General features: G+C 41.7%; 2 protein-coding genes and 1 long non-coding RNA gene across 14 annotated transcripts; 2 read left to right on the top strand and 1 right to left on the bottom strand.

Annotated features, from left to right (window-relative positions):
- The first annotated feature begins 45917 nt into the window (after positions 1 to 45917).
- LOC140206010 (podocin-like) lies at positions 45918 to 93625 on the top strand. 4 transcript variants are annotated; one of them, XM_072274028.1, is made up of 8 exons: positions 45918 to 46389; positions 61018 to 61121; positions 62985 to 63057; positions 63934 to 63974; positions 69557 to 69760; positions 81255 to 81310; positions 88959 to 89037; positions 93008 to 93625. In XM_072274028.1, the coding sequence occupies exons 1-8, from the start codon at positions 45930 to 45932 to the stop codon at positions 93287 to 93289; spliced, it is 1299 nt and encodes a 432-aa protein (XP_072130129.1). In that variant the 5' UTR covers positions 45918 to 45929; the 3' UTR covers positions 93290 to 93625. The 4 variants fall into 4 exon arrangements, with proteins under 4 accessions (XP_072130129.1, XP_072130128.1, XP_072130131.1 ...); XM_072274027.1 differs by having other exon boundaries at positions 63892 to 63974; XM_072274030.1 differs by lacking the exon at positions 69557 to 69760.
- A 1575-nt stretch (positions 93626 to 95200) lies between these two features.
- Positions 95201 to 259637, bottom strand: axdnd1 (axonemal dynein light chain domain containing 1). 9 transcript variants are annotated; one of them, XR_011888046.1, is made up of 33 exons: positions 259537 to 259634; positions 256606 to 256906; positions 255916 to 256053; positions 252297 to 252401; positions 235836 to 235987; positions 230396 to 230496; positions 228789 to 228909; positions 223134 to 223222; positions 221893 to 221949; positions 208703 to 208814; positions 204211 to 204332; positions 201324 to 201464; positions 197422 to 197526; positions 179431 to 179551; positions 167844 to 167945; positions 166254 to 166420; positions 163682 to 163757; positions 162429 to 162663; positions 159861 to 160074; positions 150375 to 150468; positions 146241 to 146431; positions 144724 to 144820; positions 143656 to 143799; positions 134666 to 134770; positions 124046 to 124078; positions 112658 to 112756; positions 112024 to 112119; positions 109030 to 109158; positions 106425 to 106516; positions 105139 to 105284; positions 98298 to 98432; positions 97209 to 97336; positions 95467 to 95554 (listed from the first exon to the last, which is right to left on the bottom strand). XR_011888046.1 is itself a non-coding variant. In XM_072274019.1 (31 exons), exons 3-31 carry the CDS (start codon positions 256022 to 256024, stop codon positions 95451 to 95453), a joined length of 3459 nt encoding a protein of 1152 aa, XP_072130120.1. In that variant the 5' UTR covers positions 256025 to 256053; positions 256606 to 256906; positions 259537 to 259634; the 3' UTR covers positions 95201 to 95450. The 9 variants fall into 9 exon arrangements, 7 of the variants coding, with proteins under 7 accessions (XP_072130120.1, XP_072130125.1, XP_072130122.1 ...); XR_011888045.1 differs by lacking the exon at positions 98298 to 98432; XM_072274019.1 differs by lacking the exons at positions 97209 to 97336; positions 98298 to 98432 and having other exon boundaries at positions 95201 to 95554.
- On the top strand, positions 145864 to 155029 carry LOC140206011 (uncharacterized). The gene is made up of 3 exons (XR_011888047.1): positions 145864 to 145936; positions 148274 to 148423; positions 154904 to 155029. It is a non-coding gene; the product is annotated as an uncharacterized lncRNA (long non-coding RNA).
- Positions 259638 to 271941: the final 12304 nt, after the last annotated feature.

Genomic DNA, 271941 nt, shown 5'->3' with positions numbered 1-271941 from the left:
CTAACCTGGACCCACAAGACCCCTTCACTAGTCAAGAAGGCACAACAGTATTTACATTATCTGAGGAGACTGAGGCATGCAAACATCCCTGCTTTCATTCTAAAAACTTTCTATAGGAGCACCACTGAGCGGGTCCCGTCTGGCTTTCTGGAAGTTGCAAGGTATCGGACAGTAAGCACCCCTGAAAGAATCACTGGAGTCTCCCTCCCCGCTATTTGTGACATTTACCAGGAGCATTGCAGACGAAGGGCGCAAAGTATTGTTGAGGATCCCTGCTACCCACTCCACAATCTCTTTGCCCCACTACCATGAGGAAGAAGATACAGGAGCATCAGGACTAGCACTGCCAAACTGTGTAACAGCTTCTTCCCTCAGGCTGTGAACCTAACATCTACCCAGCCATCACTGAGGTCTCGTGACCAGGACAGCGATCTATTTACTGCACCAATTACTGTTTACTATTTACCTGTGCTGCACTTACTACATGCATTTTGAGTTATATTTTACTAACTTATTTAGAGTATAGTACAGTATTTTGGTTTATATGCTATATGTGATATATATTGTGCAGGTGCACCATGGCCCAGATGAATGTTGTTTCTTTTGTTGAATTTATGTACAGTCAGAACTTGAACCTCTAAGGAATAACATGTAAAGGCTATTCAACTTTGTCCTTTATAATAGAAACTAGAGTTTTATGTTTTGGTAAGAACTATAACATGTTTCTTTCCGTGTATTATGTAATTAAAATGTGTGGGTAAGAAAGAAACCATAATAAATCCCAGTAATCAAATGAAAGTACTGATGGTGAAAGACAAGTAAATATAAGGAGGATATTTGTCTTGAGAATATGATTCATAAATACAACAAATGGGGGGTTATAATCTGCTGACACTGAAATATTTGAGAAAGAGCATTTGAGATCCTTTGTTTGTATGATAAAGATTGGAATGTGAAGTTAAAGTCCAGCTGGAGCAGGTTTAATTGAGAATATCCTGAAGCATTTTCACCAAAAAAGATGATGAAAGATTCTTGAAAGATTTTAATGTCTAAATCAGATGGAAGTTGTTAGAAACACTGTCAAAAAAAAGTAACATGACAGAATCACTTATTAACTGTTGGTGGCAAGAGAAGATTGGCTTACCACTCTTGTTCATCTGAAGGTGATAAATAAGCAAGCCAGACATTTGAAATGGTGTGGTGAATGTATGATTGATTCAGTCCATATCATAATTTTAAAATGAGTGTATTTCATTTGTTAAATACAACGTTCTGTGATATTTCCCTAACCGATACATTTGTGGTGACCTCATAGAAAATGGACCCCTTGCGTTTTTTTAACAGTTCACTGGCACTGATTGTGGGAAGTTCCTGCAGTTCTTATCTCATCATGTACATTGTTTTGGGTCCCCGGCTTCTGGTATTGAGATTCAATCCATTGCCTTGTATGCTTGCGTCTGCAAGATCTCATAGTAACTTCCCCTGTTCCTATCAACATGCTCCATCAAACCCTCCAGTCCAGTGCTGGGTTGGAAACTCTTGGAGCCCTATTTCTCATGTTATGCCATTCTTCCAAGAATTACAGCAGACTGACTTTCATGAAATGACCCCCACCATGACAAAGGCAAGTCAGTGGATGTTGTTTACTTGTATTTTCAGAAGGTTTTGACAAGGTGCAGCTGCAGCACATGAGGCTGCCTAACCAGTGGAAAGCGGCCAGTGCGTGAGTGGGCCAGTGAAGGAGTGGAGCTTTGAGGCTTTGACTTGAGAGGCTTCGACAAGAAGAGGCAGAGGACAAGCTAGCTCGCAGTTAGTTTTTACAATGTCCCCTGAGACGGTGATGTGCCTCTCATGTGAGATGTGGCAGTCTTGGGGGAACGCCCCTCTCCCGCAGAGTCACATCTGCGAGAAGTGTATACGGCTGGGCGATCTGGAAGACCGTGTAAGGAATCTGGAGCAGCAGCTGGATGACCTTCAACTCATAACGGAGAACGAGGCAGTCATAGATGAGAGCTACAGGGAGGTAGTCACACCTAGGCTGTCGGAAGCAGGTCTTTGGGTGACAGTCAGAGGGGGGAAAGCGAAGGTGAGCAGACAGGTACTGCAGAGCACCCCTGTAGCCATTCCCTTGAATAATAAGTTTACCGTCCTGGATACTGTTAGCGGGGACGACCGACCAGGTGTGAGCCACAGTGGCAGGGCCTCCGGCACTGAGTCTGACCCGGTGGTGCTGAAGGGTGGGACAGAGAAGAGGAGAGCTGTCATCATTGGAGACTCTATAGTCAGGGGAGCAGACAGGAGATTTTGTGGATGTGAGAAGGACACCTGCATGGTTTGTTGCCTCCCGGGTGCCAGGGTCCGGGATGTCTCTGACTGGTTGCACGACATCCTGGTACGAGAGGGAAAGCAACCAAAAGTTGTGATACATGTTGGGACCAACGACATAGGCAGGAAGAGGGATGAGGTCCTGAAGTGTGAGTTTCAGGAATTAGGCAGAAGGCTGAAGAACAGGACCTCAAGGGTGATGTTCTCAGGATTGCTGCCAGTGCTACGTGACAGTGATGGTAAGAATTGGAGGAGATGGCAGATGAATGCGTGGCTGAGGAGTTGGTGCACGGAGCAGGGTTTTAGATTTTTAGATCATTGGGATCTCTTCTGGGGAAGGTGGGAACTGTACAGATTGGATGGGTTGCACCTGAACTCGAGGGGGAGCAATATCCTTGCAGGTAGTTTTGCTAGCATGGTTCGGGAGGGTTTAAACTAGTTTGCGAGGGGGATGGGACCCAGAGTGATAGAGCAGTGAAAGAAGTGCATGGAGTAAAGCCAGATCTAATATACAGAGATGCTTTGAGGAAAGAGAAGCAGAATAAAGGGCGTAAAGGTAGTAAGGTAGAAGGGCTGAAATGTGTGTACCTCAATGCAAGAAGCAACAGGAACAAAAGTGATGAACTGAGAGCTTGGATACATACATGGAATTATGATGTAGTGGCTATTACAGAGACTTGGCTGGCACCAGGGCAGGAATGGATTCTCAATATTCCTGGAATTCACTGCTTTAAAAGGGATAGAGAGGGTGGAAAAAGGGGAGGAAGGGTGGCATTACTGGTCAGGGATACTATTACAGCTACAGAAGGGGTGGGTAATGTAGCAGGATGCTCTTTTGAGTCAATATGAGTGGAAGTCAGGAACAGGAAGGGAGCAGTTACTCTACTGGGGGTATTCTATAGGCCCCCTGGTAGCAGCAGAGATACAGAGGAGCAGATTGGGAGGCAGATTTTGGAAAGGTGCAAAAATAACAGGATTGTTATCATGGGTGACTTTAATTTCCCTAATATTGATTGGCACCTGATTAGTTCCAAGGGTTTAGATGGGGCAGAATTTGTTAAGTGTGTCCAGGATGGATTCCTGTCACAGTATGTGGACAGGCCGACCAGGGGGAATGCCATACTAGATCTAGTACTAGGTAATGAACCGGGTCAGGTCACAGATCTCTCAGTGGGTGAGCATCTGGGGGACAGTGACCACCGCTCCCTGGCCTTTATAATTATCATGGAAAAGGATAGAATCAAAGAGGACAGGAACATTTTTAATTGGGGAAAGGCAAATTATGAGGCTATAAGGCTAGAACTTGCGTGTGTGAATTGGGATGATGTTTTTGCAGGGAAATGTACTATGGACATGTGGTCGATGTTTAGAGATCTCTTGCGGGATGTAGGGGATAAATTTGTCCCGGTGAGGAAGATAAAGAATGGTAGGGTGAAGGAACCATGGGTGACAAGTGAGGCGGAAATTCTAGTCAGGTGGAAGAAGGCAGCATACATGAGGTTTGGGAAGCAAGGATCAGATGGGTCTATTGAGGAATATAGGGAAGCAAGAAAGGAGCTTAAGAAGGGGCTGAGAAGAGCAAGAAGGGGGCATGAGAAGGCCTTGGCGAGTAGGGTAAAGGAAAACCCCAAGGCATTCTTCAATTATGTGAAGAAAAAAAGGATGACAGGAGTGAAGGTAGGACCGATTAGAGATAAAGGTGGGAAGATGTGCCTGGAGGCTGTGGAAGTGAGCGAGGTCCTCAATGAATACTTCCCTTCGGTATTCACCAATGAGAGGGAACTTGATGATGGTGAGGACAATATGAGTGAGGTTGATGTTCTGAAGCATGTTGATATTAAGGGAGAGGAGGTGTTGGAGTTGTTAAAATACATTAGGACGGATAAGTCCCCAGGGCCTGACGGAATATTCCCCAGGCTGCTCCACGAGGCGAGAGAAGAGATTGCTGAGCCTCTGGCTAGGATCTTTATGTCCTCGTTGTCCACGGGAATGGTACCGGAGGATTGGAGGGAGGTAAATGTTGTTCCCTCGTTCAAAAAAGGTAGTAGGGATAGTCCGGGTAATTATAGACCAGTGAGCCTTACGTCTGTGGTGGGAAAGCTGTTGGAAAAGATTCTTAGAGATAGGATCTATAGGCATTTAGAGAATCACGGTCTGATCAGGGACAGTCAGCATGGCTTTGTGAAGGGCAGATCGTGTCTAACAAGCCTGATAGAGTTCTTTGAGGATGTAACCAGGCATATAGATGAGGATAGTGCAGTGGATGTGATCTATATGGATTTTAGTAAGGCATTTGACAAGGTTCCACACGGTAGGCTTATTCAGAAAGTTAGAAGGCATGGGATCCAGGGAAGTTTGGCCAGGTGGATTCAGAATTGGCTTGCCTGCAGAAGGCAGAGGGTGGTAGTGGAGGGAGTACATTCAGATTGGAGGATTGTGACTAGTGGTGTCCCACAAGGATCTGTTCTGGGACCTCTACTTTTCGTGATTTTTATTAACGACCTGGATGTGGGGGTAGAAGGGTGGGTTAGCAAGTTTGCGCACGACACAAAGGTTGGTGGTGTTGTAGACAGTGTAGGGGATTGTCAAAGATTGCAGAGAGACATTGATAGGATGCAGAAGTGGGCTGAGAAGTGGCAGATGGAGTTCAACCTGGAGAAGTGTGAGGTGGTACACTTTGGAAGGACAAACTCCAAGGCAGAGTACAAAGTATATGGCAGGATACTTGGTAATGTGGAGGAGCAGAGGGATCTCGGGGTACATGTCCACAGATCCTTGAAAGTTGCCTCACAGGTGGATAGGGTAGTTAAGAAAGCTTATGGGGTGTTAGCTTTCATAAGTCGAGGGATAGAGTTTAAGACTTGCGATGTAATGATGCAGCTCTATAAAACTCTGGTTAGGCCACACTTGGAGTACTGTGTCCAGTTCTGGTCACCTCACTATAGGAAGGATGTGGAAGCATTGGAAAGCGTACAGAGGAGATTTACCAGGATACTGCCTGGTTTAGAAAGTATGAATTATGATCAGAGATTAAGGGAGCTAGGGCTTTACTCTTTGGACAGAAGGAGGATGAGAGGAGACATGATAGAGGTGTACAAGATAATAAGAGGAATAGATAGAGTGGATAGCCAGCGCCTCTTCCCCAGGGCACCACTGCTCAATACAAGAGGACATGGCTTTAAGGTAAGGGGTGGGAAGTTCAAGGAGGATACTAGAGGAAGGTTTTTTACTCAGAGAGTGGTTGGTGCGTGGAATGCACCGCCTGAGTCATTGGTGGAGGCAGATACACTCGTGAAGTTTAAGAGACTACTAGACAGGTATATGGAGGAATCTAAGGTGGGGGCTTATATGGGAGGCAGGGTTTGAGGGTCAGCACAACATTGTGGGCCGAAGGGCCTGTACTGTGCTGTACTGTTCTATGTTCTATGTTCTAACAAGATAAGAGCCCATGGTATTACAGGAAGTATACTAGCATGGATAGAAGATTAGATGACTGGCAAGGAGACAAAGAGTGGGAATAAAGAGAAACTTTTCTGGTAGGCTGCCAGTGACTAGTGGTGTTCCGCAGGGTCGGTGTTAGGACTGCTTCTTTTCACGTTACATGTCAATGATTTGGATGACGGAATTGACGGCTTTGTTATCACGTTTGCAGACAATACAAAGATAGCTGGAGGTACAGGTAGTGTTGAGGAAACAGGGAGCTTGCAAAGGATTTAAACAGATTGGGAGAATAGGCAAAATGTGGCAGACGGAATATAGTATAGGGATGTGTATGTCATGCAGTTTGGTAGGAGGAAAAAGGTATAGACTGTTTGCTAAATAAGGAGAAAATTCAAAAATCAGAGGTACAGGATTCCCTAAAGTTAACGTGCAGGCTGAGTGAGTGGTAAGGAAGGAAAATGCTATGTCAGCGTTCATCCCAAGAGGATTAAAATGTAAGAAAAGATGTGTTGGCATTGGAGAGGGTCCAGCAGAGGTTCACAAGAATGATTCCAGGGATGAAATATTTAATGTATAAGGAGCTTTTGTTGGCTTTGGGCCTGGTACTCACTGGAGCTTTGAAGAATGAGGGAGGATCTCATTGAAACCTATTGAATGTTGAAAGGCCTAGAAAGAGTGGATGAAGATATTTCCTATTGACGGAAAGTCTAGGACTGGAGGGTACAGCCTCAAAATAGAGAGGCGTCCATTTCGAACCAAGATAAGGAGGAATTCTTTAGCCATAGGGTTGTGAACCTGTGGAATTCATTGCCACAGACAGCCATGATTGAATGGTGGAGCAAACCCGATTGGCTGAATGGCCTAATTCTGCTCCTGTGTCTCATGGTCTTATGGTCTTACCTCCTGCACATCCAATACACTTCCTCGTTAAGAGGTGGGTGAAATTTAAGCAGTGCTTGTTGATCACAATTAGCACTCTGCTAGGGTGTGCAGTTAGTAAAGCAATCTCCTTGAGTGATATCTCATTAATCGTGCTAAACATTCATTCTTTCATTTGCCAGTGTGCAATAATCGACTTCCAGTAAGACAGCAGTGTGTTCAGTTGCAGTGGCTTCTACAGGGTTAACAAAGGGTGCTATTATCCTATTTAAACATATTTTTAATGATGGTAAGATCCTGCTATACATTAAGAACTGCAGGTCTACCTCATCAGCGAGTAGCTCGTTGAAGGAGAAAATGAAGGAGCTGTGCATCGTGTTGCTGCCTGAGTCGAAGGAGGCTCACAGTCAAATAGCCAGTGACCATCTTGGGTGTTTTTCTTGTGATTGCAAGACCCTTTTGGACACTGTTAATGTGGTATGCCACAAGTTCAATTCAATAATTTATTGGTGGAGAGTAGGGGCTGACAACAATGGAGCTGTTTGGTCTCAGTGGTAGAGAGAACTAGGCCTCAAGGCACAGTCTCGCCTGTTTGCAGCTGCCATGAGAGAGGTGTCATAGCTGGAGTGCTCCATAGGGGGTGGTGTGGCGCGGCGTCCGGGTTGGAGTCAGTGCTGCCGTGCCCCTGTCCCCCACCCCCTGGTGTTTGCTAGGCAGATTTCTGCGATGTTGGATGGTTTGAGTTTGTATTCTTTTATATCTTACTATCTTGTACATGGTATGTGTGACTGTCGGTACTGCGTTTTTAGCCTTGGCCCTAAAGTAACACTCTCCCATTTGGCTGTATTCAAGTATGGGTGAATGACGATTAAAGTTGAATTGAATTGTAGTGTGTAGCACATACAAACTGGACTGTAGTTACTTACCATGCCCCAATCCTTGAATCTTTTCACTATGACCTCCAAGGATTTCAGACTCATGGGAGCACTGTCAATTGCAGGTTCCAACAAAACTGTGGAATCACTTCACCAGAAGCAGTCAAAGAAGATAGTTTATTCCCAGCTTTTTAAGGACAGTTAGGGATGAGCTTTAAAAGTTGGCCCTGAGGGCTGCTGGCAGATAATCAACTTAGTAAAAGACGTCCTTTGGTTTGCCTAAAGGTTGTCGGTCTGCCATCGCATCGAGATGTCTGCAGAGGAGTGTTGTCAGCGGGCACATTCCAGGCTGCAGGAGTACGCGATAAGGCATGCACTGAAGCGTGGTGCGACCACCACCAGGGCTTGATGGGGAAGTTCCACTAGTGAAGAGGGAGGGCCGGGTTGGGTGAGGAAGCCCCTCAGTTGTTGTAGTAATATAGCACTCCGAAGGACCTCATGAGTGGCAGCAGTGCTGTCGGTGTATAGGAATGTAATTGAAAGCATTGACTACGAACGTAAGAATGAAAAGGCATTGCACGATTTGTTTCTGTAAATATTTTTCATAATGAATAAAGTTTATTCTGACATATAAAAAGTGTAGGCCTTCAGAGTAATGCTAAGCTCCCAAAAATTAATGAGGAGAAAAATGTCATCCTGGTAATCCAGTTAGCCTTCAAGGGAATGATATCCCACTCCAATTTGCAACAAGGATCCTACATGAAATGGATTTGAGGAAAGAATCTATTCTTGTGGACTGTCTTAAAAGATATTTCTCCTTTCATATTCTACAAGGGTTTTTGCAATCTTCTGCTGCTGGCAACTACGTAGTCACGTAGTGATCTTCAAAAAGACAAATCTAAAGATTGAACACAAGAGATTCTGCAGATGCTGGAAATCCAGAGCAACACACACAAAATGCTAGAGGGACTCAGCAGGTCAGGCAGCATCTATGGAAATGAACAATCAGCATTTCTAGGTTCTTTTCCAGAGGGCTAAATGCATACTCTGTAATCATGTTATGTTAATTTTTCCTCTTTAAATGTGTCCATTTTCTTGGGTGTGAATATCGGTGAAGTAGCTATTGCTTCGGAAAATGCAATCGTGAGTGTGTCCAACCTCACCTTAAATGTTTATCACTGTTTCAGTCTGATTCATTATTCTTGCCAGAGTGTAAGCAATGGTATTCCTCTGTATTTCCATAACATTGTAAATAAAATTCCCTGAGGGTGAGACTAAAGCTCTTTCGTTCTCCTCTCCATCTCTCTGTTCCGTCCTTCATTGTCTATATCTGCTTGACTACATTAGCTTGGTGTTACTCCCAGCTAATTTAACTTCCCTGTTTTTAATTTGATGAAGTGATCTTGCATTGGTCAACATTATGTGGTAATTCTATTACTCAACATTATATCAATGTTGATGAAATCACTGTTGCCAAAAACCTTGCTTCCCTTCTTCTCTGAACATAATGTGAAGTACTGTGAAATTCTTAATTAACATCTGTCTCATTCTTTTGTCTAACAGTTTTACCTCAAACCTATTATGATGGCTACCACATAAGGAAATTTAAAATCAAGACTGACACTATGGGCATGCTACATTGTGGAAAATATATTAAATTGAGGCCCTATCTTTTCCTTTTAGTGTGGGGCAGGTGAGTTATCTTTTGGTGTTCTTTCCAATATTTCTCTTTCAAGGACATTATGATTCATAGGAGCTTGCAAATGCAAAGCAACGACAATTTTTTGCAATATAATAGCAATGACTACGCCTCAAACATACTTACTAAATTGTTTTCCAATCAAGGATGACCGAGGCACAACTTAATTCTTATCTTTGAACTTTTTATTTACATTCCAAACAAAGTTAATTGGAAGTTACATCAGAACTCACCTCTACGCTCCCCCTCCTTTGAGAGACATTATAAATCTCCATAAAATCAATTAAGACATGGACAGAAAAAGTTGTTGCATCCTTAATATCTAATGCTTCCACAGATAATTGTATGCTTGCTCTATTTAAAGACAAAGAAAAGTGAACAAATGATGGGACTAGGGTTGATTTTGAACTCACTCATGGTGAGAGAGTCTAAGACCAGAGGACACAGCCTCAGAATAGAGAGGCCCCGTTTTAGAACAGAGATGAGGAGGAATTTCTTTATCAAGAGAATGGTGAACCTGTTGAATTCTTTGCTGCAGACAGCTGTGGATGCCAAGTCCTTAGGTATATTTAAGGCAGAGGTTGATAGATTCTTGAGTGGTCAGGGATACAGGGAGAAGACAGGAGATTGGGACTAAGAAGAAAATTGGATTAACTGTGATGAAATGGTAGAGTAGACTTGATGGGTCAAGTGACCTAATTATGCTCCTACATCTTATGGTCTTATGGTATTAGGCAAAAATCAAGAAAGACCTGCAGGACAAAGAGGTTGATAATTCAAATATATTAATATTTAATGTTATATGGCCTTGCGTCATTAACAGTTGCCAGGGAGAATTTAATGAAAATCAGACAGCAATGGTTGAGTTGCTAACAATAATATCTCCTCCATTATCAAAACTTGCAACTGTTTTCCTTGATGACCAGAAATATTTTAATCTCCAGTTGTTGTGTTAATTCTTTCTCTGTTAAATTTTGGAGGGGTTTCTGAGGATTGGTGCTAACCTTGTTATTTAGTATCGAGACCCATGCATCTGCCTGTTATAGTGAAAATAGGTGCTGATAACAGATCTACTATCTGGGCTCCTGAGGAGGAGCAGGCTGGGGAATCACTGGAGACCAGGATTCATAGTCACTGACCCACTTGCAGCTGTGTGAGAGAGAAGGGTCCTGACAGAGATGCTGTCTGCATGAGATGTGCAGACAAAAGCCAGTTTTCCTCCATATGTCAGAACAACTGAACCTAGTGGCCTGGTGTCATGACAATAACCTTTCCCTCAAGGTCAGCAAAACGAAAGAATTAGTTATCGATGTCAGAAAGGGGGACATTTTACATTCTCCTGCTTAAATCAATGGTGCTGAGGTCAAGAGGGTTGAGGGTTTCCAGATGTCAACAACTACAATAGCCTCCTCTGCTCCAAACACATGGCTGGCATAACCAAGAAAACTCACTGGTGCCTCTGCTTCTTCAGGAATCTAAATAAATTTGGCATGTCCCCTTTGACCCTCACCAATTTTATCAATGCACCACAGAAAGCATCCTACCTGGATGCACCCCAGCTGGGTGTGGCAACGGACTTGAAGTGGGTGAGTAATTACGCAATCAATTATTTGGTGCTTAATAATTGTAATAAATCTAGACCCATTTGTAGAAATTCATTTTCACTTTGACACGAGAGAGTTAATCAATGTCAAAAAAGCCAAAATACTGTGATTCAATGTTGTAAAACAATAAAACATGAACCCCTCCAAGGGGGTAAATACTTTTTAAAGACACTGTATATGTATACTAAAGAGTTAAATAAAAAATAGTACAAAAGCAGAAAAAAAAGTGCTCATGGGTTCATTGTCCATTTAGGAATCAGATGGCAGAGGGGAAGAAGCTGTTCCTGAATCGCTGAGTGTGTGCCTTCAGGCTTCTGTACCTCCTACCTGACGGTAACAATGAAAAGAGGCATGCCCTGGGGTGATGAGGTACTTAATAATGGACGCCACCTTACTGAGGCACTGCTCCTTGAAGATGTCTCAGATACTACAGAACTAGCACACGATAGAACTGACAAACTTTACTACTTTCTACAGCTTATTCGATCCTGTGCAGTAGCCATCCACTACCCCCTCTCATCCAATACCAGACGGTGATGCAGCCTGTCAGAATGCTCTCCATGGTACATCTATAGAAGTGTTTGAGTGTTTTAGGTGACAAACCAAATCTCCTCAAACTCCTAATGAAATATAGCCGCTGCCTTGCCTTCTTTATAGTTGCATCAATATGTTGGGACCAGGTGAGGTCCTCTGAGATGCTGACACCCAGGAACTTGAAACTGCTCAGTGTCTCCACTTCTGATCCCTCTATGAGGATTAGTTCATGTTCTCTCATCTTACCCTTCCTGAAGTCCACCATCAGCTATTTGGTCTTGCTGATGTTGAGTGCAATATTATTGCTGCGACATCACTAAACTAGCTGGTATATCTCGCTCCTGTACACTTTCTCATCTCCATCTGAGATTCTGCCAACAATTAGCATATTTCTAAATGGCATTAGAGCTATGTGTAGCCACACAGCTAAGGGTGTAAAGAGAGTAGAGCAGTGGCTAAGCACTCACCCCTGAGGTGCGCCAGTGTTGATCGTCAGCGAGGAGGAGATGTTATCACCAATCCGCACAGATTGTGGTCTTCCTCTTAGGAAGTTGAGGATCCAGTTGCAGAGGGAGGTACAGAAACCGAGGTTCTGTAGCATTTTGATCAGGACTGTGGGAATGATGGTGTTAAACACTGAGGTATAGTTAATGAACAGCATCCTAACATAGGTATTTGTATTGTCCAGTGATCTAAGACCGTGTGAAGAGCCATAAACGTTAAGCCTACCATAGACCTATTGTGGCGATGGGCAGATTGCACTGGGTCCAGGTTCTTGCTGAGGCAGGAGTTGATTCTATCCAAGACCAACTTCTCAAAGCATTTCATCATCGTAGATGTGAGTGCCACTGGACGGTAGTCATTAAGGCAGTTCACACTACTCTTCTTGGGCACTGGTATAATTGTTGCCCTTTTGAAGCAGGTGGGAACAACATATTGCTGATCAGAGAAAGTCAAGTGAAGGGAAAATAGTCCTCCCACAGCCAGGTGGCCAAGCCATGGTGAGAGAGCTGCCTGAAAAGGCAGGGTTTTCTCCCAGATGGATAGGACCACATGACACCGTGTCTGTGTACAGACCTGACGAGGTAGCCAGTGGAAACACTGGACTCAGTTTAAATCATACGACCCACCTTCTTGTTGCCTCTCAGACAGAGCAAAAATATAAGTGTTCCCGTTAACAGTGCCATTGCAGGGAACCCAAGTGACTAACACCGGCCAGCTGTGTCAGATCTGACCACAGCTGACGGAAGCAGATCCCACAACAAACACAGATGTAGAGGACACAGAGAGTGTGACAGCAAGCTGTGAACAGCACGGTTACTGTGTAACAAAAACTGAACTCTGTAATGAAGGCTGGTTAGATGATCAGTTGTATAGATCAGATTAGAAAGATATTGGGGAAAAAAAGTGGGATGGGATCCGAGTTACAGCAGAGACTTCAGGTTCCACAACTTCAATGGTGTGGTAGACTGAGAAAGAGAATAAACTACACACGGCATCCGGCCTGAATAGAGAGTGAATACTAATGAGCTGGGCCCTTTGGTGGTTGGCCCAGCAATCGAATGGACAGTTCGGAAGGGGGTGCCACCAGAGTGAGGTCCTTGCAGTCATTCAAATAGTGACCACCACAAACTCTCCTATGCATCAATGAGAGGGTCTAAGAGACCAGTTCTCAGATCCTGACAAATTTGTATCACGACATGGACTATGAATTGTTGCTTGTGAGCCTGATGTGGTTCCCTTGCTGGTGCCCCTGACCAGAGATACCACTGACAGCCACTGTTGAGTTTTAGCTACCGGAGAATGAAGGGGTGAAGATAAAGAATGTGATTAAGCTGCAACTGGCCAGCAGAGAAGGAGACGGGCAGGCACTTGAATGATGAAGCTGCATTTTAAAAACTGTTGGTCAAATGTTTGGAACAATCCCTGCTCAGAGTCTTGGAGGTAGCCATTAGGGTTGATAGCATAGATGCAGGTACACATAGGAATATGATAGATAGTTGGGGAAGGGGATCCGAAGAACAAGGGGTCAGAAGTTCTTTCCTCTTCAGCCCTTAACCTTTCCCAACCCCCTGGCTTCACCTGTTACATTCCTGCTAGCCTCTTTCCCCACCACCCTCTCCATTTTTATTCTGGCATCTTCCCCCTTCCTTCCGAGTCCTGAAGAAGGATCTTGTGCCAAACCGTCAACTGTTTACTCTTTTCTATAGATACTGTCTGATCTGTTGAGTTCCTCTCGTGTTTTGTGTGTTACAAGGCATCTTCACTACCCTCCTGTGATAGAAATGGTTAAAACTAGTGCATGATGGGATACTTGACCACTCAGGAGCAGTTGGACTTAAAGACTGCTGATGCAAATCGAGAATAACCCTGAATGATAAGTGCAGCGCCAGGAACTCAAATAAACAGGATATTAAACCCCTGGAACCAGGGAGAGGATGCGTCTGCGGTAAATCGTGAGTCCTACTAACAGGGAACAAAAAGAATCATTAAACTCTTGTAAAAGATTGATCATGCACTGACTGTGGGATGTCAGACAAAGTCACACGATGTTGTTTGTCTTGTTATATAAATATGAGCCAGGTATAACCAAAATATCAGAGCTCTGGTGTCAGTGGAGACTGCTGCAGACACTCCATGATATCATGTTAATAAATTCTTAAAACAAAACTTGAAGTTACTCTGGTGATCTCAGTTAGAAGTTCCACGACACCTACTGTTTTCAATCCTCCTTGAAGTTTGGCTTTTCCTGGAACAAGTTTATTTTTGTCCAGGAGGGTCCAGAGGAGACCCATCATGAAAATTCCTTCTCTTTTGGAGTGAATTGAAGGAAAGCCAAACTACACTGCAGGTCAGGGGTTGCGTAACAGCGGTACCGAGATCTGGCTGCCGGCCATGTGATTACTGATTACTAAGAGCTTACATTCTTACTTCTCTTTGCTGTCAGCCACAAAGGAAAGAAAAGCTGCATGTTTCCAGCTTCTAGTCTACGCATTGTGCTCAGGTCCAGGAGGAATGCCACATATTTCCAGCTTCTCCTAACCCCTCAGAACCTTATGAGCTGTATTCTGCAGCAGTCAGATTCTACAGAAGTCAGGTACTACTGAAGAAAAGCAACATGATCATGTTTTGACAATAAGCTTCTTTATTGGAAGGGACCCAAGGGAAGTGCTGAATTTGCCTTAAGAACATTAAGAAGGAAACACTTTGATACTTGTATGGAATTGCACACCACAAATGTGTCTTTTTCATAAGGTTGACAGGAAACTCAAAGAGAAGTTTTGATACAGGAATTTAAATCTGACAAACGCAAACTGTTGGATTTTGAGATGTTAGATCAGCATAGTAAATTAGTGGGTCCCTGAACATACTTTGGAACAGAGAGATCCAGGGCTACAGGTACATCATTCTCTGAAACTGGGGACATGGGTCGATAGGGCAGTGAAGAAAGCATTCAGCATGCTTGCCTTCTTTGGTCGCAGCACTGAGCACAAGGACTAGGACGTCATGTTACAGCTGTAAAAATAATTGTTGGTGTAGGCTGCTTCTGGATTATTGTGTGCTTTTCTGCTCACTTGGATATAGGAGGGATGTCATTAATCTGGAAAAGCGTAGAAAAGATTGATGAGGATGCTGCTGAGACTGAGCAGTTTAAAGTATGAGATAGGATAGGCTGGCACTGTTTCACCAAGCAGATCGAGAAACAAATTCAAGAATGTGTTCAAAGTCTTCTTATAGACATACAACATTCCCACTGACACCTGAGAACCTCCAGATCCATGACAAGGGGCATTCTGCGTGATATTGGGAAACTTGAGTCCATGTATTGTGAGTACGCAGAAGCCTTGCGTAAGTGACAAGAGAAGCACACCACTTCACAAGCTGCTTGTACCTACTGAGCAACACACACAAAATGCTGGTGGAACTCAGCAAGTCAGGCAGTATCCATGGAGAAAAATAAACAGCCCTGATGAAGGGTCTCAGCTCGAAACTTTGACTTTTCACTTCCCTGCATAGATGCTACCTAACTTGCTAAGTTCCATCAGCATCTTGTGTGTGTTGTTCAAGATTTCCAGCGTTTGCAGAATCCCGTGTGCTTGTTGGTTCTAACTGCCCAGTTGATCAAAGTGTCTGCTGATCCTTGGCTTGTCTCATCGGTCACATCAAAAACCATAAATCTAGAGGAGTAGCAGATCGTCCTCGATCCTGAGACTCTGCCTAAGAAGAAGACCTAAATGTTACCAAAGTATTGAAAGAGCAGAAGTATTGTCTTTCAAGGTGTTATTAGTATTCAAAGCATTATATTGCAAGAGATCGCCGGGAAGATAAAAGTTCATGATTACTTGAAGGTAGTGATCTGGTAACCAACTGGATTAAAATGAAACAACCTGTCTCAAGAGAAAAAAAGCAAAAGCCTAGGGAAACAAAACCAAACTGTAAAACATAACTGCAGAAATGTGCACTTGATTCCTAACTTTTTCAAAGGTATCTAAATCTATGTGAGTATTAGTGGCATTCTCTGTTCTGCTTTGAATATTCCAGAATATTTTGAATATATCACCTTCTAAAGGAGGCAGTGATATAGCTAATAGAGTTCCTCCCTCATAGCAGTTCAGTCCTAACCTCAGAGAGTGCCTATGTGGAGCTTGCATGCTCTCCATGTAATCATGCAGTTTGGTAGTTGTAATTGGCCACTCTGAACTATCCCAAGTGTTAACTGAGTTGCAGAATATGGGGAGGGTTGAAGAGAATGTGGATAGACTAAAATATAGGCTTATTAGTGTAAAGCATGGAAAACATAGAAAATCTACAGCACAATACAGGCCCTTTGGCCCAAAAAGCTGTGCCGAACATGTCCCTACCTTAGAACTACCTAGGCTTTACCCATAGCCCTCTAGTTTTCTAAGCTCCATGTATCCATCCAGGAGTCTATTAAAAGACCCTATTGTTTCTGCCTCCACCACCACAACTGGCAGCCCATTCCACGCACTCACCACTCTCTGCGTAAAAAACTTACCGCTGACATCTCCTCTGTACCTACTCCCAAGCACCTTAAAACTATGCCCTCTCATGCTAGCCATTTCAGCCCTGGGGAAAAGCCTCTGACTATCCACATGATCAATGCCTCTCATTATCTTATACACCTCTATCAAGTCACCTCTCATCCTCCGTCACTCCAAGGAGAAAAGGCCGAGTTCACTCAACCTATTCTCATAAGGCATGCTCCAAAATCTGGGCAATATCCTTGTAAATCTCCTCTGCACCCTTTCTATGGTTTCCACATTCTTCTTGTAGTCTGACTATTGGTCGCTGTAGACTCGGCGGACTGAATTCTGCATTCTCTGACTCAGAATGAACAATTGAAAAAAAAGGTGCACATTTTCTTCTGAAAGTTGTACAAAACATTGGTTAGACCTCACTTGGAGTACTGTTTGTAGTCTAGTCCACATACTCCTTGGAGGGACGTGGTGTCAATACAGAGTGCAGAAGTGATTCACTTGTATTTTGCCTGATAAGGAGGGCTGTCGTTCTAAGAATAGACAATCTGGGCTTATTCTCACTTGAATGTAGGAGGCCAAGAGGTGATTTAATAGGGGTTTATAAAATAGGGGGCATTGATGGGATAGATAGATGGTTGGAGTCTTTTTTCTCCAGGGCATTGGAGTTAGAACAAGAAGGCATGGCTTAAGGTGAAAGGAGAGAAATTTAATGGAAGACTGAATGGTAAATTTTACATACTGCTGGCAAATATTTAGAAGAAGCTGCTAGAGGAGATGGTGGAGGTAGATGCAAATTTAATGTTCAAATGGGATTAGCATAGATAAGCATCATGGTTGATACAGTTAGGTGGGCTGAAAAAGATCTATCTGCACTGTATGTTTTTATGATTCTATGTTATGATTGCTTTTTTTGTAATTAAACAAAGCTTTCATTCTTACAGCGTTTTCACGGTGCATGCTTCAAATACTTGCAGGCAGTCACAATGTAATTTGCAGCACCAGGCTCTGTCCTTTCTCTGCTATTTTATCATTCGTATCTGAGAAGAAGTAAGAACACAAAATGAGAGGGAAAAATAAAAGACTGCAGATGCTGTAATCTGGAGTAACAAAGAAAATTCTGGAGGACCTCAGCAAATCAAGCAGCGTCTGATGAGGAAAATGGACAGTCAATATCTTGGGCTGAGACCTTTCATCTGGACATGGACATTTCGGGTCAAAACCTTTCATCTTGTACCAGTAAAGAGTCTTGACCTGAAACATCGGTTGTCCATGTCCTTCCATAGAAAGCGGAAGGGGTGTTGTCAGACAGATAGGAATAATGTAATAATTATCTGGAATAATATTTGGGAAAGCTGGAAATTCACAGCCGGAAGGATCCAGTCTGGAGAGAATGGCAACAGCAAGATATCAAGGTGCATTGAAATAATAGCATTTAATGCCAGAAGCACTGTAGAAAAAGGAACTATGGAAAAAGAAACAATTTACATTTCAGACCCGGGAATTTTCCTCAGAAGTGGGAAAGCAAGAAAACAACAAGTGAGCTGACTACTGCTAGTGAACATAGTCTTGTATGTTTGATATCCATCAGCAAAATTAAAATCAATAATTCCAGCCAACGCTGGCTGATGCCCTTATGCGCCATCTCATCTTGGAGGGGTGGGGGTGGCGTCTGATCTGAAAAGCAGCCAAAACCAGTGCAAGGTGACCTGTGCTGTTTAAGGCCAGTCTGAATTTCAGAAGGAAGATAAAATATGACTGTAGCAAACCATACAGGTCATTGGAAAAATGACTGTCACTTGTAGTAGAATTCTGGCTTAACTTTGTTACTCTGGTATACGTGGCGGAGAGAAAGGAAGATGTTTTATATTTGCAGAGGGTGAAAGGGCCCACTGGGCTAGGAGGAGATGACTGCAACGATCAAGGTTAGGCATTGAACTGTAAGGATCTGAATGCTGTTTAACAAGAAGCTCTGACCTCACTTGACCTCACTTTCAAATGCTATATCCTGCCCTCCACAACATTCACACCATACCTACACAATATACCACATTGCCATCACTTGGTCCCCAGTGCTCCCTGTCAGTCAAGACTTGTGCCTGATTCCTGACACATGCCATCAGATCTTACACATTTAACATTGCTGCAAACACTCAAAAGTTAACATTCACTGCTCGTACTTCAACCAGGGCAGGCAGCTCACCCAGCCACGCGGCAATAATAATCTCCAGCCTAATGCATCCTTCTCTACTTGCCCATTATTCCACTGCGCTTTTGATTTACAGGCTGTTCTGTTAACTTGCACCACTCCTGCAAGCTCATATTAACCAGCCACTCCCTTCACCATGACCCTGTTCATAAGCTTTATTCCCCTCAGATAGCCAAGCTGGCCAGGTGCAGGTAAAAAAAGTAAATGTAGTGAGATCTTCTCAGCTTAACTTGTGAGTTACAAGAGAGTGATACTGACAAAGCACAACATGTACAGTATTTGGCCTGGAGAAGGGATCTGTAGCTAGAATAATGGTAGGTGTAGAACAGGCACAAGCTTCTTGAAGCGTGAGGTTATACAGCAATGCTCAGATAGGGGCATTGATGGGATAACCTGTGGGAAATATTTGATGTAAAAGCACTGTAAAATTGCACCACGTTAGGGAGACGTTAACCTTCCCTATCAGGCAGAGAGCTGGTAATGGTTGGCAGTCTTCCCACGATACTTGCCTGCTTCATTCATTGACTTTAGTTGCAGGAATTTTAGACACAGGTAAGAGCTTCTTAACATAATGACAACTGTGCTTCTTAACTTAGTTTAATTCCTGTAGCTTTTGCCAACAGTTTGATTTCTGTTTGACCAGAATCATCGCTGTACCCATCCAAATAGCGTATAGAACTAAGATCAATTTTTTAGTTCAAATGTAGAGTGTCAATTATTTTAGTTGCATTTAAACTTCTATGTCTTTAAATTCATATTTAAACTATCCCAATGTTCCCAGTATCTCAGGAGCCCAAGGGATGAGATCTTATTGATGCATGTCACTTCTTCCGCCCAGAGGACTCCACCTACACAGTCTTGCTGTCTAAACAATATGCATTCTGAGAACAAAACAGGAAAATGTTGAAAATGCTCAGCAAGCCAGGCAGTGTCTCTGGAGAGAGAAATAGAGTTAATGCTTCAGATCACTGCCCTTTTGTCAGAATGGGGAAATGTTTGGGATGCATTATTTATGGAGCGGTTTGATGTGGGAAGGACCAGCGCCATGAGACAAACTGGATGGCTATGTGATAAAGAAACACAAAGTATATCTGGTGGAGATGTAAACGAGTATAACCTTTCACCAGCTCCCATTGTCCAAAACCTTGGGATAGTTGTTATGGTCAGAAATTGTTGAGCTTATTTATGAGTGCACAAGATTGTAAAGTGCATGATCAATATGCATTTTACATTTACTTCTTGGTTTCTTTCAAAGTCTGTATAAGCAAAAGAAATGCAAGTAATAATAGGAAAATCACAAGAAAATCTGCAGATGCTGGAAATTCAAGCAACATGCACACAATTCCGGAACTCAGCAGACCAGACAGTATCCATGGAAAAGAGTAAACAGTTGACATACCAGGCTGAGACCCTTCATTGGGAATGGAAATAAAAGATAAGATCAGAGCAATAAGGTGGGGGGAGTGGAAGAAGAAGCACAAGGTGGTACATGATAGATGAAACCAGGAGTGGGGGAAGGGGTGAAGTAAAGAGCTGGGAAGTTGGTGAACAAGATAAAGGGCTGGAGAAGGGGGAACCTGCTGGAGAGAGTAGAAGACCATGGAAGAAAGGGAAGAGCAAGGAGCACCAGATGGACGTGAAAGGCAGATGAGGTGAGGGAAGGGAATGGGGGAATGATGAAAGGGGGACAATTACTGGAAGTTTGAGAAATTGACGTTCTTGCCATCAGTTTGGAGGCTACCCAAATGGAATATAAGGTGTTGCTCCTCCAGCTAGAGAGTGGTTTCATTGCAGCAGCAGAGGAGACCATAGACTGACATGTCAAAATAGGAATGGGAGGTAGAATTGAAATGGGTGGGCCACTGGGAGATCCTGCTTTTTCTGGCGGACAGAGCACAGGTGCTCGACGAAGCAGTCTCCTAGTCTATGTCAGGTCTCACAAATATACAGGACACCTTACTAGGAGCACTGGATACAGTAGATGATCCCAACAGACTCAGAGGTAAAGTGTCACCTCAGTTGGAAGGGCTGTTTGGGGCCCTGAATGGTAGTGAGGGAAGAGGTATAGGGGCAGATGTAATACTTGTTCTGCTTGCAAAAGTAAGTACCAGGAGGGAGATCAGCGGGGAAGGATGAAAGGACAAGTGAGTCCTATAGGGAGCGATCCCTGTGGAAACTGGGGGGAGGGAGGGAAAGATGTGCTTGGTGGTGGGATCCCGTTGGAGATGGCAGAAGTTGCAGTAAATTATGTGTGGACATGAAGGCTGGTGGGATGGTAGGTGAGGACGAGGAACCCTATCCCTGATGAGGTGAGGGCTGACGTGCACAAAATGGAAGAGATGCATGTGAGGGCAGTGTTGACGGTGGAGGAAAGAAAGCCCCTTTCTTTGAAGAAGGAGGACATCTCATTAGTTCTGCAATGATAAGCCTCACCCTGGGAGGAGATGCGACGGGGACTGAGGGACTGAGGAAATAATAGGAAATGCGTCCTTTCATGTCTGCCTCACCATTGAATAAGCTCATGGCAGTCTGATCCTGCCCTTGTTTTCATTTTCCTGTCTAGTTCCAGGAAATCTGAATAAAGTCAAAATAGCTATTTTGATTCTGAATATACTTAATATTTCTGCCTTCACAGCTCTCTGAGGAAGATAATATCAATGATTCACACCTCTGTGTAAATAGAAGACGAAGACGTCTGAGAAGCCAGTGAACAGAAACTCTGTCACAATTGTGGATTAAGGATATTCAGTTAATTAAGACTCAGATTCGATGGAGCAGAATCCATTGCAGAGAATTTGAGCAGATGTTTACAGCCTAAATTGCTTCTTGCTGATAATGATATGAATTATTTGATTGATAAAGCATTCTTTGTTTATTTACATAGTTTGTGATGGATTATAAGTAAGCACCACCAGATGACACCACATCATATGTCAGCACCTCACTATAAGAAACTAAGTACATATGTTTCCCAGTTCCCATACTTTTCTTTCAATTAATTTCTGTAGTACAAAAACATAACAGTGGCAACAAGGAAGTTTAAAAGTGAACGCAAGATGGATACCTACCTGTTGAAACGAGCACATTTTTTCCTTTAGAAGGGGAAGGAGATGGCTGAGTTAAAAGTCAAAGGCAGAAAACGGACAAAATTTACTGGTTCAAAAACAGAGAGTGTTGGGCAATAATAATAATAAATTTATATGACTGAATTGAAGAAATTGTCCAAACATTGTTAGTTCAATGATGGACTTAATGAGGTACTAAGAGATTGCTTGGTTTCTGTAACCTTGCAAAAATCATTCAAGTATTGCTCCAGCTCACATTGAAATGAGCAGTTGAAATCACTGTATCAATGGAAACAGTTGTCATAAGGAGGTGGCTGGGAATGGACCCAAGTGCAAGACACAGACACTGAAGTACTAGGGACAGGACTAGGATACAGGGTGAGGGCTAGGACATGGATATGAAAACAGGGAATACGGAACAGGGCTGGACAAGAGAGCTAGGAGCCCGGGCTTGGACTCTGAGCCAGAAAGTGGACAAGGACCCAGAACCTGGGTCTTGCCTCTGGCTCAGACCCCAAAACTAGGCAAGAACATGACTTGGCTGGCAAGAAGGACGAGGCTGGAGACCAGAGACTTGAGGCGAGGCTGGAGACCAGAGACTTGAGGTGAGGCTTAAGACCAGAGGCTTGAGGTGAGGCTTGAGACCAGAGGCTTGAGGCGAGGCTTGAGACCAGAGGCTTGAGGCGAGGCTCGAGACCAGAGGCTTGAGGCTTGGGGTCTTGAAGCTTGGCTTGGGATCTTGAAGATTGGCTTGGGATCTTGAAGCTCCTCCTGGGCAGGGCGTGGTACTCCTGGGCAGGGCGCGGATCTGCACCCGACGGAGGCAAGGGACAGGAAGGGACAAAACCAACTGCAAGGTAACGGCAAGACGGCCTGGCTTACCCGACAGAGGCAAGGGACAGGAAGGGGCAGAACCAACTGTAGGTAATGGCAAGATGGCTTGGCTTACCCAGTGGAGGCAAGGGACAAGAAGGGACAGAACCAACCACAGGGTAACGGCAAGTTGGCCTGATTTACCCGGAGGAGGCAAGGGACAGGAACGGAGCTAGGTACAGGGTGGTTCCAAGACAAGACTACAGGCGAAATGAGGCAAGCATTACCAGCAAGACAAGGTAGGGCTTCAGGCGAGGAAACAGAAGGCTGGGAAGGGATACAAGAACAAGAACAATCCAGCAGCCACAGCCTGGTCTCTGGAGGTATTTATGCAGCCAACCCCAATGAGAATCAGCTGCCTCAATTAGTGCTCAACAGGAACAGGAACAGAAACAGGGTAGACAGGAAAACCTGGAGCAAGGGTCGATGGACTAGACCGTGAACCAGAATGCAGACTTCACCGACCAGACCATGACAACGGTAGCCAGAGTTGCAGTCAGAAATGAAAGTGAGTGTGAATAAAGTTGCAACGTCCAAACAGAAACCTGCCAGCCTGAACAAATCATGTTACTGTTGTGTCAGAGGCTCACATACACCAGACCAATGCAGATTCAAAGGCAAAAATTGAAGAAAATGCAACATAGTAAGACACATAAAAAGAGCTTGCCAGGAAGGTACAAATAAATGATTTCCACAGGGAAGAGAAAAAGCTAAAAAGTCCAGTTCCAGTTTCAAAAAGAGCACTTATCTGTATGCTAATAATGAAAAATCTGTTAATGATGAGAGTGACATAGGACTGGCCTTGGATTTGCATTGTGAAAACTACAAACCCCATTTCCAGAAAAGTTGGGATATTTTCCAAAATGCAATAAAAGCAAAAATCTGTGATGTGTTAATTCACGTGAACCTTTATTTAACTGACAAAAGTACAAAGAAAAGATTTTCAATAGTTTTACTGACGAACTTAATTATATTTTGTAAATATACACAAATTTAGAATTTGATGGCTGCAACACACTCAACAAAAGTTGGGACAGACCCCTTTGTGCCAAAATTTGTGAGAGAATTGTTAGTCAGTTCAAAAGGAACATTTCTCAACGCAAGATTGCAGAGAATTTAGGTCTTTCAACATCTACAGTACATAATATTGTGAAAAGATTCAGAGAATTCAGAGACATCTCAGTGCGCAAAGGGCAAGGTCAGAAACCACTGTTGAATGTGCGTGATCTTCGAGCCCTCAGGCGGCACTGCCTAAGAAACCGTCATGCTACTGTGACAATTATAGCCACCTGGACTCGGGAGTACTTCGGAAAACCATTGTCACTCAACACAGTCCGTCGCTGCATCCAGAAATGCAACTTGAAACTGTATTACGCAAGGAGGAAGCCATACATCAACTCTATGTAGAAACGCCGGCGAGTTCTCTGGGCCTGAGCTCATCTCAGATGGACCGAAAGAGTGTAGAACCGTGTGCTGTGGTCAGATGAGTCCACATTTCAGCTAGTTTTTGGAAAAAACGGGCGTTGAGTTCTCCGTACCAAAGATGAAAACGACCATTCAGATTGTTATCAGCGAAAGGTGCAAAAGCCAGCATCTGTGATGGTCTGGGGGTGCATCAGTGCCCATGGCATGGGTGAGTTGCATGTATGTGAAGGTACCATTGACTCTGAGGCGTATATTAGGATTTTAGAGAGACACATGTTGCCATCAAGGCGACGTCTCTTCCCGGGACATCCATGCTTATTTCAGCAGGACAATGCCAGACCACATTCTGCACGGGCTACAACAGCGTGGCTTTGTAGACACAGAGTGCGTGTGCTTGACTGGCCTGCTGCCAGTCCAGATCTATCTCCTATTGAAAATGTATGGCGCATCATGAAGAGGAGAATCAGACAACGGAGACCACGGACTGTTGAGCAGCTGAAGTCTTACATCAAGCAAGAATGGACAAAATTTCCAATTGCAAATCTACTACAATTAGTATCCTCAGTTTGAAAACAATTAAAAAGTGTTATTAAAAGGAAAGGTGATGTAACACAATGGTAAACATGCCTCTGTCCCAACTTTTGTTGAGTGTGTTGCAGCTATCAAATTCTAATTTTCTGTATGTTTACAAAATACAATTAAGTTGGTCAGTAAAACTATTGAAAATCTTTTCTTTGTACTTTTGTCAGTCAAATAAGGTTCACGTGAATTAACATATCACAGATTTTTGTTTTTATTACATTTTGGAAAATATCCCAACTTTTCTGGAATTGGGGTTTGTAACAATAGACAAGTAATACGGCTTACACCACAAGTGCATGGTAAATTGGTTAAAGTAGAATTGGACACTGGCTCGGCTGTTTCAGTCATTCCACAAAATGACTTTAAATGGTATTTCAAAGATACTGAACTGAAACCTGCTGTCATGGTCTGGTCTGTGAAGTCTGCATTCTGTTTCACGGCCCGGTCCATCGTTCCTTATTCCAGGTTTTCTGGTTTTCCCTTGTTCTGTTGGGTGCTCTAATTGAGGCACATGATTCTCATTTTGGGCTGGCACATAAATAGCTCCTGGATTCAGCTTCATTTGCTGGACTGTTCCCTCTCCTTCCCCTTCCTTCTGAAGACTTGCCTGCTACCTTCGCCTGTAATGCCATCAGGTTCAAGTGCCAGGGCAAGACCGGGGCCTTGCTGTGTCTAGATAAGGAACTGTCTTTTGTTGTTTGGAACCATCTCTTTGTGCCCTCGCCTCTGCTGGGTAGGTCCGGCTGTTTACTGCTACCTTGAATGGAGATCTGTCTCTCATTGTTCTGTGTATGAGTCCTGGCCCTACGTCCTGTTCCCTGGGAGGGGTCCTAACTCTGTGTAGAGCCCCGGCCCCAAGTCCTGCTCCCAAGGAGAGGTCCCGGCTCTGCGCTCCATGTTCCTTTTCTCCCTCGACCAAGTCAAGGCTTCGTGTTCTTGTCCTGTCCATGTGCCTCGCCCAGCCCAGGTGTACATCACCCAGCACAGTGCTGGGGCTCCCTCATCCTGTCCCAGAGTCTCACATCCAGTCCTGTTGCCACTCCTCGTCCTGTAGCCACGTCTTGTCCTCGCCGGGTTCCAGAGTTCTGTGTCACTAGTCCAGGCTCCTAGTTCCTAGATCCTTGTCCTGGTTCTGTTTTCCTAGTCAAGTCCTAGCCCAGGCCCTGTATCCTAGTCTTGTCCAGGCCCTGTATCCCAGTCTTGTCTTTCATAAATTACCATCATTCCATGCAATCCTATTCACCTTTAAAAAGAGAAACTTGCAGAATGGCATTTAACTACCAGGCACATTGCAATGAGTTGGGAGTCAGTTTTGGGCCAGACCATGAAATAACTTACATTATTGCAATCTAGTAGGTTCCTAAGGTCTAGAAATTGTACTATGCCTAAAAAAACAGAATCTAAAATTGCCCTGCATGGGCAAAGTTTTTGTACAAGGTCCCTAAGCTATGATATTCCACTGAACTGAGGGCACGCTGAATGACCTATGCAGTTGTATAGATCTCACACAAGCTAATGTGCACAAAGGCACTTCCTTCATAAACTCCTGTTGCTGCTGCTCAGGAGGGAGATGATCAGGAGTGGTCAGGGCGAAGACTGGTTGGAGGGTTGGGGAGATGATCAATGATAGGGAGGCTATCGGGAGAAGACTGAGGCTATCGGGGACATCACCGGGAACAGAAACATAGGCAATCAGTCTAATGTAAAGATAAAGAAGTTACTGATTCAGAAGGAGATGCTACCTCTAATCTCCAGTGACCCTGACGGTATTCCAGCATTTGCACCAGTGTTGGGTTAGAATTTCACTAAACTTGCTGTTTCTGCCATTTGATGGCACTGCATATACCCAACAGTCACTTGCATATTCACACCTAGACAGTAATTCAAATTCCTGCAGTCCTTGTTGAGGTGGTTAACAATTTCACGAGTTAAATTCCTTCAGATCACTTGAATAAGGAGATTCTGAAGTCTCTCCTCAAACCTGAACAATTTTGAATGCACACTCATTGATGCTAAAATTGGGGTATTTCACATAGTTCACTTGTGAATCAATCCTGTTGCAAAGTCATAGTTTAGTAAATGGAAAATTTTCTTCTCAACTCCATGAATCTAATCAATTAAAAAGACAAATTACTAATCTATGGGCAACCCTCCAAAGACTGGGTTTAGTTGCAGAATGTGACAGTTCCCTTGGGAGTGGTGTGTATTGTATCACTCACTTTCACAGCATTTGCATAACTAACAGCACCCTTGCTATTTAACTGCAAGTGCCAAACTTTCTGGCATCCTGAAACAAGCAAATGAAATCACAACTGAAATTCACAGGGCTGGGAGATATGGCAAAAAGCACATGACTGCTTTCTTGCCTGCCTTTGCAGAAGGTGTTCAAGCAGGAGATGGTTGTTTTGACAATTCTGTAGCTTATTTTGATGACTTTAGTGGTTTACATATCTGATCTGCACTCTGGATTAATCTAGCAAATCAGCATGGGCGGCACCTCAAGATGTGTTATTTTTCCTCTTCTGTTCGTTAAATTTAACTGCAGATTCTGTTCAACAGCTGTTTACCCTACTTAGAACTGACAATAGTGGCAGTCACCAACACTGCAATTCCTCCTTCAAGTCAAGCCAAGTTTATTTATATAGCACATTTAAAAACAACCCACGTTGACCAAAGTACTGTACAGGTCAGAGCAAATAGCCAAAATCACAAATACAAGAAACACAGACATAATCAACAAGGCAAACAGCTTATAGGTACAAAAGAAATGACACAAGGGACTGGCACAAGCCAAAAATCAGCCACATTAGAAGGATTCAAATGCTTAGATTAGATTATGAGAAAACACAGTCCTCTTTTATTGTCATTTAGAAATGCATAAGTGCATATATCCCAACATAGGCAGGAAGAGGGATGAGGTCCTGAAGTGTGAGTTTCGGGAATTAGGCAGAAGGCTGAAGAACAGGACCTCAAGGGTGAAGTTCTTAGGATTGCTGCCACTGCTACGTGATAGTGATGGTAAGAATTGGAGGAGATGGCAGTTGAATGCGTGGCTGAGGAGCTGGTGCAGGGAGCAGGGTTTTAGGTTTTTAGATCATTGGGATCTCTTCTGGGGAAGGTGGGAACTGTACAGATTGGATAGGTTGCACCTGAACTCGAGGGGGAGCAATATCCTTGCAGGTAGGTTTGCTAGCATGGTTCAGGAGGGTTTAATCTAATTTGCGAGGGGGATGGGACCCAGAGTGATAGAGCAGTGAAAGAAGTGCATGGAGTAAAGCCATATCTAACATACAGAGAGGCTTTGAGGAAAGAGAAGCAGAATAAACGGTGTAAAGACAGTAAGGTAGAAGGGCTGAAGTGTGTGTACCTCAATGCAAGAAGCATCAGGAACAAAGGTGATGAACTGAGAGCTTGGATACATACATGGAATTATGATGTAATGGCCATTACAGAGACTTGGCTGGCACCAGGGCAGGAATGGATTCTCAATATTCCTGGATTTCAGTGCTTTATAAGGGATAGAGAGGGTGGAAAAAGGGGAGGAGGGGTAGTATTACTGGTCAGGGATACTATTACAGCTACAGAAAGGGTGGGTAATGTAGCAGGATCCTCTTTTGAGTCAGTATGGGTGGAAGTCAGGAACAGGAAGGGAGCAGTTACTCTACTGGGGGTATTCTATAGGCCCCCTGGTAGCAGCAGAGATACAGAGGAGCAGATTAGGAGGCAGATTTTGGAAAGGTGCAAAAATAACAGGGTTGTTATCATGGGTGACTTTAACTTCCCTAATATTGATTGGCACCTGATTAGTTCCAAGGGTTTAGATGGGGCAGAGTTTGTTAAGTGTGTCCAGGACGGATTCCTGTCATAGTATGTGGACAGGCCGACCAGGGAGAATGCCATACTAGATCTAGTACTAGGTAATGAACCGGGTCAGGTCGCAGATCTCTCAGTGGGTGAGCATCTGGGGGACAGGTACCACCGCTCCCTGGCCTTTAGCATTATCATGGAAAAGGATAGAATCAGAGAGGACAGAAAAATTTTTAATTGGGGAAGGGCAAATTATGAGGCTATAAGGCTAGAACTTGTGGGTGTGAATTGGGATGATGTTTTTGCAGGGAAATGTACTATGGACATGTGGTCGATGTTTAGAGATCTCTTGCAGGATGTTAGGGATAAATTTGTCCCGGTGAGGAAGATAAGGAATGGTAGGATGAAGGAACCATGGGTGACAAGTGAGATGGAAAATCTAGTCAGGAGGAAGAAGGCAGCATACATGAGGTTTAGGAAGCAAGGATCAGCTGGGTCTATTGAGGAATATAGGGAAGCAAGAAAGGAGCTTAAGAAGGGGCTGAGGAGAGCAAGAAGGGGGCATGAGAAGGCCTTAGTGAGTAGGGTAAAGGAAAACCCCAAGGCATTCTTCAATTATGTGAAGAAAAAAAAGGATGACAGGAGTGAAGGTAGGACCGATTAGAGATAAAGGTGGGAAGATGTGCCTGGAGGCTGTGGAAGTGAGCGAGGTCCTCAATGAATACTTCTCTTCGGTATACACCAATGAGAGGGAACTTGATGACAGTGGGGACAATTTAAGTGAGGTTGATGTTCTGGAGCATGTTGATATTAAGGGAGAAGAGGTGTTGGAGTTGTTAAAATACATTAGGACGGATAAGTCCCTGGGGCCTGACGGAATATTCCCCAGGCTGCTCCATGAGGCGAGGGAAGAGATTGCTGAGCCTCTGGCTAGGATATTTATGTCCTTGTTGTCCACGAGAATGGTACCGGAGGATTGGAGGGAGGCAAATGTTGTCCCCTTGTTCAAAAAAGGTAGTAGGGATAATCCAGGTAATTATAGGCCAGTGAGCCTTACATCTGTGGTGGGAAAGCTGTTGGAAAAGATTCTTAGAGATAGGATCTATGGGCATTTAGAGAATCATGGTCTGATCAGGGACAGTCAGCATGGCTTTGTGAAGGGCAGATCGTGTCTAACAAGCCTGATAGAGTTCTTTGAGGAGCAAACCAGGCATATAGATGAGGGTAGTGCAGTGGATGTGATCTACATGGATTTTAGTAAGGCATTTGACAAGGTTCCACATGGTAGGCTTATTCAGAAAGTCAGAAGGCATGGGATCCAGGGAAGTTTGGCCAGGTGGATTCAGAATTGGCTTGCCTGCAGAAGGTAGAGGGTCATGGTGGAGGGAGTACATTCAGATTGGAGGATTGTGACTAGTGGTTTCCCACAAGGATCTGTTCTGGGACCTCTACTTTTCGTGATTTTTATTAATGACCTGGATGTGGGGGTAGAAGGGTGGGTTGGCAAGTTTGCAGATGACACAAAGGTTGGTAGTGTTGTAGACAGTGTAGGGGATTGTCAAAGATTGCAGAGAGACATTGATAGGATGCAGAAGTGGGCTGAGAAGTGGCAGGTGGAGTTCAACCCGGAGAAGTGTGAGGTGATACACTTTGGAAGGACAAACTCCAAGGCAGAGTACAAAGTAAATGGCAGGATACTTGGTAGTGTGGAGGAGCAGAGGGATCTCGGGGTACATGTCCACAGATCCTTGAAAGTTGCCTCACAGGTGGATAGGGTAGTTAAGAAAGCTTATGGGGTGTTAGCTTTCATAAGTCGAGGGATAGAGTTTAAGAGTTGCGATGTAATGATGCAGCTCTATAAAACTCTGGTTAGGCCACAATTGGAGTACCGTGTCCAGTTCTGGTCGCCTCACTATAGGAAGGATGTGGAAGCATTGGAAAGGGTACAGAGGAGATTTACCAGGATGCTGCCTGGTTTAGGCAGTATGCATTATGTTCAGAGATTAAGGCAGCTAGGGCTTTACTCTTTGGAGAGAAGGAGAATGAGAGGAGACATGATAGAGGTGTACAAGATAATAAGAGGAATAGATAGAGTGGATAGCCAGCGCCCCTTCCCCAGGGCACCACTGATCAATACAAGAGGATATGGCTTTAAGGTAAAGGGTGGGAAATTCAAGGGGGATATTAGAGAAAGGTTTTTTACTCAGAGAGTGGTTGGTGCGTGGAATGCACTGCCTGAGTCAGTGGTGGAGGCAGATTCACTAGTGAAGTTTAAGAGACTACTAGACAGGTATATGGAGGAATTTAAGGTGGGGGCTTATATGGGAGGCAGGGTTTGAGGGTCGGCACAACATTGTGGGCCGAAGGGCCTGTACTGTGCTGTACTATTCTATGTTCTACGTTCTATGTTCTAAAACTTCGAGCTCCCGACCAGCCTCTCCGATACAGCCTCCCGAGCGCCATCCTCTGCCGAGTGCCTTTGTTTCGACCTCTCCCCGGCCACTGAAACACGCAAAGCTGAGATTTTGGGGCCTTCAGCTCTGGAGATTCCGGTTACCACACAGTAGCAGCGGCAGTGTATCGGGCATTTCAGAAGTTTTCCAGATGTTCCTCCGTACTCTCATATCTGTCTCCATCAAATCAGAATTGTGCACGATCCCCTGACAGATAACAGATATTCATCACCATGCTGCCATCTTCACCCCCCCCCACCTCCCGGGAGTAACAAAAGCTTGTGAATAAAAGTAAGTTTTGAGTCTGCACTTAAAAGAGTTGATGGAGGGGGCAGATCTGATAGGGAGGGGAGCACTGTTCCACAGTCTAGGGGCTGCAATAGTAAAGCGTGGTCACCCCGAGCTTAAGTTTAGATCGTGGGACAGCCAGGAGCCCCAAGTCAGCCAACCTGAGGGACCTGGAAGTAGAATAAGGGGTTAGAAGGTCTACAATATAGGAGGGGGCCAGCCCATTTAGGGCTTTATAAACAAACAGGAGAATCTTAAAATTAATTCCGAACCATACTGGCAGCCAGTGGAGGGAGGCCAGGATAGGAGTGATATGGTCCCTCTTCCGGGCACCTGTCAGGAGCCTGGCTGTGGCATTCTGGACCAGTTGCAGACGGGACAAGCATATCCTCACCCCATATATTTCTTCAAACTTTTATGATGCTGAGTTGCCCTCTTCTCACTGCAGCCATCAGGAAGAAGGTACAGGAGCCTCAGAACTCTCACCACCAGGCTCAGGAATAGTTACTACCCCTCAACCATCAGACTCTTGAACCAAAGGGGATAACTTCACTCAAATTCACTTGCCACAATCATTGACATGTTCCCACACACAAAATACTCTGCAGGTGCTGGGGTCAAAGCTACACTCACAACACGCTGGAGGAACTCAGCAGGTCGGGCAGCATCCGTAGAAAAGATCGGTCGACGTTTCGGGCTGGAACCTGACGAAGGGTTCCGGCCCGAAACGTCGACCAATCTTTTCCACAGATGCTGCCCGACCTGCTGAATTCCTCCAGCGTGTTGTGAGTATTGAAATGTTCCCACAACCTATGAACTCACTTTCAAGGATTCTGTGTCTCATGTTCTTGATACTTAGTGCTTATTGTTTATTATTATTTCTTTCTTTTTGTATTTGCACAGTGTGCTGTCTTTTGCGCACTGGTTGAACCACCGCCTGAAGAGGTAGTGCTGAGCAAACTTGTGGGCCTAAAGATAGATAAGTCCCCTGGTCCTGATGGAATGCAGCCCAAGGTACTGTCTTTCATCGTGCTGTCTTTCATTGATTCTCTGATGGCTATTTTCCGAATACGGATTTATTGAGTATGCCCACAAGAAAATGATCTCAGGGTTGTATGCGGTGACGTATATGTACTTTGATAATAAATTTACTTTGAACTTTGAACTATTCTTCTTAGCATCATTAACTCTGGTACACTATTTTTGAGTTTTAGACAGAACCGACAAAGCGAAGTAGCTTTCATAGTTTCTTGAGATCTCATTGTGCTTTGTAGTCATAAATGTATATTTCGAATTTACTTTAGCCTCTGTTCTACCTGTACACAGCAAACACCCATAAAAAGCATTGACAAAACAATCAAGTATACTCTGTGTTGGCTGAGGGATGAATATAAGCCAAGACACGAAGTGGAAACTCTCCCGAAGTTGTTCAAATTGGACTGGGGAATTTTTTATGTCCATCCAGTTCTCAAATTAACATTGGATCCAAAGAGCAACAACATTTATCCACTCCCTTGGAGGATGTCAGCCAGAACTTCATGGTCGCCTCTGGGGCTTGAAACTGCTGACTTTTGACTTGAAAGCAAAGCTGATATATAACTAAATGTTATTCCTGAAATTAAATGCAATTTTCTTAAATCCCCTTCAACAATTAGACTAGTAGAGTAATATGTAATAGAAACAGGCCCTTTGACCCAACTGTTCTGCTCTGGGACAAAGGTGCTTACCTAAACTAATCTCTTTTGCCTGCATTTGGCCATATCCTTCAAAGGCTTTCCCATCCGTGCACTTATCCAAATGTCTTTTAAATGCTATTGTTGTGCTTGCCTCATCAATGTTTTCTACTCCTAAGGAGTTAAAGAGAAGAGAGAGTAGATGCACAGCTGAAGAGGTAGTGCTGAGCAACTTGTGAGCCTGAAGATAGGTAAGTCCCCGGGTCTTGATGGAATGCAGCCCAGGTTACTGAAAGAAATGGCAGAAGTTATAGTAGAGGCTCTGGAGATAATTTACCAAAATTCTCTGGACTCTGGGCAGGTCCCGGTGGATTGGAAGATGGTGAATGTAGCCCCACTGTTCAAAAAAAGGGTGTAGGCAAAAGGCAGGTAACTATAGGCCAGTTAGTTTTACAACTGTAGTTGGAAAAATGCTTGAAGCTATCATTAGAGAAAAAATAGTGAGGCATCTGGAAAGAAATAGATCCATCAGGCAGACACAGCTTGGATTCAGCAAAGGCAGGTCCTGTTTGACAAATTTTCTGGAGTTCTTTGAGGATATAACGAGCGCAGCAAAGAGAGGGTAACAGATGGACATTATTTACTTGGATTTCCAGAAGGCATTCAAGAAGGTGCTGCATAAAAGACTTACCCATAGGATAAGGATGCATAGAGTTGGAGGTGATGTATTAGCATGGATAGAGGATTGGTTAATTAATAGAAAGCAGAGAGTTGGGATACATGGGTGTTACTGCTGCACCTGCAAACCAACCTTTTGTGATTCATGTACAAGCACTCCCAAGCCCCTCTACACAGCAGCATGCTGCAATTTTTTTTATCATTTATATAATAATCTGCTCTTTCATTTTTCCTTCCAAAGTGGATGATTTAGGACAGAGATGAGGAGGAACTGCCTTTCCCAGAGAGTGAAGAATCTGTGGAATTCTCTGCCCAATGAAGCAGTGGGGGCCTCCTCAGTAAATATACTTACAATAAGGTTGGATAGATTTTTGCACAGCAGGGGAATTAAAGGTTATGGGGAAAAGGCAGGAAGGTGGAGATGAGTCCATGGCCAGATCAGCCACGGTCATATTCAATGGCGGGGTAGACTTGACGGGCCAGATGGTCTGCTCTTGCTTCTTCTTATTTTCTTATGACTGCTGGAAAATGAGACTGGAGAGGATGTAATGGGGGACAAAGATATGGCAGACGAACTCATTAAGTATTTTCCAACAGTTCTCATTGTGAAAGACAACAGCAGTATGCCAGAAATTTGACAGCGTCAGGGAGCAGGAGCATGTGCAGTTGCTATTACTAAGCTGAAACGATTGAAGGCAGATCAGTCATCAGGACTACAACGCAAGGTTCAGAAAGCATAGCTGAAGAGGAGGCTGTTGAGCTATTGGTAGTCATCTTTAAAGAAACACTAGATTCTGGAATGGTCTGGAGGACTGGAAAATTGCAAATGTCATTCCTCACTTTAAGAAAGGAGGGAGGCAAAAGACAGGAAATAAAAGGCCAATTAGCCTGACTTAACCTTCCAGATTAGCCGACTATGAGGAGCCTTATCAAATTTATGTTTATCAAAGTTATGTTACCTCATTTCATTTAACCAGGGGGTTACACTGCATTCATCCTGCGGGCCTCCTACATAATACTGTTTTATGATTTTTTACCCTACCGTGTTCAATTAAATTATTAGATGCAAAAGCAATTTTGGATTGCAAAAAGACCAATTCATCATAACAAGGATCTCTGTCCCCGGAAATAGTGCCAAAATGATGGTAATGAAACTCTCCTATGTAATATGTTCGAATTAAACTACATATCTGTACTTTCTCTCTAACTGGCTTAGGATTGAAAATGATCTTTTTTATCTTGATTAGTGATGCAACTCCTCCTCCAGTTTTCCCTGCTATGTATCCGTACTAAAACACTAAAAGCCTGGAACATTAAGCAGTCAGTCCTGCCCCTCTCTCAATCAATTACCTACAGTGGCCACAACATCATAGCTCTGTGTATTTATCCATGGAATCTACGCTTAATACCCCTTGTATTAAAATAAACACACTTCAGCCCTTCTGTCCTTTGACCTTGTGCCTGTCCCTTATTGGTCATTACATTTACCTTCCTCTCTCCACTTCCTGATCTGGTGCTCTGATTTCCATCCCCCTACCAGACCTGGTGAACGGGAGCCAAAGGATGAAATGTGGGACAATAGGTGGGTGGACCCAGCAAGGGAAGGGGAATGAAAATGAGTGATGGGGGGGGGGGGTTGGAAGTTTAGGGAAAGGGGCATGGAAATTAGGAACAAAAATATTCTCCTCGAAGGGGGGAAAGTTAGGAAGTGAGAGCAGAAGTCCGGGAAATGGAGGAAATACAAGAGGGGGGCTCCATCAACCATGTAGAAGAGAAGTCATGTTTCCAGGAAGATCTGATGTAGTGAAGATAGAGAAACTGGGAGGAAGGGATGGTGTCCTTACAAGAGACAGGGTAGGAAAAGATGTCGTCTAGATTGCAGAGGGAGTCAGGTGGGTGTATATGTCATAATAATGGGGCATTGGGAGGCGGACCCAAATGCAAGACACAGACACTGAAGTACTAGGAACAGGACTAGGTGTGTCAAGCAACCAATGGAAGTGGGGAAGAAATGACGCTGGACAAGACACAGCTCCTGGACAAGGCTAGGATACAGGGCCTGGGCTAGGACTAGACTAGGAAAGCGGGACCTGGAGGAGGAACTAGGAACCTGGACAAGGACTCTGAGCCAGAGACCAGACAAGGACCCAGAACCTGGGTCTTGACTCAAGCTTGGACCCCAGATCTAGGCGAGGACAAGACGTGGCTGCAGGACGAGGAGTGGCAACAGGACTGGACGTGAGACTCCTGGACAGGATGAGGGAACCTCAGCACTGGGCTGGGTGAGGTACTCCTGGGCAGGATGAGGCACATGGACAGCACAAGAACTCGAAGTCTTGACTTGTTCGAGGGAGACAGGAATGCAGAGCCTTGGTTGAGGGAGAACAGGAACACACAGCCTTGGCCGTGGGAGGACAGGAATGCAGAGCATTGGTCAAAGGAGAACAGGAACGCAGAACCTTGGTTGAGGGGGACAGGAACGCACAGCCTTGGCCGTGGGAGGACAGGAACGCAGAGCATTGGTCAAGGGAGAACAGGAACACAGAGCCTTGGTCAAGGGAGGATGAGAATGCAGAGCCTTGGCCGTGAGAGGACAGGAACACAGAGCCTTGGTCGAGGGGGACAGGAATGCAGAGCCTTGGTCGTGAGAGAACAGGAACATGGAACACAGAGCCTTAGTTGTGAGAGAACAGGAACATGGAACACAGAGCCGGGACCCCTCCTTGGGAACAGGACTTGAGGCCGGGGCTCTACACAGAGTTAGGACCCCTCCTATGGAGCAGGACGTAGGGCCGGGACTCATACACAGAACACTGAGAGACAGATCTTCACTCAAGGTAGCAGCAAACGGCCAGACCTACCTAGTGAAGGCGTGGACATAGAGAGGTTCCCAACTCAAGGTAGTGGCAAATAGCCGGACCTCCCTAGCGAAGGTGTGGACACAGAGACAGTTCCCAACTCAAGGTAGCAGCAAGCAGCCAGACCTACCTAGCGGAGGTGTGAACACAAGAAAGGCTTCAGGCAATGCTTCAGGCGAAGGTAGCAGGCGAGGCTTCAGGCGAAGGTAGCAGATGAGGGCTACAGAAGGAAGGGAAACAGTCCAGCAACTGAAACTGAACCCAGGAGCTGATAATGCAGCCATCCCAAAATGTGAATCATGTGCCTCAATTAAGGCATACAACAGGACAAGGGAAAACTGGAAAACCTGGAATAAGGAACGATGGACCGGACCGTGAACAGGAATGCTTACTTCACAGACAGTATGGACTTTCATGACAGTATAATAAATACAGTGGACAGTTTGTCTGCAGAGGTGGAATTAGAGAGAATCTGAAAGGGGAGAGAAGTGTCAGAAATGGTGTAAATGTTTTTAGCAATGGGATGGAATTTGTAGTGAAGGTGATAAAATTGATAACCTGTGCATTGTGCAGGAAACAGTGCCAATGTGGTTGTCAAAGTTGGGGACTATATCAGAGAAAGATTGAAGCAAGCCTTTTCCATATTGTCAAAGAAAAGGCAGGCATAACTAGTCCCTTGAGAGTAACCATGGCTATGCCACTAAATAGTAGTGAGTGAGAAGAGTCAAACAAGAAGATGCTCAGAGTAACATCAAGTCCTGCCACATGGATGAGAGCATCAGTGGAAGGAACTGGTTGGATCTCTGTTGCAGGAAGAGGCGGGGGGGTGGGGGGTGGTGTTGGAAGTGTACGAAGACTGGACATCCACAGTGACAGTGTAGCAAAGGGTGTTGAGGAGTCTGGAAGTTGTCAGGATGGTGGAGGGCATGCGAGGTGTCCCGAATGTCAGAAGGGAAGGAAGTGCACAACAGGAGCTGGAATGGAGTCAAGTTATGAGGAGGTAATTTCAGTGGGCTCTTTAATTCCAATGACCTGTTGGCAAATAGAAAGTTCTTCTGATCACCAAATTAGATTAGATTAGATTATGAGGACACGCTGTCCTCCTTTATTGTCATTTAGTAATGCATGCATTAAGAAATGATACAATATTCCTCCAGTGTGATATCACAGAAACACAGGACAGACCAAGACTGGAAAAGCTAACAAAAACCACATAATTATAACATATAATTACAACAGTGCAACAATACCATAACTTGATGAAGAACAGGCCATGGCACAGTAAAAAAGTTCAAAGTCTCTCAAATGTCCCACATCTCACGCAGACGGGAGAAGGAAGAAAACTCTCCCTGCCAAGCCCGACCACAGTTCAACTCTGAGTCGTCAGAAAACTTCGAGCCTCCGATCAGCCCTCCGACACTGAGTACCATCTCTATCCGAACGATTCGACCTCAGCCTCGGTCGCCAGCAGCAGGCAAAGCCGGGGATTTTGGGGCCTTCCCTCCGGAAGATTCTCGATTGCACAGTAGCAGCGGCAGCGAACCGGCATTTCAGAAATTTCTCCAGATGTTCCTCTGCACTTTCACGTCTGTCTCCATCAAATCAGAATTGTCCACGGCCCCTATTTAACAGGTACAATGTCATTTCACCGGAGAGCTGCACGCACTGCGTCATGCTGCCATCTTCTCCTCCCGCCTGAGGAACATTTACTGCTCTTTTGAGTTCTTCCACAACTGAATTTTAAGAGAACCCTGAGCAATAACTCTCCTGTTCAGTTCTTCATTCCCTACCAAAATCTCATAGGTGCTCTTACAGCCAGTGGCACAGCTACTAGAGCAGCTTCCGCACAAATCCAGTGACTTGGGTTCACTCCTGACTTCTGGTGCGATATTTCCCTGCGACATGTGGGTTGAGAGACTATCTGGGTTTGGTAGAATGTAAATGATAACAGAACCTGCAGGGAGATGATTAGAACGTGGGGAGAATATGAACAAGGAATGGGATTGGGGGAATGAGATTCCTCTGTGAGTTGTCTCAATGGACTGAAAAAGTAACCAGTGTCATCAGGAAATTTGGTAAAATATGGCTCGTGGAGATATGGCAAGGACATTTTAGGTTCTGCATTGTTCAGTTCAGGAAAGGGTATAGTTCAGATTACTTTCTCCTTAACAATTCAATATGATGGAAATAGGTAGCAAGATAAGAACCTGCCGACCTACAGTGGACCTGGGGAAAGTAGCAGCCTGACAATAGTCACGTGTGACTTCCGTCATTCCTCCAGTGCTTTAGGTTAGGAGGCTCATCTGGAAAACTCCGTGAATAATGGATGGGAAAATTTAAAAACTATTAACAGACAAACATATTGTGAAATAAATCTTTAATAATTGAATGTTACATACAAAACTCCTGCAGTCACACACTTGTTTTTGTATGTGCCAAAAAAAAAGTAGAACAGATATCATCACTTCCAGTACATTAACTGTGAAAAACAAGTCATGAAATCCAAACAAAACCTTTTCAAAACGTTACAGTGACGAAGCTCAGCAGGTTCTTGACTTATTTAAATATCATTTTATATTATTTAAATATTAAGGCACATTTAACTATTAAGATGAAGTAAATTCGAACTACATCCTTTCTCGAACTGTGAAATGCAGAAACTAAAATGTCAAATCATTGAGACAGCTCACAGAGCAATCTTAGTTTCAAAAGGAAACACAAACAACCATTATTGTGTCCAGTAATAAAATAACTGGAACAGAAAACCTTGCTGAGTACCAATAAATTCTTCCACTTGATTACTGTGTTCTCAGGATTGTATGTGAATAACATACTTAGAGCTTTATATGTGACTTGATTACAGTTGCCAAAAATGAGATAATATTCACTGGAGGTTAATGATTAAATTATAAGAAAACTATGTGCAACATTACAACACAATGAAAGCATTCATGGTGAGGTTTAAGTTTATTGTCATTTAACTATTTACATGCATACCGTCAAACGAGACAGCGTTTCTCTGAGAGAAAGCAGGATCTCCCAATGGCCACACATTTTAATTCCACATCCATTCCCATTCTGACATGTCTATCCACGGCCTCCTCTACTGTAAAGATGAAGCCACACTCAGGTTGGAGGAACAACACTTTATATTCCGTCTGGGTAGCCTCCAACCTGATGGCATGAACATCGACTTCTCTAATTTCTGTTAAGGCCCCACCTCCCCCTCGTACCCCATCCATTATTTATTTATATACACACATTCTTTCTCTCACTCTCCTTTTTCTCCCTCTGTCCCTCTGACTATACCCCTTTCCCATCCTCTGGTACCTCCCCCCACCCCGCCTTGTCTTTCTCCCCGGACCTCCTGTCCCATGATCCTCTCATACCCCCTTTGCCAATCACCTGTCCAGCTCTTGGCTCCATCCCTCCCCCTCCTGTCTTCTCCTATCATTTTGGATCTCCCCCTCCCCCTCCCACCTTCAAATCTCTTACTAACTCTTCCTTCAGTTAGTCCTGACGAAGGGTCTTGGCCTGAAACGTCGATTGTACCTCTTCCTAGAGATGCTGCCTGGCCTGCTGCATTCACCAGCAACTTTGATGTGTGTTGCTTGAATTTCCAGCATCTGCAGAATTCCTGTTGTAGCGTTTCTCTGAGCCAGGATGTAAAGCACTGTGGTACACATAACACACAATAACTTATGAAAGTAAGGATAAAATCTACAGTTGGATTATACATAAAGAAACTAAACTGCATAAATAAAATATTGTAAGATACAGAACAGATTAACCGGTGACACTTTGAATGCGATGTAGCAGGGAGTTTAGAAGCCTCGTGGCCTGAGGAAAGAAATTGTTTCCCTTCCTGACCATTCTTGTTTTTATCCATCAGAGTCTCCTGCCTGATGGTAGAAAGCCAAAGAGTGTGCTGGAAGGATGGGTGGGATCCTTAATAACTCTAAGGATCCTACACACATAGTGTTCCTGATAAATGTCCCCGATGGATGGTAGGGTGACATGTATGACCTTCACAACCATTCTCACAGTCCTTCGTAGGAACTTCCAGTCTGAGGCTTTGCTGCTCCCATATCAGATAGAGATGCAACTAGTCAGGATGCTCTCAATGGTGCTGCTGTAAAACTCAGTTAAGATGGGGGGGGGGAGGAGGTGGAGCCTCACATGTCTCAATCTTCCTTGGAGTGGAGACGCTGCTGCGAATTCTTGTTCAGGGAGGTGATATTAAGGGACCAGGTGAGGTCATCTGTGAGGTGAACTCCCAGGAACTTGCTCCACTTAACTCTCTATGGAGGAGCCATGTATTCACTGAGGGGGATAGTTCATGAGCAGTTACAGTCCCCCAACAACCCTGAATCCCTCCAACTCTAAATTCTTGTACATCATTATTCCTGTTGTGATTTCATTGGTAACTCTATCCTGAGCTTTCTCAGTTTCAACCTCTGCCTGAAGGGATTTGTCTCCATATCTTCCTTCTTCTAATGCAGTTACTCGTGATTGAGGATAACTATCTTCATGTCATCGGTTTTCTGCTTTGATATGAGTGTTTTAACTAATTACGTTCCTGTGTTATGGTTTGGTATCTTTTCCTACATTATAAATATGTCGTTGGTGATATTATGGAAGGATAGTCTTTTTATTCAATCTCATGATTAAGTTTAGCTTTTGAAAGTTTGCAATTGTATAAACAGTTAATGTAGAACATAGAACATAGAATAGTACAGCACAGTACAGGCCTTTTGGCCCACAATGTTGTGCCGACCCTCAAACCCTGCCTCCCATATAACCCCCCACCTTAAATTCCTCCATATACCCGTCTAGTAGTCCCTTAAATTTCACTAGTGTATCTGCCTCCACCAGTGACTCAGGCAGTGCATTCCACGCACCAACCACTCTCTGAGTAAAAAGCCTTCATCTATTAACCCCCTTGAACTTCCCACCCCTTACCTTAAAGCCATGTCCTCTTGTATTGAGCAGTGGTGCCCTGGGGAAGAGGTGCTGGCTGTCCACTCTATCTATTCCTCTTAATATCTTGTATAACTCTATCATGTCTCCTCTCATCCTCCTCTCCAAAGAGTAAAGCCCTAGCTTCCTTAATCTCTGATCATAATGCATGCTCTCTAAACCAGGCAGCATCCTGGTAAATCTCTGTACCCTTTCCAATGCTTCCACATCCTTCCTATAGTGAGGTGACCAGAACTGGACACAGTACTCCAAGTGTGACCTAACCAGAGTTTTATAGAGCTGCATTATTAACTCACGACTCTTAAACTCTATCCCTCGACTTATGAAAGCTAACACCCCATAAGCTTTCTTAACTACCCTATCTACCTGTGAGGCAACTTTCAGGGATCTGTGGACATGTACCCCCAGATTCCTATGCTCCTCCCCACTACCAAGTATCCTGCCATTTACTTTGTACTCTGTCTTGGAGTTTGTCCTTCCAAGGTGTACCACCTCACACTTCTCCGGGGTGAACTCCATCTGCCACTTCTCAGCCCACTCCTGCATAATATCAATGTCTCTCTGCAATCTTCGACAATCCTCCACACTATCCACAACACCACCAACCTTTGTTTCGTTTGCAAACTTGCCAACCCACCCTTCTACCCCCACATCCAGGTCGTTAATAAAAATCATGAAAAGTAGAGGTCCCAGAAAAGATCCTTGTGGGGCACCACTAGTCACAACCCTCCAATCCGAATGTACTCCCTCCACTACGACCCTCTGCTTTCTGCAGGCAAGCCAATTCTGAATCCACTTGGCTAAACTTCCCTGGATCCCATGCCTTCTAACTTTCTGAATAAGCCTACTGTGTGGAACCTTGTCAAGTGCCTTACTAAAATCCATGTAGATCACATCCACTACACTACCCTCATCTATATGCCTGATCACCCCCTCAAAGAACTCTATCAGGCTTGTTAGGCACAATCTGCCCTTCACAAAGCCACGCTGACTGTCCCTGATCAGACCATGATTCTCTAAATGCCCAGAGATCCTACATCTAAGAATCTTTTCCAACAGATTTCCCAGACGTAAGGCTTACTGGTCTATAATTACCCGGGCTATCCCTATTACCTTTTTTGAACAAGGGGACAACATTCGCCTCCCTCCAATCCTCCAGTACCATTCCCGTGGACAACAAGGACATAAAGATCCTAGCCAGAGGCTCAGCAATCTCTTCCCTCGCCTCGTGGAGCAGCCTGCGGAGTATTCCGTCAAGCCCGGGGACTTATCCATCCTAATGTATTTTAACAACTCCAACACCTCCTCTCCCTTAATATCAACGTGCTCCAGAACATCAACCTCACTCATATTGTCCTCACTGTCATCAAGTTCCCTCTCATTGGTGAATACCGAAGAGAAGTATTCATTGAGGACCTCGCTCACTTCCACAGCCACCAGGCACATCTTCCCACCTTTATCTCTAATTGGTCCTACCTTCACTCCTGTCATCCTTTTGTTCTTCACATAACTGAAGAATGCCTTGGGGTTCTCCTTCATCCCTTACCCTTCTCATGCCCCCTCTTGCTCTCCTCAGCCCCTTCTTAAGTTCCTTTCTTGCTACCCTATATTCCTCAATAGACCCATCTGATCCTTGCTTCCTAAACCTCATGTATGCTGCCTTCTTCCTCCTGACTAGATATTCCACCTCACTTGTCACCTGTGGTTCCTTCACCCTACCATTCTTTATCTTCCTCATCAGAACAAATTTATCCCTAACATCCCACAAGAGATCCCTAAACATCAACCACACTTCCATAGTACATTTCCCTGCAAAGACATCATCCCAATTCACACCCACAAGTTCTAGCCTTATAGCCTCATAATTTGCCCTTACCCAATTAAAAATTTTCCTGTCCTCTCTGAATCTATCCTTTTCCATGATAATGCTAAAGGCCAGGGAGCGGTGGTAACTGTCCCCCAGATGCTCACCCACTGAGAGATCTGTGACCTGACCCGGTTCATTACCTAATACTAGATCTAGTATGGCATTCCCCCTAGTCAGCCCATCAACATACTGTGACAGGAATCCGTCCTGGACACACTTAACAAACTCTGCCCCGTCTAAACCATTGGAACTAATTAGGTGCCAATCAATATTAGGGAAGTTAAAGTCACCCATGATAACAACCCTGTTATTTTGTGTGTGCTATATTTATCATTGCAAGATAGCTGCTCCCAGTTTATTACAGATCAGCTGGATATTTGTATATTTCGTCAAAACAAACAGAGGCCACTGGTATCCAGCAAAGTCTTCCAGTTTGGACAGGGAGTTTTAAAAAGCCATTGAAATGCTTGGCAAGGTTAGGAAAAGGACATTTCAGAACGGAATCACAGTGCATCAAGAAAGCAGGACAAATAAGTTAGGTGTAGTAAAGGCTCAAATACAAACATGGGAAAAAACTTTGGAGAGAAGTTATAGATGTGAACTGCTAAAGGTAAGCATTCACTCCTGTTCTTCTCTGTGCATGAACTGTGCCTCAACCCTTTGATTCATTCCTTTATAACTTTCTCCACTGATCGTATACCTTCCAAGTGTTAAAATTTCAATTAACATAGTATCCATTTTTTTCGTAAAAAAGACTGCACATTCCTATTGTTCATATTCCAAAAAAGAAGGCCTTATAATTTGACTTCTAAATGGCCGAGTTGTAAATTTAGGATAGTGCATGCTTGCTCTGGATTCACCCTCCATAGGAAATATTTTCCCTGCATATTACAGTGCTGCATCACATAATCACTTTCAGCACCTCAGTTTTATCACACATCTTCTTCTGAACTTCACCTCTAGATGCCTGTATCAATACAGTCTCTGCCTTTCCAATAATAATATCTCCTTCTTTGAGGTAAAATGCTGAGAAACCCTTCAACATGCACATAGTGCATAGCACAGGGACGTGAAACTTCTCTTTAACTCAGTTGTCGCAGCAAAGAACCACAACAAATTACATGTACTTCTCTGTGAAAAATTCGAAGTATGACAGCCACTAATCTCGGTTTAAAAGTCAATGCCATTTTTGGCTATAAACTCATCATTTAGAAGTATAGTGACATCCAAAATCATAAAATGTTCAATAGCTGTAGAAGGGGGCGGGAGGGTGGGGGTTGTGAGTTCAGCGTGCCTCCCACTTCCACCTTCAAAGGCTGTGTTCACTAGAAGCTTACACAGGGGCCAGTGTGGTAGTGTAGCGGTTAGAGCAATGCTATTGCAGTGCCAGTGACCTGGGTTCAATTCCCGCTGTCGTCTGTAAGGCGTTTGTATGTGCTCCCCATGATCATGTGGGTTTCCTCCGGGTGCTCCATTTCTCTCCCACATTCCAAAGAAATACGGGTTGGAAGGTTAATTAGTCACATGGGTGTGATTGTGCACCTTTTTCCCCCTATTAACCGTAACTGTGATGACAGTGGTGAATTTCACCATTGATTTAACGTTTTGACATGAGGCAGATGTCCTGATAGGGGAAGTGGATATTTGTATTTCTTGTTGAAACAAACACAGGTCAATGTTTTTTTTTCTGGGATTTCCATGAAATGTTTTTGGAGAGCAGTGGGGACAGATTGGCAGAGGTCCTTCATGCTGCAAATGTTTATTATAAGGCCCATTGTCTTAGGTGCTTCAGGGAACAAAGTGGTGATGGCTTGCAGCTCTGCCTCTGAGTGTGTGCACTACAGCCAGACTCCCTATGGTTAATGGGACTGGAATGCAGTCACAGGTTTAACAGTTTCCCATTAGCTCTGAACACGCACCAGTCCTCATTGAGAGGAGAGGGCTCTAGCAAATTACCACACATGGTGGAGAGCTTCTGATTGGCTGCATCACCGACTGGTAGGATTCCATCTTTTTGAGGCACTGCCTTTTGAAGATGTCCTCGATGGTGGGGGGCGGGGGGGGTAATGTACAGGATTTAAAGAGACTGCAGAGAGTTGTAGACTTAGCCGGATCCATTGCAAGCACAAGCCTGACCCATCCAACCACCACCTCCCACTACCATCGAAGGCATCTTCAAAAGACAGTGCCTCAAAAAGGTGGAATCCAACACTAAAGACCCTGACTATCTGGGACCTGCCCTCTTCTTGTTATTACCATCAGCGAGAGAAACATGAGCCTGAAGACCTACACTTAATAATTTAGGAACAGCTTCTTCCCCTCTGCTACCAGATCTCTGACTGCTCCGTGAACCCATGGACACTACCTCGTTCTTAATCTTCTGTGCTATTTATTCATTTGTTTGTTTTTATTTATTAATTATTATAACTTACAGCAGTTTGTGATTGTACTGCACTGCTACTACATAATGACAAATTTCACAACTGATGTCAATGATGATAAGCCTGACTTTGATTCTGATTAACTCCAGTCCTACTACAGTCTTGTTGGAGTTGAGGTTCAACATTGCATCAAGAAAGGCCAGTGGCTCTGCTCATCGCACATTAGTCCAAACCTCCCCCCTCTCATGCTCACATTCAATCTAGTAACACAGTACAAGTGTCTATGATTGCATTTGTTATTCATTACAGCTTCAATGCAACAGTGCGGGGGACACAGTCTCAGAAAATAACTAATTAAATCTGAAGAAGCAGTTACTCCCTTCATATCAATAAAATGCTTAGAAAAACACCTGACTGAATATTTAATTATTCAAGTATGACTCTTGACATCATCAGGAAGGAGAGTCTGGGATGGGATGCCTATGAAAATTGCAGAGACCCTGAGTATAAATCAGAAGGACACTTTTTCAAGAGTGAGGTTTCTGCCAGCAGCTCTTCAAACAAGATGGAGAAAATCTCCAAAGCTATCTCCCATTCTTCAAAGAATTCGGGAAAAAGACAAGTCGGATCTTCCACTGGGGAGAAAGGCGTTCACATCAAGGGCATTCGAAGCAGCAGGAGCAGGAATAGGTCCAAGTCCATCCTTGTGAGAACCAGTGCAAGGAAAGACTCAAGGAACAAGACAGCGAGAAATGGGAAAACACAGTCAGATTGCTGCCGCGGCGCTGACAACAAGGTAACAGGCTGCACCATCGTGGACGTGGACAATGTGCTGAGCTCTGAAGAGAGTGAAGAGGGGCCCGTTGCCCTGATAGAAATGGAAGCACCAGAGGAAGGTGAGAGAGGAGGGAAGTGTGGGGAAAACAGTAATCACAAGTTAAAAATAACTAAGATATTATTAAGTTAGATTTTGTTTTTGCCCCTTTCTTTATTAAAATGTGTTAGTTCTTTCCCTTCTAGTCCATTTCATGAAGAGAACTTAAGGTAAATATTCAATTCAAATTTGAATTAATTTGTCCAATACAAAATGTTTTTTCTTAAATGCTGCAACTCCCCAGCCTTGGATGATCTACATCTTTCTTCATTCAACAGCTAAAAAGACCGCTTTTGGTAAAAGATGATTTTTTATAAAACTAACAAATCATTGACTTGACTACTCTTCATAACACTGAATAAACATAGAAACATAGAAAATAGGTGCAGGAGTAGGCCATTCGGCCCTTCGAGCCTGCACCGCCATTTATTATGATCATGGCTGATCATCCAACTCAGAACCCTGCACCAGCCTTCCCTCCATACCCCCTGATCCCCGTAGCCACAAGGGCCATATCTAACTCTCTCTTAAATATAGCCAATGAACTGGCCTCAACTGTTTCCTGTGGCAGAGAATTCCACAGATTCACCACTCTCTGTGTGAAGAAGTTTTTCCTAATCTCGGTCCTAAAAGGCTTCCCCTTTATCCTCAAACTGTGACCCCTCGTTCTGGACTTCCCCAACATCGGGAACAATCTTCCTGCATCTAGCCTGTCCAATCCCTTTAGGATTTTATACGTTTCAATCAGATCCCCCCTCAATCTTCTAAATTCCAATGAGTACAAGCCCAGTTCATCCAGTCTTTCTTCATATGAAAGTCCTGCCATCCCAGGAATCAATCTGGTGAACCTTCTTTGTACTCCCTCTATGGCAAGGATGTCGTTCCTCAGATTAGGGGACCAAAACTGCACACAATACTCCAGGTGTGGTCTCACCAAGTCCTTGAACAACTGCAGTAGTACCTCCCTGCTCCTGTACTCGAATCCTCTCGCTATAAATGCCAACATACCATTCGCCTTTTTCACCGCCTGCTGTACCTGCATGCCCACTTTCAATGACTGGTGTATAATGACAGCCAGGTCTCGTTGCACCTCCCCTTTTCCTAATCGGCCACCATTCAGATAATAATCTGTTTTCCTATTTTTGCCACCAAAGTGGATAACTTCACATTTATCCACATTAAATTGCATCTGCCATGAATTTGCCCACTAACCCAACCTATCCAAGTCACTCTGCATCCTCTTAGCATCCTCCTCACAGCTAACACTGCCGCCCAGCTTCGTGTCATCCGCAAACTTGGAGATGCTGCATTTAATTCCCTCATCCAAGTCATTAATATATATTGTAAACAACTGGGGTCCCAGCACTGAGCCTTGCGGTACCCCACTAGTCACCGCCTGCCATTCTGAAAAGGTCCCGTTTATTCCCACTCTTTGCTTCCTGTCTGCTAACCAATTCTCCATCCACATCAATACCTTGCCCCCAATACCGTGTGCTTTAAGTTTGCACACTAATCTCCTGTGTGGGACCTTGTCAAAAGCCTTTTGAAAATCCAAATATACCACATCCACTGGTTATCCCCTATCCACTCTACTAGTTACATCCTCAAAAAATTCTATGAGATTCGTCAGACATGATTTTCCTTTCACAAATCCATGCTGACTTTGTCCGATGATTTCACCGCTTTCCAAATGTGCTGTTATCACATCTTTGATAACTGACTCCAGCAGTTTCCCCACCACCGACGTTAGGCTAACCGGTCTATAATTCCCCGGTTTCTCTCTCCCTCCTTTTTTAAAAAGTGGAGTTACATTAGCCACCCTCTAATCCTCAGGAACTAGTCCAGAATCTAACGAGTTTTGAAAAAATATCACTAATGCATCCACTATTTCTTGGGCTACTTCCTTAAGCACTCTGGGATGCAGACCATCTGGCCCTGGGAATTTATCTGCCTTTAATCCCTTCAATTTACCCAACACCACTTCCCTACTAACATGTATTTCGCTCAGTTCCTCCATCTCACTGGACCCTCTGTCCCCTACTATTTCTGGAAGATTATTTATGTCCTCCTTAGTGAAGACAGAACCAAAGTAATTATTCAATTGGACTGCCATGTCCTTGCTCCCCATAATCAATTCACTTGTTTCTGTCTGTAGGGGACCTACATTTGTCTTTACCAGTCTTTTCCTTTTTACATATCTATAAAAGCTTTTACAGTCAGTTTTTATGTTCCCTGCCAGTTTTCTCTCATAATCTTTTTTCCCGTTCCTAATTAAGATCTGGTTCACACAGAATGCTTATTTAAATTTAATTTCCTTATCTCTCATTGTCTGCCCTCTAAAATAACTATAGAAACACTTTCTGTCAACAGCCCTTTCCTCCACTACTCCTGATCTTTGCCTCCTTTTTGTCACGCCTTCCACTCATCCTGCATTTTTCCCTTTCGCTGGGGAGTATCCACACCAGGTTTAAGCTATAATCTTCTATTCAGCATTTAGCAAAGATGTACATAATCAGCTTTGAGTCTATTAGCTGCTGACTTAGAATCCCCTACCCTTGTCTTTACTCAGAGCAGTTGTTTGATGGTGCCAAGAATGAGACCACAAGTCCTTGCCATCCATGTCTAGCTACTTTCAGGAAGTAATGAACACATTTTGGCCACTTGAATAAATGCCTTAATGGAAAGAACAAAGAATAATCAAAACAGTGGGCTTGAAATAGAAACTAAATGTGAAGTCTAAAATAGAATTTGATATACACTCAGTGGCCACATTTTTGGGTACCTCCCATTCCTAGTAAAGGGGTCACTGACTTTACGTTCATGGTCTTCTGCTGCCACAGCCCATCCACTTCAAAGTTCAATGTGCTGTGCAATCAGAGACGCTTTTCTCCACGCCACAGTTGTAACGTGTGTGATTATTTGAGCTACTGTCAGTTTGAACCTGCCTGGCCATTGTCCTCTGATCTCTCTCGTTAACAAGACATTTTCACCCACAGAACTGCTGCTTACCGGATGGTTTTTCGTTTTTGCACCATTCTCTGTAAGCTCTAGAGACTGTTGTGCATGAAAACCCCAGGAGATCAGCAGCAGCTTACGAGATACTCAACCTCTCCCTCTGGCATCAACAATCATTCCACGGTCAAAGTCATTTAGAGCATATTTCTTCCCAATTCTAATGTTTGGCCTGAACAACAACTGAACCTCTTGAACATGTCTGCATGCTTTGCTACATTGAGTTGCTGCCACATGATTGACTGATTTGATATTTTCATTAACAAGCAGGTGTACAGGTGCACCCAATAAAGTGGAAATAAAGTGAAATATAATCATCCAATGATAAACTACCTAAAACTGAGTTTTGGCCAGTGTTTGCAGACTTCTGGTCCCAATATGACCACACTTGTGAGCATGGAATGGGCTCATAATTCACTACATTCAGTAGAGTATTGATACATTAGTGCACGTTTGTCAGCAAAACTATGGTGGAAAATATGGCTACAATGGCTATGGTGGAAATAATGGAAATTACGTTTGTAGAAGCACAGCTCCAATATTATAGTTGGAGGATCAAAGTGAAGAGGGTCACCTTTGGTGTTATCATTTCAAAGGACGTTTCCTGGGTTCATCACATAAGTGCAATTACAAAGAAAGCACGGCAGCACCTCTACTTCCTTAAAAGTTTGTGTAGATTTGCATGACATTGAAAATTCTGACAGACTTCTATAAATGTGTGCTGGAGAGTATATTGACTGGTTGTATCACAGTGTGGTATGGAAACACCAATGCCCTTGAATGGAAAATCCCACAAAAAGTAGTAGATATAGCCTGGTTCATCACGGGTAAAGCCCTCCCCATCACTGAGCATGTCTACATGGTGCACTGTTGCAGGAAAGCAGCATTCATCAACAGGAACCCCCACACCCAGGACATGCTCTCCTCTCACTGCTGCCATCAGGAAGAAGGTACATGAGCCTCAGGACTCACACCACCTGGTTTAGGAACAGTTATTACCCCTCAACCACCAGCCTTGAACCAAAGGGTATAACTTCACTGAACTTCAGTGCCCCATCTTTGAACTGTTTCCACAACCTTTAGACTCACTGTCATGGATTCTTCATCTCATATTCTCAATAATTATTGCTTATTTATTATTATTATTATTTCTTTTTTATTTTGTATTTGCAGTTTGTTGCTTTTTGCACATTGTTTGTTTTTCCACCCTGTTGGGTGTGGTCTTTCATTAATTCTATTATGGTTCTTGGATTTACTGAGTATGTCCAGAAGAAAATGAATCTCAGGATTGTATATGGTGACACATATGTATGTACTTTGATAACAAACTTACTTTGAACTTTGAGCTCTTTGAAGTCCATGAAGCTTGCTGCTCAGGCTGTTTCCAATACAGTGACCAATGAGGAATCATAGAATGACTGTACGATGAAGGCCATTCAGTTCATCATGTCCTCGATGGCTCTTGACAGAGAATTCTCTGATCCACTGGCCTTTTCTCTGTCATTTTGAAACTTTTTATTTACCATGTATTTTACCAGTTCCATTTTGAATGGACCCTCTCTTTACCACAGCTCCACACACGTCAAAAATGGTTCCTCCTTCACATATTCTTAACTCTCTTCCCATCTACTTTATTCTTGCATTGTCAAGTCCTCATCTCCTCCACCTCAGGAACATCTACTGCAGTGGCAGCAGCAGAATCACGAAGGAGAGCATAGGCGCATGATTTACTGCTGCTCCCTAAGATAGCGCTAATGGCTGGAGCACAGATTGCTGAGGCATCCTTTTGATTGCTGGCAAGAGAATTAGCAGAGTTTGTTTGGCGTAAGGCTGAGCTTCCAGCAAAAAACTCAGAGTCTGGGGACTTACACTTGAGCTGCATTCAGGCATTCCATTCCAGGATCAGCCATGATGGAATGGTAGAACGGACTCGACGTGCTGAATGGCCTCATTTTGTTTCCATGTCTCACTGTCTTATGGTCCTCCTTTGATCAAGAGACTCTGTGATGTCATTGCTAATGGGATTGCTCACCTCTACCTTGCTGAAAAGGATTTTCTCTCTGCCCTACATGAAGACCTGTGCAAGAATGGAGCCAAAGGTTTGCAATAATAACCTTGATATTTTTCACTGAGCTTGCCAGTGCACCTACTGGTACTAACGTTGGTTTATTCTTGTCACACGTATCAAGCTACAGTGAAAATCTCGTATTGCATACCATTCATACAGATCAAACCATTACACAGTGCAATGAGCTAGAATAAGGTAAAATAATAACAATACAGAATACTACTGAGAAAGTGAAGTGTAAGTAACCAAAAAGTGCAAGATCATAATGAGGTAGATTGTGACGCTAAGAGACCATTTTATTGTTCAAAAGGTCCATTCAAGAGTCTGATACCAGTGAGATAGAAGCTGTCCCTGGGCCTTGTGGTGCATGCTTTCAGGCTGTTGTATCTTCTGCCTGATGGGAGGGGAGAACAGAGAATGCCTGAATGTCCTTGATTACGCTGGCTACTCTACTGAGGCAGCAAGAAGTGTAGGCAGAGTCCATAGAGGGGAGGTTGGTTCCTGTGACCACAATTTTCTGCAGTTTCTCGTGGTCATGTGCAGAGCAGTTGCCATACCAAGCTGCAAAGCATCCACACAGAAGGCTTCCTAGAGCACATCAATAAAAATTGGCAAGAACGAGCAAAGACATGCCGAATTTCTTTGGCCTCCTGAGGAAGTCGAGGTGTTAGTGAGCTTTCTTGACTGTAACATCAATGTGGTTGGACCAGGAGTTTATAAATTCCTATACAGTCATACAGTCTATACACAGAAACAGGCCCTTCAGCCCATCTATTCCATGCTGAACCATTTAAATAGCCTACTCACATTGACCTGCACCAGGATGATAGCCCTACCAACCATGTACCTATCCAAACTTCTCTTAAACATTATAGAAACATAGAAAATAGGTGCAGGAGTAGGCCATTCAGTCCTTCGAGCCTGCACCGCCATTCAGTATGATCATGGCTGATCATCCAACTCAAAACCCTGTACCAGCCTTCCCTGGTAATCAAACTCACATACACAACTTGCACAGGCAGCTCATACCATGCCCTCGCAACACTCTGAGTGAAGCACCTTCAATAACTCCAAAAGACTGAGGTTTGGTAAAATACTGAAAGGCTTTTATTCGCCGTACAATACGACCTCCACGGTGAGTGTCTGCCCCCGGACTGAGGGGAAGGGGCAAGGTGAAACACCTTTATTCAGGGGTCTGTGGGAGGAGCCACAGAGGGGCGTGTCCAGACAGTTAACCCAGTTACAACATATATATGGTTTACCACATTCACCCCTCCTTTTTCTAAAAAAAGAGTCCCATGGGGTGAAGTGACTGACAATATTTACAACAAGTGTATTTACAGGTTAAGTCTATCAGGCGGTTGAGTCCGTTGCTGTGATCTACGTAGCACCAGTGGTGATTGCGTCGGCAAAGGTGGTTGTGCTGGCTCCGGCCTGACTTGAGGTGCCAGCACGTTAGGCGTTAATCTCTCATGCATGTGCGTCGCGCCCAGTATGGGAGAGTCGTGTGGTGTCTGTGTAGGGCTTGGAGTGCGCAGTGTCTCGTGGGTACGTATATCAGTGGGTACGGGGTCAATAGTTACCACGGAGTGTTCAGGGTAGGGGGCCGGTGCTGATGGAGACCGCGTCCTCCCGCCCATCAGGTAAAACCACGTAAGCATACTGAGGGTTCGCATGAAGCAAGTGAACCTTCTCGACCATCGGGGAGTATTTATTGCTCCTGGCATGTTTCCGGAGCAGCACTGGCCCCAGGGATGTCAGCCAAGTTGGTAGGGTGGTTCCAGTGGTCGACTTTCTGGGAAAAGAAAAGAGCCGCTCATGAGGGGTGGCATTGGTGGCTGTGCATAACAGGGAGCGGATGGAGTGGAGTGCCTCCGGAAGGACCTCCTGCCAGCGAGAGACTGGCAGTCCCTTTGACCTGAGGTCTAAGAGTGCAGCTTTCCACACTGTGCCATTCTCCTTCTCCACCTGTCCATTCCCCCGGGGATTATAGCTCGTGGTCCTACTGGTTGTAATACACCTAGCCGGCAGGTATTGGCGCAGCAGTTCACTCATAAACGAGGACCCTCTGTCACTGTGGATATAGCATGGGTATCCAAACAGAGTGAAGAGCTTGCGCAGGGCTTTTATAACTGCCGTGGTAGTGGTATCGGGGCAGGGGATGGCGAAGGGGAACCGTGAATACTCGTCGATAACGTTAAGAAAGTACACATTGCAGTCGGTGGAGGGAAGGGAGCCCTTAAAGTCAACACTCAGTCGCTCAAAGGGGCGGGTGGCCTTGATGAGTGGTGCCTTTTCGGGTCAGTAGAAGTGCGGTTTGCACTCTGCGCAGACTTGGCAGTCCCTGGTCATTGTCCTGATCTCCTCAAGGGAGTAAGGCAGGTTCCGGGCTTTCACGAAGTGGAAAAGCCAGGTGACCCCCGGGTGGCAAAGGTCTACATGTAGGGCGTATAGCTGGTCGATCTGCGTGCTGGCGCATGTTCCCCGGGATAGGGCATCGGAGGGCTCGTTGAGCTTCCCAGGCCTGTACATGATGTCATAGTTGTAGGTGGAGAGTTCGATTCTCCACCTCAGAATTTTATCCTTTTTGATTTTGCTCCGCTGCTGATTATTAAACATGAATGCAACTGAGCGCTGGTCAGTTAGCAGGGTGAACCTTTTGCCGGCGCGATAGTGTCTCCAGTGCCTAATAGCTTCCACTATGGTCTGGGCCTCTTTCTCTACCGCGGAGTGCCAAATTTCAGGGCCTAGAAGGGTACGGGAGAAGACCACCACGGGTCTTCCCGCCTGGTTGAGGGTAGCAGCCAGCGCAAAGTCGGAGGCATCACTCTCTACTTGGAAGGGAATGGCCTCATCCACCGCATGCATTGCTGCTTTGGCAATGTCCCCTTTAATGCAGCTGAAGGCCGCGCGGGCCTCGGCTGAGAGGGGGAATGTGGTGGACTTGACCAGGGGGCGGGCCTTGTCTGCGTACTTAGAGACCCATTGGGCGTAATATGAAAAGAAGCCCAGGCACCTTTTGAGGGCTCTGAGGGTATTGGGAAGAGGGAGTTCCAACAGGGGGCGCATACGGTTGGGGTCAGGGCCAATGACTCCGTTCTCCACGACACACCCAAGGATAGCAAGTCGGGTGGTCCCGAATACACACTTGTCCTTGTTATAGGTGAGGTTGAAAGCTTTGGCCGCTTGGAGAAATTTTTGGAGGTTGTTGTTGTGATCCTGCCGGTCGTGACCGCAGATGGTGATGTTATCCAGATACTGGAACATGGCCTTCAGTTGGCACTGGTCCACCATCCGGTCCATTGCCCTCTGGAAGACAGATACACCATTCGTGACACCGAAGGGGACGCGCAGGAAATGATAAAGCCTGCTGTCCGCCTCGAAGGCAGTGTAAGGGTGGTCCTCCCAGCGGATGGGGAGCTGATGGTAAGCGGGTTTTAGGTCTATGGTCGAGTACACCTTGTACTGTGCTATCTGATTGACCATATCCGCGATGTGGGGTAGAGGGTATACGTCGAGCTGCGTGAACCTATTGATGGTCTGGCTATAGTCCACGACCATCCTATTCTCCCCGTTCCGAACAATGACCACCTGCGCCCTCCAAGGACTTGTGCTTGCCTCAATGACCCCCTCCCTGAGCAGCCGCTGCACCTCCGACTTAATGAAAGCTCTGTCCCCCGCGCTGTACCTCCTGCTTTCAGTTGCCACGGGTTTACAGTCGGGGTCAGGTTGGCGAGCAGTGGTGGGGGAGGGATCCTGAGGGTGGAGAGGCCACAAGTAGTGTCGGTAGTGTGGCTGTTGGCATGATGTTGGGTGGGATGCGCGGGTCAGTGTGTGTGTGTGTGTGTGTGTGTGTGTGTGTGTGTGTGTGTGTGTGTGTGTGTGTGTGTGGTCAGTAGCGGGGTATGTGACGTATCCCTACAAAACTGGGGATTTACAACAGTGATTGGTGGGAGGGGCCCATCATACTTCATTGTCACACTTTTCAGGTGGCTCTGGAAGTCTAACCCCAATAGCACAGGGGCACACAGTTGAGGCATGGCCAGTAACGTAAAGTCTCGATATTCTGTGCCCTGCACCACTAGCGTCGCTACACAACCCCCCCGGATGTCTGTTGTATGCGACCCGGAAGCCATGGTGACCCTCTGACTTACCGGCCGTATCACGAGTCCGCAATGCTGCACCACGTCCGGGTGGATAAAACTCTCCGTGCTGCCTGTGTCAAACAGGCAGCTTGTCCTGCGCCCCTCCACCAGGATGTCCATCATTGACCTTGCAAGCTGGTGGGGACCGCTTTGGTCGAGGGTCACGGAAGCCAGGGTTGGGTTACTGTCTTGGTCCGGGGCGGTGGGGTGCCCCGTGACCACCCGTTGGTCGTAGGCGGTGGGAGGTGGCGCCGACCAAGATGGCCACCCCCATGTCTCGCACGTGGTGGCGGCGTGCAGGGAAGATGGTGACAGGCAAGATGGCGACCCCCACGTCTCACACGCAGCGCTGCTCGATTCCGCTCGCGGTTTTGACTTACAGACCTTGGCGAAGTGGCCCTTCTTTCCGCAGCTGGAGCAGGTAGCTGGTCGGGCCGGGCAGCGTTTCCGGGGGTGCTTCTCCAGTCCGCAGAAGTAGCACTTCGCGGACTCATGACTGGCAGCAGCCGAGGTCGATTCGCCAGCGGGTTGCGGGGTCTGCAGCGCCCACGAGGCCATCGGGGGATCGCATGCCTGGAGAACCTCGGAGTTGTGCAGAGCAGCCTCCAACGTATCAGCCAGCTCGATCGCCGAACTTAGGGTAAGATGGACTTTTTCCAGCAGCCGCTGGCGCATGTACACTGACCTGGTCCCCGTGACGAAGGCGTCTCTCACTAGGAGTTCTGCATGCTGCGCCGCCGTCAGCTCCTGGCAATTGCAGGCTCGCACGAGCATCTGTAGTGCCTGGACAAACTCAGCACTCAATTCCTCGGGCCGCTGTTGCCGTGTCGCTAAGCGATGCCGAGCATAGACGCTGTTTATCGGCCGCAGGTTTTGTTTTTTGAAGGCGTTCATTGTGCCGTCGTAGTTCGGCTGGTCTCTGATCAGCGAATAGACCCGTGGACTGACCCTGGAGAGTAGAACTCCGCACTTCGCTACAGGGTCGGTCACTTTAATCTCCTCTGGGTACGCTTTGAAGCAGGCCAGCCAGAGTTCGAAAGCGTTTCCAGCGTCAGGTGTTTGCGGATCGAGGTCTAATTTGTCTGGTCACAGTGCATGTTCCATGTTTTAAAATGTACAGCGAATAAAATTGAAGCACCTTCAATTACTCCAAAAGACTGAGGTTTGGTAAAATACCAAAAGGCTTTTATTCGCTGTACAACAATACGATCTCCACGGTGAGTGTCTGCCCCCGGACTGAGGGGGAGGGGCAAGGCAAAACACCTTTATACAGGACTCTGTGGGAGGAGCCACAGGGGCAGTCAGCAGAGGGGTGTGTCCAGACAGTTAACCCAGTTACAACATATATATATGGTTTACCACACTGAGTGAAGAAGTTTCTCCTCATGTTCCCCCCTTAAACTTTTCACCTTTCACCCTTAACCCATGACCTCTAGTTATAGTTCCACCCAACATCAGTGGAAAAAGCCTGCTTGCATTGTGCCTTATCTGTACCCTTTATAATTGTGTATACCTCTATCAAATCTCCCCTCAGTCTTCTACATTCCAAGGAATAAAGTCCTAATCAATTCAATCTTTCCACATAACTTATAAATTTTCTCTGTAATTTTGTATACCTCTACCAAATCTCTCCTCAGACTTCTACATTCCAAGGAATAAAATCCTAACCTATTCAATCTTTCCATATAACTTATAAATTTTCTCTGTAATTCCACATCAATGTGGTTGAACCGGGAATTTATAATTTCCTATAATATCATTGTTGTGCATACTCCAGAGGCTGCCCTCTGGGAATCTACAGCATAATTAACACACAGCATTAACCTCAAGGAGCTGACATCAGTGCTGCTCTTGTTCCCAGCTTGGCTACAGGCCACTCATACCCAGAGTCACTGTGTGCAGGCACACATCTCTGAGGAAATGTCTGTGCTGCACACTGTGTCAGTGGATGGGCTGATTCGCCCTTTTCCCAAGATTGGGGAGAGCGTAGGTTTAAGGTGAGAGGGATGAGATTTAAAGGGAACTGCAGGGTAACGGCTTTATGGAATGAGCTGCCAGAGGTGGATACAATTACACTTGGTCGGATTCGAGGGATGAGGGGCCATATGACGACTAATGAGATGAGCCCAGAAAGACAGCAGGATGGGCATTGAAAAGTTGGGCCAAAGGGCCTGTTTCTGTGCTCTGTAACCCTGTGACTCAAATTGATGGTAAACAATGCAGGCACTGTGCACTGATGGTTGATGGCTGAGGAGGTTCACGAAAATGATTCCAGGATGGAACGGCTTGTCATATGAAAAGTGTTTGATAGCTCTGGGCTTGTATTCACTAGAATTCAGAAGAATGAGGGGTGACCTTATTGAAACCTATCGGCCCTTTTAGAATGGAGATGAGAAGAAATTTCTTTAGCTAGAGGATGGTGAATCTGTGGAATTCATTGCTGCAAGCAGCTGTGGAGGGCAAGAATTTAAGTATATTTAAGGCAGAGGTTGATAGATTCTTGATTGGTCAGGGCATGAAGGGGTATGGGTAGAAGGCCGAGATTGGATCTGAGAGGAAAAATGATCAGCTAGGATGAAGTGATAATGCAGACCCGATGGGCCAAATGGCCTAATTCTTTTCCGATCTCTTGTGGTCTTACGGAATAAATTCCTAGGGAATGAATGTTTAAGGTGGTGGATGGGTTCCAGTCACGTGATTTGTGTTGATAGTGTCAACTTTATTAAGTATTATAGGAGCATCCAGTCAAGTGGAAAGTATCCTATCATCATTTTGACTTGTGTCTTGTTATGGTGGAAAGGGTTTGGAGCATCAACAGGAAAGTCAATCATCAATGGATACCCAGTTGCTGACTCCCTTGTAGACTCAGTATATACACTCAGTAGCCACTTTATTAGGTAGCACCTTTAACAAAAACATTGGCCGCTGAGTGCATGTTCATGGGCTTTCGCTGCTGTAGCCCATCCACTTCAAGGTTTGACGTGTTGTGCACTTGAGATGCATTTCTGCACATCACTGTTGCAATGCTGTAATCACATAACAAGATAAAATCCTGTGGCGTTGCAGGAAAGATACTGGCATGGATAGTGGAATGGCTGACAGGTAGGAGGCAGTGAGTGGGAATAAAAGGGGCTTTTTCTAGTTGGTTGCCGGTGGCTAGTGGTGTTCCTCAGGGGTCAGTATTGGGACTGCTACTTTTTACATTGTTTGCCAGTGATTTAGATAATGGAATTGATGGCTTTGTGGCAAAGTTTGTGGATGATACAAAGATAGGTGGAGACCAAGGTAGTGCTGAGGAAGCAATGCGATTGCAGCAGGACTTAGACAAATTGGAAGAATGAGAAAAGAGTGGCAGATGAAATGCAGTGTTGGGAAATGTGTGATAATGCATTTTGGTAAAAGGAACGATAGTGTATTATTATCTAAACGGGGAGAAGGTTCAAACATCAGTTGCAGAGGCACCTAGGAGTCCTCGTGCAAGACTCCCAGTAAGTTACTTTACAGGTTGAGTCTGTGGTAAAGAAGGCAAATGCAATGTTGGCATTAATTTTGAAGGCGAATATAAAAGCAAGAAGATAATGCTGAGCTTTTATGAGACACTAGTCAGGCTGCACTTGGAGCATTATCAAAAGGTTTGGGCCCCATATCTCGGAAAGGATGTGTTGTCATTGGAGAGAGTCCAGAGGAGGTTCACAAGGATGATTCTGGAAATGAAGGGGTTAGCGTACAAGGAGTGTTTGGCAGCTTTGGGCCTGTACTCACTAGAATCTAGAAGAACGTTGGGGGTGGGGATCTCATTGAAACCTACCGAGTGTTGAAAGGACTAGATAGGGTGCATGTGGAGGGGATATCCAGAACTAGAGGGCACAGCCTGAAAATTGACAGACAACCTTTTAGAACAGAGGTAAGGAGGATTTTTATTTTAGCCAGAGAGTGGTGAATCTGTAATCTGTGGAATGCTCTGCAGCAGACTGAGGTGGAAGCCAATGTCCGTTGGTATACTTAAGGCGGATGTTGATGGTTTCCCGATCGGTCAGGACATCAAAGGATATAGCGAGAAGGGAGTTTTATGGGGTTGAGCAGGATCTGGGTTCAGCCGTGATAGAATGCCAGAGCAGACTCGATGGGATGATTGACCTATGTCTATGGTCTTAATTGTGGTTATTCGAGTTACTGTCACCTTCCTGTCAGCTTGAAACACTCTGGCCATTTTCCTCTGACCTGTGTTTTTGCCCCCCCACAGAACTGCTGCTGACTGAATATTTTTTTGCTTATGGCACTATTCTCTGTAAACTCTAGAGGCTGTTGTGTGTGAAAATCTCCGGAGATTAGCAGTTTCTGAGATACACAAACCATACCATCTGGCACCAACAATCATTCAAAGTCATTTAGATCACTTCTCTTCCCCATTTTGATGCTTGGTCTGAACAACAACTGAACCTCTAACAGAGTGTGGGTTAAACAAAAGGAAGCTTTCTTCTCTGTGTTTGACCTGATTCCTTGACACACGGACTACAAAGGCTGTTCCCTCTTCACCCACCTATTGTCTAGTCAGTAGGTCATGAGTATTACCACCTAAGGACCCCCTTACAAGGACTCCTCATCTCATGTTTTCAATATTTATTGCTCTTTTATTTATTATTATTTATTTCTTTTAGTATTTGCAAAGTTTTTGTCTTTGGCACACAAGTTGGTGCAGTCCTTCATTGATTCGACTATGGCTATTATTCTATTATGGTTTATTGAGTATATCTGTCTCGGGTTATATCTGGTGATGTATGTATTTGTACTTTGATGATAAATTTCCTTTGAACTTTGATGTTTGTGAGGCCTGTTTCTTGTCTCAAAGCTCCTGGATCCTTGGGCCCCAGAGCTATCCCAAGGACTGAGGGAAGGTTTGCTGCACTGCTCCTTGTGGATAACCCTGGCGGACAGAACGTCTTTTCTGCTCACTGCCTGCTGCATAAGATGTCCAGTGCTACAGCAGAAAGCTAAACAACCCATTCTTCCTCATCTTCTACCATCCTTGAATGTCTCCTAGGTCAAAATATCTTCCAGAGTGCCTTCTCACATCTGATGCAAGATAATACTGCTCCTCTATAAATGTAAAGACTTGCTTTATGTTGTGTAAGCTGTTTTCTTTTGTTCTAACTACTGAAAGTACATGCATCCAACTGAAGCAATAGACCAATAAACATTACAGTTTGTGCTGGTTGCAAGTTTCAATCGCGTGAGTAACTGATAGCACAATAGCACAAAATTAGTGCCCAGTTTCATCACAGCGACAGGGACAAATTAATAACAGAGTTACAGAGCTGTGCTGCATGAAAAACAGGCCCTTCAGCCCAACTTGTACACCTGGCAGATAGGATTTGACTAATGCTTTATATGGATCTGACATACTGGTGTGTTGGTTTCCAATCAGGTATGAAGAATGGAAGTCCAGGGATCTGTGAGTGTATTCTCACATTCTTCTGTTTGCTGCTAATTCTTCTCCTCTTCCCAGTCTCTGTCTGGTTCTGTATTAAGGTGAGCATATGGCATTCACAAGCTATCAAACAGGATTTTTGGAGAATTGTTTCAATGGGTGTAAAGTTCTTATTTAGAATCATAGAGCACCACAGCACAGAAACAGGCCCTTCAGCCCATCTAGTCCATGCCGAACTATTACTCTGCCTAGTGAAATCAACCCACATCTGGACCACTTCTATCCATGCACTAATCCAAACTTCTCTTCAATGTTGCAATCAAATCCACATCCACCACTTCTGCTGGCAGATCATTCCAACCTCTGAGTGGAGAAGGTCCCCTTAAATATTGCCCTTTTCACCCTTAACTCATGGCCTCTAGTTCCAGTCTCATTCAACACCAGTGGAAATAGCCTGCTTGCATTTACTCAATTTATATCCCTCATAATTTTGCATATCTCCATCAAATCTCCCCTGATTCTCCTACACTCTAAAGAATAAAGTCCAAATCCATTCAGTCTTTCATTATCCTTAAGTCCCGAGAAAATCCTTATACATTTTCTCTGTGCTTTTTTATTCTTATTCCTGTAGGTAGGTGACCAGAAATGCACACAATACTCCAAATTTAGTGACATAACATCCCAGCTTCTGCATTCAGTTCTTTGATTTATGAAGGCCAATGTGCCAAAAGCTTTATCTATGGCCATACCTACCTGTGACACCACTGTCAAGAAATTATGGATCTGTTTTCCCAGATCCCTCTGTTCTACCACACTCCTCGGTGCCCCACCGTTCACTGGTGTAAGTCTAACTCTGGTTTATCCTCCCAAAGTGCAACACCTCACACTTGTCTGCATTAAATTCCACCTGCCATTTTTCAGGCTATTTTCCATCTGGTCCAGATCCCACTGCAAGCTTTGATAGCCTTCCTTGCTGTCCACTAGACCTCCAATCTTGGTGTCATCAACAAATTTGTTGATTCAGTTCATCACATTATCATCTGGATTGTTTATACAGATGACAAACAACAATAGACCAAGCACCAGTCCCTGTGGTATACCGCTCATCTCAGGTCTCCAGTCAGAGAGGCAACCATCTACTGCCACTCTCCAGCTTCTCTCGTGAAGCCAATTTCAAATCCTATTTACTACCTATTTCTGAATGCCAATGGACTGAACCTTCCTGACCATTCTCCCATGCGGAACCGTGCCAAAAGCCTTGCTACAAGCCACGTAGACTACATCCACTGCCTTTCCTGGTAACCTCCTCAAAAATCTATAAGATTGGTTAAACGTGACCTACCACACACAATGCCCTGTTGACTATACCTAATCAGGCCCCAGCTATCCAAATATCTTTATATCCGGTCCTTTAGAATACCTTCCAATAATTTACCCACTATGGGTGTCAGGATCACCAGCCTATAATTCCCCAGGTTATTCTTAGAGTCTTTCTTGCACAACAGAACAACATCAGCTAAGCTCCAATCCCTTGGTACCTCACCCGTAGCTAAGGAAATTTTAACTAGCTCTGCCAGGGCTCCTGCAATTTCTGCACTAGCCTCTCATAAGATTGGAGGGGACACCTTGTCAGGTCCTGTGGACTTACCCACCATAGGTATTAGAAGTAGTTAGCTTTTAGACATTGACTCAACTAATAGGTTGTTTGTCTAAATTTAGACAATGCTCATCATTTAGGTGCATTGAGTAATTTCTCTGCTCCACGAAATGCAAAACATGAAACAAGTGTTTGTGTTAGGGAAAAAGAAAACTGAGATAAAAGCAGAAATGGAGCAAAGGAGAATTGGTATCTAAAAGTGCAAATATTGTGCAAAGATAGCAATTTGTTGAACAGAAAGTGGCTGAATCCTGTGTAAGCAACTAGTTTTCTTTTTGTAACTGACACGCTGTCCTTCATGGTGCAGACAGTACAGGAGCATGAACGTGCTGTGACATTCAGACTGGGACGACTACTGCCAGGGAGAGCCAAAGGGCCAGGTAGGTGGTCATATTCGAAAATGAGGAGTTAGGATGGTCGCGCATTAATGTCACCAATACTTGCCAATCATATTAAGCATATTAGTTTCTAAATAATATGGAAATGAAGATTTTGCCAATATTACCTGTTTTCAAAACTTCAAATATCACTCTGTGCTAAAGCAATAATTCCCAAAGATGCTTAACAAAAGCAAATATTTAATCATTTCTGCTGAACATCAATTTCTCACACTGTAATTCAATTGAACTGAACTGGAACTCGTGAAGTGTGTAAAACTTAGAATCATTAGGAAGTGGCAATATCATACAGAGCTTTGTAACTTGCTAAGTTTTAGAGTCTGCCAGTATGTTTTTTGCTGGTAACTTGGGCTATAGGTTACTGAGGGTTTGAATGGGCAGAGAAGATTGCATTTTAAACAAATGCAATTGTAGTATGGATTTGTTTCAAATAATATGACTCCTAGTTTAGAAATGGTGTAATGGGACAATTCACGATAGATATGACCATCCCTGAATTCGGGGAAGTGAGCATGAAACTTAAAAGAAAACTATAATGTTCTTTTTAAGTTTATCAATGACTAATATTCCAGGTTAACTTCCTAAATTGTAGGTGCAGTTTCCAGCTGTGACCTTAACAAAAGCATAGACTGAATACTTACTATAGCCTTGTTACAGATATGTTTTCAGTATGTGTGTTTTTTAAGATACCATCTTATCAGGAAGTGGATCAGTACATTTATTCTAGGATGTTTTGTAATATTCCTCTGGGTTTGCACAAAGTGCTGATGCACAAAGTGTGGTTAAAGTTTATTATATTCATTGGTTTAATTATAGGTCTCTTCTTTCTTTTGCCTTGTCTGGACACTTATCACAAAGTGGATATGCGTATTAAAACATTGGGGATTCCATTCCATGAAGTAAGTGTGCCAAAGTCAACAAGTTGTCAAAAATATGATGAATTGTCAAAAGCCCAAAGGGTGGCATGAAACCAAGCCACTTACTTCTATTGAAATGTTAGCAATATCCGGAACGATGTGTCAGTGCAGCTGGTGAAACAAGGAACATTAAGTGTACTGAAAGGAAATGTGTAAGTTGTTGATTTCCAAAGGCTATTACATTTTCTAAATGTAAAAATTCTTCAAAGGGTCGAAGAGTATAGTAGACTGGACATTTGATCCTTAACCCTGCCAAGCTTGGGAGGAATACCAAAAGAAGAACGTACACAATGAATGGTAGGTGGTAGGCGCTGTAGGGAGTACTGAGGAACAGTGGGACTCCTTTGAACCCTCATGAAGGTCTCAGTCTGAAATATCAACATATTCCACTCCATTGATGCTGCCTGACTTGTTGAGTTCTTTCAGCATTATGTGTATGTTTCTCAAGATTTCTAGCATCTGCAGAATCTTTTGTGTTAAAGAGATCATAAGACCATAAGATACAGAAGCATAATTAAGCTATTCAGCCCATTGAGTCTGCTCTGGCCATCTATCATGCTGATTTATTGTCCTGCTCAACCCCGTTCTCCTGCCTTCTCCCCATAACCTTTAAAAACTCTGACTCACCAACAACCTATCAACCTCCACTTTAAATATACCCAATGACTTGTCCTCCACAGCTGTCTGTGACAATGACTTCCACAGATTCACCACCTAAGAAATTCCTTCTCATCTCTGTTCTAAAGGGATGTTCCCCTATTCTGAGGCTGTGCCCTTTGGTCCTAGACTCCCTCACTATAGGAAAGATCCTCACCACATCCACTCTGTCTCAGCCTTTCAATATTCAATAGGTTTCACTTAGATCCACCTCGCCCCCATTCTTCTAAACTCCAGTGAGTACAGGTCCAGAGCCATGAAACACTCCTCATATGTTAACATTTTCATTCCTAGGAACATTCTCATGAACTTCATCTGGACTCTCTCCAATGCCAGCATATCCTTTCTCAGACAAGGAGCTAAAACTGTTCACAATACTCCAAGTGTGAACTGACCAATGCCTTATACAAGCATTACGTCCTTGCTTTTATATTCTAGTCCTCTCAAAATTAATACTAACATTACATTTGCCTTTCTTAACACCAACTCAACATGCAAGTTAACTTTTAGAATCCTGCACGAGGACTCCAAGTGCCTTTGTACCTCTGATTTCTGAATTTTCTCCCTGTTTAGAAATTAGTCTACACCTTCATTCCTTCTACCAAAGTGCATGACCATACACTTCCCTACACTATATTCTATTTGCCACTTATTTGCCCATTCTGCTAAACTGTCTGTCTTTCTGTACACTTGCTGCTTCCTCAACATTAACTGCCTCTCTATCTATCTTCATATCAGGCTCAAACTTGGTTACAAAGCCATCAATTCCATCATCCAAATCATTAACCTATAACATGAAAAGAAGTGGCCCCAACACTGACCCCTGAGGAACACCACTAGTCACCAGCAGCCAACCAGAAAGAGCCCTGTTTTTTCCCACTCTTTACCTCCTGCCAGTCAGTCAATCCTCTCCCTATCCATGCTAATATCTTTCCTATTATACCATGGGATTTTACCTTGTTTAGCAACCTCATGTGTGGCACCTTGCCAAATGCCTTTTGAAAATCCAAATACACAATATCCACTGATTCTCTTTTGTCTCTCCTCCTTGTTATTTCCTCAAAGAATTTCAACAGATATGTCAGGCAAGATTTTCCCTTGAGGAAACCATGCTGACTTTGGCTTATTTTAGTATGTGCTTCCAGGAAGCTCAAAACCTCATCCTTAATAATGGATTCCAACATCTTGCCAACCACTGAAGTCAGGCTAACTGACCTATAGTTTCCTTGCTTTTGCCTCCCTCCATTCTTAAAGAGTGGAGTGAATTTACAATTTTCCATTCCTCTGTAACCATTCCAGAATCTTGAAAGATCACTATTATTATCTCCACAATCTCTTCAGCTACCTCTTTCAAAACCCTGTGGTATGGTCCACCTGCTCCAGGTTACCTTCAGGCTTCCTCCTTAGTAATAGCGACTATGTACATTTACTTTGACCCCTAATGAATTTCTGGCACACTGCTAATGTCTTTCACAGCGAAGAATGATGCAAAATACTTGTTAAGTTAATCCTCTGTTTCTTTGTCCCCCATCACCATCCTTGAGCATCATTTCCCAGTGGCCCAATATCCAGTTTTGCCTCTCTTTTACTCTTTATTTACCGGAAAAACTTTTGGCATCTTCATTTATATTATTTTATATTAGGTTATCTTCATATTTCATCTTTTCTTTCCTATTGTTGGTTTTTAAATGGTACAACTTTATAAAATATTCATCACCACAGAGGGAGAATACTTCTGGTAGCCAAACAATAGAGAAAAAAAACGTGATTTAACTAGAGAGGTTGCAGAGATGTTACCTGAGCTTGAGTATTTGAGTTTTGAGAAACTGGAGAGGCTGGGGTTGTTTTCTTGGAATGCAGGAGGCTGACTGGGCACCAGAATGAGGGATATCAGACTATAAGAGACATGGAGTAGAGAAAAGTAAAATATTCCCCATCACAGAACTAAAACTAGAGGATACAGGGGTGGAGTAAGGGTTTAGGGGAGATCTGAGGAAGAAGGTACTCATCCAGAGAGTGGCTGGAAACTAGGAGGCACTGCCCAAGTCAGTGGTGCACACAGGCACACTTGAGAGTTATCAGGATGAGTACTTGAATTTCCAGCACGTAGAAGGCTGTAGACCAAGTGCTCATAGATGAGATAACTTTGATTGGTACCTGAGGATCAACATGAACATGATAAGTGTTGTGACTAAATGAGCCCCACAGAGATTGCAGCCATGGGCGTAACAGGCTTTTATTCAGAACAAGTAGACACACAAGAAAGATCGGGTGTGAGAACCTCTCAGTAGAATCTCTCCAAACTCAAAGTACATCAAGTTTTAGACCATAAGACAATAAGATATAGGAGCAGAATTAGGCCATTCAGCCCATCGAGTCTGCTCGTCATTTGATCATGGCTAATTTATTTTTTCCCTCAACTCCATTCTCCTGCCTTCTTCCCGTAATCTTTGACACCTTTGTTAATCAAGAATCTTTCATTCTCTGCTTTAAATATATGCAATGTCTTGGCTTCCACAGCCATCTATGACAGTGATTTCCACAGATTCACCACCTTCTGGCTAAAGAAATTTTTCCTCATCTCTGTTCTAAAGAGACATCCCTCTATTTTGTTCTAGACTCTTCCACTACTGGAATCATCCTCTCCATGTTCATTCTGTCTAGGTCTTTCAAAATTTGGTTGGTTTTAAAATAAATCCTTGCCCTCATTCTTCTAAACACCAGTAAGTACAGGCCCAGAGCCATCAAATGTTCCTCATATGTAATGCCTTATAAGACCATAGCATTACGTCCTTATGTTTATATTCTAGTCTTCTCAAATTAATACTAACTGACATTGCATTTCAAATGTTTCAAAGCACATTTATTATCAAAGACAATAAATCTTTTATCAAAGAAATTTGTTTGCTTATAGGCAGCCACAAAGCAAGAAACTTGAATAACCCAATTTTTAAAAAAGACCAAAACCCACGCAGAGAAAGAGGGAGAAAAACACATTGTGCAAACAATAGAAGCAAGCCAGCAGGATCCCAGACCAGACTGACTTCCGGATCCACTCCCAGAGCAGCTGGAGTAGGCCCAAACCCAGCCTTGGTCCCATTTCTTCACACCAGCGGGTCAAAAACACACAGCAGCCGGCTCAGTTCACAGCCTCTGCACCACAGAGACAGGAATGAAAGGGGGAGTGAGCAGAATCAGCCCGACCCTCGCTTCTGTACCCGACACTTAGACTTCCAGTCTATCGTTGCCAGCGTTTAAATTGTCCAAGCACTGAGCAGTGCCACACTCTGGGACTGTGATCCTGGCACCCCTATATGCCTGGGCCACCCCACCCAAAGTCATTCTTGATCTCACCAAATCAGGCCGGCACTTGGAGTGATCCAGCCTCGCACCCGGGTTAGGTGGACGGGTATCAAAACTTCTCCACATCGACTCCTCTCCAAATCACTCACTGCATCTCCAGCAGCGATAAAATTCCGTCTGCTACCCTGGCTCGAACACATTCCACCTCGCAATGCCCCAGCCTCATGAAAGATGTTATAAGCAATGTTTACAATCGGTTCTCTTGCTTTATGATTTACCAGTAAGCATCGCACACCTTTGGTAGCGCCACCTTAAACCGGAACATCTGCCTTTCTTACAACTGACTCAGCCTGAAAACTAACCCTTAGGGAATCATCCACTAGAACTTCCAAGTCCTTTGCACCTCGGGATTTCTGAATTCCTTCCCCGTTTAGCAAATGATCTACAGCTTTATTCCTTTTACCAAAGTGCATTGCTGTACACCTCACTATACTGTATTCCATCTGCCACATGCTTGTCCATTCTCTTACTCTGTCCAAGTCCTTTGCAGACTCCTTTACTACAAATAAAGATAACAGCAGGTAATTGAATACTATTTCAATAGTTACAACTGCATAAATAACTTCAATATTTTATCTGTGGACAGATGGCTCCATAAAATTATAAATGGAAGAATAGATACATCTTAGCTGCCAAGACTATCTTAGAATATTTAAGTATCTTTGTTGGGACAAGGTAATCCACATGAATGGTCTAAAATTTGTTGGAAAAAATGAGCTATCCATAAATAATTATCAATTGACAAGTATGACCGTGACAATGTTAAATAGACAGTCTTTTGTGATCTGAGTCACAACCATGTAAAATATCTTGGCTCAAGGCATCTGATGCCTCGTTTGAGACAGTTCAATTAACATGACTGTTTTGTCTGTATGAGAGTGTCTTATAGTTAAGTCAGTTTTCAAAACACCCCTGAATCACCTTCACACTGTGAACCATTAGATAATCTACTCTCTTTGCTGTTGTTTTTTGTAGCTGTCTTTATAATCTGAAGATTGATCTGAATTTACAGGTTACATTTTGATACATTTTGGTCTTCATTTTTATTAAATCGTTCCTACACAATAATCCTTGAATATACTAGCTGCTTCTTCCCATAAGTGGACTCTAGGGCCTATTTCGGTGCTGTATAATTTTGAGACTCCATGACACTAGAAATGCTTCTGTTATCAAGTAAATTACATTCGAACAATTGTCACAAGCTGCGGTGCTATCATTGGAACAGGAGTGCAATTCAACAAATTCTGTCTTATTTGTTTTTATAGGGCATTAGCAGGAGCACAAATGATATTTCACTTACATTGAAAGAATAACTAAGAATAAAACTGGAATCTCCTGGAATCAAAGTAGGATCAAACTTGCAAGATTCCCAATATTTTATATTGATTATATGAATGAATTTCATGATAATTAAGAGCAGTCTCTAAATATAGTACTATTGCACTGATCAAGATTTAACTGGTTCTCATTAGGGTTCAGCTGATGTTCAGTGGATTGCCCTATAAAACAGCAATCACAGAAAGATGCTGGCATTTATTTTACAGGTGATATCCAAGGACATGGTGGCTGCTGAAGTGAATGCGTTCTGCTATTATCGGGTGGAAAATGCTTCCCTCTCGTTAACAAGTGTCGCCAATTCCCCTGACTCATTATCATTGCTAGTTCAGACTTTTATTAAACGAAGCTTAGCACATCGGAAATTTAATGAAATTCTCCAGGAAAGAAAGAGCATTGGTGATGAAATCAAGGTAAATAAAATTGAAAGTGCTGCATGTCCGGTTTGGGAATTAACCCAATTTTTCTTCTACTATATTGGAAGGCTTCCTTCCTCTGTCTTTTTCAGATATTGCACCATCTTTCTTTTCAAATGTTTTTATCTTTATCCACATCAAAATGCAACTTTTTAAAGATTGCTTGAACTGCTTACAGTACTGTTTTAAACTGTTGCATATCCTCCATGTTTTCCTGACAGAAACTCTCTCCTGTGTTTAATACAGTCAAACACTTCAACCAAAACCATTGCAATTTTTGTGTTCCACCTTAAGGAAATACTCTTGCTTGCTTTTCATTCTGTCCCATTGTAATCCAAGGAGTGACCCAAGATCAATGGATCAAGCTTCACATATACATATTCTAACAGCAATATTTCCACTTCTCATCAGTTATGATGTTGCCTTACGACTATCATCAAGTTATGAACTGTTCTTCAAATTGCATGGTCCAGATTTGGTAGGGTAATGTTGACATTTATCTGCCGTTGTGACCCCGGACAATTATGAACAACCTCTGGCTATCAGCACAAATTCCCGAGTCCTGCAGGGGTGATAGGCAGTCAGCATTGGAGTAAAGTGTGAACCGAGTTAGGGAACAATTTCTGTGGGCAATCCACATGATTCAGCAGCAGCTGAACTTGGCTCAGGGAATGTTTCCCTATTCACTTCAGTGCAAGGAAGGAGCTGTGAATTTTTATATTTGATTTTGTTTTTTAACTGTTTTGAGTGTCTTTAAGAGATGTGTATGTGCTTTTATTTTTTTTAACATTCAATAGTTTCAATGCTTTCTTATTATTTATAAATGTGTGAAGCATTTTGACATCATGAAGTGAGTCAGCTTTGGCAGTTACTGTTATGTGAAAGTAGATTTTTTTGGGGTGGGTTTGTCCTGCCCTCCTCTTCCCTCAAGCTCTCACCTTCACATGATACCCATACAACAGCAAGTCGTATCAATGCCAGGATCTTACTCGTATGAACATCCCGGTGTCCTCCCATACAGGCTTCTGCTGGGCCATTGCACAAGGTAGTATGAACATTGTCAGCAGTCAGCAGTGAGCACAGGCAGCTCACCATCACCCATGGACTGTATGTGAATCCTATGTCATATTACACTTACTTCCTCCTCATCTCTGCTGAAAATCTCCAAACAAGTTTATTGATGCTCCTCCCCAACCACCAGATTTGGCTTCCGTAAAGATTTTCTCACTAGCTTCTTAACCTCCCTCGAATGAAGATTGCCCAATTCTGCATTAAGTATCTAACTACATTTATTATAAATGCTAATTAAACGGCCAGATGTAGGAGCAGAATTAGGCATTTGGCCCATTGAGTATGCTCCGCCATTCAATCATGGCTGAATCCTTTTGTCTCCTCCTCAGCCTCACTCCACATCCTTCTCCCTGTAACTTTGATGCCGTGTCCAGTCAAGAACCTATCAATCTCTGCCTTATAAACACCCAGTGACCAGGTCTCCACAGCTGCCTGTGGTAACAAATTGCACAAATTCACCACCTTATGGCTAAAGAAATGTGTCCACATCTGTTTTAAATGGACACCCCTCTATCCACAGGCTATGCCCTCTTGTCCTAGACTCCCCCACCACAGGAAACATCCTTTCAACATCTACTCTGTCTAGGTCTTTCAACATTCGAAAGGTTTTAATGAGATTCCCCCTCATCCTTCTAAATTCCAGCGAGCATAGACCCAGAGCCATCAAACCTTCCTCATATGATAACCCTTGTATTTCCAGAATCATCTTTGTGAACCTCCTCTGAACCCTCTCCAATGACAGCACATCTTTTCTTAGATGAGGAGCCCAAAACTGTTCACAATACTCGAGGTGAGGCCTCACCAGTGTCTTTGGCAGCATTCTGCACAAGGACTCCAAAGTCCTTTTGCAGCTTAGATTTTTGGATTTTCTCCGTGTTTATCTCCAAATCTATCTAAGTCCTTCTGCCACCTACCTGTTTCCTCAACACTACCTGCCCCTCCACCAATCATCATATGATCTGCAAAACTTGGCAACAAAGCCATCTATTTCATCATCTAAATCATTGACATACAGCATAAGAAGAAGGGGTCCCAACACTGACCCCTACGGAACACCACAAGTCACTGGCAGCCAACCAGAAAAGGATCCTTTCATTCCCATACACTGCCTCTTACCATAGCCAATGCTCTAACCATGCCAGTAACTTGTCTGCAATACCCTGGGCTCTTAACTTGGTAAGCAGCTTTAAGTGTGGCTTCTTGTCAAAGGCCTTCTAGAAGTCCAAATATACAACATCCACTGCATCCCCTTTATCTATCCTACTTGTAATCACCTCAAAGAATTCGAACAGGTTCATCAGACAAAATTTTCCCTTAAAGAAACCATGCTGACTTTGTCCTATTTTGTCCTGTGCCACTAAGTACTCCATAACCTCACCCTCAACAATTGACTCCAGCATCTTTCCAACCACTAAGGTCAGGCTAACTAGTCTATAATTTCCTTTCTGCTGCCTTCCTCCTTTCTTGGAGAGTGGAGTAACAGTTACAGTAATGCCAGAGTCCAATGATTATTGAAAGATCATTACTAATGCCATCACAATCTCTACTACTACCTCTTTCAGAGCCCTAGAGTGCAGTTCATCTGGCCTAGGTCTTTATTTCAGCTTTTTGAGCACCTTGTCCCTTTTAATAGTAACTGCACTCACTTCTCTTCTCTCACACCCTTCAACATCTGGCACACTACCAATGTCTTCCACAGTGATGAATGATGCAAAGTATTCATTTAGTTCATCTGCCATCTCCTTGTCCCCGCTATGATTTCTCCAGCCTCATTTTCTAACAGTCCTATACCCACTCTCACCTCTCTTTTATTTTTTACGTACTTGAAGAAGCTTTTACGATCTACTTTGATATTATTTGCTAGCTTGCTTTCATATTTCATCTTTTCCCTCCTAATGATTGTTTTAGTTGCTCTCTAGGTTTTTAAAAGCTTCCCAATCCTTTATCTTCCTACTAATTTTTGCTTTGTAGTATTGCCTCTCTTTTCCTTAAACAATAGCTTTGACTTCCCTTGTCAGCCACGATTGTACCATTTTGTCATTTGAGTATTTGAGTATCACCTAATGAATATGCTGTCAGACAAATCAGGTGCTTTCCTTTCCTTGACCTTCTGTTTTTGCCACTCTTATGAAAGTATTATGAAAATATTTTATTTAGTTAATTCATGCTGAAGTGATGTCATTAGATCTCTGAGCAGGCCATCTCCTGTATTAACACACTGTTAAAGGTGTGTCCCTTCCACTTGATGCTCAGTTCAATTCATGTTGGATTTGTCACTTAACATTCTGTCCAATATTCTCCACCATCATCATGATAGCAGTGTACATTCCACATTCCACCCCTGGCAAACATCAAGCTGGCACTGCAAGAGCTGAGCACAGTGATCAACAGCCACAAGACAGCACAACCTGATGGCTTCTTAGTTATTGTTGGGGGCTTCAACCAAATTAGCTTGAACAAGTTTCGGATCATCTATCACCGACATGTCACCTTTGGAACCAGAGGAGCCAACACACTTGACCACTGCTACACCACTATCAAGAATGCTTACCATGCCATCCCATACCCGCACTTTGGCAAGTCTGATCAGCTCTCTGTACTTCTGCTCCTAGCATATTGGCAGAGACTGAGGACCACTGCACCCCTAGTATGAATCGTGAAGGTATGGTCAAGGGAGGCAGAAGATCACTTACAGAAATGCTTTGAATCTGTGCACTGGACTATGTTTAGGGATTCTGTTATGTTTTGTAACTCTGAGAAATAGATGGGAGTCCAAGAGATGTGTGACTTAGCTTGTTCTTTTACTTTAAATTATTTTACTACACATGGTAGCATTATGACATATGCAATTCATTTAATTTTACATATCAGCTGTAACAAGTTGCTTAAATGAAGAAGAATGCTTTCTGCAAGAATGCATGTGCAGATGCTACTCCAAAAATATACCTATTATAGTGATAAAGCCCTCTGTGAGAACCACTTTGGAGTCTTCTTCCATCTCCATCTGGAAGTAGGCCTCAGTTAAGTCCACTTTGCTAAAGTGTTTTCCTTCAGAAAGGTTTGGAAAGATATCATCTGTTCTGAACAGAGGGTATTGATTTACTTTCAGTACTGGGCTGATAGTGACTTTAAAATCACCACACATCCTGACTGACCCACTCTTCTTAGCTAGTGGGACTAGTGGCCTTGCCCATGCGATCCATTCAACCTTGGAAAGAATTCCCTCAGCCTCAAGGCGATCTAGTTCACTAGTTACTTTATCATGGATGGTATAAGGATCTGGACAGGCTTTGTAAAACTTGGGTGTGGCATTTTTATTTAACACAATTTTACCCTTGATGTGTTTCAGTTTTCCCAATGCCATCCTTTTATACTGCTGTGGCATCATCCAGTACCTTTCTTAATTCACTCTCAGTTGGCTTTATTGTAGGGGATGTGGCAAGCAAGTGGTGACTAGATTTACAAACCAGTAGTAGTTGTCTCAGCCAATCAGATCTCCACAATGCTGGTTCTCCTGTTTGTACCACATACAAGCCCAAAGTGGCTTCTTGCTTGTTGTATTCCACAGTTACAAATGTCATTTCCACAGGAGTTATCTTTTCTTAAGTATAAGTTCTTAGCTGGATATCTGCAGACTTCAGTTCAGTATCTTTGAAATGTTGTTCAACCTCATTTTGTGGAACGACTGAAACAGCCAAGCCAGCGTCCAAGTCCATTTAAATTAATTTGCCATTCATTTCTGGCATAGGCCATATTGCTTGTCTATTGTTAGTTTTCTTATTGTAAACCTTAAAGCAAATGTGTCCTGTACACTGTTACCATCAGATAGAATTTTCATCAACAGCATGCAGATTAGTGCTCTTTTTGAAACTGAAACTTGACTTTTTAGCTTTTTCTCTCCCTGTGTAGTCCATTTATTTTTGTCTGCCCAACATGCTCTTTCTTTGTGTCCTACTTTGTTGCATTTTCTGCTTTAAATCTGCATTGGTCTGTTGTGTGTGCGGCCCTGCCACAATAGTCACAATGTATTCAGCCAGGCCAGTTTCTGTTTAGATGTTACAATTTTATTCTTGCTCACGTTCATTTCCTGACTGCAACACAATTGCGTCTCTGTCTGCGGTTTCCATTGACAAATCTGTTTCAACTTCTCTTTTAAATGTAAGTTGCACTTCAGTTAGGAGCTATTGAGTGTGTTCTTGTAAAATTCCACAACTAAACAATCTCTCAGTGCATCATTAAGCCCACTACCGAATTGACAATGCTCAGATAACATCTTTATTTCAGCCACATACGCTGAAATGAATTCTCAGTCCTTTAGACTCCACATGTGAAACCTAAAGCACTTCAGTTGTAAGTGTTCCTTCATTACGTTCACAATATCAGCAAAACTCATTTCAGCTAGTTTGGTTAGAGTAGTCAAACTGCTAAACAAACTGTATACCTTTAAATCCAATGCACTCAGCAAAACTGCATCTGCAGATTTCCTCGTGTTTGCGTTTTTAAAACTGGTACAGGTGTCCCCTGCTTTTCGAACGTTTGCTTTACGAAACCTCACTGTTACGAAAGACCTACATTAGTACCCTGTTTTCACTAACAGAAGGTGTTTTCACTGTTACGAAAAAAATCAGCAGGCGATAAAAAATCAGTGCGCAATAAAAGGCAGCGCGCGCCCGGAGCAGCCGCTCTCCCCCGGATTTGGAATGGCATTGCTTTAACACGTGCCTGTGAGCAGCCGTTTGCAAGATAAGTTCTGAGGTATTGGAAAAGCCTAAAAGAGCTCGTAAGGGTGTTACACTTAGCATAAAACTAGACATAATTAAGCATTTTGATTGTGGTGAACAAAGTAAGGACAACGTGAGTTTGGCTTGTGGAAGCTGACGAAGATGATGTTGACAACAGGAATTCTGCAGATGCTGGAAATTCAAGCAACACACATCAAAGTTGCTGGTGAACGCAGCAGGCCAAGCAGCATCTGTAGGAAGAGGTGCAGTCGACGTTTCAGGTCGAGACCCTTCGTCAGGACTAACTCAGTCTCGGCCTGAAACGTCGACTGCACCTCTTCCTACAGAAGATGATGTTGAAGAGGTTTTGGCACCCCATGACCAAGAACTGATAGATGAAGAGCTGATGCAATTGGAAGAGGAAAGGATAACGATCAAAACCAAATGCAGTAGCAAAATGAATGTGAAGCAACTGCGTGCGATTTCCGCTGCAATGATAAAGTACGACTTTAATTTTGAAAGGGTACTTAGGTTTAGGGGATATTTGCAGGATGGTTTGAGTGCTTACAAAGAACTGTATGATAGAAAAATGCGCGAGGCTCAGCAGTCAAGCAAGCCTTCCACATCAGCCACAGCAGACAATGAAACTCGACCTTCGACATCGAGGCAGGCAGTCATAGGAGAAGATGAATGCCGGCTGTAATGGAAACAGAGGACGACGAGATGACACCCCAGTGTCCCACTACCTCAACACCCAGGCCACAGACAGATACCGATTCGCAGAGAATGCAGCAGTAGCTGGGAGGCACACAGCACATCTTTAGGAAAAAAGCCGAAATAAACATGCTAATTAATTAGGTGCCGCCCGACACGTAAATGTCGGCCCAGATCAGAGGCGATGCAATCGGCAATTGGCACTGATCTGGGCCGGCAATTACGTGTCGGGTGGCTCGTAAGTAATTAGCATGTTTATTTTGGCTTTTTTCTTAAACATGTGCAGTGTGCCTTCCGGCTACCGCTAGACCCCTGCACTCTTCGCGGCAATGTATCGGTCGGCGGCCTGAAGGGTGGGGGCCACTGCACCACCCCAGCCTGCGATGACTCAGTCTAACACACCATCATCAGTGTGCTCTGCGCTGTCTTCCCAATTCCAGTAAGTGATACTACACTGTACATAATTATTTCTACTTTATATAGGCTGTGTATTTTTACGTGTTATTTGGTATGATTTGGCAGCTTCATAGCTTAAAGGTTACTGGAGAGAATGTCTTCGCCAACAGCGCTTGCGTGAGATTTTCTGCTGAGAGCACTTGCGTGAGATTTTCGCTTCGGCGAACAGTGCTGGCAATGATTGTGGAAGAGCGTTTCTACTTTATATAGGCTGTGTATTTATCATATTATTCCTGCTTTTACTATACATTACTGTTATTTTAGGTTTTATGTGTTATTTGGCATGATTTGGTAGGTTATTTTTGGGTCTGCGAACACTCACAAAATTTTCCCATATAAATAAATGGTAATTGCTTCTTCGCTTTACGACATTTCGGCTTACGAACCGTTTCATAGGAACGCTCTACCTTCGGATGGCGGGAGAAATCTGTACTTGTTTCTTATCGGCTATTCCATTTGCTTTAAAATACTGCTCAATCTGTTCCATGTAAAATATCCAGTTATCGTTTGTGTTATCGAACATGTCAACCTTCCCGATGTAGCCAGCCATTTCTGCTCTCTTTTTTTATGATTATTATCACTGTTTATAAACCCATGAACTCTTCTGTTTTCTGCCTTATATTTTAAACTCAACTGTTCCTGTCCCTTTTTTTTAAACTCGAACATCACACTGAACTTCAAAAGGTAGGTAGTTGTCTTGGGTTCATTTTTCTAAAATACCTCATGGCCACTTTTATGTTTTGTAACTCCAAAGCAGGAAAAACTAATTGCAAGAAAAATACGGGAGCCCAAGAGATGCAAGCCTTAGTTTGTTCTTTAACTTTAAGCAAGTTGTACATGCATCATGATGTAAGCGATTCACTTATTTCTAAATATAACCTGTAATGGATTATTTAAACAAACAAGAAAGCTTAATCAAACAATATATTTACAATATTACTCAAATACTACTGAAATCTTAAATACACAACACCTTCGGATGAGAATGAATATACCACAGTACTCAGCAAATTCATCATGACCTGTGTGGATGAGTGTGTGCCTTCAAGAACATACCAAACATACCTAAACCAGAAGCCATGAATGAACCAGGAGGTTCATAGTCTGCTGAAGGCTAGATCTGTGGAGTTCAAGAAAGATGATCCAGAACACTACAAGAAGTCCAGGGATTACTTACAGAAGGCCATCATGAGAGTGAAAACACAATTCCATCTGAAATTAGAGACACAATCAGATCCATGACAGGTGTAGCAGGATTTGCATGTCATTACTTCCTAGAAGATGAAACCTAACATCATGAATGGCTGTGATACCTCACTCCAAGATGAGTTCAATGCCTCTTATGTATGCTTTGAAAAGGGAGAATAAAACCACACCAGTGTGAATCCACACAGTATCTGGCAAATCTGTGATCTTTGTCTTGAAGGCTGACACCACAGCACCTTTTAAGAGGTGAAGCCTCACAAAGTGCCAGGCCCCACCGTGTTCCTATCAGGGTACTGAAAAGCTGTGCTGAACAACTACCTGGAGTGCTCGAGGACATCCGCAGTCAGACGTTCCTCTGCTTTAAAAGGGTATCAATCACCCATAAAGATCAGGGTGAGCTGCCTCAAAGACTTACATCTCCTGTGATGAAGAGCATTGAGAGGTTGGTCATGGCTAGAATTAACTCCTGCTTGAGCAAGGACCTGGATCCATTGCAATATCCCTATGGCCACAACAGATCTACTGCAGACTGTTTCAGGGATTAACCCTCAACAATAATGATCAGTTAGGCATAGAGAGAATCCATATTTACTGACATAACAAATACCTTTATTGGTTCAGTTAACAAAATGAACATGAAATATACAAAACAAAATAGCATACCTGTGTGCACATGCAATATATTTCTCTGACCCTCCCTGAATAGCCAAAGAATAGAAAACATTAACACCTGAGTAAAGGAGTCTACACTAGCCAAGAATGCTTCATGATCCTGACGTAATCCCCACATTTCCAACATGGGATCATCGACTTCTGTGATGGTTGGTCCCCAGACTTGTCACCAATTGTACTCCCAAAATTCTATATTCTCATCCTTTTCCTTATCAGATCAATCCATCATGTTTGGATTTTGTTGGCTTGGGCTCCCCTGGCTGACCTTTCTCATTGGATCAGGTCCATAGCAGTGTATTTGTGCTTCAGGTAAGTTCCTCTGTTCTTTCTAAATCAGACCATTTCAAACTATTTTATCCAGGCCAGCCAAACATTAGGCTCAGGCAACTTCAGATCACAAGTTGTTCTTTCTACAAGCCTGCCATTTTTACTTAACTGAACAGCTTCTTATTTGGAAATGGTCTCAGGTTTAGTATTTCAAAAGCAGAACTCTCATTGTGTCCACTTTCATGCAGTGATTTAGTCATTCCTGAGAAAGAATCTGTTCACAAAATGGAGGCTTCAAGAAGCCTCACAAATTGACAGTCTCCACTCCTTCAACCACGTGGCAGGAACAAAGCTATTTGCTTTGTCTGCTTCCAGTGCCCTTGACTCATTCCTGTTTGCTAATTCACAAATTTTAATTCCTTTCGGTCAACAGGATACAATCTCACTGGCTCTCCACTTGGCCCTGGACCACCTGGACAACAGCAATACCTATGTCAGGCTGCTGTTATTAATTATATTTTGGTATTCAATACTATCATTCTATCAGTACAAATCAACAAGTTTCAAAACCTCTGTACCTTCCTCTGCAATAGGATTCTTAACGCCCTTATCAGGATAACAAGTCAGTGCAGGTCGGTAATATCATCTCCTCCTCTTTAATATTCAACATAGGCTCAGCTCAAGGATGCATGCTTAGCCTGCTGCTCTACTCTGTCTGCGTCATGACCATGGGGCTAGGCACAAACAGCATTTATTAATTTGCCAAATGGACCCGCTGTCATTGGGCCCAACACATTGACAGAAGCACAAAGAAGGCATGACAATGGCTAAAGTTAATTGGAAGCTTGAGGAGATTTGGTACATCATCAAAGACTTTAGCAAATTTCTACAGATGTACCACAGAGAGCATTCTTACTGGGTGCATCACTGCCTGGTACAGAGGCTCCAGTGCAGAGGATCAAAAGAAGGAGAATAGGGATGTGGACTCAGTTCCATCACGGGTGCAAGATTCCAATCAATGAGAACATCTTTAAAAGGTGGTGGCTCAGGAAGACAACAGAAGTACAGGGCTACGGTAGGAAACTTTGTCACATGGTGTGAGCAGAATTATCTGCAGCTTAATGTGACAAAGACTAAGGAGCTGGTGGTAGACCTGAGGAGAGCTAAGGTACCGGTGACCCCTGTTTCCATCCAGGGGGTCAGTGTGGACATGGTGGAGGATTACAAATACCTGGGGATACGAATTGACAATAAACTGGACTGGTCTAAGAACACTAAGGCTGTCTACAAGAAGGGTCAGAGCCGTCTCTATTTCCTGAGGAGACTGAGGTCCTTTAACATCTGTCGGACGACGCTGAGGATGTTCTATGAGTCTGTGGTGGCCAGTGCTATCATGTTTGCTGTTGTGTGCTGGGGCAGCAGGCTGAAGGTAGCAGACACCAACAGAATCAACAAACTCATTTGTAAGGCCAGTGATGTTGTGGGGATGGACTGGACTCTCTCACGGTGGTGTCTGAAAAGAGGATGCTGTCTAAGTTGCATGCCATCTTGGTCAATGTCTCCCATCCACTACATAATGTACTGGGTGGGCACAGGAGTACATTCAGCCAGAGACTCATTCCACTGAGATGCAACACAGAGCGTCATAGGAAGTCACTCCTGCCTGTGGCCATCAAACTTTACAACTCCTCCCTTGGAGGTTCAGACATCCTGAGCCGATAGGCTGGTCCTGGACTTATTTCATAATTTACTGGCATGATTTACATATTACTATTTAACTATTTATGGTTCTATTACTATTTATTATTTATGGTGCAACTGTAATGAAAACCAATTTCCCCCGGGATCAATAAAGTATGACTATGACTATGACTATCCATCATTAAAGATCCTCACCATCTGGGACATATCCGCTTATCATTACTACGATCAGGCAGGCTGTGCTGAAGTCCCACTATCAACATTTAGAAATAGTTTCTTTTCCGCTTCCAATATACCTCTGAACAGTCAATGACTACCTAGCTAACACGAGGAATTCTGCAGATGCTGGAAATTCAAGCAACACACATCAAAGTTGCTGGTGAATGCAGCAGGCCAGGCAGCGTCTCTAGGAAGAGGTACAGTCGACGTTTCGGGCCGAGACCCTTCGTCTACCTAGCTATTTGTTTTTTTGTATTATTTATTTAATTATTTAAATGTAACTTATATTGATCATCTACAACAGATCAAGTTAAAAAATATCTGAGTCATTTCAATAGATCCACCCTCCATAAGTATTGAAGACCTATAGTAATATAGCAAATTAAACAATGTTTTTACCATTCATCTATCCCAGTTAACTAGCCCTATATTCTTACCGATCATCTCCCCATTTTGGTTTGCAGGTTGCCCTTGATGCGATAACATGGAAATGGGGAATCAAGGTGGAACATGCTGAAATGTAAGTTTAAAGCAAGAAATTCTCCATGTTTCAAAACCTATCATAAAGCTGTATTAGCAATTATAAGTTAACCCCTTCATTCATTAGGAACGTTCTTGGAAGGTCCAAGCTTATTCCCAGGTTTTGAACATGTTATAAAAATGGAGTCAGAGACACTGCTCTTCAAGGTGTTATTGAGGCATCATCTGATTGACAATAATGTTCTGCTGCACTCCCCCACAGAGAAATTTGAAACTTTCCCAGCCAATATTTAACATCAGGTCTTCAGTTGTGTCTGCACACCTGTTTTCCTGCAGATTAATGAGTGAATTTGATTTATGACAACTGCAGGTGGCTGTTCCTATTTCATAAGAGCACAGAATAGATGACTGGACATGAAATGGAATTACACTCAGTGGCTACTTTATTAGGTCCACCTGCACGCCTGCTTGTTTATGCAAATACCTTATCAGCCAATCATTAGCAGCAACACGATATGTATAAAAGCATGCAGATATTGTCAAGAGGTTCAGCAACATAAGATGCTGGAAATCCAGAGCAAAAGACACAAAATGCTGGAGGAACTCAGCAGGTCATGCAGCATCTATGGAAATGAATAATCAGTCATCATTATTCAGGGGGAAGGAGCCAGAATAAGAAGGTAAAGAGTACAAGCTGGAAGGTGATAAGTTAAACCAGGAGGGTGGAGAGGGCCCGACATTAGTGAGAAGGGAGAACTGCTTTGTTGAGCACCTTTGCTCCATTGGCAAAAGTGTCCAACCATTTTAATTCCAAATCCCATTCCCATTCTGACATGACAGTCCCTGGCCTCCTCTACTGTCATGATGAAGCCACTCTCAGGTTGGAAGAGCAACACCTCATATACCATCTGGGTAGACTCTAGACTTACAAGTTCCTGGGTGTCAACATATTTGAGGATGTGTCCTGGGCAAAAAATTTACAATTGAAGTAAGGAATAGATTTCAAAGTCTAGAAATAGAATCTGTTGAAGATGATAGCAATCATGTAGAAATGAAGTTTAACTCTCTAAAGGATGCCTTGGTAGAATCAACAAAGTCAGTGATTCTTAAAAAAGAAAAAAGCACAAACAATAAATGGATGACAGATGAAATCAAAAATCTAATGGAAGAAAGGAGATGGAAGAAAAGCAAATCCAATAGAATATAAGTCCTTAGATTAAAAAGTTAAAAGCTTATGTCAAAAAGCCAAAGAAGAATGACTAAACCAAGAATGTGAGCAATTAGAAAGAATCCCTATTACTGATCCAAAAAGCCAACAAATCAAGAATATCACTGGTAAAAAGCTCCTCTGTTCTTCAGGTGGATGTTTGAATGCAAAGAGCGGTATCATTACCAAGGAAAAAGATGAGATTATGAACAGTTGGACTGAGTATATTCAGGAATTGTTTGAAGACGATCGAGGAGAAAAACCAGAAATTAAGAAGAACATTGAAGGTCCAAGCATTTTAAAATCTGAAGTTCATAATGCAATAAATAAGATGAAGAAAGGAAAGGCAGCAGGTCCTGATGAATTAGTAATAGAACAAATTATCGCCCTTGAAGAATTGAAAAACTTACTGATTTAATCAATGACATTTATGACACTGGAATAATACCAGAAGAGATGAAAAAAATCAGTAAGTACCACTCTTCCTAAGAAACCTGGAGCAACAGAATGTGAATTACATAGGGCCATATGTTTAATGAGTCATATCACTAAGATACTTCTAAGAATTTTGATGACAAGAGCTGAAAGTAAGATACAGGCTGAAATAGATAAAGAACAATGTAGTTTTCTGAAAGACAAAGGTACAAGAAACATGATATTGATGTTAAGGATACTATCAGAACGAGCTATTCAAGTGCAAAAAGATTTGTTTGTTTGTTTGTTTTATTGACTACACAAAAGCATTTGATAAAGTGAAAGTTATTCAAAATATTAATAGAACTCTAGATTTAGATTCAAAATCAGAAATCTGTACTGGGAACAAACTGCCACTGTAAGAATAGATGGAGAAGTGAGTCAGTTTACGAGAATCAAGAGAGGCATCAGACAAGGGTATGTTTTCTCCCCTGATTTGTTTAATGTGTACAGTGAAACAATACTACAAAAAATAAGAGACATCTTGAGTATCAATGTTGGCGGTGAAAGCATCAATAATTTTAGATATGCTGATGACACTGTGTCAACTGCAAGTACGGAGGAAGAACTACAAAACTTAATTGATATAGTTGTTGAAGAAAGTGCAAAAATGGGTCTATCTATCAACTGTAAAAAGACAGAATGTATGGTGATATCCAGAAAGAAGGAAAATCCTATATGCAGGCTGAGAATAAACGGGGAAGACATAAAACAAGTACAGAACTTTTGCTACTTAGGAAGCTGGGTGACATCAGATGGCAGGTGCGACATGGACATGAAAAGAAGAATAGGGATGGCAAAAGACACCTTTATGAGAATGAAGAGTATACTGACCAACACTAAACTAGGCATGACAACTCGCCTCAGAGTACTGAAATGTTACATTTATCCAGTTATGTTACATGGATCAGAATGTTGGACAATATCTAGTAACATGAGGAACAAATTGAAGCAGCAGAGATGTGGTTTTTGAGGAGGATGCAAAGAATATCATGGATGAAACAAATATCTAATGAGGATGTCATAACAGAGCAAGCACAAAATGAGAAATAATGTATGAGATCATGAAAAGGCAATGTAAATTCACTGGACATGTGATTAGGAAAGAGGAGTTAGAATGCACGGTAATTATGGGAAAGACTGAAGGGAAGAAAGCAAGAGGAAGACAGACAAATGGTGATGGAGACAGCAGCCAGAGAACTGGAAATAAATACCAATGAATTGATCCACTTGACCGGAAACAGGAGTGTGTGGGTCATGGCAGTCAAAGCTCAAACTGGGCACGGCACCTGTTGATCCTGGGCCTAACGTACTGATGCAGTGATAAAGAAGGCACGTCGATGGCTATATTTCATTAGAAGTTTGAGGGAACTAGTATGTCAACAAGAACACTTGCAAATTTTTTCAGATATACTGTGGAGAGCATTCTAACTGATTGCATCACCGTTTGGTATGGAGGGGCCACTGCACAGGATCAGAAGAAACTGCAGAAAGTTGTAAACTCAGCCAGATCCGTCTTGGGCAAAAGCCTCTCCAACACCCTGGACTGGAGCCTGAAGATACACACTCAATGTTTCAGGAACAGCTTCTTCCCCTCCGCCATCAGGTTTCAAAATGGACAATGAACCCATGAACACCACCGCACTATTTTCCCTCTCTTTTTGGACTGCTTAATTTAACTTTCTTTTTTTATATAAACTTATTGTAATTTATAGGTTTTGTTATTATGTATTGTAATGTACTGCTGTTGCAAAACAACAATTTTCACAACATACGCCAGCGATTTTAAACCTGATTCTGACTCTGAACCTGATGGCATAATCATCAATTTCTCCAACTTCCAATAATTCTTCCCCCTCCCCCTTCCCTCCTCTTCAATTTCCTATTCTGCCCCTCCTTTATATCTGCCCTTCTCCTCACATACCTATCACCCTTCTTTGGTGCTCTTCCTCCTTCCCTTTCTCCTATGGTCCATTCTCCTCTCCTATCAGATTCCTTCTCCTGCAGCCCTTTACCCTCTCCACCTATCACCTCCAGGCTTCTTACTTCATCCCCCTTCCCCCTCCCACCTGGCTTCACTTATCACCATTTGTATGTGTTGTGCAAGAGGTTTAGTTGTTGTTCAGACTGAACATCAGAATGGAGATGAAATATAATCCAAGTGACTTTGACCGTGTTGGTTGCAGACAGAGTGGTTTCATTATCTCAGAAACGGTTGATGTCCTGGGGTTTTCAGACACAATACTTTCTTGAGTTTACACAGATGGTGTAAAAAGCATGCAGTGAATGTCAATTCTGTGGTGAAAAACACTTTGTTAATGAGTGAGGTCAGAGAAGAATGGCCAAACTCATTCAAGCTGACACAAATAACCGTGTGTTATAACAGTGATGTGCAGAAAAGTATCTCTGAACGCACAACACATCGAACCTTGAAGTGGATGAACTACAGCAATAGAAGACTACTAGCATGCACATAGTGGCCACTTTATTAGGTACAGGAGGAACCTCATAAAGTGGCCATTGAGAGTATGCCATCCATTGTGAAAAACTCACTAGTAGCTAAAACTGGATGCTGGTTTTGTGTTTTGGAAAGATGGGTGACTGATCGGAGAGAACCATGTCTTCATTGTGCTGCAACTGCTGCAGCCCAATTGTTTTGAAGATTACTCTGCAATGTGGAGTCTGGCTGGCACCTCAGTGTCTGCCACAATTTGACAGCGTGACTTTGAGACTGTTGACTGCTTTTTCATCCTGCCTACTTTTACTTCAGTCATTTATTGGGTGAGATTAACTAAGTTGGTGGTGAGTGAGAACTGTGAGCTTCCACGGGCACTGGTACAGCTACCCATTTGCCAAGATATTCAAAGACAGTGTCACCACAAACATTCTACCTCAGGGTCACTTCAGGCAGTGTTGTCCAATTAGGCCACATTACATAGAGTATGTTGCATACTGTACTGTTGCTCTCTTTTCGGGGCAAGGGATTGTGGAAAGGGGAGCAGGGTTACCTGGGGCCAATTAATTGAATGTGGAGCGACATTTTGTGTGTAGCTCCTGAAGGAATCATCAAGTATTCCCATTTGGAAATATTACAGCTGAAATCTACAGGAACAGAGACTGCAGTAAGGAGAATTGTTTCAACCTGTTTAAAAGCACTAACAATCTTCCGACCTGTCAGGTTGTGGCCTCCAGACCTCACAGGGAGAAAATGCAGTAGCTGGAAGCTCAGGAGAGGCATTTATTGTCTCAGTGTGACTGTCCAGAAGGACTCTAGGTAAAACTGAAGTGCAGGGCCCTAAGGCCCTCCTTACCATTCTACTGGCTAATATATAGTCTCTGGAAAATAAAGCTGAAGACCTCAGAGCAAGACTGCAGTACCAGAGGGACATCAGAGATTGTTGTATACTCTGCTTCACAGAAACATGCCTCACCCGAGCGCTCCAGACACATCACTTCAGTCTGACGGCTTCACCAACTACCACATGGAATGATGGTGACATCAGAAAAGGTAAAGGTGGTGGCACTTGCTTCAGGATTAACACTTTGTGTTGCACAGATATAGCAGATCTGTCTCAATCCAGCTCCCTTTCCTAGAACATTTGGCAAACAAGTGTTGTCCATTCTATCTGCTGAGGGAGTTCTCCACCATCAGCAAGGTAACAGTGTACGTTCCACATTCGAATCCTGGCAAATGTCAAGCTGACACTGCAGGAGCTGAGCACAGTGATCAACAGTCATGAGACAACGGACCCTGATGCATTTCTGATCTTCATGGGGAACTTCAACCAGGCCAGCATGGAGAAACCTTTAATCAACTACCACCAGCAGGTCACCTGTGAAATCAGAGGGACCAACACACTGCCTCACAAGAATACTTTATGTGTCATCCACACCCACACTTTGAAAAAGCCGATCACCTGGCTATACTTCAATTGCCAGCTACAAGCAGCTCCAGTGGTGTGGACCAGGAAGGTATATCAAGGGAGGCAGGTAAGCACTTAGAAGACTGATTTTAATCAGTGGACTGGACCGTATTCAGGATTTATTTTCAGATCTGAATGAATATGCCACGACTTCATTAAGACCCAAGTGGACAACTGTGTGCCTTCAAGAACATACTGAGTCTTCCCAAAGCAGAAACTTTGAGGACTAAATCTGTAGCAGTCAAGACCAGCGATCCTGAGCCCTTCAAGTAGACCAAGTACAACCTGTGGAAGGCTACTGTGAGTGAAAAACTAACTTCAAGTGCAGTTGGAGGCAGAAATGGATGCACAAAAGCTGTAGCAGGGTTTGGATGCCATTACTTCATATGAGGTAGAATCTAACAGCATAAATGACAATGTTACTTCATTCCTCAATGACTTTTATGCACACTTTGAAAGGGGAATAACACTAAATCTGTGCGAATCCCTATAGCATCAGGCTATCCAGCCATCTCTGTCCCGGAGGCCAACATCAGAACATCCTTCCAGGGGATAAACCTTCGTAAAGCACTAGGCCCTAAAAGTGTACATGGCAAGTATTGAAAATCTGTGCCAACCAATGGATGGAGTGCTCAAGACATCTTCAGCCTGTGGTCCATGGTTTCCCCTGATCTGCTTCAAAAGGGCTTCATACCAGTTCCCAAGAAGAACAGGATGAGTTGCCTCAAAGACTATTACCCAGTAGGACTCACATCTGCCTTAATGGAGTGTTTCAAGAAGTCAGTTATGTCTAGAATTAACTCCCGCCTAAGCAAGGACCTGGACCCGCTGCAATTCATCTTCTGCTGAGTCACAGTTTTTAATTCTTTTTGGTCAACAAGATGCAATCTCATCTGGCCTTGGACCACCTGAACAACTGCAATACCTATGCCAGGCTGCTGTTTATCATTTATATCTTGGTGTACAATACCATCATTTCCTCAGTATTAGTAACCAAGCTTCAGAACCTGGGCCTCTGTCCCTCTTTCTAAAACTCCCTTATTGGAAGGTTGATAAGTAACATCTCCACCTCTCTGCTTGGTCCACTGCTGTCTCCTCTCTACTCACATGACTGTGTGGTAAGCACAGATCAGACACCATCTATAAATTATTTGATGACACCCACTGTTATTGGTAGAATCTCAGATGGTGATGAGGAGGCTTACAGGAATGAGATAAACCACTGGTTGAGTTGTGTCACAACAAGAAGCTCACATTCAACATCAGCAAGACCAAGGAACTTACTGTGGACTTCAGGAAGGGGAAGGCAGGAGAACACACATCAGTCCTCACTGAGTGGTCAGTAGTGGAAAGGATGAGCAGCTTGAAGTTTCTGGGCATCAAACATCTCAGAGGAACTATCCTGAGTACAACGCATCAATGCAATCAAGAAGATGGCACACCAGCAGTACTACTTCATTAGGAGTTTGGGAAGATTTAATATGTCACAGTTTTCTATAGATAGATGGCAGAAATCATTCTGATTGGTTACATCACCACCCGGTATTGAGGCTCCAACGTACAGGGTTGCAAGAGGCTGAGAGCCTTTCAGACTCAGCCAGCCCCATCACAGGTATAACCCTACCCACCAATAAGGACATCTTCAAGGGACAATGCCTCAAGAAGGTGGCATCCATCATTAAGAACCCTCACTATCCAGAACATGCCCTCTTCTCATTACCACCACTGAACAGACTCACACTCAATGTTTTCGAAACAGCTTCTTCCCCTTCACTGTCAGATTTCTGAATAGTCCATGAACCGAAGATCACTACCTCATTATTCCTTTTCTCCCCCATTATTTATTTATTTTTGTAATTTACAGATTTTTACGCCTTTGCACTGCATAGCTGCCAGTAAAAAAATTCACCTTGTAAGTCTGTGATAATAAAACTGATTCTGAAATTAATAGTTGATAGCCAAGTATTGAATGGTACCATGTGAAGGACATTATTGAGATAACAGGAGTCTGTATTGAAATGAAACTGCAGACTTGCATACAATAAAGATAAAATTCTTGCTTTGCTTGTTTACCTCTATTACAGTAAAGATGTCCATATTCCTGCAGAACTTCAGCACTCGATAGCAGTGGAAGCAGAGGCACACAGAAAAGCAAAGGCCAAGGTAGGGTAGGCCAAATTATCTTCAGGAGATTGTGAACAATTAATGCTGATTCATCTATTCTTTCTAATTTATGAACAAAATATACTTTAAACCAGAGGTTACTGCTTGCAGAGGTAGGGAGAGAGAGGATTAGAGAGATAATGCAGAACTAAGTACAAATGAGGACTAACTGAGATTACTCATTCTTGTTATCATTTCCGACATGTAGGGTATTCAAAGATATGTCCTATTTTATCCAATTCTGAAGACAATGCTAAGATTACACTGAGGGACTTCTGCTAGTCAGTTGAATACAAGCTTAATTGAAACCTGGTATTTGAAACATAACACTAGCTTGTTACATTTCAAATACCGGGTTTCAAATGAGCTTGTATTCAACTGTAAGTATATGTAAGTATATTGGATATGCATTCACAGAATTATAAAATGATATGACAGAAATAGCTACTGGTGCATTGCTTGTGATGTTGCTAGAACTATCTAATTAATCCCACTCTCCCATTTCTTCCAAATCAGTATCAGGATCAGGTTTAATATCACTGGCAGATGTCGTGAAATTTGTTGTTTTGTGGCAGCAGAATATTGCAATATAATTTTTTTTTTAATTATAAATCACAATAAGAGCTATATACAAAAATTAAATGAAATAGGTAGTGCAAAAAGAGAGCAAGGAAAAGAAAAAAAAGTAAGGTAGTCTACAGGAGTTCATTTTCCATTCAGAAATTTGATGGCAGAGGAAAAGCAGCTGTCTTTGAAATATATATTGCCTGTCTTCAGGCTCTTGTACCCCCTCCTGGATGATTGGGGTTCTTAATGAAGAATGCCACCTTTTTGAGCATTGCCTATTGAAGGTATCCATGATGCTGGGTAGGATAGTGCCCATGATGGAGCTGGCTGAGATTACAGCTTCTGCTCCTGTGCAGTGAGTAGCCCCTCCATTACCAGACGATGATGCAATCAGTTTAAATGCTTTCCACAGTACACCTATAGAAACTTGCGAGAGTCTTTGGTGACATACCAGGTCTCCTCAAACTCCTAATGAAATATAGCCACTGTCATGTCTTCTTCATAATTGCATCAATATGTTGGGCCCAGGATAGATCTTCAGAGATATTAACAGCCTGGATCTTGAAATTGCTCTCTTTCCACTGCTGATCCCTCAATGAGGACTGGTATGTGTTCCCTTGAATTCTCCTTCCTGAAGTCCACAATCAATTCCTTAGTCTTACTGATATTGAGTGGAATGTTGTTGTTGCAACACTATCTCACTTCATCATCATCTGAAATTCTGCCAACAATAGATCAGCAAATTTATATATGGTGTTTGAGCTATCCTAGCCACAGTCATCGGTTAAAGAGAGTAAAGCAGTAAGCTAAGCACACGTGAGGAGGTCATGTCATTTCTGATGCGCATTGACTATGGTCTCCCAATCAGCAAGTCAATGATCCAGTTGCAGAGGGAGATTCAGAGGTGGCCCAGGTTTTGAAGCTCGTTGATTAGTACTGAGGGTATGATTGGGTTGAATGCTGAGCTAGTAATCAATAAACCACTGCCTGACATAGGTATTGCTTCCCAAATAACTTCATAAACTTTCCCTTTGAATTTTTATCCAATTCCCTTTTGGCAGACAGCATCAGATAGAAAATGAGTTAATGTTTCTACAAAGGAAATTATAGGCCAGTGAGCCTAACCTCAGTGTTTGGGAAAGTGTTAGATTCTATTATCAAGGCTGAGGTTTCAGGGTACTTGGAGACTAACAATAAAATAAGTCAAGTCAGCATGGTTTCTGTAAAGGGAAATTTTGCCCGACAAATCTGTTACGAGTTCTTGGAGGATGTAACAAACAGATTGGACAAAGGAGAAGCAGTGGATGTCATTTACTTGGGTTTTCGGAAGGCATTTGATAAGGTGCCACACATGAGGCTGCTTAACAAGAGCAAATCCTGTTGTGTTACGAGAAAGATATTGGCATGGATAGAGGAATGGCTGACAGGCAGGAGGCAGCGAGTGGGAATAAAGGAGGCCTTTTTTAGTTAGCTGCCAGTGACTAGTGATGTTCCTCAGGGGTCAGTATTGGGACTGCTGCTTTTCACATTGAAATTGATTTGGATAATGGAATTGATGGCTTTGTGGCAAAGTTTGTGGATAGTACAAAGATAGGTTGAGGTGTTGGTAATGCTGAGGAAGCAATGCGATTGCACAGGACTTAGGCAAATTGGAAGAATGGGCAAAAAAGTGGCAGATGGAATATAGTGTTAGAAATGTATGATAATGCATTTCGGTAAAAGGAACAATAGTGCAGACTATTATCTAAATGGGGAGAAGGTTCAAACATCAGAGGTGCAGAGGGACTTAGGAGCCCTCAAGCAAGACTCCCAGAAGGTTAATTCACAGGGTGAGTCTGTGGTAAAGTGGGCAAATGCAATATAGGCATCTATTTCAAGGGGAATAGAATATAAAAGCAAGGAGATAATGCTGAAGCTTTATAAGACACAAGTCAGGCTGCACTTGGAGTATTGTCAACAGCTCTCAGAAAGGATGTGTTGTCATTGGAGAGAATCCAGAGGAGGTTCACGAGGATGATTTTGGGAATGAAATGGTTTACAAATATGGAGCATTTGGCAGCTTTAGGTTTGTACTTACTGGGATCTAGAAGAATGCAGGGGGATCTCATGGAAACCTACCGAATGTTGGAAGGATGAGATAAGGGGATGTGGAGAGGCTGTTCCTTCTGATGGGGGTATCCAGAACTAGAGGACACAACTTCAAAATTGAGGGACGCCCTTTCAGAACAGAGATAAGAAGGAATTTTTTTAGCCAGAGAGTGGTGAATCTGTGAAATGCTCTGCCACAGACTGCAGTGGAGGCCAAGTTCGTGGGTATATTTCAGGCAGAAGATGATCGTTTCGTGATCAGTCAGGACATCAAAGGATATGACGATATGGGGTTGAGAGGAATCCAGGAACAGCCATGATGAATGGGGGAGCAGACTCGAAGGGCTGAATGGCTTGATCCTGCTCTTATATCTTAAGGTCTTACTCAAAATTACAGTGAGTTTTTCCTGCTCTGTTTTTATTTCATTCTTTCCAGCATCTGTCTGGTTTTGTTCTCCTTTTTGGATTATAATGATTTACTTGTAATAAATCTGTCTCCTCTCTCTATTCCCCAATTCTGCATTATTGAACAAGGGTGTATATTCTGTTCCTAAAATGTTGTCTCACTAAGCTTGTCCACTTATACCACCTCATTCCTCACAACATGAACCAGTTTTCTTTCCTCATTGAGCTGGAAAAGCATTGATGATGGAAGTTCATTGTCCACATTTAGTACAGTATCATATGTGGCTCATTGCTCTTTTGCAAAATCTGCTAAATAAGAGTGCTGTCTTGATTTTGCTGAAATTCAAAATATTAGCAAGATCACCTAGTGGAATTAAAAATATCTAGTTCATAAGTCACGGGTGTAGCAGTAATCAGAAAATGGTCATGAATATCAGTGAAACTGGTGATGGTGGGAGCAGAAGGATACTGGATAATGGTGGTACTAAACACAAAACAAATCTCATTTTACCTGGGTCTGCAGGTTGGCAGCGTGAACATTGAACATTGGCTCGGAAACCTCCGAACCAACACGTCTATGGAAGCAAACCTGTACGGTCACAGGGAGAATATGCATACTCCATTCAAACAGCAACAGAGGTCAGGATTAAACCCAGGGTGCTGGAGCTAAGGGGTAACAGCTCCACTAACTACACTACTCTGCCACTTTAGAGTAGTCTATATGACCTTTTCTCCTCTCTAGAAACAAAATACATGTTTTATGTGAATCAGAGTTGCACTGACTTTTTAATCTTAAGATGGACCAAACTAATGGCATAAACTTCATCTTAGCAACTAAGGAAACCATATTACTACAAAAGGAATGTATTTTAGTTGACCTAACTTTCAAACCTTTTTAAATGAATTGCAGGTGATCGCAGCTGAAGCTGAGAAGGATGCTTCAGAAGCCCTAAAAACTGCAGCAGATGTTCTCTCTGGATCTTCTGCCGCCATCCAGCTACGTTATCTCCACACACTGCACACACTTTCTGCTGAGAAAACTTCCACTGTCATCTTACCTCTGCCTTTTGACATTCTTAATACTACATCAGCCATTGCCCAGAAATCTTTAGAGACCAATGCAGCAACTCAAACAACAAGAACAGCACAGACTTCACAGCAGAAACCTAAGCCTGACTCTCCAATGTTATAAGTGATGGAAAGACTTAATTCTAGCTGACAAGATCTATCTGTTATTTCTTTTTACCAGATGCATGGACAACTTTGCCATTAGTGAGTTTTGGTGATAAAATTAATGCATTAATATTTTAATGAATGAATTGTCCAGTACTTAATGAAGTTACAAAAATCATCAGTTCTGAGAGAAGACAGGTAATTTTTAAAAAAACTCTGTATACGACAGGATAAGAACAAGCAGATCTTTCATAGTGGAATGTGTTCATTGGGATATCTGGTATATTTGTATCAGTGTACTTGTCTTTGTTACTCTAAATGCTAAATGATACAATACAAATTTGCCAACAGAGAACCTGGCCTGAAAGTAAGTGTTACTTTACGAACTTGTTCCCAAAATCTATAATTTTAAAAAGAAACAAACATGCTTCCAGATCCTTTGCAAGACAAAATCTGTAATATGTCATAAAGTTTCATCTTCCTTTATTAGCAATGGACTTCAATCGACTTATCTAAAGAAAATACAGTGCAGGAACAGGCCTTTGAGCGTAAGACGTCTGTGAGGACCATGAAGCCAACCCAAACTAATCCCATCTGCCTGCACATGGTCCATGTCACTCCACCCCTGCCTGTTCATATACTGTCCGAATGCTTCTTAAACTTTGATAATATATCTGCTTCTCTGCCACTTCCCCTGACAGTGCATTAGATGCTGTGTAAAATAAACATACATGCCTCATAAATCTCCTTTAATCTATTCCCTTCTTACCCTAAAGTAATGCCCTCTAATGTTTGACATTTCCACGCTTGGGAAAAAAGACTCTGACTATCTAACCTATTTGTGCCTCTCACAATTTATCAGGTCATTTCTCAGTCTTCAATGCGCCACAGAAAACACAAGTTTCTCCAGCTCTCTTTATGGAGAACAGAAAAGGTATATAAAATTCTACCTGCATCCGGCTTTGATGGTACATTGGTGATGCCTAAATAGACTTCAGTGCATCAAAGCAGCCTTTGGTTGATAGAGGAAAAAACATGAATGAAATGGAAATCAGAGATCTGGCACACACCTCACAGTCTACTAGGCAGCAGTAGTCTCTGCCCTCTGATATACACACATTGAGACATGGACTACCTGCTGCAGGCACCTGATACCACCAATCTTCAAATTTTGCATGAAGGATGAACAGTCCAGGGTCAATGTCCTCTATCAGGCCGACATCCTCAGTGGTTACATTCCATCGGTTCAGTTGGGCAGGCCACATAATTTGTATGCCAAACGCCATACTCCCAGAGCAGACACTCTACTCTGGAAAACATTATCAAGCAGTGATAATGAAAACATAAAATTACCAGAACAAGTCATATTGTCCCTCACCTTGTTGCATAACTCATGAGAATTGGTCTGTGAGGTTCTTTAAATGGTCCAGAATTACTGCAATGCACTTTCTTGGAAACCATTGAATTATGAAAGTGATGTTTTTTCCACATTGTTTTACTTACTTCTTCCCTTACATAATGTTATTTCAGGTGTCTAAGCAGTTGCATCAGTTCATATAGTTTATAGTTGTACTCCTGTGCAAGTCAATGGTGCTAAATGAGTGGTGTTTCTTGAATGATATTTATAATTGGACCCAAATGTTTGTTTGCTATTTTCCATTCTGCACATGAAAATAAATTAACATACCTACACATAAAATATTGATGATCACAAATGACAGACTGCATGCAAAATGCTGTTCCCTGTGAACATGGGGCAGGATTTAGTAATACTGAGACTGCCTTAGTTCTACTGAGGCATTGGCTCTTCCACACCCATTCAATTTTTCCACCAAAAGGTGGGGCAGAGCAATTGCACCCAACCAGAAATTCACTCCAGAAGGTTAAAAAGTTGAGGCACTTATGCTCAAGCTCAAAGACGTTGCTTTATTTATAATTAGGAGTATTTGTCTAAATTGCTTTATGGGGCACTTACTTGCAATGTTTTTGCAGCTTAAGACTAAGTTGAAATAGAAGCCTGCTTAAAGTATGATTTCAATTCTACTTCAAAACAACATTGCTGACTGCAATTTGAAACACATTTTGCATTAATGGAAATAAATGTACTTAACACAGAATTTGAAAAGACTGGTTTATCATATGGAAAATGTGTCATATGGTTTCATAAAATAAAGCAGACATCATCTTTTGGTCTTGGACTTGACTTTGGTGACTTTTGACTTGGAAGGAGCCTTTGTGACATGTACAATAGATCGAGCAGATGTAGTTCTGGCTGGAGGCACACCTAAAAGAGAAACAAAATAAAATGTTGCAGTTAATTCAGTCAGTTTTATACTCATACTGGTTTTATTTACAGTGATGGTCAGTGCATTGTTCTATCAATGCCCAGTGAGCAGAAAGTTCTCCATATTAATATGGTAATATTTTTGGTTGTCCTCTTTACAAAATAATTTTAAATGCCTGATTCAGAGAAATATCACTACATTAATTGGCTTCGACACTAAGCATGTAAACTTTGTTATATTCTCATAATAACACTCCTGTTTTTCTACCTCCTCTTCATATCAGATATTAATATAATTCAGTGCTAATGAAGGAAAACTAGAGACAGGGCAACTAGGTAGCACAAACTAAATGCTGGAGGAACTCAGAAGGTCAAGCAACATCTATGAAAATGAATAAACAGTCAAATGTTTCAGACCAAATCCCTTCATGAGGACTGGAAAGTAAGGAGAAATAAGCCCCAATAAGAAGGTGGTGTAGAGGAAGTACAAACTAGAAGGTAAAGATGAAGCCATGTGATGGGGGAGGACAGATGAAGTAAACAGCTGGGAGGCAACAGGTGGAAAAGGTAAAGGGAAAGAGAAGGATCTGATAGGAGAGAAGAATGGACAATGGGAGAAAGAGAAGGATGTGGACATCGGGGGGAGGTGATATGCAGGTGAGGAGTATAAAAGAGGTTAGAGGACAGGCCAGAGCAGGGAACAGAGGAAGAGGGAAGGGGCGGCAGGGGGATGGAATTACCGGAAGTTGGAGAAATCAATGTTCATGCCATCAGATTGGAGACAACCCAAAAGGATTATGAGGTGTTGCTCCTCCATTCTGACAGTGGCCTCATTGTGGCAAGTCAGTAACAACATAATGTTATTGTTGATTTGTAAGAAGCTTAAAGGTAGATAATTAAAGGAAGCTTGGCAAAAGAAGAACAGAATAGCCCTGGTAAAAATGAATAGGTGAAATGCATCTTGAAATTACCTAATTTCCAGTTTCTCACCTGCTATTGAAAAAAATGATTGAACATCATTGAACACTCTTGAGATGAGATGAGTCTTTTTATTGTTTTGTCAATAACTTACATTATTGTTTTAGAACTGTTTCAGAAACTTTTCAAAACCGAGGTGAGAAGCCAATACCCAAGATACAAGGTCAAGGTGAAATCAGAGCAGAAAAAAAGGAAATTAAAACAAAAATTAGGAGATCCCTTACTTCCTGCCTCTATTAACCTTACAGGGTGCTTTCTTAATAATTATTTTTTTCCCATATAGTTATCTAAAACCAGGGACAAATACAATTTGGCATCCCTGTGCCTACTATGCATTGTGCCCCAAAATTTTCTTTAATACAAAGACAACTTAATCAAGTACCACTGCAATTTAAATTAAACATCTAAATGATTGCAAAAAGCTAAAAGTACTGTCAAGTTTCAGTTTCCAATTGTACATTGTAGGAAATGCTACTTATAAGCATCACAGATGCAATTAAATTATTGTTTTTAAATTGAGCTATTGTTTACCAAGCTGTTAATTACATTGACACTAAGGTCAAATTTCTTTGGTCCTTGAACAAGTATGCTCTTTCTTCATGATCACAATAATACTAGAAATTAATTTACTCTATTATAATAAAATAATGGATAAATATAGGAGCTCTAAACTTACTCATGTTTATTTGTAACACTTCCAAAAAGCTCTTTTCCCCAGGGTTACCCTTCACAATGTTGCCTGGGACTTGAAATTCTGCTCTGTTCCCAGAGCCTGAATTCTTCAACTTTGCCTGTGGACAGATTCTGTGTGCATGAAAAAATGCATCATAGGAGTTGTTGCTTTAACCTCTCCCATGGAAGAATAATATTCAGAATGTATCATGACAGCCCACATGACATCACAATTAGGAGTAAAAATTACAACAATAGCAATTGAATGGAAAAGGAAAAAAACAAATGCATTTATCACTGAAAAGTTATGGGAGAATCAAATTGAGAAAGTTCATGAGGTAAGTAAGTGGTACATTCAGGCTTGCAACCAAAATTAATCCATAAAGTTCCACTTATTACACATGGGGCTGATGCTGTGAATAAATTCTTCATCCTGAAATATAGGTTGAATAAGAAATTCAACACCACAAAGAGTAAACCAAAAAATAAATTTGGATGCAGTCGAATTCTGAAGTGCACCACAGGAGATAAAAGAATAATTTTTGAATTATTTTGGAGTTGAGAAGCAACATTTGCAACTTTCTTCTTGAGCTTGCAGTTTATAGAAGTTTTCAAACATAGAAGGGAAATATATAAGTGGTATACATCAATTTTGCAGTCAGCAATTTTTAAAGTCTTGGCTCAAATTATTTTCCTTTTAACAAATACATAAGTCTGCAAAAGGAAATTATATCAAATGCTGGATCAAACAAACATTTTGTGGAGAAGTAGAATTGAGGTTTCGGGGTGATGAATTCACAAGTACCTGGAATAGTTAAAGTTACACAAGTTTTAAGATGCAGAGGGAAAAGAAAAGAAGAGTAGAAAGGAAAATCTATGGTAGCGTTAATTGCAGGAGGGATTATGTGATGAAACAGATGATAGTATAAAATGACAAAGAATGGCAATGGGTCAAATAAAGATAGAAAGGTCAAGTGTAAATGGGAGAAATTATCTTAATCTTCAAAAGGAAAAATAGCACTGGCCAGAAATCTTAACTACATTAAACTCAGTATTGAGTTCAGAAGGCAGCAATGAAAAAAACTGAACTTACGTTGAGCGTCATTACAACAGCAGAGAGAGGGGGTTAAGCAATTAAATAGTTGGCCATCTGGAAGGGAAGAGTTACATTTGTAGAGGGTTTGAGGTGTTCTCAGCAGAGTGGTCAACCAGTTTGTATTTCATCTCACTGCAGAGGAGACAGTACAAGCAGCCAAAACATTGTGATAAATTGAAAGAAGTACAAGTAAATCACTCATGATTAGAGAAAGTGCTGTCTCCTAATTTTTTCAATGCAAATCCAAAGAAAGCTTTAATGAAATCACATGTAGTCACGATCAGTGAACACATTAGCAAAGCCCATGTGCCAACAACTGCACAACAAATCCACAAAGTCCTCCAACTCATATCCAGCAATTAATATTCATGTTGAATATTCAAATGATTCTATACAAAAGTACTCATTTGCCACTACTACAATACTCACAAAGACATAAACACACACAAAATGCACTTTATCAAACTTTCAGCTGTTCAGTCAAATCAATCATACCACACTGCAATGCATGCCTCACAGGCATTCTTCCTTCAGAAGAATTCTTTCACCCAGAGAATAGTTAAAATCTGGAACACACTACCTGAAGAGCTGGAGGAGCCAGATGTTATCATTATATTTAAATATTCTTGTATGTAGCAGAAATCCCATGGCATGGTTCAAAAAGTTGCTCGCAGCATCCAGCAATCTGACCTCCAGTGGATTACTACAATTGCTGAAGTGTGCCAACCTTTCACTGTTTACTATATCAAGTGACCCAGACTCTCACTTTAATATAAGAAATAGAACAACAATTCTCCAATAATTCATTCGCCAAGCTATTCTGAACTGTACAATTGATGCTATCAGGGACCAGAATCTGTCTGTTTAATTAGTACACTTTCAGCCCAGGCAGTATCTGAAGCCTACGGATTAGTCCCTGACCCAGGAAGGGGGAGAAGCACATGTCCAGTCCAACTGTTTGATCACTGCTCCGGGGGGTGGGGGGCGGGGGGGGGGAGATTAAATCTGAGATTAGCTGCAGGCTGACTGGGGTGGAACATCCCATCGGCACCCACTTGAATTATTTACATGATGAATGATATTTACGCTCGACTACAATCCCTTTTCATGAATGTCTAACCATTCAGAAGAAAGGAACATTAAAAGACTAAATGAGTAAAGGACTCAGAAATATCATGAGCAACTTCAGCACAGGAATCACTTTATTGTCAGAATACTAAGTACACATTTAAGTTATAAAAGCTCTGACTAAATTTCAATGAATTTAGATAACCATATCATTTTATTTTTCAGATTACTGACTGCATCCGTATCAATTTCAATGGATTTAGATACCCGCATTATTTTATTTTCCAGATTGCTGCTTGCACATAATCACAAAATCCAGTGTTTATATCAGTTGTGAAGAACCTTTGCCCGGTTGTAACAAGAGTAGGGAGACATAATCAAATACAAAAGATCAAGCTAAAAGGGGCAGTAAGGTGCTGCAGAGGAATTATGACCACCAATCTAAAGAAAGCAAACATATACCTAGCAAAAGAGTAGCATTAAGTGAAGTATTAAAACACATGAAGGTGTGAAATTGATTCTCAAATAGAAATCTGATGTAGAGGGATTAATTCATTTAGGAAAATTCTGGATAAAAATTCTTATTATCAGCAGGTCTTGGCTGGAATGATCACAAACTGCAGGAGATTAATGGATCCTACGTCTTTTGGACCAGATAAAGAGTGAAAAGTTTACATATGATAACGGTAAAGCAATACTCTTTCGAGGTGGCAAGTGTGAAGGAGTAACATATTGCTACCCACTTAATTATTTTTGAGTATCAGAAAGGATTTAAACAGAATTTTGCAGGAAATAAAATGCAGGATAAACTTGAGAATAAGTGGAATTTACACTCAGCTTTCATATTCATAGTGATCCATATTCATGCTGATGGATTATAGGATAAGACCAAGATTTATAATTTTTCTGTGTTGTAGCTTGTCTCGAGAGATTTCTTTAGAAACATTCTCTACAGTTGAGATGAATGCAGTTTTTCATGTGCAAAATACACAGCGCTTTTGGAAGTCTTTAAGGATTTGAAACATGATTTCACAAATAAACCAAAATTGCTTTATTTATCTATTGTTATTAAACTAGTGACAGCAACATCATACAGTACAGTAATACTAATCAGTGTTAAGTTTAAGTGTATTAATAACGAAAATATTTTCATCTATTTGACACAATTCAAAGTTCAAAAACAAATGTATGCTTTCATGTTTTCCCTAGTTTTAAGAAAAAGATATACAAGACCAAAACATATGAGTTAAAGTAGCCACCTCAATATTACATCTATCACAAATAGGATTAATATTAGGAAAAATACAGGCTAACTTATCCTTTGACATATGTACCCGGTGTACTACCTTGAACTGTATCAAGAAATGACGGGCACAAATAGATGACGTATTTACCAAATGAAAAATTTTATCCCATTGATTATCTGAAAGTGACTCTCAAAATTCCAGTTCCCACGCACCTTTAATTTTATCGTTAGATACCTTTCGCAAATTCAATAACCATTTATAAATTATAGCTATCAGTCCTTTCTGAAATGGTTTAACCTGAAAAAGAGTATCTATCATATTGGGTGGATAAGCAGAGGGAAAATTTGGAAGTAAACTACGTAAAAAATCCCTAATTTGTAAATGTCTAAAAAAGTGTGCATTAGATAAATCATATTTGTCCACTAAGCGAGACATTAAACCATCCTCCATAAACAAATCCAAAAAAGTTATTATTCCTTTGGTTTTCCAAATTAAAAATGAATGATCGGAAATTGATTTCCAAATAGATAATTTTTGGAAAGATGTCTTTAAAACTTTATCAAAAGTTTTGAATTTGGACCTACAACCGAATTTATTTACAGTAATTTTTGGGATCATTCCACCGGAAGCAGGATATGTTCCTGTTTCCACTCAATGGATGATAGCATTTACAACTTTATTGGCTAGGAGAGCCATTTTGCTTAAATGGAAGGACTCTAATCCACCTACTGTTTTTTATTGGCTTTCCTCGATTATGTCCTGTCTAAGTTTACAGAAAATAAGAAGTCGAACATTTGATACATCCTTTAAATTTGAAGAAACCTGCTGACCTTTTTATTCAATATTTTCATATGGTTTGATTTATTGCTCTTGCAGCTACTTTCTTGAAACTTTGGATTTGATCAGAAAGCTTTTCTTTTTTCTTACTTCATTCTCAATATGGGCTATCCAGTGCCCCTTTTTTTTCTTTTTTATTATTTTTTGTTTTTGTTCATAGAGAATAGTGGGTTTTTTCCTATATATAAAATCATAAAAGTTTCTTTATCTTTTTTCTCTTTTTATGAAATGATAAGAGGAGTATTTTATTTTTATTACATACTATTAGATTAATACTATGTATGATCTTGATAATGTTTATTTCACCTTTTATATGTATTGATATTGATATAGATATCTGAGGTAATCCTTCTCTTGTTTCTATATGTGTACTTTTTTAAAAATCAATAAAAAGATTGATAAAGAAAGAAAAAGATATAAGCTTTTGTAGAAGAACAGGATTGAACAGTTCAGCTAATTTTAATGATTTTCTGACTTGGGTTCTTATCTTTTGTTGTCTCCTCACTTTATCTTCCTTTCTTCCTTAAATCTCCAGTGTTTCTTATTCAGGTAAACCATGTTCAACCTGAAATGACTGAGCTATTACAGCTAAGCCTCTACAAACATTCATAGCAATCTTATCACTGTCAATCAATTAAAGTCTTAGCCTGAAATAACATACCAGCAAAATTGTAGTTAACAAAGAAATTAATGTACAGTGGATTCAGGAAAATTGGGCCATTGGTTAATCGGGTCAGCCATTTATTTGGGACAATGCTTAAATAACAAACTCTTAATTCAGAAAATAGTTGGGATTTCCTTCATTTAATTGGGACACTATGCCCCTTAACTTGGGCAGGAGACTATTGCCGAACAGTTTCCAACTAGCGTCAGTCACATGCACTTGTGTGGCCATTAGACACTACACTGTGCTAAGAGTGAAACAGTTCTTAAATACTGTCAGTTGTGTATGTTTGTGTTCAAAAAGCACTGATAGTTGGCGAGAAATAAGCAAAAACATAATTTAGAAACATGAGAAAGTCTGCAGATGCTGGAAATCCAAAGAATCACAGACAAGATGCTGCGGGAACTCAGCAGGTCAGGTAGCATCTGTGGAAATGAATAAACAGTCAATATTTCAGAATGAGACCCTTCCTCAGGTCGGAGAAGGAAGGGGGAGGATGCCAGAATAAAAAGGTTGGGGGGGAGGTGAGGGAAAGAGGCTATCTGGAAAGTGATAGGTGAAGCCAGGTCGGTGGGAAAGGGTGAGAGAAAAAGGAATCTGATAGGGGAGGACTATAGGAGAAAGAGGATTTACTAGAATGTTACCTAGGTTTCATCTCTTAAGTTACAGAGAAAGGTTGAACAAGTTGGGTCTTTATTCTTTGGAGCGTAGAAGGTTCAGGGGGACTTGAAAGAGGTATTTAAAATTATGAGGGGGATAGATAGAGTTGACATGGATAGGCTTTTTCCATTGAGAGTGGGGGAGATTCAAACAAGAGGACATGAGTTGAGTGTTAAAGGGCAAAAGTTTAGGGGTAACATGATGGGGAACTTCTTTACTCAGAGAGTGATAGCTGTGTGGAATGAACTTCCAGCAGAAGTGGTTGAGGCAGGTTCGATGTTGTCATTTAAAGTTAAATTGGATAGCTATATGGACAGGAAAGGAATGGAGGGTTATGGGCTGAGTGCAGATTAGTGGGACTAGGTGAGAGTAAGAGTTTGGCACGGACTAGAAGGGCCGATATGGCCTGTTTCCGTGCTGTAATTGTTATATGGTTATATGGAGAGACCCATAGGGAGTTGACAGGCAGGTGAGAAAAGATAAAAAGTCAGAGAAGGGAAAAGAACAGGGGAGCAGAGGGTGGAAATATTTTTACTGGAAGGAAAAATCAGGTTGGGAACTAAACAGACAGAATATGAGGTGTATAGAATATTGCTCCTCCACCCTGAGGGTGGTCTCATCCTTGGCACAAGAGGAAGCCATGCATCAACATGTCAGTACGGGAACGAGAATTGGAATTAAAATGTTGGCTTCCGGGAAGTTCTATTTATGGCAGATGGAGCAGAGGAACTCGATGAAACGGTCCCCAATTTACAACGGGTATCACCAATGTAGAGCAGGCCACATCAGGAGCACCGGACACAATAGACGGCAACAGTAGCTTCACAGGTTAAGTGTTGCCTCACCTGGAAGGACTGTTTGGGGCCCGGAATGGAGGTGAGGGAGGAGATGTATGGGCAGGTGAAGCACTTTGGCTGCTTGCATGGATAAGCGTTAAGAGAAAAATTAGTGGGAAGGGACAAAGAAATCGTGGAGGGAGTGATCCCTGCGGAAAGCAGAGAGGGGGGAGGTTAAGATATGTTTGGTGGTAGGATCCATTTGGAGATGGTGGAAGTTTCACAGGATGATGTGTTGGATGCAGAGGTTGATGAGGTGGTAGGTAAAGGACAAAAGAAACTCTATCCCTGTTACGGCGGCGGGAAGACAGAGTGAGCGTAAATGTTCGGTAAAAGGAGGGGATGCAGGTGAGAACAGCATCAATAGTAGAGGGAGGGAAACCCCGTTCTTTGAAGAATGAAGCCATCCCTGATGTTCTGAAACAGAAAATCATGTTCTGGGAACAGATGCAGTGGAGATGAAGGAACTGAGAAAAGCAAATAGCGTTTTTGAAGGAACTCAGAAAAGAACAATTTGGAACAGTTTTAGTCATTGAAGTTTCAAGCATTCAGGCTTGGTGATGCCAGAAATGACCAGGAGTAAAAATGAAATGATTTCACTGCCTTAACAAGTTAGGAAATATGAAGAATTTGAAGTTATAATCATCTTGAAAGTTACAGTGAAAATGAAGATTTGGAGGATGCAATCACCTAAAGCATTATATGAAGGCAGTCCACTACTTCCACTACTTGCACTGATTTTGTTCATTTACAGTCAATCAAATGAACATGTCAAATAGTCCTCTCTCGATAACTTTTAAGAACTAATGCACAGTTTTGTAGTACTGTAGAGGTATTGGTAGTGTTCTACGTTGTTCTGTATTTCATTTAAATACATAAATCATTATTCAGTTAAATGGTAGTCTTTTTTTATACCTTTTTAACTATTTCCATGAAACTTCAGCTAATTGGGGCAGCTGCTTAATTGGTCCAAAATTTGTCCCAATTTGCCCCAATTAACCGGAATCCATTGTATTTGTATGACAATGTTAAAAATGTTATTAAACTGTTATAAATGAATAGCAGTTAATCCCACTTTTGTTCTACATTGCTTGACTAGAGAATTGTCCCAGAAATTATTAACATATCAATCATGTAAATTTATATTTAATTCATCACATTAAGAAAGTAAAACTTACTTTTTATTCAATGCATTTATGGTTTGTTGATCAAAGCCATCTTTATCCTTGAGAGTGACAGGCACTTCTTAGGAGTAAATGTCTTGCCATGTATATTGCCTATATATTCACCCATGCCATTTGAGACTACTTTAATAATATAATTTCAGGTTAGACTGTACAATACCATTAATTCAACAATTTTGATAAATTTTTTCTTCTTAATCAATCCCATCATTTAGTATACTCTCCAAGAAATTGGCAATGGTATTGTAAGGCACAACATTTTGTTGCCTCTCCAAGACTGAGCAGACAGTAAATGAAAGTTGCTGGTGACTATAACCTACTCCTGGTAAATTGAAATCTTACTTTTTTCTGCATCTGGGTGCGACTGCTGTAGCTCTTTTGTCTTCAAATCTAGAGTCATGTCCTTGATCTTATCCAAAGCTTCCTGCAGGTTAGCTTCTAGAGAACTTGCCCGTTCCTCTGCTTGCAAGGCACGCTGCTCTGCTTCTCTGCCAAAGTTATGATGAAGTGATAATTATCAAAATGAATAAAAACTACAATGCCATCGCGGGTGATAAAATATGGGAAAATGGTTTATACCAGTCATGACTGTGACAGAAACAGTTGATTTAAAAAGGACTTAAAGCCAACAAATCATTTGACCTCTGATTTGCTTGGTTGCCTGAATGTTGGCCTTTAGCAACGTGTACAAGCACACCAAGGTCTCTTTGAATATCAACACTATGTAATCTCAGATCACTTAAAAAAAAACTCTACTTTCTTGTCAATATACAATGAAGTCCTGATGCAAGGTTTTAACCCAACACAGATGTCACTCAAATCACTGAGATCCTCCAGCAGATTATATAGCAAAGCTGCACAAGTGAATTACATGAAACAATAAACAGTTCATATAAGTTGTCAGGCTTTCATGCAATATTAACTGTTTACAAACTTCCCTATGGCTACCTAATTAAGGGAATATCTGACCAAATAAATAGGGTAATCCTTGATTCAATGCTTAATGTGCTGCTGGCTTCTGAGGGAAATTAATTCTTCTAATTTAATCTACTAAACCCCTTCATTAATTTGAATACTTCTGCAAAGTATCTGCGCTAAAAGGAGAATAAACGGAGTTTCTCTAAGCTCATCATATAGCTAAGGTGCTTCATCCTGGCATTCTTTGTAAACCTCCTCACCATCCACTCCAAAGCATTCCAGTACTTTGGCAACACCTCTGCATCTAAAGAAGATTAAGGTATTGTGGGTTTTTTTTTTCCTTTATACGATGCTTACATCACCAAGATGTAGAACCGACAGAGTATGGACAACTGTTCAGCTACTTTCATTTTTTTGCTGAAGTATGACTAAGCAGATCATGTTTGATGTTACAAGGAGCTGCACTCTAGGTAATTAAATCATGAAACTCAGGGTAGCCTGAAAAATCAGTACTTACTAAGATTGTATTAAACCCATAAGAAATCCATTACCCTAACACATATTAGTCAAATATTTACTATGAGTATGTGTTTGTCAGAAATATATATGGCTGTGCTGTAATGCAGTGACACCTGAAATAATACCACCAGTATTGCAAACAAATTTAGCAAGTTTTTAAACTGAATCAAGAAGCATAAATAGCTACTCACATGAGCTGCTTCTGTAACACTCCCACTTCAACTAGTGCCTCATAATTCCGCATTGCCTTGGGCTTCACAGGTAGAACAACATCAAAATCAGCCTGGAATCAAATGTATACATTTCAGATTAGGAGTGGAACTACGGACAAGTTTCAGTTGGTGGCAATCTTCTGCCATGTGAAGCAAAGATGTCACACATTTTTCAAGCAGATCTTGCTGTAAGTGCATGACACCGATATTCAACACTCAATTTGCCAGGTATAACTTTCTGCCGCTTTTAAAATATGCTTGTGTGCGCTTCCGCTCTCAATTTTTTTTCACTAAGTGCACATTTGAATTTGAAGTCTTACGAGGATTAGAAGAACTCAAACTGTTTTTTGATAATATCTTTATGGCATGGGTTTCACATTTATTAATTATATGAATTGGCTGATAGCTTCACAGTGGCTAGTAACAGACAAATTCCAATCACAGTGATATAGATCTATTTACATAATATTCCAGAGCACTGCTAATGACACGGCATGAGAGAACAGGATAGAATTTGGAATACAAGTTGTGGGTGAAAGGTATGAAGTATGTGTTGTCGCAGCTGGCTACTTCTGAGAGCAGCTGGGTAAAGATTTTAAATTCTTAAATTGCTTCAGCGTTATGGCATGGAACCAATGTACTCCACAGGGTGAGCTTTGGAAATGTTACCATTATCACCGCGTTATTGATTGGAAACATTGTAAAACATTCTCTGATTACTACTGCCCACTCTAAATAGGACCTTTTTTTTAATATTGAGTGGATTCCGGTTAATTGGGATACATTGGGACCAGTACATTTTGGCCCAATTAAGTGGCTGCCCAAATTAGCTAAAGTTTAATCAAAATAGTTCAAAAGATATAAAAACAGACAAACTACTGTTTAACTGAGTAACAAATAATGTTTTTGAAAGAAATACAGAACAATTTAGAACACTACCAATACTATTGGTGGTTATCCATCGTTTCTAACAATGCCAGGAAATCTGTGTGAGAGAGTCTTTAAAGTGGAAAAGCTTTTGCACTGGGACAGTGCTTCTCTCTCAACCTCAGAAGTCTGGGTCCAGTGCTACAAGTGAATGTTATATCTGGATTTTTCCCTGGTTACAGTAGATGACCATGACTCCTGTAACTCGTGATGCCCCTCGCTCTCCATGTAGTGTTGCAGAACCATCTTCCTAGCCATTGGATCTCATCCACTCAGTCTGCCGGAGCTGACTTTGAATGTAGGACAGGCATGTCCCTATTTCACCATGGTATGAGAATTGTCCGCTACCCTCACCTGGTTTAGCCCACCTTTCAAAGCTGTGTACCGGGATGTGGCTGCTATCACATGCAAACAGCTGTTTGGAGCCACACATGAGACCTGAGTGTCTGGTGGGGACCAAAAGTAACAGTCAAGATGTTGTTGAGACCTAAAAATTCTTCATAATTTCTAATTTGTTGAGGTGATGAAATCATTTCATTTTCACTCCTGGCTGTTATCGGCATTTCCAAGTCTGAATGCTTGAAACCACAGTGAGCAAAACAGTTCTGAATCGTCTTACTGCTTATCTCTCACCAACTATCAGTGACAAAAATCATTGCTTTTTGAACACAAACCCACACAACTGATGGGTTAAGCATTGTGTGTCTAATGGCCACATAAGCACACATGACTGATGGTAGTTAGAAACTGTTCAGCAACAGTCTCTTGTCACAATTAAGCAGTATAGTGTCCCAAATAAATGAAGAGCATCACAGCTATTTTTTTTCCAATTAGTTTTTATTCTTTAAGAGTTGCCCCAAATAAGCAGCTGCCTGATTCACCAATGGCCCAATGAACCAGAATCCACTGCAGCTGATGGCTGGCTGAAATAAGTCAAGGGGAGAACACTGATAACTTACTTGAAATTCAATAGATTGGGAGAAAAATATACTTCTTAAAATTTTCACTATGTAAAACTCATAAAACTGTGAATAATATTGTGATTTGCTAGCTCAGCTTGCTTCACTTTATCTTTCTCTGGCTACATATTCATTAATAGTTAAGAAGAGTACAGCTGCATAAATTGAAGCCATCAGCTACCTGTAATGTGAGAGCACAGGATTGCAACAGTACAAGGAACCCCAACACCATATTCTGAAGAAAAGTGTGCAGGAGTTAAGCAACGATGAGAGTACAGAAAATGCTGGACCCAAACTAGCATTTACTAAAGCAAATGCACATCCTGTGGTACATCTTGTAATAGTCATAAAGTATATTTCTTACCATGAAATTCATTAGGATTAATCTGATTAGTTGTGTGAGTTGAGTGATAAATGCTGAACAAATTACTGCAGCAGCAATATTTTTAATTGAAGTACAACATAATCATGGGATTAATTTAGCATGCCATCTTCAATTCTGGCAAAGCAACTGTGTTCAAAATGAAAATAAAGTCAGTTTGGACTATTCTTCTAAACTGTAATACAGGATTTGCACCTGTGACTGCTCATTAAGAAAGTATGATATAAAAATGAGGATATTCAGAAAGTTTGATCAAACAGGTCATAGTATTAGCATATTTTTCTGTAGTGAGCATACATATTAATTATTGTTTTACCTTCTCAACTGGCAGGGGAGTTTCTTTCAAGTCTATCTCATGGATGTTAGTATCTTCACCAATATATGCTATAGTAGATATAAATGGGCTCTGAAAGTCTTTAATTTCCATTATTCCAAAACTTTTACCCTGTATGAATTAAGACAATGTTAGAATGGAGGATTTCTGTTCAAAATTCTTCTCCAGAGTGAAAATAATAACCCATCACGGGGAAAACATCAATGCTATAAAAATATGCAATAAATTAACTATCGAAAAACTTTGTTTCTTTAATGCCAATATAATTTTAAAAGTATTGCGAATAGAACAAGAGCATTCATTTTATTTGTACATTTGAAAATGAATTCAATAGCCAAGCAAAAAAATGAAAGGTTATGAACAGTTGAGCTAGTAGTCAAAATAGATGGAAAGGGCCAGATAAAAGTTCATTCTCTGCTTTCCACACTTGAATCTATTGTAAAACCTAAGACAAACTGAAGAACTAATGGGTCAGAAAAAAAAATAAAATCTCACTTCAACAACCAGAAACAGAATTCTTAATATCAGGTTGTGAGCTAAAGGAAAAGACAGCAGAACTGATTACTGAGTATTGATGTGATCAAGAAATTGTTTTAAAGGAAGAGGTGTATTAACTTTCACCCTGTTTGATCATCCAAGGAATGGGTGATTTGTTATTGTTCATGTTTTCGTTGAACTATTTTTTAATTAAGCGTAATAGGATATTATAAATGTTATTTGTCAATAAGTAATGTTTATTTATCTCTAGGGATGCCGCAGTAGCCTAGCAGTTACCATAATGCTATTACAGTGCCAAAGACCCCGGTTCCATTCCTGCTGCTGTCTGTAAGGAGTTTGATCATTCTCCCTGTGACTGCGCGGGTTTCCTCCGAGTGTTCTGGTTTCCTCTGACATTCCAAAGATGTACAGGTCACGTGAGTGCAATTGGTTGGCATGTGCTTTTTGAGGGCCTGTTACTGTGATGCACCTCCAAATAAAAAGAAATAAAAGCATAACACAAAAGATAGTAGGACCAGGACGACCTTACATGCATAAACCAATAAGGAAGTCTCAAATATAGTGCACAATAAAAGGTGCAGGATTTGAATTCCCTGAGGATGAACTGCAGAGCCCAATCCTGCTGGGTTCCCTATTATTCCAGCTCCCAGGTCCTAAGGCCCAACTAGACCTGGGACAGGAATCATAAGCCATTGACTGCAATAGATTCAGGAGGCTGAGGAGAAGAAAGGTATGCTTTAATTTAAATTATTTATGTTTTAGGTTTGTTCCTGTTTTATCTAAAATTATTTATTATAAAATAATACTAATAATACAAAATTTTAATGGCTTATGAATGCTAGTCCTGATATCACTCAAGCCATGTCACTTCAGGGATGCAAGACAGGCTTTCCACATCCAATCGAAGTTAATTTCAAGTGCAGGGAAGCCACAGACAGCAGCCCAAGGCAGCAAATATACAGTATGGTCATAGACAAAGGTTTAAAGATTAGCTTTAGAAACAAAGAAACATAGAAAACCTACAGCACAATACAGGCCCTTCGGCTCATGAAGTTGTGCTGAACATGTCCCTACCTTCGAAATTAATAGGGTTACCCATAGCCCTCTATTTTTCTAAGCTCCATGTACTTATCCAAAAGTCTCCTAAAATACCCTATCGTTTCTGCCTCCACCACCGTTGCTGGCAGCCCATTCCACGCACTCACCACTCTCTGCATAAAAAACTTACCCCTGACATCTCCTCTGTACCTACTCCCAAGCACCTTAAACCTGTGCCCTTTTGTGGCAGCTATTTCAGCCCTGGGAAAAAGCCTCTGACTATCCACACGATCAATGCCTCTCATCATTTTATACACCTCTATCAGGTCACTTCTCATCCTCTGTCGCTCCAAGGAGAAAAGGCCAAGTTCACTCAACCTGTTTTCATAAGGCATGCTCCCCAATGCAGGCAACATCCTTGTAAATCTCCTCTGCACCCTTTCTATGGTTTCCACATCCTTCCTGTAGTGAGGCGACCAGAACTGAGCACCGTACTCCAAGTGGGTCTGACCAGGGCCCTATATAGCTGCAACATTACCTCTCGGCTCCTAAATTCAATTTCATGATTGATGAAGGCCAATACACCATATACCTTCTTAACCACACAGTCAACCTGTGCAGCTGCTTTGAGCGTCCTATGGACTCAGGCCCCAAGATCCCTCTGATCCTCCACACTGCCAAGAGTCTTACCATTAATACTATATTCTGCCATCATATTTGAGCTACCAAACTAAACCACCTCACACTTATCTGGGATGAACTCCATCTGCCACTTCTCAGCCCAGTTTTGTATCCTATCAATGTCCCACTATAGCCTCTGACAGCCCTCCACACTATCCACAACACCTCCAACCTTTGTGTCATCAGCAAACTTACTAACCCATCCCTCCACTTCCTCATCCAGGTCGTTTATAAAAATCATGAAGAGTAAGGGTCCCTGAACAGATCCCTGAGGCACACCACTGGTCACTGACCTCCATGCAGAATATGAACCACCTACAACCACCCTTTGCCTTGTTTACTTGTTACATGTACATCAAAACACACAATGAGATGTGTCATTTGTGTCAAGAAACAACACAGTCAGTGGTCTGTGGTGAGGGAAGTCTGCAAGTGTTGCCACACTTCCGGTGCCAACATATCCTGCCCACAACGCATTCATCTTACCCTAACCATCTGTCTTTGAAATTAAGGAGGAAACATGAGTAAATGCACACAGTCATGGGAAATATATACAAACTCTTACTGATTGGTATTTTCTTTTATTGCCTTTGCTATTTCCAGGAAACATGATCAAAGATAATTGTTTGCTCTTTTCAGTGAGTAAGCCATATCTGTAAAATTCATTGTTGTCTGAATTAGATTTTGAAGGTCATATGTTTAGATATTTCACCTAAGAGATGATCACCATCAAAGCAAGTGCTTGTGGTTTGACATTACCTCGCCATGTACAGTGCTCTTAGCTCCATCTGTGCATTCAGGCTGTGGAGTTCTTCCGGTATCTGTAGTGTCCTCAACTTGCACAGTAGCAGATGTCTGCAGTTTGAGGTAAGAAAGACTGACACTGACAACTACATTGCAGAGAGTGACACAGCAGAACTATAAGATTTACATTAATCATTCAGGAAACATGCGTTCGTGGGTTCAATTCAAATAGGAAATAAACTTATCAGAGGGGACTTCTTGACAGCTAATTTATCCACAAATTTCAAAGCCTTGGTAATATAAAACCTTCAGAGAGAAGAATGTTTCAAAGCCATAGGGCAAATGTTTTACTGTTTCAAATGGGCTTTTTTTATTGTGAATTTTAACTTAAGTATCTCATTGCTTAAAATTATACCAAAAAACATTTACTTCATTAGAGTTAAAATCAGCCACAAATAAGAGCAAGTCACTCGATTATTCTTAACCAATCAATTACAGCACACAGTCAGAGAACAACCAAATGCCAATCCAAGAAGAAATAAGAACATAAAGAGATGAGGTGCAAACCAGCTGTGACCAATAGATACAGCATAGTAAGTTGAAAGTGGTGCAAAATTGGCTGCCTAAAGAAAATATTAATGGAGATTACCACATTGGGTAGCAGTGTTACATCTACAGCAATTATTGTATACTCTTCTGAGAGAGCCAAACTTACGCCAGCTTCAGCTTCCTCAGAGGAGCTCAATTCCTGTGATATAGATAGAAGTAGGACAGAGTAAATATAATACAGCAATCTCATCAGTTGGTACAGGATAAACATATTAAACACATCATCACTGAAAAAATAAATAATCATCACCAACATTAATTTAAATAAATCAATTCAAGTTGACATGATATTAAGTAGTTTCCTCTGTGCAACATCTGTAAATCAAAAAACAACCATGTATGTCAAAGCTGCAATAATTGTTTCTACTGCAGTAAATTCTCTGAAAGATTCTCCAGTTTGCTGCTTGCTGTGCCTTTTGTTTCAGAATGTCCTAAAAGCATTTAACAGTATGAGGAGGAGGAGGAGGAGTAATTATGACCGGATAGGCCCTTGGGCCTGCTCTGCCTTTCAGAGAATGCACGGCTGAACTTTGCACAAACTTCTCTTTCCTGACTTATGCCAATATGCCTTCATTTTATCAATGCCTTCTCTGGGATGATCCTTCCTTTCTCTCTTGATACCGGTAGGTAGCTTACATGGATTTTTTTTAACACCAAAGAATGGAATATATTTGGAGAGCTTATCTTTATTTTTGATTAAATGTTGCTGAATACTTGTGTTTACTTGATCATTATACTGGTAAAAGCAATGAATAGTACCAACAGAAAATGGCAAGATTACATCAGATATCCTGTTCAAGTTGAGTTATTCTAATACAGCTGAAGAACATATTTTCTTTGGTGAAGCCGTGTCATATTGTACTCTCACTATAGGTTTATAATAATTACAGCAAAGCCTTCTTATTCTTCCATTCCAAATTCCTTTTAATAAATATTAACATACATTTGTCTTTTTTTAAGTAATTTGAGTACACGGACATCCAAATCTCCCTGAGTACCAAAATTTACTCATGTACAGATTAAAAAGCATTGACCCGAAACGTTTTGTCCTCCCTCCAGAGAAGCTGCCTGATCTGCTGAGTGTCTCCAGATTCTTCTCTTCCTATTTCAGATTTTCAGCATCTGCGGTTTGTTGCTTCATCTACCAGACATTCAGGTACTTATTTTCCATTTTCCTTCTAAAATGGCCAATTTCACACACACTCGCATTAGATTTTATATGCCTCCAATTTGTACCACCATTTAACCATTTTTTAATCTCCTTGTTGTCTATTTTATTCTTGGTATTTACTTTTCTACAAAGCTTTGTATGAGCAACATGTGGAAATATACATTGCACATAACCACCTTAACCAAGTCAAATTGAAAAAGATTGTAAGTCACGCACTGACCCTTGCCAATACAAACAGCTTTCACCCTGAAAATGATCCATCCATTTTCTTCTAAACTTGACCTGGCCAGAGTACAGGCCCAGGCAGTTTAATTTTTCCTCATATGGTAAACCCACCATCCTTTTTTTGGGATTTCCCTTAATTGCATTTGGCCAATAACCCCCTAAACCCTTCCTATCCATGTACCTGTCCAAGTATATTTTAAATATTGAAATTGTACCCGTATCTACCACTTCCCCTGCCAGCTCATCCAATTTTCTCACTACTTTTTGTGTGACAAATCTTGCCCCTTAGGTTCCCTTCAAATCTTTCCCCTCTCACCTTAAACCTTTGCTCCCTCCCATCAGACTCTATCTACCCTCGGAAGAAATTGGCGATACAACATATCTATGTACGTCATGATTTTATAAACCTCACCTTCTTTGGTCCAGGGAAAAGAGCACCTGCCTATCTAGTCTCACGATATAACTTAAGCCTTTCAGTGCCAGCAACATCCTTGTGAATCTTTTTTTAACCTCTCCAGTTTAATCACATCCTCACCAACTTCTTGGAAGCTGCAAGTGACATCCCAATTGTTTAAAAAAATCATGAAAAGTCCATAAAATTAAAGAAGGTCATATTCCCAACATACAGTGCCATACAAAAGTTTGGGCACCCCTGGTCAAAATTTCTGTTACTCTGAATAGTTAAGTGAGTAGAAGATGAATTGATCTCCAAAAGTCATAAAGTTAAAGATGAAACATTCTTTTCAACATTTTAAGCAAGATTAGTGTATTATTTTTGTTTTGTACAATTTTAGAGTGAAAAAAAGGAAAGGAGCACCATGCAAAAGTTTGGGCACCCCAAGAGATTTTTTTTTAATTAATTTATTTTTATTGAAGGAATGACACAATACAGAATATATAATGGATTACATTTTCCTCCATTTTGCTTTAGTATCGTACCCCCAAAACAAACTTCCCCCCCACCCGCCCTCCCAGAATATATCATGGCAGCTAATATATTTACAACACAACAATTCACAAATACAAGTTACAGACATTTCACAACCATACCCCCACACTACTTCAAGATGACGGCTCACACACATCTGCAACATGTCAGATGATCCAAAATACACTCATATTTACAATTCATCAACCACCCTGTGAGGTAAATTATAAGCGTGTTAAACGGGAGGCAACTTCCCAAGTACAATCAAATGCCCTCAACTAGTAGGTAATTCCTTAAGGCTCCCAAAATATGATAAGAAAGGTCCCCATTTCGAATAGAACTTTTTTACAGACCCCCTCAAAGTGAATTTAATCTTTTCTAATTTCAGAAAAAACATTACATCTTCTAACCAAGCAGCAGTAGATGGGGGAGTGGCAGATTTCCAGACCAGCAAGATTCTCCTACGGGCCAATAGCGATGTAAATGCAATGATATCCGACTGGCTTGCATTTAAACCCAAATCATCATCTGCCACACCAAATACAGCTATAAGCGGGCAAGGTCTCAGTGTCACCCCCAAAACCTCACTGATAATTTTAAAAACCAGTGCCCAATAGTCATCAAGCCGAGGGCATGACCAAAATGCATGTACTAAACCAGCTGGAGAGAAGGAACACCTGTCACAAACAGCGTCTGTCCCAGGGTATATGTCTGCAAGTCTGGCTTTACGTAAATGTATCCTGTGTAAAACTTTAAATTGCATGAGCCCCAGTCTAGCACATGATGATGAGAAATGAACCCTATTCAATACTTTTGCCCAATATTCCTCAGCCAGATCCATACCGAGGTCGTCCTCTCACCTTCTCTTAGTTTTGTTTAGATCTTGAACTCCCAAAGACATCAGCTGAGAGTATAGTTCAGAAATCAGCCCCTTATTGTTAAAGCTAAGAGTGAATTTTTCCCGTAACATAGCAGGTGGTAGAACAGGAAAAGAGGGAAATTTTTCCTTGACAAAATGGCGAATCTGAAGGTATTTTAAAACATGATTATGCGGAAGGCCATACTTACCGCGCAGGTTATCAAAACTATCAAATATGTTATCAGTATACAAATCCTTAACGCGCATAAGACCATTCAAACCCCATTGTCTGAAAGCTGAATCGAATGTGGAGGGAGGAAATAAATGGTTTTTATGAATGGGGCCCAAAACTGAAGCTGATATGAACTTATAGTGGCAGCGAAATTGATTAAAAATTTTGAGGGTGGAGAGCACGACCGGGTTAGATGTGAATTGAGAGGATTTCAATGGTAAGGAAGAATACACCAAAGCTGGGAGAAACGAGGAGTGGCAAGACCGTGACTCAAGCAGGCACCAGATTATATCTGGCCGGTGAAGCCAAAATAATACTTTTTGAATGTTCGGTGCCCAGTAATAATGAATAAAGCTGGGAAGACCCATTCCACCTACGTCACGACCTCTTTGGAGAGTGTGCTTATTAACTCTTGGAACCTTATTTTCCCAAATAAAGGAGGTTATAGCTTGGTCGACTGATTTAAAAAATAACCTTGATAAGAAAACTGGCAAACACTGAAGCAAATAGAGAAACCTAGGAAGTATAGTCATTTTCACTGACTGAATTCTCCCAGCTATAGTAAGGGGTAAACTGCGCCATCTCTCGAAATCAGCCTTCATTTGGCTAACCTGAAGCCTGTAGTTAGCTTCAAACAGAGATGTAAAAGAGCGAGTAATATGTATTCCTAGGTATAGAAACCATCTTGAGATAAAGGAAAAGGCAAGGATTGCTGTTGGATCTGTAGGGCCAAGTTATTAATGGGAAAGCATTTGCTTTTTTGAAAGTTCAGTTTATAGCCAGAGAAGGCTCCAAATTGACCTAATAATGACACAATAGCAGGACTACTACCTACAGGGTTGCTAACATAAAGTAAGAGGTCATCAACATATAGGGATACACGGTGTTCCATGTCCCCTCTTCTAACACCTTGAAATAATGTAGTTGGCTTAAGTGCAATAGAAAGAGGCTCAATTGCAGTTGCAAAAAGAAGAGGGGACAATGGGCATCCTTGGCGAGTGCCATGTGTTAATGGGAAATAGTCAGATCGAAAATAATTTTTCTGTATGCATGCTAAAGGCAGAGTGGTATAATAGCTTAACCCAAGCTATAAATATTCTGCCAAATCCAAATTTCTCCAAAACACTAAACAAGTATACCCATTCCACTCTATCAAACGCCTTCTCCGCGTCCAAGGAGATAACAACCTCTGGACTTGGAGAATCACTGGGTGAATAAACCACATCAGCCAGTTGACAGATATTAAAAAAAGAATAGCGATTTTTAATAAAACCTGTTTGATCATCTGAAATTATCTTGGGAAGGGGACGTTCTAAACGACATGCAAGCACTTCAGCCAAAATTTTCACATCTACATTCAAAAGTGAGATGGGGCGATATGATCCACATTGAGTCGGGTCCTTGTCCTTTTTAAGAAGTAGTGAAATAGCTGCCTGTGAAAGAGAAGGGGGTAAGGAGCCATTCTCCAAAGATTCCTGAAACACTTCTAGAAGGACTGGTATGAGCTTATCCTTAAATTTCTTATAAAATTCTATTGGATAACCATCAGGACCTGGGGACTTACCACTCTGCATAGCCATAATGGCATTATTAATCTCTTCCTGCCCAAGAGCCCGATCTAGGTTCTCCACCTCCTCTGGTTCAAGAGTTGGTATTTCCAAGTTATCTAAAAAACATTCTGTATTTGTTTTATCTGAGGGGAACTCTGAGGCATACAGAGAGGAATAAAAAGTTGCAAAGATGTTATTAATCTCTTTTGGATTGCTTGTCAAGTTCTGGTGCGTGTCTCTTATCTGGGGAATAAGTCGTGATGCAGCTTGATGTTTCAACTGATGAGCCATAAGCCGGCTCGCCTTGTCACCATATTCATAATAGAGGCCACGTGTCTTAAGAATTAATTGTTCTGATAGGTTTGTAGATAGAAGATTAAACTTCGCTTGCAAATCAACCCAGCTTTTATATAATTCCACAGTGGGTGCCTCAGAGTATTTTCTATCCAGGTCCAAAATAGATTGCAATAACACTTGCATTTCCTTCCTACGCTCTTTATTGGCATGTGAAGTATAAGATATTATTTGACCCCTCAAGTAAGCTTTTAAAGTTTCCCAAAGTAAAGAGTACGATACCGGCTCAGTTTTGTTAGTCTCGAAGAATGTGTCAATGTTAGCCGATATATAACTACAAAATTTCTCATTAGAAAGCAAAAGGGGGTTAAGTCTCCACAGAGGCCGTTCTCTAACGTTTAAAGGAAAACATAGGTCCAGTTTCACGGGCGAGTGATCAGATATAACTATAGCAGTGTATTCAATTTGTCTAATCATTGGTATCAAGGAGTTATCTGTAAAGAAATAGTCTAGCCTGGAATAGGAGTGGTGAACATGAGAGAAGAAAGAGAATTGCCTAACTGATGAATTCAAAAATCTCCAAGGATCCATATAACCATTTTGTTGCATAAACATCAAGAAGGCCTTTGCCATACCAGAAAATGTTCCCCTAGGGCAAGACCTATCAAGCAGTGGGTCAATAGCACAGTTCAAATCTACGGAAAAGATTAGCTTATGTGTATTCAGGTTAGGTATTAATGACAGAACCTTATTTGCAAATTGGACATCGTCCCAATTAGGAGCATAAGCATTTACCAAAATAACAGGTATCTGAAAGAGAGAACCAGAGACTATAATAAAGCGACTATTAAGATCACTGATTACATCAGATGGTGTGAACTGCATTCTTTTGGTGATTAATATTGCCACCCCCCCGGACCTACTATTAAATCTGGAATGAAAAACCTAACTAATCCATGCTTTACGAAGTCTATTATGGTCCTCCACTCTTAAATGTGTCTCTTGTAGAAATAGTATATCTTTTAATTGTTTCAAATGAGAGAAAACTTTAGCTCTTTTAACCGGACCATTGAGCCCCTTTACATTCCAAGAAATACAGCTCACAGGGTGGCCTCCATCAGCAGCACTCACGTTAACCATATCAAAAGCCACACAGGGCCGACAATCCAAAACAGTGCGAGGGCATAAGTTGCACACAATAACGCACAGTGAAAAGAAAGTCTGATCAATCCGTAACACACAAAAGAATAAACTGCCATGGTAATCCCCTAAAACACTCCCCCCACCCCTTTACACAAACAACAAAAAAACCCAATTAACCCCCGAAACCTAGATCTACCTCCCCAATTGAGGATGATCGCAGGCAGCACTCAACAAAAAACTTCCAAGGCATTCCCCATAAAGCCCAACTTTCAATCTAATCTAGGGTGGCTCCCCTCCTTAAAATTTATCCTATCACTTATACTCCCTTTAATATAACATATAGGCTAAAGATAACACAGGTCAAGCTAAGCATTAAAAACAAAAAAAAAACTCTGGGCAACTTAAATACCCGAGATACAAATCCCACATATTTCCATTTTGCTGGTTGAAAGTTTTTGTTAATCAGTTTCGGCAGCATAGCAGTTCGACCCGATCGCGTTCCACAAATTAAACTGGAAAAAATGAACAAAGAAGTGGTTTGTGAAAATTAACAGTTTGCTTCGGCATGAGACCCCTTCCATGCTGCATGAATAACCTTAAAAAAAAGTCATTGCCCTTCTCGTTCTTCTTCTCCCCAGCGCGAATGGTAAAACTCTTTGGACGCCTCTGGTGTACGGAAATAATGCTTTTTACCTTCATGCAGGACCCAGAGCTGGGCAGGATACAAGAGGCCAAACCTGACCCCTTTCCCGTAGAGCAGGGTTTTCACCTCCTTGAAAGCTGCTTGTTTTTTACCCAGCTCCGCACTAAAATCTTCATGAAAAAACATACGATGTCCACGGAAGTACAGCTCCTGCTTCCGTCTATTGATGATGCGTTGCTTATCTTGAAAGGAGTGAAAGCAAACAAGGAACGTTCTTGGTCTTGTTTGCTTGGCACCAGAGACACCGGATGGTTTTACGTCCCACTCGCGAAAGTACGAGAGGACTTGGGAAAAAAATCTGTCCCCAGCACTTCGTCAAAAAACTCGGTCATAAATTTAACAGGGTCCAAACCTTCCAAGTTTTCAGGAATGCCGACCACTCTCAAATTGGATCTCCGCGACCAATTTTCGAGGTCATCAAGCTTTCCCTTCAGAAATGCGTTTTTGCTCTGCAACGCTGCAATGGCGGCTTCGGCACTCACCGGTTGGTCACTGTAATCATTCAGGCCGTCTTCAACCCCACGAATGCGTTTGTCGTGTGACTCGTAAGCAGACATAATTTGTCCCATGGTAGCATTCACTGCTGATAAAGCATCTCCAAGTTCCCTTTTAGAGCAGAATGCACCACTTGCGTCATGTCAGAAATAAGTACTAAACGAAGCCTCTCCAAGTCATTGGGTAGCGCAGGTCTGGGTCCAGCTCCAGCAGCGTGCAACGGCACCATTACTGTAACATCCGCCTTCTTGCTCGAGGCTTCTCTATCTTTTTCCCCAGTTTTACTTCGAAGGTACATTCTACTTGCCATTTCAATATCCAGCTATGTCCCGCGTTGTTCACAATGGTAAATATTCAGTTATCTCGAGCATACGGCAAAGATAAACAGGTAGATTTTCAATAAAAATCGGGAGCCACACTCACTCCATACTCAACCCCGGAAGTCCTTCCACCCCAAGAGATTTAAGCTCTCAGATAACTCCTACCAAGGTCTCAGACCTTCATTAGCTTGTTAGGGCTATGGCTTGTTCACAGTCATCGTTAGGAAAGGCCAAGTGATGCAAATTTCAAAGCTTTATAAATACCCTGACTCCTCAAACCTTGTCCCAAAAATCAGCAGCCATGGGCTCCTCTAAGCAGCTGCCTAGCACACTGAAAATTAAATAATTGATGCCCACAAAGCAGGAGAAGGCTATAAGAAGGTGGCAAAGTGTTTTCAGGTGGCCGTTTCCTCAGTTCGTAATGTAATTAAGAAATGGCAGTTAACAGGAATGGTGGAGGTCAAACTGAGGTCTGGAAGGCCAAGAAAACTTTCCGAGAGAACTGCTAGTAGGATTGCTAGAAAGGCAAATCAAACCCCCGTTTGACTGCAAAAGACCTTCAGGAAGATTTAGCAGATTCTGGAGTGGTGGTGCACTGTTCTACTGTGCAGCGACATCTGCACAAATATGACCTTCATGGAAGAGTCATCAGAAGAAAACCTTTCCTGCGTCCTCACCACAAAATTCAGCATCAGGAATTTGCAAAGGAACATTTAAACAAGCCTGTTGTATTTTGGAAACAAGTCCTGTGGACTGATGAAGTTAAAATAGAACTTATTGGCCGCAATGAACAAAGGTATGTTTGGAGAAAAAAGGGTGCAGAATTTCATGAAAAGAACACCTCTCCAACTGTTAACCACGGGGGTGAATCAATCATGCTTTGGGCTTTGTTGCAGCCAGTGGCAGGGTGAACATTTCACTGGTAGAGGGAAGAATGAATTCAATTAAATACCGGCAAGTTCTGGAAGCAAACATCACACCGTCTATAAAAAAGATGAAGATGAAAAGAGGGTGGCTTCTACAACAGGATAATAATCCTAATCACACCTCAAAATCCACAATGCACTACCTCAAGAGGCACAAGCTGAAGGTTTTGCCATGGGCCTCACAGTCCCCCGACCTAAACATCATTGAAAATCTGTGGATAGACCTCAAAACAGCAGTGCATGCAAGACGGCCCAAGAATCTCACAGAACTAGAAGACTTTTGCAAGGAAGAATGGGTGAAAATCCCCCAAACAAGAATTGAAAGACTCTTAGCTGGCTACAGACAGTGCTTACAAGCTGTGATACTTGCCAAAGGGCCTGTTACTGACCATGCAGGGTGCCCAAACTTTTGCTTTGGGCCCTTTTCCTTTTTTGTTATTTTGAAACTGTAAAAGATGGAAATAAAAAAGTAATTTTGCTTAAAATATTAAGGAAATGTGTCATCTTTAATTTTATGCCTTTTGGAAACCAGGTCATCTTTTATTCGCTTAGCTATTCACAGTAACAGGAATTTTGACCAGGGGTGCCCAAACTTTTGCATGCCACTGTAAATCAAACTGGATCACAAGAAATTTGACATTTCCATTAATTATGGTAGAATGCTGACGGCAATCACTCAACCTAGGGAAGCTATGTCAAGGCTGATGCAAACGCTATTGAAAGTCATCAGAAAATCCATTTGAACCAGAAAACAGAGTACACTCCAACCTCTCAAAACCGTGAGAGTTGCACAAATATCAGAGTCTTCTCCCACACTGTAGCAAATGCCTCTGTCTGACCAACTTTGTCACATCTGTCCCTTCAGCCGTAAGAATTAGATAGCCTGCTAAGACCATACAAGATGACAAACCTATCCATTTAGACATATAAGATATGGCTCAGACTTTCAGGCCTGCTCTACCATTCACGGATAACCTGAATGTAATCTCAGCACCACAATACTATCTATGAATGTTAACTTCCTTGAGTCCTGATAAAAGGTCTCAGCCTGACAATTCGACTCCTTAGATACTGCTTCACCTGCTGAGTCCCTCCAGCCTTTTGTGTTGGTTGCTCTGGATTCCCAGCATCTGCAGAATCTCTTGTGTTTATACTTTCACTTCCTTGCTTTTCATGAATCTATCCAACCCTGCCCCAAAAAATATGCAGAGGTTCCGCTTCACTGTCCTCTGGGGGAATGAGTTCTAAAGACATGAACATCCCAAAGGAAGATTTTTATCTCAACCCTGTGTTAAATCAGCAACACAGTGCAATTTGCCTATTACCGAAATAGGTGTACAGCGGGTACCTTCTCCCTGGCTCCACGCTCATCTCCGGAGCATCTGCAGACTATTGTTTATTGACTACAGCTTTGCCTTCAATACTATTATTTCAAGCTAACTTATCTCCAAACTCTGAACCCTGAGAGTCACAGCTTTCCCCTGCAACTGAATACTTAATTTCCTGACCAACAGAGCATAATCAGTAGGATTAGGCAGCGACAGCTCCGCCATGATTATTCTCAACACTGGTGCTCCACAACGATGCATCCTTAGATCCCTACTCTACTCCCTGTACACTCGTGACTTTGGCCAGAGTCTGTTCTATCTCCATCTACAAGTTTGCAGATGACACCACCATTGTAGGCTATACCTCAAATAACAATGAGTCAGAGTAGAGGAAGGAGATAGAGAGCTCAGTAGTGTGGTTTCATGATAACAACGACTCCCTCAATGTCAATAAAACAAAAGAACTAGTTATTGACGTCAGGAAAGGAGACAGTGTGCATGGCCCTATCTAAATCAATGGATTTGAGGTTAAGAGGGTTGAAAGTTTCACATTCCTAGGAATGAACATGACCAATATCCTGTCCTGGTCAAACGACGTAAGTGCCATTCACAAGAAAACTTATTAACACATCCTTTTCCTCAGGAGGATAAAGAAATTTGGCAAGTTCCTGTTTTCCTCGATGCTCCATGTAGTGATTTGATCTGCATGAACAGTATGTAAGACAAGCTTTTCACCGTATCTTGGTACATGTGACAATACTAAATTAATACAATAAAACTCTAAGTTCTAGATTCTCCCACAAAAGGAAATATCTTCTCTATATCCACCCTTTTAAGACTGTCAGGATCTTACTGTATATGTTTCTATCAAGTCACTTCACACTCTTCTAAACTTTCTTTGCATTGCCTCTGACATTTTTATTCAAATGAGACCAGCAATGAGCATTTCTCCAGATGTGGTCTCACTAGTGTCTCATATAGCTGAAGCATAACATCCCTATATTTATATTCAATTCCTTTTGCAACAAATAACAAGATTATGATAGCCTTCCACTTTATTGCTGTATCATTCATTCGTGCATGATAATTGTTTTGTTATTCATTATTCAACTATGTATGATTCTTTCCTTAACTTTTCAGCTGAGACATAACAAAGTCAATATAAAGAAAATGTTTATGTGAGATTAGCATATAATATAGAGATGTAAAATTCATAGCAATTATTCTATGTCCTCCTGGGACTTCCAAACTTACTTCAGCTTCCACTTCCTCAATGATTTTCAAGTTCTGCAACACAGGAAGTGAGGGAAATTAATAAGATTATCTGGTGGAAGATTAAAGAAAAAACAACATGCATTACTACAAAGAAGAGAAACAATAATTACCAATATTAATTCTTGTACATCAATTCAATCTTTCAGCAGGATATAAAAGAAGGAATTACCTCTGTACAGCATCTGTAAATCAATAAAAGCTTTTGCAGAACAACCATTGGAACTGAAACTGCAAAGATCATTTACACTACAGCATCTAAATAAAGACCCTGAAAGATTCTGCAGTAATTATAGGAACTTATTGCTTGCAGCCCCTGTTGTTTTATATTCATAAGAAAAAGATGTAACTAGCCCAGACACTCCCTTCAGCCTGCTCTGCCATTTAGTAAGAACGAGGCTGTACCTTTACACAAACTCTAAGTTAGTGGCTTATCTCCCTAACACCTTAATTTTCTTAATGACATCCCTGGAATGAACTTATATTGGAAGAGGAAATGAATAATAACCATACAAAATAACCATACGAAATCCATTACTCAGTTCACTTTAACTTATTCAAATGGAACCAAATGATTATTCTTTGACTGGTCACTTTATGCAGTACACCTGCTCGTTAATGCAAACATCTTATCAGCCAAACACGTGGCAGCAAGATGATGCATAAGAGCACGCAGACGTGGTCAAGAGACCGAACATCAGAATGGGGGAGAAATGTAATCTAAATGACTTTGACTCTGCAATGATTGTTGGTGCCAGACTGGGTGGTTTAAGTATCTTAGAAACTGCTAATCTCTTGGGATTTTCAAGCACAACAGTCTCTAGAGTTTACAGAGAATGGTATGAAAAACAGAAAGTATCCAGTGAGTGGCAGTTCTGTGGGTGAAAATGCCTTGTTAATGAGAGAAGTCAGAGAAGAATGGTTCAAGCCAATGGGAAGGCGACCATAACTCAAATGACCATGCGTTACAACAGATGTGTGGAGAAGAGAACCTCTGATGTACAACACATTGAATCTTGAAAAGGAAGGGCCACTTCAAGCAGCAGTAGATCATGAACATACAGAAATACACTCAGTGGCCACTTTGTTAGGTACCTCCTTGTATCTAATAAAGTGGCCACTGAGTGTATGTTTCATGTACAGATTTCGCTCTATGGACTTTTGTCTCATATCCTCAAAGAGCTCAAGCAAATTTGGCAAAAAAATTCCTAAGCTTAGGGAGTCTCAGGTTTGGGAAAATCACAGTGAGCTTTTGCGAAATTCTTGATGAACAGAAGGATCAACTACTGTAAGGTGAAAGCACAATTGAGGGAAAAAAGTAGATGTGGGCGTTGTAGATTAAAGAATCAGGATATGGAAATCTGCAAGTCCACACTTCCAAATGATCGTGAAGAATGCTCTGTGATTCCACCAAAGACTTGCCTGTAACAATAAACAGAATGCTGGAAGAATTCAGTGGAGACAAAAGGTGTAAGTCAATACTTTTGCATCAAGCCCCAGCATGAGGACAAAGAGAACAAGTATCAGGGAAGAGACCGGTAGGTGATGGGTCAAATCAGATGGGGAAGGGATGATGACTAGATAAAATATGGTAAGGGGAGGGATGGGAAATAATAAATTGAAAAGAAAATAAAGTGGACAGAAGAATGAGTGTAGGAGAGTGAACTGGGTGTGTGTTACCCAAAACTGAAAAATTAAATGTTTGTACCACTGAGTTATATCATAAGCTATCCAAACTCAATATAAACTGTTGTTCTTCCTATTTGCATTTGGCCACTTTAAGAAAAATGGTTGAGCATAGACAGATCAGAGCAGAATTGGGATCATCATCATTTTGTGGCGTGCTGTAAGACATGGGCGATCGTGGTTTTTCCATGTCCATGACTGTTCTTGGCAAATTTTTCTACAGAAGTGGTTTGCCATTGCCTTCTCGTGAGCAGTGCCTTTACAAGGTGAATGACACCAGCTATTATCAACACTCTTCAGAGATTGCCTGCCTGGCATCAGTGGTCACATAACTGGGACTTGTGATAAGCACCAGCTGCTCATATGACCATCCACCACCTGATCCCATGGCTTCACATGACCCTGAATTGGAGTGCTAAACTTTCCCTCAGGGTGACCTGCAGGCTAGCAGAGGGAAGGAACACCTTACACCTCCTTTGGTAGAGATGTATCACCACACCACCACCCATGCAGGAGTGGGAAGGTGAGTTAAAATGACATGGAAACAGAAGATTGAGTTGGCTGTTGTAGATAATGTGCAAGTGCTCTGGAAAAGGCCAGCATATCATTGGTAGTGCAGCTCCTTAGTATGTCTTCCTGTGAACATTGTGCATTTCATGAACCAGCACACAGATTGCTACATAGTCTAAAATTTACTAATTCTTACCATGTAAAAAAGCTGAAGTTTATAATTTCATATTGTGTTGTCCTACATATATCTTGCTGACCTACGTATATCCCTTTTCACATTTTGCAATTTCCTCACATACTGCTTTCTGTAGATAGTTTTGTATTGTCAACACATTTGGAAATGTAACATCGTGCCTTTCCATTTAATATGAACTACAGTTTGCTGATCCTTTAGCACTGAGCCGACAAGAACACCAAGTAGAGGTCCTAAGTTGGTCATGGTTGACAATGAATGTTGCATCCTAGCTTTATATGCAAGCCAGGGCAGTGTGATATGGAGATCAAGCTGTTACCCATGCAGCAGGTTCCCTCTCTCCATGCAGCTGATGAATCCAAAGTAGTGGCAGAGGCCAAACCAGAGGGTCACAGGAGTTTCCAGTCAGTGTTGAGCTCAACATAGGACTGCCTTCGGGACTCCAGCTGTGGAATTTTCCTCGAGGTTTACTTCTGAAGTCTTCCCCATGAATGAATGTAGCTGCAAAGCAGCAGAGGTTTGATATCAGAGATTTCCTTCTTCTAGATGAGCTGTCAACCATGTCTGATGAACCCCATCGGCCTGAAATGACGGGTTTTAAGATACCAATAACTCACCTTTGCCCCTTCTCTTGTCGGTAAAAATGGTTCCACCGGCTTAGTTTCTAAGCCACACTTGAATGCCAAGAGCTGGACTTGTTGTCAGAGGCTATTTGAGACACACGCCATTGGGAACTTTTAATAGGTAGTGGGAGCTTATCCCCATTACCACCTCACACAGCAATGACAACTTCAAGGAACCAAGAACACCCTGCCAACCTAAGAAAAGTATATTTCTACTCCTGTTCTTTGTCCTTTATCCATTCCTATCATTTTCGTTTTCCAACCTTTTTCCTTTTTTTTGTAGTATTTTCTTGTTAATTTTTTCACCAAAAGCCAATAAAATAAAGCTCTCTGTACTTTCCTGTCACACTCACACTCTGTTATTATTATGTAAGTTCAGCCAATACCCGCCAAAAGAACATCTGCAGGCATCCTGACCTCTGCAAGGGACTGGCAGCTGTTGCTGGACCTCAAACGGCAGCTGAAGTTCCCCAAAAATATCGCAGCCACCACCCTGCGACCAGACATTGTCCTTGTGTCTGAGTCTACTCTGCTGGAGCTGACAGTCCCTTTGAAAGGAAGCTCTCCAAGTACGCAGGACCGGTCAGCAATTGTCAACAGGCCGGATGGAGAACGAGGTGTCTCCCAGTGGAGGTTGGTTGTAGGGGATTCGCAGCCCGTTCCTTAGCTAGAGCCTTCAGCAATTTGGGCATCGAGGGAGAGAGGAAGAGGAGAGCCATCCGCAGTACCACCGATGCAGCAGAGAGAGCCTCAAGTTGGCTGTGGCTCAAAAGAGGGGAGCCATGGAGACATAAGTAGCTAGCCATCTGGATACAAGCTGGGGTCTGATCAGCCTCGGCTGGGTCACCTGGAGGAGGTTGTATGATACTAAAAGACCCGAAACACCCGATGATTCCAGGAACATCACTGAAGATGTGTCCTGAAGCATCAGTAGATGTATGTACACAGAGTGACTAGGCTCAGCTTTTTTTCTTACTGCTGTTGTTGACACAGTTTCACAGTGGTAATTTTCCATTCAAGTGATGAAGCCAGATAATTGTTTCAGGGGTAGTGGTCTGTACTGAGAGATGTTTTCTGCATGTTTGTACATTCATCATTAAAGCATTAATTATTCCAGTGTTCTAGTGCATCAGTTATCCACTCCTGCTGCTTGTACCAATGCAGATGCTATGACTGTGCGGAAGATTTAAGACAAGGATCTTGCGAGCAAGTTCTTTCATGACATGCTGGTGACTTTTTGTGAATTTCATCTTTCTAAGCTTCATTAGCACTGAAGTTGCAGTGTTAATGATTAACAGTACAAGTCTAAAACAGTCTGAGAGACATCAGGCAGTGTTTAAGTACAATGTTTAGGTGTAAACAAATGATGGAAATATTCAGCAGGTCAGGAGGCACAAGAGATTTTTGAAGATGAACCTGTGAGAGAAGGGAACAGAATAAAGGAAGAATCAAGATTTGATACTTCCACACGAGTGAGAGGAAAAGACAGGAATAAGGGGGAGATTGAGAGATTAGATTGAAAAATAGCAAGATGTTATTTGTTGATTATTCTAATATATTGTGGTGTAGTCACGCTGATACACTACGAGTGAAAACAACACACTGACTCGAGCAGGGTCGGGTTGAACCATTTACTGTTTGAATCCGCACGCGCTTAAGTACCCGCTCCCAGCAACCTCCGCTCTTTGCGGGGCAGAAGTGACGTTGGCTTCCGGGCCGAGGTCTGCCCCGCACTCACTGGAGCCGGTTCGCTTGCTGCATGGGCGAGCCGCCACATGACCCCCCCCCCCCCCCCAGAACCGGTGATAGGAGGCAAGAGTCCGCAGCCTGCACACTCTCAGTTCTTTTAAGTGGCCGGCCTCAACGTCGTGGGGGTGGTACTGCAACCAGGCGTTCAAGGTCTAGATGCGCCAGTTTGAGACGGTCAATGGTAAAAGTCTCGTCCCGACTGCCGATGTCGAGAATGCAGGTCGCTCCATTATGGCGCACCACCTTGTAGGGCCCCTCGTATGGTCGCTGCAGGGGTGGCCTGTGCGCACCTCGGCGAACAAAAACATACTTGCTCTGTTATAGGTCCCTGGGCACGAAAGAGGGTGTTGCTCCATGGTGGGACATCGGGACTGGAGCAAGTGTTCCAAGTCGCTCCCGGAGTTTAGTTAGGACCCCAGTAGGTGTGTCCTCCAGGCCACGGGTGCTGGCACAAACTCACCGGGAACTGTGAGCGGGGCACCGTAAACCAGTTCAGCCGATGATGCGGCCAGGTCCTCCTTGGGTGCCATGCGGAGATACCAAGCAGCGCCCAGGAGAGTTCATCCACCCAGTCTGGCCCTCGGAGGCGTGCCATCAGGGCCAACTTCAAGTGCCTGTGGAAACGTTCCACCAGGCCGTTAGACTGCGGGTGGTAAGCAGTTGTTCAGTGGAGCTGGGTTCCGAGCAGTTGTGCCAGCACAGACCACAAAGCTGATGTGAACTGCACACTCCTGTCTGAAGTGACGTGGGCTGGGAGTCTGAACCGTGCCACCCAGGTGATAATCAGGGCTCTGGCGCATGTCTCTGTGGCTGTGTCTGCAAGTGGGACAGCTTCCGGCCACCTCGTGAACCTGTCCACCATGGTGAACAGGTATCTCGCTCCTCTCAAAACCGGCAGTGGGCCGACGATGTCCACGTGAACATGTTCGAACCTCCTATGTGTCGGCTGGAAGGGTTGCAGTGGGGCCCTCACATGCCTCTGGATTTTGGAGGTTTGACAGTGCGTGCATGTCCGGGCCCAATGGCCGACCTCCTTGCGTAGGCCGTGCCACACAAACCTGTCTGCGATCAGCCGGATGGTCGCCCCGATGGAAGGGTGGGCTAAACCGTGCAAGGTGTCAAAAACGCGGCGCCTCCAAGCGGTCGGGACAATGGGTCGAGGTTGCCCGGTGGACACATCACAAAGGAGCTTCTTATCTTCGGGCCCAATGGGTATGTCTTTGAGGCGGGGTCCTGAGACTGCGGTCCGGTATGCCGACATCTCGCTGCCCAGCCATTGCGCTTCAGCTAACGTGCATAATCCAGCCCTGGAGACAGTACACTGATTGGACAGAGGTTCGTGACAGCGCATCTGCCACCACGTTGTTCTTCATGGAGATGTGCTTGATCGTGGTGGTAAACTCCGAGATGTACAACAGATGGCGTTGTTGGTGGCCCGACCACGGGTCCAACACCTTGGCAAACGCGAAAGAGAGGGGCTTGTGGTCTGTGAAGACCGTGAATTCCCTCCCTTCCAGGAAGTACCTGAAGTGCCGGATGGCAAGGTACAGGGCCAGCAGCTCCCTGTTGAAAGCGCTGTACTTAAGTTCTGGGGGTCATAGGTGCCGGCTGAAAAAGGCGAGCGGCTTCCACTGACCTTCGATGAGCTGCTCGAGCATGCCGCCAACTGTCACGTCGGAGGTATTCACAGTGAGGATATTGGTGACCCTGACGGTCCAACGGCATTTGGACCCAACATGAACGACTCGGCTCTGCAGAATGCAGTTTCCCTTAAACTGCCAACCTTCTGGACCACTCAACCCCTGGTCTGGTTTGAGCAAGCAGAGGCCCAGTTCCAGGTCAGGTACATTGTCTCAGACGCCACAAAGTATTACTACGTGGTGGCGCCCTCAACCAGGAGACAGCGGGTCGCGTTATCGACTTTCTGCATCAGCCCCCGGCAACAGACAGGTACGAGGCACTCAAGGCCCTGTTATCCCACACATTTGGCCTCTCCCGCCATGAACGGGCTGCGCAGTTACTACATATGGACGGCCTGGGCGATCGCGCACCATCAGCCCTGATGAGCGACATGCTAGCACTGGCAGACAGCCATAAGCCTTGCCTGCTGTTTGAACAGATCTTCTTGGAGCAAATGCCAGAAGACATCCGCCTCCTGCTAGCGATGAAGACTTCAGAGACCCGCACAGGGTGGTTGCTCGCGCGGCCATGCTTTGGCGCGCCAAATTGGCAGAACCACCATCGGAATTAGCGCTGCAGCACGGCCGAAAGCCCAGCCCTCCCACAGCCAAGCAGCAGAGCACTAAACACCCACACCAAGGGACGGCACCACTTCTGAGCCTTGGTGTTTTTATCGTCAAAGGTGGGGTTCCAGGGCCCGCCACTGCCGACCGCCATGCTCGTTCCACGGAAACGCCAGGAACAGAATAAAGGAAGAATCAAGATTTGATACTTCCACACGAGTGAGAGGAAAAGAAAGAGGAGGAGATTGAGAGATTAGATTGAAGAATAGTAAGATGTTATTTGTTGATTATTCTAATATATTGTGGTGAGCATTTGGTCCATAATGACAGACGAGGAAGCTTATTGAACTCAACAATGATAAACACAAAACAGACCGGGCACCATGACCCGGAGAGTGAACCCAACCAGTCTCAAACAGACGAGGGAGGTGACCATCACACACACCCGGTTACAGTTAGGGTGACGTACAAATACACAAGTGAATAACGGTATAACCCAACCTAAAATGTAACAATAAATGAACTAGAACTTCCCACCATAATCCCACAAAAGCACTTTAACACAAGAACAATAAACAGTGCTGGTCATTAGAAATGCAGGGGCAGGCTGTCGATCATGCACACCCCCAGAGTGCCACAATATTATCACTTCACTGAGCTTTAAATTTTCTTACATTAATTTTCAAAGCACCCTAAATATTTATTTTCTGTGCCATTTGTGTAGAGTGGCTGCTGTTTATACCACTTAAAAGATGTACTGTACTTATTAATCCAGGCACTTCCCAAATCTGCAACTTCTACCTACAAAGGACTTTGAGAGCAGCTGAGAGGGGTCTCCCTACTATCCACTGGGGACATTTATCAGGAGCACTGTGTATGCAGGGCCCATAGTATTATTAAGGATCCCACCCATCCATCTATATTTTCTATGACTTTCTACAATCAGGCAGAGACTCCAATGCATAAAAACACGAATGGTCGGGATGGGAAACCGTTTCTTCCCTCAAGCCATGAGGCTTCTGAACTCCTGCCACATCACCTTCGAAGTGTCACTGCTTAATCTGTTCTGTACCTTACAATATTTAATTTATGCACTTTAGCTTGTTATTTATGTGTGATTCATCTGTAGATTTTATCCTTCATAAATTATCGTGTTGTGTATGTTATGTGTACTACTGGGCTTTACACCCTGGTTCAGAGAAATGTCATTTCTATATACACTATATGGTTCTATACATTATATACATGTATGTAATTAGCTGGCAATAAACTTGACTTGACTCTGCAGCCAAGTAAGGCAAGGGTATCAGAAGCCGAGGATTACCAACACCTACAGATATCCCTCCAAAATAAGCACTGTCTCAGTGACACCATCTGAAAGTATTTTGCCAGCACTTTCACCAGAGGGACTACAGTAATTCAAGAGGGAAGCTCATTACCATGTTCTCAAGGGCAATTAGGAATGCACAGTAAATGCAAGCCTTGCCAGGGATGCTCAAATTTTGAAATATGAACAAAAGAAAATGTTTTACATCACTCTGACAATTAGTAAACTTCCAATCCTTATGTGTAACTATCAATATTTGAGCTTCCTTAGGACCCAGAAGGCAATATCCTGGTGAAAATAAGGATTGTCACATTGGCCAGAATAAAACTGACCTAACCAACACAAATTGCTGTGAAATACTGTGGATGTAGAACTCTAGGTATCAGCAGAGACTGCTGATCTAATTAACAGGACAGGCAGCATCTTTGTTGAGAGGGATAGTGTTTGAAGTCATTGGCCTGAAACATGGGGCAGAAGTTGGTTTACATTTTGCCACCAATTCAGAAGAGAACTATCACTGAGGACCCATTCACAGGCCAGTACATTCCTGACTTCCTCCTGAAGTAAAACTACCACTTTCAAGAATGTAGATGGCTATGTAGACATGGAGAACAATTTTGTTAACAATGGTCTCAAGATAGTGATTAGGAGTGGGAGCCCAGAGTAATTTTACCCTTTAAAACCATGGTACTGTTAATGTGGGATCTCTTTCTGTAAATTCAGCACAGCTGGGGATTGCAGAATATAACTGTTGGACTGGTTATACAGACATTACCAACTGAACTATGTAAGGACATAACTTAAAGTAATTGGTGTAGAAAATAACTATTTTCTTAAATCCCTTCGAGAAAATCGATGCATTATATTATGCTGAAGTGTTAATTCCATCATTTGCATTTGTTTCCAAACTAATTAGTTCAGTAATGTTTTTTTCTGTTTGGGGTTGTTTCACCTGTTGCTCCAGCAATAAAATGGAGTTGAGAGGGATAATAAATTCGCCATGATTGAATAGTGATGTGACTCAGTGGGGTGAATGGCCTAATTCTGCTTCTAAGTCTTACTGTCTAAATCCCTCTCAATACCAGCATTTACTCATAAGTACTAATGGAAGTCAATGACCTAAAGCATTACTGCTGTCACTTTCTTCATAATGCTGATGACCTGCTGAAATTGTCCAGGATTTTCCATTCTTACTTTAGATTGCCAGGAGTTGCAGCCTTTTGCTTCATCTACCAGTCATTTACATACTTATTTTCTACTTTTCCTACCAAAATGGCTATTTTCACACATGCTCTCATTTTACTACACGTCTTCCCATTTTGCCCAATCACTTAACCAGCTTACAATCCCTTGCCAGCCTCTTTTATTGTTCTTGGTGTTTACTTTTCCACCAACCTTTCCACGTGCAGTGTACACTTACCACAGAACCTTATCAAAGTCACATTGCAAAAATTTGGGGACAAATCATTGAACCTTGCTTTGATTCACTTGATACAGGTGTAAACAACAAAGAGAAATTCCCAATCCCATGATCCCTTCGGTAAGCACAAAGCAACTGCATTCACTTCCCTCCCACCTACATGTTCAGAAAATTATGTCATGTCAAGACAAATTTTCATTCATAAATCCTTGTTTACATCCCGATTATTTTGTAAATTTCAAGTCCTCTATTATCTTCATTTATAGATTCTGTCATATTCCCCAAATCTGACTCGATGATATATTGTCCCTCTCCTTCCTTCCACATTTCTTAAATAGAGAGTTTAGAAATGCTATCTCTTAATCTATGAGGCCAATCATCTTTGAAAATGTTGCTTGGGATAAGATTCACGAGACTGATGGAACTGGAGATCCTGAGTTTAAAGGAAAGACTAGTTATCTGGAACAAGGGGACTGGATGATGACTTTATGGAGATATATAAAATCAAGAGGGGCATTAATAAAGTAATTGGTCACAGTCTTTTCCCCAGGTTAAGGGAATCTAAAACTAGAGGGCACAGGGTGAGGAGGGAACGATTTTAAAAGGACTGAGAGGCCAGTTTATCCACACAGAGGGTGGTGAGCATACAGAATGAGCTGCCAGAGAAAGTGGTAGAGGTGGATACAATTACAATATTTTAAAGGACAGTCAGACAGGTGTATGGACAGGAAAGGTTTAGCGGGTATGGGCCAAATGCAGGCAAATTGGACTAGCTCAGTGTGACAGCTTGGTCAGCACAGATGGGAAGGCCAAAGACTCTGTTTTCATTCTGTTTAACTCCATAACTTTACCTGGAAAGATGTAATGGTAGTAGGTCCTTCAGCAACTTGTGTCTTCCCTAACCACAACAAGGAAAGCTCAGATTCAGACATCTGAAGAATATTGGTGGATGAGTGCTACAATAGAAAGTACAAATGGAGAAGATTATTGGCAATTTATCAATTTTATTACTAAGTCACAGTTTTCACAAAACTACGGAGGAAACATTGATTAGCAGTATTCCTAGCAGATCAGCAATGGATAAAAGATCAAACTTAACAGCCTGTGTATTAAAGGAGTTTTCTTATGCAAGATGTTCTACATTTACAATAAAATGATATTTCTTCTTTTAATAACAGATATGTTTTCACACCCATTTCCTTGCTCGAGTTAACAACAAAGGAAAACTCATCTATATGCTTGCATCACAACTGGGGAAAAGATTGCAGTCATTTGTAAAATATAGTAGCAATAACTGCCAGTTTTGCAATATATGACGAGATGATTTGAATAACAAAAATGCTTAATCATAACCTTTTAATTCACTATACCTTTCATATGTTCAGAACGTCCCAGACCCCTTTAGAGACAGAAATTAAATGTTAAGGCACTTTGGGACTAATTAGGATTGCGATTAAAACAATGATCTTCAGTGTTCAGAACGATCTAAAAATAAATGGCAAAAACCGTTGCATTTTGAAGTCTAACGACCCAAAGCAAAAGAAATTTTATCAGGCATTTTAATGTAGTTCTATGTCTGCAGCAATTTTTTTCAGGTGATTCAGGTAATCAAAAATAATGGTAAATGCCAAAAGATGATATTTTAAAATGGTGTGTATTAAATCAGTTCTTTGGATAAGGACCATCAAACTGAACTAGGCTTTTCATCTTAAACCACTTTTTCTGAATAAATATGTTCCAAATTTAAACCTAGTCCAAGCTTTCTGTGAACATCCTCAAATTCAACTGAGACAGTTCTACAATGCAGGAAGTCACATTCATATAGAGTTATATTGTACAGAAACATCTCTTTTGCCCCCCCCCAAAACTGCAAAAACTCCAGAAGAACTGTCAATCAAGAAGTCAAGTGTAGAGCACATTTGATTTAAGTAATAATCTTTTTCTTTTTCAATCTTTTTATTAATTTCAAAATATAGAAACAAAACATAGCAATAATACAAATAGTAGGAGATACATTGTTACACTTAAAAAAAGTAATTGCAAAACCAAGTAGTGTAAATTAACAAAGCTTCGTGTAGAACTAACCACGGATAATACAAAGCAAAAAAAAATTGGGAAAAAAAAATCATGAAAAAGAAAAAAAAAACAAAACAAAAAAAAAGCAAACCCCATCCCCAAAGAAAAACAAAATTAATCAACTAAACTAAAAGACTTGGGCAAAACTAACAACTTAAAAATGGAAAAGAAGAAAACCTTAGTGTCGATGACTCCATTCCCCTCCAACAACAGTACAGAGAGATAAAACAAGTTTGGAAATGATCAAATTACATCAAATGAAAATGCTGAATGAATGGCCTCCAAGTTTTTTCAAACTTAATGGAAGGGTCATAAACTGCACTTCTAATTTTCTCCAAATTCAAACACACCATAGTTTGTGAAAACCAATGAAATACAGTAGGAGGATTAATCTCTTTCCAATTCAACAAAATGGACCTTCTAGCTATTAAAGTAAGAAATGCAATCATCCTTCGTGATGAAGAGGTTAAATTATTTAAGTCTATCATTGGTAGTCCAAAGATAGCAGTAATTGGATGAGGTTGTAAGTCTATATTTAGGACCATTGAAATAATATCAAAAATATCTTTCCAATATTTCTCCAACAAGGGACATGACCAAAACATGTGGGTTAAAGAAGCAATCTCGGAATGACATCTGTCACATATTGGATTAATATAAGAGTAATAACGAGATAGTTTATCTTTGGACATATGAGCCCTGTGCACTACTTTAAACTGTATCAACCTATGCTTAGCACATACAGAGGATGAATTCACCAACTGAAGAATTTTTTCCCATTTTTCAGTCGGTACATTAATCTCAAGTTCTCTTTCCCAGTCAGCTTTAATTTTATTAGAAGCATCAGGACATAGATTCATAATTATATTATATATAATTGCTACTACACTTTTCTAAGAGAGATTTAAATCTAAGATTTTTTTCCAAAGTGTCCATTGGATATGGGTGTGGAAAATTAGGGGAGACAGTAATTAATTCCTGCTATCCTAGATCTGTTAGCTCAATTTAGTAACTTCTCTGGTTACAAATTGAATCTTAGTAAGAGTGAATTATTCCTTTTAAATAAGCATGTACCTATTTATGGACGTTTATCATTTAAATTGGTTACTGATTCATTTATATATTTAGGGATAACAATTACGAAAAAATATGAAGATTTATTTAAAGCTAATTTTTTACCTTTAATTGATCAGATTAAACTTTTATTTACCAAATGGTCCCCAATCACTTTGTCTTTGATTGGTCGGATTAATGCTATTAAGATGATCATTTTGCCCAAATTTTTGTATATATTCCAATCGGTTCCAATTTTTATCCCAAAATCTTTTTTTGATAATGTAGATTCAAAAATTTCCTCATATATTTGGCAGAATAAAAATCCTAGGTTAGGTAAAAGATATCTACAGAAATCTAAAAAGGAGGGTGGGGCTCGCCCTCCTGAATTTTAGATTCTATTATTGGGCAATTAATATTCGATATTTAAAATTTTGGTTACAAGATTTGGACGCATCTTTAAACCCTCATTGGGTAAATCTTGAATCTAATTCATTACAAGGGTTTTTCTTGGGTTCGGTTTTAGGAACTTTACTTCCTTTTACTTCTTTTAAATCATATAAACAAATGAACAACCCAATAGTTAAGCATACTTTACGTATATGGTTTCAATTCCGAAGATTTTTTGGGTTTAATCAATTTATTCTAGCAAGTCCCATTATATCAAATTTTCTTTTTCAACCTTCCACAATGGATCAAGCTTACTTTGATTGGAAAACCAAAGGTATAGTATCTTTTCGCGATTTATTTTTGGATAATTGTTTTATGTCTTTTGATCAACTCTCTAATAAATATAACTTACCCAGATCTCACTTTTTTAGATATCTACAGATTAGAAACTTTTTAATTACTGTCTCCCCTAATTTTCCACACCCATATCCAATGGATTTAAGTAATAATCATGTGTGTTAATTTGGCTCAGCTTTGGATTTTTTATATAATATTTAAGCTTTTATAATGGGTACAGCTTTAATTTAAATTTAACATCTATAATCTGTTGGTGTTGCTCCTCCATACTGAGAGTGGCCTCATTGTGACAGCAGAGGAGGCCATGGACCATCATGTTGGAATAGAAATGGGGATTGGAATTGAAATAGTTGGCCACCAGGAAATCCTGCTTTTTGTGGATGGAGCAAAGTTGCTTCACAAAACAGTTCCCTAATGTATATCAGGTCTGACTAGTGTAGAGGAGGCTACATCAGGAGCACTGGATACAGAAGCTGACCCCAATAGATTCACAGGTGAAGTCTGGCTTCGCCTGGAAGGACTGTCTGGGGCCCTGAATGGAGGGACAGCACTTCTTCTGCTTGCAGGGATAAGTGCGAGGAGGGAGATCAGTGGAAGGGATGAATAAACAAGGGAACGGTGGTGGGAGCAATCCCTACAAAAAGTGGAGAGTGGGGGTAGGGGAGGTAAAGATGTGTTTGGTGCTAGGGTCCCATTGAGGATAATGGAAGCTGCGGAGAATGATGTGCTGGATGTGGAGACTCATGAAGACAAGAGGAACTCTATCCTCGTTAAGCTGGTAGCAAGATGGGGTGAGAGCGGTTGTCTGGGGAATGGAGGAGATGTGGGAGAGGGTAACATTAATGGTGGAGGAAGGGAACTCCTGTTCTTTGAAGAAGGAGGACATCTCTGATGTCCTGCAACAGAAAGCCACATCCTGGAAACAGATGTGGTGGAGGAAAGGAAAGGAAATGAGGAAAGGAAATGGCATTTTTACAGGATACAGGGTGGAAGAGGTATAGTCAAGCCAGCCATGGAAGTTGGTAGATTTATAAAGGATATCGGTAGACAGTTTGTCTTCAGAGATGGAGACAGAGAGATCAAGAAGAAAGAAAATTCTCCACAACTTCTGCCATCCGCAACAGATCCTACCACCAGACACATCTTTACTTCTCCCACCACTCTCTGCTTTCTGCAGGGGTTACTTTCTCCATGATTCTCTTGTCCATTCATCCTTCCCCAATATCTCCTTCCTAGAACTTACCCCTGCAAGTGGAAGAAATGCTACATCTGCCCATTCACCTTCTCTATTTAGTCCTTCCAGATGAGGAAACACTCCACCTGTGAATCTATTGTATCCGGTGTTCCTGATACAGCCTCCTCTACGTTGCTGAGACCTAATGTTTACCTATTTATCGAGCAGCTTTGTCTGTCCGCAGCAAACAGGATTTCCTGGCAGTCAACTATTTTAATTCCATTCCCCAATCCCATTCCAACATGTCAGTCCATGGCCTCCTCAACTACCACGATAAGGCCATTCTCAGGTTGGAGGAGCAACACCTCATATTCCATCTAGGTAGCCTCCAACCTGATGGCAGGAACACCGATTTCTCCAACTTCTGGTAACTTTCCCCCTCCCCTTCCCTCTTCTTCAATTCCCCACTCTGCCCTCCTTTACCTTTTCTCTTCTCACCTGCCTATCACCTCTCCCTGATGTTCCTCCCTCTTTCCTTTCTCCCATGGTCTACTCTCCTCTACTATCAGATTCCTCCTTCAGCCCTTTACCATTTCCACCTAATACCTCCAAGCTTCTTGAATCATCACCCCACCCCCACCCAGCTGGCCTCACCTATTACCTTCTAGCTTATACTCCTTCCCTTCCTTCACCTTCTTATTCTGACTTCTTTCCCCTTTTCCAGTCCTAATGAAGGGTCTTGGCCCAAAATGTCAATTGTTTATTCATTTCCATAGATTCTGCCTGACCTGCTAAGTTCCTCCCAGCATTTTAGTGTGTTGCTCTGGATTTCCAGCATCTGCAGAATTCTCTGTATTTGCAATAGAATCTATGATAATATTACAAATATCAAGATGTTTTCAAATAAATGAATTGGCATCTTGGATTAAATGCAATTAAACTTTCTATTTTTGTATTTGACCAGTTAGTTGAGTGTTGTCACAACAACAGCCTCACTATCAACATCAGCAAGACTAGGAAACTGATGGTGGACTTCAGAAAGGGGACCTGTTCTCACAGAATGGTCAACAGTGGAAGGGAAAGTTTCTCGACATCGGCATCTCAGAGGATCTATCCTGGGTCTAACACATTGAGTCAATCACGTAGACGGCAGGTCAGGTGCTCTACTTGATTAGGAGTTTGAGGAGATATGATATGTCATTAAAGATTCTATCCAAGTTCTACAGGTGTGCTGTGGAGAGAATTTGGACTGGCTGCATCACAGCCTGATATGGTGGATCCACTGCATAGAACTGAAAGAGGCTGCAGAGGATTATAGACTGAGCTAGCTCCATCAGGGGCACAACTATTCCCACGATCAAGGACATCTTCAACTAAACTAGCCACTATAATATATTATTGCTCACGAGCAAGACAGAGGCTACATATCATGTGCTGGTTAATGCAGAATCAGAATCAGAGTCAGAGTCAGGATTATTGTCACTGATATAGTTGTGAAATTTGTTGTTTTGTGACAGAAGTACTGTACAGTGAAAGACAAAATTACTGTAAGTTACAATAGATAAATAGACAGGCAAAGGAGGAATATTGAGGTAGTGTTCATAGACCATTCAAAAATATGGCATCACAAAATCTTTCCACTATCTACATGAATTGGATGAGTGAAACTTCAGTAACAATCAAGAAGACTGACATTGTCTACAAACCCCATTTCCAGAAAAGTTGGGATATTTTCCAAAATGCAATAAAAACAAAAATCTGTGATATGTTAATTCACGTGAACCTTTATTTAACTGACAAAAGTACAAAGAAAAGATTTTCAATAGTTTTACTGACCAACTTAATTGTATTTTGTAAATATACACAAATTTAGAATTTGATGGCTGCAACACCCCCAACAAAAGTTGGGACAGAGTTAAAGTAAGATTGAAAAGTGCACAGAATATTCAAATAACACCGGTTTGGAAGACTCCACATTGCAGAGAATTTAGGTCTTTCAACATCTACAGTACATAATATTGTGAAAAGAGTCAGAGAATTCAGAGACATCTCAGTGCGTAAAGGGCAAGGTCGGAAACCACTATTCAATGCGCGTGATCTTCGAGCCCTCAGGCGGCACTGCCTAAGAAACCATTATACTACTGTGACAACTATAGCCACCTGGGCTCGGGAGTACTTCAGAAAACCATTGTCACTCAACACAGTCCGTCGCTGCATCCAGAAATGCAATTTGAAACTGTGTTACGCAAGGAGGAAGCCACACATCAACTCTATGCAGAAATGCTGGCGAGTTCTCTGGGCCCGAGCTCATCTCAGATAGACTGAAAGACTGTGGAACCATGTGCTGTGATCAGATGAGTCCACATTTCAGCTAGTTTTCAGAAAAAATGGGCGTCAGGTTCTCCATGCCAAAGATGAAAACGACCATCCAGATTGTTATCAGCGAAAGGTGCAAAAGCCAGCAGCTGTGATGGTATAGGGGTGCATCAGTGCCCATGACATGAAGGTACCATTGATTCTGAGGCATATATTAGGATTTTAGAGAGACATATATTGAAATCAAGGCGACGTCTCTTCCTGGGACTTCCATGCTTATTTCAGCAGGACAATGCCAGACCACATTCTGCATGGGCTACAACAGCGTGGCTTTGTAGACACAGAGTGCATGTACTTGACTGGCCTGTTGCCAGACCAGATCTATCTCCTATTGAAAATGTATGGCGCATCATGAAGAGGAGTATCAGACGACGGAGACTACGGACTGTTGAGCAGCTGAAGTCTTATATTAAGCAAGAATGGACAAAATTTCCAATTGCAAATCTACTACAATTAGTATCCTCAGTTCCAAAACGATTAAAAAGTGTTATTAAAAGGAAAGGTGATGTAACACAATGGTAAACATGCCTCTGTCCCAACTTTTGTTGAGTGTGTTGTAGCCATCAAATTCTAAATTTGTGTATGTTTACAAAATACAATCAAGTTGGTCAGTAAAACTATTGAAAATCTTTCCTTTGTACTTTTGTCAGTTAAAAAAAGTTCACGTGAATTAACATATCACAGATTTTTGTTTTTATTGCATTTTGGAAAATATCCCAACTTTTCTGAAAATGGGGTTTGTATGACAAAGCAGCTCATTTGATTGGAAAATCATCCAGCACCATAAACAATCATTCCCTCCATCACAGTATGTACTGTGGGAGCAGTGTGTAGCATTCACAAGGTGCTCACTCAGTTCCCAAACCCTGTGACCTCTACAGTCAAGAAGGACAAGATCGTCAGTATAAGGGAATACCTTCACCTGCAGCTATCCTTCTGACTTACACACTAAACGGATTTGAAATATTACCTTGTTCCTCCATAATCACTAGATCTAAACCCTGGAACACCTAACTGAGTAGTTTTGTGTACCTACTCCAGAACCACCTGGTCAATTATAATTCAGGATGGGCAATAAACAATAGCATTGTTTCCACATGCAAAAAAAACATACTAACATATGAATTAGGAGTAGGAGAAGGTTGCTGGATCTCTGAAGCCTGTGTCTCCTGTCAATAAGATCATAGCTGTGTTTCCTAAAATTGTTATGGATGGCCTGACAATTCTATAACATGGCCATTAGCATCTGGTCTAAACTCAGCCTGCATTGAATGGATATTTCACTTTCATCACCAGGAACACCTCAGAAAACAATAGCTATGTCACAGGAACACACACATGCCAAATGTGGAATGCTCTGAGTTGTAGGGGCCACAGTGAACAAATTAGAGGAATTTTTTGCAGCCCTAATCAATGAGTGGTTTGAGCTGTCTAGATAATTAAAAGGAGGATGCTCCCTGGACAGGTTCACCCCCAACTAGAGGAAGACCTCACACATGAATGCAATATGTGGCTGCAAACAAAGGACTCCACACAACAAAACTCTTGCCTTCCCTTCACCCCACATTCATTTCTATTCCTTCCTCTTGCCTCGTGCCCTCTCCCACTCCACCCCATTCAATACAGCTACGGAACACAAATATTCCGGAAGTGGCCCGGCTCTTGAAGCAGCAGGACAAATCTAATCCAGACAATCATGACTACAAACATCCACCAATCAGCAGAAAGTACGAGAAGAAAGCATCAAGCAAAATCAAGCCACCAATAACTTGCTCTCTGGACTGTTAGTTTGCATTCTGGCAAGAACCACAGCACAGCTTTCTTCCTTACTTGAATATAAGAGTGCCGCTGGGCCCAGGTTATAGCACCACTGGTACCTCAAAAAACTATTGTTTAGGGAGGGTCAGAGGTAAAAAACTTTCCTGTATATAAATTCATAATGAAAGAAAGAAAGGCATTCATAATTTTTAGAAAGAAAGGTAACAATTATATTCAACAAGCAAAATCCTGTCTACCTTTGAGGGAGAAAAGTCTGAAGAAAATGCATGATACCAGCGAAACATACTTTACCATTTCTGCAATTCACTGAAAGCTAGACAAATATTGAAATGGAGGAGCACAAGAATAAATAGTTTTCATAACAAAGTTTGAGTGGACTGGTGAAAATGCCCTGTTCCCACCCAGCAGGAGTAGCCTGCAACACTGCAATGACTGTCAAATCCATCTCTATCTTGCTGAACTCCCAGACACTTGATCTTCTGTACAAGTGTCTGTAAGTCGGGCTTTCATAACCGGCACAGGATCAATCACCATTATTTAGCAATGAGAGATGTCAGAGTAGGTGACTGTAGCCATCGGGTCAGCATATGCACCAGAGGCCAGGAAAGCATACTTATCTACAACAGCCAATCCTACCTGTAAGCATGCAGTGCATAGACCACGAGTCATATTGATGTGTGATTGTACCTCTTCACTTCTGGATGACAACAAGTGGACTGGATGTGCTTGAATTCCTGAAAGCAGAGTCTCACAAACGTCTATCCACTCAGAAGACTCGGACTTGGAAAAATAAGGAATTCAAAATGATCATGTAGCAAAACTGTTCAATTTTGTGAATTGACCCTCATGTGAGTTAATTACAGAGAGGAAAATTACACAGTAATATTCACAAGATCCTTAAAATGACAAAAAAAATCAAATATCATCAGATTTGAGTTCAAGAGCCGAGAGGTAATGTTACAGCTATATAGGACCCTTGACAGACCCCACTTGGAGTACTGTGCTCAGTTCTGGTCACCTCACTACAGAAAGGATGTGGAAACTATAGAAAAGGTGCAGAGGAGATTTACAAGGATGTTGCCTGGATTGGGGAGCATGCCTTATGAGAATAGGTTGAGTAAACTTGGCCTTTTCTCCTTGGAGCGACGGAGGTTAAGAGGTGACCTGATAGCAGTGTATAAAATGATGAGTGACATTGATCTTGTGGATAGTCAGAGGCTTTTTCCCAGGGCTGAAATGGCTAACATGAGGGGGCACAGTTTTAAGGTACTTGGAAGTATTACTATTTAACTACTTATGGTTTTATTACTATTTAATTATTTATGGTGCAACTGTAATGAAAACTAGTTTCCCCCGGGATCAATAAAGTATGACTAAGTAGGTACAGGGGAAATGTCAGGGGTCAGTTTTTTTACACAGAGAGTGGTGAGTGTGTAGAATGGGATGCTGGCGCAGTGGTGGAGGAGGATACAATAGGGTCTCTTAAGAGACTCTTGGATAGGTACACGGAGCTTCGAAAGATAGAGGGCTACGGGTAACCCTCGGTAATTTCTAAAGTAAGTACATGTTCGGCACAGCATTGTGGGCCAAAGGGTCTGTATTGTGCTGTAGGTTTTCTACATTTCTATAACTGGTCTCCTATTAGGTATGCTACCATTAACTTGACTAACTGTTGTCACCTATGTCTACAATTGCAAGCATTACCTTCAGTTTTTCAAGCTCCTTGAGTTCATCATCAGGATTATGGGCATGGGCTGCTTTCTGCAGCTTCACCATTGCCTCCACTATATCCTTGCACCAGCTGTAAGAATAAACACAGCAGGTACAGAATAGGTAAAAAGCATTAAGAACTGATGCACAAGTGAAACACAGCAACAAAAGTCTAAAAATTCCAATTTCAATGTTTATTCTCTGTCAGAAAAACTGTTCCTGCAATTTATCTCATTGTCTCAAATTTCAAATAAAAGAATAAAATTTACAATGGAAAAGAGGGGGAATTCCTTTGCTCAGAGGGTTGAGAGTCTTTGAATGACTCAATAAATGTATTCAAAACTGAGTTTAGACAAGTCTGTAGGGAGGTTAAGTGCCATGAGTATTAGACTGTAGAGTCCAGGGACCATGTAGTCTACTTCTGCTCTGGATTATTCAGTTCATGAGAAAGAGGAAGAGAGAAAAAGAGTGAAAGAGAGAATGAGAGAAAGTGAAAAAAGGAAAGGTGAAAGAAAGTGAGAAATGGAAAGAGAAAGTACCAGAAGAAAGAAAGAAAAAATAAGAGAAAGGAGAAAGAGAAATTAGGACACAGGACTTTCAGTAAGTAGACTAAAAGCATCCGTTAGTCTTGCGAGACCATGGATCTGCGCCTGGAAAGTCTTCACTCTCCAGGGCGCAGGCTTGGCCAAGGTTGTATGGAAGACCAGCAGTTGCCCATGCTGCAAGTCTCCCCTCTCCACGACACCGATGTTGTCCAAGGGAAGGGCATTAGGACCCATACAGTTTGGCACCAGTGTCGTTGCAGAGCAATGTGTGATTAAGTGCCTTGCTCAAGGACACAACACGTTCCCTCAGATGGGGCTCAAACTCACGACCTTCAGGTCGCTAGTCCAATGCCCTAACCACTTGGCCACATGCCCACACGCTTTCAGTATCAATGCAGATTTATACATATTAAATTAATTAACAGTACATTTAACTTTGATGGTACCCACTCCATAATTCTTTAGCATAAGCCTGAAACTCACTGCTTTGCAGCATTAAGAAAGTTCTTCATCGTGTATTATCCCAGCTTTCAGGTACGATGGTAAAAAGTACAGTAACTCGACATTATCCTCCCAATTGCCTATAAAAGATTCCAAGGTGCTACTTAAAGTGCTGAAGTGTTTTCCCTGTGTCCTCATCAAAATTTATTCCTCACCACAAGGTAAGTTAAATAATCTTTTTACTCATGTCTTTGCTGTTTCTCAGACTTGACTGTGTACAACTTGGCTGCAGTGTTTTCAACAACACCACAGTATGTTAGCTTCAAATATACGTTGTGGACTGTAGGTACTTAGAAAAACGGAGCTCCAGCTGGCTGCATATAAAGAGTATGCCATCTTTTTCCATTACATTCCATTATATATTAATAAGTATTTTTCTATAAAACTAAAAGTGGATAGATGTTAGTAATGCCTCACTATCTCTGAACACCATTATTCTGGTAATTCAGCCAACTTTGTTATTACCGATACATTTGTGTTGATAATATATTCAGCTGAGTAGCCACTATCAGTGCTTTCTCCTCCAGCATGTCAATTGTATTTGGTCCAGGCAGGTATCTGAAGTATACTTTCTTGGTTTTCTCTTCTGTATCATGTACAAGATGAAGCAAAATGTCCACTAGCAAATGGCTCATGGCACTCTGAATGATGGCAACCTGGAAGATCAGGAAATAAAAAATAAAAAATATATTTAATTTTTTCCCAGTTTCTTGTTATCATACTTCTCCATCATATATTTAACAACTTTGTTATACTGTATTTATTTAAAATATTCCCAAAACAAACAAAATTTAAAAAGCAGAAGATGTGCAAGACTGAACACTAGTGCAGACAATCCATTCAGAGTTTTTAAGCAATAGGCAAACTCTTGAAATTAAATTTTCCAAGCAAAAGAGTATCCATTGTAATGTACAAAAATATCAAAATCGGACATATATACTCAGAAATCTTTGGCCTTGAAAATATATTGTGCATTATACAGTACATCACCGGTGCTGTTACCAAAATCCTCACTAACTCAAAAATGTGGCTGATATGGCCTTCAGGCATGAATTAAAATCACGGGAATTGACAATGATTTGGCATGACATGAATGAATCCTGATGCATATGGCATAGCAAAGGGCCATGTTAAGTCACCAAATCACAAATGCAGCAGAAACCACCAATTAATGCTATAATTCCATGATTCTGCATATTTGACATAATTCACAGCTGGATAGGAAAAGGATTTAGTTCCTCCATGAAGAACGTAATTAGCGTACTTTAGCAGATTGATTGGAAATAATTAGAGAAAATTACATTAAAATTGAAGTAAAACTAATTTCAAGTCGCAGATGATACTGCATTTTGATGATTTCTTCCAATTACAGAAAATTTAAATGAAGATAATGAGAGATCAAACAAAAAATATAGCGAGCAAACAATACAGGCAATTTATTTGCCTGAGAATACAGTCAAATTAACTGACTGAAACAAGAGAAAATCTGCAGATGCTGGAAATCCAAGTGACACACACAAGATGCTGGAGGAACTCAGCAGGCCAGGCAGAATCTATGGAATAAAGCACAGTCAACGTTTCGGGCCGAAACACTTCAGCAGGACTGGAGGAAAAAAAGCTGAGGAGTAGATTTAAAAGATGCGGAGGGGAGAGAGAAACACAAGGTGATAGGTGAAACCTGAAGGGGGAGGGATGAATTAAAGAGCTGAGAAGTTGATTGGTGAAAGAGACAGAAGACCATGGAAGAAAGAAAGGTGGGGGGAGCACCAGAGGGAGGCAATGGGCAGGTAAGGAGATAAGGTGAGAGGGGGAAAAGAGGATGGAAAATGGTGAGGGGGGTGGTTTGTGGGGCATTATCAAAAGTTTTGAAACCGATGTTCATGCCATCAGGCTGGAGGCTACCCAAATGGAATGTAAAGTGTTGTTCTTCCAACCTAAATGTGGCCTCATCATAAAAGCCTATGGATGGACATACTGGAATGGGAATGGGAAGTGGAAGTAAAATGGGTGGCCACTGGGAGATCCCGCTTTTTCTGGTGGACAGAGCATTCAAACACCTACGTTCCATCCCCCAGAAAAAACGGGATCTCCCAGTGGCCACCAATTTTAATTCCATCAAACAGAAATTTGGAATACTAGCATTCAGTAAAGATCTGTTGGCAGCCAATTCAACACTGTAGAGGGGCACCTGGTAATTTAACAGGACAGCAGAAATGCACTTTGGTTATATAAATTATGAAGAAAGTTTATCTCATTTTTTTATTTCTTTTGCCTCTTATCCTACTATATACTTCCTGTTCAGTTTTATCTTCCTCTCCCCCAATTCTCTAGATTATAAGACTTGACAGGATAGAATTTTATCCTCCTTTGTATGCACTAAACAGTTTCAAAATTTTGTATCATTTTACCTCAGTACATTATTCATTTAATGCTCAAAACCCAGAATGACCTGCCAACGTGTCTCAGCCTAAAATATCAACGGTACTTTTTTTTCATAGATGCTGCCTGGACTGCTGAGTTCCTCCAGAGTTTTATGTGTTGCTTGGATTTCCAGCATCTGCAGATTTTCTCCTGTTTGTGAATGAATTTCTACCTTGTTATATCGCCAAACTTCTTCAGCTATAATGACAGTTCAAACAACACTTCAGGTATTGATCACAAGCATTCTGGCCTTTTTGTGCATATTGGGTTGAATCTCTATTTTCCACACATTAAAAAAATCGTCTTCCACCACATCACACCACCAGGATATACAGTACCCTCCTCCCACCGTGCCTCCCGGCCTCACCTCCACCTTTCCCAATCCTCCCATCCAAGCAAGCAGTGATTGTATCTTCCCTTCTGCAAATTCAAGGCAAATGTGTACTACAATGTGTCTGAGTGAGGGGTCTGCTAGATCTGCACAGGTAGAAATGTGTGCAGAGTTTTACATATGTATGTTGTTGAAGTAGTGTTAGGCTGCACAGTAGTTGGCAAGAGGTCTTTGTCGATGCACTCATTGACCAAACTTACATTCAATGTTTTTTCTGCACTGGGACCTGGTCTCAAGTATATTTCTCAAGATCCCCCCACTGGACACTTCATTCCACAAGTGCTTCATTTCAGACATTTGTAGCTTTCTGTGCTCCCAAGAACACAAATATGCATAGATGAAAAGGGATGAATATGCCTTGCCCATATTTTTGCCTTTGAGCAATTTGTTCCAGCAAAGGCTGGAATCAGTGACCATCTCTTCTTTAAGGATGTGGGCATGAAATGAACTAGCTCTAGTTAGATGGAGCTGTGGACCCCTAATATTGCCTGCAGTTACTGAGTGTGAATATGGACAAGTTAATGATTGAAGCTGTTTAAAGTTGGGTGAGCCCTAGAATTCTTCCCCAGGTTACACACAGAAAAATCATGAGAACAGCACTGAAATAAACTCACGGGGGGCGGGGGGGTGATTGATAAGTTCGTGACCTAAGGTAGAAGGAGTCAATTTTAGAAAACCTAGCACATTTATTTTTCAACATAGTCCCCTCCTACATTTACACAGTTAGTCCAGCGGTCGTGGAGCATACGGATCTTGTACCTCCAGAAAGAGTCCACAGCAGGGATGATTGATAAGTTTGTGGCCTACGGTAGAAGGAGATGACTTATACAGCTCTCATTACATGCACATGCAGTTCAACTCTTTGAGTGATTATGCAGAAAGTTTGAAGTTAATAACTCATCAGGGGTGATTGATAAGTGCGTGGCCTAAGGTAGAAGGAGATGAGTTATTAACTTCAAACTTTCAACAAAGAGTTGAACTGCATGTGCATGTAACGAGAGCTGTATAACTTATCTCCTTCTACCTTTGGCCACAAACTTATCAATCACAACTCGTATGTGGAGCTTAAAACAAACACTGAATGAACTCAGTATGTCAAATAGTGCTGATGGAGGGTCTTGACCTGCAAGATTGGCCATCACTTTGCATCCACAAATGCTGCTTGACCCGCTGAAGGTTACTTTTCCAACCTTGTGTCTCTGACCTGGTGTGCATCCTCCTTGTTTTACCATTAACACATTTCCGAGCAACTGTATTTTTATTCTGAGAATGCTGTTTGCAGGGAAAACAGACCAAGACCATAAATCAAAAAAGACTGTTATTTACTTCAGTGGGATGTTAAGAAGAAACCTTCTGACTGAGTGATTATAATGTGGGTTTGCCGCAGTCAGAGCTGGTTGCTATGACAAAGGCAGGTGCATTTAAAGGAAAACTAATATAGCACTTAAATCTTCAGCAACAACTTTTCACCTATAACACAGCAATATGTCCCACAAGGAGAAAAACAGCTTGATGATAAAGGGCAATTGTAAGCTCACATGAAGCATAAGCAGTGAGATGAAAGCATTGTGCCTACTATTCTGTTTCTGTATGGTAAGTACTATATATTTAAATGTCTCTGAAGTCAAACTCTCAACACCTGGCCAGGTTCTATTGTCTCTCTTTCTTTGATACTTCTGGAGCCAGATTTTCAATCTGAACATGGAGGACTGTGGCTGGAAGGTTAATGGTAGCACTTCTAGTGTTGAACCATGTCTGCAGCTGTTCTTGAAGTGTACCATCAGTACCTGCTGCGTCAGCTTGGTATCCTCGTGATTTATCATCTTAAACAGTGACAACAGCCATTCTTGTATCGTCTTATTCACTTCTCCAAGCTGTTCTCTGGAATTAGGAAATGAATATAAATGAGAACGCAGAAAGTCTCTAATTTGTAGATATTGGAAAAAGTGGGTTTTTGGTGAGCTATATTTAGCTGACAACTACTCAAACGAAAGGAGATTTCCTCGAACAAACAAATCCTGGAAGCAGGTAATACCCAATCTATCCCATTCTTTAAAATCTGGATTGGTCATAAAGGGTTTAAAAAAATAATTAGAAAAAATGGGACTTGAAAGAGAAAATCCCATTAAACCAAAATATTTTCTAAATTGTACCCAGATCCTCAAAGTATGTTTAACTACCAAATTATCAGTTAATTTACTTAAGGATAAAGGAAGGGGGGATCCAAGGAGAGAAATGATAGAAAATTTATTAACAGTGTTAGCTTCTAAAGAAACCCATATCGGACAGTCCTCACGGTTAACATAATATGACCAAAACGTAAAATTTCGTATATTGACTGCCCAGTAGTAAAACCTAAAATTTGGTAAAGCTAAACCTCCATTCTTTTTAGCTTTTTGAAGATGAACTTTGTTTAGTCAAGAATGTTTATTTTTCCATATATAAAAAGATATAATAAGAGAGTCAAAAAAGGATTTAGGAATAAAAATGGGTAAGGCTTGAAAATGGTAGATAAATTTATGTAAAATATTCATTTTAATAGAGTTAATTCGGCCAATCAACAATAATGAGAGGGGCGACCAGTTTGATAGTGCCCTTTTTACATAATTCAGAAGGGTAAGAAAATTTTCTTTAAGTAGCTGTTTATAATTCTGAATAATCATTACACCCAAATAAGTAATTTGATTTCTTACAATTTTAAAAGGAAGGTTAGTATTAATTGATACCAAATTATTCAAAGGAAAAAGTTAATTTTTATGTAAATTCAGTTTATATCCTGAAAACTGGCTAAAGCAAGAGAGTAAAGAAAGCACAGGAGGTAACTAAGTCTTGACATTAGAAATAAAAAGCAATAGGTCATCAGCATAAAGCGAAACTTTATGGATAGTACCTCTCCTTAAAATACCAATAATATCATTAGATTCTCGAAAAGCAATGGCTAAGGGTTCTAAGGCCAAATCAAAGAGCAAAGGACTCAAGGGACAACCTTGTCTGGTTCCACGTTGAATTTTAAAAAGGTTGGAATTCTGAAAATTATTAAGAACCTGAGCAGAGGGAGATAAATAAAGTAATTTAATCCATTGAATAAAATCGGGCCCAAAATTAAACTTTTCTAAGGTTTTAAATAAATAATTCCATTCAACCCGATCAAAAGGTTTCTCAGCATCTAAAGATATCACACAGTCTGATATCTCTTTAGAAGGAGAATAAATAACATTTAATAAATGACGAATATTAATGCAGGAATATCAATTTTTAATAAATCCAGTCTGATCATCAGACATGATAGATGGTAAAATATTTTCAATTCTACGGGCCAAAACTTTGGATAGAATTTTAGTATCAACATTAAGTAAGGAAATTGGTCTGTATGAAGAGCATTCATTTGGGTTCTTATTCTTTTTAAGGATAAGTGAAATAGAAACTTCATAGAAAGACTGTAGCAACTTACCCAACTTAAAGGAATCCAAAAAACTGAACATAAATGAGGTATAAGCAGTAAGGAAAACGCCTTATAAAATTCTGCAGAAAATTCATCAGGACCTAGAGCCTTCCCCGAGTACAATGAACATACAGCCTCGGCAATTTCCTCATGAGAAATAGGTTGATCCAACTGTAAGTGTAGGAATGTTTAATTGATCTAAAAAATTATTCATATTAGTATTATCTTTAGGAGGGTCAGAACTATAAAGTTTAGAATAGAATTCTCTAAAGATATCATTTATTTCTGAATGGTCAGTTGTCCTATCACCATTAGCTTTACAAATTTCTTTAATTCACCTCTTAGCTATAAAGGTTTTTAATTGGTTAGCCTGTAATTTACCTGTTTTGTCTCCATGAATATAAAATTGACTTTTATCTTTTATGAGTTGACTTTCAATTGGATAAGTTACAAGAAGATCATATTTGGTTTGAATTTCAACACACCTTTTATATAAAGCAGGTTCTGGAGCCAAGGCATATTTTTGGTCTAATTCCTTCAACTGATTAGCTAACTCAATTCTCCCTTTATTAGCTTTTTTCTTGATACTTGCAGTATATTAAATAATTTGTCCTCTAATATAGGCCTTAAAAGCATCCCATATAATAAGGCTAGAAATCTCTTCTGGTGTATTCTCTTCAAAAAAAAAGAATAATCTGTCTCTCCAGAAACTTTAAACAATCCTTATCAGATAGCAAAGTTAGATTAAAGCGCCAAGATCTGTTTATTTGAGGAAGACCAGGGAGATTTAAAGATAAAAGCACAGGGGCATGATCTGAGACAGCAACCTCTTGATATTCACAAGATCGAACTAGTGGGATCATGTGGCTATCAATAAAAAAATAGTCAATCCTGGAATATGTATGGTGGACATGAGAAAAAAATGAATACTCCCTGTCTAGTGGATATAAGAAATGCCATACATCAACAATACCACATTTCATTAGAAAAGATTGAATAAGCAAAGCTGATTTATTAAGTGTCGCTGGTGTAAAAGATGACAGATCTAAAGATGGATCTAACCAGCAATTAAAGTCTCTTCCCATCACCAATGAGTAAAGGCTCGAATCTGGCAAAAACGAAAAAAAAAATGCTCAAAGAATCCTGGGTTATCTGTATTCGGAGCATACAGATTAGCAAATACCATTAACTTATCATCTACTTTTCCTGACACTATGACAAAATGCCCATTAATATCAGACACTACATTATGTTGGACAAAGGGAACTGTATTATCTGTAAAGATCAAAACTCCCCTAGACTTGCCTGAAGAGGAATGAAAATGGAGTCCTCTCCATTTACTGAAAAGGCGTAAATTGTCACAATTACATACGTTTGTACATCAGTTTCTTGTAGAAAAATAATTGGAACCGTAAGTTTTTTAATATATGCAAAAATCTTATTCCATTTCACAGGGTGATTTAATACTTTCACGTTAAGACTAAGTAAGTTAATCGTTTGATCCATTTTTAATACTATTTAATAGAAAGGTTAAAGTAATAACCACTGGAATGTATATTAAAACCAAACAATAAACCTTGAAATGTGGTAACCAAGCAACAGATCTCGCTAAAAATCCAAAACAGCTTCCAGAAAAAAAAACTTATCCCCCCCCCACCCTCCTCCCAAAGTCAGAAAGCCGGCCAAAAGAAAGCCGACAGCTAAATCTAATGACGTCACCCTCCCAAAAAACCTACTGGTCGAGCTCCTAACTAGTTTCAAGGTTAACTGCATTCCAATCTAGACAAAATGGTAGACAAAGAAAAAAGACTTAACCCTCATAACAAGAACACATGTAGATTAATTATTACAGTTTTAAAATGATAAAATGAAAAATACGCAAACTAAGCCTTATTGACAGGAAGAATCCTCAAGAAAAATAAGTATAATACAAAATAATAAAAAACCTATCAAAATTCAAACCATACGAACACACAAGATATTAAGTCATTAAAATCTTGTTCTCTAAGTAAAGCATTTAGTTTCAAAAGGAGAGTTAATTACACAGGTTTACCAAAAGTAAAAGAAGCAATTATTCATGTAGAAAGGTACTGAACAGTTAATTAGATTAATTAGATTATGAGGACACGCAGTCCTCTTTTATTGTCATTTAGTAATGCATGCATTAAGAAATGATACAATGTTCCTCCAGAATGATATCACAGAAACATGACAATCTTCTGATTTTAAGAATTTCTGAGCTTCTTCACTCGAATGGAACCATTCCTTAGAGCCATCCTTCAGTATAATTCTGAGCCAAGCATGATAGCGAAAAGAAGGTTTGAAAACTTTGTTAAAAAGTTCCGACATAACCTTTTTGAACCTAGTACGCTCATTCATGACCACGGGTGAAAAATCCTTGACGATCCTGATCTTCTGACCATTATAATCAATCATTCCTCTTCGACGGGATTCACGAATTAAATGATCCTTTGTTTGAAATTCATGAAAACAGGTTATCACTGATCTGGTCTTGCTCAGGTGGTCCAGACACAAACAATCTATGAGCTCAATCAATCATAGGTAAAGACATTAAGGTTTTAGGAAATAATTTTGCTGAAAAGCTTGCAAGGGATTCAGTAGGCTGTTCACCTTCCGTTAACTCTTCAAGACCCAGAATTTATAGATTATTTCTTCTGCTTCTGTTTTCTAAATTGATAATCTTCTGTCTTAATTTTTCATTAGACTTAGATTGTTTTTCACAAAGCTTTTGTAGGTCATCCATTTTCACATCCAAAATCATCAGAGCTTCTTCATTCTCTTCTATTCGTTTATCATGTTCAGTTAAGGTTTTTTGAATACAATCCAATTCTGCATCTATTTGTTTAATTTCAGTGCTATCATGTTTGCTGTTGTGTGCTGGGGCAGCAGGCTGAGAGTAGCAGACACCAACAGAATCGACAAACTCATTCGTAAGGCCAGTGATGTCGTGGGGACGGAACTGGACTCTCTCACGGTGGTATCTGAAAAGAGGATGCTGTCCAAGTTGCATGCCATCTTGGACAATGTCTCCCATCCACTACATAATGGACTGGTTGGGCACAGGAGTACATTCAGCCAGAGACTCATTCACCGAGATGCAACACTGAGTGTCATAGGAAGTCATTCCTGCCTGTGGCCAACAAACTTTACAACTCCTCCCTTGGAGGGTCAGACACCCTGAGCCAATAGGCTGGTCCTGGACTTATTTTCTGGCATAATTTAAATATTACTATTTAATTATTTATGGTTTCATTACTATCTAATTATTTATGGTGCAACTGCAACGAAAACCAATTTCCCTCGGGATCAATAAAATATGACTATTACTATGAGTTGTTGGAACTACTGCTGAAACTTGTCGGAGGACTATTTTCTGTGTTTTCAAAGCAAATCTTTCTTTTTCAATCTTTTTATTAGTTTCATAAAATAAAAACATAACATAGCAATAATACAAAATTATTGGAAATACATTGTTATACTTAAAATGAGTAATTATAAAACCAAATAGTATAAATTGACAGAATTCCCAATCACATAGGATAATAATGAATAATACAGGACAAAAAAAACAAACAAAAAAAAAACTGGAGAAAAATCATGAAAAAGAAAAAAATAGAAAAAAAAACAAACCCCACCCCAAAAAAAAACTAAACTAAACAGAATTAGTCAACTAAACTAAAAAGACTTGGGTAATTCTAACAACGTAAAAATGGAAGAGAAGAAAACCTTAGTGTCGACGACTCCATTCCTCTCAACCAACAGTACAAAGAAGTAAAGCGAAGCAAATCCATTATACCTTCCAAAGATGAAGGAGGGTCTTCTTTTTTAGTACCTTTGGCACCCCTTGTACTCACAGTATTCATAGTAAAACAAAATGATTTTTAAAAGTAAGGTTTCAAAAGATCTCCTCGAGAGAGAGAGAAACACAAGGTGATAGGTGAAACCTGAAAGGGGAGGGATGAATTAAAGAGCTGAGAAGTTGATTGGTGAAAGAGACAGAAGACCATGGAAGAAAGAAAGGTGGGGGGAGCACCAGAGGGAGGCAATGGACAGTTAAGGAGATAAGGTGAGAGGGGGAGAAGAGGATGGAAAATGGTGAGGGGGGTGGTTTGTGGGGCATTATCAAAAGTTTTGAAACCGATGTTCATGCCATCAGGCTGGAGGCTACCCAAATGGAATATAAAGTGCAGTTCCTCCAAACTAAATGTGGCCTCATCTTAAAAGACTATGGATGGACATATTGGAATGGGAATGGGAAGTGGAATTAAAATGGGTGGCCACTGGGAGATCCCGCTTTTTCTGGTGGACAGAGCATTCAAACACCTACGTTCCATCCCCCAGAAAAAACGGGATCTCCCAGTGGCCACCCATTTTAATTCCATCAAACAGAAATTTGGAATACTAGCATTCAGTAAAGATCTGTTGGCAGCCAATTCAACACTGTAGAGGGGCACCTGGTAATTTAACAGGACAGCAGGAATGCACTTTGGTTCTATAAATTATGAAGAAAGTTTATCTCGTTTTTTTATTTCTTTTGCCTTTTATCCTACTATATACTTCCTGTTCAGTTTTACCTTCCTCTCCCCAAATCTCCAGATTATAAGACTTGACAGGATAGAATTTTATCCTCCTTTGTATGCACTAAACCGGCGGTCCCCAACCACTGGGCCGCAAAGCATGCGCTACCGGGCCGCAGCGAAACGAAATGATTTGACGATAGGAGTCAGCTGCACCTTTCCTCATTCCCTGTCACGCCCACTGTTGAGCTCATTACGCACGCGAGGTCATTACCCATGCGTCATCCATGTCAGCGCAGGAAGGAGATCAACTCCTCGAGCTTGCAAATGACGGTGGGCTGAAAAGTATATTTGACATAACATCTCTGCCAGCATTCCGGATCAAAGTCAAGGCTGAATATCCTGAAATAGCCACGAAAGTACTGAAAACGTTGCTTCCATTTCCAACATATCTCTGCGATGAATGTAACGAAAACTAAATTGTGGAATAGACTGGACATAAGGAACCCCCTTCGAGTATCGCTGTCTCCCATCACCCCTCGATAGCACCGTCTCGTTTCAGGGAAACAAGTATTCAGCTCAGAGCTCCCACTGATTCAGCGATATTGGTGTGTTGCAATGATCTTATATGTTCATACGAGGAAAATATGTGCTGTGTGTTCAATATCCAAACGTTACTTAAAATGTTATGATGCTATTATAAGTGACTTACATAACCATATAACAATTACAGCACGGAAATAGGCGATCTCGGCCCTTCTAGTCCGTGCCGAAAGCTACTCTCCCCTAGTCTCACCGACCTGCACTCAGCCCATAACCCTCCATTCCTTTCCTATCCATACAGCTATCCAATTTAACTTTAAATGATGATATCGAACCTGCCTCTACCACTTCTACTGGAAGTTCGTTCAACACTTCAAGCTCCCTGTCCTCCCCTGATGATTGACTTATCACTATATTCATGCGAGGAAAATATGCGCAGCGTGTTTAATATTAAATTCGTTAGATAAACCCTTTTAGAAACGAAATTGAGTGTATTAGCCACTTATTACCAATATTCCGGTCGTGATTAACACCCCCCCCCTGCCCCCGCCCCCGAACAGAATCGCCAAAAACGGTTTGCAGAGAATAACAACAGGAATTCTGCAGATGCTGGAAATTCAAGCAACACACATCAAAGTTGCTGGTGAACGCAGCAGGCCAGTCAGCATCTCTAGGAAGAGGTACAGTCGACGTTTCAGGCCGAGACCCTTCGTCAGGACTAACTGAAGGAAGGGTGAGTAAAGGATTTGAAAGTTGGAGGGGGAGGGGGAGATCCAAAATGATAGGAAACATCCCCCTCCCCCTCCAACTTTCAAATCCCTCACTCACCCTTCCTTCAGTTAGTCCTGACGAAGGGTCTCGGCCTGAAACGTCGACTGCACCTCTTCCTACAGATGCTGCCTGGTCTGCTGCGTTCACCAGCAACTTTGATGTGTGTTGCAGAGAATAATATCGGCAGGTACACGCATGCGGACTGGTGCCCGCGCAAGGCTTCATGGTCATTGTAGTCTTTCTCGGGGCAAACACTACTCTTGTCTGTTGGCAACCCTACCTCCCTCGCGCACCCCCCCCCGGGTCGGCCAGTCCGCAAGAATATTGGCAATCTTAAGCCGGTCCGCAGTGCAAAAAAGGTTGGGGACCCCTGCACTAAACTGTTTCAAAATTTTGTATCATTTTACCTCAGTACATTATTCATTTAATGCTCAAAACCCAGAATGACCTGCCAAAGGTTCTCAGCCTAAAATATCAACGGTACTTTTTTTTCATAGATGCTGCCTGGACTGCTGAGTTCCTCCAGAGTTTTATGTGTTGCTTGGATTTCCAGCATCTGCAGATTTTCTCTTGTTTGTGAATGAATTTCTACCTTGTTATATCACCAAACTTCTTCAGCTTTAATGACAGTTCAAACAACACTTCAGGTATTGATCACAAGCATTCTGGCCTTTTTGTGCATATTAGGTTGAATCTCTATTTTCCGTACATTAAAAAAAAGTCTTCCACCACACCATACCACCAGGATATACAGTACTCTCCTCCCACTGTGCCTCCTGGCCTCACCCCCACCTTTCCCAATCTTCCCATCCAAGCAAGCAGTGATTGTATCCTCCCTTCTGCAAATTCAAGGCAAATGTGTACTGCAATGTGTCTGTATGAGGGGTCTGCTAGATCTGCACAGGTAGAAATGTGTGCACAATTTTGCATGTGTATGTTGTTGAAGTAGTGATAAGTTGCACAGTAGTTGGCAAGAGGTCTTTGTCGATGCACTCATTGACCAAACTTACGAGGACATTCAATGTTTTTTCTGCACTGGGGCCTGGTCTCAAGTATATTTCTCAAGATCCCCCCACTGGACACTTCATTCCACAAGTGCTTCATTTCAGATATTTGTAGCTTTCTGTGCTCCCAAGAACACAAATATGCATAGATAAAATGGGATGAATATGCCTTGTCCATATTTTTGTCTTTGAGCAATTTGTTCCAGCAAAGGTTGGAATCAGTGACCATCTCTTCTTTAAGGATGTGGGCATGAAATGAACTAGCTCTAGTTAGATGGAGCTCTGGACTCCTAATATTGCCTGCAATTACTGAGTGTCAATATGGACAAGTTGATGATTGAAGCTGCTTAAAGTTGGGAAAGCCCTTGAATTCTTCCCTGGGTTACACACAGAAAAATCATGAGAACAGCACTGAAATAAACTTAACGCTGATTTATACTTCTGCGTCAAATGGATGCCGTCACCTACGCAAGTGGCCTACATGCATTGTGAGCATTTATACTTGTGCGTTGGTGTGTCTGCGTCGCTCTGTAATTCGGGCATGTCGCGCATGCGCACACACCTGCCCGTGCAAGGCTTCATGGTCATGGTAGTCTTTGCCGGGGTAAACAAGTTTAAAGCGAGCATCTTTTTTCGTAAAAGCGAAATGTGTCCTCCATAGTTTCGGAGATCTGTAAAGCTTTATGGAAAGCATTGCAGCCAGAGTTCCTTCCCTGCCCTTCAGTCACCCAATGGGAAGCTATTTAAAAATAATTTTTATTTGCTTATAATTGTTAAAATTTGGTTTTGTTGGGATTTAAATATTTTACCAGAGATTTGTGAACATGCTTTCTAACTTCATTCTTGAAATAAGAAAATAATTAAACATAAACATGCAAATTTGAAATTAAAACAGAAAATCCTTAAAATACTGAGCATATCAGACTGCACCTGTGGAGAGAGAAACAAGTAATGAAACTGTACAATTAATAATACCTGATATCTGGGAGATTGCTTTCTTTCTCCCCTTCATTCTGTGTTGCTGTTAGTTTCACTGTCTCTTCCAATTGACTAATCAATGTAGGGAAGAAGTCAGAAAGCTTCAGCAAATTCTGTTCTATCAATCTTTTATCTTCTAGATTGACAAAGTCAGATTTAGTTTGACAGGATTCAAATGTGTCCTGGAACTTCATTAAATGCCAAGCAGTGCCTGTTAAAATAACCACAGATAAAATTGTTTCAGCAATCCATAATAATTCTTGGTCTATTGTGATCTGGATTGAAAGAGTGTGAGCTCATTGTGTTTATAGGATTAGGGAAAAGGAAAACTCTCAATCTCATTGATTAAGAACAGTATTCTAATTCACTGCATCACCAGACACTTTGTTCTGCCCTGGCGTATTCAACATGTTAAATTTTAATCAATCAAAACCTTACAGTAGATCAAAATACAAGTTACAACTTTGTCTCAGTTATAGCACCCTCACTAAGTTATGAAATGAACCCCCAGGTCAGAGACATCCACTTCAGTTCAGTTGTAGGGAGAGTACTGACTTTCACAGGGGAAATTACAAGAAGCATCCTTTGTCTTATCTAGTGGATGTAAAAGAAACTAAGACATAATTGAAAGAAAGGCTGTTCACACTCATATCTATCCCTTAAATGACATCCTTAAACAGCAGTTTGTGCGTGTTCCTTGGATTTTCAGCATCTACAGATTTTCTCCTGTTTGTGATTTTCTTAAAACATTGATGCTTGAGGGACCATGTTACATATAAATTAATTACTACCATTCCTGCACTCCACAACTTCAGTAGTTTTATATCACAGGTTATAACGAGGTTTGGGATGTGCTGAAACCATAGATGAGTTGTAGAATTGTAGATCTTTCCATTTAGAGTACAGTTATAGAGCGAGCAAAAACATAAACAATTTATAGTTTTTTGCTTTCTTTGTAACTCATGTTTACAACCTCAGGATATCTATGGCTTTCCAAATGAAGTTCTGCTAAATACTAAAGCCAATTCTATTTCACCATTCCAGGATTAACACAGCAATAAATCCCTTATGTCTTTGAACTAAAACAATCTGGGATTAGATTCCATGATGACACTTCAATGCAATATCAAGAAGTAAGAGCTTTATCTCATGGATGAAAGAAAACTTTAAAATAACTTGCATATATGGTACTTCATGGCACTATTTTGAAGAAAAGTGAGGGGCAGTGCCAGACAACATCTATTCCTCAATCAATATCATTTTTTTAAAGTGTGGAAGCTTGCTAAAGTTTCTTACTTTACATCAATAATTACATGTGAAAGGAACTTCATAGACTGGAGATCACTTTGAGATATTATGAAAGAGGCACAAAAGGCACTACTTAAAGATAAGTCTTTCTTCCTTTATTTCTAAAATATTCTGTGATGCATTTGTGATGGTTCATAAGCAGATTAAACAAATGGGCTCCATTATAAACTTTAAAATTCTGAATTCCATTGCACAGCAGACCTTCCTAATGCACCTTCGGTTTCCCTTCAACAACCTCCAACAGCGGTAACAGATTCACAATGGCAAACTTTCTTGGGCACATTGGACTTTGTTGCAAGTGGGTTGGAGATTAAGAATAGGGAGCTTTTGTAACAGTTTTACCAGGAGTTGGTGAGACGCCATCTAGAATACTTTACACGGTTTCAGCCCACTTACCTAAAAATGGATCTAGTAGCATCGGAGGTGGTCCAAAGGAGATTCATCAGGCTAATTACTGAAAAGGTTGTCCTATCAAGAGAGACCAGCCAAATGGGTTTATATTCTGTGGAGCTTAGAAGAATGAGGTGTGACCTTTTTCAAACACGTAAGATCCAAAGAGAGGTTGATAAGTAACTACCGAGATGTTACCACAAGTGAGAGACTCACAAGCAAGGGGACAGATACAAGATAAGGGACCATTCATCTAAAACTGAGGTATGAGAAAATTTGTTCTCTCAGAGGGTTGTCAATCCTTGAGGCTGGGGGAGGCCAACGATTAGTTATATTTAAGGTGGAGATAGATAAACATTTGAAAGATTGAGGCCTATTCCTGCCCCAATATTCTTATCTTCTTGTGTTCACAAAGCAGCTCTCTGGTGACAGAGTGAGATATAAATATGAAATCTGAACATTGTATTGGTTTCTCATGACCACGTAGTTAATAAAGGTAAGTATGTTCCTCAGATTCACTGAATTCTTCAATATGACTTTTGGTAGAGGAAAGCTGTAGCAGAAACCTGTTGTAAACACAAGAAATGCTGCTTGATGCTGGAAATCCAGAGCAACATGCATACATGAAATGCTCGTGGAACTTAGCAGGTCAGCCAGATTTTAAGGAAATGAATAAACAGTTGATGTTTTGGACTGAGACCTGCGATTATTCATTTCTTGCTTTAAACCCTTTGCTAGAACTTTCGCAAAATTTACAGACAAGTAAATTTTTTGTATGGACCAGTTAGTGACAGGCCATCAACTGTAGATGTTGTATAACAGAAGTCTTTAATTGGAAAAAAATGAGTAAAAGAACTTCAGAAATACCATTTTCCCCTGACAGCATGATCTCACACCGCTGAGAGAGTGCATCAACGCTGTTGTTTAACTTTTCCATTGTTATCTGCTCAGGCAATTTTTCATCAAAGGCCCACTGGTGACGACTAAAGAGTACCAGGCTGAGATCAGTCCAGTCACTTTGCAGCTGCATTATCTCTGACAGCGCTTCTTGATTAGCTAGGAGCAATGACCCTTCAAACTGCTCATAGTCTTGAGAAATCATCTGAAGAAAAGAAAACCTAATTTAGAGATAGCAGATTTGTTGAGACTGTGCTTAAATAAAAATCATACAGTATTTTCTGACATATGAATATTCTGGCACATGTAAGTTCGCAAAGTCACTGATTAAAGTTGTAAAAAAATACGTCAAAATGCTGACTAAATTATAGCCAGTACTAATATTGTATATTTTTGTTCTCAACGATAATATGTCCCATTCAAATTATCGGCAGGTTTGCACTACCAAATGAATGTCACTAAACAAGTGACTGGCTTTTCAGAAGAATCCTGTCTAAAGTCTCTGCATTTACATTTATCAAAAACAAGCTCTGCAGATACTGGAAATCTGGAAGAGAAACAGAAAATGTTGGCACTGCTCATTGGGCATCTCGGGGTTTGGGCTGAAGCAATTTAATACCATTTTGAGAAAATTAAAAGGCATCAAGCAGAGTCCAAAAGTCACTTCAGATCAAATTTGGTTCCAGAGATGTCACGAATCAAAGCTGCCATCAGTACTCCATTCAAGCTTTTAATGTTTTAGCAATTCTTTGTATCTTGATATGTTCTGTTGGTGGACTGGAAAAAAGGTGACCTTTCTCAGAAAGGGAGAAGATTATTTGAAATGAGGAAAGCTTAAAAAAATATAAAAAGCAAGTATAACTATTATGAAAGAGAAATAAAAAATAGAATATGCTAGTTCTCTGCGCGTGAAGTGATTTCTGTGGTCAGGGAAATAAAGCCTGTGAATACTTGATGAACAGTGCCAACATTTTCTGTTGCTTTCTGATTTCCAGGATCTCTGGTACTTAGTTTTAGATTAGAACCTATGAAGAGATTTTAGACATGACTCATCTGAAAATCTGGTCACATTATCAATGACCTATTTTGACAAAACAACTATAATTTTGGCTATTAGTTGAATTCATTCAATGCATTATTATTTTATGAAACAATCATATCTATAAGTTCCAATTACAAAGAAAATACTACAAAACAAAAAATTATTCAAGTGACCTGCTCACCTCGTGCCAGTCTTTTAGATCATTTAAAAGCGCATGCAACACGTCTTTAGGAATACTTTTCATTCCTTGATGTCTCCTAAAACAATATAAATTATCAGAAATATTGGTATATTTCTAAATAACGTTTATATAGTAAAGCATACAAATAGACCTTTCTGCCCATGATGGCTGTGCCAAACATGATGCCAAATTAAATTAATCTCTCCTCCCTGCGTATGATCCATATCCCTCCATTATAATGTGCCCACCTGACAGTCTCATAAATGCCACTATCATATCTGCATCCACTAATACCCCTGGCAGCACAGTCCAGACATCTACAGTCTTTGTTCACTCTCACACGATGTTCACTCCTGTCTCCGCGGCATTGAGGCTGTGAGTCTGCTCCCTCTGCTACAAGCTTCATGTCTGCAAGCTTCACAGCAGTTTGCTCCATTACATAATGAACTGATTCCAAGGCTTTGGGCATACACTGGCTGTTCCAGGGATTCGTGTCTATGGACTCAATTTGATTCGGAATGCTGTTGCTTGCTTCTATTGTTTGCAAGGTACAGTATGTGTTTTTTTTTTAATTGGGTTCTCTCAGGTTTCTTGCTTTGTGGCTACCTGTAAGCAGATGATTCTCAAAGTTGTATAATTTACATATACTTTGATATCAAATGTACTTTGAATCTTTTCTCAGGTATAATAACAAAACATGTTTTTATTAAAGGTTTTCTCAGTTTTTTCACAGGACTGAAAAGTACATTCCATTTGCCAATAATTTCCTAGAGAGTCATTAGTGTGCCCTTCTGTAGCAACAACACACTTTGTTACAGAAAACAATTTTATCTGCACAGATAGACACGTAGTTTTACAGTGTAACAAGGAATCAATTGGCCAGCCAAAATTTATGGAAAACAGAACAGACAAAAATGTGTAGCTGAAACCACCACCTTATTGAATGGTGGGACAAGTATCTGGCACACTCTAAATCCTAATTCTTAAGCTCTTATGTCAGTCAAATAACTTTATTGATTGTTTATATTACATGGCAACACATATTCTTTTTTGCTTTTGAATGAAAACAGAATATTTTTGACTTTGATTGCAGCTCCCAAGCAATGAGCACAACATATACACAGTAGCAATAACAAAAAATATATGATTATAGTATTTGAACTTCTCAAATCAAAGAACATACTACCAATGGCAAACTAATCCGAGAACAATGCTTATAATTTGGGTGTCCTTTTTCCTAGGGAAACCACTAGGTAATCATTTCTTTGATCTCATCAAATTTGAAAAATTGCAGGTTTAAAAAAAAATTGTGACCAGGATCAAATACATGTGAATATCTAAAAAAAAGGAAATTCAGCAACCAATAATTTAAACAAACTGATGGCTGCAGACTTATTGGGTATATGTGTCTCTGTATAAATGTAAGTGTTTAATGCTTAATGTAAGTTAACGTGTCACATTTAAAAATTGCTTTGACAACAAACTCAAAAGTAAACAGGAAAATACAGATTATTTAATGATAGAGCATGTAATGTGTGAAGTACAGCATAACAGAGTCTATTAACAGCAAATTGCTCTGAGCAAACCCTTTATATCGAACAACTTCACCATGAGAATCACTAGGTTTGAGTGAAAATTGGAGACATTCCAATGCAGGAGATTGTATATGGCATGTCATACTTTGCATGAAGAGAAGCAGATGGTGGCGACAAGAATACCACTGAGAGGTCTGCATGAGAGAACTCTCCAAGCTCTGATTAGCAGGATGTTGATGCTATACCTCAGTAGCCACTGAATATCAAAATATCATTGATATTCAGTTACTCTGAGATTCTTCTTGGACAAATATGGGGAAATTCAGTTTGTGCAAGCTGTTTCTCTTTATCCTATTGTCTTACTACTCTCATAATTTATTCATGTAATTTACCTAGTTTAATTATTCTGTCTTCACTTGCCCCTTTACCAGTGCTTGCTAATGCTCATAGCCTATTACTCTTTCTATTAAAACCGATCTCTTTTATCTTCTATTTGTTGAGAACTATTAAAACTATCTTGACTCCACTTTTTACTGTTTTTAAGTCCTTTAGTCCCCAGCACACCAGTTACTTCCAGTCTCTTTAACCATTGGTTCACTTCCATAATGTTTGTATCCCTGCACCAATTTCAATTCAAGTCAAGTGATGCATGAAAATTTACATAGGATTCAACATTGCATCTAATATTTGGTACAGAGAAATGCAAAGCAGTTACTAAGATTCACATTTGGATAAATGTGATGTGATAAATAGGGGCAGAAATTCACCATAGTAAACTGGACAAGTTTTTTTAAAAAGGTAAAATGATGGTAAATGAGTGGAAAGTGTTCAGAAAATAACCAGTTTCTCCTTTATTTGCTACAACAGGTTTGGAGCTACTTGGCCTGCACTCAAGTATAGTATTGAATTGGGAGAAAATAATAGATAAAAGAAATTGAATAGGTGGATATTTTAAAAGTTTTTTTTATATTTTGGGTGTCACATGACTCAGTGTCACTATCTCATCTAAAGTGATCCAGGTGGTCAACAATACTTACAATTTATTTTCTAATAAATATTCGTGCCATTTTTGCAAACCAGACAGAATCAATTTTCTTTTTTCCAGACTTGAATTCTCCACATCTTGCAGATTTTTAGTGAACTTCTTCATTTTGTCTCTCCAGTCTGCGGTAACTTGCTGTAATTTAGCCTGATCTTCTGCATCCTTACAGTATCAAGATAAAACCGCAAAAGTTTCAAGTTGTATATAAAGATTATCATACATTGATAGACCTTTTCAAGATACAATCCACTTTCCACAATATAAAAACTTCATAACACAGAAGCAAATTTTGAAGATTCTGACTATCTGAATAGTCAATTGGATTATGTCATTAAGTAAGCTAATTTTTCCACAAAAGCAACGGACTTTAAAATGCCATATGGCATTCACCATTGTCTCTTGACTTACTTGCTGTCCATTATGCTGCTAGCACTAGGGCAGCAGTGAATGTCCTCCATCTCTCTATAGAAGGATTCTTCATTGTTGTTTCTCTAACAATCGTTTTTTGACCAGTCAGGTTTGTTATCCCTGAACTTAACTCCCAAACCTGGAAAACCAGTGGAATGCTCTAAGTCTGGCCTCTACCCTGACCTGCTTGGCATGGGTGACTCTACAAAGAGCTAAAGCACAAGGCCCTGGCTCCAGCCAACATACTACGCAAGCCTCCAAACACTACGACAAGGTTGTAGTCCTCTTGGAGAATTGTCCCTTGAGACCAATTAATAATTTCTCTGATAATTATTCTTCATTGGTCCCCAGTTATTTAATATATTAACTATCCTTTACACTTTTTCCCCACTTCAGTGCAAGGTGGTCAGAATGTTCTGTACATTTTTAAAGGCTAGACCAAGTAATCATATGTTCAGACATGATGAATCCCAGGGCTGATGAAGGGCCTCAGCCTAAAATGTCGACTGCTTATTCCCCTCCATAGATGCTGCCTGACCTGCAGAGTTCCTTCAGCAATTTGTGTTTGTTGTTCAAGATTTCCAGCATTAGCAGAATCCCTTGTTTATATATTCAGACAACTTGGAGCCATTAACTGCAAACAATTCTTTGATAATAGTAATTAAAGAATATTGTAATCTTTAAAGCCTACAGTTTCTAGCCAAAGCCACTATTTTATTGATTTTATGAAATATTCAATGGATTTGCAGATAGCTCCATGACTCCACAACACTTGCAGTGCTCCAAGGCAATATTAATCATGCTATGTTATTTTCCAAGTTAGCTGACATTAGTTCATAATCTTCTGCTTGAAATTTTAAAGAAATCTAGGACAAATCTGCAGTACTTTGTGAAAATCTTAATGTATTACCAAAACCATTCTAAGATTGCATAGTATTTTTCAAATTTTCATTGTTGCAGTACAAGTAAAGTCTTGTAAACATTACAAAGTGGTTATAGCCGACAAAGAACTCACGATAATTATCAAAATCACAGGAATCAGTTGTACAGCTCAGTACAATTCTGCCCTCTTCACGCCGAATGAAAATAAGTACCATTTCTTCATTCTTTTAGATTTTAAAATACAGATGAGAAATTTGTGAATCCATATAAGTAATTCATGAAATCAAAAATCTACCTTCGTGCCAAGCATTACAACAAAATGTTGTGCAATTTTAGTCCAGAGTTTTTCACTGACTTCAAGATCATGAACCAGTTTAAGATTGTGCTCTTCAGTTACCTGCAAAGAAAGAAATGGATAAAGATTTGACCAAGACTTTACTGTATATACCAACTCCAAAGGAACTGTAATCTAAAAGAGAATTAACAGATTAGAATTTTATATTTTACAATATGGGGCAGTGCTTTACAGTACCAGTGACCAGGGTTTAATTCCCGCCACTGCATGTAAGGAGTTTCTACTTTCTCTCTGTGACCATGTGGATTTCCTCCAGGTGCCGCAGTTTCCTCCCACAGTCCAAAGACATATCAGTTAGTAGGTTAATTGGTCATTGTAAATTGTCCTGTGATTAGTCTAGGGTTAAACTGGGGGTTGCTGGCTACTGCGTTTTGAAGGGCCAGAAGGACCTATCTCAATAAAATACAAATTTTAAAAGATCAGTTTATGGTGCCAAGGCAATTAGCCCACTTTCTTCACTCTACATGTAGAGTTTATCTGTGAAACTTATTCCATGCCACTCAGTGCCAAATATCAATGCTTAAACCAGGAATGGAATGTTATTTGAGTTATATTTTGCTACACCATTCACTTCTTTGTTATGGTAAAATATAATAAAATTAATCGGTTTTTTACTACCTTTATACAATTTGAAAATACTCGTGCAAAATATTTCAATTGCCTAAATTGCCAGATGTCATCAAACTTTGCCTCAATATTCCTATAAATTATGATTTACAAAAGCACCTCTAACTATTTGAGTCCCAAGTGTAACGTAAAGTGCAACTTATGTGTTAACTTGGACGTGAATATAACATTTTTTGGAGTTTGGTTGAAAGATTATACTGGGTGAAGGGATAAAAAGTCACGTTTGCAGGTCTTCTGATGGTACAAACCAGGAGCGATTTCAAGGTGGGAGGAGAATGGGCCTTCAAGTAATCTAGCCCAGCTGTGTGAATAGATGGGAACAAAGCAGATGGAATCATATGTGAAGTTATCCACTTTGCTGCGCAAAACAGAAAAGTAGAGCTTTTTTCTCGCACTGGTGAGAGACCAGATTATGACCTAGACGTCCTTGTACATGCAGATGCAGATGTAGCAAGCAAGTAGAAAATCAAACAATATGTTGGCCAATATTAAGAGAGAATTTGAGTACAAAGCAAAGATGTTTTGATGAGCCTTGAGATCATACCTGGAAAATTCTGTACCATTTTAATCTCCACACCTTAATGCAAGATATAACTGCCTTAGAGAAAGTGTAGAAATGCTTGACTGGCCTGTTTCCAGAGGTGACAGGGTTGCTATATAACAGAAAGTAGACTCAGTCTGTATTCTCTTGTGTTTAAAATAACGAGAGACTCAGAGAAACTTGTTAAGGTTCTCACAGGGTTTAACCAACTGGATAGAGAAAGCATGTTTACCCTGGCTGAGGAGTCCAGAACAAGGCACACAGTTTCACAAAAGAGATAATCCACTGTGGATCGAGATGAAGAAAAAATTATTTTACTGGTATGGTGATGAAACAATGGAATTTGCTGTAGGGCTGCAGAGCTTGGTCAAGGAGTTTATTCAAAACATTGATATACTTCTAAATATTAATGACATCAAGGGATTTATGAATAATAGAGGAAAATACACCTGAGATGGTAGAGCAGCCGCGATCTTGATGAATGGCAGAACAGGCTAAAAGACTAAATCTACTTTTTCTGCTCTCCTCTTTATTTTCTTAAGTAATTATGGAAACTGATGATGAAATTGTAAGGTTAAATACTGAAATGAGCATGTACATTGAAAATTGCCTCAGTATTTACAAGAAGACTATCACATACCAGAAATCCCAAGGAAACTAACACTGAACATGGAATGGAGACTGCCGAAGTTAATGGAAGTTACATTAAAAGAAGAGGAATAATGGCATTAAAGAATGGTAAATCAACAGGCCCACATGGTTTCAAGTCTTATGATTTTAAACAAAGTTGGTGAGAACATTGGGGATACTCCAATTCAGAGTCACATTCTTTTTTTTTAACCAAATGTATATCAAAACATATAGTGAAATGCTTCATTTACGTTAATGACCATACAAACTACAAAAGTGCTGGGAACAGCCACAAGTGCTACCACACATTCTGCACTCAAGTTATACAGGAACAAAGTTCTTTTAGTTAGGGAAGATCTTTCTATATAATTATGCTTTCTGTATTACTCTGAAGCTCAAATTGGAGCGAAAGGAAACAGAAGATGGATGTTGTCCCTTTCTACTTCATCCAATAAAACAATTTAAATGAGGCGCTATCTCAGTGTAAACCGACCCATATCTGTGTAAATCTCTGTAGCCCTGTTCAAACAATCAATGGTCTCTTGGGGATCAACTTTCTTACAGGCGTTTCCAGCACTCACAAGTTCTATGACCTTTCCAGAAGCACTGCATTGACCATGACAACGGCAGTAACACACTATCTATATGTTCAGTGAGTCATTATGTGCACATTTCACGAGAAGCTCTGAATTTACATACGCTGGCTGAAACATTGAATGGATCCAGTCTATTTCAATCTGAGCCTTTAGGAAGAATACAATCTGCTTCTCTCAACCCAAAGAGTACATGATTTCCCCTTTCGTGGAGCAGAGAGAAGACTGGGAAATGTAGCACTGATCTGCCACCTCCACTGCCACTTGACCTGATTGTGGACTAGTGAAGCTTTCACCCTGCAGAAATAGCAGCTGGAATACAAGTACACAGCTGCAATTCTGCCTGCAGACATCACAGATCTCAGTCACCAATAATTAGAAAACTTAGTCTCTAGATACAAAGCTCTTCAGACAATTGGAGAGGGTATGTGGACATTTTCAGAACAAGTCTCCCAAGTCTTCCTTCAGAGCCCCTGCTGGTGGCCCAGTGGGTCCATTGTCTAGGTCTACATACACAGTGTAAGAAAAACCAGGGAGGAAATGGCCAATAAGAGGAGGCATCATTTTAAGTGATTGGAGGAAAGTACAGGGGGATGTCAGAGGTAAGTTGTTTACACAGAATGGTGACGGTGTGGAAAGCATTGCCTGAGGCAAACACATTAGGGACATTTAAGAGACTCGTAGATAAGCACATGATTGATAGAAAAATGAATGATTATGAGGAGGGGAGGTTTAGATTTACCTTAGAGTGGGTTAAAAGGTTGTCAAAGGGCCTGTAATGTTCTGTATTCAAACCCATTCACCCAGACTGGGTCCAACATTTCACGTTAACTCAGTGTAGTGAGCTCTTCTCCAGCCCAAACCCAAAATATGTAAGTGGGTGCAGGACTTAACTACATGTTACCATCTGATTTCTAACTGTGCTCTACTGTATATATCCATGGATCAATATCACAGTAGGGAAGTGGCAGGGTATGTCCGTTATACAAATGCATTTTTTGTCCACAGAGTTTATAATTAAAAGCAGACTGATGGAGTACCTGGAAAAATTTCAGGCGATCAGAGAAAGTGAGCATGGATGTATAAGGATAGATCATGTCTGATAAACCTAGTTAAATTCTTGCAAAGAGATAAAAGAGGCAGTCAACAAGCTAACTTCTGTGCTGTTGTTTCTATGGATTTTCAACAGGCATCCAATGCAGACTTTATGTGATTCTTCATTGTAGTTGCAGTTCATGGTATTGAAACTGGGATTGTCATCTGGTGAGGAAACATTTTCAAAGGGGAGACAAAGAGAAAAGGGAAAATAAACTTGACAGAATGACCCACAAAGATCCAAACATGGATTTTTAACGATTTACCATATTGATAAGTGACTTAAATGATGGCATAGAAAGCCACATGATCACTTTTGTCTTTATATGGACTGCACTGCAAGCAGATTCACTAAATTCCACCACAATTTCAGGTAGGCAAAGCTACCTAAACTTTTGGGGGAAATGGATTTCTTAGAAACATAGAAAACCTACAGCACAATACAAGCCCTCTGGCTCACAATGCTGTGCTGAACATGTACTTACTTGAGAAATTCCCTTGGTTACCCATAGCCCTCTATGGACCACATGGACAAGTCTGAGGTTAATAGTACCAGTTTAAAAGGGTGAAATAATATACTTTCTAAATGGATTGAATCCATGAACAGCTCAGTGTGAAGAATCTTGGAAATCCATCTTTAAAGAACTAATCCACAGGTTACGGACTGTTATTTAAGTAAATTAAACCAAGCAATAATTCTCAGGGTGAGGCTTTCCACTCTAGAACACCTGAGATAACCTTGTTTTCCAAAAACCACAGTTTCTTTTCACCACTATGGATATTGTCCTCACCCATATCTCCTCTGTTTCCCACACATCTGCCCACAACCCATCCTTCCACCACCATAACAGGGATAATCTTCCCCTTGACCTTACCTGGACTCGGAGCAAGAAAGCTGCGAGTGAACAGCTGTTTTCTGGAGCAAAGGCAGTTTTTTACTACTCAGGGTAAAAGAGAGGTGAGACTGTGCAGGTGCATGACGTCAGCCAGTAGAGCACGAAAGGTTTAATAAGGCAAGGAATCTTCAACTGTTTTTGATTCGGAGCAAGAAGGCTACGAATGAATGGCTGTTTTCCAGAGCACAGGCAGTTTTTTACTACTTGGGGTAAAAGGGAGGCGAGACTGCGCAGGCGCATAATGTAAGCCAGTAGAGTGCGAAAGGTTTAAAAAGAAGACCGCTATATCCAGCTGGCAGCGTTCGGAGCGGGCAGTGGAGTGAGAGGCAGCAGAGTGATCGGGCTTTGGCTCAATGGGCCTAGGCGGTAATGGGATGAGGCAAGGTAGGTTTACCTGTGTTATTTGCGGAAAGGAGGAAGTACTTGTATGACGCCAGTTTTCTGTGCTCGGTGTTATATGTAGGAGGTCCTGGAGTCTCCCAGCCTCCCGGACAGCCATATCTGCACCAGGTGTGTCAAGCTGCAGCTCCTAAGGGACCGAGTTAGGGAACTAGAGATGCAGCTCAATGACCTACGCCTGGTCAGGGAGAGTGAGGAGGTGATAGAAAGGAGTTATAGGCAGGTGGTCACAGCGGGGCCACAGGAGACAGACAAGTGGGTCACAGACAGGAGGGGGAAGGGGAAGAGTCAGGGACTAGAGAGTACCCCGGTGGCTGTACCCCTTGACAATAAGTACTCCTGTTTGAGTACTTTTGGGGGGGGGGGGGGGAAACAACCTACATGGGGGAAGTGACAGTGGCCGTGCCTCTGGCACACAGTCTGGCCCTGTGGCTCAGAAGGATAGGGAAAGGAAGAGGAAGTCAGTAGTTATAGGGGGCTCTATAGTTAGGGGGTCAGACAGGCGATTCTGTGGATGCAGGAAAGAAACGCGGATGGTCGTTGACCTCCCAGGTGCCAGGATCCGGGATGTTTCAGATCACGTCCAAGATATCCTGCAGTGGGAGGGAGAACAGCCAGAGGTCGTGGTACATATTGGTACCAATGACATAGGTAGGAAAAGGGAAGAGGTCCTGAAAAAAAAGTCTACAGGGAGTTAGGAAAGAAGTTGAGAAGCAGGACCGCAAAAGTAGTAATCTCGGGATTACTGCCTGTGCCACGCAACAGTGAGAATAGGAATAGAATGAGGTGGCGGATAAATGCGTGGCTGAGGGATTGGAGCAGGGGGCAGGGATTCAGATTTCTGGATCATTGGGACCTCTTTTGGGGCAGGTGTGACCTGTACAAAAAGGACAGGTTGCACTTGAATCCCAGGGGGACCAATATCCTGGCCAGGAGGTTTGCTAAGGCTACTGGGAAGCATTTAAACAAGAATTGTTGAGGGGTGGAAACTGAACTGAAGAGACTGGGGAAGAGGAGGTTGGCTCACAAATAGAGAAAGCTTGTAGACAGTGCGAGACGGAATACAGGCAGGTGATAGAAAAGGGATGTGCACAGACCGAAGGTTTGAGATGTGTCTATTTTAACGCAAGGAGTGTTGTGAACAAAGCAGATGAGCTTAGAGCATGGATCAGTACTTGGAGATATGATGTGGTAGCCATTACAGAGACTTGGATGGCTCAAGGACAGGAATGGTTACTTCAAGTGCCGGGTTTTAGATGTTTCAGAAAGGACAGGGAGGGAGGCAAATGAGGTGGGGGAGTGGCACTGTTGATCAGAGATAGTGTCATGGCTGCAGAAAAGATGGACGCCACAGAGGGATTGTCTATGGAGTCTCTGTGGGTGGAGGTTAGGAACAGGAAGAGGTCAATAACTTTACTGGGTGTTTTTTATAGGCCACCCAATAGTAACAGGGATATCAAGGAGCAGTCAGGGAAACAGATCCTGGAAAGGTGTAATAATAACAGAGTTGTCGTGATGGGAGATTTTAACTTCCCAAATACCGATTGGCATCTCCCTAGAGCAAGGGGTTTAGATGGGGTAGAGTTTGTTAGGTGTGTTCAGGAAGGTTTTTTGACACAATATGTAGATAAGCCTATAAGAGGAAAGGCTGTACTTGATCTGGTATTGGGAAATGGACCTGGTTGGGTGTCAGATCTCTCAGTGGGAGAGCATTTTGGAGATAGTGATCATAATTCTATATCCTTTACAATAGCATTGGAGACAGATAGGAACAGACAAATTATAAAAGCATTTAGTTGGAGTAAGGGGAATTATGAGGCTATCAGGCAGGAACTTGGAAGCATAAATTGGAAACAGATGTTCTCAGGTAAAAGTATGGAAGAAATGTGGCAAATGTTCAGGGGATATTTGTGTGGAGTTCTGCATAGGTACGTTCCAATGAAATGGGGAAAGGATGGTAGGGTACAGGAACCGTGGTGTACAAAGGCTGTAATAAATCTAGTCAAGAAGAAAAGAAAAGCTTACAAAAGGTTCAAAGAGCTGGGTAATGTTAGAGATCTAGAAGATTATAAAGCTAATAGGAAAGAGATTAAGAAGGAAATTAGGAGAGCTAGAAGGGGCCATGAGAAGTCCTTGGCGGGTAGGATTAAAGAAAACCTCAAGGCATTCTACAAGTATGTGAAGAGCAAGAGGATAAGACGTGAAAGAATAGGACCTATCAAGTGTGACAGTGGGAAAGTGTGTATGGAACCAGAGGAAATAGCAGAGGTACTTAATGAATACTTTACTTCAGTATTCACTGTGGAAAAGGATCCTGGTGATTGTAGTGATAAGAAAGAGGATGTACAGGAGCTTTTGGAAAGCATCAAGTTGGATAAGTCACAAGGCCCAGATGAGATGTACCCCAGGCTACTGTGGGAGGTGAGGGAGGAGATTGCTGAGCCTCTGGCGATGATGTCTGCATTATCAATGGGGACGGAAGAGGTTTCAGAGGATTGGAAGGTTGTGGATGTTGTTCCTTTATTCAAGAAAGGGAGTAGAGATAGCCCAGGAAATTATAGACCAGTGAGTCTTACCTCAGTAGTTGGTAAGTTGACGGAGAACATCCTGAGGGGCAGAATTTATGAACATTTCGAGAGGTTTAATATGATTAGGAATAGTCAGCATGGCTTTGTCAAGGGCAGGTCGTGCCTTACGAGCCTGATTGAATTCTTTGAGGATGTGACTGAACACACTGATGAAGGAAGAGCAGTAGATGTAGTGTATATGGATTTCAGCAAGGCATTTGATAAGGTACCCCATGCAGGGCTTATTAAGAAAATAAGCAGGCATGAGATCCAAGGGGACATCGCTTTGTGGATCCAAAACTGGCTTGCCCACAGTAGGCAAAGAGTGGTTGTAGACAGGTCATATTCTGCTTGGAGGTTAGTCACCAGTGGAGTGCCTCAGGGATCTGTTCTGGGACCCTTACTCTTCGTGATTTTTATAAATGACCTGGATGAGGAAGTGGAAGGATGGGTTAGTCAGTTTGCTGATGACACAAAGGTTGAATGTGTTGTGGATAGAGTGGAGGGCTGTCAGAGGTTACAGCAGGACATTGATAGGATGCAAGACTGGGCTGAGAAGTGGCAGGTGGAGTTCAACCCAGATATGTGTGAAGTGGTTCATTTGGGTAGGTCAAATATAATGGCAGAATATAGTATTAATGGTAAGACTCTTGGCAGTGTGGAGGATCAGAGGGATCTTGGGGTCCGAGTCCATAGAACACTCAAAGCTGCTGTGCAGGTTGACTCTGTGGTTAAGAAGGCGTACGGTGTATTGGCCTTCATCAATCATGGAATTGAATTTAGGAGCTGAGAGGTAATGTTGCAGCTACATAGGACCCTGGTCAGACCCTACTTGGAGTACTGTGCTCATTTCTGGTCAGCTCACTACAGAAAGTATGTGGAAGCCATAGAAAGGGTGCAGAGGAGATTTACAAAGATGTTGTCTGGATTAGGGAGCATGCCTTATGAGAATAGGTTGAGTGAACTTGGCCTTTTCTCCTTGAAGCGATGAAGGATGAGAGGTGACCTGATAGAGGTGTATAAGACGATGACAGGCATTGATCATGTCAGAGGCTTTTTCCCAGGGCTGAAATGGTTGCCACAAGAGGACACAGGTTTAAGGTGCTGGGAAGAAGGTACAGGGGAGATGTTAGGGGTAAGTTGTTTACTCAGAGAGTGGTGAGTGCATGAAATGGGCTGCCAGCAACGGTGGTAGAGGTGGATATGATGGGGTCTTTTAAGAGACTTTTGGATAGGTACATGGAGCTTAGAAAAATAGAGGGCTATAGGTAAACCTAGTAATTTCTAAGGTGGGGACATGTTTGTCACAACTTTGTGGGCCAAAGGGCCTGTATTGTGCTGTAGATTTTCTATGTTTCTATGTTTCTAACTTCCACCACCTCCACAGGATCCCACCACTAAATTCATATTTCCCTCATCCACACCCCCAACCCTCCACTTTCTGTAGTCATTGCTCTCTGCATCCACTCTTGTCCACTCGTCCGTCCCCACTGATCTCCCTCCTGGAACATATCCCTGCAAGTGGGACAAATGCTACACCTACCCATACACCTCCTCCCTCACCACAATTCAGGGCCCTAAACAGGCAAAGCAACATTTCACGTCTGAGTCTGTCAGGGTCTTCTATTGAATCTGATGCTGCCAGTGTGGCCTCCTCTACATCACTGAGACCCAATACAGATTAGAAGGCCACTTTGTAAGCATCCTCACTCTACCTCCTGCAAAAGTGGGGCCTCCTGTGGCTACCCATTTCAATTCAACTTCCCATCCCCATTGTGACATGAATGCCCATGGCCTCTACTGCCATGGTGAGGCCAAACTCAGAATGGAGGAACAACACTTCAAATTCCATCTGGGGAACCTCCAATCTAATAGCATGAACATCAATTTCTCTAATGTCTAGTAACTTCTCCACCTTTCCTCCTCTATTTTTCCATTCCTCATTCTAGGTACCCTCTCTTACCCCTTCTTTTCTCCTCACCTCCCTCTGGTTCCACTCCTCCTTCCCTTTCTTCCATGGTCCACTGTTCTCTACTATTAAATTACTTCTTCAGTCCCTTACCTCTTCCATCTTCTTACTTCTTCCACCCTACACCACCCATCCATCCATCCCCTCACCTGTAGCCTATAGCCTGCCTCTCCCTACCTCCTTATTCTGGCTTCTGCACCCTTTCCATTCCTGATGAAGGGTCTCACTCCAAAGTCATCTAGTTATTCCCTTCTGTAGTTGCTTCCTGACTTGCTGAATCCCTCTAGCCTTTTGTCAAAATCAGAATCAAAGTCAGGTTCATTATCAATGGCATATATCATGATTTTTTTTTGTTTTGTAGCAGAAGTGCAGTGCAAGATATAAAAATTACTATGCTACAATAAACATTGAAAGGGGGTCTTCAGATTCCTGTACTTATTCCCTAGTAGTGGTAATGAGAAGGCATGTCCCAGATGATGATGAATCTTGCCTTCTTGATTAGTAAGCTTGTGGATGACACAGAAGTTTTTTGCGGCGTGGATAGTTGAGGGAAAGTTGTCTGCGGCTACACCAGGATGTAGATCAGATAGAAAGTTGAGTGGAACATTGTCAGATGGATTTGATCCAGGCAAATGTGAGGGTGTTTCTTTTTAAGATGTCAAATTGGGGTAGGATATATATAGTGAAATGGTAGGACACTAAAGAACATTGCTGAAGAGAAGGACCTTTGGGTTCTAGTCCACAAGTCTTGAAAAGGGTGCAGAAAGCATATGGATAGCTTATCTACATGGGTCAGAGCCAGAATGTTATGTTACAACTTGACTAACAAAAGATACATCAGACTTAGAGCATTGTGTGCCTTTCTGGTCACCAATCTATAGGAAGGATGTAGTTGTACTGAGGAGACTGCAGAGGAGATTCACCTGAATATTGCCTCGACTGGAGGACTTTCATTACGAGGATAAACTGGATAGCTTAGGTTTGTTTTTCCTGGAATGAAGAAGGCTGAGGATTGATCTGGTAGAAGTTTATAAAATAATAAGAAGCATACAAAAATTAAAGGTAATCCTAAAGATTAAATTATTAAAGATAGGGTAGACAGAATCCTTTTTCCCCTGGTAAGGGGATCAAAAGAAAAGAGAATAGAAATTTAAGGGGAGTATAAAGAGGAAACTGAGGGAAAGTTTCTTTTTATCCCCTGCAGCGATTAGTTGATGCCTGAATGCCAGAAGAGGTGGTGGAGTCAGATATTTTTTAAAAATCACTGTGTTTAAGAGATATTTATTCAGGCATTTGAATATGCAAGGTAGCAAAGAATATAGCCCTAATGCAACCAGGGGTGGATTAGTGTAGATGGGGAGAAGGTTGGCACAGATGTGGTGAACCAAAGGACATATTTCCATGCTGTACAAAACTATGACTTGCTAATAATGCAGTTTTATTTAAAATTAAAACATTACAATAGTAAGTAAGCAATTGTATGTTAGTTATACAACTCTGTGAGCACACCACACTAAGAAGGACCTTAAATTTATGTTGCGTATGCTGAAGAAATGGAGTTAGATCAAAGAAACTATGATTTCATTAAATAGTAAAATAGGCTTGAGCATCAAGAAACCTCTGCCCATTCCTTTATATTTTTTTTAGAACTAATGCAAGCTTTAGAATCTTCAGCTTGAATTGAAGCTGGAATTAGTGCCTAAACGGGAAAATGAGGGAGAAAAACACAAGGCTTATAAAGTGGAACTGTGGAATGCTTTGTCTAACTAGTTAATAATGTTTGCAGGATCTTTTCAAATAAATATTAGAGCCATTTCTGGGGTCTAGGCAGACTTTTATCAGGGAAAGGGGAATGGAGCGGAAAGGTCGATATATGGAGTTAGGTCACAAATCAGCAATAATCAAATCTACCAGCAGAAAAGGCTCAAGAGGCTCATTTCTATTATTTCATGTGTAACATTACATAGAATTACCAATGAACATAATGGAATGTGAGATGTGAAATGGAACGGAATTCATTCATACAGTAGTTTGATTCGTTGATGAAATATATTATTGAGAACATGCAAAGCTACAGTCCATCCAGCTACAGAGACAAATAGACTTATGGGCCAAAATATAAATATAGGTATTTTGAGGACAGAGCAGGAGAAGCAACCTGGTTATTACAAATAAAGTACAATATGCAAAAGTGCAGTATGACAAATTACCTTCAATGCGAGGCTATAGCTTGCTTCACTCCACCACTCCTTCTCCTGGGTTAAAGTATCTATCTGGGCAATTAGTCTTTTTCGCTGTAGTTCGTATAACTGGTGATATTCATCCAGCAAACTGAGGGCATGAAAAAATCAGTCATTTCTTAAACTCTTAATCATAAAAGCCTTTAGCTGTGAATTTCAAATAGAAGTAATTTTAAAGAAGCAGCTCCAAATGTGATATAATTTCTGGTTCCTGACAGAGAAAGGGACTACAGCCAACAAAATATCTTGCAAAATACTTGGTCATTTTGCCAAAACCTTTATACTTTTTCAGTCAGTTTCTTTGTTTAGAGCAAGAATGTTGGCAAAGAGGATTAAGAAATAAAAGCATGAGCTAGCAAACAAAAAAGAATATGTTTTTGTCTTATCCACTAGTCATAATGCCTTCAGAAAGAATTATGACATAGAATCTAAATGCACAATGGAATTCCTGGAATTTCAAAACTAATATTTGCAGCTTCAAGTTAAACAGAAACCATTATACAAAAAGAGATGATAAAAGATCAGGAAACACATTAGTGTTCATCCTGTTGGTTAGTTCAGGCAAGCGCATCACCATCCTTTACTGGTAGGAACAATTACCCATAACAAAAAAAGAGACTAAGGCACCAAAAAGCCGGGTGCCTTATCTCTACTTACTATGAACTACATTGTAATATTCCCTTCCTCAATAAATCACCACCTTCTGCCTACGGCGGTTATGGAAGGAAATTTTTCATTTCAGCATTTTCTATCTTGTGTAATTTTGCTCATTCACAGTAATATTTAAAAAAAAAATTATTGGTAAACAAATTGCTGATGGAGCTTGTGGGGAAAGTGATGTTGCCAGTCCGAACAAGTGGAAATAGAAAGAGAAAAAACTGTGATAAATTGCAAAGGTAACATGATAGAGACAGTAAAAGTTCAAAAGAGAAAATCTATACATTAACTCAAAAGGAAAGGAAAGGTACATCGCATCCAGAGTTTCTCCAGTTAGCAGACGATTTCCCCCCATGCCTCTCTGACATAGTGGGGAATTGCGTACGAGGCAAGTTACAGCAGTGATTTGCCATTGCTTTCTGCCGGGTGAGTTTCCAAAGAGATCACCAGCTCGTAACCCTGCACAGATGGAAAGCGTGCAGGGGAACCGGCAAGCTGGATTCGAACCTGGGACCTTTCATCCCCAGGTCCGACGCTGATGCCACTAGGCCACCAGCCAGGTCACATTAACTCAACAAGTGAAAAAAACATAATAAGCGTAATCAAATCAAAGTGCATTCTATAGAACTTTGAACTAAACTGAAGCAATATCAGAAAACCCAGTGGGGACCTCAAGACGATGGTCCATCCAATGACGCTTCTCCTTGGGAAACACCCCCTGCAATGGACAGTCCTCCAAGGCGGCACCATCATCTAAACTCCGGGGAATTGTGACATGAATATGACATGGATTCTACAGTGACCACTGGCGACTCAAGTGAGGATGTCAATGATGAAACAAAAGAGTTGGCAGCCATGTCCAATAAAGACCAAGGAAGTGAGAACATGCGGTCTGAAGATGGAACCTATGAATGGAGGTAGATAGTTTATCACCAACTACCTGAATCAGAAAAGATTGACAAATGGTCCAAAGAAATTCCACCTCCTAAACACCTGGACTGAGCTTCAATGTATTAAGAACAAACATAAATTGCACCCATATGATGGGATCCAAATCTCACTGCGTTGTCTTCTCAGCAGATCAGACACTTAACTCGTAGAGTTGATGACAACATGGGAGATAATAAACAAAAGATACTAGGTGGCTGGGATGCTTTTAAGAGGTGGTTGGAAGAACAGGCCCCAATACAGACTGATTGGAGGAAAGTAGTCGACTGCAAGCAAAAGGTTTCTGAGGATGTTTCTGAATATAAGGAACGCCACAGGACAGCGTGGCTGAATTACTTAGGGGTTCCAGGAATAAATGAAGATAGCATAGAGGACTCTATGTATGGTCCCTTGAAATCAACATTGATGAATAGCTTGAAACCAAATATTGCCAAAGTGATGAAGCCCACAAAAATGAATTGGAGTGAAGTTGGTGATCCATATAGTGAGCTAGTGCAAGCAGCCAAGCAGTAGAATGAGATATCAAATTCCAAATAAGATCAGTAGAGGTGGATCAATTACCTGTTGATCAACACCTATTGACCATGGGTCCACAGTCATTGCAGGCGAGTCAGCAGCCAGCACCCATTAACCAACAAAAAAAAAGCGGGACTGGAATGCACCGTGTGCACACAGCAATACCAGTCTAAGTCGCACCCCTAAGGCCAACCCCCTAAAGAAAATCTCATTTGTCGTGTAAAGGAGGGCGTTGGGCTGGAAGTGACTGGCAGAAGAAACAAGGTGGACAATAGAAACAAGCTCAACAACAAGTTCAATCCTCTACCTCACAAATGTTGGGAGATCCTGATCTGATGACATGGTTTCAACAAGCAATTTCAGATGTAATGGAAGTATTGTTGAATTAAAAAAAATAACTAAGCCCATTCTTGCTCTCTTGCTTGCTAGAGGAAAATTCAAGCAGTTTATATGTTAACATACTAATTGGGAATAAATGTGCTGAATTTTTGTTAAGACTATGATGATCATGACTATGCAAGGATAATAACATGCCATTAAGATGTAAGTTATTCTAAGGAAACACCTTTATTGAATCCAGATCTGATCAGTACCCCGATTGCTCATCAACAATTGAGGGAGGAATTCAAAGATTGCATGGGTTGAAACTGAAGTGCTGACATCAGGAAGCATGGCTCCTGGTACTCTGCACAACAGGCAGATTTGAAAGACTGTACAACAGCAGAAGGAAAATCAAATAATATCTTAACTGATTCATTTGGGGTTGTTTGTAATTTTGGAAACTTATGAATGAAAAGGAGATTTCTTACAGCTGTAGGAGCCCCAATCAAGAATGGCCAACTAGCACAGGAATTCATGAACATTATACAGTTGCCATCAGAAGTTCATCATCATCTTCAGGTGCCGTGACCAGTTTGAGCTTTGACTGCCATGGTCCACACACCTCTGTTTCGGGTTAAGTGGATCAATTCATTGGTATTCATTTCCAGTTCTCTGGCTGCAGTCTCCACCATCATTTGTCTTAGTCTTCCTCTTGCTTTCTTTCCTTCAATCTTTCCCATAATTACCATGCATTCAAACTCCTCTTTCCTAATCACATGTCCAATGAAGTTATGTTGCCTTTTAATGATCTCATACATTATTTCTCTTTTTGTGTTTGCTCTGTTCATGACATCCCTGTTAGATATTAGTTTCATCCATGATATTCTTTGCATCCTTCTCCAAAGCCACATCTCTGCTGCTTCAATTCATTTCTTCATATTACTAGATATTGTCCAACTTTCTGAGCCATATAACATAACCGAATAAACGTAACATTTCAGTACTCTGAGGCGGGTTGTCATGCCTAGTTTAGTATTGGTCAGCATACTCTTCATTCTCGTAAAGGTGTCTTTTGCCATCCCTATTCTTCTTTTGATGTTCATGTAGCACCTGCCATCTGATGTCAACCAGCTTCCTAAGTAGCAAAAGTTCTGTACTTGTTTTATGTCTTCCCCGTTTATTCTCAGCCTGCAGCTAGGATTCTCTTTCTTTTTGGATATCACCATACATTCTGTCTTTTTGCAGCTGATAGATAGACCCATTTTTGCACTTTCTTCAACAACTATATCAATTAAGTTTTGTAGTTCTTTCTCCGTACTTGCAATTAACACAGTGTCATCCGCATATCTGAAATTATTGATGTTTTCACCGCCAACTTTGATTCCCAAGATGTCTCTTATTTTTTGTAATATTGTTTCACTGTACACATTAAGTAAATCAGGGAAGAAAACACACCCTTGTCTAATGCCTCTCTTGATTTCCGTAAACTGACTCACTTCTCCATCTATTCTTACAGCGGCAGTTTGTTCCCAGTACTGATTTCTGATTAGGCAGAGGTCTTTCGAATCTAGAAAGTTTCCTGTAATATTTCAAATAACTTATTGTGCTTCACTTTATCAAATGCTTTTGTTTAGTCAATAAAACAAACAAACAAGTCTTTTTGCACTTGAATAGCTCGTTCTGACAGTATCCTTTCTGCCTTTCCTTTTTTCCATCAGAAGTTACTGTATTAAAATGCAAAACCCACTCCAAAATGACTACAATGGAAAGCCATTCTCAGATGTAATTGCAAAAGAGGCTGCAAGGGAATGAGTAAAAGAAATTTTAAAAAGTCAAAGAAGTACCGAGAACATAAGCAGTGAACTCAGCAACTGAAATTATGGAAATGAGGTTTATCTCTGTATCACAGGAGTTAGCTCAATGCTCTGCACAGAAAATGTGGCTCTGGAAAATGGAAATATGGCTCTCGCAATAGACTAGTAGCTCCAAATTACATTACTTCCTTATCTGGCACAGCAGACACACTCCCTTGCATGCAGTGAGTGGAAAAGAAGATCAACAAATTCTTCCACTGGTGGTGAAATCCAAAGTTCAGACCACAAGCTCAACAAATGTTTGAAAAGTGCATGAAATGCCAGAAAGCAAATTCTGAAGCAGCAGAGAAGCTATCAGATTTAAGGGCCCCTGCCCCACCTGTGTCACATTGATTCTAACAATTTCATTGGGAATGTTTGCCAGGAATTATGTCTACTGTTAAATATTGAATGGTCTTTCCATTGTCCACATTCACCCATAGTCATCAGGACAATTTGAACAAATGAATAGAACCATCAAACAATGACTAAGTAGAATGAAGAAGGCGTACCATGGCCTACAGCTTTTCCTATGGTCTTGTGTAGCATCAGAGCAAAGAATAAAACTGAACTAATTCTACTCGAGGTCGTAACAAGATGTCCTACATCACTTTCAGAAGACCTTGAGGTCAGAAAGGCTGATATACTGTACATAAAATGGCATACAGTTTAGTTAACTACTCTGTGAAATTATGTATTGCATCTGCTTCTCAACAGGTTTCTGCCGCTGGGAGTAACCCAACAGAAGGAAGATGCAATTGGTTCCTGGTGAGTGGGTCCTGATCAAGAAACCGCATATGAACCACTGGGGTCTCAATGGGAAGGTCCTTATCAAGTGCTGTTGGTTACTAACTCAGCAGTAAAAGTAGAAGGGAAAAGTAAGTGGATACACATTGAGCTAAAAGTGGTACCTGACATGGACAAGGACTGTGGTTAATATGCTAGCAACCTCTGACTCAGTACCTATATTGCTGGGCTACGGTGACCAATCTGAACCAACCAGAAGACTGCAAGCAGAGTCGATAACTATTGGATATTATGATGCTTATTCCAATATTATTTGCTGTCATCTTGTTTCTAACAATTTTCCCCATGCACAATATTTTTAATTGTTCAGAATGTGACAGCAGTTGTGGGTATCGCATCATTTGAATACAGGCTATCTTACTAATTAAGCAATGGAATTGGAATAGAATGTGATCTGGTCTAAGGGGGTAAGCAAATTGGTATAAGGGGACCAGATCATATTGGGTCTATCTCTCCCATTTGTTCTTCCCTCCTTGCACTAGACTCTTTGTCTTTCACTCTTTCCTTCATCTCCCGTTGTGTTCTTAGTACACTTAATAAATTGGTTCAGAAGCAACAAGTTTTACAAGGGGTAATTGATAAGTTCGTGGCCTAAGGTAGAAGGAGTCAATTTTAGAACACCAAGCACATTTATTTTTCAGCATAGTCCCCTCACACATGTACACACTTAGTCCATGGGGGACCGCTTCGTTGAACACCTCAGCTCCGTCCGCCAAAACAGACAGGATCTCCCAGTAACCACCCACTTCAACTCTGCTTCCCACTCCCATTCAGGTATGTCCATACATGGCCTCCTCTACTGCCATGATGAGGCTAAGCTCAGGTTGGAGGAGCAACACCTCACATACCGTCTAGGTAGCCTCCAGCCCCTTGATATGAACATAGAATTCTCCAACTTTCGGTAATTCCCTCCCCCTCCCTTCCTTTATCCCTATGTCACTCTGCCCCATCCCCCAGCTGCCTACCACCTCCCTCTTGGTTCCGCCTCCTTCTACTACCCATTGTGTTTTCCCCTATTCCTTCTTCACCTTTCCTGCCTATCACCTCCCTGCTTCCCCCCCCCCCCACCCCTTTATCTTTCCCCTTACTGGTTTTTCACCTGGAGCTGACCAGCCTTCTCCTTCCCACCCTTCCCCCACCTTCTTTACAGGGCCTCTGCCCCTTCACTCTACAGTCCTGACGAAGGGTTCCGGCCCGAAACGTCGACCGATCTTTTCCACGGATGCTGCCCGACCTGCTGAGTTCCTCCAGCATGTTGTGAGTGTTGCTTTGACCCCAGCATCTGCAGAGTATTTTGTGTTTACTACACACTTAGTCCAGCGGTCGTGGAGCATACGGATCCCTTCTTTGTAGAAGTGATCCACAGCAGGGGTGATTAATAAGTTCGTGGCCTAAGATAGAAGGAGATGAGTTATACTGCTCTCATTACATACACATGCAGTTCAACTCTTTCACAACTCTTGGCTGTGGACTCACTTTCTGGGACTCTGTGATTCATGTTCTGTGTTAATTGTTTACTTTTTACTGTTTGCATGAATTGTTTTTTTTCTGCACAGTGGATATATGACAATCTTTGCCATGTGGGTTTTTTAAATGGGTTATAAGACCATAAGATATAGGAGCAGAACTAGGCCATTCGGCCCATCATGTCTGCTCCACCATTTCATCATGCCTGATCCAATTTTCCACAGCTCCAATCTTCTGCCTTTTCCCAAATTCCTTCATGCCCTGACCAATCAAGAATCTATCAACCTCTGTCTTAAATATACATAAAGACTTGGCCTCCACAGCTGCCTGTAGCAAAGTATTCCACACATTCACTACTCTCACTAAAGAAATACCTCCTCAACTGCATTCTAAAAGAATGCCCCTTTATTCTGAGGCTGTGTCCTCTGGTCTTAGACTCTCCCACCAGAGGAAACAACCTCTCAACATTCAAGGTCTCTCAAGGTCTATCAAGGTCTTTCCCCATTCAATAGGCTTTAATGAGATCACCCCTCAATCTTCTGAATTCCAATGAATACAGGCCCAGAGCTTTTCATGACAAGCTATTTGATCCTGAATCGTATTCAAGAACTCCTTTGAACCCTCTCCAGTTTCAGCATATCCTTTTGAAGATAAGGTGCCTAAAACTGCTCACAATACTCCAAGTGAGGCCTCACCAGTGCTTTATGAATTCTCAATATTACGTATTTGCTTTTATATTCCAGTCCTCTTGAAATGAATGCTAACACGACACAGACTCAACCTGCAAATTAACCTTTAGAGAATTCTCCAAAAGGACTCCCTAGTCCCTATGCACCTCAGTTATTTTTGTTTTTTTCCCTCTTTAAGAAAAATTTCAGTCCTTTCATTGCTTCTTCCCAAAACTGTATTCCATCTGCTATTTCTTTGCATATTCTCCTAATCTAAGTCCTTCTGTAGCCTCTCTACATCCTCAAAATCACCTGCCCTTCCAACTATCTTCATATCATCTGAAAATTTTGCGATAAAACCATCAATTCCATTGTGACTTAATGACTTTTTCAGTTGCCTTCTGTTGGTTTAAAAAAATTTCCCAATCCTCTAACTTCCCATTAATTTTTGCTCTATTATATGCCCTCTCTTTGGTTTATATATTGGTTTTGACTTCTCTTGTTAGCCATGGTTGTATCATCTTTCCTTTAGGATACTTCTTCCTCTTTGGGATGTATAACGCCTATAAAAAGTATTCACCCCCTTCCGAAGTTTTCATGTTTTATTGTTTTACAACACTGAATCACAGTGGATTTAACTTGGCCTTTTTTTGGCTCTGATCAACAGAAAAAAGATCCTTTTGTGTCAAAGTGAAAACAGATCTCTACAAAGCGATCTAAATTAATTACAAATGTAAAACACAAAATAATTGATTTCATAAGTATTTCCCACCTTTAATATGACACACCAAATCATCACTGGTGCAGTCAATTGGTTTTAGAAATCACATAATCAGTTAAATGAAAAATCTCCATGTATAGTCAAGGCGTTTCAATTGGTTGTGGTAAAAATACACCTGTATCTGGAAGGTCCAACTGCTGGTGAGTCAGTATCCTGGAAAAAACTACACCATGAAGATGAAGAACTCTCCAAGCAACTCTGCAAAAAGGTTCTTGAAAAGTACAAGTCAGGAGATGGATACAAGAAAATTTCCAAGTCACTGAATATCCCTTGGAGTACAGTTAAGTCAATCATCAAGAAATGGAAAGAATATGGCACAGCTAGTAAATCTGCCTAGAGGAGGCCATCCTCAAAAATCAAAGGACCGTGCAAGAATGGGACTAATGCAGGAGGCCACCAAGAGACCTATGGCAACTCTGGAGGGGTTACAAGCTTCAGCGCCTGAGATGGGAAAGACTGCACATACAACAATTGTTGCCCAGGGGCTTCACCACTCATAACTTTATGGGGAAGTGGCAAAGAGAAAGCCACTGTTGAAAAAAACTCACATGAAATCTCAGCTAGAGTTTGCCAGAAGGTATATGGGAGACTGAAGTCAGCTGGAAGAAGATTCTATAGTTTGAGGAAACCAAATTTGAGCTTTTTGGCTATTAGACTAAATGCTATTTGGTGTAAGCCAAACACCGCATATCATCAAACACACACCATCCCTACCATGAAGCATAATGGTGGCTGCATCATGCTTGACTGCCTGATACAGTCTGCAAGAGAACTGCGACTTGGGAGATGACTTGTTTTCCAGTGAGGCAATGACCCCAAGCATAAAGCCAAAGCTTAAAAACAGCAAAGTTAATGTTCTGGAGTCAGAGTCCAGACCTCAATCCAATTGAGAATTTGTGGCTGGGCTTGAAAAGGGCTGTTCACTCACAATCCCCATGCAACTTGACAGACCTTAAGCAGTTTTGTGAAGAAGAATGGGGAAAAATTGCAGTGTCCAGATGTGCAAAACTGGTAGAGACCTATCCATACAGACCCAAGGCTATAATTGCTACCAAAGGTGCATCTACTAAATACGGACTTGAAGGGGTTGAATACTTAAGCAAACCACTATTTTGCATTTTATATTTGTAATTAATTTAGATCACTTTGTATAGATCTGTTTTCACTTTGACACGAAAGGGTCTTTTTCTGTTGATCAGTGTTAAAAAACCCAAATTAAACCCACTGTGATTCAATGTTGTAAAACTATAAAACATGAAAACTTTCAGAGGGGGGGGGGTGAATACTTTTTATAGGCACTGTATATATCTTGTGCATTCCAAATTGCTTCCAGCCCGGCGTCTGCACTGCCATCATCCCTGCCAGTGTTCTTTTCCATTCTGGCCAACTCCTTCTCATGCCTCTGTAACTCCCTTTACTCCACTGTAATACTGATTCTCCTTTTAGCTTCTCCTTCTCAAATTTCAGGGTGAATTTGATCATATTATGATTGCTTTGCCCTTACGGTTCTTTTACCTCAAACTCTCTAATCAATTCTGGTTCATTGCACTACACCCAATCCAGAATAGCTGATCTTTTAGTGGGCTCAACCACAAGCTGCTCTGAAAAGCTATCTCATAGGCACTCTAGAAATACCCCCTCTGGGAATGCAGAACCAACCTGATTTTCCCAATCTACGTGCGTATTGAAGTCCCCCATTACTACTGTAACATTGCCCTTTTGGTATGCATTTTCTATCTACCATTATAATTTGTAGGCCACATCCTTACTACTATTTAGGGGTCTGTATACAACTCCCATCAGGGTATTTTTACTCTTGCAGTTCCTTAGCTCTATCAGTGTGATTCAGCTCCTTCCAACCCTATTTCACCTCTTTCTAATGATTTGATTTCATTTTTTAACAAGAGCAATGCCACGCCCTCTGCCTCCCTGCCAGTCCTTTCAATACAATATGTATCCTTGGATATTAAGCTCCCAGCTATAATCTTTTTTCAGCCATGATTCAGTGATGCCTACAACATCATGCCCGCCGATCTGAAACTGTGCTGCAAGTTCATCTACCTTATTCTGCATACCGCACATTCAAATACAACTTCAATCCTGTATTCACCCTTTTCAATTTTGTCCGTCTTTTATGTTGCAACTCATCCTGTTGACTGCAATTTTGACCAATCAACAGCCTCTCCTCACTACACATTGCCTCTGTCTGTAAACTAGTTACCTCAAACTCGGCAGAAATTATCTGCCATTCCTACGATACTTCTTGCATTGAAATATATGCAGCTCGGGATACTAGTTGCACCATGCTTACCCTTTTGATTCCTAACTTTGTCTGAGGTCTTACCAACATCTGCCTTCACAAACTCTCCACTAACTGTCCTAGCACTTTGGTTCCCATCCCCCTGCAACTCTAGTTTAAACCCCACTGTGCAGCATTAACAAACCTTCCTGCTGGGATATTAGTCTCCCTCCAGTTCAGGTGCAAAACATCCCTTCTATACAAGTCCCACCTTCTCTGGAAGAGAGCCCAGCCCAGTGATCCAAAAATCTTACACCTTCCTTCCTACAGTAACTCCTTAGCCATGTATTAAACTGTATAATCTTCCTAGTTCTGGCCTCACTAGCACGTGGCATGGGTAGCAATCCTGAGATCACAGCCCTGGAGGTCCTAAGTTAGCACCTAACTCCCCGAGCTCGCTATGCAAAATCTCATCACTTGTCCTACCCATGTCACTGGTACCTACATGGACTACAACTTGTGGCTGTTCACCCTCCCACTTAAGAATGCTGAGGCCTCAGTCTCAAATATCACAGACCCTGGCACCTGGCAGGCAACATACCATCTGGGAATCTTGTTCTCACCCACAGAACCTCCTGTCCGTTCCTCTAACTAACAAATTCCCTATCACCAGAACATGCCTCTTCTTCCCCCTTCCCTTCTGAGTCATGGAGGCAGACTGACCACTGTGACTTTCCTCTGTTCAGTCATTTCCCCCCAACAACAGTATCCAAAATGATATACCTGTTGTTGAGAGGGATGGCCACAGTGGTACTCTACACAGGCTCCTCAGCCACTTTCCCCTTACTGACACACAGTCTCCTGTGTCCTGCGCCTTGGGTGTAACTACTTCTCTACATGTCCTATCTATCACCCCCTCAGCCTCCTGAATGATCCCGAGTTCATCCAGTTCCAGCTCCAACTCCTTAACGTGGTTTGTTAGAAGCTGCAGCTGGATGCACTTCTTGCATCTATTGTGTTACTTTGTTTTGTGGCTGCCTGAAAGAGGATGAATGACGAGGTTCTATATAGTATAAATAAGAAATGTACTTTGAACTTTGAACTCTGACCAATGTATGACCTCTTTTCCTTTTACTCACATTAGCTAACTATTCTGAAGACGATGCAGTAAAGAAAACCTCTTTTAATCAACCATATATACATGGCTAATTGTCATATATACACACCAGTGACCATCATGCTTACAAATAAGTAAGGATATGGTTAAATGGCTATTGCAGAGATATTAGTTAATTTGTCAAGCCTATCACCCCTGAAGGGGCATAGCCACTGACAGCAGCTCACCAAAGTCCTCTGTCCTGGGCCAGCCTTTCAAGTTGTCCCCAGGTGTAGCCCATCTTCTTGGTGTATCCTTCCTCTCCCAGGGATGAGGCCTTTGGAGCTTCTGTTGGTGTTTCTGTGGCTCTGGGTTTTTAAAGGATAGGGTTGCTAGCCAATTGCCCAACCCTCCTCCTTTCACAGCCAGGTTTGGGACTGCCCAGGGCTATCACAGATATGGTTGCAGGATAATGTAAATTTGGGCCTGAATATTGAGGAGTAAATGGCATTAAGGAAGGACAGAATGTTGGAAACAGGTGGAGCAGTGGATCAGTAAATTAAAGATAGCGTGAATGCAATAGAGAATGAGGGCCCAAATTCAGGAAGCCATCATGTAGGAACTAGGTAGGTGGGGATGAGAAGTCACTGGTGGGAGTGGTAAATGTAGTGCATTTAATATCTGAATAATGTTGTAAATATATTGTTTGATAAAGCATTCTTTGTCATTTACTTAATTCATTACAGGTTATATGTAAAAAGTACATGAATAGCATACACCATCATGCCATCATAGCATATGTGGGTGCCGCAGTAAAGAAAAGTAGAGCTTTTTCTCCAGATCCAGTGCTTTTCTTTCAGTTAGTTTCTGGAGTTGCAAAACGTTGCAAGGAAGTGTTGAAATAAACCCGAGATGCCCACTTAACTGTTGACATGCAGCACGTCTTTCGTCGGTGTATCAATGGAAACAGCAACCAGAGATGCAAATGACTTGTAGTCAGGATTGAAAGTGAGCATGAACAGAACTGCAATGTCTAAACAAAAACATGCCTGGCTGAACAAAGTGTGAAACCGTTGAGGTAGGGGAATCACATACACCAGATCAATGCAGGTTTGAAGGTGAAACTTGCAGAAAATGCAACAAAGGAGGATATAGAAATAGAGCTTGCCAGGCAGATACAAATAAATGGACTGCACAGAGAAGAGAAAAAGATAAAAAGTCAAATTGCAGTTTCAAAAAGAGCACTTACCTGTATTATGTTAATGAAAAATCTGATAATAATGTGAATGATACAGGACTGAGTAGCCTTGAGATTTACATTGTGAAAACTAACAATAGACAAACCATATAGCTTACATCAGAAGTGAATGGCAAATCAATTAAAATGGAATTGGATGATGAGCTCCTGTTTCAATCACTCCAAAAAGTGAGTTTTAACAGCATTTCAAGTACAGGTGTCACCCGCTTTTCGAACGTTCGCTTTATGAAACCTCGCTGTTATGAAAGACCTACATTAGTTCCCTGTTTTTGCTAACAGAAGGTGTTTTTACTGTTACGAAAAAAGCAGTGTGTGAAAGAAAAGGCAGCGCATGTCCCGAGCAGCTGCTCTCCTCCGGATTTGGAACGGTATTCTCGACGGCATTGCTTAAACACGAGCCTGTGAGCAGCCGTTTGCAAGATGAGTTCTAAGGTATCGGAAAAGCCTAAAAGAACTCATAAGGGTGTTGCATTTAGCGTAAAACTAGACATAATTAAGCATTTCGATCGTGGTGAACGAAGCAAGGACGAAGTGAGTTTGGCTTGTGGAAGTTGATGAAGATGATGTTGAAGAGGTATTGGCATCCCATGACCAAGAACTGATAGATGAAGAGCTGAAGCAATTGGAAGAGGAAAGGATAACAATCAAAACCCAATGCAGTAGCGAATGGACCAAAAGTGAAGTCGTCCAGGAACTGATCGTGAGGCGACTGCATGAGATTTTCGCTGCAATGATAAAGTACGACTTTATCAGCCACAGCAGACGACGAACCTCAAACTTCGACATCGAGGCAGACAGACATAGAAGAAGATGACCTGCCTGCCCTGATCGATGATGAGATGACACCCCAGTGGTCCCAACCCCCCCCCAGCCACGGACAGATACCGATTCGCAGAGAATGCAGCAGTAGCCAGGAGGCACCCAGCACATCTTTAAGAAAAAGGCCAAAATAAACAAGCTAATTAATTAGGTGCCGCCCAGCAAGTAAATGTCAGCCCAGATCAGAAGCGACTGCCAATTTCACTTGCTCTATGTAATCGGCAATTGCCTCTGATCTGGGCCGACATTTTCGTGCCTGGCTGCACCTAATTAATTAGCTTGTTTATTTTGGCTTTTTTCTTAAAGATGTGCTGGGTGCTTCCCGGCTACCGCTGTACCCCTGCATGCTTCGCAGATCGGTATCAGTTCGCTGCCCAGAGGGTGGGGGTCACTGCACCACCCCAACCTCCGATGACTCAGCCTAACACACCATCATCAGTGTGCTTGGCGCTGACTTCCTAATTCCAGTAAGTGATACTACATTGTACATATATTATTTCTACTTTATATAGGCTGTGTATTTTATGTGTTATTTGGTATGATTTGGCAGCTTCATAGCTTAAGGGTTACTGGAGAGTGTTTTGCCAAGAGCACTTGCGTGAGATTTTCTGCCGAGAGTGCTTGCGCCATGTTTTGCCAAGAGCACTTGTGTGAGATTTTTGCTACGGAAAACAGTGCAGGCAATCGTTGTAGAGAAGTATTTCTAACTTATATAGGCTGTGTATTTATCATATTATTCCTGCTTTTACTATATGTTACTGTTATTTTAGGTTTTATGTGTTATTTGGCATGATTGGTAGGTTATTTTTGGGTCTGCGAACACTCACAAATTTTTCCCATATAAATAAATGGTAATTGCTTCTTCGCTTTACAACATTCTAGCTTACGAACCGTTTCATAGAAACGCTCTACCTTCGGATGGCAAGGGAAACTTTTATACCAAACTGAAGCCTGCAGACATCTAATTAGGAATTTATACTGGAGGGAAGATAACTCCTGTTGGAATGACTAACAGGCAACATTGGGCTTGTATGTGGTTAAAAACAGGAGGGCCAGCATTGTGGGGATGTGATTGGCTAAGACAATTACAAATTGATTGGAGACCCATCCATTATTTGCATGCCACATCCCATGCAATAGAATCAACTGAAAGCGAATTAAGAAAAGTACTGGATGATGCCACAGCAGTATTCAAGTATGGCACTGGAAAACTCAAACATATCAAGAGTAGTGTTAAGATGAAAATGCCACACCTAAGTTTGCAAAGCCCTTCCGGTTCCTTATACCACCTGTGATAAAGTAGCCAGTGAGCTAGTTGGCATGCAGGCTAATGGAATTCTTTCTAAAGTTGGGTGGAATCCATGGGCATAGCAGTTATCCAAGAAGCAAAGAAGGATAGGTCTATTAGGATCTGTTGTGATTTTAAGGTCACCATCAATCCAGTACTGAAAGTAAATCAAGGCCTTCTACACAGGATAGAGGATATCTTTGCAAACCTTTCTGGAGGAAAACACTTCAGCAAAGTGGACTCAGCTGAGGCCTACCTACAGATGGAGATGGAAGAAGAGTCCAAAGCGGTTCTCACTATAAATATTACAGAGCTCTTTATTGCTCTAATAGGCTTATTTTTGAAATAGCATCTGCACCTGCACTCTGGCAGAAAGCTATGGACCAGGTCCTGCAATACTCAGTGTTACCTGGATGACATCACTGTTACTGGTCAGGATGCCAAAGAACATCTAAAAAATCTCAAGACAGTGTTAAGAAGATTAGAAGGTTATGGGCTTAGAGCATTATGCAACAAGTGTGAATTCTTTGAACTAAGCATCACTTACTGTGGTCACACCATTGATGCATAAGCATTACATATGTGTGCTAAGAAAACTCAAGTAGTGGTGAATGTCTGAAGGCCAAAGAACATGTCACAGTTGCAGTCCTTTTTAAGATTTGTCAATTACTATAACAGCTTGAATTCAACCCCTTGACTCAATGCAACAGATCAGGAACAAATGGCAATGGACAAAGAAGTGTGAAGTGGCTTTCCAAAAGGTAAAGGAAATGGTGACTTCAGACACTGCATTCACACATTATGATCCGTATTGTCCAATGAAGATTGCCTGTGATGCCTCGCCTTATGGTATAGGTGCAGTCATATCACATGTTAAAAATGATAGAAGTGAATGCCCCAAAGCCTTTGCATCACATTCCCTTACTGCTGCAGAGAAAAGTTACAGACAAATTGACAGACAGGCCTTGAGTCTGGTTTGGGGTGTAAAACATTTCAATCGGTACCTCCATGGTAGCGAGCTTACTCTCATTATTGATCATCAAAAACGTGTCCGTTTTCAATCTACAGAAGAGTGCTTCACTAACAGTAGCAGTATGAATGCAGAGGTGGGCTTTGTTTCTTTAAGGGAACAATTATAGGATCAAATTCAAGTGGACAACTAATCATGAAAAAGCTGATGGATTGTCCTGTTTACTGTTGAAAAAGGAAATACTGGAAAAATTTACGAAAGAGGACATTCCTCTCCATGTATTCTCCCTAATGCAAAATGAAAGTCTGCCTATTGTGGCAGAGATGATCCAACGGGAAACCAGAAAAGACCCCACACTGTATTAAGTCTACACGGTAACCGAAAATGGTTGGAATGTGTGGCATAAGTAATAGTTCCCTTATTGGTACCAGCTCTAGGAAGAACTTGCCCTTGACAGGGGTTGTCTTATGTCGGGATTGAGTTATTGTAACATCCAAGCTGAAGCTACAGTGTTGGAGGAGCTACATACTGGTCATCTAGGCATGGTTAAAATGAAAGCATTGGCTCGAAGCTTTATCTGATGGCCTAGGATAAATCAGTAGATCAAACGGTTTGCCATGCACTATTCGGAATGCTAACACTTCCAGAAGATACCAAGAGCAGTGTCTCTCTATCCCTGGAATGGCCTGCATTACCCTGGAGGAGGATTCATGTAGATTTTACCAGACCATTCATGGGCACAAATTTCTAGGTAGTAGTGGATGCAACCACCCAATAGCCTTCACTACAACCTCGCACACTGTTGATGTGTTGAGAAGCATCTTCTCAAGGACTGGTGCTCCAGAACATATAGTCAGTAACAATGGATTACAGTTTGTGGCAGAACAGTTTCAGTCGTTCCTGAAATTGAATGGAATAAGACAAATTACATCTGTGCCACATCACCCAGCTACAAATACTTGGCGAAAAGTTTTGTCCAGAGTGTGAAGAATGCACTTCGAGCAATGTCAGCAAAACACACTGTATTAACACTGAATCACAAGTCTGCCAATTTCCTCCTTTCATATCACAATGCAGCACACTCCACAACCAACAGCTCACCAGCTTTGTTGTTCCTGGGTCAACCCTTGCACTCACGCTTGGATCTCCTCAAACCCAATCTCAGAAGGAGTATGCAGGACAAACAGCTGGGACAAATTGAGGGCTCCTCAAACAAGGAGATTCGTTGTTTTACTCCTGGATGAGCAGTCCTGCAAGGGACTAGAGAGATGAGCAAAAGTGAGTACTTGGAAAGATTAAGGACAGGACTGGACCAATCTCCTACGCAGTGGAGATTGCATCTGATGTCATCTAGAAATAACACATTGATCAGTTGTGGAGAGCAGATTCAAATGTTAGCCAAGAAAGGTGTCCAGAGCTGTCAGAACCACTTCCTGTAGCCCCAGAGTCAGCTCCCACAACTACCATAGAGGAGGTCCCAGAATCTGAGATTCTTTCACAGCTAGAAGTCTCACCTGACAAGCAGAGGGATCCCCCTTGTCAAGAAAGGTGTTATCCCATAAGAGTGAAAAAGCCTCCCCTAAAATCTTTAGGCCTGAATGGGACAATTTAAAATTTACTATGCTGTAGATGTCTGTATAGTAGTTGTATTATATAGTATTCTGTGTATAGTTGAGATGTAATCTATATTGAGTTGGAGTGTATAGCAAAGCACGGAGGAGTGTTATATATTTAATATTCCAGTAATATTTGAGCAATCTTGTAAATGTATTGTTTGATTAACATTCTTTGTTTATATAATTCATTATGGTTATATGTAAAAATAAGTGAATTGCATACGTCATCACATAACCATGTGATGCGTGGGCGCCTCAGTTAAAGTAAACATAAGCTAGACTCACATTTCCTTTTAATTAGTTGGGTGTTTTGAAGTGACAAAACGTTACACATTCTCTATTCTTAATACCTGCGATAAATTCCACTTCCTTGCCGCCAATAGCTTATCTCCAAATTGAGGCACACTGTTGTTGGGATCCATAGAACTAGGGCTGTTTCCAACTCTGTCTTCCTTCCATCAGTAAGGCTCCTTACTCAAATTTCCACAATAGCGTTTACTTCTACCTTAATGCTTCTGAAACCTGGAGGCATATTTTGTCTCATCGAGACTCAATTTTCCTTACTAAAATCCCATTTTCCAGTTTGCAGCAAATTATGGTTCTTGCTACATTTCTACCAAATATATGAGTATTTCTGTCAGATCACTGAAGACTCACTTGGCATTTTTATGGGCTTCAATCAATGCATTACTTAGTTCCTCCTGTGTTTTCGCTATCATCTTTGTTGCCTTGCGGTCACGTTCTCGAAGTTCACCAAGTTCACTAGCAATAAGAGATAGAGAGTGAGAAATTACATAATTATCTTAAAATGCTGTTATTACATTCTCATGGCTCCAACATGTACCCAACAATATGCAGTCTTTGTAATCAGTTCTTAAAAGGACATTATCATCCACAGACTTCCCTGTAATAACAAAATTCATTGGGCATTGTTGGACCATCAACAGCAAAGGACTCTCAATGGTAACACAATGTTTGGATTTATGATAATCTACAATTGATCAGTACTTAGTACCTCTTCTGAAGAAAGCTCTTTTCCCACAGTAATATGACTGCATCTTAGCTATAGAAACTGAGTGTTTCTTAATCTTTCTTAATGCTTATCCACCAGCCTTTTCCCCTTTTTTCACACCCTGCAGGCACAGATTCCTTTTGGCTATTGCCCTCTAGTGGATCACACTCATGATGCTTATACTGTACATGTTATAATGTATGTAAATGAAAATGTTCTTCAAATACAATGCAGGCAAATCACAATGGAGTCCAATTTTCACCCTCTCTTTGCTGAAGTCCCAATACAAGGAGGCAGGAGAAGAGGAGCGCATTGGTTTGGCCCAGCTGATGTGCATACTACGAAAGAAGATCAGGGTCCTCCGCCGGGCAGAGTGGCATCGGAGGCGGTGTCGTGAAAGGGCTCGAAAATGTGCTGCCTTTATTACCAACCCCTTCAAGTTCACCAAGGAGTTGCTGGGGGAGAAGCGCAATGGGAAACTGGCCTGTTCGCAGGAAGACATAGACCAACCTCTGAAGAAGATATATAATGATCCTGAAAGAGAGCAGGAGTTGGGAGAGTGCGACATCCTAATAGACCCACCTGAACCGGATGTGCAGTTCGACATGTCAGAGCTGCAACTAAAGGAAGTCAGAGAGGTCGTCCGCAAAGCAAGGGCAAGCTCAGCTCCAGGACCAAGCAACACCTCGTACAAAGTGTACAAGAACTGCCCCAAACTCCTGCTGCGTCTGTGGAAGATCCTGAGAATCTTCTGGAGAAGGGGGAAGATCCCAGAACAGTGGAGAGTGGCTGAAGGGGTGTGGATCCCGAAGGAGGAAAATGCCACCCAGATAGATCAGTTTCGCATCATCTCCCTGCTGTGTGTCGAGGCGAAGATCTTCTTCAGTGCAGTTTCCAACCAGTTGTGCACCTACCTAGCAAAGAACACCTATATTGATACATCAGTCCAGAAGGGTGGCATTTCAGGGATGCCAGGCTGTCTGGAGCACATCAGTGTGGTGACACAGCTCATCAGGGAGGCCACAGAGAACAAGGGCAACCTGTCAGTGTTGTGGCTCGACCTGGCAAATGCATATGGCTCCATTCCGCACAAGCTGGTGCAGCTCACACTGACCAAATATCACGTCCCCAGCAGAATCAGAGACCTTATCACTGAGTATTACAGCAACTTCAGGATGAGGGTCTCTTCAGGAGCAATTACATCAACCTGGCACCAGGTGGAGATCGGCATCATCACAGGGTGCACTATCTCAGTGACACTGTTCTCCCTAGCCATGAATATGCTCACTAAGTCTGCTGAACCAGAGTGCACAGGGCCCAGAATGAATTCCGCTCAACGGCAACCACCTATCAGGGCATTCATGGATGACCTCACAGTCACCGCAGAATCAGTCCCAGGCTGCCGGAGGATTCTGCAGTTTCGACTGTCGAGATCGGAACTGCATAGACGAGGAGGGGCCACAGGATTCTGGGAAGAATGCCATGCCAGGGCTCGAAAAGCTGGTGGAGTGAGCCCAGGTGCGTTTCAAACCTGCCAAATCAAGATCGATGGTGCTGAGGAAAGGGAAAGTAGAGAACAAGTTCCAGTTCAGCATCGCAGGCACAGCCATCCCAACCATCACAGAAAAGCCAGTAAAGAGCTTAGGCAAAGCTTTTGTCGGCTCTTTAAGGGACACAACATCCATTCAGGCAACCTGCACCAAGTTGGATGGCTGGCTGAAATCTGTGGACAAGTCTGGCCTACCTGGGAAGTTTAAAGCCTGGGTGTATCAGCATGACATTCTTCCCAGAATCCTGTAGCCCCTCCTCGTCTATGCAGTTGCGATCTCGACAGTCGAAACCTTAGAGAGGAGGGTTAGCAACCACCTCAGGAGATGGCTGGGGCTGCCAAAGAGCCTGAGCAGCATCGCACTCTATGGACACCACAACAAACTGCAACTGCCCTTCAAATCCTTGGAGGAAGAATTCAAGGTAACAAGAGCCAGAGAAGTGCTACAGTATAGGGACTCAAGTGACCCGAAGGTGGCTAGAGCAGGGATCCAAGTAAGTACTGGCAGGAAGTTAAGGGCAAAGGAAGCTGTTCAGGAGGCAGAGGCGAGGCTGCGTCACAGGAGGCTGGTGGGAGTGGTCACACAAGGCCGAGCTGGGCTAGGATCCTTTCCAACTCCCCAAATGGACACCAGAGGGAAGGAAAGGCGTCGTCTAGTTCAGGAGGAGGTGAGAGCAGTAGTGGAGGAGATGAGAGCCTGCAAGGCAGTGGGAATGAAGCAACAGGGAGCTTGGACAAGATGGGAGAATGCGGTTGAGAGGAAAGTGACCTGGGCTGATCTTTGGAAAGCCGAACCACACCGCATCCAATTTCTCATCCAGACAGTGTACAATGTGCTTCCAAGCCCATCAAACCTGCACACATGGGGCAAGGCAGAGTCACCTGCGTGCCCACTGTACTCCAAGTAAGGAATCCTGGAGCACATCCTCAGAGGCTGTGCAAGGGCGCTTGGTGAGGGACGGTACAGGTGGAGGCATGATCAGGTCCTGAAGACCATCGCTGAAGCCGTCAGCGCAGGAGTTGAGTGGGCGAAGTGGTCCCGACCCTCCAAGCAGACCATTGCCTTTGTCAGAGCTGGGGAGCAGCCAATACCTGCCAAAAGAACATCTGCAGGCATTCTGACCTCTGCAAGGGACTGGCAGCTGCTGGTGGACCTCGAAGGGCAGCTGAAGTTCCCCAACCATATCGCACCCACCACCCTGCGACCAGATATTGTCCTAGTGTCTGAGTCTGCTAAGCAAGTGGTGCTGCTGGAGCTGACAGTCTCATGGGAAGATAGCTTGGAGGAGGCCTTTGAAAGGAAGCTCTCCAAGTACACAGGGCTGGTCAGCAACTGTCAGCAGGCTGGATGGAGAGCAAGGTGTCTCCCAGCGGAGGTTGGTTGTAGGGGATTCATAGCCCATTCTTTAGTTAGGGCCTTCAGCATTTTGGGCATCGAGGGACAGAGGAAGAGGAGAGCCATCCGCAGTACCACCGATGCTGCAGAGAGGGCCTCAAGATGGCTGTGGCTCAAAAGAGGGGAGCCATGGAGTCATAAGTAGCTCGCCATCTGGACACAAACTGGGGTCTGATCAGCCCCGGCTGGGTTACCTGGAGGAGGTTGTATGATGTTGAAAGACCCGAAACACCCGATGATTCCAGGAACATCACTGAAGATGTGTCCAGAAGCATCAATAGATGTATGTACACAACATCTACAGGCCTAGAGTTCAAACTCTGGCTAACTTCACCACTTTACAATCCAAGAGTCCAAATAACCCTGGTTCAGAGAAACTAAAGGTCAAGCTTGGGATTTCTCTGTGATTCAGTGCAAGGAGTTTAAATAATAAAAACACCCAATATTTTGAGCCATCAAATGTACTGCATCTAGTTGTTTTGTCAAAACTACCCATCAGTTCTTTACAATTTAGAAATTAGTAGTTCATTTGAAAAGCCCTTACTCCTGTCATCTCAATAAAAGCAAAATTTTTGGATAGATTCATTGATTAAAATAATTACCTGTTAAGTTTCTCAACAGCATTTTGGAAAAGAAACAGCTCCAAAACAAGTTGCTTGTCCAATAACCGTTGCATCATGATTTCATTGTGCATACTAATTAGATGGCGAGGAATGTGGTCCAATAAGCTCACATACCTCTCTCTGTGAAGAGGTAGGCAAAACGTTATTTTCAAAATCATACTTAAAAAAAATCATTACTAAAAATAAATCAAAATCATACAATTTCTAAAAAAGTTTTCCCCATCATTTACTTTTAATTTATTTTCCCTCCTTCTTTGCAATCTGTCTTGATATTTCAAATCACAAGTCTTGGGTGAATGTTATGTTGTCAGTTCTCTGACCATTGCATCCTAAAGTCATTCATACTTTCCTCCTGGGTAATCAGTCTGTATCTTTGTAATATTTCAATTCATTAGTGAATGCTAACCAAGAGTTAAGATTCCAAGTTGAAATAGTGGCAATATTTGCAAGCTTGAGAAGAAATCTTGGTTTACTATTGTCACGTATACTGAGAGACAGAGAAAAGCTTTTTATTTTGTTGGATATCTAAATAGATCATGCCATATATAATTGCAATAAAGTGGTAAAAAAAAAGAAAACTGAATGACAAATGTAGCATTGCATTAATAGAGAAGCTGCAGTCCAAGTAGACAACGGATATGCATCTTTCATCTCAGCTGCATCTGCTCTCAGGATGAAGCTTTCCATTGCAGCACACAAGACATCCTTCTTCAAAGAACGGGGCTTCCCTTTCACCACCGTTGATGCTGCACTCACCCACCTCTCCTCCATTTCCTGGACATCCACCCTCACTCCATCTTCCCACCGTCTTAACAGGGATAGAGTTCCTCTTGCCCTTACCTACCTCCCCATGAGCCTCTGCACCCAACGCATCATTCTCCACAACTTACACCATCTTCATTGGGGCCCTACCACCATACACGTTCTTACCTCCCCCCAAATTCTGCTTTTTACAGAGATCGCTCACTCCATGATTCCCTTGTCCATTCAATCCTCCCCACAAACCTTCCTCCTGGCCCTTCTCCCTGCAAATGGCTGAAGTGCTGTACCTGCTCATAGACCTCCTCCCTCACCTCAATTCAGGGCCACAAACAGTCCTTCCAGCAGAAGCAACACTTCATCTGCGAATCTGGCAGGGTTATCTACTATTACCGATAGATTGGGCTCAACTTTGTCGAACACCTCCACCTCCAAAGTGGAATTTCCTGGTGGCCAACTATTTTAATTCCTATCCCCATTCTTGTTCTGACATGTCAGTCCATGGTCTCCTCTTCTGCCACAAAGAAGTCACCCTCAGGTTGGACGAGCAATACCTCATATCCTGTCCAGGTAGCCTCCAACATGATGCCATGAACATCGATTTCTCCAACTTCTAGTAATTTTCCCCTCCCCCTTCCCACTTCTCCCCACTAAGAACTCTTACCACTTCTCCTCATCTGCATTTCACCTCCCCCGGCACCCTTTCTCCCATGGTCCATTCTCCTCTCCTATCAGATTCTTTCTTCTCTAGCCCTTGCCTTTTCCACCTTCCATCTCCCAACTTCTTACTACATCCCTCACCCCCATCCTCCCAACTTCATCTGTTACTTTCAGCTTGTCCTCCATCCCTTCCCCCCACCTCTTATTCTGGCATCATCCCCCTTTCCTTTCCAATCCTGAAGAAGGGACTCAGCCTGAAACATCGACTATTTGTCCATTTCCACAGATACTGCCTGACCTGCTGAGTTCCTCGAGCATTTTGTCTGTGTTGCTTTGGATATCCAGCATCTGCAGAATCTCTGTGTTTAGGAAAAGTACATGGTTTTTCCACAAAGTGCACAGTTAACATTGCAGTTGGGCCCAAACTCAGAATAACAAGACTGTGTGTAGGACTCTGCATTTATACTACCCGGCTGGTTTTGTCCAGTATTAAAACAAAATTATTCCATCAAAATTATTCGATGCTATTTCACTTATTTTTTCATTATAAGGAGAAATCCCATCTGAGCAATGGCATACTTTTACCTATGTTATATTTGCTGCTAATGCTTCAAAGGAAAATGGTAAGTATAATTTATACATTACAATGCATCACTACATCTGAAATTTGAATGCTTGTTTATGTATTACCAATAATGTTCCAGTGCTACAAAAAACAAAATTGCAAACATGAGGAAATCTGCAGATGCTGGAAATTCAAGCAACACACACTAAATGCTTGTGAACACAGCAGGCCAGGCAGCATCTACAGGAAGAGGTACAGTCGACGTTTTGGTCTGAGACCCTTCGTCAGGACTAACTGAAAGAAGAGATTAGAAAGTGGGAGGGGGAGGGGGAGATCCGAAATGATAGGAGAAGACAGGGGGTGGGGGCGGAATAGAGCTAAGAGCTGGAAAGTTGATTGGCAAAAGGGATACGAGGCTAGAGAAGGGAGAGGATCATGCGACGGGAGGCCTAGGGAGAAATAAAGGGGAGGGGAGCCCAGAGGATGGGCAAGGATTATAGTGAGAGGGACAGAGGAAGAAAAAAGAGAGAGAGAGAGATAAATAAATAAGGGATGGGGTATGAAGGGGAGGTGGGGGAATTAACGGAAGTTAGAGAAGTCAATGTTCATGCCATCAGGTTGGAGGCTACCCAGACAGAATATAAGGTGTTGTTCCTCCAACCTGAGAGTGGCTTCATCTTGACAGTAGAGGAGGTCGTGGATAGACATATCAGAATGGGAATGGGACGTGGAATTAAAATGTGTGGCCACTGGGAGACCCTGCATTCTCTGGCGAACTAGGAGATCCTGCTTTCTCTTTGTTTGCACCTCCAGCCCAGAAATAACATCATCTGCTAACTTTATATACCACATGGCAAATTATTTCTAGGTTGCAAAACAGACCTGATTTTGGCAAGAAGCTCTCCTCGTTCCCCACAATCCACACTAATCTGACGAATAAGCTCATGGAACACAAGGTTATAAATGTTTTGCTCCTTTTTCACCAGGTCCAGCAAATGATGGATCTATGCAAATAAAGAGCACAATTGAAATAGAGATAAACAGATGTTAAGTATGATGATGCTATTCAATTTGTTAACTGCTGCAAGAGCCTTTAATAATCTTATAATCTTAATTAATATTTTATTTCAACAATCACAAAGGTGTAGTAGATTTCCTTTTTACTTCACGCCAAAGTCAATGGAACCCACAGTCAGAATCGGAGAGGATTCTGGAGCCATTGAACAGTACAGCATGGATATGGATCTTTCTGCCCAACACGTCCATGCTGATCACAGTGCCTACCCAGCTCATCCCAATTTCCTGTGCTCGGCCCATATCCCAGCAAGTGTTTCTTAAACGATATCACTGTATCTGCCCCAATCACTTCTTCTAGCAGTTTGTTCCACATATTCACCATCCTCTATGTGGAAATGTTGCCCCTCAGATCCCTTTTATATCTTTCTCCTCTTTCCCAAAAAATATGCCCCTTATTTAAGATTCCTGTGGAAATGATTGTTACCACCCATCGTATCCATAACTCTCACAACCTTAAACTTTTGCACAAGGTCACCCCTCATTCTCCTAAGTTCCAAGAAATAAAGATCTGACCTGGCCAACCTCTTCCTATAATTCAGGTTCTCTGGTCCTAGCAACATCTTCATAAATTTTTTCTGCACTCTTTCCAGCTTAACTACATCTTTCTGATAACAGGAGTGACCAAGTCTGTATATAGCAACATAATACAACAATTCAACAGCAATATAACATCCCAACTCCCATACTCAGTTGCCTAACTGATGAAAGCCAGCATCCTAAATGCCTTTTTCACAACCCTGTCTACCTATGGTGCCACTTTCAACAAACTACTGCATGTACTTGTACTCCTAAGTCCCTCTTAGTGCCCTAACATTCAAATCTACTGCCAATATATTTTACATTTAGCACCAGCACCTGAGGATGAATTTCTACCCCACATACATATTGATTCTAAGCAGTCAAGGCATTTCAAATTGCTCCTTCTATATTTGCATTGTTTTTCATATTAACGTAATTAAAATATTGTTATTCTGTAAATTTCATCTATTTGATGATCCTTAGTGATAACATGAATAAAACTTCATCTTTATATGAAGAATGATGTGTATTTAATATTTCAGTGATATTGTAAATTGTTTGATTAAACATTCTTGTTTAGTTAAATAATTGATTGCAGAATGCTTTAGTTTTCATAAGCAGAATTAAAAGGAGGGGGAGTTGACTTCAGAATACATGGCTGAATTGAAGAGATTGTCTGAGCATTCTCAATTCAGTGAAGGGCTTGACGATGCATTGGAATCTTACAAGAAAGTATTCAGAAACAACTACTAATTGAAGTACTCACATTTAAAAGAACAGTTGAAATCAGTGTATCAATAGAAACTGCAGGCATAGACTCAATTAAGTTTCAGTAAGGAATGAAAGTGAGCGTGCACAGAATTGCAATGTTTAAAGACAGGTCTCCCAGGCTAGATAAACTGGGGTACCATTGTGACAGAGGCTCATGACAAGTGCGAAGGTTCACAGGTTTAAAGGCAAAACTTGCAGAAAATACAACGAAGTAGGACATATACAAAGAGCATGTCAAGCATACAAAAATAAATGAAAAAGTGAAGTTACAGTTTCAAAAAGAGCACTAATCTGCACGCCGTTGATGAAAAATCTAATAACGATGAGGTGACACAGGACTGGGAAGCCTTGGGATTTACAATGTGAACATTAACAAGAGACAAGCAATGTGGCTTACACCAGAAGTGAAGAGCAAATTTATTAAAATGGAATTGGATACCGGCTCAGCTCTTTTAGTTATTTCACAAAGTAAGTTATTCCACAAACTGAAACCTGCAGATCTCGAACTAAAAACTTATACTGAAGGAAAGTTAACTCCAGTGGGAAAGACATTCATAACAGTGAAATACAATAACCAACAAGCCACACTGGGCTTAAATGTGGTAAAAACAAGAGGGCCAGTATTATGGGGACATGATTGGCTGAGACAACTACAATTTGAGTGGAGATCCATCCACCAGTTGCATGCCACATCCCCTGTTATAGTGTGTACTGAAAGTGAATTAATGTACTGGGTGATGCCACAGCAGTGTTGAAGAGTGGTATTGAAAAACTTACATATCAAGGGTAAAAGAGTGTTAATTGAAAAAGCCACATCCAAGTTTTACAAATGCTGTATGGTTCCTTATATCACCCATGATAAAGCAGCCAGTGAGCTAGGTCACATGCATAGTGAAGGAATTCTTGCCAAGGTTGAGTAGAGTCTATGGACAATGCCAGTGGTCCCAGTAACCAAGAGGAATAGGTCTTTCAGGACCTGTGGCAAACTTAAGATCATCCATCAACCCAATAATGAAAGTAGATCAATATCCTCTGCCCAGAGAGAGGACATCTTTGCAAACCTTTCAAGAGGAAAACAATTCAGTAAAGTGGGCATAACTGAGGCCTACCTACAGATGGAGATGGAAGAAGAGTCCAAAGTGCTTATCACCATAAACACTCACAAAGGGCTTTATCACTATAATAGGCATATTTTTGGAGTAGCATCTGCACCTGCACTCCAGCGTAAAGTTATGGACCAGGTGCTGCGAGTCTGCCAGGCAGTCAGTGCTACCTGGATGACATCATTGTTAACGGTGAGGACGACAATGAAAATCTCCAAAATCTCAGGATTTTGTTAAAAAAGATTAGAACATTATGGACTCAGAGCATGATGCAAGAAGTGTGAACTCTTTAAACCAAGCTTCACTTACTATGGTCCATTGACGCATAAGCACTACACAAGTGTGCTGAGAATATTCAAGCAGTGGTGGATGTCCCAAGGCCAAAGGACCTCTCACAGTTCTGGTCCTTTATAGGATTTGTCAATTACTATAACAGGTTCCTGCCTAACCTGGCTACCGAGCTCCACCCCTTAAACTCATTACTTCAGACCGGGAAGAAATAGCAATGGACAAAGCTAGTGAGATGGCTTTCCAAAAGGTGAAGGAAATGGTGACACATTATGATCCACATTGTCCAGTGAGTTTTTCCTGCGATGCCTCACTTTATGATATAGGTGCAGGCATATCAAATGATCTGTTATGTATTTAATATTTAAGTAATATTGCAAACATATTGTTTGCTTAAGTATTCTTGTTCATTTAAATAATTCATTATGAGTTATATGTAAAAGTATGTGAATAGCATGGAGTTACAAAACATAACAGAGAACATTAGGAAATTTCCAGGACGATAGGAATCTGAAATCTCTGAGGAATGGCCCATTAAAAATCTATCTATTAATATACAGAGAACAGTACAGTTGCTGATTTATGGGTTTATTTTGCGCATCCCTGTTTTAATTGCTCATCACTTCCAGCCTTATCTTTGGCTACCTCAGCAATGAACTGCTGAAATCTTTTCTTAATCCTTGCCAATTTTTACCAAAGTGTTTCATAAATCCTATTTCAGAACACTACTTACTTCTTCAACCAAAGCTTTGTGTACAAGATAAAAAGAGGAATAGATAGAGTGGATAGCCAGCGCCTCTTCCCCTGGGCACCACTGCTCAATACAAGAGGACATGGCTTTAAGGTAAGGTGTGGGAAGTTCAAGGGGGATATTAGAGGAAGGTTTTTTACTCAGAGAGTGGTTGGTGCGTGGAATGCACTGCCTGAGTCAGTGGTGGAGGCAGATACACTAGTGAAATTTAAGAGACTACTAGACAGGTATATGGAGGAATCTAAGGTGGGGGCTTATATGGGAGGCAGGGTTTGAGGGTCGGCACAACATTGTAGGCTGAAGGGCCTGTACTGTGCTGTACTATTCTATGTTCTATGTTTATACTGGAGAAAGAGTTGGCTGGGATTAAGAAAACCTGCTCAAATTTTTAAAATATCACTGATAAATTAAATCAATCCTACACAACTTAAATTACTTGCCTCTTAAACCTTTAACACATCAACCTTCCAAAACTTCAGCAAGACATTTCTACTTTAGCTTGTTGCTGAATTTCATGTCAATCATGACTGTGCATAAGAAAAACTACTAAAGTTAGATTGAAAACAAACATTCTTATTATATTACTATAAAACTCAATATCTTTGTAAATATCTTGCTATGTGACTGTGTCAAATTTTTGTTCGGTAATAGTCCTGTGAAGTTCCTTGGGGTATTTAACTGCAAGAAGCTCACATTATTGTGTAAAATGTAAGATGCTAGAATCATAAGCATCATACAGCATGGAAAAAGGTTTTTAGGCCCAACTTAGTTGGATAAAATTGATAATAATTAATTTATTTCCTAAAATTATCTTCTTATAATGTTTTTTGAGTCTGAACTACAGTTTCTGCCATTCTCACAATACCTGAGTTTCGTCTTTTAATTCCTGTTCATCATCTTCATTAAACCCAACTTTCTCTAACATATCATCCATCACTTGTGACAGCTGAATGGCCTCAGCTCTTCCACTGGGTTTCCTGGGAAGAAAACAATGGTCTAATTAAAGAAATGCTTGAACAGCAGTTCAGATTTCCTCTGAGCAATGGTAACCATTTGTTCAATAGGATGAAGGAACCAGCGATGGAGCATAAAATGGTTTAACACTTGTTTACTAGTGTAACAAATGAAGATTTATAATGGGTTCCACTTCCTCCCAGATATGGGTTTTGTTCCTGTAAACTATTAGTTATCCAGTCAGTTAACATGTCAGAAAAATTACGTGAATCAAGTTCCAAGCAAAAATATGCAAAGCTTTTCCCATAAGTCTGCTTTGTTTATTCACTGTCGTACTATTTAATCACATTTCCCAATTTGCCTCAGCCAAAGACATTGTTCCTTATCATGCCCTTTGGTATATCAGGTGGGATTTTTGCCGCTTCCACTTACGAGGCCAAGTTGCTAGCTCAACGCACAAGCCAGCACAAATGGAAAGTGTGCGAAGGGCTGGCCGGACTCGAACCCAACACAATTCGCTCGAAGTCCACTGCTAATATCACTACATCACCGGCCAGCTAACCTCAGCCAACAGATCCCGCATAACTACTTAAAAGTTTAGAACTCCAGTTTCATGATATCAATGTGAAATTCTATAGTACTATCTTTTATATAATATTGTGACGCTCTGGGAAGGGGGAGCGTGGTTGACAGTCCGCCCCTGCATTTCTAATGACCAGTACTGTTTATTGTTTCTGTGTTAAAATGCTTTTGTGTGATTATGATGGGAAGTTCCAGTTCACTTAATGTTACATTTTAGCTTGGGTTATACATGGGTTTTGCTTGTGTATTTTGTGGGTCACCCTAATTTTAACCGGGGTGTGTGATGGTCTGTATGAGGCTGGTGGGGTTCACTCTCCGGGTCATGGTGCCCAGTCTGTTTTGTGTTTACCACAATAAAACAGCTGTTGAGTTAACAAACTTCCTGTCATTATGGACCAAATGCTCACCACAACGTTATACTTCTCTTTCTTGAATATAGCTTACTGTTGGGTTATTAATTAACCTGGAGACATGGCAAAAGACAATAAAGTAACCCTGTTTCTGCAAAAAAAAGCTCTGTAATTGCTCTCTTTGATTTTGTGAACTTCAAATTACTTTTACCAATAAAATGGAGAAAAGGACATGCAAAGAAACGTTTGGGGACGGGCAGGATAGATTTGCTGGCTGCTGTGAAACTGTAGGCATCTTCTGATGCCTGGGAACTTGGTTCACATAATTCTTCTGACATGTTAACTGACTGGGTAATGAACCGTTCACAAGAACCAAACGAATAAAGTCACTTGAGGGTTTTATCAGGATCACATCTGTTTACAATGTAAAGAAATAAAAGCCAGGATGGTATTACAAAATTATTCATAGTCTTTCCCAACCAGAATCCCTGGATAGATCAAGAGATCCGCATTCTACTGAAGGTTAGATTGGTGCTGTTCAGCACTGCCGACGCAGGAAAGTGCACAAGGCCCAAGTATGGAAAGCCTTCTCAGATATGAAGTGGCAATTCCAGACCAAACTTGAATCACAGAAGGATGCTCAACAGCTGTGGCAAAGTTTGAATGCCATTGGAGGGTAACGTAATGGGTGAAAGACGACGCATGTAGTTCATAATAGAAACTGTTCTACATAATTCACAAACACCATCATTGAGTTGTGTTCACCTTAAGAGATGGCGTATGATGTAATGATGTCAGCGTGAGGCAACTGCTTTTGGTTTGCTTGTATATGAAGTAAAGGGTTGTGGCTTGTGTTAAGCAAATAAAATGACTCTCAAATTGTTTATTTACAAAATCCTACATTGGTGACCCCGACGCTTGCAGACATCGTCAGAGTTACTCAACGGCATGTCGATCAACATAGTCGCTTTGAAACTGCTGGAGTTTTGGGAGCAGCACACTGTTGTGTGGGTTGCACAGGGAGAAGCCAAGTTTGCACTGCAAGAAATTACTGTGGACAATACCAAATTTTACTATGTCGTAGCACTGTGAAGTAGTTCCACTGTAGCCAGAGTGCTGAGTCTACTAAACTCACCCACCTGCACGTGATAAATATGTCACTCTGAAAACTCATCTACTACAGACGTTTGGACTGACTGAGTTTGAGTGTGCCAAACAGTTGCTCTCCTTGCCCGGCCTGGGTGACTCCTGACGAAGGGTCTCGGCCCGAAATGTCGACCGTACCTCTTCCTAGAGATGCTGCCACTTTTATGTGTGTTGCTTGAAATTCCAGCGTCTGCAGATTTACTCGTGTTTGCGTTGCTAAAATAGCTGATTGTCTACACTCGGCCAAGCAGAGGTGCATCTTTCCTCCTCCTTTCTCTGTCTCAATAAGCCCTGTCAGCAGAGCCTCCAGCACACTAACGCCCTCAGCTCTGAACCAGACAAAACCGAGCCTTTGTTTTTACCACAGACGCTTCAGCACAAATGCTAAGAAGTGACGACCGCCAATCAGCTTCAACAATGGCAGCGCATTGGGACATCAGAGGTCTGTGAACATGGTGGGCTCCAGCTGTCAGGGTCATCTATTTTTCATTTTAGACACCCTTTCAGGGCAACACTTCCTTTTGACACAGGCACTCAAAAGTGTGTGCTGGCAGAATCGCCCATTGATTATGAGGCAGCGAGCAACGGACCCTCAATCAAGGCCGCCAATGGCAGCAGGATCTGGACTTATGGGACACAACACATGGGACTTTGTCTTGGCTAAAGTTGCTGGACCTCTGCTCGATGCAGACTTCCTGTGTGGCAAAGGACTGTTAGTAGATCTTAAGAACTGCCAGCTTGTGGATGCATAGCTTTGGGTCTTTAACCTGTACACTCAGTAAATTCCCCACAACAACTCTGTCTGGCATATGCTCCACCACATGTGAACTGACTCGCCTGCTGGGCAAAATCCCAAACATCACAAAGCACACATTTTCCACTACAGTTACAAAGCAAGAAGGTCCAGCATTACATTTCCACGAATGGCTCGCCGACCCATGCCCGTGTGCGTGTAAACTGGACTCAGAAAAGCTGGACAGTGCAAAGGCTGAGATTACTAACATGGAAATGCTTGGGGTTGTACACAGGTCAAACAGCCTTTTGGCTTCACCCCTCTACAAGGTCCCTAAGCCTGATGATGTTTGTCATCCATGTGGCTATTACCACCTCCTTAAATAGGTCACCACACCCGATCATTACCCAGTCCCACATATTCAAGACTTTTTGGCCAGGAAATAATTTTTTCTAAAGTGGAATTAGCCAGGGGCTACCATCTGATGGCTGTGTGCACAAAAGATTTTTCCAAAACTGATGTTTTAATCCTGTTTGCCCTATTTGAGTTTCTGTGCATGCTGTGTGGGCTGAAAAATGCAGCACAGACTTTCTAACAACTAATGGAAAGTTTCTTTAATTTTCTCATCTTCATTTTCATTTTGCAAATGACTGGTATATGGCTGCTTCCACAGTCTGCTCCAGGGTAGCTCTTTGATTGAGTTATCGAGTTTTTGAATCTGTTATTGATTGTTATGTAGTCGATTTGATTTTTGTTGTTCCCATCTGGGCTTCTCCATGTCCACTTCCTTCTTAGATGCTGTTTAAACCAAGTGTTGGTGATTATCTGATTGTTTGTTTTACACCATGATATAAGCTTTTCTCCTCTTTCATTTCTTTCTCTCAATCCCTGGTCTCCAACAATATGGTCTTCTCTTCCCTCACCAACTTTTGCATTGAAGTCGCCCATGACAACAATGGCTTCTTGTGATTTGCATTCTTCTAGTGTTTTGTCTAGGGACCAGATGGCATTCATCAGAATAGAAGGAGAAGTGAGTGAGTATGTGAATATCATGAGAGGAGCCAGGCAACGTTGTGTCTTTTCGCCAGACTTATTCAACCTGTATAGTGAAAATATCTTGAGAAGTATAAAAGAAACATAGAAGCATAGAAAATAGGTGCAGGAGTAGGCCATTCGGCCCTTCGAGCCTGCACCGCCATTTATTATGATCATGGCTGATTATCCAACTCAGAACCCTGTACCAGCCTTCCCTCCATACCCCCTGATCCCTTTAGCCACAAGGGCCATATCTAACTCCCTCTTAAATACAGCCAATGAACTGGCCTCAACTGTTTCCTGTGGCAGAGAATTCCACAGATTCACCACTCTCTGTGTGAAGAAGTTTTTCCTAATCTTGGTCTTAAAAGGCTTCCCCTTTATCCTCAAACTGTGACCCCTCGTTCTGGACTTCCCCAATATCGGGAACAATCTTCCTGCATCTAGCCTGTCCAGTCCCTTTAGGATTTTATACGTTTCAATCAGATCCCCCCCTCAATCTTCTAAATTCCAATGAGTATAAGCCTAGTTCATCCAGTCTTTCATCATATGAAAGTCCTGCCATCCCAGGAATCAATCTGGTGAACCTTCTTTGTACTCCCTCTATGGCAAGGATGTCTTTCCTCAGATTAGGGGACCAAAACTGCACACAATACTCCAGGTGTGGTCTCACCAAGGCCTTGTACAAAAGACTTCAAAGGATTCACAATTATAAGTAACATCAGATATGCTGATGACATCATACTAATAGCTGACTCAGAAACAAAACTTCAAGAACTACTCACTACAGTAGCAGCAGAAAGTAATCCCAGAGGCCTCTCAATCAACACCAAGAAGACAGAAAGCATGGTCATCTCCAGAAAGACAAACATCCCACAATGCGTGATCAGGATCGGAAATACAAACATCAAACAAGTCAACAAATTCAGATATCTTGGCAGCCTAATAACAAGTAATGGCAGGTGCGACACAGATATTAAATACAGAATAGCAATGGTGAAAGAAGCTTTCCAAAAGCTGAAGACCATATTAACAGACAGAAAGATGAGCACGTACACTATAAACAGAATACAGCAGTGCTACATTTATTCTATCCTGACTTACGGAAGTGAATGCTGGACCATTTCTCCAGCAATGGAAAAGAGACTAGAAGCAGCTGAATTATGGTTCTACAGGAGAATGTTAAAAATATCATGGACCACACAGACATCAAATGAAGAAGTTCTCAGAAGAGCCCAAGCAGTTCGATCACCCATACCAACAATAAGAGAAAGACAACTCAGATTCCTAGGACACATCATGCAGAAAGATGAACTAGAAAAACTCATACTCTCTGGAAAGATTGAGGGGAGTAAACCTAGAGGAAGACCTCGGCTTATCTACGTCAAAAGCATAGCCAGGTGGCTACACATCGAGGAAATGGAAGTCATCCAAAAAATGAAGGATAGATATACATGGAAAACCATGGTCACCAAAGTCCACATCGGATATGGTACCTAGACAGACAGAATGGAAAGTGTGTTAAAAGAGTTAGATTTTCTTTTTGTTTACCTAGACGAACACTTATTGCCAGCTCCAAACACATTGGAAACCAAACACTTCTCATAGCTCCGCACACTTTTCAAGCACTTGAGCCAACATGGCTAATTATTAAATCCGCTAAGTACCAGTTCACGTTGTCTACTACTGACTCTCTCAGCCACTGCAACTCCACAGAAGGTGCAACACCCCTGCCATCAAAAGTCGTCACTATTATGGACTTCGCATTGTCCCACACTACCAAAGCACTGCAAGGGTTTTTAGGTATGGTGAATTTCTATCATTATTTTGTTCCAAGAGCTGCTGACTTTATGCTCCCCTTGACTCAAGCCCTTAAAAGGCAGTGCCCTTAATCACATGCTTAAGTGGTCTGCGATTGAATAGAGCATTTGCCGGCACCAAATGAGCCCTTTAGAATGCAACCCTGGTGGTGCACATGCTCCCCATGCACCTACAGTCATCACTACCGTCGCCTCAGTAGAGGCTGTGGGTCCCATGCACAAACAGTTGGCCACTCACCTTCTTCAGCCAGCAGCTCCGCCCACTTCTCCCCCACCCAAGAGGAAGTACAGCATATTTGACCGCCAGTTTCTCAGTTTCTATTTGGCCATCTGCTGCTTTTGTTTTCTACTGGATGTCAGCGTTTCACGGTGTTTGTTGACCACAAATCTCTCTGCACGGCAGCAATGCCACCTGGCCTACATTTCAGAATTCACGTCTGACAAACAGCACATCGAAGGGAAATACAATGCTCTGGCTGATTGCCTCTCGTGGCCCACCGGCGATGCAACACACATTGGGGTTGACTATGCCGGCATGGCAGCTGACCAAGCTCCCACCCAGAGGTCCAGGCTCACAGGACAGCTGTCACCAGCCTGCGGTTGGCTGACATCAACTTCAGGGACACAGGAGTTTCTCTCCTGTGCGATGTCTCAACCTATCACCCTCGCCCCATCGTGCCTGCAAACTGGAGGTACACTGTTTTTAACTCCATTCATGGGCTCTTGCATATGAGCAGGAAGACTTCACAGAAACTGGTTGCCTTAGGAAGGACGCCTGAGACCGGAGTGCAGCCTGTATTATGTGCCAGCGGGTGAAAATTAACTGTCACGTTTGAGCACCATTGGCCTCTTTGACGGTCCCTGAGCGATGGTTTGACCATGTCATTATGAACCTGGTAGGTCCATGGTTTCACACATCTTACCGCGGTGGATCGTACCACCAGGTGGCCAGAGGTTGTCACTCCAGCATTGACGACAGATGACGGCTGCAGACAGGCTCGGGCATTCATCAAAACCTGGGTCCCTCAGTTCAGCACCCGCTCTGATATTTCTTCCGATCACAGCCCCCTATTCATGTCAGACCTCTGGGCAACAATGACCCACAACTTTGGCATTAGGTTACATCACACCAAGGCATATCACCTACAGTCCAACGGCCTGCATGAGCAGTTTCAAAGCTGCTCTGAGCACCTCCCTCACAGACAAGTGTTGACACAATCATCTCCTGTGGGTCCTGTGAGGCTCAGAACAGCTCACAGAGAGGACTGGCAATCCTCTGCAGCTGAGTTGGTGTGTGGGCAGCTCCTACGGGTGCCGGGTGACTTTATTCCTGATACCACAAACACCTGGTTGGCGTCTCATCAGCATTCTGTCCTCCTCAGTAAACCCAATTTTTTTACACCTATTCCTACCTCCCGTCATGGCAAACAGCACTTTCGGGTTCCCGTTGACCGACATACTACCTCATTCATTTTTTGTCCGCCATGATGCACATCAACACCCCCTTAAGCCCCCTTACAATGGATGGCCTGTTCCAGTTTAGGATGTGTAAAGCTGGATATATCTCTATAAATTGCTTTAAACCGGCCTACCAAGATCTGGATGTTCCACTACCTTACCCTTGCATTAGGGCATGACCATCTGTGTGTCAGAACACCCCTGGACAAAGCAGAGGCACCTGCTGTTACTCCAACCAAGGCACATAGGACCTGAGCTGAGTGGCTTGTATGAGCTGCAGACAGACTCACTTTTGATGAATTTGGGGGGGGGTTGCTGCGTAGGGTAATGTAATGGGTGACAGATAACACATATTGTTCATCATAGAAACTGTTCTACATAATTCACAAACACTGTCATTGAGTTCTTGTGTTCTCTTCAAGAGATGGTGTCTGAAATAGTGACGTCAGTGTAGGGTGACTGTTTTTGGTTTGTTCGTACGAAAGTAAAGGGCTGAAACTTTTGTTAAGATCATCAAACAACTCTTGCATGTTTTATTCACAAAATCCTACATTACTACCTCCCACAAAGCAAAACCAAGCAACATATGTGACAGCAAGGTTTCACTCCCAGATGAGCTCAATGCCTTTTATTCTCACTTTGACCGACAGAACATGGAAGCACCTTCACGAACTCCCACAGACCAACACTACCCTTGATTTCAGTCTCTGAGGCTGATGTGAGAGCATCCTTCAGGAGGGTGAACCCATGGAAAGCATCTGGCCCAGACAATGTACTTGGCCGAGTACTGAAGATCTGTGCTAATCAGTTGGGTGGACTATTTACTGTTATCTTTAAACTCTTGCTTCGGCAGTCTGAGGTACCCACCTGCTTCAAACTTCAATCATTCCAGTGCCCAAGAGGAAGATGGGGTAACCTGCCTCAATGATTATCACCCAGTAGCACTTACATCCACTGTAATGAAGTGTTTGGGAGGTTGGTTATGAAGCATATCAACTTTTGCCTGAGGGCTGACTTGGATCTGCTCTAGTTCGCCTACTATCACAACAGGTAGACAATGGATTCCATCTCACTGGCTCTTCGCTCAGCTCTGGAACATCTGGACAGTGAAGATGCATACAACAAGATGCTCATCATTGACTACATCTCAGCATTCAATTCTATCATCCCCTCGAAACTAATCAATAAACTCCAATACCAAGGCTTCAGTACCTCCTTGTGCAACTGGATTCTCGGTTTACTCACTTGCAGGTTCCATAGTCATACTTTATTAATCCCGGGGGAAATTGGTTTTCGTTACAGTTGCTCCATAAATAATAAATAGTAATAGAACCACAAATAGTTAAATAGTAATATGTAAATTGTGCCAGTAAATTAAGAAATAAGTCCAGGACCAGCCTATTGGCTCAGGATGTCTGACCCTCCAAGAGAGGAGTTGTAAAGTTTGATGGCCACAGGCAGGAATGACTTCCTATGACGCTCAGTGCTGCATCTCGGTGGAATGAGTCTCTGGCTGAATGTACTCCTATGCCCAACCAGTACATTATGTAGTGGATGGGAGACAGTCAATATGGATTGGCAACTACACCTCCTCGACAATCACCATCAACACAACTGCATCACAAAGCTGTGTGCTCAGCACCCTGCTCTGTTTGCTTTATAATTATGACTGTGTGGCTAAGCACAGCTCAGTGTCAAATTTAAGTCTGCTAACACCACTGTTGTTGGCCAAATCAAGGGTGGTGATGAATCAGCATGTACCAAGGAGATTGAAAATGGTGCCACAACAATAACCTCTCACTCAAATCCAGACAACAGGAATTCTGCAGATGCTGGAAATTCAAGCAACACACATCAAAGTTGCTGGTGAACGCAGCAAGCCAGGCAGCATCTCTAGGAAGAGGTGCAGTCGACGTTTCAGGCCGAGACCCTTCATCAGGACTCCGACGAAGGGTCTCGGCCTGAAACGTCGACTGTACCTCTTCCTAGAGATGCTGCCTGGCCTGCTGCGTTCACCAGCAACTTTGATGTGTGTTACTCAAATCCAGACAGCTGATTATTGACTACAGGAGGAAGAACCTAAAGGTCCACGAGGCAGTCCATATTAGGGGATCGGAGGTGGAGAGGAGCAGTAACTTAAGTTCCTTGGCTTAATCATATGACAGGATCTGTCCTAGGATCAGCATGTAAGTGACATTACAAAAAAGGCACATCAACACCTCCACTTTCAGAGAAGTTTGCACAGATTCGGCATGTCATCTAAAACTTTAACAAACCTCTATAGATGAACAGTGAAGATTATCCTGACTGATTGCATCACAGACTACCATTGCCCAAGAATGGAAAAGCCTACAAAAAGTGATGGATACAGCCCAGTACATCACAGGAAGAACCACTCTCCATTCTTGAGCACATGTATGAGGAGCACTGCCACAAGAAAACAGCATCCATCATCCAAGCCAAGCTCTCTTTTCACCCTGCCATCAGGACAGAGATATAGAAGCCTTGGGTCCCACACCACGAAGTTCAGGAACAGTTATTACCTTTCAATCATCAGGTTCCCGAACAAACGTGGATAACTTCACTCACCTCAACTCTGAACTAATTTCACAACTATGGACTCACTTTCAAAGTCTCTACAACTTATGTTCCCATTATTTATTTATTATTTATGTAGTTGCATAAATATCTTCTTTTACATGTTGATTGGTTGTCAGTCTTCATGTATAGTTTCTCATTTGATTCTACTGTATTTCTTTATTCTACTGTGAATATCTGCAAGAAAATGAATCTTCCTGTAGTGTATGGAGACATATATGTATTTTGATAATAAATTTACTTTGAACTGTGTGCAGACTATTCATTAATCCTGAGCAAAAGAACAGGTCTCAAAGTAAATACTGCTAAAGTGTATGCATGTGCGAACAGCAGATGACAGAATTGTGTTTCTTATGTTCTCCACTTACAAATAACCTTCCAGAAATCATTACAAGAAATCATTGGCTCATATACCATAACAGCAGCCTGGTTAAAGATACTTGATAATGCTGCTGTCATCAAAAATGGCTGTGTCAATAATGGCACTGTCTTTGCAAATTCAGTAAAATACAGGGACTTTTTAAAAACAAGCTGAAGATGATTGTGTATTTAATATTTCAATAGCATTTGAGTAATATTTTAAATATATATTTGATTAAGCATTCTTGTTCATTTAAATAATTTATTACAGGTTATATGTAACAATAAGTGAATTGCATACTTCATAACCACCACGCTATATGTGCGCACCTCACTTAAAGTAAAAACGAACTAAAACATGTTCTCCTGGGCTCCCATCTTTCTCTTGCGATTAGTTTAATGCTTTGGACTTATGAAACAGAACAGTGAAGATGAGGAAGTTTTAAATGAACCCGAGATGACTACCTACCTGTTGCAGAGCAGCAAGAAACGGTCAGGTTAAAAGAAAAGTGCAGCACATTTTCTTTGCAAAAGGAAAGACATTCAAGTTTTTACAAACGCAGAAAATTGAAGAATTCACAGGTTCATAAACAGTGAATACTAGGTGATAATAATCTCCTTTTTAAAAAGAGCAGCAATGGCTATATCAGAAAGATTGACATGTTTGATTACTCAACAGATCACTGGATATACTATACCGAGTAAATTGAGAAGTATTTTAAATCATTTGGAATAGCTGATGAGAAGTGAGTGCCAATTTTGCTGAGTGCATTGGATTAAAGGTATACAGTTTGTTCAGAAGTTTAACTGCTCCAACCAAACCAGTTGAAACGAGCTTTGTTGATATTGTAAAAGTATTGCAGAAACATTTAGAACTGAAGCCATTGTTGATTGCAGAACACTTTAGGTCTCATACACAGAATCAGAAGGAAGGGGACTCCACTTCAGTGTATGTAGCTGAACTGAAGAGATTGCCTGAGCATTGTCAGTTGATAATGGGTTTAATGATGCACTGAGAGATCATTTTGCTTGTGGAAACTTACAAGAAAGCATTCAAAAATGGCTCCTAACTGAAGCACAACATATATTTAAAAGTGCAGTTGATTTACCTGTATTAATGGAAACAGAAGACAGAAACACAATTATGTTGCAGAATGAAGGTCAGCTTGAACAAAATTGCAATGACAAAACAGAAACCAGCCTGGCTGAACAAATTGAGTTACCATTGTGACAGAGGCTCACATACACCAGACCAAAGCAGGTTTAAAGGAGAAAGTTGCAGAAAATGTAACAAAGGAGGGCACTCCTCTCCACACATTGTCCCCAATGCAAATTGAAAGTCTTCCTATTACGCAGAGATGATCCAAAGGGAAACCAGAAAAGCCTCCACACTGTCTCAGGTCTATGTGGCCACTCAAAATGGCTGGAATGTGCAGCCGAAATCCCAGCTCCCTCATTTTTACCAGCACCAGGATGAACTTGCCCTTGACAGAAGTTGCCTTATGTGGGGATTCAAAGTTGTTGTGCCATCTAATCTGAGAGCTAAAGTGATGGAGCAGCTACTTTCCAGTCATCTAGGCATGATCAAAATGAAAGCGTTGGCTGAAGGTTTTTTGGTGGCCTGTGATAGATCAGCAGATCAAGCAGCTGGCCATGCGTTGTTTGGGATGCCAAATAGTAGTGCCCCTCCATCCTGGGAGTGACCTGCATTGCCCTGGTAGATGATTCATATGGACTCTACATCCGGCAGTGGATGCAATTTTTCTTAGTAGTAGTGGACGCAGCTACAAAGTGGCCAGAAGTGTTCCCTCTCACCTCCACTATAGCCTCGCACACTGTTGATACATTGAGAAGCAGCTTCTCAAGGATTGGTGTTCCAGAACACGTAGTCAGTGACGATGGATCACAGTTTGCTGCAGAACAGTTTCAATCATTCCTGAAAATGAATGGAATAAGACATATTTCATCTGCACTGCACCACCCAGCTACAATTAGCTTGGCAGAAAGGTTTGTCCAGAGTGTTAAGAATGCACTGCAAGCTATGTCAGCAGAACACAGTACACTGAATCACAAGCTCACCAAATCCCTCCTTGCACACACCACAAACAACAAATCACTAACTATGCTGTCCCTTGCATCCATGCTTGCATCTCCGCAAACCCAGGAGTAGTATGCAGGACAAACGGCTGAAACAAATTGAAGGCTGCTCAAACAAGGAGGTTCAATGTTTCACTCCTGGACACGCAAGATATTACAGAGGTGATCAAAACAGGGTACTTGGAAAGATTAAGGACAGAACTAGACCACTCTTCTACAGAGTGGAGATTGCATTTAATATCATCTGGAAGTGACACATCGATTATTTGAAGACAGCAGGGTCAATTTTAAGATAAGAAACATGGCTGAAGCTATCAGAACCACTTTCTGCAGTCCCAGAGTCAACTCCTACAACCACCAAAGAGGCAGCCCCAGAACCTAAGACTGTTTCATAGCCATGTCTCACCTGCCAAGTAGAGTGATCCCTCTTGCCAGGAAAGGCATTTCCCCACAAGTCCTCCACAGCGATTAAATCCTTAGGCCTGAATGGGACAATTCAAAATTTATATGCTGTGGATGTTTCTATAGTAGTTGTATTATATAATGTACTGTCATTATAGTTGAGATGTATTTTATATTGAGTTAGAGTTTATAGCTAAGCAGGGAGGAGTGCTGTGCATTTAATATTTCATTAGTATTTGAATAATGTTGTAAATATATTGTTTAATTAAGCATTCTTGTTCATTTCAATAATTCATTATGGCTATATGTAAAAATAAGGGAATTGCATACATCATCACGCTACCACGTCATACGTGCTCCCCTCTCTGAAAGGAAAACCGAACTAAGACATGTTCTCCTGGGCTCCTGTCTTTTTCTTGCAATAGTTTAATGCTTTGGAGTTACAAAACATAAAAAGACCTAAAAAGGCATCATTAATTAAACTGATTTAATCAAGGAGTTAGTGAGTACAACTACTTACATGGAGGGAAATACTCTCAGTTTCTTCTCGTCGTCTTCCAGTAGAGTGGTATATTTACTACAAGAAAGATTAACTACGAATCAGTAAATATTCTGGTGGATCCTTTGGAGTTAAAATTATGCAAAATAAAAGTGAATAAATGATTTCCCATTCCTTGAAGTAAGGAAAATGGAAAATAGGTTAGAGAATCAGAACTACTGTTTTGTGGATTGGGTCAGACTCCCCAAAAACTTCTGTTCAGCTTTAGTTCATACTAACCTAATTACATAATAAATTCCAGTAAGATGGTGGCTTCTACTTGGTCAACCAAAGGTGTTATTGTCTTTTTTAAAGCCATCTTTTATGATCACAAGACCCTGCTGGATAGTAAGAACTTAAAGTACTGCAGATCTACTGCATAATTGGCGGAGAAACTGAAGGAGCTGGACATGATGAGGATCATGCTGCTGTCTGCGTCGGACAGTCAGAGTTAGTGCATGAAGGAGGTGTGCAGACTAACAGCGAGTGATCATCTTAGTCATTTTTCTTGTGATCACAAGACTCTGTCAGACATTGGTGGTGTGGAATGCTGCAAGTCCAGTTCGTTGGATTATTGGCGAACTGCAGGGGTGGACAGTTGGGGAGCTACGTGGCCTCGGGTGTAATGAAGACTAGCCCTCATGCTGTGTTGTCGCCTGGTTGAGGCTGCCTGGGGGGAGGCATCAGATTCAAGCGCTCCACCAGAGGCGCTGTGGCTTAGCGTCCATGCTGGAGTTGATGCTGCCCCCTAGTGTTCACTCAACAGAAGACAAGCTGTATTGTATTCGACTGCAAATGCAGCAACATTCACTGACTCAGACTATATTGTTTTGTGTGAGACTGTATTGTACTGATATCTTACATGTGCTATATATGCCTTGTGCTGCGTTTTGCTCCTTTACCCCAGAGTAACACTGTTTCATTTGGCTGCATTCATGGGTATTCCTGTATGGTTGAATGAGAATTAAACTTGAGCCTGAAATTAAAACTTCAATGCGCTGCACTACGAAGTTATGCAAAAAGCCCTATCAAACATAACTCTGTAATTTTGAAGGACCACGTAGTGGATTTATTGGGAAATCAGGAAAGAGACTTGTTAGCATAGTTTCATATGTAGTGACAAGCTGTCTAACATAATCACAAAACACAAAGGAGAAAGCTTTCACTTTGGAGAAAAAAAAGCAACTTTAGACAAAGATTTTATAATTTAGAGGATTACTCACTCCTCATAATACTCCAATCCCAGAACACCCTTGTTCTTCACAATATGGTACTCATCTGGTATCAAACTCTCAGGTAGATCCCCCTGTTTCTGCAGAGTGGGGAGAAGTACTCAGTGTCAAAAAAAATCAGTTCAGTCCCTAAATATAAACATCACAAGCAGGTACCTCAAGGAGAACAGGCTTGAAAAGACTCAACATTAATCTCAAGTAATTATTTAGCATTGGGTGAACCATGGGTGAGTGATCTCTGAATGATTTCAGTGAATTGGCCTCTCTCAGCTGAATTCTTCACCATACACCAGATCACTTTGCACTAAAGTGCACTTTGTCTTTCTTGTACTTATCGTGTTTCTTCTTCCAACAAAAGTATGCAATTTATGCTCCATTTGTGTTTTCCCTGTGAATGCTGCTTATTACTTGCTATGTGCTTGTGTTCATACATGTGACAATAAACTCACCTTTGACTTTTGACGTTGGGTAAACCTCAAGTCTCTCACTGCATCTTTAATGCATAACATTACTCTAGGAAATGCTGAAACCACAAGTTTTCAGCAGATTGGAAAACAGCAAATGTAATGCTACTATTGAAAAGTGCCGGGGGGGCGGGGGGGAGATAAAAGCTGGAAACTATGAGCCAATTAGCCTGAGAAATCACTACTGAGAAAATGTCCGAATCTAGCATTAAGAAACCAGCAGCAGAACATTCAAAAACTCTTTGTACAAAATCAAGCAAAGTCAACATGAAAGGGAATCATATCTGACAAATTTATTCAATTCTTTTAAGACATAACTAACAGTTGATGAAGGGGATCAGCAGAAATGGTACAGCTGGATTTCTAAAAGGCGTGTGATAAGATGCCATATTAAAGATTACGGCACAAAGTCTTAGCAATGAAGATAAAGTATCTGGAGGGCAAAAAGAGGACGTGATAGCTCACACAGAGAAGATGAGGGAAAATCCAACGAGATTTTATGCAATATTGGAGGGAAAAGAAATAGAGAGAGAGAAAGAGAGAGAGAGAGAGAGAAAGAAATAGAATGAGAAATAGAGCGAGAGAGAAATAGAGAGAGAGAAAGAAAGAGAGAGAAGTGAGTAGGGCCCCTCAGTGACCAAAGTGGACATTCATGTGTGGAGCTACAGGAGACAGGCAAGTTACTCAATGAATATTTCTCCTGTTTTTACTGTGGAGAAAGACATGGAGACTTGGGAATTGGAGTTGAGAACTGGACTTGGGATGCTGCCTGGATTAGAGGGTATGAGCTATAAGGAATGGCTAGGCAAACTTAGGCCATTCTCCCTAGAGCATTGAAGACTGAGGAGAGACCTGATAAAGTTTTTTTTTTAATTATGAGTGGCATAGGTCAGGTAGACGGTCAGAATCTTTTCCCCATGGCAGAAATTTCAAACACCAGAAGACATGTTTTTAAGGTTAGATGGCGTATGTTTAAAGGCAATGTAAAGGACAAGATTTCTTTGTGCAGTGATGTAATAGGTGCCTCTAATAGTTTACCAGGGGCAGATGTGAAGCAGCCATTTTGGTGAAGTTTAAGGGCTTTTTGATAGATACAAGAATATAAAGGGATGGAAGGAAATCGATGATACTCTAAAAGAGGACATTTAGGATAAATTGATATCAAGAGTAGCACAACATTGTTGGACAAATGGTCTGTCTAGTGCTGTAATATTTTATGTTCTACATTCTATATGAAATATTATCCAGTATCAAAGCACATCTCATTTAAAATCAAAATAGGATGATGTGGTTCTCATGATTCCAAAATGCTGTAAACAGTTCAGTAAACCTTTCCTTAAAGCATAGTCTGTGAGCCAGGACCCCAAATTTGGGCCACCGGTACCATCTGGGGGGAATAATTCTTATAGTGATTTTTGGCAAGGTATACACCCCTAGTGCTAGAAAAATTGTGATAGCATTGCAGCGGTGGTAGCTTTCTTGCCTGCAAGAAGAACCTGGTGTGGACACTTGCAAGGCAAACAGATCCAGAGAATTAGACAATCCCAAGCTGGACTGGTTTTAATATCAACACCAGGGACCAAGAACCAACCCCACAAGATATTGTTGGGTATCTGCCAACCATCAATTTACCAGCCACAGAGTTGACCACAGTGTCTGAAATCCTGAACCAATCAGAGCTAATCAGGAAGGAACTTCATCTAGAAACAATTGTGGCAGTCATGGGTCAAGCACTCTATGCAAAAGCCACTGAAATTGCCTGAAAGCACAAAGAGCGCTTCTCCAACATTCTTCTCAGGATGGGGACATTCCATACCACATGTAATGCCTTAGCCATCCTAGGAAAGTGATTTCAGGATGCTGGTCTAAAGGACGTATGCATAGAGGCTGGAATTGTCGTGGAGGGGTCCATCAATGAAGTCCTTGATGGTAAACACTACAGTCGTGCTGCCAGGGTCCACAAGTACATCTATGAAGCACTGATGAGACTCACATGGGCAGAGTTCACTCCGTGGTTGAGGACAACGTTCCAGAAAGGAGTGGGATGATCAAATCATTCTTAGACCATGTGAACGACATGGCCAATGACTTGAACCAAATTAAGTTGAACAATCTGCTACAAAGTCCACTCTTAGCTGAGCTGATAACCCTGTGGATAGACTTTCTGGAACACCTCCATCACAACAATGGAGAGCTATCCGCATTCTGGATATCATACATTGACATGATAGAGAACATAGTACTCGGGCTTCTGCGCGCCTCTCGTGAGGGGGCCGGGAGTTGCACCTCCATGCTATAAGAACCATGATCCCATGGTGCTTTTCCTATGATAAGATGAATTATGCCAGGTACCTGTCCCCTTACTTTGCTCAGATGATGAACCTCCCAGAGAAGAATCCTTCTGTGTATGAGGCCTTCAAGACAGGCCAATTCTCAGTGCAGCTGTCAAGTAACAACCCCTTTGGGCAGATCTCTGTGGACCAGGCTATTGAACCCACAGTGAACAAAGACACACAGACTCCTGGAAGCACATCTTGGTTCAGCCTGAATGCTGGAGCTATCAAGTGTTACTACATAACAGCTGAGCACCACAGTGCATTCCTGGGACAGTTAGGGGAGATGGTGCAAGGCAACAAATCAGAGCTTTGTCATGCAGAGCTACAGCGGCCAAGAATCCAGAAGGATGAGGAAGCAGTTTCAGCAGAGGTTAGCCTCATACGTGAATTGATCAACCCATTTGCAGAGAAGCAGGACCTCATTAGCATCTCTACAACAAAGGCAGCCCCCAAGGACATTGCCTCTGACCTGATGAAGGCATATGAGATTGGTGAGCAATGCTGTGCAACCTTCAAGGATAAGAGACTAGAGGAAGACCCACCAGCAAAGAAATTCCATGGCCCAATGAAAACCAACAAGTTGAAAACATTCAGTGATATGTATAAGAAGAGAGAAGTGAAACATAGTGATGGCACAAGGGCGCAGTCTACATATGGAGGATATCCTTTCTCATCCCCTTGGACCATTGCCCTGGGCCCTGTCCACACCAGAGGGATTGCTGAGAAAGACAAATAAAGCTACTTTAGCCACAACCTTGCAGGAAAATGTAGCAGTAGAAGAGCAACTCCCAGGAAACTCTGCTACAGTGGTTGATGGAATGAACTTGGTCCAAAGAGTGAAAGGCGATCAAGTTACTTTCAGAGATGTTGCCACAACAATTCTGGGTATGGCTCTGACGGAAGGCAGTTAGAGTAGCAGAACAGATGTTGTGTTCGATACATACAAGGAGAACTCTATCAAGAATAGTGAAAGATCTCTATGGGGTGAAGAGACTGGTCATGAGTTGCTAGGTATCACAGGCACACAGATGGTGATGCAGTGGAGGAGTTTCCTGACCAAAGCCCCCAAAGTCAGTAACAAAAATTGTCTCATTAGCTTCATAGTCCATGAATGGAGGAAGGCGGAGTACAGAGCAAAGCTACAGGAGAAGATTCTGTATGCAACTGTGAATGACGAATGTTACAGAATCACATCTCAAGACAGTGAGGAGGTGTCAGCTCTTCAGTGTCAACAAGAAGAAGCAGATGGCCGCCTACTTCTCCATGCTGCCCATGCCACAAGAGAGGGATACCAATCTGTAGTGATCTGCTCAGAAGACACAGATGTCTTTATCATGTCTTTAGCATTTGTGACAAGATTGAGGCCCCATTGGTCCAGAAGTGTGGCACTAGAACCCGTACAAGGCTTGTAGACATCAGGAAGGTTGCTGCCACTGTTGGCATAGAGGTTCATAGGGCTCTCATCGGGTTGCACCCATATACAGGATGTGACACTGTAAGCGCTTTTGCAGGCAAAGGGAACACAAGTGCCCTAAAACTTCTGACCAGCAACAGAGAAACTCAGGACACATTCTGAGAGTTGGATCAGGAACAGGACCTCTCCCCAGAACTGATGGACAAACTGGAGGCATTTACATGTCCCCTGTATGCCCCAAAAGCATCAACCACCAAGGTCAACGAGCTCAGGTATCACCTTTTCTGTGCCAAAAAAGGTGAAATCAAAAGTCATCAACTCCCACCATACAAGGACTGCTTAACAAAACATACACAGCGAGCCAACTACCAGGCTGGTATATGGAGAAGATGTTTGGAGAAGGACCCACAAGTGCCAAGCCCTGTTGGCAGAGGATGAAAGATGGAGAGAGAAGAGGAAGCTGAACAGTTGGTAGTGCACTGGATGGAAGGCTAGTCAGCACCCGATGCCGTCCTGGATCTACTGGCCTGTAACTGTCCAAAAAAATGTTCACTCCCAAGATGTAGGAATGTTGCAAATGGCCTCAGGTGTACTGATATGTGTAGACTGGCAGACTGTAAGAACCAGGCATCCACCTCAGCGAGTGTGGAAAGTTCAGATGAAGATGTGGAAGACGTGGAAGACTTGGAAAATTATTATGATTATTAATAGGTTATGAAAGTATGGAAAACAAAGTATGGAAAGTAGTCTTTGATTAAATATATTCATTTTACAACCAACTGGGGCCTAGGTTATGGCTGTGTGGAACCCCAGATTTGAATTATTGTACTGTAATTCTATATGCTATGACAAAAGCTTAAGATTGTTTTGATTTGACACAACAATATGGAAAATATCATGACATTGATAAAACTCCAGAAATCTCTCCAAATGAGGCTTTTTTACCTTTTAGGGGGTGGGGTAACGTTTTCTGCTGTACTGATGTTAATATGGAATATATACAAAAAGTGATTACTTATTTGGAGTAATAAAGCTACCACTGGTGCAATGCTATCACATATTTTCTAACTCTAGAGATGTATACCTTGCCAAAAATCACTATGAGCATTATTCCCCTCAGATGATACCGACCAACCCTACTGGCTCACGGACTAGCAGTCATTAAGGTTGATGTCTCTTTCAAAGTAGTCACGATTGGAATAGGCCCTGTTTTGACTAACAGTGTTGTAACAGCCATTTTCTTTGTTGTGATATAAATAAAGGTCTAAATTGGAATTTTTCCTTCTCATTTCAGAAATTTAAAATGAAAACCTAAAATTGAAATAAAGTTGAAACAGGCTTATTCTGAACCCAGCGATTATAATGGCTGGAAACAAAACATGATAAATATTGCTTGCAAATCACTCAGCATTTTGATCTCTTCATTACTCACTGTGGTAGACTGTTTTCCAGACTGAGCTCGAACAGCACTCTTGTCCATGGCTGCCAATGCAACTGGCATCACATTAATGGAACATTTGGTACATACGGCATCATATAGAAAGGAGATATCCCTGCATTAAGATGTGGAAAGATTAAAATAAAAGAAAGTAACCAACAAAAAAGTAGCAATAAACAGGCTCTAAAGGTCCTTGTCCAAAAAAATAACATATATTTTTCTTTAATAAGTGATAAAGTAAGAGAGGAGGGAGTAATAACTGTATGCAAAGGCAAATACAGCAGACGGGAAGAGAATCCTGGACACAAAAAAAAAGTACTTAGTAAATGAGCTGAGAAAACATCAGGGAGAGAAAATTAAAAATTCCAGAGGGAATTAGGAGATTAGAGGTAATCTCAAAAAGGAGAATTCCAGGAGTGAGGCAAACAGCGGAATATGGATAACAAAGTGGCAACATTTTTAGGCCTGATACAACCGTTCTCTTCAATATCAGAGTATTGGACTACAATCAAATTTCACCATGACAGTTACAAGGTCTGCGTTAACTTCAGAAAAATAAATATATCTAAGCTCAATGTGGATTTTATTGTTACATGCACAAGTGCCAAGAAAAGCACTCTTGCAGCAGTACTCCAGCAAATAACTTCCTCAAGAGAACTATAAATCTCGCAGATTATTACAAAGACCGAAAGGTCAATGTATTTCAAAGAAGCAAACTTGTTGGCTTTATTTGATTTGGTCTAAACCTGACAGTCTCAATACCAATGTGATTACCTCATGTAAAGAGTTCTTACTATCTTCCCCACTACGTCTAAGCAGGAACATGGACTTGCCACACTATGACTCTGACATCATCCCACCTCAGGTGAAGCCCTGTGTCTAGGTCTTTCTACTCTGCTGATGCTTCAGTTACGACACCAACATATACACAATAATGTAGAAAGCTGCTGCAGTTTACCCTAGCCACAAAAAAAAAGATAAATACAACTTAGCTAAATTAATATCCCATCAACCCTGTGTGTGTAACAAGAGCATAGTGCTAGCCAATTATCATCAGAAATGCTGTACAGAGGCTATTCAAAAAGGTCAAAGGCTGTGTGTGTTGCAGTCTGCAGAGCACTATAGATTTATAACCATCATTCTGATATTATCCCCTGAATTTGAAATATTAAAACATTCTACCTATCGGCATATTAGGAGTAACTTCACCATACATGGCAACTCATTGGTTCACACTTTTGGATTCAGATGATTGAACAGACAAAGGAGAATGCTAATTTCTTTAAGCATTTGTCAGACAAATAGATAGTGGGCGACACCTAAGCTGCTCTGTGAAACAAGCTGAATAACGTGCATGTCCTACTTTTCCCCCTGTCATCTGCTTTCTTCACTCACTATATTGTGTGCAGCTGCTGTACTCCGACCTGTCAAATAAAAAGGTGTTGGTTCAGTTTTTGCACAATAAAGCTCCATGCAAGTTGTATGGGAAAAAGAACTCCATAAGGTCAATCGAAACTGTATACAAAGCAGCTGGGTTTTCCCATTCTATGGTAATGTATTCCACTTAAACATCCCCACCTCAAATAAATGACTAAATGTACCTTCCTGCTCGAGCCAGTGAGATGGGCTGATTGATCAAGTATTTGAATTTTGATCTCCGACTTGAATGATGCCATACTCGATCAGTCGGTCGGACACTTGACTGTGGAAACAGAGAATCTGGATAGTTGCATGGAAGTTGATCATTGTTACCATAATGAAATAATGTGCCAAAATAAAATCATAATATGGATTTCATTCCTTGCTGTTCTTTAAATTAAACACGTATAGTTGTACTTTTGGGGGAAAACATATCTATTCATGGGCAAAAATAATGCTTTGAATGTAGTGTAATTGTCCCTCAGTCAAGCTGTACAGTGAAAAATGTTCTTTAAACTGAGTGCAAAATAAAACACATTGATTTTTTAGAACACTCAAGCACTAAGGGAATAGGTTCCTGAACGGCTGTGAAGAAACAAGACTCAAAGCTGATCGATAGAGATGTATAAAATCATAAGGGGCATAGATGGGTGAATACTTTCATTCTTTTTCCCTAGGGTTATAGAATCATAGAGTCATAGAACACTACAGCACAGAAGCAGGCCCTCCAGCCCATCAAGTCCATGCTGAACTATTTATCTGCCTAGACCCATCGATCTGCACCCAGACCATAGCCCTCCATACGCTTCCCATCCACGTACCTATCCAACTTTCTCTTAAAGGCTGAAACTGAACCCCCATCCACCATTTCCACTGGCAGCTCATTCCACACTCTGAGTGAAGAGATTCCCTCTCATATTCCCCTTAAACATTTCAACTTTCACCCTTAACCCATGACCTCTAGTTCTAGTCTCACCCAACCTCACTGGAAAAAGCCTGATTGCATTTACCCAATTTATACACTTCATAATTTTGTATAACTCTATCAAATCTCCCCTCATTCTTCTATGTTCTAGGCAATAAAGTCCTAACCTATTCAACCTTTCCCTTTAACTCAGGTCCTCAAATCCTAGCAATATCCTTGTAAACTTTCTCTTTCAATCTTTATTTACATCTTTCCTGTACGTAGATGATCAAAATTGCACACAATACTCCACACCAACAGTCAAAGGCTTCCAATCAGAGAAGCAACCATCTACTAGATTGGCTAGATGTGATCTACCTCACACAAAGCTATGTTGACTATCCCAAATCAGTCCCTGACTATCCAAATGCTGGGGATTCCATTTAATTGGGACAAATTGGAACCAGTACATTTTGGCCCAAAAAGCCAAAGTTTCATGAAAAAAAGTTAAAAGGTATAAAGAAAGACAAACTACTATTTTACTGAGCAACAATTTATGTATTTAAATGATAAAGAACAAACTAGAACATTACTAATACTACTACAGTAGTATAATATAATGTATTAGTTCTTAATAGTTATTGATAGAGGAATTCATCCCGTGTACGCTGCCATGTTCTTTTGATTGACTGTAAATAAACAAAATCAATGCAGACATTTAGTGCAGATAATTGACTTCATACAATGCTTTTGACAATTGCATCCTCAAGTCTTCAGTTCACTGTAACATTCAAGATGATTGTCAATACCTTCAAATTCTTCATAGTTCCAAATTTGTTGAAGTAATGATATTATTTCGTTTTCACTTCCAGCCATTTCTGGCATCTCCAAGACTGAATGCTTGAAACCGCAGTGAGAAAAACAGTTCTGAATTGTTTTATTGCTTATTTCTCACCAATTATCACTGATTTTTGAAAATAAATATACCCAACTGACACTATTTAGAAACTGTGTGCTCTAAGCACATTATAGTGTTTAACGGCCACACAAGTGCACGCAATTGATGCTAGTTAGAAACTGTTAGGGAATAGCCTCTTGTCCCAATTAAGCAGCATTGTGTCCCAAATAAGCAGCTGCCCCTGATTAACCAATGGCCCAATTGACCAAAATCCACCGTACTTATATATCCAGTTGCGTAGAATGCCTTCCAATAACATACCCATTTCTGATGTCAGGCTCACTGGCCTATAAATTCCTGGTTTATTTTTAGAACCTTTCTTAAATAACAGAAACAACATTAGCTATCCTCCAATCTTCTGGCATCTCACCCATGACTGCAATTTCTGAACTGGCCTGCCACAAGGTCCAAGGGAACACCTTGTCAGGCCCTGGGGATTTATCCACCCTAATGTTCCTCAAGACGTCAAACAATTCCTCCTCTGTAATCAGACTACAGACCATGACTCATTGCTGTTTTGCCTCACTTCTATAGACTCTGTGTCCATCTCCTGAGTAAATATGGATGCAAAAAATTCATATTAAAATCTTCCCCATCTCTTTTGTCTCTATGCATAAGTAACCAATCTGATCTTCCACAAGACTAATTTTGTCCCTTTCTATCCTTTATTTCTTAATATATCTGTAGAAAACCTTGTAATTCTCTTTCACTTTGTCTGCTCGGGCAACCACATCCATTCTTTAAGCCCTCCTCATTTCTTTCTTAAGTGTTCTCTTTCATTTCTTACACTCCTCAAGTATCTCATTTGCTCTTTCCTGGCTATACCTACCCTGCACTTCTTTTTCTCAGCCTCAATATCTCTCAAAAACAGGATTCCCTAACCCTGTATTCCTTGCTTTTTATTCTGAGAAGGCAAAGAATGATTAGAGATAGGATGACTTTGTGCAGGGGAAATCTTGCCTCACAAATTCAACCAAGTATTTTGAAGTGGCAATGAAAAGCATTCACAAGGGCAAGGCCTTTGACAAGGTCACATGTAGTCGGCTAGTCTGGAAAGTTGCAACACGTGAGACTCATGATGAGACTCATCATGGTGTCCTTGTCTAGGAAACAGAAAGTGGTAGTGAAGTAGACACAAGACCTGAAGATGCTGGAATTCTACAGAGCACACGAACTTTTGTGTGTTGTAGTAGTGAACGGTTGTTTTTCATATTGGAGACCTGTGACTAATAGTATGCTGCCGGGATCAGTGCTAGGCCCCCTGTTGTTTGTCATACTGATTAATTATATGGATAAAAATGCAGATGGTATGATTACTAGGTTTACAGGTGACCCCAAAGCTGGAGGTATAGAGGACTGTGAAGGTTACCTAAGGTTGCAAAGGGATTTTGATCAATTGGAAAATGATTAAAGAAATGGCAGACGAAATTTAACTCAGACAAATGTGAAGTGATACCTTTTGGTAGTTGAATCGGGGCAGGTCACACAAACAATGAATGGAAGAGCCCTGAGGGATGCTGTTGAACTTCCAGACCTCAGGGTACATGTACTGTATATTGTCCCCTGAAAGTGTCAACACAGTTAGACAGGATGGTGAAGAAGGCATGGGGCATAATTGTCTTCAACATCCATGGCACTGAGTGTAAGAGTTGGGATGTCACATTACCATCGTACAAAACATTGGTCATTGGAGAGCTGAATGTGATTGCTACACTACAGGAAAAATGGGATAGTACTAGAGAGGATGCAAAAAAGATTCATATATTGCCTGGACTGGAGAGCTTCAGTTATAAAGAGAGATTTGATTAAGGATCTAGTGCTTTCCCAGCATATATGACAAATTAACTCTTCTTGGGCTTCCAGACAGATACAGGTATCGATTATAATCAACATTTCAATGGCAAACTCTGCCATCTTCGTCGTTGATGAAGGTGGCAGAGTTTGTCATCGAAACATTGGTTATAATTGATATCTATACCTGGCTAGAAGCCCCAGAGGAGTTTATTCATAGAGATTTGATAGGTTGGGACAGTTTTCCCTGGAGTAAAGGAGATTGTGAGATGGCTTTATCTAGATAAATACAGCAGCTGGTCACAGTCTTTTGCCTATGGTAGGGAAGTCTAAAACTAGAGAGATCCAATGAACTGGGACCTGATGAAGGGTCTTGGGCTGAAATGTCAACTGTTTATTCCTTTCCAAAGATGCTGCCTGACCTGCTGAATTCCTCCAGCATTTTGTATCTGTTACTCTGGATATCCAGCATCTGCAGAATCTCTTATGTTTAAGATTTAAAGGAGATCTGTGAGGTAGGTTTTTCCACACAGAGAGCGGGAGGAGCTTCCAGAGTAAGTTGTTGAGGCAGGTGCAGTTACAACATTTTGAAAAATTAGATAGCACAGGTGTAGAGAGATATGAGCCAATGGGATTAGTTTAGCTAAGCATCTTAGTCAGAACAGATGAGTTGGGCTGAAAGGCTTGCTTCCATACTTTGATGTTATGAATCTCAGACCCAACAGATCTAAAATCTTAGATCAGCAGGACTTTAATCCGTCAGCCAAAATTCCCATTGCTAATTGCTACTTAGGCAGATAAGCACGTCATCAATGAGTGACCTTTGTTCGCTCTGCAATGATGCATACCTGTCAAGTATTTCCCTAATTTGTGTGTAAATCAAAACAACTACATGTGATGTAAATCTGAAATAAAAACATAAAATTCTGGAAAAACCCAGACAACACCTAGAGAAAGGGGAACAGATACTGTGCAAGTCCAGAACTGAGAGAGAATCAAGTTAGTCTTGGATTAAACAAATAAAAAACCTGAATGGCAGGCAGGAATTTACCAGCATGTTATCCAAAGTTGGGGAATTGAATATTGAGTCTTGCATACTGTAATTTGCCCGGATGTTAGATGAAGTATTGATTTGCCAGCTTACATTGGGCCTCATTGAAACAGCGCACATGACCACGGACAGAAAAGTCAGAGTATGAGTGTGACAGTGAATTAAAGGAGCAAGCAATCAGAAGCTTAGTGTCACACTTTTATACTGAGTGCAAATGATACACAAATTTAAGTTTCTTCACTGTAGAGAAGGCAACATTCTGAACAAAAGTATCATACCCTAGACTAGATGAAGAACAAGTGACTCACTGCTTCTCTTGGAAAAATTGTTTTGGTCCCTGGATTGTGGGAAGAGAAGTGAAAGGACAGGTACTGCACAACATACAGTTATATGAATACATAATTCATACTGATACTTCAGTGTTATACTGTCAATAGGTCCAATAGGTACATATACTGTCAGAGTAATGTATACAATATACATTCTGAAATACCCTTACAGTACTCATCTATTTAAGAGGCTGTCTTTCAGATAAGGCATTGAAGCAATTCGCTGTCTCTCTCAAGATCCAGTTACTTATTTTGAAGAGATGGCATGTTTTTCCTACACCAATGTTTATTCAAACCAACATCATCCAAAACAGAATATTTTATCATTATTGCACTGCTGTTTGTTACATTCTGCTTTGTGCAAACTGGCTGCTGTTTCTTTAACCACAAGTGTCATTGCATTCGCAAAATCCTGCCTTAGTTGTATAACATCTTGAGACAGCCCAACATTTGAAGGGTGCTGCAAGTCCATAGCTTTGTTCAATATGAAGCTTGCTTTGTTTCCTCCTTTAACTGGATAGGGACAGCATAAATTACTTACAAATTGGTTGTAAACACTTGCGGATCTGAAGCGATTTTAAGTCCCTACCTTAAGATCTTTCGGGGACTCATCTCGACAGGATGAATTTGGCACAGTGGTCAATGACAACAGAATTTCTTCTGGGATGAAGTCATTCTGAAAAGGTGGCAGTAGTTTATTTTGGTCAATAGTTTCTGGCGTTCCCTTTGTCTGCGGTAATTCTGCAAAGGTACAGGTAAAGAAAATACCATCATGAGTATAATGGCTTATTACTAAATTAATCAGAACTTAAATATTGATAAATACCTACGATGGAATATGAAATAGCAAAGTCGGGGATTGTGTGATTGCTTCCAAGGAGATTGCAAATATTAATTTCAAACTTGAAGGTAAAGGCCCTAGTTCATCTCAGAGACCTAAACCTGCAGTGACAATACTGCATATGCTCACAATGATTGTGAAGGGTGAGACAGAATTAATGTTTCATGTTATTTACCTTCCATCAGATCTGGGAAGGGTTAAAAATGAAATGAGTGCTAATATGTGGAAAAGGGAGAAGATGCAGAGTGCATAAAATGGAAAGAGTTTGAACTCCAGCAGAGACTGAGTGATACACGGCGAGCTGAAATAGATAAAGGTATATTTGGAGGAAATGTGATGTAAAGAGGGGGAAAGAGAGCAAAATAGGGCCTCATTAACTATGGTGGAGGAAATTGCGATTAAGGAATAAGAAACGTGCGTCAAAGGCAGGGTTGTGGAAAGTGGCATCATAAGAACACACAATATATGACAGAGCGAAAAATTGAGAGAAGGGAATGGAGTTTACAGTTTGTTACAAGAAGGAGGTGCAAGCAAAGTAGTGGGAGATATTGTGGCTGCAAAATGTACTGCAGCAACAGGCCAAGGTGTCTTTGAAAGTAATTCCAAAACTTGCACTTGAGTTTCACTTTGGAATAGTGAGAACAAGATCTATGAGAGTGGGAAACATCAAAAACCGCAAGTTTCATTGCATGCGAGTTTCTCTATGGGCAATAAGAATGAGATTTAAGCAGAGAGGACGCTGTAGAAACAGCCATGGTGTGAGCAGATCAGTGGAGGAGTCTAAGATCTGAGGCTTTAGCTCAAGAAGCTTCAGCCAGGATGCACAGGTGAGTACCAGATAAGAACAAGTAAGGTTATTTTATCTCGCAGTTAACTAAAAAGATACCAAATTACAAATTAATGCTGAAACTTTATAAGGCATTGGTCAGACTGCACTTGGAGTATCGTGATTAGCTTTGGGCTCCATTTCTAAGAAAGGATGTGCTGGTGTTAGAGAGGGTCCAGAGGATGTTCACAAGAATGATCCCAGGGCTGAAAGAGTTCACACATCAGGAGTATTTGATGGCTCTGGGTCTGTACTTACTCACTGAAGCTGACTCAAATTGAAAGGCCTAAGTAGAGTGGACGTGGAGAGGATGTCTCCAATAGTGAGAGAGTCTAGGACCAGAGGACACAGAATACGAGGACGTCTCTTTAGAACAGAAGTGGAAGAACTTCTTTAGCCAGAGAGTGCTAAATCTGTGGAATTCATTGCCAAAAAATGGCTGTGGAGGCCAAGTCATTGGAAATATTTAAAGCAGAGATTGATAAGTTCTTGATTAGTAAGGGTATCAAAGGTTATGGGGAGAAGGCAAGAGAACAGGGTTGAGAGGTAAAATAAATCAGCCAGGATTCAATAGTGGAGCACATTTCGTAGGCCAAATGTCCTAATTCTGCTTCTTTGTCATATGTTCTTCTGGTCTATGAACTTTGCTATTTGGGAAGCACAACGCAAAAATGTAACCAGCAAATTGACCAAGCACACACCATCCCAATATGGAAACAGTATTGGGTAGTTCCTGATAAGCACAGCAGCTGTTCAAGAAAGCACATCAGAAATTCTCCAGGGATAGGAAATAAGCATTAACTTATTAACCCTACGAGCACGTGCAGATATGGGGTGCTGTCGTGTTTAGCACAACACTTTACAGTACAGATGACCTTGGTTCAATTCACGCCACTGACTGTAAGGAATTTGTACGTTCTCCCCGTGACAGCATGGGATTCCTCCGGGTGCTCTGATTTCCTCCCACAGTCCAAAGACATACAGACTGCTAGGTTAATTGGTCATTGCAAATTGTCCTGTGATTAGGCTATGATTAAATCGGGGAATTGCTGGGTAGCATTGCGTGTAGGGATGGAACAGCCTGCTCCATGCTGTATCTCTAAATTAAAAAATACTGTAAAAGTAAAAGCAACATTTTTGAAAATTGTAAAATGACTGAACTCAATATAAAATTCAACACCAATGTTTATTTTATTTAAAGTTACAGTGAGGAGTGGGCCCTTCCAGCCCCTCGAGCCACCACACCGCAATCCCCAACAACCCCGATTTAACCCGAATCCAATCATGGGACAATTTACTATGACCAATTAACATACCCAGTATGTCATTGGACTGCAGGGAAGCACCAGGAAAATCTCGTGCATTACACTGAGCGGATGTACAGATTTCTCCTTGCAAAGGATGCCAGATTGAGCTCCAAACTCTGTTACCTCGAGCAGTAATAGCATCACACTAACTGCTACGTTACCATGGTGTCTATATTACTTAGGGAAATAAACAACATTTTATTAAGTAGGTATACCATATTATAAATATATTCTCCACCTATTTACTCAAACCCTCATCAGTTGAGATTTAACTTTATGCTTATTTACTTACTGAGGTTTAGTTCAGAGAGGCCTTTCCTGTCTTTTAAGCCACACCACCCAGCAACCCCCAGTTTAACTTTAGCCTAAACACGGGGCAATTTAAGATGACCGTTTAACCTATCAACTGATACGTCTTTGCACTGTGGGAGGAAACTGGAGCACCCAGAGGAAACCCAAGTGGCCATGAGGAGAATGTACCAGCTCCCCACCAACAAGGACGGGAATTAAGACAGCCTGAGAACCAATTTTTATGCAACAATTTCATCTTCCAATAACAGTGATAACAATGATCTACATTTGAGATTTTTGACCCCATGGTGAACTATGATAAAACTAGAGAATCTCATGTTGAAGATATGTATCCTTTTCACCAGGCTTCTGCAAACAGTTGAATTAAGCGCAGGGATGTGATAAGGCCAAGGCACAACCTGCTGCCCACAAGGTGGCGCTAACAAATCATAAACACGAGATTCTGCAGCTGCAGGAGATCCAGAGCAATACACACAAAATGCTGGATGGAGAGGTCCTGATGAAGAGTCTTGACCCGAAATTTCAACTATATATTCCTCTCCATAGATGCTGTCTGACCTGCTGAGTTCCTTCAGCATCTTGTGTGCGTTGCATGAGGTTGCACTGCAGTCTCTGAAACCAGCTTTGGAACGATACAATAGCAAATTCCCTCAGTACCAAATCCAGACCCAAGGACCAGTGCTGCTCAGTCGCTGACTCTTCATGGGTCTGTATACACTAAGATAAAGAAAATAAAATTTTTTTTAAAAAACTGATTTCTGAGCTGTGAGGAACTTCAAAAAATCCCAAACGAAAAACTCACTGCAGGTTTACGCTCCCCATTCACCAAAAATTCCACTTATATTTAAAATTAGGTTTGCGTGGGGCTTTCAGCCGAAGTCATCTGGAGGATAAACCAGTGAGATAAACAAGGTCTTTAATTTGCCATTATAGTGTATCAAAGTAGACGGAGTTGGATCTTTCTTTTGGAATAGTAAAAGAACAGAGAAACATAACAGAGCTGGCACATTAAACTGGCAAAGATAAGCTCCTACCCCTTCAATTTAAAATTAAAAATATTTCGCTACACAAGTGAAGTATAGGCTTATTCCAAGCAGGGAAGAGTAATGCTCCAAATCTTCAGTGAGATTCTGAATGATGAAGCTCTGACACCTTCCAAAAGCATTAATCACATTGATCATCATCATCATCATCATCAGGTGCCATGACCAGATTGAGCTTTGACTGCCATGGTCCACACACTCCTGTTTCGGGTTAAGTGGATCAATTCATTGGTATTCATTTCAAGTTCTCTGTCTGCAGTCTCCACCATCATTTGTCTTGGTCTTCCTCTTGCTTTCTTCCCTTCAATCTTTCCCATAATTACCATGCATTCTAACTCCTCTTTCCTAATAACATGTCCAATGAAGTTACGTTGCCTTTTCATGATCTCATACATTATTTCTCTTTTTGTGCTTACTCTGTTCATGACATCCTCGTTAGATATTCGTTTCATCCATGATATTCTTTGCATCCTCCTCAAAATCCACATCTCTGCTGCTTCAATTCGTTTCCTCATGTTACTAGATATTGTTTAACATTCTGATCCATATAACATAACTGGATAAACGTAACATTTCAGTACTCTGAGGCGGGTTGTCGTGCCTCGTTTAGTGTTGGTCATTATACTCTTCATTCTCGTAAAGGTATCTTTTGCCATTCCTATTCTCTTTTGATGTCCATGTCGCACCTGCTATCTGATATAACCCAGCTTCCTAAGTAGCAAAAGTTCTGTACTTGTTTTATATCTTCCCCATTTATTTTCAGCCTGCAAATATCATCATAAATCACATTGATACCAAGTTTAAAAGAAAGCACAACAGAAGTTTTTACAGAGAAGTAAGCTGAAGTAGCATTTGGACATAAACTACTACATATATGCAAATATTTTTATTTTGATCTTATTTAGAGATACAGCACAGAACAGGCCCTGTGGGACCACTGAGCTGCACTGCCCAGCAACCACCAATTTAATCCCGAGCCTAATCAAAGGTTCAAAGATTCAAAGGTCCAAGTTAATGTTGGAGAAATGTATACAATATACATCCTGAAATGCTTTATCTTCACAAACATCCACAAGAACAGAAAAGTGCCACAAAGAATGAACGACAGTTAAACATAAGAACCCCAAAGACCCCCCCAGCTCCTCCCTCAAGCAACAATCCACCTCCCCCACCGGCAAAGAGAAAACACCGGCACCGCCACCGAGCACTCAAGCGTCAGCAAAGCAATAGCAAAGACACAGACTTCCAGTTACCCCCAAGCACTTCACGTTTCACCCGGCATTCAACATTCCACAGGTTCTCTCTCTCCCTAATAAGGGAGAAGGGGGTGTCTCCATTTTCCCAACAAGTGGGGAGACATAACAAGCAACTCACTGGTTTAAGATGTTAAAAGTCCGTTACGTCGTTTTTTTCAAGCTCTGTGCCTGAAGATCACAAAGATCTCGGGTCTTCGGGCACACAGCAGTAGATTTTCCAACTCCCCCAACGACACACAGGCCGTCTACCATGACACCGACCCTCGATCCGCCTGTCTCCAGAGCCCCGAGATCTTAGGCTTCCAAATCAAGACGGACCGTCAGGCCAAACCCTTGGTGTGCTGAACAACGGCCAGTCCTGAAACCCCAAGAACAGGTCCCATTTCCACAAAGAACCAAAGTCAATGAGTAACTCCAGCTCAGGGTCTTCAAAAGAACCCTGAAAGGAAAAAAGTAAAGGAAAGTCCTTAAGCTAATTATAGCTGGGGGTTGGTAATGGGGGGTTAAGCTCTCACTACCTATTAAATGCTCCTAATGGCATGTGTCTCAAATAGCCTCTGACAACCAAGTCCAGCTCCTGGCCTTCATGTGTGGCTTAGCTAACCCCGTGGAGCCATTTCTACTGACAAGAGAAAGGACAAAGGTGGGTTACTGGCACCTTAAAACCAGTTGCTTCGGGCGCATGGGGTCATGGCTGGTAGCTCATTTAGGAGAAGGAAAACTCTGATCTCAAACTTCCATTACCTTGTGGCTATACTCACTCACGGGGAAGGCTTTGGGAGTAAACCCAGAGGGGAAAATCCAAAGCTGGAGTCCCTAAGGCCATCCTACATTGAGTTCAATGCTGACTGGTAAAATCTGTGATCCTGCTGGTGCCAAACTGTATCGGTCTCAGCTTTCCTTTGGGTTCATCAGTCGCATGGAGAGAGGGAGCCTGCTACATGGGTAACAGCTTGCTCTCCATATCACACTACTCTGGCTTGCATTCTGTCTTACGTATCACATAGAGAGCTGGGATGCAACATTTATGGTCAAGCCCAACGAACAGAGCCTCACAATCACAGGACAATTTAAAATGACCAATTATCCTACTAACCAATAAGTCTTTGGACTGTGGGAGGGAACCAGGGGACACAGAGGAAATACATGTGCACACGGGAAGATGTACAAACTATTTTACAGATGCCTTCAATGACGGATGCTTAAAAAGCCAGGTTGGGTGACACAGATAAAAAGGAAAGAAGAGTAGTGCATTATTTTGTTAAATGGTACTGTTTCTTGGAGAACTACTGCTATTACAGACACATTGTATCTCAATTCACTGAAAGTGAAAACATTGAACTGGTGTGCAATTCAGTTTGAAGAGTTTAGTTGTACAAACAATTGTAATGCTGGAGTTCTTATTGTTTATCTGTGCTATGCCAACGAAGAGGATTTTCAGGAAGGTCTACTTTGTTCTGTGTAATTGCCACAAGATATAACCATTGGCAAAATGTTCCGCATTCTGCACAAGTATTTTACAAGACACTGACTCCAGAAGAACTGTGACACTGTATTTGCATTGACAGAGCTGCTGCAACAACAGGCAGGCCAGGGGAAGGCATGTTGCTTCCCATGCTCAAACAACACATTGCTTTTTTCACAGAAAGCTATTGGCAACCAAAAAGTTGTCCAGCTTAACAATATCCTATTATAGTCATTAAAATAGTGAATTTTGAGAAATTTTTAATTCTTTGCTGTGGTGTGTGAATAAATAGGGGCTGATTACCATCATCTACTTCTCCTGGCTTGCGCAACATTTGTCACTGATGAAGTACAAAACTGTGTGTATGAACTGCAAAGTGAATTTGAAGCTTTTGTTGCTAAATAACTTTCCTTTAATAGAAAACTTTTGGGATTTGTTATGGTTCACCAAACTTGCATCTTGATCACTTCAATCATCCAAATCTGCTTATGTAGGGAATGCTTCCAGTGTGTTTGGAAAACAAAACAAGATCAGTTTTTAAAAATGTTAAGGTCTGGAAAGGAAAGGGTGCAATTGTTTTGACATGGTCCTATCTTCTGGCAGCAAAGATGTCATTCTCACTCTCCAAAACAAAGTACAATCATTCCATCTAAAATCAATTTGACAAAAATTCCCACTGACTCCACTCCATTGAAAAGGAAGCACAAAATTGGTAATCCTTTCCTATTGACACCGAGACCTTGCAGTTTCTAACCTTACAGGACAAGTTGATTGAGTTGTGAAATGATGAGAGGCCAAAGATCCTTATTCCAAAACCCAATATTACCTACTTTCTATTCTAATTCAATACAGAATATCCAGAACTGAATGGACCTGCGGTCAAAACCATAATGTTGTTCCAGTACATAGAAGAATACACTACAGGTACAGGCCCTCAGCCCATGGTGTTGTCATGAAATGTTTAAGCTAATACCATAGAAACTATAGAAAGGGTGCAGAGGAAATTTACAAGGATGTTGCCTGGATTGGGGAGCATGCCTTATGAAAACAGGTTGAGTGAACTAAACTTTTTCTCCTTGGAGCGACAGAGGATGAGAGGTGACCTAATAGAGGTGTATAAGATGATGAGAGGCATTGATCATATGGATAGTCAGAGGTTTTTTCCCAGGGCTGAAATGCCTGCCACAGGAGGGCACAGGTTTAAGGTGCTGGGGAGGAGGTACATTGAAGATGCCAGGGGTAAGTGTTTTTTACGCAGAGTGGTGAGTGTGTGGAATGGACTGCCAGCAATGGTGGTGGTGGACACGATAGGGTCTTTTAAGAGACTTTTGGATAGGTACATGGAGCTTAGAAAAATAGAAGGCTATGGGTAACCCTAGTAATTTCTAAGGTAGTAATTTCTATTGTGCTGTAGGTTTTCTATGTTCTAATAACTCTGAATCCCTTCTGCCTGCACATGATCTGTATCCTTCCATTCTCTGCATATTCGAGTGCCTACATAGGTGCCTCATAAATGCCTCCATTGTATTTGCCTCCACTACCAACCATGGCAATACATTTCAGGCACCCACCACTCTCTGTGTAAAAAAAAACTTGCGCATTTCCTTTCAACTTCCCCTTTCCCCCCACCTTAAATGCATACCCTCTCATATAAGACACTTAAACCTTTGGAGAAAAGAACTACTAGCTATCTACTATGTACACTTTTGATAATTTCCATCAGGTTTCCATTCGTGATTATGATTATGAAGACACGTAGTCCTCTTTTATTGTCATTTAGTAATGCATGCATTAAGAAATGACACATTATTTCCTCCGGTGTGATACCACAAAACACAGGACAAACCAAGACTGAAAAAACTGACAAAACCACATAATTATAACGTATAGTTACAAACAGTGTAACAATACCATAACTTGATGAAGAAGTCCAAGAGCACAGTAAAGTTCAAAGTTTCTCAAATGTTCCACATCTCACTCAGACGGGAGAAGGAAGAAAAACTCTCCCTGCCATGCCGACCACAATCCGACTCTGAGTCATCCAAAAACTTCCAGCTCTGATCAGCTCTCCAACACCAAGTACTAAGCACCATCTCTGTCCGACGATTCAACCACCTTCTCGGTTGCCAAAAGCAGGCAAGGCCGGAGATTTTGAGGCCTACCCTCCGAAAGATTCCCAATCACACAGTAACGACAACAGTGAACGGGCGTTTCAGAAATTTCTCCAGATGTTCCTCTATGCTTTCACGTCCATTCTCCATCAAATCAGAATTGTCCACGGCCCCTATTTAACAGATACAATATCATTTTTCACCAGAGGGCTGCACACACGCAGGCGCACCACCATCTTCTCCTCCCAATTTAGCCTCTGCCACTCCAGAGAAAACAACTCGAGCTGTCCAATGCCTACTTGTAGTATACCGTACACCATTGAATTCAGGCAGCATCCTGACAAACCTCTTCTGAGACCCACCATGGCTTCCACATCCTTCCTTTATCACGGTGACCAAAATTCTATGCAGCACTCCACATGTTCACTAGCCAGAGTTTAAAAAGCAGCAACATAACATCTTGACTTGTGAAACCACTGCCTCAACTAAAAAAGGCAAGCACATTATACAATGACTTTACCACCCTATCAATTTGTGTAGTCACTTTGAAGGAACAGCAGACTTAGATCTCAAGGTCCCTCAGTACATTAACACTGTTAAGGGCCCTGCCATTAACTGTGTACTTTCCATTTACATGTACATCCTAATACCTCACTTGCCTGAATTAAACCCAATCTGTCATTTCTTTGCTCATATCTACAAGTAATCTATATCCTTTTGTATCCTTTGGCAACCTTCTGTCATATCCATAACAGTGAAACCTTTGTCACAAGCAATCTTTAAAACCCACCCATTCTTTTGAACTTATTTAAATCTTACATCTGTCCCACAATGTGAGGGAGATTGCAATGTACAGACACGTGAATTTATAAGTTTAATGCCATATAGAAAGAAGCTGTTCTGTAGCCTGCTAGTCCTGACTTTAACACTGCAGTACCATTTGCCAGGCGGAAGCAGCTGAACCACTTTATGGTTGGGGTGATTGGTGTCACCGATGATCTTCCAGGCCTTCTTTACACACCTGCTGCTGTAAATATCCTCAATGGAGGGACGTTCACATCCACAGATGTGCTGTGCTATCGGTACCACTCTCTGCAGGGGCCAGCGATCAAGGTTGGTACAATTCTTGTACCAGGCGGTGATACGGCCAGTCAGTACGCTCTCAATGGTGCCCCTGTAGAAAGTCTTGAAGATTTGGGAGTTCATGTTGAACTTCTTCAGTCGCCTGAGGTGGAAGACACGCTGTTGTGCTTTTTTTGCCACACAGCCAGTGTGTGCAGTCCAAGTGAAATCTCCGGTGATATGTATACCGAGGAATTTGGAACTACTCACCCTCTCACTGCGGTCCCATTGCTGTTGATCAGGCTGAGCCTGTCTCCGTTCCTCCTGGAATCCACAATCACCTCTTTTGGTTTTTGGACACTGAGGAAGAGGTTGTTATCTTGGCACCACTGTGTCAGGGTGTTAACCTCTCCTCTGTTGGCTGTCTTGTCACTGCTAGAAATAATGTTCTGATCCATATCCTACTTTGAATGTCCGCATCCTCAAAACAAGTATATAAAAACTGGACAGTCCTTTCAGCCTTAGGTTCAGCAATTAAACTTCTATTGGAATCCAGTGAAACAAGATTTTCCTGAGATTTTTACACGACACCACCATTTCCTCTTACAGCCAACGATGTGATCTCTTGGCAATCATCTGCCACAATCATCTTCTCTGACTTCTCATCATACTCAATAATCCTTTAATCTTTTTTTCCAACATTGCCCAACTAAAGCCTTCGCTCCAATTTCCCCAACCCTCCCACAATCTCTGTGCTGCCCTGCCTTATTCATCATCATTACCTGCTGTGTCCCTTCTATATCCACCACTTCAAACACCCCTTATCAAGCCCCAGAATCACCATTAATTACTGCCTGCCTAGATTTTCTCCCCTCCAGCAATTCTGCTGCTTTCTCTCGCCACAGTTTTGACCATTGCCTGATATAATATCTGAACATCCCCTTCATCACTGCTCCTTTACAGCAAGTCAGATTTTCAAAAATTTTAGTTCAGCCATACACATGGCAAAAGGCTGTTCAATACAACACACACAAAATGCTGAAGGAACTGTGGAAATGAATGAACAGTCGACATTATGGGCCAAGACCTTTCTTCTGGACTGGAAAGGAAGGAAGATGCCAGAATAAAAGGGTGGGGTGAAGGAGGTTAGCTGGTAGGTGATAGGTGAATGAAGGAAGGTAAGAAAGGTAAAGGGCTGGAGAGGAAGAAATCTGATGGGAGAGGAGAGTGGACCACAAGAGAAAGGAAAAGAGGAATGGACCCAGAGGGAGGCAACAGGCAGGTGAGAAGAGGTAAGAGGCCAGAGTTGGGAATAGAAGAAGGGAGAGGGAGGGATTTGTTTTTAACTGAAAGGAGAAATTGATATTCATGCCATCAAGTTGGATGCTACCCAGACGGAATATAAGGCGTTGCTCCTCCACCCTGAGGGTGGCCTCAACGTGGCACAAGAGGAGGCCATGGACCAACAGATCAGAATGGGAACAGAAATAGGAATGGGAATGAAAAATGTTTGGCCATTGGGAAGTTCTGCTCTTGGCGGATAGAAGGGAGGTGCTTGACGAAGCAATCCCCCAAATGGGTGGGTGGAGTTCAGATGGCGCCAAGTGGCTATGACTTCGAGCTCATCTGCGAAAACGGCTGAAATTCTTCTCTTTAACGTCTTTTTTTTCCTTTTCAAGGCGGTTGGGATTCTATCAACGCCTTGACCTAGAATGGCACTTAAACTGCATTTTTTTAATACAGCAAATGTGTTCCTGTGCCTGGAGCTCGTCGGCCGACCATTTTCTGACATTCCCCAGGTACGGCTCGGAAGATGGTGCCTCCGGGTCGCGGCCGATGCCAGGCTGGTGTTGCTGACTGAGGCAAGCGGGAGAAGGAACATCAGGGTTTCGCTGCAGCGGATTATGGACGGAGGTGCGGCCGCACTCTCTCTCTGTTTCCCCTGATGGAGGTAGAGTTTGCCACTGATTGTCGGCTCGGAATCCCTGAGTAAAAAGCGGCGCGGCAGACTAGAACAGCGACTGCCAGTCTCCCCCTTCGCTGTGAAAAACGGGTGATATCTCTCTGTCCCTCGTTAAAGAGAGAGAGCCTGTGGCATGTCGAACTGTCGGGTAAACAATAGTTTCTGTTGACTGCAGGTCATAGTCTCTGTGTTGCCCTTGAGGCATTTGTTTAGCTTTGCTGGGTTTCCGCTTGAAATAATTTGTTTGTTACTATTTTCTAGTTGAAGTTAAAGATAAAATTCATTGTCTGTGATATATGTGGCGACGTACCCTCCGGTTTCGCCGCGCTTTGGGGGTAACTCTGGTTCGGAGAAGGTGAAAAGGTGCGTGCAGCATGAACGTGAAGAGCTCCGTCTCTACCCACAGAGAAACATTATAGAAGCAACGCCGTCAGTTCATATGACAGTATTTGAAGTAAAAAGATTAACGCGGATTCTGTTAGAGGAAGCGGCGCGCATGGCGGCTTTTCAGTTTCAAACGCGGGGTGGGCGCGACCCCCAGACACTCGCTGGAAGAAAAGAGCGAGTGTGGTCTCTACAATGAAACAGACACTGTCTATGTCTGTATTTTTTTATTAACAGTTTTCACCATACGATGTTAATGTGGAAGAGTGAACAGTAAATGGTTAACCTTACTAGGACTCTGTCTTCATTGACTCCGGTTTAGTCAGAGTTCCAACACACTGCACAAGAACACTACAGTTTCTCTTTGGGTGTTTTCCTATTGCCTGCTGGGCGGTGGACGCTGAGGGTTTTTGCTGAAACGTGGGCGGGGGGAGAGGTTGATGCTTTGATGAGAAGACTGGAGGGAAGATGGTGGAGGATGCTGTCCCTCTTGCACAAGACGCTTTGTGCAGACGAATGGCTTTGAGGAGGAAGGACTACCACCCCTGTGGGACAGCCCATTGGTTCAAGGTGGATTTCAAGCGACCGTCAGAAGGTGGTGTGTGCTTTCATGTAGACTGAGGGTTCAGTGCGTAATTTACAGACAAGTTCAAGATTTGAGAGCCATCGTACACGTGACTATAATATGAACATGTGAAGTATAATCAGCCCTTTTTTTTCTTTCTTGCCTTTAATAACTGCTTAAGTTGACATTCTTAAATACACTTATGATTAATTGTATGCAATGACGATCTGTTATTTCTTGCCGATAGGCAATTATTTGCCAGTGGCAGTAAATCACATAGCGTTCACACAAACCAAGATTTGGGTGGGCAAGACATCCCAACCTTAGAGACTTTACGGGACCAAAGTTGGATACACCCTAGACGTACGAAGCCTGAGAAAGGTGGGTTTCTCACTGCAGAATCCAGTGGCTGTTGGTGTGGGGCTAATGAGCTGCATTTCCAGAGTAAACACCCAGTAAAAGGGTGTTTCAAGTATTTACTCAGGAGTAAATGGTCTATGGAAGTGAGGCAAAGCAGCAGCAAGGTCATAGACCCGATACAGATTACAGTGGAGGAGGTGCTATCTTGGGGCAAATTAAGGTGGATAAATCCCTAGGGCCTGACAAGGTATTCCCTCTGACCCCATGGGAAGTTAATTCAGAAATTGCAGGAGCCCCAGCAGCAATATTTAAAACATCCTTAACCATGGTTTGGAGGATACCAGAAGTTTAGAGAATAGCTAATGTTGTTCTGTTGTTTAAGAAAGGCTCTAAGAATAAACCAGAAAGCTACAGGCCAATGAGCTTGACAGCAGTAGTGGAAAAGTTATTGAAAGGTATTCTCAGGGACCAGATATATAAGTATTTGGATAGACAGACTGATTAGGGATAGTCGACATTGTTATGTGAGTGGTAGGTCATGTTTAACCAATCATGTAGAGTTTTTTGAGGAGTTTACCAGGAAAGTTGATGATGGCAAGGCAATGGATGTTGTCTACATGGACTTCAGCAAGGGCTTTGATTAGGTCACACATTGCTTGGCACGCAAAATGAGGTAGTAGATTGGATTAACACATTAGCATCATGGGAGAAGCTAGAGAGTGGTAGTAGATGGTGGCCATTCTGACTGGAGGCCTGTGCTAGTGGTGTCCTGCAGGGATCTATTATTGTTTGTGGTAAACTGGATCAGCAAATTTACAGATGACACCAAGATTGGGGTTGTAGTGGACAGCAAACAAGACTTAAAACTTGCAGTGGGATCTGGAACAGCTGGAAAAATGGCTGATGTAAATTAATGCAGACAAGTGTAAGGTTTGCACTTTGGGAGGGCAAACGAGGTAGGTTTAACATGGTGAACAGTAGGGCACTGAGGACTGCAGCAGAAGAGGGGGATCTGGGAATACAGATCCATAATTCCTTGAAAGTTGCATCATAGGTAGATAGGTTCATAAAGAAAGCATTTGACACAATGGTCTTCATAAATCAATGTATTAAGTGCAGGAGTTGAGATGTTATGTTGAAGTTGTACAAGACATTGGTGAAGCCTAATTTAGATTATTGTGTGAAGTTTTGGTCACCTACCAACAAGAAAGATGTAAATAAGATAGAGTGCAGAGAAAATTTACAAGTATGTTGCCAAGACTTGAAGACCTAAGTTCTTGGGAAAAGTTGAATAGGTTAGTATTTTATTCCCTAGAATGTTGAGGATTGAGGGGAGATTTGATGGAGGTATGCAAAATTATAAGGAGTACAGCTTTTTCCACTGAGTGAGACTACAACTAGAGGTCATGAGTTAAGGGTGAAAAGTGAAATGTTTAAGAGAAAAATGAGAGAGATTTTCTTCACTCAGAGGATAGTGAGTGTAGAATGAACTGCCAGGGCAAGTGGTGGATCTGGGTTTGATTTCAAAATTTAAGATAAATTTGGATAGACACATGGATGGGAGAGGTATGTACGGCTTATGATCCAGCTGCAGGTCGATAGAACAAGGCAGATTAATGGTTCGGCACGGGGTCTGTTTCTGTGCACTAGTGTTCAATAACTCTTTGAGAGAAATGTGAGGTGACTTTGCTATAACATCAGATAATAAGGAGCGTGAAAATGATTGCTAAGGTGTTGCTTCTCCAGGCTAAAACCTGAAGCATGGTTTCATCATATGTAGCGGAATATATTGGATTAAGAATACAAGGAAATTCTTCATTCAAAGATCCAAGAATCTGTGGATTCTCAATCATGAAGGCAGTGAATCCAGTAAATTTTGTACTTTAGGGTACTCAAGGTTAGGTGGGAATAAAACAGTAAAGTTGAATTAAAATAAAATATCAGAAGAGTACAGCAACATTAACAGGCTATATAACTTATCTGTCTATTTCATTTGTTCTTGTATTGTGAGTCAGTAAATTGCAGTGGATCATTAGTTTTTAATGATGTAAATTCCACATTTAAAATAATATACTGTGAATTTCCCATATTTTCTCAGGTTGAGAAATAGAACATAATATCAAGGGTAAATGAGACAATATTCATCAGATATGAGACATCCTCAACTCCACCATTCTGAGAAATCACAACCAATCCCATGTTCACCCTCCATTAAAGATCAACAACAGAACCAATCATCTCCCCCAGTGACCCCTCCTTTCCTTTCTCCCATAATCCACTCTCCTCGCCTATGAGATTCCTTCTTCTCCAGCCCATTGCCTTTTCTACTTATCACCTCCTAACTTGTTACTTCATCCTCCTTCCCTGCCCCTCACCTTCTTATTCTGGCATCTTCCCCAACCTCTTCCTTTCCAGTCCTGATGAAGGATCTCGCGCTGAAACATCAGCTCTTTATTTATTTCCATACATGCGGCCTGATCTGCTGAGCTCCTCCAGAACTTTGCATGTGTTACACTATTTCCAATCTAGCTCAGCTGCTGGATGAATGGTTATGTAATAATTCATACCTTTCCAAAATTGGTCTGTTCAACATACAACAGTTAACCATTTATGTAATTGTAACTAGGCAATATCATTATCTATAAGACCATTAAGATAAGAAAAGGCTGTGAAGCAAATACATGTACCGTAAAGCTTATGTAACACCCTGGGAAAGGTTTCACTGCTAATATAATGTTCTTTCTGCAGAAGCAGTGTTTGAGTTATGGTTAGTTCTAAGGGGTGCTTTGGAATGTGAGCCGTCCAATGAAGAGAGTGTGTTTTTGTGTTGTGTGCCTGACACCGGTGTGAGCTGGGTCTTTTGTTCAGCGGGAGATGAAGAGAGAAGAGGTTGTAGGACTCGACCTGGAGCAGGGCCATGTTTTGATGAAGCCCGGGGAAATTGAAGGAGGATCGATGAAGGGGAAACCATGAGCTCCAACTTGTGCACATTAGAATGTTTCATTAAAATGGGTCTTTTTTTTGCTTTTTCTTTACTAATCTTTTAGTCAAATTAAGAATTACAAAGCTAAATCGTTTAATTGTATGCGGTGTACTGTCTGTTATTTTGTACTTGTTTGTAACAGGGTAACGAATCACGCAGCATCCACACAAACGGGGTGTCAGTGGGCTTGCACCTCAATCTGACATGTTTGACGGGGCTAGAGATTTTTTTCCCTAGACTTAGGCAGCCGAGGAAACCTGAGTGTTTCAGCTCATACACTTGCTGACCATCCCTGGATTTCCTGAACTCCCTTTAAATTTACCAGATTCACTTGGAAAATTACTTATTTCACTGTGTAGCAACACACAAAATAATGAATTAGAAGCATGCTGGATTATTAATTGGAGCAACGGTCAAAAGAGCAATCTGCTCATCTTGCACCAATGAATTTCCAAGTTTACCAGTTTAAAGGAGTTTTAAACAATTCAGTTTTAAAGAGATCATGATTGTCACTTTCCTCTTTTAAGCTCTGATCCTGGTTCCTACTGAGTTTCAATATTGGCACTTCATACCTTGTGTGCAGACTTTAGTGACAGACTTCTCACTTCCCTCAAATTCTGGCTCTCTACCAAAACAGTCGCATATATCCAATATCTGTTCAGAGGTTTGATTGGAGTCTAAGGAAAGAAAAGCATAACTGTGGTTTTCATTTGCTTTCAAGTTGCTTAAGTTCTTTATGTGCTAAGTAGGTTCTTCATCTGCATTAATATAAAATCCATTTTGAAATCCACTTAGCTCGTAATCTTTTGCTATAATATACTTATGTTGGCCCAAAGCATTAAATTATTTTGTGATTAGTGTTCTGTTTAATATTGTACCACTTATGAACCACTCTATCTGTTACTGCATCATATCAAGGAAATTTAAATAATAAATTATTTATGTAATGCAGTCTGATAATTAACTGCTTTCTAAGCTGATAATTTTTCACCAGTCTTCCTGAAGGATTTTGCCAAAGATATGGAATGCAAGTAAATGCAGTTCACTTCCAGATCTACAATAAGTTAAATGAATGGAAAAAAATAGCTTTATTTCTATATCCAATTCAGGTTCACAGAACAGCAGATAAGCAGGTAGATTTTGGAAAGGTTCAAAAATAACATGGTGTTTGTCATTCAACTTGCCAAATATTGATTGGCACCTACTCTGTGCAAAAGGTTTAGATGGGATATAATTTGTTAGGTGTGTCCAGGAAGGATTCTTGACACAGTATGAGGATAAGCCAACTAGAGGAGAAGCCATACTGGATCTGGTGCTAGCCATGAATCTAGTAAAGTGACATCTCATAGTTGGGGACCATATTGGAGACAGTGACCACAACCCCCTGACCTTTACCATAGCCTGGATAGGGACAGGAGCAGATGGTATTGGAGAGTATTTAACTGGGAAGGGATAATTATAATGGTATTAGGCAGGAACTTGGGAGCATAAGTTCAGAGCAGATGTTGTCATGAAAATGCACAGCAGAAATATGGAGATTGCTTTGGGAGCACTTGCATGAATTCTGGATAGGGTTGCCCACTGAAACAGACAAAGGATTATAGGGTGAAGGAACCATGGTATACAAAAGAGATGGAACATTTAGTCAAGAAGATGCTTAAGGTTTATGGTGGATACTTAATGTTTGGAAGTTATCTTAAGACTTAGGAAGCAAAAAATCAGACGGGGCTCTTGAGAGTTATAAGCCAAGCAGAAAGTATATTAGGATAGGATTTTGAAGAGCTGGAAGGGGACATGAGAAGGCCATGGCAAATAGAATTAGAGAAAACCCTAAGGCATTCTATAGGTGCGTGAAGAATAGGAGGATGAAGAGTGAGGGTTGGACCCCTCAGGAATAAAGGAGGAAACATGCACCTGCAGTCAGAAGAGGAAGAGGTTCTTAATGAATACTTTGCTTCAGTGTTTACCAGGGAGAGGGGCCTTGAAAAATGTGAGGTCAGCAAGCACAGGCTAATGTACTGGAGTGTGTCAAGGAGTGACACAGTGCCATAGCCGTTAGTGCATTGCTTTACAGTCCCAGCAATCGCTGATCAGGGTTAGATTCCCACTGCTGGCTGTAAAGAATTGTATGTTTTCTCCATGATTGCACTGGTTGGTCCTGGTGCACTGCTTTCCTCACACATTCAAAAGATGTATGATTTGGGTTAGTAAGTTGTGAGCATGCTGTGTTGGTGTCAGAAGTGTGTCGACATCTGTGGATTGCCTCCAGCATAATTGACATATTTCACTTTATGTTTCAATGTACATGTGACAAATAAAGCTAATCTTATCTAAAGAAAGAGGCAGTGTTGGAGCTTCTGAAAAACATTATGATAGATAAGTCCCTGGGGCTGGACAGGATATACCCCAAGTTACTAAGGAGAGCAAGAGAAGAGATTGATGATCTTTGTATCCTCACTGGCCACAGGAATAGTACTAGATGATTGGAGTACTAAATGATGTTCCTTTGTTCAAGAAAAGTAATAGGGATAATCCTGGGAATTATAGACTAGTGAGCCTTACATCAGTCATGGGCAAACTAATGGAGGGGATTCTTACGTACTGGATTTATGAGCATTTGGAGAAGCACAGTCTTATTAGGGATAGTCAGCGTTGCTTTGAGAGGAGCAGGCTATGCCACACAAGCCTTACTGACTTTTTCAAGGAAGTAACGACACAAATTGAAGAAGGAGAGCAGTGTTTGTGGTGTATATGGATTTTAGTAAACCGTTTGACAAGATTCCTCAAGGAAAGTTCACCCAAAAAGTCATGAGACATGGAGTTCATGGAAACACGGCTGCAAACATTCAGAGCTGGCACAGAAGGCAGAGGATGATAGTAGATGGAGCGTACTTTGCCTGGAGGTCCTTGACTAGCGGTATTCCATATGAAACTGTTTTGGGACACCGGCTCTTTGTGATTGTTATAAATGTCATGGATGAGTAGGTGGAGGGGTGGACTGGTGTATTTGCAGGTGGCATGAAGGTTGGCGATGTGTAGATAATGTTGTTGTAGGTCACAAAGGGACACAGATTGGATGTTGAGCTGGGCTGAGAAATGGCAGGTGGAGTTCAATCCAGAAAAGCTGGAAGGTTGAACAAAGGCAGATTACGAGGTTAATGGCAGGATTCTTGGCAGTGTAGAAGAACAGAGAGAACTCCAGGTCCAGGTCCATAGATCCCTCAAAGTTGCCATATAAATTAAGAAGGCATATGGTATGTTGGCCTGCATTAGTAGAAGGATTGAGTTCAAGAGCCACAAGGGGTTGGTACCTGGAATGCACTGCTGAGTGTGATGGTAGCGGGTAAGATAGTAGGGACATTTAAGAAACTTAGGGACATGGCTGAAAGAAAAAGTGGAGAATTATGGGCCATGTAAGAAGGAATGATTAGATTGATCATGGAGGAGGCTAAATGGTCAGCACAACACTGTTGGCCAAAGGGCCCACATTGAGCTGTACTGTTTTATATTCTATGTTCTAATTAAACTATGGGTAAGTGATGTGTTATGTGGGTGTTGGGACAGGACACTGTGACCCTCAGCAGGCAAACTTCAAAGAGTGTCTGCATCTCAAATAAAGGGAAGTGGGAGATAAAGCCCTTGTGAGTTTAAAGCAAGCTTGGAAGCAGAGCTTTGGTAACCATACAAGGAGGTGTGGGGAGGTGGCAGCGTCCCAGTGAGTGAAAGGAAAGCAGGAGGCACAACCTTGGTGAGTGGAATATGGGATCCAGAGTCTTGTACAGGAGAAGCATTCTTGAGAAACAGAACTTCAAAGAGATTAAGCAAACATTAGTTTAAAGAAAGTAGCTCAAGTTAAGTAAAACAGGAATAATTTAATAGTAACAGTTGATTATGTACTGTATATTGCAAATAGAGTTCAAATGGTATTCTAAATAAATAGAGGCAATACAGGAACCTCAGATACCTAGAATATATGGACTTGCATGACATATTCCATGTCCTGGACAACTGTGCATACAGGAAGTGTTTTTATCTGGAGGATATCAGATCTCGGCTCTATTGAAGAGCCTGAGCGCATCATGAATTGTTCATTTCAGCCGGTAGTCACCCTCAAGCTTAAGATATTTCACACAGGGAGTGGTACATTCTGACTTAAGACGTATATTGTAAAATCAACTCTTTTTTGTGTACCTGTTTGCTCTTCCATTTGTTTACACACTTTCTCAGTGGGTCTGCTGTTGGCAAACGATTGATCAGCAGGATTAACCAGGGATACATCTTCTAAACCTTCATCACACATTTCCAAGAACTTCCTCGTATTTCTAGAAGCTATAAATAAAATAATGCTTCTAATTAAATCAATGACAATTTTTCTATTCATTGAGTAGACACAATACCGAAATAAATTATGAAGATGTGCCATATTTTTTCTGAACCGTGTAATTGCAGGGTTATGGAGCTCGGTAATCGTGCATTGTTTAAAATTAACATTTCACTGAGTCCTTCAAATGATTGATGAAAAATAATTGAATTAATCAATGATCAGAGTTCAATCCCTGTCTTACAAAAACATATTCATCTCTTTCTTCCTGGAACCCAATACAACATGTTCTCTCTTCCAGTCCTAATAAATACACTCCTTACAGAGCTTGCACTGATCATCTGTAAACTCCAACCAGTCTAAAGCCTGCAACCCTATTCTCTCCATCCTTTCTTAAATTGCATTCATGCTTTCTGATCGAAATTACTTTCAGCTCCCTAACACTTAAAGGTCAAAATCTATGTCTTATGTTCTTAAGTTCCTTCCAGGATTTGCTTCCACGATTCAGTTCCCCCAACCCCACCATATTCCTTAATTTTCTCATATTTACCCAAACGTACCATTCTTCCGGCTCGTGTTTCTTAAGCACTCCTCATCCCTTTACTCCACTGATAACAGCTTTCACGACAGTAAGTGTTACTCTTTATAACACCCAGAATAATCCTGGCAGAATCACATCCATTAACTCTGTCTTAAAGTATCCAGAATCCCATATTTGGGCCAAGCTTTCCCTGGTTAGCTGGAATTCCCAAAAGTTTCCTGACAATATATTTTGTAGAACATCTGATGAGTGTCATTCAGAGCACTCTGCATTTGCACCATTAATTTCCAGTCTTTACGGTATTTTCTTTCACTTGTGCACTGCAGAAACATAAAGCAAAAAGCTGCGGTGAGGATGATCTTGGAGAGTGAATAACTATCATATAACACATATAAAACTTGCTGGAGAACGCAGCAGGCCAGGCTGCATCTCTAGGAAGAGGTACAGTCGATGTTTCGGGCCGAGACCCTTCGTCAGGACTAACTGAAAGAAGAGTTAGCAAGAGATTTGAAAGTGGGAGTGGGAAGGGGAGATCCAAAATGATAGGAGAAGACAGGAGGGGGAGGGATGGAGCCAAGAGCTGGACAGTTGATTGGCAAAAGGGATATGAGAGGATCATGGGACAGGAGGTCCGGGGAGAAGGAAAAGGGGGAGGGGGAAGTCTAGAGAATGGGCAAGGGGTATAGTGAGAGGGACAGAGGGAGAAAAAGGAGAGAGAGAGAAAAAGAATGTGTGTATATAAATAAATAACGGATGGGGTACGAGGGGGAGGTGGGGCATTAGCGGAAGTTTGAGAAGTCAATGTTCATGCCATCAGGTTGGAGGCTACCCAGATGGAATATAAGGTGGTGTTCCTCCAACCTGAGTGTGGCTTCATCTTTACAGTAGAGGAGGCCGTGGATCGATATATCAGAATGGGAATGGGACGTGGAATTGAAATGTGTGGCCACTGGGAGATCCTGCTTTCTCTGGCGGACAGAGCGTAGGTGTTCAGCGAAATGATCTCCCAGTCTGCGTCGGGTCTCGCCAATCTATAGAAGGCCGCATCGGGAGCACCGTACGCATTATATCACCCCAGCCGACTCACGGGTGAAGTGTCGCCTCACCTGAAAGGACTGTCTGGGGCCCTGAATGATAGTGAGGGAGGAAGTGTAAGGGCATGTGTAGCACTTGTTCCGCTTACAAGGATAAGTGCCAGGAGGGAGATCGATGCGGGGAACGAATGGACAAGGGAGTCGCGTAGGGAGCGATCCCTGCGGAAAGTGGGGGGGGGGGGGGGGGGGAGAAGTGCTTAGTGGTGGGATCCCATTGGAGGTGGCGGAAGTTACAGAGAATAATATGTTGGACCTGGAGGCTGGTGGGTTGGTAGGTGAGGACCGGGGAACCCTATTCCTAGTGGGGTGACGGAAAGATGGAGTGAGAGCAGATGTGCGTGAAATGGGAGAGATGCGTTTGAGAGCAGAGTTGATGGTGGAGGAAGGGAAGCCCCTTTCTTTAAAAAAGGAGGACATCTCCTTCGTCCTGGAATGAAAAGCCTCATCCTGACAGCAGTTGCGGCGGAGACTGAGGAATTGCGAGAAGGGGATGGCATTTTTGCAAGAGACAGGGTGAGAAGAGGAATAGTCCAGGTAGCTGTGAGAGTCAGTAGGCTTATAGTAGACATCAGTAGATAAGCTGTCTCCAGAGACAGAGACAGAAAGATCAAGAAAGGGGAAGGAGGTGTCGGAAACGGACCAGATAAACTTGAGGGCAGGGTGAAAGTTGGAGGCAACGTTAACGAAGTCAACGGGCCCAGCATGCGTTCAGGAAGCAGCGCCAATGCAGTCGTCGATGTAGCGAAGGAAACGTGAGGGACAGATAACAGAATAGGTTTGGAACATAGATTGTTCCACAAAGCCAACAAAAAGGCAGGCATAGCTAGGACTCATGCCGGTGCCCATAGCTACACCTTTAGTTTGGAGGAAGTGGGAGGAGCCAAAGGAGAAATCATTAAGAAGTAAGGACTAATTCCGCTAGACGGAGCAGAGTGGTGGCAGAGGGGAACCGGTTAGGTCTGGAATCCAAAAAGAAGCGGAGAGCTTTGAGACCTTCCTGATGGGGGATGGAAGTATATAGGGACAGGACATCGATGGTGAAAATAAAGCGGTGGGGGCCAGGGAACTTAAAATCATCGAAAAGTTTCAGAGCGTGAACTGTCCAGCTCTTGGCTCCATCCCTCCCCCCTCCTGTCTCCTCCTATCATTTCGGATCTCCTCCTCCCCCTCCCACTTCCAAATCTTTTACTCACTCTTCCTTCAGTTAGTCCTGACAAAGGGTCTCGGCCCGAAACGTCGACTGTACCTCTTCCTAGAGATGCCGCCTGGCCTACCGCGTTCACCAGCAACTTTCATGTGTGTTGCTTGAAATTCCAGCATCTGCAGATTTCCTCGTGTTTGCGGTTTTAAAGTAACTATCATATTTCGTAAACACGAGGAATTCTGCAGATGCTGGAAATTCAAGCAACACACATCAAAGTTGCTGGTGACTGCAGCAGGCCAGGCAGCATCTCTAGGAAGAGTTACAGTCGACGTTTCGGGCCGAGACCCTTCGTCAGGAGTTTTTTTTTAGAAAATACATCCGAAGGTACATTATAACGAATGGGAAGTACCCCATTTGCTAACAATACTGTCCAATTTATACTCACAGTGACCGAGACTTCCGCAACTTCCCAGACTCACTCAAACCAGGCTGGTCTCTGCGTGTTGCTAAGGGCGACAGGCTGCCCAATCCCAAGTGAAGCGTCCGTTGTCAGGGGCGACAGCCCGCCCAGCCGCGTAGGCTTTCTGCCCCGTTGCCAAGACAACACAACATCAAAGCTAAAATTTGATTACATTTTACTAATTTAAAAGTGTGAACAGACACTTTTAAATACAGCGAGTCAGCTTGGGCCACGGAAGCACAAAACTCTTACCTCAGGCGCCGTTGCTTTGCCCTCTGATGCCGGGAGAAGATTGCGAGCAAATCCGCCGTGTGAAGGAAACCGGCCGAAGCTGACCAGTGTGCGGTCGCCGTGGTTACAGCGAAGCGGCCGTGTCACGCCAGCTCAGGAATACCACTTGACTGATCATTCCTTTCGACAACCGGAAACTGTTACGGGCGTAGCGGAACATAAAAGCTAATAACACAAAGTATATACGATAACTTTCCACAGTGACTTGAATGCTAAACTCCGAATGAGAGAAATACGAAGAGATCCAGTGACAGGAATGCAAACGTTCTGGTGCCGTTGAAAGGGAAGGTCAAATATGCAAAAGAGAACTGGGAGGGAAAGGAAGGGGGTCCGGCATTCTGCAGTCGTCTGCGGAGGTCACAGTCCCTGAACAGGAGTTGTGTTGGAGATCACCCCACCTCACACTTCTACAGTGGTCTTCAAATGCAGCAAACTCTTGTTAACCAGGGAGCCCCAGGACACAGTGGAGTAATTGTTTCCATTGAACTTGCTAAATTTTAAGGGAGCATAGGCCCCAATACATTTCACGGAGAACAAACCAACTGAGTCTCAAGTGCAGGTGCCAAGGCTCGAATTTTGAAAGGGTATGCAAGAATCGGGGTCCCATTCTGCAAGATGGAGTGAACGCCTGACCGTTAAGAGTGCGGGAATCAACCAGGATTTCTAATTAGTCGGCAAAGGGATTATAGGTGTTTTATTATACGGGGTTGGTAGGGGTGTGAAATTGAAAAGCACATCTCTTCTTCTATCTATGCCTCATACAGTGGGAAGGAAAAATTGTAAATAAAAGGAGTCATACTCAGCCTTTAAGCCTGCTCATGTTGACCAAGAAAAATATTTCACAAATGACCATTATTTCCTCAATTAGTACTGACAAACTATTGGAATACAGGGATCTGAAAAGAGTCAGCACAGACTTTGGAGTCCGTTACTTCCTTAAATGCAACTTGAAGGCTTGGTATTTACGAACTTCAAAATCGGAGTTAATTTCATGAGGTTGAGCTGCTGCGTGCAATAGTAGTTATTTTGATGCTTAGATCTATTTTTCATTCTCGGGGTAACTGACAAAATAAAACAACATAGTCAAAACCCAGATCAACTCAGAGTAAGAATTGCCAATGAAACTTTTAAACAAATATTGCGACTTAGTTCTTAATTTAAAAATACAAATTGTAACCATAAAGGACAATGGAACAACCATTCACTTTAAAGTATTTATAAAAGGCTGTGCCTGGATTGCATTCCAGTCGAATATTCCTCAGAAATAATATTTTCTTATGACAGGAATAAGCCAGTTGGCATATCAAGTATATGGTGGTAAATTAACATTCCCAACTTGGCATTCCCATCAATTCTACCACAGTTCAGATCCAATTAACCCACACAGCTTTAGAATGTGAGGGGAAACCAGAGCACATGGAAGATACTTACAATGCCCAGTTGCTTCTAACAAATTTTATTTTAAATACCATAAAGTTAAATTGTACAACTGTACGTATCAATTGTTAATAATGTTATCAGTGAGATTCAAAACTAGCACGGTCAATTTACATGTTACATTCAAAAATGTTGAAGTCTAGCCAATATTCACTCCTCACATGGATGAACCTGGTTTTCATGAACATAGTGCTGTGTGTTCTTTTATGCCTATTGAGATCAGACAAGTACTCCATTTAATACCCCTTCTGAAGGTGACTTCAACAGTATGGCAGCCCTGTATAGGCAGCAGGATCAATCCTGTGCAAGTTATGTAAAATTGTTTTCAAACAAAATTTGTAATACAAAGCTCCATCAGGAAGATGAACACACCAATTCAAACCTACAATCTAACCTATTGATTTCAATAGGCCATGTATTCCCCCCCCCCACTGAGTTTCAGGTGCATCACCCTGTTATTTTGGCATATGGCTTCAGCAAAGAACTGACTCTGCAAACCAAACATCATTCGCTTCCCCCAAATTTGTTCCTCATGAAGAGCCTAGAGCTCAAATGATTTAATGAAACAACTTCCAAACACAAAGTTAGATGCACAGCAGAGACACAAAGTTAAATGTATCAGCATTACAGTGGAGTAAAAGGAATTATAGAGGAATGGGTGAGGAACTGGCCAAAATTAATTGGAAGGGAACACTAGCAAGGATGATAGCAGAGCAGCATTGGCTGGAGTTTCTGGAAGCAATTTGGAAGGCATGGGATAGACATATCCCAAAGAAGAAGTAGTATTCTAAAGGCAGGATGATGCAAGAGAAGTCAAAGCCTATATAAAAGCCAAAGAGAGGACATAGAATAGCACAAAATTAGCAGGAAGATAGAGGACTAGTAGGGGTTTTATTTCCCAACTCTCTACACCACAGTCCAGTCCAGTTGGTGGTGGTAGTGCACCTTTAAATTGAACAGCCATCTTAAAAGTCAGAAGAAGGTGGCATAGGTGTCTCAAGACCTGCACCACCAGGTTCATCAAGAACAGTTACTTCCCCTCAACCAGACTCTTGAACAAAAGGGGATAGCTACGCTCATTTAAGGACATGTTATATTGTTATTTATTACTATTTATTTATATCTGCATTGGCACAGTTGTTGACAGTTTATAGTTACCATTCTATAGATTTGCTAAGTATGCCTGCAGAAAAAGAATCTCAGGATTATATGTCCTCTGATAGTACATTTTACTTTGAACTTTATATTTAAGAAAGAGGTTGATAGATTCTTGATTAGTCAGAGCATGAAGGGCAAGATATTGGGGATGAGAGGGAAATGGATCAGCCATGATGAAATAGCAGAGCTGACTCAATGGGCCTTATTCTGCTCCTATACCTTATGGTTTATGCTATAACATGTATCCAAGAAGTAAAACAAAATACGCATAAGCGATTTAATCTCATTTCTGATTTAATATCTTCATGATTAAATAGCAATTACTATCCAAGAGCAATTATAACCATCTACATATTTTTTGATCTTCAAAATTTTATTGCTTGCGAAGTTCATTTCAAAATGTATAGTTACTGCAACAGATCTTTTCAAAAATTTCAAAATTTCATCAAGTTTTTCACTTTGTATGATTTCCTTTCAATACATAGATGAGTAAACCATGGCAAAACAGCTTACTAAAGTTCCTTTAGAGCTGTTAGGAGCAAGAAAATATTAATTTTGTGTTGGGTTCATGTGGGTGGAATAAAGGTGCATTGCAAATCATCACATTTCAAGACTAACATTTATTCAGAATATTTCCACAGTGTCAATAGTTTCCAATTTTACTTTTGTGTGATCAAATTGTAGAGGAAACTATAAAAGAATGCAATTTGAGAGTCTATTGTCAGACAACACTGCTGCACTGCAAATTGTTGCAAATGTGCCAAGGCATCAAGTGATACTTTTCTAATGAACTTGAAGGGAAAAATAATCAGTAACTGTGGCTCAGTTGTAAATGCAGTGCCTATAAAAAGTATTCAAACCCTTGGAAGTTCTTATGTTTTATTGTCTTACAACATTGAATCACAATCGGTTTAACTTGGTTTCTTTGACAGTAATCAACATAAAAAGACTCTCGTGTCAAAGTGAAAACAGATCTCTACAAAGTGATCTAAATTAATTACAAATATAAAACACAAAATAATTGATTGCATAAGTATTCACCACCCCCCCCCCACCCATTAATATGACACCAAATCATCATTGGAGCAGCCAATTGGCTTTAGAATTCACATAATTAGTTAAATGGAGATCTGTTTTTAAGACCTGTGTGCAGTCAAGGTGTTTTAATTGATTGTAGTAAAAATACTCCTGTATTTGGAAGTTCCAACTGCTGATGAGTAAGTATCCTGGCAAAAATTACGCCATGAAGACAAAAGAACACTCCAAGCAATTCAGCAAAAAAGTTCTTGAGAAGCACAAGTCAGGAGATGGATTTAAGAAAATTTTCAAATCACTGAACTTCCCTTGCAATACAGTTAAGTTAATCATCAACAAATGGAAAGAATACGGCACAGCTGTAAATCTGCCGAGAGCAGGCCGTCCTCAAAAACTGAGTGATCATGCAAGAAGGGAACCAAGATACCTATGATAACTCTAAATACCAATGTGAAGGGGGTGAATACTTATGCAATCAACTATTTTGTGTTTTATATTTTTATTTCATTTAGATTTAATCTATATTTGTATTTAATTTAGATCATTTCGTCGAGATCTGTTTTCGCTTTGACACGGAATAGACTGTTTCTGTTGATCAGTGTCAAAAAAGTCAAATTAAATCCATTGTGATTCAATGTTGTAAAACTAAAAAACATGAAAACTTCTAAGAAGGGGGGTGTGAATACTTTTTATAAGCATTGAAAAGCATACATTACTGACACAACAGAAACTGCTTTGCCAAATCCAAAGATCTCTGGTTTGGTTTTGATCCGTCAATCAGTTGTGCAGTAGCATCTCTTACAGACATCCCTAATAAGCAGCATTGATGCTAACACACACACACATACATTGAATTAAATCAGCAAACTAGGAATTCTAAATTTTAAATATTTCACAGGATAAATATTTCAATATAAAATTAAGATACCAGCCAAAATACTAAAGATAAAAATCCCATTATTTTGCTTATGCCAGTCTACATATTGTGACACTGGAAAAGTTTAAACCTTACAAAAAATTAATGTATTGTTAGACTCTTTACCTCATGCAAAACAATTTTTTTCCTTTACATTAAGATTAGTGTATGGTTTCCAAGAGAGGTGGATTAAATTAATTTTCTTTTAACAACCTTTGCAAATGGCAACAAATAGCCCAAGTCATTATACACAACACAGCATGTGGCCATATTCAGCCTTAGGTTTTTCAATGTGACAATGCTGAAGCTTTTAATGTAGTCATGAGGGCCAGGTAGCTGGTACGTTTCTCCAGCATAAGTTCAAGTAAATATCCATACTTCAATACTTGAATGTCCAGAGGTGATTCCTATTCTCCAATTGTCACAGAGTCACGCAGCACAGAAGCATCTCCTTTGGACCACTGAGTCTTCATTGACTATTGAGAACACAATTATCCTCTTCCATTTTAATTTGCCCCTCATTTTCATCAACCTACAGCCTGCCACGGACATTCCATCCTTGCTCTCAACATGATTTGCAAGGCAGGGCAGTATGGAAAGCAAGCAAGCTGTTGCCTATGAAGCAGACTAACCCCTCTCCACGCAGCTGATGAAGTCAAAGGAATGACAGAAACTGATAGTTTGGCATCAGCAGGAGTTGCCAGTTCAGCATTGAACTCAACGTAGAACTGCCTAAAGGACTCGAGCTCTGGATTTTTTTCCTCTGTGATGTACTCCTGAAGCATTCCCCATGAGTCGCTGTAGATACAAGGAGCTGGAGGTTTGAGATCAGTTTTCTTTCTCCTAGATGAGCTGCTAACCATGGCTGATGAGTCCCATCTACCCGAAGCAACTACTTTTAAGGTGCCAGTAACCCGCCATTACCCCTTCTCCAGTCACTAGAAACAGTTCCACCAGGCTTAGTAGCTACACTACACGTGAAAGGCAGGAGCTATGAGAGACGAACACCAATGGGTTATATCGACTACTTAGAAGCTTGAATGTGGCTGGAAGAAAGGAATGGTACCCTTTCTAGATTCTCCTTTAAGTAGCAGCATCCCAACTGAAAGATGTCAGCTATTCCTTTATACCTAGGTCTAAATCCTGGGACTCCTTGTACAACCATCAGTAGATTTACAGGGGCACTGCAGCAATTCGATGATACAGTTCACTGCCACTTTCTCTGGAGCACATGGGGAATGGGCAATAAACACTGGCCCCATAAATTATAAGCGTAAATGTACCAGTGCCCTAGCCAGGATTTCTCAAGTAACAAAATACTCATTTCCCTTCGGACAAAGCTTGCAAATTGCACAAATGACTGCTGCTTCCTTGTAATACAGCAGTGATTCTACTTTAACAATACTGTACATCATAGGTTGTAAAACATTCAGATATCCCAAGCTGTTGAAAAGTGCTACAGAAAAGTACCTTAGTAATTTGCTCCCTAACCAAAAAAAGGGACAATCAAGAATAATTTAGGCAGAGTACAGCAAAGTCCTAATCTTAATAAAAAAAACATGCACTGCCCCCTGCAGTATCAGAAATAGAATCTGCTTGTAAAAAGATGGTAATTAGTATTTTTTTTAAGTTTAAGTAGGAATGATTGCATCTGCTTGTGAACAGACTTATCATATTATTGAAGCCTTGGTGATGAACAGTGCCATAAACAGTATACACAATTCAGATTGGGTATTGGCATTGATTCTGATATCACAATACTGAACTTGAACTATAAACTGGACAGTACACTAAATGGGTTCAAAGTCCCACTGCACTTCATTTTGGCTTCTCCCAGAAATGAAATCTGGCTGGATTTGCAATGACAACCACAAACAAATGAAGAACTGCTTCACAATGACACAAGATAGAATTGTGTAACTGTTCCACAGATAAATGCCACTGTTTGATAAGAGGAAACAATGCAAAGAAAACAAAACATACCTAGAGCTACAGTATCAAATATGATCATTCAAATAACACACACAAAAAATGCTGGTGAACACGGCAGGCCAGGCAGCATCTCTAGGAAGAGGTACAGTCGACGTTTCAGGCCGAGACCCTTCATCAGGACAAACTGAAAGAAGAGATAGTAAGAGATTTGAAAGTGGGAGGGGGAGGGGGGAGATCCAAAATGATAGGAGAAGACAGGAGGGGGAGGGATGAAGCTAAAAGCTGGACAGTTGATTGGCAAAAGGGATACAAGGCTGGAGAAGGGAGAGGGTCATGGGATGGGAGGCCTAAGGAGAAAGAAAGGGGGAGGGGAGCCCAGAGAACGGGCAAGGAGTTATAGTGAGAGGGTCAGAGGGAGGATGGATGGATAGATAAATAGATAGATAAATGAATGAATGAATGATGGGGTACATGCTATCAGGTTGGAGGCTACCCAGACAGAATATAAGGTGTTGTTCCTCCAACCTGAGTGTGGCCTCATCTTGACAGTGGAGGAGGCCATGGACAGACGTATCAGAATGGGAATGGGACGTGGAATTAAAATGTGTGGCCACTGGGAGATCCTGCTTTCTCTGGCGGACAGAGTGCAGGTGTTCAGTGAAACTTTCTCCCAGCCTACATTGGGTCTCGCCAATATATAGAATTGCTAGTTAAAAGCACTCTGGGATAGCTGAACTTTTGAATAAAGATATGTATATATATCTTTAAATACAAAAAACAGAGAGGGAACTACCTTTATAGATTTATACATACTGGATATACAGTGCATTTTGGCTAATAGGGCCAGATTAAATCAGGATAGCTGCTTATTTGGGACAACTCTTAAAGAATTAATTGGAAATAGATCAAATTCCCTTTGCTTATTTTGGGTCACTATGTCACTTAATTGGGGCAGAAAACCATTGCCGAACAGTTTCTAACTAACACTAGAAACGTTAGTTAGGATGAGGTCCTGAAGTGTGAGTTTCGGGAACTAGGCAGAAGGCTGAAGAACAGGACCTCAAGGCTGGTGTTCTCAGGATTGCTGCCAGTGCTATGTGACAGTGATGGTAAGAATTGGAGGAGATGGCAGTTGAATGTGTGGCTGAGGAGTTGGTGCAGGGAGCAGGGTTTTAGATCTTTGGATCATTGGGATCTCTTCTGGGGAAGGTGGGACCTGTACAGATTGGATGGGTTGCACCTGAACTCGAGGGGGAGCAATATCCTTGCAGGTAGGTTTGCTAGCATGATTCAGGAGGGTTTAACCTAATTTACAAGGGGGATGGGACCCAGAGCGATAGAGCTGTGGAAGAAGTGCATGGAGTAAAGCCAGATCTGACATATAGAGAGGGCTTGAGGAAAGAGAAGTAGAATAAACGGTGTAAAGACAGTAAGGTAGAGGAGCTGAAGTGTGTGTACCTCAATGCAAGAAGCATCAGAAACAAAGGTGATGAACTGAGAGCTTGGATACATACATGGAATTATGATGTAGTGGCCATTACAGAGACTTGACTGCCACCAGGGCAGGAATGGATTCTCAATATTCCTGGATTTCAGTGCTTTAAAAGGGATAGAGAGGGCGGAAAAAGGGGAGGAGGGGTGGCATTACTGGTCAGGGATACTATTACAGCTCCAGAAAGGGTGGGTAATGTAGCAGGATCCTCTTTTGAGTCAATATGGGCGGAAGTCAGGAACAGGAAGGGAGCAGTTACTCTACTGGGGGTATTCTATAGGCCCCCTGGTAGCAGCAGAGATACCGAGGAGCAGATTTTGGAAAAGTGCAAAAATAACAAGGTTGTTATCATGGGTGACTTTAACATCCCTAATATTGATTGGCACCTGATTAGTTCCAAGGGTTTAGGTGGGGCAGAGTTTGTTAAGTGTGTCCAGGATGGATTCCTGTCACAGTATGTGGACAGGCCGACCAGGGGGAATGCCATACTAGATCTAGTACTAGGTAACGAACCAGGTCATCAGGTCTCAGATCTCTCTGTGGGTGAGCATCTGGGGGACAGTGACCATCGCTCCCTGGTCTTCAGTATTATCATGGAAAAGGATAGAATCAGAGAGGACAGGAAAAGTTTTAATTGAGGAAAGGCAAATTATGAGGCTATAAGGCTAGAACTTGCAGATGTGAATTCGGATGACGTTTTTGCAGGGAACTGTACTATGGACATGTGGTCGATGTTTAGGGATCTCTTGCAGGATGTTAGGGATAAATTTGTCCCGGTGAGGAAGATAAAGAATGGTAGGGCGAAGGAACCATGGGTGACAAGTAAGGTGGAGAATCTAGTCAGGTGGAAGAAGGCAGCATACATGAGGTTTAGGAAGCAAGGATCAGATGGGTCTATGGAGGAATATAGGGAAGCAAGAACAGAGCTTAAGAAAGGGCTGAGAAGAGCAAGAAGGGGGCATGAGAAGGCCTTGGCGAGTAGGGTAAAGGAAAACCCCAAGGCATTCTTCAATTATGTGAAGAACAAAAGGATGACAGGAGTGAAGATAGGACCAATTAGAGATAAAGGTGGGAAGATGTGCCTGGAGGCTGTGGAAGTAAGTGAGGTCCTCAATGAATACTTCTCTTCAGTATTCACCAATGAGAGGGAACTTGATGACGGTGAGGACAATATGAGTGAAGTTGATGTTCTGGAGCATGTTGATATTAAGGCAGAGGAGGTGTTGGAGTTGTTAAAATACATTAGGATGGATAAGTCCCCGGGGCCTGATGGAATATTCTCCAGGCTGCTCCACGAGGTGAGGGAAGAGATTGCTGAGCCTCTGGTTAGGATCTTTATGTCCTCGTTGTCCACGGGAATGGTACCGGAGGATTGGAGGGAGGCAAATGTTGTCCCCTTGTTCAAAAAAGATAGTAGGGATAGTCCGGGTAATTATAGACCAGTGAGCCTTACGTCTGTGGTGGGAAAGCTGTTGGAAAAGATTCTTAGAGATAGGATCTATGGGCATCTAGAGAATCATGGTCTGATCAGGGACAGTCAGCATGGCTTTGTGAAGGGCAGATCGTGTCTAACAAGACTGATAAGAGTTCTTTGAAGAGGTGACCAGGCATATAGAGGAGGGTAGTGCAGTGGATGTGATCTACATGGATTTTAGTAAGGCATTTGACAAGGTTCCACATGATAGGCTTATTCAGAAAGTCAGAAGGCATGGGATCCAGGGAAGTTTGGGTGGGTGGATTGAGAATTGGCTTGCCTGCAGAAGGCAGAGGGTTGTGGTAGAGGGAGTACATTCAGATTGGAGGGTTCTGACTAGTGGTGTCCCACAAGGATCTGTTCTGGGACCTCTTTTTGTGATTTTTATTGACAACCTGGATGTGGGGGTAGAAGGGTGGGTTGGCAAGTTTGCAGATGACACAAAGGTTGGTGGTGTTGTAGATAGTGTAGAGGATTGTCGAAGATTGCAGAGAGACATTGATAGGATGCAGAAGTGGGCTGAGAAGTGGCAGATGGAGTTCAACCCGGAGAAGTGTGAGGTGGTACACTTTGGAAGGACAAGCTCCAAGGCAGAGTACAAAGTAAATGGCAGGATACTTGGTAGTGTGGAGGAGCAGACGGATCTGGGGGTATATGTCCACAGATCCCTGAATGTTGCCTCAGAGGTAGGCAGGGTAGTTAAGAAAACTTATGGGGTGTTGGCTTTCGTAAGTCGAGGGATAGAGTTTAAGAGTCACGATGTAATGATGCAGCTCTATAAAACTCTGGTTAGGCCGCACTTGGAGTACTGTGTCCAGTTCTGGTCGCCTTACTATACGAAGGATGTGGAAGCATTGGAAAAGGTACAGAGGAGATTTACCAGGATGCTGCCTGGTTTAGACAGTAGCATTATGATCAGAGATTAAGGGAGCTAGGGCTTCACTCGTTGGAGAGGAGGAGGATGAGAGGAGACATGATAGAGTTGTACAAGATAATAAGAGGAATAGATAGAATGGATAGCCAGCGCCTCTTCCCCAGGGCACCACTGCTCAATACAAGAGGACATGGCTTTAAGGTAAGGGGTGGGAAGTTCAAGGGGGATATTAGAGGACAGGATATTTACTCAGAGAGTGGTTGGTGCGTGGAATGCACTGCCTGAGTCAGTGGTGGAGGCAGATACACTAGTGAAGTTTGAGAGACTACTAGACAGGTATATAGAGGAATTTAAGGTGGGGGGTTATATGGGAGGTAGGGTTTGAGGGTCGGCACAACATTGTGGGCCAAAGGGCCTGTAATGTGCTGTACCATTCTAACGTCAGACATGTGCTCCCTTGTGGATGGAAGACTACACTGTGCTTAGAGCAAAGTGTTTTTAAATAATGTTTGTTGAGTGTGCTTGTATTTAAAAAGTTGTCATCGAAAGTTCGCAAGTAATAAGCAGCAAGGCAACTTGGAACCGTTTTTCTTACTGGTTTTAAGCATTCATGCTTTGAGATGACAGAAATGGCCATGAGTGAAAATCTTGTGACTTCACTACTTCAAAAAGTTAGGAACTACAAAGAATTAGAAGGTATTGCCAATCATCTTGAAGGTTACAATTAAAGAAATGAGGATGCAATCATCGATAGCATTGTAATGAAAGCAGTATTATCTACGAAGTGTATCCGCTGATTGTTCATTTATAGTCAAAAGAACGCAGGTGAATTCCTCTGTTGATAGCTATGAGGAATATATTTTAATAGCACTGTAGAATTGTTAGTGTTCCAATTTTGTATTTCAATTAAATACACAATCTGTTACCCAGTTAAATAGCAACTTGTGTTTTTCTTTAATACACCTTTTTGACTATTTTCATAAGACCGTGTAATTGAGGCAACCACTTAATTGGGCCGAACTATACTAGTCCCAATGTATCCCAATGAAGCAGAATCCACATCCAATGTATCAAAATTTCAATTGTTAAGAGAACAATGGAATCCATCCCAATGGTGAAACCCAAGACCAAAAGACAAAGTCACTAAACATGTTCAATAATTAAACAATGCTATTGCTGAGTAAGAATCTTTTTTTGCAATGTGGTATTTGGAATCATACATGTGTACATTTAATATATACACACACAATAAACTTGGCAAAATATCAGAGTGAAGACCCTTCAAAGCAGTCTGCACCAATTACATAATCCATGGTGCAACACAGAAAACAGTGGCCTATTTTAACTGTTTATTATACTATATCAGTGAAGAAAAAATACTCACTACATTTGAAATAGTTATCAGATTAGAATATTGTAGTCACAATGCACAAAACCCATTCTCCACCAGAATTGTGCCATCCTCCAGCAGGCAGCATTATGTCAAAATTCTCTTCAACAAAAAGGTGATAGTTTGCAGATGCAAACCATCAAGGTAACTGAAATTAAATTTGGTGGTTCATGTCAATGAGTTTTATTTACATTTTAATCAAATACTTCAAAAGGGGCTTTACTCTGACATTTCCAATTCACTTAATGGACACTCCAAAAATACTCTGCACCCATTTTAAATAGACATCTGGATAAACACAGTGATGGAATATGATAGATTTCTAATCTGCACTTTTGAATCTCTGGGAGCACATACTGCTTTTCTGAATATTGTCCCCATCGAGATTACTGCACTTTAAAACAGTTTTCACTAAAGTTGTATGATGATACGTTAATTGCAAGATTTTGAAACAAGTATTTTGAAAAAGATTTTGAAAGTGCTTTTGAAACGGGTTAATTTTGGGGGGCAAGAATTGGATCCTGGATTTAAAAAAAAATAGTAAACAAATATCAGTTTGAAAAATTTTGCTTGCTGCTATGTCCAAATCTGGCCTTGCTACAAATAGTTTCCTTGGCCAGGGATATCAAATTAATATGTCCTCATATTAAATTCTCAG

Source organism: Mobula birostris, chromosome 12 (genome assembly GCF_030028105.1).
Source record: "Mobula birostris isolate sMobBir1 chromosome 12, sMobBir1.hap1, whole genome shotgun sequence".
NCBI lineage: Eukaryota > Metazoa > Chordata > Chondrichthyes > Myliobatiformes > Myliobatidae > Mobula > Mobula birostris.
The sequence above is the reverse complement of the archived record's forward strand: the minus strand, read 5'-3'. Positions and strand labels throughout refer to the sequence as shown.

Coding starts and splice junctions, on each gene's coding strand:
- axdnd1 (XM_072274022.1), bottom strand. CDS start 256,024: ATGTGTGATGAAGGTTTAGAAGATGTATCCCTGGTTAATCCTGCTGAT. Junction 179,552..197,421: donor GAAGCCCATAAAAATGCCAA/GTGAGTCTTCAG, acceptor TCATGCCCTCAG/TTTGCTGGATGAATATCACC. Junction 144,821..146,240: donor TTATCAACACAAATGTATCG/GTAATAACAAAG, acceptor TTATTCTTACAG/CTGGTGCAAGGATATAGTGG.
- LOC140206010 (XM_072274027.1), top strand. CDS start 45,930: ATGACTCTTGACATCATCAGGAAGGAGAGTCTGGGATGGGATGCCTAT. Junction 61,122..62,984: donor CTGTCTGGTTCTGTATTAAG/GTGAGCATATGG, acceptor TTCATGGTGCAG/ACAGTACAGGAGCATGAACG. Junction 63,975..69,556: donor TGGGGATTCCATTCCATGAA/GTAAGTGTGCCA, acceptor TTTATTTTACAG/GTGATATCCAAGGACATGGT.